This window comes from Chiloscyllium punctatum, chromosome 6, assembly GCF_047496795.1.
Source record: "Chiloscyllium punctatum isolate Juve2018m chromosome 6, sChiPun1.3, whole genome shotgun sequence".
NCBI lineage: Eukaryota > Metazoa > Chordata > Chondrichthyes > Orectolobiformes > Hemiscylliidae > Chiloscyllium > Chiloscyllium punctatum.
Genome location: NC_092744.1, coordinates 20,434,421 through 20,692,552, shown reverse-complemented (window position 1 = coordinate 20,692,552; position 258,132 = coordinate 20,434,421). Strand labels below are relative to the sequence as shown.

General features: G+C 41.2%; 2 protein-coding genes and 1 pseudogene across 2 annotated transcripts; 2 read left to right on the top strand and 1 right to left on the bottom strand.

Moving 5' to 3' along the window:
- The first annotated feature begins 10,854 nt into the window (after window positions 1–10,854).
- Window positions 10,855–46,994, top strand: LOC140478758 (uncharacterized). The gene is made up of 5 exons (XM_072572097.1): window positions 10,855–11,189; window positions 17,500–17,558; window positions 32,142–32,222; window positions 32,931–33,001; window positions 45,984–46,994. The coding sequence occupies exons 1-5, from the start codon at window positions 10,933–10,935 to the stop codon at window positions 46,023–46,025; spliced, it is 510 nt and encodes a 169-aa protein (XP_072428198.1). The 5' UTR covers window positions 10,855–10,932; the 3' UTR covers window positions 46,026–46,994.
- Window positions 46,995–96,869: 49,875 nt separating this feature from the next.
- Window positions 96,870–243,115, top strand: prkci (protein kinase C, iota). The gene is made up of 19 exons (XM_072572095.1): window positions 96,870–97,067; window positions 137,494–137,615; window positions 169,456–169,545; window positions 177,081–177,131; window positions 188,055–188,140; window positions 189,021–189,152; window positions 193,246–193,290; window positions 193,401–193,446; window positions 198,397–198,455; window positions 199,438–199,614; window positions 201,231–201,328; window positions 203,261–203,347; window positions 204,483–204,618; window positions 207,661–207,748; window positions 211,413–211,538; window positions 225,647–225,726; window positions 227,075–227,164; window positions 232,075–232,190; window positions 233,625–243,115. Exons 1-19 carry the CDS (start codon window positions 96,952–96,954, stop codon window positions 233,710–233,712), a joined length of 1,833 nt encoding a protein of 610 aa, XP_072428196.1. The 5' UTR covers window positions 96,870–96,951; the 3' UTR covers window positions 233,713–243,115.
- On the bottom strand, window positions 172,147–174,233 carry LOC140478576 (prefoldin subunit 4-like; annotated as a pseudogene).
- Window positions 243,116–258,132: the final 15,017 nt, after the last annotated feature.

The window sequence follows — 258,132 nt, the reverse complement described above, 5'->3', positions numbered from 1 at the left end:
CAGTGAAAACACTGCAGCTTTTCCCCAGTCAGCTTCTGTTCAAACAGAGTCATAGAGTTGTATAGCACAGAACTCTTCAGTTCAACATGTCCATGCCGACCGGATATCCTAAATTAATCTAGTCACATTTGCCAGCATTTGTCCCAGATCTCTCTCAATCCTTCCTATTCATGTACCTATCCAGATGCCTATTAACTGTTGTAATTGTCCCACCCTACACCACTTTCTCGGCCAGCTCTTTCCAAAGACGCACCACCCACTGCATGAAAAAGTTGTACTTTAGGTCTCTATGCCTGGGAACATGAGGTAGAACTGTGAATTCTTCCATAAGTACTGGCAGAATTATGAAATATCTACGCACGTGTTGAACAAACCACAAGAAATACAAGTTGTTACACTTTTATCAACTTTGGGAAGAGACTATTTCAAAATATATTCCACTTTAAATCTTTTTGAAGAGGAGAAAAGCACAACAGAACTTTTTTAAAGCTTTGAAGGCACGTGCTGAGCCCCATATAGACATCGCATATGAATGGTACAAATTTAATACTAAGGAACAAAGTGAAAAAGAGTGCCTTGATCAATATGTAATATAACAAATACATTTTGCAGAAACCTGTGAATTTGTATAATTAATTATCATCAGAATTCTATTGGGTGTATGGGATCCAAAAGTGAAAACATGCCAACTGAGAGAAGATAAACATTCTCATAGCAACGCTGAGTTCGAAATCAACTGACAATGCATATTCACGGTAGAACAGACCAGATGGTACATTATGCTGACAGATACTCCAGACACACAGAGTAGTACAATCATAGCCATCAGGTAAGGTGCAAATACAAGGAAGATATCATGCAAAACAGACAAGGGCTTGTCCATCATGTGATGTCTGTCCCACTGCAAAAAGCTGAACAATTTTTGCACACAAGTCTGGCTAAAAAGATTCACAACAAGGAGGTACAGATGGTCACTGGAGAAATAACAGATGAAGATTTTGATGAATCACAATGCACCGTACAATGGGTTGGTTCATTAAGTTGATAGGTGAGACATGTGACTGTTTCAATAAGGAGCAGAATAAGAAGCAGAATATTAGGTCAATATAAATTGGCAGATTGATATTGGTGTGTTATGCAACATCATGATCTTCACAAACCTGTGAAAGGTGGCTTAACATAGCAATCTGAAAATTAAGCCTTCAGAAGGAGATTAAGGCTAAACAATGGCACCAAACCCATGCTAGAGGGATAGATTATTATGTAAACCCATTGCAATAGTATGAATAAGGATCTGAAGTTCCACATCATAGAGAGCAAGTAAATGTCACTCAGCTCATCTGGAGCAAGTTTGAAGCTTGGACTGGTAACATTTAATGTGCCAGGATAGATTACTCTGTGAGTCTTTTGCAAGAATCTGGAGTTCCACACCATAGATGGCAACAAATGCCACTCATCTTGCTGGAGCAAGTTTAAAGCTTGTAAGGGTAACAGTCATCGTGCCAGAAGACATTTGCGATGTGTCACAAAACCATTGCCATGGAACACAGAAGAGTACAAACATGTATTGGCAGGATTAGGATGGCTTCCAAGAGATTATCTCAAAATGGCTCAGAAAGCGAGAGCAATCCAACATCTGCTGAGAAACGTTCCATCAGCCCTGAAGCCTAGCCTGAAAGACGCGAAAAGAGCTGGAAAAGAATGGAGTAATCAAGAAAGTGACAACTCCAACAGAATGGATTAGCAACCTAGCAACAGTGAAACAATCTGGTAAACTGACAGTATGCATTGATCCAACGAATTTTAATAAAACTGTGAGGAGGTTTCACTACTTCATGTGAACAATTGGAAGGAATTTTGCCACAACTTTCAGGGGTAAAAATCTTCACCACCTTAGATATGAAGGATAATTATTGGCAAGTGAAGCTAGATGAAAGCAGTAGCTTCCTAACGAGATTCTAAATGCCCTACATGAGATGATTGCTCATGCCTCTTGACATTTCCATTGCTCCAGAAGAATATCAACACAGCTAAACCTGAAATTGCCTTAAGGAAAGTGTTAGAAATAAAGATGCCCAAACTCTCTGTACTGTTGTGGTTCAGTTCGCCGAGCTGGGAATTTGTCTTGCAAACGTTTCGTCCCCTGTCTAGGTGACATCCTCAGTGATTGGGACCATCCTGTAAAGCGCTTCTGTGCTGTTTCCTCGGCATTTATAGTGGCCTGTCTCTGCCGCTTCCGGTTGTCAGTTCCAGCTGTTCGCTGTAGTGGCCGGTATATTGGGTCCAGGTCGATGTGGTTGTTGATAGAGTCTGTGGATGAGTGCCATGCCTCTAGGAATTCCCTGGCTGTTCTCTGTTCGGCTTGCCCTATAATGGTAGTATTGTCCCAGTCGAATTCATGTTGCTTGTCGTCTGTGTGTGTGGCTACTAAGGATAGCTGGTCGTGTCGTTTCGTGGCTAGTTGGTGTTCATGGATACGGATCGTTAGCTGTCTTCCTGTTTGTCCTATGTAGTGTTTTGTGCAGTCCTTGCATGGGATTTTGTACACTACATTGGTTTTGTTCATGTTGGGTATCGGGTCCTTCGTTCTGGTGAGTTGTTGTCTGAGAGTGGCTGTTGGTTTGTGTGCTGTTATGAGTCCTAGTGGTCGCAGTAGTCTGGCTGTCAGTTCGGAAATGCTCCTGATGTATGGTAGTGTGGCTAGTCCTTTGGGTTGCGGCATGTCCTCGTTCCGTTGTCTTTCCCTTAGACATCTGTTGATGATATTGCGGGGGTATCCGTTTTTGGCGAATACTTTGTATAGGTGTTCCTCTTCCTCTTTTTGCAGTCTGGTGTGCTGCAGTGTGTTGTGGCCCTTTTGAATAGTATCTTGATGCAACTTCGTTTGTGTGTGTTGGTGTGGTTGCTTTCATAGTTTAGGACTTGGTCTGTGTGTGTGGCTTTCCTGTAAACCTTTGTGGTGAATTCTCCGTTCGATGTTCTCTGTACCATCACGTCTAGGAAATGGAGTTGGTTGTCCTTTTCTTCCTGTACGTACAGTAAAGACCTTTGCCTGGATCCCTAAAAGTGAGAAATTGCTGGAGAAACTCAGTAGCATTGGCAACATCTATGGACAGAGAAACAGAGTCCAGTGTCCTTACTTCAGAGATCAGACATGCTGAGTTTCTCCAGCAATTTCTGTTTTTGACTGTTTTAGATTTTGAACATCTGCAGTTCTTTGTTACCTCAAATTGAGAGCTGTAGCAATAATACAGCAATCAATAGATGCAAATGCAGTGCAACAATCTGTTGGATTTGTCAGCTATTTGGCAAAATCCTTGCCCAATTTGTCAACAAACTGTGAACAATTACTGCAACTCACTGTCCAGGATGCACTGCAGTATTGAAACATATGGCAAGAAGCAACATGTGCTAAAATCAAGCAACTAACGATGACAATGCCAGTGCTGAAATTCTACACCATAAATGATGAAATCACCTTGCAGTGAGATGCCAGTGAGACATGACTTGGAGTAATCCAAACGCAGTGAGGTCAACTAGTTGTACTTGCATTCAGGGCACTAACACAAACTGAAAGACATTATATCCAGATTGAGAAAGATACCTAGTCATTGTGAAACATTTTCATCAACACCTACTTGGAAGAGAAAAAGTTACAATTAAGTCTGATTATGAGTCACTTCAAAGCGTCTCAACCTGTGACTATCCGCTCCAAAGTATCTCCAAGGAACATTACTCCAGCTGGAGAACTATCATCTGGATGTTTAAATGCAGCAATATCTGGACAATATCCAGGCTTGGACTGACAACTGGCAAGTAACATTCATGCCACACAAATGCCAGGCGATGCTTATCTCCAGAGGGCTTTTGCCCGAAACGTTGATTTTTCCTGCTCCTCAGATGCTGCCTGGTCTGCTGTGCTTTTCCAGCACTACTCTAATCTTGACTCTGATCTCCAGCATCTGCAGTACCCACTTTTACCTAACGGTTACCTCCAATAGAGACTATCTAACCATCATCCTTTGACATTCAATGGTGTTCCATCACTGAATCCCCTCTATCAAAATTGACAGAAACTCAACTGGACTCATCACATAAACATAGTGGCTACAAAAGCAGGTTAGAGGTTGTGAGTAACTCACTTCCTGACTCCCCAAAGTCTGTCCATCATCTACAAGGTACAAATCAGAAGTGTGATGGAACACTCTCCAGTTACCTGGATGGATGCAGCTCCAATACCACGAAAGAAGCTTGATGCCATCCAAGACATCTTGAATAGCACATCCACAAACATCCAATTCCCTCTACCACCCAACATTCAGTAGTAGCAGGCCATACAAGATGTCCTGCAGAAGTTCACCAAAAATCCTTAGACAGCACCTTCCAAACCCATGACTACTTCCATCTCGAAGGACAAGAGCAGCAGATACATGGGAAGACCACATCGCTCACCATCATGTCATGGAAATTTATATCGTTCCTTCACTGTCGCTGGGTCAAAATTCTGGAATTCCCTTCCTAACAGCAACGTGAGTTAACCTACAGCATGTGGACTGCAGCGGTGCAAGAGGAGCAACTAAGGGCAGGCAATATAAAAACACTGCAGATACAGGAAATCATAAACAAAAGAAATTGCTGGAAAATCTCAGAAGGTCTGGCAGCAACAGTGGAGAGTTAATGTTTTGGGTCCAGTGATCCTTCTTCAGAATTGATTGTAGTGAGGAAAAGGTAGGTATAAATGGTGGTGGTGGGGGTGGGGGGTGGGGGAGGTGAGGATTAAACAATAGGTGGAGAAGGAGCCCAGAGAAAAGAGAGAACACAGCAATTGGGCAGACAAAGGAATGTTTAATGGTCAGCCTGAGAGAATCTATAACTGCTAATGCAAGCTATTAGGAGTTTACATGGGTTAGTTGTGGTAGCAGTCCATGTGATGACAAGGTGGGGATAAGGACATGGGAAAAGATGCTCACGTTTTAAAATTATTGAACTCAATATTGAGTCTTGGAGGCTGCAGGATGTCCAAATGAAAAATATGATGCTGTTCTTCTAGCTTGTGCTAAGCTTAGCTGTAGCACTGCGGCAAACTTGAGAGATGTTGGCTAGGGAATATGATGGTGTGTTGAAGTAGCAGGCAACTGGAAGCTTTGGGTCAATTTTACAGACAGAAAGTAGGTATTCTACAAAGCAACCACCCAATCAATGTTTTGGCTTTCCAGTGTGTTGGAGACCACATTACAAACAGTAAATAAAGTAGACTAGATCATGGAGTGTTCTAGAGTTATATCACATGGGAATGAACTCTTCAGCCCAACTTGTCCATGCCAATCAGGTTACTCAAAGTGCATGAGTCCCATTTGCTTGTGTTTGACCCCTTTCCCTCCAAACCTGTCCTATTCATGTACGTATCCAAATGTTTTTCGAATGTTGCAATTGTACTTGCCTCTAGCACTTCCTCTGGCAGTTCATTCCATATTCGCGCCACCCTCTGTGTGAAAAAGTTGCCCCTCAATCCCTTTTAAATCTTCCACCTCTCACATGATTTTATACCTCTATAAGGTCACCCCCTCAGTCTCCTGTGCACCTGGGAAAAAAAGGTCTCAGCCTATCCAGCGTCTGCTCATCTCCAAACTGCAAGACCCAGATCTTGGCTTCCCCTTTTAACTAGGAGAAAGTGAGGACTGCAGATGCTGGAGATCAGAGCTGAAAATGTGTTGCTGGAAAAGCGCAGCAGGTCAGGCAGCATCCAAGGAGCAGGAGAATCAATGTTTCGGGCATGAGCCCTTCTTCAGGAAGAGAGGCTCATGCCCGAAACGTCGATTCTCCTGCTCCTTGGATGCTGTCTGACCTGCTGCGCTTTTCCAGCAACACATTTTCTCCTTTTAACTGCATCCTCGACATCCTAACCCACAGACCACAATCAGTAAGATTACGCAACAACATCTGTTCCACGATAATCCTCAACACTAGTGCCCTGCAAGAATGTGTACTCAGCCTCCTACTGTACTCCTTGTACACTCACAACTGTGTGCCCAAATTCCACCCAACTCCATTTACGTTTGCTGGCAACACCACTATTGTAGTTTGAATTTCAAACAAAGACAAAATACAGTATAGGAAAGAGATTGAGTGCTTAGAGACATGGTGTAAAGAAAACAATCTCTCCATAAACAACAGCAAGACATAGGAGCTGTTCATTGACTTCAAGAAAAGGAGTGGAAGGCATGCCCTGTCTGCTTCAATGGTGTTGATGTGGAGATGGTTGAGAGGCATCAAGCTCCTGGCACTGATGATCACCAATAATCTGTCTTGGTCCATCCATGTTGACATGAAGGTCAAGAAAACACAATCATGCCTCTCCTTCCTCAGGAGGCTAAGGAGGCATGTAACAAAGACTCCAACAAATTTTTATAGAAAGCATCCAGCATGGTATGGCAACCTGCTCTTCCCAAGACTGCAAGAAACTACAGAGTCATGAACATAGCCCAGTCCATCACAAAAACCAGCTTTCCACCCATTGACTTCATATGTGCTTCTCTCTACCTCAGGAAAGCAACCAATATAATCAAGAACCCTCCCACCTGAGCTATATTCTATTGCAATCTCTCCCATCAGGCAAAACATATAAAAGTTTGTATGTGTGTACAAACAGATTCAAGAACAGCTTCTTTCCTGCTATTATCAGACTTTTGAACAGACTTCTCAAATGTTAGTATTGATCTCTCTGCAATTTCTCAGCAGCTATAACATTTTATTCTGCACTTTGTTCTGCTACCTTATACACTTTGTATGATACAATCTGTTTGTAGAGCATGCAAAACAACAATTTTTGCTGTATCAACATGTGACAACAATAAATCAAAATCCTTTAAATCTTTTCTGCACCCTTTTCAGTTTGATAACATCCTTTCTACACAAGTCGATCAGAAATGTACACAGTACTTCAAAAATAGCCTCATCAATGTCTTGTATAGCTGCAACATGACATCCCAACTTCTATACTCAATGCTCTGATCAATGAAGGCAAGTGTGCTTAAGCCTTCCTCACCACCTTATCTACCTGGGTTGCCACTTTGAAGGAACTGTGAACCTGAACCCCTAGACCTCTCTGTTCAACAACACTCCCCAGAGGCCTAACGTTAAGTCCTGCCCTGGTTTGTCTTAAAATGCAACACTTCATATTTATCAAAATTAAACTCCATCTGTTACTCCTCAACCCATTGGCCCAGCTGATCAAGACCTCGTGTACTCTTATTTAACCTCTTTAAAGGTCCACTAAACCATCAGTTTTGGTGTCATCCATAAACTTGCTAACCATGCCGCGATATTTTCGTCCAAATCATTTACATACGAAGGACCCAGCACTGATCCTTGCAGCACACTGCTGGTCACAGGTCTCCAGTCGGAACTACAACCCTCTACCACCACCCTCTGTTTCCTACCATGAAACCATTTTTGTATCCAACTGGCTAAGCTCTCCTTGGATCCCATGTGATATAACCTTACCAACCAGTTCACCATGTGGAACCTTGTTTGAAGGCCTTCCTAAGTTCATGTTGACAACATCTACCACTCAGTCTTCATCTATCTTCTTGGTCACCTCTTCAAAGTACTCAATCAAGTTTGTAAGGCATGATTTCTGATGTAAAAAGCCATGCTAACCATCCCTAATTAGTTTGTCTTTCCAAATGCATCTAAATCCTGTCTCTCAAAATACCTACCACCACTGTACCCACCACAGACATGAGACTCACCAGTCGACAGTTCCTTGGTTTTCTCTTGCAGCCTTTCTTAAATAATGCCACAACATTAGCCACTCTCCAGTCTTCTGGTACCTTACCTGTGGCTGTCAATTGAGTGAATTGTAGGTAACTCACTGCTTCATATGGAGTGTGACTAGAGCCTTAGGTAGTGAGAGAGGAAGTAAACGGCCAGGTGTTACATACAGACATGGAGTCATAGAGATGTACAGCACAGAAACAGACCAGATGACCAGATATCCTAAATAAACTTATGTAAGGTCACTTCTGAGCATCTGATGCTCCAGGGTAAATAGCCCCCACTTAGAGTCATAGAGATGTACAGCATGGAAACAGACCCTTTGGTCCAACCCGTCCATGCCGACTAGATATCCCAAACCAATCTACTCCCACCTGCCAGCACCCAGCCCATATCCCTCCAAACCCTTCCTATTCATATATCCATCCAAATGCCTCTTAAATGTAGCAATTGTACCAGCCTCCACCACCTCCTGTGGCAGCTCATTCCATACACTTACCACCCTCTGCATAAGGTCTCTTTTAGGTCTCTTAGGTCTCTTTTATATCTTTCCCCTCTCACCCTAAATCTATTCCCTCTAGTTCTGGATTCCCCGACCCCAGGGAAAAGACTTTGCCTATTTACCCTATCCATGTCCCTCCTAACTTTGTAAACCTCTATAAGGTCACCCCTCAGACTCCAACATTCCAGGGAAAACAGCCCCAGCCTGTTCAGCCTCTCCCTATAGTTCAAATCCTCCAACCCTGGCAACATCCTTGTAAATCTTTTCTGAATCCTTTCAAGTTTCACAACATTCTTCCCATAGGAGGGAGACCAGAATTGCACACAATATTCCCCCAACAGTGGCCTAACCAATGTCCTGTACAGCCGCAACATGACCTCCCAACTCCTGTACTCAATGCTCTGACCAATAAAGGAACGCCTTCTTCACTATCCTTTCTACCTGTGACTCCACTTTCAAGAAGCTATGAACCTGCACTCCAAGGCTTCTTTGTTCAGCAACATTCCCTAGGACCTACCATTAAGTGTATGAGTCCTGCTAAGACTTGCTTTCCCAAAATGCAGCACCTCGCATTTATCTGAATTAAACTCCATCTGCCACTTCTCAGCCCATTGGCCCATCTGGTCCAGATCCTGTTGTAATCTGAGGTAACCCTCTTAGCTGTCCACTACAACTCCAATTTTGGTGTCATCTGCAAACATACTATCTGTACCTCTTATGCTCGCATCCAAATCATTTACGTAAATGACAAAAAGTAGAGGACCCAGCACGGATCCTTGTGGCACTCCACTGGTCACAGGCCTCCAGTCTGAAAAACAACCTTCCACCACCACCCTCTGTCTTCTACCTTTGAGCCAGTTCCACATCCAAATGGCTAGTTCTCCGTGTATTCCATGAGATCTAACCTTGCTAATCAGTCTCCCATGGGGAACCTTGTCGAACGCCTTACTGCAGTCCATATAGATCATATCTACTGCACTGCCCTCATCAATCCTCTTTGTTACTTCTTCAAAAAACTCAATCAAGTTTGTGAGACATGATTTCCTATGCACAAAGCTATGTTGGCTATCCCTAATCAGACCTTGACTTTCCAAATACATATACATCCTGTCCCTAAGGATTCCCTCCAACAACTTGTCCACCACCGAGGTCAGGCTCACCGGTCTATAGTTCCCTGGCATGTCCTTATCACCCTCCTTAAACACCTTCTTATTCAGCCTCTCCCTATAGCTCAAATCCTTCAACTTTGGCAACATCCTTGTAAATCTTTTCTGAAGCCTTTCAAGTTTCACAACATCATTCCTATAGCAAGAGGACTAGAATTGAACACACAGTATTCCAAAGTGGCCGAACCAATGTCATGTACAGCCACAACGTGACCTCCCAACTCCTATATTCAATGCTTTGACCGATAAAGGCAAACATACCAAAGGCCTTCCCCCCTATCCTATCTACCTCCAACTCCACTTTCAAGGAACTATGAACCTGCACTCCCATGGCTCTTTGTTCAGCAACACTCCCCACAAGGACTAATTCAGGATAGTCAACATGGCTTTGTCCATGAGAAATCATGCTCACAAACTTGATTGAGGGTTTTGACCTCTTTCCTCAGAATTGTGAAGATTTGCAATGTGTTCCTGGAAAAGTGGTGGAAATGGATTCTATAAGAGGCTTCAAAAGAGAATTGGATTTGAAAGCGATGAATTTAGACAGCTATGGATATAGGGCTGGAGAGTAGGTCACTCTTTTGGGAATTCACGATGGGTTGAATAGCCTCTTCTGTCGGGTAAAATTCTATAACTTTTTTTTACTGTAGCTTTGATAAATTGTTCTAGCTTTATTTACCATTGTGCCCTTTGACTCTCTGATACCAGTTTTCCAAACCTTGTAAGACTAAATTATGAGAGCTGAAAATGTGATGCTGGAAAAGCGCAGCAGGTCAGGGAGCATCCAAGGAGCAAGAGAATCGACGTTTCGGGCATCAGCCCTTCTTCAGGAAAGCTGATGCCCAAAATGTCGATTCTCCTGCTCCTTGGATGCTGCCTGACCTGCTGCGCTTTTCCAGCAACACATTTTCAGCTCTGATCTCCAGCATCTGCAGTCCTCACTTTCTCCTCTAACTTATGAGAGCGTCATGATTGCGAGCATTTAAGCCAAAAGTCTATTCCCGAAACTTAATATTGTTTCGTCTACCTTAACAATTGTATGATGAAAGATAAAACCTGGTGTTGTGTGATTTTTAACTTTGTCCACCCCAGTCCAACACCGGCACCTCCACATCTTAACATTATAAAGGTTAGTTTAAATCTGATGCAGAGAATTAAGTTCTAAATAGACATTTGAGGTGGTTGGAATTAGAAAGTAAATATTCGTTTAAGCGCTTTGAAGTTGGTGGTGGGGAGATTGTACCATCAATAGAGAAAGAAATTACCATGTTGCTATAGTAACGTTGATCCGGCACCCACTCGCCGGAAATCCGGGGCCGTCTGGAATTCTGGGTATTGTAGTTCTTACATAACACGGCATTGTGATATCAGACAGTAGCACGTGACAAAACGGCATACATCCCCCAGAGGTCGCTACGCTCTGGCAGCCATCCGTTAGCGATAGAGATCTCGAGTCAGAAACTTTATATTTTGTATTTCTGATTAGGCATGTCTTACTCGGTTTTGAGCAAACCCAGGATAATTCGGGCGAAATCAGTGGGTAAAGGTGGAGAGGGGACGCAAAAGGTCCAAGTCAAAAGTACAGGTGTGAGGAAAGGTATGACTACAGCTAAGGATACAGGCAAAGGTGTAGGTAAAAACATAGATACATGTACAGCTGAGGGCAGGACTACTGTCTTGCCAAGATGTGCTGCCACCCATCAAAGATCTATTCTGCAGGAGTCAGCGCCAAAAATCACCTACAGGTGAGAAATTGGTGTTTTGCGCAGAAATTTCTTGTTACTGAGAGACAATAACAGTCAATTCCATTCCTATAATGTCCTCTTAAAATTTTGCATGATTCCAAGTATTAGCAGTTTCAGAATTTGTCTACAAGAATCTTTTGTTTTTAAGTTACTGTGCCACAGGGAGATTTGCTGTGAAATGTTTATTTTGAAACTTTGAGGCTTAAGGCTCTTGTGGCACATTGGTTGTGTCCCTGCTTTTGAGCTGGAAGCCTTAAGTTCCAGTCCCAATTGCTGCAGAGGCATCTCATAACATGTCTGAACAGGTTCATTAATGAAAACTTATCTGCAATTTTGGGCATTTTAAAATGGACCATGTGTATAATTTAAATGCATTAATATCAGTTTTGGAATTTGGATTTGAACATAGCAGCAGATGGGTTACTTTCTGAGTTTAAAAATATACAAAGTCCTTCTGGAGCATTGACTAAATCAAGCATTTTCAGAGCACCGATGACTGCAAATTCCTGTAGCATGAATGGAACGACCTTTGTACTGCTGCAATTATAACTGGTGAAAGACCATTTGGGTTGTTTTCAATTTAGTTCAGAACTACACTGGTATTGAATTTAGTAGCCATGAGATGTAGAAGCAGAATTAGGCCATTTGACTCATCAAGACTGCTCTGTCACTAAATGAGATCATAGCTGATATAATAAACCCAAACTTCATCTTCTTGACTTTTCCCATAATCTATGATTCCCTTACTGATTTAGGGTCTGCTCAGTCTTGAATTTACTCAATGACACTGCCTCTATGGTGAAGAATTCCACAAATTCACTGTCTTCTGAGAAAAGAAATTCCTCCGGATCTCTGTCCCAGTTAGTTATGCCCTCTGATCCTAAACTCCCTCACAAGGAGAAATGATTTGGAGATGCTGGTGTTGGACTGGGATGTACAAAGTTAAAAATCACACAACACCAGGTTATAGTCCAACAGGTTTAATTGGAAGCACACTAGCTTTCGGAGCGTCGCTCCTTCATCAGGTGATAGTGGAGGGCTCAATCCTAACACATAGTTTATAGCAAAAATTTACAGTGTGATGTAACTGAAATTATACATTGAAAAGTTGAATCTTTTATCTGTTTGAATACCATGATAGTTTCACTACTTTCATGTGTAAATCGCAAAACCATTTTTAAAAAAAAAGTTGCATTCTCAGGCTAGCTGTTAACAATGGGGGATGGCTAGACAATATGTTGAAGGTGTTAGCCCCTGTGTTCTCTGTCTATGCCATGATGTTTAGATTGATTCTAATCTAAAAAGTGAGATAACACAGTTTTACATTAATTCATGCAGTTTCTGAGCAATTAAATCTGTTGGACTATAACCTGTTGTAGTATGACTTTTAACTTCACAAGGAGAAACAACTTCTCAGCATCCACCCTATAAAGCACTGGAAGAATCTTGTACATTTCAAATAAGGTAATCTCTGTTTCTTCTAAACTCAAACTCAAATGAATACAAGCCCAGGCAGCATCCAACGAGCAGCGAAATCGACGTTTCGGGCAAAAGCCCTTCATCAGGAATAAAGGCAGTGAGCCTGAAGCATGGAGAGATAAGCTAGAGGAGGGTGGGGGTGGGGAGAGAGTAGCACAGAGTACGATGGGTGAGTGGGGGAGGAGATGAAGGTGATAGGTCAAGGAGGAGAGGGTGGAGTGGATAGGTGGAAAAGAAGATAGGCAGGTCGGACAAGTCAAGGAGACAGTAACTGTGCTGGAAGTTTGAAACTAGGATGAGGTGGGGGAAGGGGAAATGAGGAAGCTGTTGAAGTCCACATTGATGCCCTGGGGTTGAAGTGTTCCGAGGCGGAAGATGAGGCGTTCTTCCTCCAGGCGTCTGGTGGTGAGGGAGCGGCGGTGAAGGAGGCCCAGGACTTCCATGTCCTCGGCAGAGTGGGAGGGGGAGTTGAAATGTTGGGCCACGGGGCGGTTTGGTTGATTGGTGCGGGTGTCTAGGAGATGTTCCCTAAAGCGCTCTGCTAGGAGGCGCCCAGTCTCCCCAATGTAGAGGAGACCACATCGGGAGCAACGGATACAATAAATGATATTGGTGGATGTGCAGGTGAAACTTTGATGAATGTGGAAGGCTCCTTTAGGGCCTTGGATAGAGGTGAGGGAGGAGGTGTGGGCACAGGTTTTACAGTTCCTGCGGTGGCTGGGGAAAGTGCCAGAATGGGAGGGTGGGTCGTAGGGGGGTGTGGACCTGACCAGGTAGTCACGGAGGGAACGGTCTTTGCGGAAGGCGGAAAGGGGTGGGGAGGGAAATATATCCCTGGTGGTGGGGTCTTTTTGGAGGTGGCGGAAATGTCGGTGGATGATTTGGTTGATGCGAAGCTTTGTAGGGTGGAAGGTGAGCACCAGGGGCGTTCTGTCCTTGTTACAGTTGGAGGGGTGGGGTCTGAGGGCGGAGGTGCGGGATGTGGACGAGATGCGTTGGAGGACACCTTTAACCACGTGGGAAGGGAAATTGCGGTCTCTAAAGAAGGAGGCCATCTGGTGTGTCCTATGGTGGAACTGGTCCTCCTGGGAGCAGATACGGCGGAGGCGGAGAAATTGGGAATACGGGATGGCATTTTTGCAAAAGATAGGGTGGGAAGAGGTACCGGTAATTACACCGGCACTACTCCCCACCTCTTCCTCCGCTACATTGATGACTGCATTGGCGCCACCTCGTGCTCCCGCGAGGAGGTTGAGCAATTCATCAATTTCACCAACACATTCCACCCTGACTTTAAATTTACCTGGACTATCTCTGACACCTCGCTCCCCTTCCTGGACCTCTCCATCACCATTAGTGACGACCGACTTGACACTGACATTTTCTACAAACCCACTGACTCCCATAGCTACCTGGATTACACCTCTTCCCACCCTATCTCTTGCAAAAATGCCATCCCGTATTCCCAATTTCTCCGCCTCCGCCGTATCTGCTCCCAGGAGGACCAGTTCCACCATAGGACACACCAGATGGCCTCCTTCTTTAGAGACCGCAATTTCCCTTCCCACGTGGTTAAAGATGCCCTCCAACGCATCTCGTCCACATCCCGCACCTCCGCCCTCAGACCCCACCCCTCCAACTGTAACAAGGACAGAACGCCCCTGGTGCTCACCTTCCACCCTACAAACCTTTGCATCAACCAAATCATCCGCCAACATTTCCACCACCTCCAAAAAGAACCCACCACCAGGGATATATTTCCCTCCCCACCCCTTTCCGCCTTCCGCAAAGACCGTTCCCTCCGTGACTACCTGGTCAGGTCCACACCCCCCTACGACCCACCCTCCCATTCTGGCACTTTCCCCAGCCACCGCAGGAACTGTAAAACCTGTGCCCACACCTCCTCCCTCACCTCTATCCAAGGCCCTAAAGGAGCCTTCCACATCCATCAAAGTTTCACCTGCACATCCACCAATATCATTTATTGTATCCGTTGCTCCCGATGTGGTCTCCTCTACATTGGGGGGACTGGGCGCCTCCTAGCAGAGCGCTTTAGGGAACATCTCCGAGACACCCACACCAATCAACCAAACCGCCCCGTGGCCCAACATTTCAACTCCCCCTCCCACTCTGCCGAGGACATGGAGGTCCTGGGCCTCCTTCACCGCCGCTCCCTCACCACCAGACGCCTGGAGGAAGAATGCCTCATCTTCCGCCTCAGAACATTTCAACCCCAGGGCATCAATGTGGACTTCAACAGCTTCCTCATTTCCCCTTCCCACCTCATCCTAGTTTCAAACTTCCAGCACAGTTACTGTCTCCTTGACTTGTCCGACCTGCCTATCTTCTTTTCCACCTATCCACTCCACCCTCTCCTCCTTGATCTATCACCTTCATCTCCTCCCCCACTCACCCATTTTACTCTATGCTACTCTCTCCCCACCCCCACCCTTCTCTTGCTTATCTCTCCATGCTTCAGGCTCACTGCCTTTATTCCGGATGAAGGGCTTTTGCCCGAAACGTCGATTTCGCTGCTTGTTGGATGCTGCCTGAACTGCTGTGCTCTTCCAGCACCACTAATCCAGTATTTGGTTTTCAGCATCTGCAGTCATTGTTTTTACCTTGAATACAAGCCCAACCTACTCAACCTTTTCATAAGAAAATCCCTTCATACCTGGGACCACCTGAGTCCATTTAGCCAGATTAGTCCTTAGCCCAGAACAATTCAGAACAGTTTAGACAAAAAGTCACCTTACCACATGGGTTTAGTTTGTGAAACGTCCAAGCCAGGAAAGTTTGGTTAGAACTGTAAATTCTTAGACTACTAGATTTGTGAAAATCTCGTGTTGACAGATTTGGAAAGAATTTATCAAATTATCTTCAGACCACAGCAAAAACTGTCAGGAGTCAGTTTATCAGAACCTCGAAGAATTGAGATAAAGGTGTAATTTCTCTTTGTGTGAGCTTCTGTAAAAAATACTGTGAGAAAGCAGGTTGATTTGTTGTGTGTTTTAAGATTATTACATCCCTTGATATTTAGCTTGATTAGTGTTTCCTTTTATGTATCTTTTGGAATCAGAGATGTACAGTACGGAAACAGACCCTTCAGTCCAACCTGTCCAAACAGAACTGATATTCTAAACTAATATAATCCCAATTTGGAGGTGCTGGTGTTGGACTGGTGTGGACAAAGTTAAAAATCACACATCAGATTATAGTCCAACAGGTTTATTTTGGAGGCACTAGCTTTTGAAGTGCTGCTTCTTCATCAAGAGGTTGATGAAGAAACCACCTGATGAAGAAGCAGTGCTTTGAAAGCTAGTGCCTCCAAATAAACCTGTTGGACTATAACCTGGTGTTGTGATTTTAAAAAAAAACTAATATAATCCCATTTGCCAGCGCTGAGCCCACAGCCCTCCAAACTCTTCCTTTTTATATACCCACCCAGATGCTTTTTACAATGTTGCAATTGTACTAGCCTCCACCACTTCCTCTGGCACCTCATCTCCTATACACATGACCCTCTGCTTGCAAAAGTTGCTCCTTACATCCCTTTTTAAATTTTTTTTCCCTCTCACCCTAAACCTATGCTCTCTATTCTGGACTCCCCCACACCAGGGAAAAGATCTTGTCTGTTTACCCTTTTCATGCCACTCATTATTTTATAAACCTCTAAAAGGTCACCTCTCAGCCCCCAACACTCCAGGGAAAATAGCATAAGCCTATCAAGTCTCTCCCTATAGCTCAAATCCTCCAACCTTGGCAACATCCTTGTAAATCTTTTCTGAATCCTTTCAAGTTTCACAACGTGCTCCCTATAGCAGGGAGACCAGAATTGCACACCATATTCTAAAAGTGGTCGAACCAATGACCTGTACAGCTGCAACATGACTTCCCAGGTCTCATGTGCCTATGTTTAACTTATTAATGACCACGTTAAATAACCAAAAAAAGTGATCTATCAAATGAGATTTCATTCTGGCATCTAACTTGACTAGTCGTACTATTAGCTGGGATCATAAAAGCACCATGTTGAACAGTAACAAAAAAAAATTAGTGCCTTAGTAATTGCTTTTGGAATCTTCCAAAGCACTCACAGTAATGAAGTATTTTTGCAATGTACTGATAATGCAATATCAAAAGTGCAGTAGCAAATCTGTACAAATCAAGCTCTGCAAACAGTAGTATTAAAAGAGATCAGGTACCTTGTAATGCGTTTTAGTTATAATGATGGAGGAATAAATAAAAATCTGAAATTGTCAGCTTTGGCAGGAAGGGTAAAAGGCATCTTAACTAAATAGTGAAAGATTGTAGAAAACTGAGCTGCAGTGATACCTGGGTGTACTAGTGCATGAATTGCAAAAGGCTAGTATGCCGGTACAGCAAGTTATTTGGAAAACTGTCAAAATATTATCATTTGATTTTTTTTTAAAAGAACAGAAAAGACTGTAGAAACTTAGCAGGTCTGGCAGCATCTGTGGAGAGAAAAAGCGAATTAACACTGAGTCCAGTATGACTCTTTAGGGCTGGGCTTCTCTCTTCACTGTGGTCAGATCTGCAGAACTTTTCTGCTCTTCTGACAGCTGCTTCAAACACTAACCACAATTTCTAAGTTGAACCTGTGAACTCTGATAGTAATCCCTAAACTGAAGGTCATAATTCCATCCCAAAACACTTAATTACTCAGTATCATTAACACAGTGTAGTGTTGGCTGTGACGTCAATAGTTGTTGTAATACCGTTAATAAACAACATCAATCTTTTGTTTAAAGGAATCAAAATTATTTAGCCTTTTGTGATCTTTAACTATTCCAACTGGATGTTTTCCCAGTTATGGTGCATATTCGGTGACTGTACCAGACCAGAAGAAGTGGAGTAATTTACAAAAAAGTGAGTTTTAAAAACTTTTTATTTTTCATCTGTTTTAAAATTCAGTCAGTGTTTTGTCAGTTTAGGTTGCACTGTTATTAAATTCCTGATTGAGGAGCACAAGTGGGCCATTCTGTCCTTTTGTGTCTGCTCTGCTGTTTCATAAGATCACGGTGACTATGAATACATATTCCTGCCTACCCCCCAATAACTTTCACCCTCTTGCTTTTTAAGAACATATCCACCTTTACCTTTTAAAAATATTCAAGAATTCTGTTTCATCACCTTTTCAAGAAGTCACTTCTAAAGACTGATGACTGTCTGAGGAAAAATAAAATTGCCTCATCTCTGCTAATGCCCTCTATTTCAAAACAAAAGGAGCCTAAAGAGGTTTCAGGGAGAGTTTTTGCTCTCTACTGGCTGCACATAAAAGGGTGGCATTTGTAGTAGGATTTAAATTGCAGATCTGGATTCCCAGAACATTACCTGGGTCTTTGGATTAACAGTCTAACGATAATATCACTAAGTTGAGGAAAGTGACTTGAAAGTGGAGTTGCAGGTAGATAGGATAGTGAAGAAGGCATTTGGTATGCTTTCCTTTATTTGTCAGAGTATTGAGTACAGGAGTTGGGAGGTCATGTTGTGGCTGTACAGGACATTGGTTAGGCCACTGTGTGCGATTCTGGTCTCCTTCCTATCGGAAAGATGTTGTGAAACTTGAAAGGGTTCAGAAAAGATTCACAGGGATGATGCCAGGGTTAGAGGGTTTGAACTATAGGGAGAGGCTGAATAGGCTGGGGCTATTTTCCCTGGAGTGTCTGAGGGTGAGGTTTGTAAAATCATGAGTGGCATGGACAGAGTGAATAGCCAACATATCTTCCCCAGGGTACGAGAGTCCAGAGCTAGAGGCCGTAGTGTCATAGATTCACAGCTTGGAAACAGACTCTTCGGTCCAACACATCCATGCCGGCCAGATATCCCAACCCAATCTAGTCCCACTGCCAGCACCAGGCCCATATCCCTCCAAACCCTTCCTATTCATATACCCATCCAGATGCTTTTTACATGTTGCAATTGTACTAGCCTCCACCACTTCATGTAGCAGCTCATTCCAGACATGTATCACTCTCTGCGTGGAAAAAGTTGCCTCTAAGGTCTCTTCTATACTTTCCCCTCTTGTCCTAAACCTATGCCCTCTAGTTCTGGATTCCCCCACCCCAGGGAAGAGACTGTCTATTTATTCTATCCATGCCCCTCATGATTTCATAAACCTCTATAAGGTCACCCCTCAGCCTCCAATGCTCCAGGAAAAAACAGCCCCAGCCTATTCAACTTCTCCCAATAGCTTAAATCCTTCAACCCTGGCAACATCCTTGTAAATCTTTTTCTGAATCCTTTCTAGTTTCACAAAATCTTTCCGATAGGCAGGAGACCAGAATTAAATGCAATATTCCAAAACTGGCCAAACCAATGTCCTGTACAGCCGCAACATGACTTCCCAACTCCTGTACTCAATACTCTGACCAATAAAGGAAAGGTTACGAAACACCTTCTTCACTATCCTATCTACCTGCGACTCCACTTTCAAGGAGCTATGAACCTGCACTTCAAGGTCTCTTTGTTCAGCAACATTCCCAGGACCTTACCATTAAGTGTATACGTCCTGCTAAGATTTGCTTTCCCAAAATGCAGCACCTCGCATTTATCTGAATTAAACTCCATCTGCCACTTCTCAGCCCATTGACCCATCTGATCAAGATCCCGTGGTACTCTGAGGTAACCTTCTTCACTGTCCACGACACCTCCAATTTTGGTTTCACCTGCAAACTTACTAACTATACCTCTTAAGCTCACGTCCAAATTATTTATATAAATGGTGAAAAGTAGTGGACCCAGCACGGATCCTTGTGGCACTCCACTGGTCACAGGCCTCCAATCTGAAAAACAACCCTCCACCACCACCTGCTGTCTTCTACCTTTTGAGCCAGTTCTGTATCCAAATGGCTAGTTCTCCATGTATTCCATGAGATCTAACCTTGCTAACCAGTTCTGCCATGGGAAATCTTGTCAACGCCTTACTAAAGTCCATACAGATCACATCTACCGCTTTGCCCTCATCAATTTTCTTTGTTACTTCCTCAAAAAAAACTCAATCAAGTTTGTGAGCCATGATTTCCCATGCACAAAGCCATGTTGACTATCCCTAATCAGACCTTGCCTTTCCAACTACATGTACATCCTGTCCCTCAGGACTCCTTCCAACAATTTGTCCATCACTGAGGTCTGGCTCACTGATCTGGCTTGTCCTGACCACCCTTCTTAAACAGTGGCAGCACATTAGCCAACTTCCAGTCTTCTGGCACCTCACCTGTGACTATTGATGATACAAATATCTCAACAAGAGGCCCAGCAATCACTTCCCTAGCTTCCCACAGAGGTATAGGGTACACTTGATCAGGCTCTGGCGATTTATCCACTTTTATGCATTTCAAGATATCCAGCAGTTCCTCCTCTGTAATCTGGACATTTTTCAAGATGTCACCATCCATTTCCCTACATTCTATATCTTTCACGTCTTTTTGTCTTCCATTTCCCTTAGTAAATGCTGATGCAAAATACTCGTTTAGTATCTCCCCCATCTCCTGTGGCTCCACACAAAGGCCACCGTGCTGATCTTTGAGGGCCCCTATTCTCTCCCTAGTTGCTATTTTATCCTTGATATGTTTGTAAAAACTCTTTGGCAAATAGAGTTAAGGGAAATCCAAAGCTATCTCGTGTCCCCTTTGTGTCCTCCTGATTTCCCTTTTAAGTATACTAGGATTCACTCAATCTATCTTGTCTATACCTGACATGTGCTTCCTTCTTTTTATTAACCTAACCCTCAATTCCTTTAGTCATCCAGCATTCCCCATACCTACCAACCATTCCTTTTACCCTAACAGGAACATACTGTGTCTGGATTCTTGTTATCTCATTTCTGAAGGCTTCCCATTTTCCAGCCATCCCTTTTCCTGTGAAATCTCCCCCAGTCAGCTTTTGAAAGTTCCTGCCTAGTACTGTCAAAATTGGCCTTCCTCCAATTTAGAACTTCAACTTTTAGATCTGGTCTATCCTTTTCCATCACTATTTTACAAATAATAGAATTATGGAATGAGCTGCCAGAGGAAGTGGTAGAGGCTGGTACGATTACAACCTCTAAAAGCATTTGGATGTGAACATGATTAGGAAGGGTTTGGAGGGATATGGGCCACATTCTGGCAAATGGGGCTAGACTAGCTTAGGATATCTGGTCAGCATGAACGAGTTGGACCAAAGGGTCTGTTTCCATGCTGTACATCTCAATGACTCTATTTGGACATCTTCTAAAGCAGATGGATTTGTACAAGAAGGACATGTTGGACCTAAACTGGAGGGATAGCAATATCCTTTAAGGGAGGTTTGCTAGTGCCACTCAGAAGGATTTGGGAATTAGAGTAGTAAATCAGCATATAGAGTGACCATGAAGAAGGTAGAGTTTAACTCAAGTAAATCTAATAGGAAGAACAGGTAAGACCAGGTTAATGCACACAGTAGGACTGGCAGTCTGAAGTGTATTTATTTTAATACAAGGAATGTAAAAGAGTCTAGAACCTGGATTAGTGCGTGAAACTGTGATGTCATTTGCAGAAACCTGGTTATGAGAAGGGCAAGAAAAGCACAGCAGGTCAGGCAGCACCTGAGGAAGAGGAAAGTCGACGTTTCGGGCCTAAGCACTTCATCAGGAATGAGGCTTGTAGGCCGGGAAGCTAAGGGATCCCCGGCCCACGAGCCTCATTCCTCATGAAGGGCTTATGCCAGAAATGTCAATTCTCCTGCTCCTCTGCTGCCTGACCTGCTGTGCTTTTCCAGCACTACACTCTCGACTCTGATCTCCAGCATCTGCAGACCTCCCTTTCTACTATGGTAGGACTAGCAGCTAAACATTCCAGGGTTAAACTTTTTCAGATGTGATGGTGAGGGATATAAAAAAGTGGGGTAGTAGTGGTAGTAGTGGTGGTGGTAGTAGTAGTAACAGCTGCACGAAAGGAGGTATAATCCAGTGAGGCTTTATGAATAGAATTCAGGAATAAGAAAGGTGCAGTCACTGTGCTGGGGTTTTACAACAGCCACCAGCAGTTAGATGAACAGATGTGAAGACACATAATGGAAAGATGTAAAAACAAGTGGGTGATTTTAACTTCTCGATTCTCGACTAGGACTCCCTTAATGCAAGGAGCTTAGATCTGGCAGAATGTGTTAGGTGCATCCAGGAGTGTTTCTTGAAATGAGGGAAGAAGCTGTACTAGACCTTGTTTTGGGGAATTAGCCTGGCCAAGTGAAAAGTGTTTCAGTGGGGGAGCATTTTAGGAACAGTCATCATGATTCCTTATGTTTTAAGCTAGTCATTGACAGGATAAGACTGGTCCTTGAGTGAAAGTGATAAATCTGGGACAGGCTAATTCCAAAAGTATCGGGCAGGAACTAGAGGAATCCAGGAAATTGTCTGCTGATGAGGCTTGCATCAGCGATAGGGAAATTATTTGAGTCGATTTCTGGGGACAGAATTGACTCACATTTTGGAAAAGAATGGACTTATTAGGGATCGTCACTGTGGCTTTGTATGGGGAGGGTCTTGTCTCATAAGTGTAATTCAGTTTGTTGAAGAAGTGATGATATCATTGAGAGTGCAGTGGATGAAGTCTGCATGGACTTTACAAATGCATTTGACAAGATTCCTCACGCTAGGCTGCTCCAAAGGATTAATGGGATTTATGGAAAGTTGGTCAACTGGATGCAAAACTGGCTTGGTCATAGAAGAGAAAGGGTAGTTGTGGAGGGGTATTTTTCTGACTGGAAGTCTGTGACCAGTGGTGTTATGCAAGAATGAGTGCGGAGATCTCTTTGTGATTGAAATAGATAAATTGGATAAAATTTAGTTGGTCTGAAATTTGCAGATTACATAATTACTGGAGTTGTTGATTTATGAAGAAGGTTGTCAAAGGATACAGCAGAATATCAGTTGGGAAGTTTGGACAGAGAAATGGCAGGTGAAGTTTAATTCGGATAAGTGAGGTGATGCATTTCGGGAGGACAAATATGAGAGGAAAATTTACAGTAAATGGCAGGACCCTTAGGAGCACTGATATATGGAAGGATCCTTGGGTGCAAGTCCATAGCTCCCTAAAGGAGGTAGCACAAGTGGATAAGATGGTAAAGATGGCATACAACATACTTACCTTCATCAGTTGTGGTATTGAGTATACACGTTGGTAGGTCATGCTGACTTACAGCTGTCTAAAAACTTTAGTTTAGATCAGAGTGATGCTGGAAAAGCACAGCAAATCAGGCAGCATCCGAGGAGCAGGAAAATCAATGTTTCAGGCAAAAGCCCTTCATCAGGAATAGCTCTATTCCTGATGAAGGGCTTTTGCCTGAACCGTTGATTTTCCTGCTCCTCTGATGCTGCCTGACCTGCTGTGCTTTTCTAGCGCCACTCTGATCTAAACTCTGGTTTCCAGCATCTGCAGTCCTCACTTTTGCCTAGTATAAAAACTTTAGTTAGGGCACACTTGGAGTGCTGTGTGCAGTTCTGGTTGCCACATTATAGGAAGCATGTGGAGGCTATGGAGAGGGCACAAAAGAGATTTACCAGGATGCTGCCTGGATTAGAGTGTATTAGCTATAAGAGGATGTTGGACAAACTTGGATTGTTTTTGCTTGAGCATTGGAGGCTGAGCGGTGACCTGGTAGAAGTAAATAAAATTATGAGAGACGTAGATCGGGTGGATGGTCAGAGTCTTTTTTTTCACCTGGGTGGGAAATATCAAATAGTAGGGAGTATAGGTTTAAGGTGAGATGGCAAAATTTTTAAAGGAGATATGCAAGGCAGATATTTTACATAGAATATGATAGGTGCCTGGAATGTGCTGCCAGGGAAGGCACCAGAAGCAGATATGATAGCAATTTTTAAGAGTCAAAAACACAAACAGACAAGGAAACTGGTGAGGAGCTGAATAATTACTTTGCATCAGTCTTAATGGTGGAAAGCAATAGTAATATCCCAACAATTTGAGAGTGAGGAGGCACAGCTGAGTATGGTGGCCATCACCAAGAAGAACGTACTAGAAAAACTGAATGGCCTAAAGGCGTATAAATCATCTGGACCAGATGGACTACACCCCAGAGTTTCAGAGTTTCTAAGGGAGATAGCTGAAGAGCTAGTGGGACTGTGTATGGTGATCTTTCAGGAATCGCTAGAGTTAGGAAGGTTTCTAGAAGACTAGAAAATCGCAAATGTGACACCCCTGCTTAAAAAGGGAGTAAGGCAAAAGATGGAAAATTACAGACCGATTAGCCTAACCATGGGTAAGATTCTGAAATCCATTGTGAAGAATGAGATTTCTGATACTTGGAAGTGTATGGTAGAATTAGGCAAAGTCAGTGTGGTTTCATCAATGGGAGGTCATGCCTGACAAATCTGCTAGAATTCTTTGAGGAAGTAATGAGCAGGTTAGACCAAGGAGAGCCAATGTATGTTACCTACCTGGACTTCAAGAAAGCCTTTGACAAGGTGCTGCTCAGGAGGCTACTGATTAAGTTAGGGCCCATGGTGTTCGAGGTAAGGTGCTAGCATGGATAGAAGCCTGGCTATCTGGCAGAAAGCAGAGAGTGGGAATAAAAGGGTCCTCCTCAGATTTGCATCTGTTGACAAGTGGTGTTCTGCAAGGTTCCCATTGTTGGGACCACAACTTTTCATTTTGTGCATTAACGATCTAGATGAAGGAACTGAGGACATTCTGGCTAAGTTTGCAGATGGTACAAAGATAGGTAGAGGGACAGGTAGCATTGAGGAGGTGGGGAGGCTGCAAAAGGATTTGGACAGGTTAGGAGAGTGGGAAAAGATGTGGAAGATGGAGTATAACATGGGAAAGTGTGAGATCATGCACTTTGCTCGGAAGAACAAAGGCATGGACTATTTTCTAAATGGGGAGAAAATTCAGAAGTCCGAAGTGCAAAGAGACTTGGGAGTTCTAGTCCAGAATTCTCTCAAGCTAAGCTTGCAGGTTGAATCGGTAGTTAGGAAGGCAAATGCAATGATGGCATTTATTTTGAGAGGACTTGAATATAAAAGCAGGGATGTACTTCTGAAGCTCTATAATGCTTTGGTTTGACCATATTTGGAGTATTGTGTGCAGTTTTGGTGTCAAATCTCAGGATGTACCGGCCCTGGAGAGTATTCAGAGGAGATTCACGAGAATGGTCCCAGGAATGAAAAGCTCAACATATGAGAAAAGTTTGAGGACTCTCTGTTTTTACTCAGAAGGATGAAAGAGGGATCTAATTGAAACTTGTGGAATATTGAAGACCAGGACAGAGTGGATATTTGGAAGATGTTTCCATGGGTTGGAGAGACTAGGACCTGACAGCACAGCCTTCGGGTAAACTGAAGACCTTTTAGAACAGAGATAAGGAGAAACTTCTTCAGCCAGAGTGGTGAATCAATGGAATTCATTGCCACAGAAAACTGGAGGCCAGTTTATTGAGTATATTTAAGACTGAGGTAGATAGGTTCTTCATTGTCACAGGGATCAAGAGTAACAAGGAGAAAGTGGGAGAATGGGATTGAGAAACTTATCATTGAATGGCGGAGCAGCCTCGATGGACTCAATGGCCTAATTTCTGCTCCTATGTCGTATGTGTAGGCACATGAGACCAGTTTAAAATAGCATCATGGTCAGCACAGATGTGGTGAGCTGAAGAGCCTGTTCCTTTGCTATACTGCTCTATATAAATAGGCAACCCCTTATTTTTAAACAGTGACCCTAGTTCTACATTCTCCCATAAGAGGAAGCATCCTCTCTGCATCTAACCTATGAAGAACACTCAGGATCTTAAATTGTTTCAGTCAAGTCACCTCTTGCTGTTTTAAATTACTTTCATAAAACAGCTGACCTATTTCAGGATACCCTGTAGCCTTTGACTGGTTCTGGAACTCTGTCATCAGGACCATCCTTCCTGCATCTACCCTGTCTCGTCCTTTTAGAATTTTGTAGTTTTTCTTCCATCCAAGTTAATGAGATATGGCCTTCCCTGAAAAAAAACACACTTATTCCTGACTAATTGAAGCCTTTTTAATTGAAGACTTCTTTTATAACTCAAAGTTGATTCCAATAATTTAACCAGAACTGAATTTAAGATCATTTCTCAGATTATCCCTTTTACCTTTTTTAAACAAGGAAAGGGGCTGAAGACATAGAACATAGAACATAGAACATAGAACAATACAGCACAGAACAGGCCCTTCGGCCCACGATGTTGTGCCGAACTTCTAACCTAGATTAAGCACCCATCCATGTACCTATCCAAATGCCGCTTAAAGGTCTCCAATGATTCTGACTCTACCACTCCCACCGGCAGCGCATTCCATGCCCCCACCACTCTCTGGGTAAAGAACCCACCCCGACATCTCCCCTATACCTTCCACCCTTCACCTTAAATTTATGTCCCCTTGTAACACTCTGTTGTACCCGGGGAGCGGGTAGTTAGCAAGGACAGGGGGGTCATTTTTTTTTTGTAGTTATATAGCATGGAAACAGACCTTTCAGCCCAACTTGTTCATGTCAGCCAGATATCCTAAATTAATCTAGTCTCATTTGACAGCAGTTGGCCCATATCCCTCTATCCCTTCCTATTCATGTATTCATCCAGATGGCTTTTCAATGTTGTAATTGTACCAGACTCCACCACTTCCTCTGGCAGCTCTTTCCATACACGCATCACCCTCTGTGTGAAAAAGTTGCTCCTTCGTTCTCTTTTATATCTTTCCTTTCTCACCTTAAAACTAAGTCTCCCCTACCTGAGGGAAAAGACATTGGCTATTGTCCCTGTCCATGCCCCTCATGATTTTATAAACTTAAATAAGGTCATCTCTGGTGCTCCTGGGAAAACAGCCCCGTGCTATTTAGCTTCTCCCTCTAGCTCAAACCCTCCAATCCCAGCAACATCCTTCTAATCTTTTCTGAACTCTTTCAAGTTTAATTAACATCTTTTCCATAGCAAGGAGACCATCATTCAAAGCAGTATTCCAAAATTGGCCGAACCAATGTCCTGTACAGCCACAACATGACCTCCCAATCCCTATACCCAATGCACTGACCAACAAATGCCTTCTTCACTATGCTATCCACTGTGATTCCCCTTCAAGGAACTTAATGATGCAGTCAGTTCTGCTATTAAGTGGTAATTCTGTTGTCATGCAATCCCATGTTATAAGAGTGTCATGTCATAGCAGCATCATTTAAACTGATGGGGCTGGAATTGCATTATAACTAATACATGCTTCTAAAGTTTGTGCTTTAGAAACAGTGTCCCCAATTTGTTAATCGCTTTACAATGAATTCACTTTAACAAAACACTGGTTATAGTTGAACGAGCTGTACCGGCAAATTTAAAGGAGGGAGGGGCATCACTTGAAGAGAGAACAATTAATAGTATTTAATGAGGACTAGGAAGGCAAGTTGAGCCGTTTAGTGGAAAGAGAGTTGAGGGAGCAGGAGGTGGTCTCTGAAATAAGCTCTGGAAGAGTATGAGGAAAGATAGGAGAGAAACTGGAGAGATGCAAATTCAGGGCTCGGGCATGGTTTAATTTCTAAGTGGTCTTAGAACTCTGTTAATGGAAGGGAGGGAAGTAGAAGAGACAGCTGATGAGATGGTCTGAATCTTTTTGACAAAGACATTGTTTCATACGTGTTAATCAGGATTTTTATTTGGAATCTCCATCCAAACTTCAGTAGAGCAGGTCATCTATAGATTGTGTAAGCAATTTCAGTGGAAGTTGCAATTTAGAAAGTAATTTACATATTCACAACCGCTGTGACTCTTGACATCCTCAAGAGGTTTTCATTGTGCATGTAGAAAGTTCTGCACATGCAAAGTTTGTGGAATGCCCTGCCAGTAAAACAAAGGTGACTTCCAAATAAGCACAGTAGATATGAGAAAATGGGACAGAATGATAGACAGTACTGTGCATTGTGCACAGGCATACGATGAGTGCTTTCAGGGTATCGACAGACTTTCTAATCTCTGGCACCTTTTATGATCTTGCCGTTTCATTCTGTTTTTCTTCCTTCTTCTGATCTCCTTTGTATCTGAGGATTGTTAATCATACTGTCCACATGTCATTAAACTATGATAAAACAATTGGTCTAGGCAAAAGTACAAGCCCCAGGAACTACCAATGCCAGTATGAGGACTAAACCCATGCCGTCAGTGTGACTAAGGTCTTAGTTGAAAACTTTGTAGCAACAGTAAATAAACTACAGGAAACTCAGCAGCTGTTTAGTGTATCGGTCAAATGACAGTGAAATAAATGATCAGATCATTTTTAAGTAATTTAGGGTGGTACATGTTACATGTGGAATTGCCACTGGCAGCATTCTAGCAACCCATAAGCAGAGTAAGTTCTATCAAATTTAAAAATAACTATTGTCTTGAAGTGAGGGGTGACTCAAGATTTATGGGTGTGATTTTCCCCTCATTGGAGGTGGAGAGACAGAGTTGGTGGACGAGGAAACAATTGAGCAAGTTGACCTTGGAGAGAAATTCGCTCCCACCTCTGCAATAAAATTCTGGGTGAGAAGCCCATGCCAACTTTCTCAACCCACTGGTAAACAAGGTAATTGAAATAACTCCATCTTGCTCACACGTGCTTAGTATATGACACTGACCCAGCTAGCTCAGAGCCAGCTCCTAGTGTGAGCAGAACTCCTGACACTCCTGTTTGACAGACACAAACAGGACTCGCTGAATGGACAAGGTTAACAACTACATTCAGGGAACTTATATTTTATGAGATCCACCTGGCTGATCTCATTCCAGTCACTACATCCTTCCCCCTTAAAGTCCTAAGATGTATGTTTGTTGTTTTCTTCTGTAGCTTCTCCTGAGGCATTTTCACACTAGGTCTGGTTCTTTTCACTCTGCCTCAGATACTGGCAGCGTGTACTGGACCATAGCCCACCATTTGCACCCAGATCATCTCGGCTGAAACTCTCCTTCAGGCAGTAATAGCGTCAAGGTTGCAATCTCCACCGTGTCCATCTCGTCCTTAGAGATTTCTTTGACGCTTAGTGGAGGGGGAGAACCCATAGGTTCTGAAAGCCTTGCCAGATGTTTTGAGAGCGCAGGTATGTTTGCAAGGCTGCAGCTTTCATGATCCACGTACTTATTCAGGGCCATCTCTTCTACCCAAACTTTGTACATGACAAGACCTGACCTCGTGTCAACCTTGCCTCTTACTAATGCAGGACCATTCCTGTAGTTTGGACACCAAACTTTGTCCCCTGAAGTAAACTGCCTCTTGCACTTACAGGAGTCTTGTTTCCAGCATTGGTGTTCCTGATCCTGTTTCACACACCCACCTCCAGGTCTGGGAAGATCAGATTTAACATGGTGCGGAATCTTCTACTCACTAGCAGCTGTGCTGAAGCTGTCCCTGTTGTTGCGTGAGGGATTGTCGTATAATCAAACAGGAACTGGGACAGTTTGGATTGCTTTTTCTGCCAGACTATTGAATGAATGATGGATAGTATGGAGCTGTCCTTGCATGCTGAATGCCATTTGACTTCAGGAAATATATGATGCCCATTGTCTGAAACCAATACCTCCGTGAGTCTGCATATTGCAAAACATACTTGCATCATTGTCGCCATGTTTGGTGAATGAACTCTGAGCAAGTCCAACCACTTTGAATGGGTGTCCACAATGATTAAAAGCATAGAGCCTGTGAAAAGGCTGGCATAGACGTCATTTACTGAAAAATGTGTTGCTGGGAAAGCGCAGCAGGTCAGGCAGCATCCAAGGAGCAGGAGAATCGACTTTTCGGGCATAAGCCCTTCTTCAGGCCCTTTGCTCACACGTGCTTAGTAAATGCCCGAAACGTCGATTCTCCTGCTCCTTGGATACTGCCTGACCTGCTGTGCTTTTTCAGCAACACATTTTTCAGCTCTGATCTCCAGCATCTGCACTCCTCACTTTCTCATAGTCGTCATGTAACAGAGTTCAAGGTTTATGTGGCCATTCCCACGAATGTTGGGGAGCTGCTGACAGTAATTCTTGTCCTTGTTGGCACTTTGGGCATTACCCCACCAAAATGGCTATATCTGCATCCAGATCTGGTTACCCGACATAACCTCTGATCAACATCTTCATGTTGGAAACAGCTGAATGATCCTGATGGAGTTCAGCTAATATCTGGTGGTGACCTTTGCTCGGGACAATTACTGTTGTTCCTCATAATAATATGCTGTCCTCCATGGTGATCTGGTCTCACCAGGTCCAGAAAAGTTTCAATTCTGATTGTAATGGCCCTTTTGTTTTCCACATCATCAGCAGCTGTTTTAGTTTTGCCAGGATGGGATCGTTTTGTTTCCACAGTTTGAAATTGTCAGTGATGACCAGTTTAAAATCAGAATGGACTCTTCTAGTGGCAGCACTGCCAGTGGTGCATCCATCAGGCATTTGCATTTGCCACTTGGCCTCCCAGATGGTGTTCCAACTCTTAATTTGCACGCTCAGAATAAAACCCGGCTGCTGAATTCAATCTGTAGCCAAGGGTGGCATAGCTCTGTCATCTTTAAGTAGCAGTCGTAGTGGTTTGTGGTTCGTTACTATTACAAATTTGGGTCCATGAAGGTATTGGTGGAACTTCCTCACACCAAAGATGACTGCCAAACTTTCTTTCTCTATCTGGGTATATCTTTGTTTAGCATCAGCCAAAGTCTGGGAAGTACATATTATCGGCCATTCCTCTCCATTGGGCCACCAGCAAGCCAACACTATCCCAATACCGTATGGGGAGGCATTGCATGTTAGCACCACATCTCAGTAGGGATTGTAGTGTGTCAACACCACAGGTGATGATAGCTGTTTCTTCACTTCCCTAAAGGCTACATCTTGGCTACAAGATCATTTCCAAAGCTGACTCTTTTTCATTAGCAGATGAAAGGATGCCAGAATGGAGGCCAGGTTAAGTATGAATTTTCCATCATAATTCACCAACCCAAGGAAAGACCTAAGCTCTAGTACAAACGTGGGAGCTGGCACACTTTTGATCCTCACTTTCTCTTCTGACTGGTGTAACCCAGTCTTGTATACTCTGTAGCCCAAGTAGGTCACTTGAGGTGCCTGGAATGCATTTTTTCTTCCTTTAAGCAAAATGTTTAAGCATTATTCAAGCTCTCTAATGCTCTTTATTGGTCTTCCCAGTTAATAGCAAGTCATCTAGATAAATGGCAACCTGGGGTGTGGACCTTGTAAATTGTTCTCCATCATCTGCGGGAAAATTGCACAGGATGATGATATCCTAAAAGGCAGTCTCGTATATTGGTATAAACCCTTCCAGGTATTAATTGTATCATACTTCTGGGAATCCTCAACCAATCGCAGTTATAGGTATGCATGTCTCGTATCCAGTTTCATGAAGTTCAGCCCCCTTTAATGTTTTGTGTATAAGTCATTTTGAAAGGGATTCGGTATTTACCCAGCTGCAAAAAGTGGTCTACCATATGTTTAAAATTCCCACAAAGGTGAACCAGCCCATCAGGCTTCACAATCGACACAACGAGTGCTGCCCATCCAGCGCACACAAATGGTTTGATGATTTCTTCACTTTCCAGTCTTCTGATTAATGCCTCTACTTTTGCATCTAAGGCAAATGGTACTGGGTAGGCCTTGCAGAATCATGGAATTGCCTCTTGGTTGACATATAAGGTGGCATGGCAGTGCCCAGACCTCCCTGAAGATCTTTTGGGTATTTAATTAGGACTTCATTTAGGCAGCCATTTTCTAGTCAAAAAATGTTGAACTAATTAAGGTGAATCTTTCTTCAGCAATTTCCATTACATTCTATTTCATTCCATTCCCACAGTGTGGAAACAGGCTCTTCAGCCCAACCAGTCCACACCAATCCTCTGAAGAGTAACCCACCCAGACCCATTTCCTTCTGACTAATGCACCTAAGACTATGGGCAATTTAGCATGGCCAATTCATCTGACCTGCAGGTCTTTGGACTGTGGGAGGAAACCCATGCAGACACTGGGAAAATGTACAGACTCCACACAGACAAGTCACCCGAGGCTGGATTCGAACCTGGGACCCTGGTGTTGTGAGGCAGCAGTGTTAACCACTGAGCCACCATGCCACCCATAGGTAAGAATGTATACTGTGACAATGACATCAGGATATTGCCAACAGATATGAAGAGATGCTTGTCTCCACATTTAGAGACAATAAAAGAATATTCCACCCTATTTTGATACTATCTTATTGTTGATGAGAACCCCACCATTAGAGGTCAGCTAGCAATCAAAGGAAAACAGCACTGCTTCTTTCAGGATTAATGGAAACCTAATAAGTTAGTTCTACAGATTGGACACTCGAAAGTTAGGTAAAAGTAGTTAGCATTAGGATGCACTAGGACTTGAACTAAAAGTGACGAGAAATGCTACAAGATATATAGACATTATAGAGTGGAAGGTCCGATATCTATATTTCTGCCGAACTTCTTTTCCTGACTTCCATTTTAGAAGCAACTGAAGAGTTGGCTGCATTGGAAAAGTTGAAACGTCGGAATATTGGTCACGTTTCTATTACTCCAAGAGCAGTTGGTAAGTGAAACATTATCATTGCAAGACTGATTTTAATAATATAGCTAAAATACCTTCTTGAAGTGAGTCAATTTTTAACTGCAACACTGTTTTCTCAAGTGAATTTCTTGCAGGGAAGAAAACTATGTCCATTAATTTTAAAAAGAATTTGAATGTGGTTGTCAGGAGCAAGAATTCATGCTGAGCTTATTTCTTGAATCACTGTAATTCTGGTGGGGTTTTTTTTTGTGTAGTAATTTTCTTATTACTGCCTACATCATTTCAAAGGAAAAATTCATTGATAAGAGATCAGGCTAACAAAAGGATGGCATTCCCGAATCATCATTTGGATTTTATAACAATCTGACAACTTCATGCTCACTTTTATTATTACCAACTTATATTCTAGCATGATTTAGGCTTTGTTAGACTGATGTCAACTTCACCAACTGCCATGGTGGAATTTAACTTCCTGTTCCCTCATTGTCAGTCACGACCCTATCATGACCATATTAAAATTCACTAGTTTTAAAATTGGAGTGGAACAAAATAGTTTATTCAAAATTTCTTAAAATGTTGTGGATTAAGCAGACATAAATGATTGAAAAAAGAGTAAACACGAACTGTTTCTACCTGCCTCCCAAGATGAAATGTTGTACTTGAAATAGAGCAAATGCTTTTCTGGGGATGACCAACTTTAACTAAATACAAATTGAATAAAATTTTCAGGAGGAAAACTAACGCAAGAGGAAGTTAGAAGAAGACAACAACAGAACTTCAGTAAGGCAGAAATAATACAGGTAAAAATAGTTTACCTATTTTTGCATAAAGTTAAAAATCACACAACACCAGGTTATAGTCCAACGGGTTTACTTTTGTAAACTACAATTTCACCAAATTTGCATAGAGGTGTCTGAATCGGGCAAATTAATGACATTAAGCTTATATTTATTGTAATTGTTGCAGGCGGTACAGTTTCACAGGAATGCAATAATGATTATCGGCCCTCCATTAACTCAGTCATGTGACAATGAGATGGGACAGCAGAGAACTGCTTCAGAAAATGTTTACTTTGCGTTAATAAACTATTAGAACATCGACAACTGAAAGATGGGTGTGGTTCAACTTGCTCCTCCGAGTGATATAATGGCACAAACCATCCGATTCTTAAGCAGATTCAAAATTTGGCAATGATTATAGATTTCTTAGAATAGTATTGTAGACCCAACCATCTTTAGCAGCTTAATCAAATTTCCTTCCAGCATAATGTCAGAAGTGTGGATGTTCCTATTTAATGGCAGAGTACTTGGAAAACGGTGACAGGAATTGGTTAGAGTCCGCATGGATTTACAAATCTTTTGGAAACTTTTTGAGGATGTAATAAATGGAGTTAATAAAGGGAGCCAGTAAATATGGATTACTTAGATTTTCAGAAGGTGTTTGAAAAGGTCCCATGTATGCAACCAGCTTTTAAAACTAAAGCACATGGGATTGGGGGCCCTGTATTGACATGGATCGATAACTGATCGACAGAGACAAACAAAGAACAGGAATAAACCAGTCTTTTTCCAAGTGACCTGCAATGACCAATGGGGTTCTGCAGGGACCAGTGCTAAGATCCCAGTTGTTCACAATATATATTAATGATTTACATAAGGGAACTAATACAATATCTCCAAGTTGGTAAACAGCGCAAAGTTGGGTGGGAGGGTGAACTGTGAACAGGATGGAGAAATGTTTCAGTCCAATTTGGACAAATTGAGTTAGTGGACAAATACCTGGCTAATGAGCAGTAATGTTAGATTATCCACTTTGGGAGCAAATATAGGAAGGCAGCTTATGACCTGAATGGTGATAGATTGGGAAAGGGAAACGTGCAATGAGCTTGTGTGTCCTTCCTAGTTACTGAAAATAAGCATACAGGTTCAGCAGGTGGTGAAGAAGGCAAATGGTGTTTTGGCCTTCTCAGCAAAATGATTCAAGCATAGAGCAGGGATGTCTTGCTGCAACAGAACGGGTCCTTAGTGAGACTACGTCTGGAGGTTTTGTGAAGTTTTGACCTCCTTAACAGAGGATGTAGATTCTGTTTATAGAGGGAGTGCAGCAAAACTTTCAGTTTTATTACTAAGATGGCAGGACCGACATATGAGGAGACACTGGATCTGCAAGGACTATGTGCATTGGAGTTGAGAAGAATGAGGGGATTTCATGGCAACAAATGAAATTCTAACAGGACCAGACATGGTAAATTCAGGATGGATAATACTGATGATCATAGTGTTCGGAACCAGGGATTATAATGATTTACAACTGAGATAAGGAAATATTTCTGGAATTCTGTCACAGATTGTGCTTGAGGCCAAAACACTGAATGTTTTCAAGAATGTGTTCGATATAATCCTTGGGGCAAGAGGGAGCAAAGTGTAATGGGGAGAAGTGGGAACATGGTATTGAGTTGGATAATTAGCCATGATTGTACTGTATGGTTCAGAGGGCTGAAAGATCTACTCCTGCTCCAATTTTCTTTGTGCAATCTGTCTTGACTAAACATAAAAACAAGGTTGTGAAAGGAAGAAGCAGGCTTTTTTTTTCTGAATTAGCAGCAATTTTCCTTTGGGATTTACTTCAGGATTAAAATGTCATTTTGCAGCTGTACAGGATGTTGGTGAGGCCTTTTTTGGACTAGTGTGTGCAGTTCTGATTGCCCGACTGTTCGAAGGATATTATTCAATTTGATGGAGTACAGAAAAGATTTGCTGGGACTGGACGGTTTGAATTATAAAGAGATGCTAGACAAGCTGGAACCTTTCTCACTGGAGTGGATGAGATCAAAGAATGACCTTACAGAAATTTCTAAAATCATTAAGTATATCGATAAGGTGAACAGCAAAGGTCTTTCCCTACAGTAGGGGAGCTCAAAACTGAGGTCATAGGTTTAAGGTGAGAGGAGAAAGATGTAAAAGAGTCCTGAGGGCAAGTTCTTCACAGAGGTGGGTCATATGTGGAATGAACTGTCAAAGGAAGTGGTAGATACAGGTACAGTTACAATATTCAAAAGACATTTGGACAGCTTCACAAATAGGAAAAGTTTAGAGGGATATGGGCCAAACACAGGCAAAAGGAACTATTTCAGTTTAGGAAACTTGGTTGGCGTGGACTAGTCAAACTAAAGGGTCTGTTTCCGTGCTGTGTGACCTCTATGACTTCGTCTTGGCAAGGCAAGAACCATAAGAGGTTGGTACCCATTGCTGCTTTGCAACATCTGCCTGAGCTGAATGATACAAGATCACGTTATTTCTGGTTTTGACAGAAGTTGCCTCAAGTGTGTTGTTGGACAGTGGAAAACCCCTAATGCATAAATTGGCAATCTCTTAAGATTTAGTTCTATACAGTTCTATGTTTTACCCTTTGAAGTATAATGTATATCCTGTTGAAAGTTACGACCATTTCTCCTTTTATTTGGGATAAAAGCAACTTGATCACAATTCCAGTTGAGTTGGTGAATGTTTAGGTAAAGATTTACTATTTTCCAGTAAAAATCATGCATCAGTGAAACAATTTGTCACTGACACAAAAAATATAGTTATTTTATTACTCAAATGGATACTGAAACTGCTGTGGAAAATTTCACAGCAAATTTGGAGAATAAAATTCAATTGAAGTTAATTTGCCTGTCCCAGTTTGGCTTAACTGTAAATTTAAGTCCTCTCTTCAGTATAAATTTTATATTTTGAATCAGGCTTCTTTGTGAGATCACAGCTACTTCAGCTTTTTTGAAGGAAAGTGACTAACATGAACTAATATGCATAATTTAACACTGAGCCCAAGTGACATAATTTCAGACTACTTGTCTAATGTTAAATATTGAACGAGGAGAAATTTTGTGTGAAGATCAAAGCTACTTTATTTGCTCCCAGCTACAAACTGTATTTCTCAACCATCAACTATAGGAGCAGATTTAGGATATTTGGCCAATCAACATACAAGGAGCAGGAGAATTGACGTTTTAGGCATGAGCCCATCTTCAGGAATGAGGAGAGTGTGCCAAGCAGGCTAAGATAAAAGGTAGGGAGGAGGGACTTGGGGGAGGGGCGTTGGAAATGCGATAGGTGGAAGGAGGTTAAGGTGAAGGTGATAGGCCGGAGTGGGGGTGGGGGCGGAGAGGTCAGGAAGAAGATTGCAGGTTAGGAAGGTGGTGCTGTGTTCGAGGGTTGGACTGAGACGAGGTGGGGGAGGGGAAATGAGGAAACTGGAGAAACCTGAGTTCATCCCTTGTGGTTGGAGGGTTCCCAGGCGGAAGATGAGGCGCTCTTCCTCCAGCCGTCATGTTGCTATGGTCTAGCGGTGGAGTCCAAGGACCTGCATGTCCTTGGTGGAGTGGGAGGGGGAGTTGAAGTGTTGAGCCACGGGGTGGTTGGGTTGGTTGGTCCGTGTGTCCCAGAGGTGTTCTCTGAAACATTCTGCAAGCAGGCGGCCTGTCTCCCCAATATAGAGGAGGCCATATCGGGTGCAGTGGATGGAGTAAATGATGTGTGTGGAGGTGCAGGTGAATTTGTGGCGGATATGGAAGGATTCCTTGGGGCCTTGGAGGGAAGGAAGGGGGGGGGGGGGGGATGTGGGCGCAAGTTTCGCATTTCTTGCGGTTGCAGGGGAAGGTGTCGGGAGTGTAGGTTGGTTTGGTGAGGGCGTGGACCTGACGAGGGAGGTCTTTTCGGAACGCTGATAGGGGAGGGAAGGGAAACATATCCCTGGTGGTGGGGTCCATTTGGAGGTGGCGGAAATGATGACGGATGATACAATGTATATGGAGGTTGGTGGGGTGGTGGTAGGTGAGGACTAGTAGGGTTCTGTCCTGGTGGCGATTGGAGGGGCGGGGCTCAAGGGTGGAGGAGCGGGAAGTGGAGGAGATGCGGTGGAGAGCACCATCGATCACGTCTGGGGGAAAATTGCAGTCTTTGAAGAAGGAGGCCATCTGGGTTGTTCAGTATTGGAACTGGTCCTCCTGGGAGCAGATGCGGCGCAGACGAAGGAATTGAGACTGTGGGATGGCGTTTTTACAGGGGCAGGGTGGGAGGAGGTGTAGTCTAGGTAGCTGTGGGAGTCGGTCTGTTTATAGTAAATGTCTGTGTTGATTCGGTTGCCCGAGATAGAAATGGAGAGGTCTAAGAAGGGGAGGGAGGGGTCTGAGAGGGTCCAGGTAAATTTGAGGTCAGGGTGGAAGGTGTTGGTAAAGTGGACGAACTGTTCAACCTCCTCGTGGGAGCACGAGGCAGCGCCGATACAGTCATCGATGTAGCGGAGGAAAAGGTGGGGGATGGTGTCAGTGTAGCTGCGGAAGGTGGACTGTTCCACATATCCTACGAAGAGGCAGGCATAGCTGGGACCCATGCGGGTGCCCATGGCTACTCCTTTGGTTTGGAGGAAGTGGGAGGATTGGAAAGAAGTTGTTCAGAGTGAGGACCAGTTCAGTCAGTCGAAGGGTACTGGTTGGTACGGCGGGATACCTTGGTAGGATACATCTCTGCATACCTCGACATGGTCCTGTCCCCCTTAGTCCAAGAACTCCCCACCTATGTTCGGGACACCACCCACACCCTCCACCTCCTCCATGATTTTCGCTTCCCCAGTCCCCAACGCCTTATCTTCACCATGGACATCTAGCCCCTGTACACCTCCATCCCCCATCACGAAGCACCCAAAGACCTCCGCTTCTTCCTTTCCCGCCGTACCAACCAGTACCCTTCCACTGACACCCTCCTTCGACTGACTGATCTGGTCCTCACTCTGAACCACTTCTTTCCAATCCTCCCACTTCCTCCAAACCAAAGGAGTAGCCATGGCCCCAGCTCTGCCTGCCTCTTCATAAGATATGTGGAACAGTCCATCTTCTGCAGCTACACTGGCACCACCCCCCACCTTTTCCTCCGCTACATCGATGACTGTATCGCGCTGCCTCGTGCTCACACGAGGAGGTTGAACAGTTCATCCATAGAACATAGAACAATACAGCACAGAACAGGCCCTTTGGCCCATGATGTTGTGCTGAACATTTGTCCTAGCTTAAGCACCTATCCATGTACCTATCCAATTGCCGCTTAAAGGTCACCAATGATTCGGACTCTGCCACTCCCACAGGCAGTGCATTCCATGCCCCCACCACTCTCTGGGTAAAGAACCTACCCCTGACATCCCCCCCCCCCTCCCCATACCTTCCACCCTTCACCTTAAATTTATGTCCCCTTTACCAACACCTTCCAACCCGACCTCAAATTTACCTGGACCGTCTCAGACTCCTCCCTCCCCTTCCTAGACCTCTCCATTTTTATCTTGGACGACCAAATCAATATGGACATTTACTATAAATCAACCGACTCCCACAGCTACCTCCTCCCACCCTGCCCCCTGTAAAATCACCATCCCATATTCCCAATTCCTTCGTCTCTGCCGCATCTGCTCCCCAGGAAGACCAGTTCCAATACCGAACAACCCAGATGGCCTCCTTCTTCAAAGACCGCAATTCGCTCCCTTCCCCCCCCCCCCCCCACCCAGACGTGAGCGATGATGCTCTCCACCGTATCTCCTCCACTTCCTGCTCTTCTGCCATTGAACCCTGCCCCTCCAATCGCCACCAGGACAGAACCCCACTGGTCCTCATCTACCACCCCACCAACCTCCAGATACATCGTATCATCCGTCGTCATTTCCGCCATCTCCAAACGGACCCCACCACTAGGGATATATTTCCCCTCTCCTCCCCTATCAGCGTTCCGAAAAGACAACTCCCTCTGTGACTCCCTCGTCAGGTCCACACCTCCCACCAACCCAACCTCCACTCCCGGCACCTTCCCCTGTAACCGCAAGAAATGCAAAACCTGCGCCCACACCTCCACCTCCCCCCCCCCCCCCCCCCCCACCCCCCCCCTCTTCCCTCCAAGGCCCCAAGGAATCCTTCCATAAATGCCACAAATTCACCTGCACCTCACCTCCACACACATCATTTACTGCATCCGCTGCACCCGATATGGCCTCCTCTATATTGGGGAGACAGGCCACCTACTTGTGGAATGTTTCAGAGAACAACTCTGGGACACACGGACCAACCAACCCAACCACCCCGTGGCTCAACCCTTCAACTCCCCCTCCCACTCCACCAAGGACATGCAGGTCCTTAGACTCCTCCATCTCCAGACCATAGCAACACTATGGCTGGAGGAAGAGCGCCTCATCTTCCGCCTAGGAACCCTCCAACCACAAGGGATAAACTCAGATTTCTCCAGTTTCCTCATTTCCCCTCTCCCCACCTTGTCTCCGTCCCAACCCTCGAACTCAGCACCACCTTCCTAACCTGCAATCTTCTTCCTGACCTCTCCGCCCCACCCCCACTCTGGCCAATCACCCTCACCTTAACCTCCTTCCACCTATCACATTTCCAATGCCCCTCCCCCAAGTCACTCCTCCCTACCTTTTATCTTAGCCCGCTTGGCACACTTTCCTCATTCCTGAAGAAGGGCTTATGCCCGAAATGTCGATTCACCTGCTCCTTGGATGCTGCCTGACCTGCTACACTTTTCCAGCAACACGTTTTCAGCTCTGATCTCCAGCATCTGCAGTCCTCACTTTCTCCTATTTGGCCAATCAAGTCCACTTGCCATTCGATCGATTTCTCAATTCCATTTTCCTGCCAACTTCTCCTGACCCTTTATCCCCCTCTTTAATCAAGAATCTATCTATCTCTTCCTTCAATGACTTGCCCCTTCACAGGCTTCTGAGCAATGAGTTCCACAGATTAACCACCCTATGGCTTAAGAAATTCCTCCTTCTTTTCATTTCTCAAGAATCGCCCCTTCAATCTGAAGCGATGCCCTCTGATCCTAGTCTCTCCTACAAGTGGAACCATCTTCTCCATGTCCACTCTATTCAGGCCTCTCCGTATTCTATACATTTCAATGAGATGCCCCTTCATCCTCCTTAAGTCCCATCAAGTCCTCAACCACACCTCCTATGTTGAGCCCCTTCTCCCAGGATAATTCTTGTGAACTATCTCCAAGGCCAACACGCCTGTCCTTAGGTAGGGAGACCAAAACTCCTCATAGTATTTCAAATGCAATTTGTCCAGAGCCTTTTATAAGCTCAGCAATGCATCCATGCTGTTGTATTCTAGCCCTCTTGAAATGAATGTGAACATTGCATTTACCTTCCTGATTGCCAACTGAACCTGCTTATTAACCTTCAGAATGCTGAACCAGGACTCATAAGTCCCTTTGTACTTCAAATTTCTGAAGTCTTTCCCCATTTACAAAATAGTCTACATCTTTTCTTTCTATCAAAGTGTATAATCTGTTCCATCTGCCACTTCTTTGCCCATTCTCCTGGCCGGTTCAAGTCCTTCTGCAGCCTCCCCACTTCCTCAGCATTACCTTTCCTAACTTTGTGTCATCTGCAAATTTAGCAGCAATGCTTAGTCTCTTTGTCCACATCATTAATATATAACATAAATATTTGTGGTCCCAACACTGACCCCTGCAGAACTCCACTAGTCATGAGCTGCCAGCCTGAAAAATACCCCTTTATCCCTGTTCTCTGCTTTCTGCCAGTCAGCTAATCCTCTCTGTGCCCGTACCTTGTCGCTAAGACCACGTGTCCTTATTTAGCAACCTCCTGTGTGGCACCTTGTCAAACACCTTCGGGAAACCCAAATAGATAATGCTCATGGGCTCTGCTTTGTCTAACTTACTCATTACCTCCTCAAATAATTCTACAGATTTGTCAGGCATGACGTCCCCTTGACAAAGCCTTGTTGACTCAGTCCTATTTTACCTTCCACTTCAAAGTTTTCTGTAATCTCATCTATAGTAACAAACTCTTAAAATCTTGCAAATGACCAAGATCAGGCAAACCAACCCATAATTTCCCAAATTCTGCTTCTCTTCCTTCTTAATCAGTGGTGTTACATAGCTAGTTTCCAGTCATCTGGGACTCTTCCTGACTCCTGTGATTCTTGAAAGATTACTACCACTGCCTCTACAATCTCCTCTGCTATCTCCTTCAGATCCCTGAGGTACAGTCTGTCTGGTCCAGGTGATTTATCATTCTTTTAGCTTCCCCAGCACTTTCTCCTTAATAAAACAAAGAACTACAGGTGCTGGAGAAACTCCACAGGTCTGAAAGCAGTTAGTGTTTCAAATCCAGTGATTCTTCTTACTGATGGCCTCTGCACACACCTCTTCCTCCTGACTGTCTTGAAGTTGTAGTGTGTTCTACCGAGAAAACTGCCATTTCTTTCTTCCCCATTCCTACTTGTCAAGCCTCATTTTCCAGCGGTCCAATGTCCACTGTTGCCTCTCTTAACCTTTTTTATATATCTAAAAAAGCTCCAAGTATAGACTTCATCCTTTCTCTGGCAACTGCAAGAGGCTGTGACAATGATGGTCCTTTTAAAAAGATTCATTTGTCCTTGGTTTTGTTTAGAGGTTGTAAAGGCAGAGGTACTGAAAATGTCTGGGAAGAAATCTAGTTTCACAATGGCAGGGGTGTGGTCAGTTTTACCAGTTCAGAATTTTTCTAGTTCCTTTTAGTTGTAACCATGAGAAGCTGCTGCACTGGAGAAGGTTCCTGACTGGCTTTCTCTCTGAAGTCTGTTGGAAGGTTGTTTCCTCCTGCCTGTAAGAACCTGTGTTTGAATTTACCTTTTGCCAAGGGTGTGTTTATGGGGTGTTGTTGGAATTGGAACAGCTGCTCAGTTAAGTTGCTATAATCAAGTTGTCAAATATCCAACATTTGCCTTACATTCCTGATGAAGAGCTTATTCTCGAAACGTTGACTCTCCTGCTCCTCGGATGCTGTCTGACTGGCTGTGCTTTTACAGCACCACATTTTTTGACTCTGATCTTCAGCATCTGCAGTCCTCACTTTCTCCTCAGTTTTCAAATAGTCAAGTTATTCTAAATTCTGTTTTCTTTTGTTCATGTTTCAACAGTGGTGTTTAAATAAGTGTGTTTTGCTTACAGGTGAGTGGTTTGACCAACTACATCACACCTGGAATATCCACTTCACATCTGCCTTTCAAATAAGAAAGAGTTAGGGTTTAGTTTGTTTTCTTGGAACATTTTGAGGGGATCTGGCCTGACACATAATGATCAGGGAGAAAGTAGGCCGATCGGGGATAGTGTAGGGAACTTGTGCGTGGAGTCCTCGGGGAAAAGTTTGGGAGAAGATTTGTAGCTCGGGTGCTCGTTGTTGTGGTTCTGTTCACCGAGCTGGGAATTTGTCTTGCAAACGTTTCGTCCCCTGTCTAGGTGACATCCTCAGTGCTTGGGAGCCTCCTGTGAAGCGCTTCTGTGCTGTTTTCTCCGGCATTTATCGTGGCCTGTCTCTGCCGCTTCCGGTTGTCAGTTCCAGCTGTCCGCTGTAGTGGCCGGTATTGACAACCGGAAGCGGCAGAGACAGGCCACTATAAATGCCGGAGGAAACATCACAGAAGCGCTTCACAGGAGGCTCCCAAGCACTGAGGATGTCACCTAGACAGGGGACGAAATGTTTGCAAGACAAATTCCCAGCTCGGCGAACAGAACCACAACAGTCCTAGGGGAAATCCTAAATGGGTTTTTTGCTTCGGTTTTCACCAAGGAAAGGGCCCTTGTTGTGAATGAGAACTTTTGAGGAGCTGGGATACAGGCTTGGCCAGATCAAGATTGATGAAGTTGATGTGATGGAAATTTTGGCAAACATTAAGGTTTGATAAGTCCCCAGGGCCAGACCAGATTTATCCTCGGCTGTTCCGGAAAGCGAGAAAGGAGGTTGCTAAGCCACTGGCGAAGATCTGGGCAGCACGGTGGCACAGTGGTTAGCACTGCTACCTCACAGCGCCAGAGATCCAGGTTCAATTCCCATCTCTGGCAACTGTCTGTGTGGAGTTTGCACATTCTCCCTGTGTCTGCGTGGGTTTCCTCCATAGTCCAAAAGCTGTGCAGGTTAGGTGAATTGGCCATGCTAAATTGCCCGTAATGTTAGGTGAAGGGGTAACTGTAGGGGAATGGGTCTGGGTGGGTTGCTCTTCGGAGAGTCGGTGTGGACTTGTTGGGCCAAATGGCCTGTTTCTATACTAAGTAATCTAAACTAATCTAATCTTTGCGTCCTCACTCTCCACAGGAGTCGTACTGGAGGATTGGAAGGAGGCGTATGTTGTTCCTCTTTTCAAGAAGGGTAATAGGGAAATACCTGGCAATTACAGACCAGTCAGTTTTATGTCTGTGGTCAGCAAAGTTTTGGAAATAATTCTGAGGGATAGGATTTATGACTCTTTGGCAAAGCATAGCGTGATTAAAGGCAGTCAGCATGGCTTTGTGAGGGGCAGGTCATGCCTCACAAATATTATTGAGTTCTTTTGAGGAGGTGACAAAACAGGTTGTCGAAGGTTGAGCAGTGGATGTGGTGTATATGGACTTCAGCAAGGCATTTGATAGGGTGCCCCACGGTAGGTTCATTCATAAAGTCAGGAAGTATGGGATACAGGGAGATTTAACTATCTGGATTCCGATTTGGTTAGCTGACAGAAGGCAGAGAGTGGTTGTAGATGGAAAGTATTCTGCCTGGAGGTCAGTGTTGAGTGGGGTCCCTCAGGGCTCTGTTCTTGGGCCTCTGCTCTTTTGTAGTTTTTATAAATGACTTGGATGAGGAGGTTGAGGGGTGGGTTAGTAAATTTGTAGATGACACAAAGTGCGACATAGACAGGATGCAGAGCTGGGCTGAGAAATGGCAGATGGAGTTCAACCTGGATAAATGCAAAAGATTCATTTTGGAGGTTGAACTCGAATGCTGAATATAGGATTAAATACAGGATTCTTGGCAGTGTGGAGGAACAGATGGACCTTGCAAGTACATAGATCCCTCAAATTTGCCACCCAAGTGTATAGGGTTGTTAAGAAAGCATATGGTGTTTGGGTTTCATTTAACAGGTGGATCAAGATTAAGTGTGGCGAGGTTTTGATACAGCTCTACAAGTCCCTGGTGAGACCACACTTGGAATATTGTGTCCAGTTCTGGTCGCCCTACCATAAGAAAGATAGAGCCTTTGGAGAGGGTACAAAGAAGGTTTACCAGGATGCTGCCTGGACTGGAGGGTTTGCCTTATGCAGAGAGGTTTACTGAGCTCAGACTTTTCTCTCTGGAAAGGAGGAGGAACAGAGCTGACCTGATCGAGTTGTACAAAATTATGGGAGGAATCGAGTCAATAGCCAGAGACTTTTTCGCAGGGCAGGATTGACTGGTGTGAGGGGTCATAGTTTTACGATATTAGGAGAAAGGTACTGAGGGGATGTCAGAGGAAGGTTCTTTACGCGGAGAGTTGTGAACTCATGGAATGTGTTACCAGCAGTGGTGGTGGAAGCAGAGTCATTAGGAACATTTAAGCGACTGCTGGGCATGCACATGGATAGCAGTGAGTTGAGGGCTGCGTAGGTTAAGTTATTTTATTTTACAAAGGGCCTATTCTGTGCTGTACTTTTCTGTTATGTTCTATGTTCTATAATAAGGCTGAACCAGACTGCTCACAACCTTGGTATCCTATGTAATTCTGAGGTGAACTTCCAATGACATGTCTGTGAAGACATATGTTTCTATTTCCATAACTTCTGACAATGAAATTCTCTTCCACGCTTTTATTACCTTCTATGTATTCACATGCACTCCTGTCTCCCTTCTCAGATTATATTCTCCATCAACCTGATGTCATCCAAAACATTCATCCTTGTTCTTGGCAAGATATACTTGCTCCAGGCTAAATAACACCTTCATTTTAAAATTCTCATCCTTTATTTTCAAACCCAACTATGGCTTTACTCTTACCTACCTCTATAATCTTATCTAATCCCAAAGTACCTGTCCAATTTTAATTCTCTTCAGTATCCCTGATTTTAATTGTTCTATCATTGATGGTTGTGTTTTGAACTACCTAATATCTAGTCTTTGGGGAATTCCCTCCACAAACCTCTGTCTTTTTGTTAATCTTTTGTCTTTTTTCTTTAAATGCTATCTCTTTGGCCAAGGTTTTCCCTAATATCACCATATGTGCCTCAGCATAAAACTTTGCATTATAATGCACTTGTGAACCATCTTTGGATGTTTCATTATGTTAAATGATCAATTTAAATACAGATGTTTTTCTTGTGTGCAAGGTTTTACTTCAAAGTAATATTTGTAAGAAACAATTTTGTCATGCCTGCAATTCTGTAATTTTACACAGGTTGTGTTTCCACTGATGCTGTTGAGTTTCTCCAGCTTTTGTTAGTCAGCCAGTGCAAAACTCTTCGTTTTGGTTTTCAATATACCCAGAAAATTGGGAAAATCTGTAATTACTGCAGACTTGCTTGTTAAAGTTAATAGTCACTTGTTTCTTACTGTTTAAACTAGTTATTCCTTAACCATAGCCTGATGTTTTAGTTCCTTCTGCTTATTCAATATTGAAGGAACTGGTACAATGCATGTGATATATCCAGTAAGCTAGATTGCAGAATGAGTTCTCTTAGTTATCTAAATGAAGACAAACATTGATTAATAAGGGTTGAATACTTACAAAAGATATCTAATGGTATCTGAAAACACAGGAAAATTTCGAGCTTAATACCCCCAAACTGTAACCAACTACAATACAATAGTACCAGGGAGTCAACTATCTGTCAAGCTTCTTGTTCATTTCTTTGTCTCATAGATTTTAACTTAATATGATAACACATTAATATTTACTCATTGCAGTTCCCAAGCCTGAAATTCTCTTGTTTTCACCAGGCTGAAATAAGTGGACAACAAAGCCCAAAGAAAGAAACCTGAACCAAATCAATGGATCTTACACTGCACGGTGCCTTCTTGATGCTGGAATGTATGACTAGAATCTCAAAACAAATCAATATTAAGGGCATAACCATTAATGTGACAGGGTAGTGTTTCTTTAACCAACTGACTTTGAAGAGTTCCTTTATCTTCTTGTAAGAGGAACAATAAGAACTTGAATTTGTATCACCCCTTTGTCATTTTATTACCACTGGCTTGAAGAAAAAGTTGTTGAAGCTGTTTCCATTGGTTTTTGCATTGCTGCCTGAAGGAGCAGCACTTCCTTTGTTTTCCATCTAAAGCAATGTATCCTGCTTTGCTCAGTAGTTTGTGTCATCAGTTTAAACCTGCTTGAGGAAAATGTGCTTTTAACCTTGAATCATGTTGTGACCAACATTCTGAAACCTTATTTTTTAATGTGAGTTTTAAAACCAAACCTTTTTTTTCATGTTCCTACTTCCCAGGAAGTTGATTGAGCACTGTATCTTGGCAAATGTACACAAAATATTTTGCTTAGTCTAAGTGAAAAATAATTTCATGACTACAAATTTATGCTTCACACAAACTCACCACTCAAGACTAATCAATAGCAAAATAAACTGATCAGACAAAATGTTGTTGCACTGCAATTTTTTTTTCATTATAAATGGGAATATTATTTCTTTCAGGTTTTTTTTTTGCCCTTTGTTCAACACTTTGAAACTTTCTTGGGCATACCTTTTTGTATGTAGCGTATCTTATAACCTATAAAAGAGTGGTCTGATTAAATGTGAATCATCTTGATATATATCCTATTCATAAATGTACAAAATGTCATTTGACAACATGTTAGCTCATTAACATAGGTTAGTGTTTACATTGCTTTTGATGCTAGGCTTGTGTTTTGATCCATGGAGGTGAGCTGCAAGAAAATATTAATGTGCATAATTTTGAAACAAAAATGTTTTCTATTATAGAAATATTGTTAAATGATACATTTATAAAATTGCTATTTTTAATGTTAAATTTTCAATAAAAATATCTTTTTTACACGTTTACAAAAGAAGACTTAAATAAATGTTTATACTTGGGGTTTTTTTAAGATTTAATTGTATATCAATAATAACTAAAATCTTTCAAACAGAAAAAAAGAAATACCAAGGGTGGGGGGAAAAAATAAAACGGAACTAACTACTTATCTAACCTACAACTAACCAAAGTGTACGATTAAATCATTATTGTACATTATTGAAGAGGAAAAAAAACAACGGATGACACAGAAATTGAGTAGTGATATACATACTCGGAATGTGTTAACATCAAATCATAATAAAACCCGTATTCATACGGGATTCCTCTCCTAGGCGGCCCCGGACCACCCAGGTTCACCCTCTCAATTAAACAAAGGCCCTTGTTAGGATGACCGAGATATCTGTATTTGTGTAATTCAAGAGGGCTGCCATATTTTATGGAGTAATTAGTTTTTTTTTGGTGCACCATATTTGTAAGGAAGTCAGGGGCGTATATTCCATAATTATTCTGTGCCAACTCGAAAGTCCATGAGGGCCCTCAGCCACCCAGTTTACCAAAATGTTTTTCCTTGTACAGAGAGCGAGAATGGAAAATAATCTCTTCCCTGTCATAATTTTAGGTGTTCTTTATCCAATAAATGTGTCTCCTATAGGAGAGCTCTATCGACCCTTTCTTTCTTGAGGTTTGATAATATTTTGATTAGATTACTTAGTGTGGAAACAGGCCCTTCGGCCCAACAAGTCCACACCGACCCACTGAAGCGCAACCCACCCAGACCCATTCCCCTACGTTTACCCCTTCATCTAACATTACGGGCAATTTAGCATGGCCAATTCACCTAACCTGCACATTTTTGGACTATGGAAGGAAACGGGAGCACCTGGAGGAAACCCACGCAGATACTGGAAGAATGTGCAAACTCCACACAGTCAGTTGCCTGAGGTGGGAATTGAACCCCGGTTTCTGGCGCTGTGAGGCAGCAGTGCTAACCACTGTGCAGCCCTTTTGATTGGTGAATTACTCCCCGTGACATTCCAGGTGCACCATTTAATTGACCGGTTACCCATAATCACCGGGCAAGTCCGAGACCCCTCGGGAGAAGAAACCCTATCCAAAGCATAGAACATATAAAATTCACAAAAATAAGTGAAGAATAAATAAGTAAACCCCTCTTCCCACCCCCCGGAGAAAATATTAAACAGTAAGGTAATGAAAGGGGAAAAAAAGGGGAGTAAACTGGGGTGGGGGGAGGCAGAACAACATCAATTAACTCTTACAATTTATCTGAGAGAGTCCAAAAGTTTCTTGGCCTTTTCCGGTGATCCGAAGTCATACACGGACCCTTCATGGCTGAAACGTAGCTGAGTAGTGCGAGGAGTACTGAATGTTTAAGTCCCTTAAACGCTTCGTCAAATGTCTTCCTCTTTTGGACCAAAGCTGGGGAAAAGTCCTGAAATAACATAATCTTGGATCCTTTATAAATCATGGCTTAGGGATCTTTCCTAAGATTTCTGGAAGTTTCCAAGAGCATCTGCCTCTCCTTGTAGCTCTGCAGCCAGAACACGACTGGGCGGGGACGCTGGTTCGAGCCGGGCCCATGCACTGCAACCCGGTAGGCCCATTCCACCCTTACCTGGCCTGATCCAGCCTCCAGATTTAACAGCTGTGGAAGCCACTGCTCGAGGAACACTGTAAGCTGGCCTTCTTCCCGTTCGGGAAGGCCCAGCAAACGAATATTTCTCGAGGTCATCAATGTGATTCTCTAAGGTCCGGACTTGCTGTTCGAGAGTCTGGACCCAATCCACGGCTGATTCTGCTATGGTCTTGGAGGTCGCAGCCTTTAGCTCCGCCTCTCCACCTCAGCGCTCGATTTCCTCGATGTCTCAGCCGTGCTTTTGTAGTGCGGCCAAGAATGAATTCCATTGGCTTTGGGACTCTTCAATGAAGGTGTCGATCTTTGCATCGAGTTTAGAGTTTATTTCTGCGAGGCTTGCCATCGTAGGTAAGTCCCCCAGGGTAGCTGCGAACACCTCTGCTGCAGCTGGGGAGGGTGGGGGATGGGTTCCTGCCCACGGAGGTCTGCGGGCTCCCTTCCCCCTAGTCATTTTTACAGGAGACTAGACTGTTTAAATTTAGTACTGAGCAACTAACTAAATTGAGTAAAAACTATTTTAAATGAATTGGTGAGTGTGGTGGAGGTGGGTGGCCCACTTTGCCCAAGTCTTGGGAGGAGGACTGTAGACTCAGACTTGCTGAGTCGCCGCCATCTTGGATCCCCCAAAATTGCTATTTCTAAAGGCAAATTGAAGTCTTTGACCTTGGCTCACTTTCTTTCCCCAAGATGAAGATATGCATTTTCCAACAATCGTGTTGTTTTATCAGTACCAAATACCAAACTTGAGTCAAGACTCTTGAAAGTTACATTTCAAAAATTGTGAAGCAAGCAAGCTTGTGGAACTAAAATGAAGTGATAACTTCAAACTGCAGCAAAAACATCCTAAAGTCAGATTAAAACAAGTTATAAATGCATTAGGATAATGGGTAAACTGCATTTATTTGAAATCTGAAAGAAATAGAGAATGTTTTTTCTTTGATTTGGACTGAGGTTTTAGTAATGCTATTATGACATCTGCCAGACTCTACTATGAATTGGGTGATTGTAAATACTCGGACACTTGATTAAAACCCTTTTCATTTTTAATTAAACCAATGTAAATGGCATTTGGCTTTGATGTCCATTTGATAGTACAGATTAAAGAATTATTATAACCCACCCTTCCTAAATTAAGTTCCTAATCTTGACACCACTGGTGAGGGTAAGAGAGTTAGAATGTTGCACATCTTAAGGAAGTATGCAGATTTCATTGGAAACCATCCATGAAACAAGTTTCACTGCATAAAATTATATCTTAAAAGTTTCTCAAAAGCTTGGTAAGTTGTACTGTGGAAATTTTATTTTGTACATTCTAATTTTTAAAAAAATGTTCAGCACATTTTATTTATATCTCAATAAATTATACTGAAGGGGAAAAAAAGACTGTTATTTTGAAATAACTGAGCAAATAAGTTATTGAATAAAATACCTCCAGTTCCTCCACTAGAGGTAGGCTGTCATTCATGGCTTATCAAACAATGACAAAGTATGAAAAAATGGGTAGAAAATAATTCTTCCTATTCAACACTATACTCTTAAAAACCATGAGACATTGATATAATAAACTCAATTTCAAATGCTACCCAACTTCACTTTGGCTGTTGGTAATTGACATCCAAATGATAATATACTTTTAGTAGCTTGCTGCACTAACAGACTCTCCGTGGATTACAGTTAAGCTAAGGAATCAGCATATATGTCATCCCCCACAACAAGTTTCATTTGTTTGGCACTTTTCAGTTTAACAGAATAGTGCCAAGGTTCTTCATAGGAGGTTTACAGATGGAAATGTAACACCGAATCATTTAAAGCAGTATCAGGACAAATGGCCAAAATCCTGTCACAGAGGTAGATATTCATAAAGAAAGAAAGAGAAGTGGAGAACCACAACTAATAAACAGTCAAATTAGGGTTGCTTGAGACTTCAGAATTAGAGGAGCATCAGTGTCTTTGTAGGTTGTGGGGCTAGAGAAGATTACGAAGGTCGTGAAAGGTAAGGCCGTAAATGGATTGTAAAATTCTCATTCTTGTTTTCAATTACCTTCTATTTTATTTACAAATAATTTCCAACTATGCCTCGGAGCCTTTCTCCTTGTTCGACACCAGGGATAAAGACTTTTTCTAAAAAAAGCCTTAATTTTGCAACCTGCCTTGCCCTTGTGTAATTCTCCATACCAAGCATGAAGGCTTGTAAAATTATTCTGAAGATTGGCACAATTCACTTGTAAAAGAATGTTATAAGCTACACTGTCGCTGTTTCTTTCTAAAGCCTTTGTTGATTTAATTGTATCCAAATGGCAACTTTCTTGAACGGTCTGTGGTGCAGCATTGGAGCTTGAAGTGAAGTAGATTCATTTATCTATTTGCTAAAAGACTAAGGAGACAAGAATGCTTTTTAAACCTTGAAATTTGTCTTGTTTGGTGCACAGGCGTGGGTTGTAGTTGAGGATACCAAAAGTCTAGGTATGTAAAACATTAAACTCTGTGCAAGACATGAAGAGGAGATTAGGAGAAAGTGAGGACTGCAGATGCTGGAGATCAGAGAAAAGCAGCAGGTCAGGCAGCATCAAAGGAACAGGAGAATCGACGTTTCGGGCATAAGCGTTTTTCCAGCAACACATGAAGAGGAGATTACAAATGTTTGAGGAATTTGAAAATTGCAATGCTTCCAATTGTTACAGTTTTACCCAAAGGCTGTCGTACTTGCGTTATGTTGTGGAAAGTTTGAGCCTGCTGATCAGAGGTATGTAATTTTTCCTCCCAAGAAGGAAGATTACCTCCACTTTTTCATTTTTCTCCCCTCCTCCACTAGGTTCTCACATCCTATCACAATTTGCAGAAATCGACAGGTTCAATGTCAGTGACCCATCGTTCATAATGACGAGTTGTTAACATCTTTTTGTTTTTTAAAATCTAGCCCAGCTAATTTATTCCAGCATATAATAAGGCTGTATATGCAGCTTTGCATTTTTTCGTGAAGTTATAGATAAACTCTGCTTTCAAAAGCATGGGATTGTTTATAATTTATCTGCAATTTGCACACAGCAAGACCTCACCAATACCAGTTTTCAAAACTGATTCACTAACTCAAGCACTTTAAGTAATCCAAAGTTTGCGAAAGATGTTATATAAATGCAAATCTACTTTTCCTTTTGAGGCTATATAAGCCCGGCATTGAATAAAAGTAAAGTTACCACAGTCCTACTAGACCATGGGCTACTCTCTCATTAAGTCAGAAGTCACATGACATCAGGTTATTTTCCAACATGTTTATTTAAAATCACAAACTTTCCAAGAACCTGTTAAAGGAGCAGTGCACTGAAAGCTTGTGACTTTGAATGAACAAGTTGGACTAGAACTTGGTGTCATGTGATTTCTGACTTTGTCATTCCAGTCAAACATCAGCATCTCCACATCATGCTCTCTCATTATAGAGAGATGACTGGTGGTGGTTTAACCTGAGGGTCATCGTGCCTCAGGTGAAAGGAAGAGGTTGAGAAGGAGTGTCCTTCATGGAATCAACTTTAATTGTTGGTAAATTTAATCTTATTACTTTATTCTTTTTAGATGCTCCTGTCATTAATTGAGTTATATCCTTTCCTACAGTATGGCTATTGTTTGGGGATGTATGTACTACTCAATCAATATCATCTTTCCTTTGCTGTAATTTACCTTCAGCCAAATGAAATCTACATCATCCAAGTCCAGATCATCTTTTAACTGTCCTCATTTCATCTATCATTAACTGTGTTATCCCACCACCTTTTCATTTTCTCTTGCCTTTCTGTAAGGTCAAATATCCCTGAATGTTAACTTCCTACTTTAGATCTGCTTGTAATCATGTTTCATAATGGCTGTGAGATCATATCTGTTCACCTTTATTTGTGCTGTCAATTTGTCTACATTGTTGCAAATGCTTTATGCATTAAGATGCAAAGCCTTTAGGCTTGCCTTTTTGTCATTTTTAATCATCAGAACTTTTCTTTGTACTGTAGCTCTATTTGCCTCTCAATCTTGAATACTCTGCCTACTATTTTTGCATTTTATGGTTCTTTCTTGTCCTTGTTTCTCTTTCCATTGTCACCCTGCTTAGATTTCCATCCCCCTGTCATCCTAGTTTAAACCCTCTCCAATCACTCTTGCAAATAGAGGTGCTGAGTTTGGACTGGTCCCACCTCCTCAGAACTGGTCACAATGACCCAGAAGTCTGAAACCCTCCCTCTTGCATTATCTTTCCAGTCATGTATTTATCTGATATATCTTGCTTTTTCTACTCTGGATAACACATGACAAAGATAATAATCCTGAGATCACTACCTTTGACATCTTACTTTTAAACTTACTTCCTAACTCCCCATTTTGAGCTTTTATGATCTCATCACTTGTTTTTAACCTATGTCGTTGGTACCAATGTGTACTATGGCCATTGACTGTCACCCCATCCCATCCTACACCCTCTCTTTCTTCCCCCCAGGTAGTCCTGTAGCTGCTCTGAGACATCCCCGACTCCCACATCAGAGAAGCAATATACTATTCTTATGTTTTGTTTGTGGCCACAGAAATGCCTATTTATTCCTCTTACAATTGAATCCCTGATAACTATAGAATTCCTACAATTTTTCATCCTCTATCATGCAGCAGAGCCAACTATGATACAACTGATATGGCTATTACTGCTTTTCCCTGAGAGGTCATTCCCCTCAACACTATGCAAAGCAGTGTATCTGTTTTGCAGGGAAATGGCCACAGGAGATTCTTGCACTGCCTGCAGCCTTGACCTATTATTCTGCCTGGTGGTCGTCTATTCCCTTTGTGCCTTGGAATCTTAGCCTGCAGCGTGACCTCCTTTCTGTGTGTACTATCCATGACACTCTAAGTTTCACAGGTGCTCCAGTGTCTTTAACTGCCACACCAGCATCTGCAGCTTTTTTTTTGTCTCTAACTCCAGCTCCAAAACCTGGCTTCAAGAGCTGCAGCTGGAGACACTTCCTATACAAATGCTGGTCCTGGATATTGGAAATATGCCTGGCTTGCCATATAGAACAGGAGGAGCAAACACAGTTTAGAGCTTTCCTGCCATGACTTACCCCTTTGGACAAGGCAGCATTGAACAAAGCCTCCTTTATGGCACCTAATTCAAAGGCTTCAGAGACTGGATTAAACCAATTGTCTAGTTTATTGTAAATTCTGCTGAATTTAAAGCTGCAATTAGACTTCACCTGTAAGTGCTGAGTAGGTACTGTTTGTTAGTATTGTTGATGACATTTTGCATCGTTTTATTGATGTTTGAGTGTAGACTGATGGGGCAGCAATTGACTGGGTTTAATTTATCCTCTTTCTGTACAGGACATACCTGGGCAGATTTCCACATTGTCAAGTAGATACCAGTGTTGTAACTGATGTGGATATTGGTGTGGCTAGTTTTGGAGCACAAGTGTTCAGTACAATTTCCAGAGTGTTGTCAGGTCCTTTGCAGCATCCAGCACCTCCAACTGTTTCATGTAGAGTGAATTGAATTGGCTTAATGCTGGCATCTGTGATACTGGGCACCTTGGGAGGAGAGGGTTTGATCATCTATTTAGCACTTCTGCCTGAAGATTATTGTGTATGCTTAACCCTTATCTCTTGCACTAATGTGCTGGGCTTTTGATAAGGTTCCTCATAAGAGGTTAGTGGGCAAAGTTAAGGGACATGGGTTGGGGGTAACATTGGCATGAATTGAAAATTAGTTGACAGGAAACATAAGACCATAAGACATAGGAGTGGAAGTAAGGCCATTCGGCCCATCGAGTCCACTCCGCCATTCAATCATGGCTGATGCGCATTTCAGCTCCACTTGCCAGCGTTCTCCCCGTAGCCCTTAATTCCTCTAGACAACAAGAACCTATCAATCTCGGCCTTGAAGACATTTAGCGTCCCGGCTTCCACTGCACTCCGTGGCAATGAATTCCACAGGCCCACCACTCTCTGGCTGAAGAAATGTCTCCGCATTTCCGTTCTGAAATGACCCCCTCTAATTCTAAGGCTGTGTCCACGGGTCCTAGTCTCCTCGCCTAACAGAAACAATTTTCTAGCATCCACCTTTTCAAAGCCATGTATTATTTTGTACGTCTCTATTAGATCTCCCCTTAATCTTCTAAACTCCAACGAATACAATCCCAGTATCCTCAGCCGTTCCTCATATGCTAGACCTGTCATTCCACGGATCATCTGTGTGAATCTCCGCTGGACACGTTCCAGTGCCAGTATGTCCTTCCTGAGGTGTGGGGACCAAAACTGGACACAGTACTCCAAATGGGGCCTAACCAGAGCTTTATAAAGTCTTAGTAGTACATCTCTGTACAACTCTATTTCAACAGAGTTGAAATAGAGTTGTACAGCATGGAAGCAGACCCTTTGGTCCAGCCATTCCGTGCCGAACATAATCCCAAGCTAAACTAGTCCCGCCTTCCTGCTTGGTTCACGAGGTCAATTCCCGGAATGGCAGGACTATCATATGTTGAAAGATTGGAGCGACTGGGCTTGTATACACTTGAGTTTAGAAGGATAAGAGGAGATCTGATTGAGATGTAAAAGATTATTAAAGGATTGGACATTTTGGAAGCATGCTTCCATTGATGCATGAGTCCAGAACCAGAGGACACAGTTTAAAAATAAGGGGTAGGCTATTTAGAATAGAGTTGAGGAGAAACTTCTTCAACCAGAGTGGTGGATATATGGAATGCTCTGCCCCAGAAGGCAGTGGAGGCCAAGTCTCTGGATATTTTCAAGAAAGAGATGGATAAGTGGAATCAAGGGTTATGGGGATAAGGCAGGAACGGGATACTGATTGTGGATGATCAGTCACAATCGTAATGAATGGTGGTGCTAGCTCGAAGGGCTGGATGGCCTACTCCTGCACCTATTGTCTTTTGTTCCTGACACATATTCCTCCATACCTTTCCTATTCATGTACCTATCCAAATGTTTTTTAAACATTGTAATTGTACTCACATCCACGCTTCCTCAGGAAGTTCATTCCACATGTGAACACCCTCTGTGCAAAAAAGTTGCCTCTCATGTCTTTTTTAAGTCTCTCTCCTCTCACCTTAAAATTTTGCCCCCTAGTCTTGAAATCCCCCACTCTAGGAAAAAGATAACTACAACTAACTGTATCTATACCCCTCATTATTTTATAAACCTCTATCAGGTTACCTCTCAACCTCCTACGGTCCAATGGAAGAAATCCCAGTCTTTTTTTATAACTCAAACCTTCCATACTTGTAAACATTCTGATTAAATCTCTTTGGAATCCTCCCAAATTTGATAATATCCTTCTTATAACTGGTCAACCAAACTGGATGCAGTATGCCAAAAGAGGCCTCACCAGTGCCCTGTACAATCTCAATATGACTTCCCAACCCCTGTTCTCATAATCGCCCTGTCTATATGTGACACAAACTTCACAGAATTATGTACCTGCATCCCTAGGTCCCTCTGTTCTACAACATGATGTGGAGGTGCTGGTGTTGGACTGGGTTTGTACAAGGTCAAAAATCACATGACTTGCTGGAAAAGCACAGCATGTGTCAGGCTTGAGAATCTAGAACCAAGGGAAACAGTATTTGGATATAGGGTAGACAATTTAGCATTGGTGTGGAAACATTTTTTTCACTCAAAAGGGTCGTCGAATTCTCTACCACAAAAGGGTGTGGAGGTCAAGTCACTGAACATATCCCAGACAGATTTTGTTTGGATTTGAAACACATCAATTAAAATGGAAAGAAAGCAAGAATATGCATTGAGATTGAGAATCAGCCATTCTATAGAATGGCCTACTTATACACATTTTCTCTATTTTCACTCCTCTTTTCAACCCCCAATCAAACTAAATATCTAATGCTGATGCACTCCTCCCTTCATTCTGACTTTAATGGTGTATCTGTAGCTTTGTACCCGATATGAAAAAATGAGGCATATAACTAATCATTTTGAAGTAGTTTGGAGAGCAATTGAAAAGAGTTCTGAGCAGTAGTAGATCCTAACACTTAAAGTATGCATGAAGTTATTGCAGAGAATCTATTAACAATAATTAGATCAATAAATTTTCTTTAATGTCTAGAAGGGGCCTCGCAGGGGCCGTCTTAGTCAGAAATTGAGGCTGTGCCAAAGAACGAACCGTTAAGATAATTGACTAGACATTTAACAAGGTGGTAAGTTGGAAGCAGCATCTTAAAACAAGTGAGAGAAAAAAAAGAGGCAATGAGATTTGATAGGCATCTTGAGAGCTTGGGACCTTGAAGGCTGAAGTCACAGCTGCTAATGATGGAGAGAAGACAGTGGGTCATCTTCAAGAGGTCTGAGCCTGAAAAATATACTTGGAGTTTGTAGACCTAGAAGAGTTCGTGGAGATAAGGAGGAGCAAGACCACATAAAGATTTGAACATGACTACAAGAACCTTTAACTCCCAATTTGGTAACATATTTAATTAATGTTGATCACAGTGCAATGAGGTGATTGGTTAATAGAACTTGGCCCATGTTGGAATATGGGTAGCAGGGTTTAGATGCATGCAAGTTTATATTTGTGAAAGATGGGAACAGGCTATCAAAGGGAACATTGGAATAATCAAGCTGGAAGGTTACAAAACCAAACAGAAGCTGAAAATCAATAAACTTACTTGATTTAAGGTTAAGGACCCATTGTGAAAGCTGTCATTGATAAAAAAGTGTTACAAATTGTTTAGGAAATGGCATTGATGCTGGCACCTTGTGTCAGAGGAGTAAATATTTATTGCTTTAGGGTGAAATCTAGGAGCAATAAGACCAGAGAACCCTGGATGCATAGGAATATTTAGGACTGGATGAAAAGGAAAAGAGAGACATATAACAGGTACAACAGAAGCAAAGCAATGGAGGCTATTGAGGAGTGTAGAAAGTGTAGGGGGATCTCAGGAAAGCAACTAGGACAGTAAAGAGGGGGCACAATGAAATGCTGCTGGGCAGGATCAGGGAGAATCTACAAGTATATCAAGGGGAAGAGAATGACCAGGGGAAATAGGAAGGCAGACCTAATAAAAACCAAAAGGGAATCTGTCTATGATGCTGGAGGACATTGGTCGAACTTTAAATGAGTATTTCACAATTGACTTTATTCGGGAGGAGGATGCAAGTACAGAATTTTAGGAGATGGACTAAAATTCTTGAACACATTATTATGAGAAGCAAGGAGGTATTGGAGGGATTTTAAAATGGCCAAATCCCCAGGACGGGTAAGCCGCAGGACAGGCTGCTGTGGGAAATGAGAGGAAATCACAGGGGAGGTGCACAGGACAGAACAGCCTATGCGGTTCCACTTTAGAAGAAGGATGATTGAGAAAGACCAGGGAATTACAAACCACTGAGTCTAACATCAGTGGTAGGGAAACTGTTGGAGAAAACAGTTACAGAGAAAGTTACTCTCCATTTAGAGAAGCAAGGTTTGATCGGGAATAGTTGGTGTGACTTTGTCAGAGGGAGGTCATGACTAACAAATCTGGTGAAATGTTTCAAGGAGTTGACCCAAGGGTTTGGATGAGGTTAGGGCAGTTGCTGTAATTTGTATGAATTTTGGCAAGGCTTTGACAAGGTTCCTCACAGGAAATTGATAAGGAAGGTAAAAGCTTGTGGGATCCAGGGTAACTTGGCAAGAAGGATCCAAAATTGGCAAAGTGATAGGAGGCAGAAGGTGATGGTAGAAGGTTGTTTGTTTGACTAGAGCCTGGTGTGCATTGGTGTGCCACAGGGATCAGTGCTGGGTCCCTGATTAATCAATTATGTACATTAGAATATAGTGGGGATGATAAGTAAGTTTGCAGAAATCACAAAGATTGGCCGGGTGTTTGATAGTGAGGAAGAAGGGGTTAGATTTCAGGAGGATATAAACAGATTCGTCAGATGGGCAGATCAGTGGCAGATGAAATTTAAACCTATTAAATGCAGTTTGGAAAAAGAAACAGACAAAGGTGTACTCAATGAATGGCAAGACACTAGGAAACTCATTGGAGCAGAAGGACTTTGGGGTACTTGTCCACAGATCCCTGAAGGCAGCAGGAAAGGATAATAGGATAGTTAAGAAGGCACACCAGATGCTTGCCTTTATCAGTAGTGACACAGATGAGAACAGCAGCGAGGTCATGTTGGTGCTGAAAATAACTTTAGGTAGACCTGGAGTGATGTGTGCAATTCTGGTCACCATGCCATAGGAAGGATGCGATTGCACTGGAGAATGTGCAGAGATTCAGCAGGCTTTTGCCTTGGATGGAACATTTCAACTATGAAGGCAGACTGGATAGGCTCAAGTTTTTTTGTTTGGTGCAGAGAAGGCTGAGACGGGACTAGGTAGAGGTGGATATGATTATGAGGGGCATAGACAGGGTGAGTAGAAGGCAGCTGTTCCCCTGGGTTGTAGGGTAAATTTGAGGAAAAGCTTTTTCATCAAGAGGGTGGTGGAAATCTGGAATGCAGTCCCTAGGAGGACTGTTGAGGTGGGAAAACTCTCAACCTTAAAAAGTGTTTGGATGAGCACTTGAAGTCAGAACATTCGAGACTATGAGCAGATTTGATTTGATTTATTACTGTCACAAGTACTGAGTTACAATGAATAGTATTATTTTGCATGCTATCCAAGCAAATCATACCTTACATAAATACATTAGGGTAACAGAACAGAAAGCAGAATATAGTGCTACAGCTATAGAGAAGGTGCGGAGAAAAATCAGCTCTAATATATGACAGTCTGTTCACAAGTCTGACAACAGCGACGAAGGAGCTGCTATCGAATCTATTGGTGCATATTTTCAAACTTTAGCACTTTCTGCCTGATGGAAGAGAGTATATCTGGGGTGGACGGGGTCTTTGATGTTGTTGATTGCTTTTCTGAGGGACCAAGAAGTGTAGATGGAGTCAATGGAAGGAAGGCAGGTTTTTATGATGAACTGGGCTGCATTCACAACTCTCTGTAACTTCTTGTGGTCTTGGGCCAAGCATTTGTCATACCAAGCTGTGATGCATTCAAATAGATGCTTTTTATGGTGCATCTATTAAAAATTGGTAAGAGTCATTGGGACATACCAAATTTCCTTAGACTTCTGAGGAAGTGGAGGCATTGGTGTGCTTTCTTGACTGTAGTGTTCTAATGAATGGACCAGCACAGATTGGTTGGTTAGAAATTTGAAGCTTTTGACCATCTCCACCTTAGCACCATTGATACAAACATGGGCATGTCCTCCACTCCACTTCCTGAAGTCATTGTCAAGCTCCTTCATTTTGCTGACATTAGGAGAGATTGTTGTCTACACTATGCAACTGAGCTCTTTATTTCTTTCCAGTTCTCTGTCTCATTGTTGTTTGAGATCTGACTCACTATGATGGTGTCTTTAGCAAATTTGTAAATGAAGTTAGAGCTGAATTTAGCCACACAGTCGTAAGTGTATATGAAGTATAGTAAGGTAATGAATACACGGTCTTGCGGGGCACCATTGTTGAGGATTATCGTGGAAAATGCAGGAAAGTGGGACTTCTGTAGATCATAGTATACTACTAGTATATAGTAGTACAGACTTGGTGGGCCAAAGGGCCTCTTCTGTACTGTATGATTCTAAAACATACCTCTCCACAAAATGAGTGATTAGTATCAAGGATAGCTGAGGGTACTAGAAGCAAAAATGTTGCAATCATTCATGTTACAGTTGAATGTTTTGAAATGGGAAATTATGGACTGAATTTTCTCTCCATGACCTTCAGAGTGTTGTCTCACAAGGTTCTGTACAGCTTGCCACAGTATGTTTGCATGTCCATGATGCCCTACTCAGGCTACTGTGAATTCACCAGTGGCAGTGGATACCCAGACACCAGTGCCATTTTAAAATTGCAATATGAAACTTTATGTGCCACAAGTCAGGAGATGTTCTACACAGTTCCTGCGTGTGACTAATTCTTCCAGAGCTGACTGAGAAAAGGATGTTTGAACACACAGGGACCGGAGGTCCTGGTGAATACAATGATACAGAAGAGGGCTGCTAGACTCACTAGCAGACCCTGCCAGGCTGGTCCGAAGTTATCACCTGTGGTAGTGCAGCATCCAGAGACTGGAAGAATGTCCAGCATTACAGGAAGAAAAATAATGACCTTCTATGATCCATCTGAATAAATGCCACCATCTTCTAGAACATAAAACATAGAACTATACAACGCAAAACAGGGCCTTTGGCCACAATGTTGCTCTGACCTGTGGAACCAATCTGAAGCTGAACTATCCTACACAATTCCATTTTCATCCATATGTTTATCCAATGACTATTTAAATGTCCTTAAAGTTGGCAAGTCTACTACTGTTGCAGGCAGTGCGTTCCATGTCTCTACTACTCTTTGAGGAAAGAAACAGCCTCTGACATCTGTACTATATCGATCATCATTCAATTTAAAGCTATGACCCCTTCTGCTAGCCATTACCATCCAAGGAAAAAGGCTCTCACTGTCCACCCTATCTAACCCTTTGATAGTGAGGCATTTGCCACACTGTCAGATGATGAGTAAAGAGATTATGAAGTGGTTAAATAAGATATTTTAAGTGCTTATGAATTGGTACCAGAAGCATATAGACAGCTGTTCAAAAACACAAAGATTTACTTTGAGTTCGAAAGAATTAAATATAGTCATTTTGATCGATGGGTACGTACTTTGAAAATAGGTAAGACCATTGAGGTTGTAAGAGAGATTATTCTGCTGGAGGAGTTTAAAAACTCACTTCCAGAGTGCAACAGCAAGACAAGATGATTAAAGATATAGATGTGAATACGTACTCTGATAAGGAGGCAGAGAATATTCCGGAGGGTTATTATCTGAGAGGTAAAATCATAAGACCAAAATGGAGACCCCGGCAGGTTAGTGCAAAGGAGAAATGGGCTGAAGTGCACCAGATTGTATTGCCAGTAGAATACAGACAGCAGGTGTTACAGGTAGCACATGAACTTCCTGTAGGAGATCACCTAGGGGTACAAAAGACTCAGGCTAAGGTACAAAACATTTTTATTGGCCTGGAATGCACAAGGATGTAGTTAACTTTTGCTGTACGTGTCATACATGCCAAATGGTAATAAAACCAGCACCTTTGTTGCCAATTCCCACATTTGAAGAATCTTTCACATGGGTTATGATTGTGTAGGTCCCCCCCAAGAACTAAAAGTGGCAACCAGTACCTGTTAACCACAATGGATGTGTCTACCAGATTTCCAAAGGCAATTCCATTACAAAGTATCAAGGCAAAAAAAGTGGTAGACGTGTTAGTAGCTTTCTTCACACGGTATGGGCTACCCAAAGGGATTCAGTTGGCCCAAGGCTCACATTTTAAGGCTGTTTAAGGAGGCTATGAATAGTTTAGGTATACAGCACTTTAAATCCAGTGCATATCATCCTCAATCCCATGGAGCTTTAGAAAGGTGGTATCAGACTTTGAAGACAATGTTGAGAGCTTACTGTCAGGATTACCTGAATAAAGGTATCACATTCATATTGTTTGCCATTAGAGATGCCCAAAATGAATTTACTTAGTTTACTTCCTTTGAGTTAGTATTCGGTCATGAAGTGAGAGGTTCTTTAAAATTAATTAAAGAAAAATTGACAGGGCTGAAGTTGAAGATCTCACACTTAGATTATATATTGGAGGTGAGGGAGAGATTAAATAGAGTAGGTGAGTTAGCAAAACAGCACTTAGAGGGCACATTGTCGTATGAAGCAGATAAAAGCTCTGAGACTCAGATGTTTTCCCAAGGAGATGACGTGTTAGTACTGTCACCAGCGTTTGGAAATCCCTTCAAAGTCAGGTTTAGTGATCCCTATCAAATTGAGAAAAAGTTGAGTCAGGTGAACTATCTAGTAAAGATGCCAGATAGAAAAAAAGGTATCGGGTATGTTATGTGAACATGTTGAAACCGTATTATACTAGAGAGAAAGAACTAGAGAAACAGGTGTTAGTTACTGCTCCACAGAGTGAGGAATCAAATCTAGATGATGTGGATTTTGATGTGCCTCAAAATAGATTTAAAAATTAAGAAGTCCTTCAGGAGTGGGATAGGTTAGTAAGTTATTTGTCTCAGGAGCATAGAATGCACTTGAAAGATTTTTTACTGCAGTACAAGGACATATGTAGCAATCAGATGGGGAGGACTAATGCTATTGTACATGAAGTAGATGTAGGGAATACTGCTGTGTAAAACAAAGCCACAAAGATCCAGATGGAGGTGGAGGCCATGTTCAATGAGGACATCATTGAACCAAGCCAGAGCAATTGGAGTTCGCCTATCGTCATAGTTCCAAACCAGGCGGGACTCAATGATTCTGCGTGGATTATCGGGAGGTCAAGGCCATTATGAAATCAGACTCTTATACAATTCTAGATTGGAGGACAGCATCAAGAAAGTTGGCCAAAAAGCCAGTTACACCACCAATTTGGACTTAGTGCGTAGTTACTGGCAGGTACCTTTATCAGAGTCGGCGAAAGATATTTCTGCATTTGTAACCCCAAATGGGCCATATCGGTTTAAAGTGATGCCCTTTGGAAAGAAGAATGCACCCACCACATTCCGAAGACTCAGGAACAGAGTTGTAGCTGTGTTAACAAACTGTGCAGTCTATTTGGACGACATAGTGACCTTTAGTAAGTCCTAGAAAGATCACATGGTATAGTTGGCAGAGATCTTTGCATGACTACGAGAAGCAAAACCGTTGATAAACTTAAAACTGAATTTGCAAAAGCAGAAGTGACTTTCTTGGGACATAACATCAGTCATGGAGGTTGACCCCCACGGAACGCAAAGGTGAAGGTCATTGAGGAATTTCCATGACCAACCTTGAAGAAAAAGGTGGTTCGATTCTTAGGATTCTTAGCGGATTTGTTCCAAACTTCAGCAGGTAGTGGCACTGTTAACTGATTTGCTGAAGAAGAACACAAAGTTTCGGTGGACAGAACCATGCCGGGAGGCATTTGACCATTTGAAATCAATATTAATTACCAAACCAGTTTTAGCTGCACCAAACTTTTCAAACCTTTTAAAGTTGCCATTGATGCTAGTGACATTGGAGTTGGAGTTATACTCCTACAGGAAGGTGAGGATGGGTTTGAACTGCCAGTTGGTTACCTTTCGAAGAAGATCAACATCCACCAGAGGAAACACTCCACAATCGAAAAGGAACTATGAGTTTGGTACTGGCCTTACAACATGTTAATGTATATGTCATGAACAATGTGTTGGAGATGGTTGTGAACACAGATCACAACTCGTTTACATTTTTAGAATGCTTTAAAGACTATATGAGACTATTTCATTGGAGTTTTATGTTACACACTTTTAATTTTAAAATCATGCATGTTGTGGGTTGAAAGATAGTAATCGCAGATGCATTATCATGAATTAAACTGATAAAGTTTAGATGAGATTTATATTCATTTAATCTTATATATACAGGTTTCTGGGAAGAAGTTAAGGTGAACTTATATTAAAGTTATCTGCATGTTAGGGTAATGTGTTTAAAAAATAGAAAAAAAATTGAAGCCACCTTTTCATTATGATGACTCATTTTTTCTTAAGGGGGAGGAGTTATGAAGATGTGGGTGTACTGTACCTTAAGAAAGTTAAGAGCTAGTAGAACTACTTGACAGCACCAAGTGTTCTGAAAACAATTAATGTAACATTTGGTCTAATAACTCAATTAGCTGGTTGTCTGGAGACAAAAGCAAATTTGAATTTGGCCAATCAGTTTAAATTATACTCCACAATACCAACCTCCAAACAAGTTTGAATTGAGTATATTGACAACCTTAAAAGCCAATTACATAATCCAATGCTTTGGGAGTATAGGATCATGGAAAATTGAACAGTTGTGAGGAGAACTGCCAAGCCACCAGCATGTAAAGACTGCCTGAAAAACAGCTCTCTAAAAGGTACCTTAATCGATCAGTAACCTGTGAAGTAGAATCCCCAAGAAGAAGAAAAGAAGACAGGAATACAGAGAAGAACCGAAAGCTGCCTGGTTTTGAGATAAGTTTTGTTTTGTAAATCTTAAACAGGATTTTTATCAGCTCAGTATTGTAGAAGGGAAAGTTAGGTTAGAGGAAGAAGTTGTAAATAGTTGTTAGTTAATTATTCTCTGTTATACTTTAAGAAATAAAGTTGTTAATTTTTACTTTAAATAGTTCTTGGCCACTTGAACTTTTACAGATTACTGCACAGGATAAATCTTATTGGTGTTGCTGGTTTAAATTAAGCAGGAGGGTTTACTCCATGTTGCAACATTCCTCTTGATAAAAGATTCAACTTCTTTAGTAAATCACGGCTCCCTTGTTCAACCACTTCCTCCCTGTCTGATAGGTACATACTTATCAAGGGCATGCAGTAGTTGTTCCTTGAATAAGTTCCACATTTCAATTGTGCCCATCCCCTGTAGTTCCTTTTCCATCCTATGCAACCTAAATCTTGCATAATAATTGCCTTTCCCCCAGCAATAGCTCTTGCCCTGCAATATACACCTATCCCTTTCCAGCGCTAAATTAAACATAACCAAATTGTCGTCACTATCACCAAAGTGCTCACCTACCCCATTCTTGGCATGTCTACATACTGTGTCAGGAAACTATCCTGCACACATTGGGCAAAAACTGACACATCTAAAGGACTCGAACTATAGTATTTCCAGTCAATATTTGGAAAGTCAAAGTCCCCATAACAACTACCTTGTTACTCTGGCTCCTATCCAGAATTATCTTTGCTATTCTTTCCTCTACATCTCTGGAACTATTCGGAGGCCTGTAGAAAACTCTCAACAGGGTGACCTCTCCTTTCCTATTTATAACCTCAACCGACAAGTCCTCAAAAGTCCTTTCTGCCACCATAATACTGTCTTTGACAAACAATGTCACACCTCCCTCTCTTTTATCATCTTCTCTGTTCTTACGGAAACATCTAAATCCCGGAAATTGCAACAACCATTCCTGTCCCTGCTCTATCCATGTCTCTGAAATAGCCACAACATTGAAGTCTCAGGTATCAACCCGTGCTGCAAGTTCACCCACCTTATTCCGGATGCTCCTAGCGTTGAAGTAGACACACTTCAAACCACTTTCCTGCTTGCTGGTGAACTCTTGTGTTCTTGAATATTTCTGACCTCACTACCCTCAACCTCCTGGACACTGGAACTACAATTTAGGTTCCCATCCCCTGCTGAATTAGTTTAACCCTCCTGAATAGCATAAGCAAACATCCCCCCCAGGATATGGTACCCCTCTGGTTCAGACCATCCTGTTTGTTGCGGTCCCACCTACCCTGGCATGAGTCCCAATTACCCAGATTTCCAAAACTCTCCCTCCGGCACCATCCCTGTAGCCACATGTTTAACTCCTCTCTCTCCCTATTCCTCACCTCGCTGGTAGGTGGCACAGGCAACAAACCAGAGACAACAACTCTGTTTGTTCCAGCTCTAAGCTTCCACCCTAGCTCCCTGAATTTATGCCTTAAATCCCCATTGCTTTTCTTACCTATATTGTCAGTACCTATGTGGACCACAACTTGGGGTTGCTCCCCCTTGCCTCAAAGATCCCGAAAACATGATCCAGGACATCACGTTCCCTGGCACCTGGGAGGCAACAAATCAACTGTGTGTCTCTCTTGTTCCCACAGAAACTCCTATCTGTCCCTAACTATGGAGTCCCCAATGACAAATGCTCTGCTCATCTCCCCCGCTTCCCCTCTGTGCCAGAGACCTGTACCCCATGGCTTACTCCTGGTAAGTCATCCCCGCCAACAGTATCCAAAATGGTATACTTGTTATTGAAAGGAACGGCCACATGGGTTCCCTGCACTGCCTGCCGGTTCCCTTTCTGTCCATGATTGTAACCCATCTGCCTTTCTCTTGCAACTGAAATGTGACTACCTCCCTGTAACTCCTCTCAATAACCCCTTCCACCTCCCGAATGATCCAAAGTTCATCCAGCTCCAGCTCCAGTTCTGTAATGTGGTTTTCGAGGAGCAAATGAAGTCAGCAGGGACACTAGTGGTGACCCTTACCTCCTACATTCTGCAGGAGGAACATTCAACTGTCCTAACCACCATTCCCACGATTCTAAATTCCCAAAGAGACTGTAGAAAAATAAAGGATAAAGAAAACTAGTTACCTTACCAATCTGGGGCACAGAACTTTTTTTTAGTTTAGAGGAGGAGGATGGGTGGGAGACACTACCTAAGTAGCATTTTGGGTAACTCTTTGCTATCACACCTACACCCAACTTCTAGTAATGTTCATGTCCATCACTTTCACTGTCAATGCAATATCTTCCCTCACTGTTATCTTCCCAATTCTCTTTGCTGTCTGCACTACCTATTCACTCACTAGCTGAGCCAGCATTTATTGATCATCATTAGTTGGTCTTGTCAAAGTGACGGTGAACTACCTTATTGAACTACTGCAGACCACTTGCTGTTCGTAGGTCTATGTTAGGGAGGGATTTCAAAGATTTTGACACAGTGACATCCTCCTGCACTCTTCATTAAACCAAGGCTGATACCCTACTTTATGGTAATGGTAAAGTGTCAGGGCATGTGGTTGCAAATTCTGTGCAGCCGCCCAATTAATGAGGATGAGGTCAAATGAGGTCTTGTTCCCTCATCACCTGCCACAGACCCAGTCTACAGCACTGACATTTAGGACTCAATTAATTCACTTAGTATTGGTGCTGCTAAGTGATGAAGAGATTCTAGAACACTTTGAGATTATTAGGGAGGAGGTATTAGATGTTTTAGCGACATACAATGCCTAAACCCCAGGACCTGATGAGATGTATCCCAGGTTGCTATAAGAGGCAAGGCAGGAGATTACTAGGGTTTAATACTTATCTAGCCACAGGTGATGTGCCAGATGATTGGATATAGCTAACATGGTTCCTTTGTTCAAGAAGGGTAGAAGGGATAGACCAGGTAACTAAAGACTAGTTAGTTTGATGTCAGTGGTAGGGTAATTACTGGGAAAAATTCTGAAGGACAGAATTAATCAATACGTGGAAAGGCAGGGATTGATCAGGGATACTGGATTAGTGGTGCTAGAAGAGCACAGCAGTTCAGGCAGCATCCAACGAGCAGCGAAATCGACGTTTCGGGCAAAAGCCCTTCATCAGGAATAAAGGCAGTGAGCCTGAAGCATCAGGGATAGTCAGCATGAATTTACTAGAAGGACATGCTGTCTGATTAATTTAGTTGGGTTTTTTGAAAAGGTAACTAAATATGCTGTTGTGGGTAGTGCAATTGATTGGTTTACATGGACTTCATTAGGCCTTTGACAAGGCCCCACATGGAAGGCTGGTCCAAAAGATAAGAGCCCATGGGATTCGAGTGAAGGTAACAAACTGGATTCAAAATTGGCTTACAAATAGGAGGCAGAGGGTGATGATGGAAGATCGTTGGTGTAATTGGAAGCCTGTGACCAGTGGTGCACAACAGGGATCAGTGCAAGGATGTGTACATTAATGACTTGGATTTGAATATAGAAGTTATAATTAGTAAGTTTGTTGATGACATAGAAATTGGTGGTGTTGTTGATAGTGAGGAGGATGGCCTCAGGGTGCAGTCTGATATTGATTAGCTGGTAAACTGGGCAGAGCAATAGTGGATGGAATTTAATCCTGATAAAGTGTGAAATATAGAATTGCCCTTCTATTATCATTATTACATTAAAAAGAGTATATTACATTCTACATATCAATCATTATTACCACAAATATAAATGGAGAAACTCTCCATTGCAAAATGTTTTCGATTAACATGGGACTTCAAAAGTTTAGCTTTCTGTTAAATTGACACAGTGTTAATGACTTTGATCATGACAGCTCCTCCCTAGGATGGGTGAGGAGTCTTCTAATCTTAATTACTTCTCATCAACACCAAACACTTGCAAGTTTCATCCTAATTGCAGATCATCATGGCTTGGAATTGTATCAATGTTCCTTTACTGCAGTTGGGTCAAATTCCTTCTCAACTGGGCCCAGAGTGCCAGGAGTTGTAGAGTTCTTGAAGAGCAAAGTTTAAAACTGAGGGAGCAGTGTCAAGTGTCCATATTGATTGAGGGATAAATATTGGGCATAAAACCAGGGGTAACTCCTAATAGTGCTGTAGAATCTATCAGTCAAGCAGGCAGATTGAGCCTCGATTTAGTGTTGCAGCTAAAGATGGTACCTCTGACAGAGCAGCATTCCAATGCTGGAGTCTCAGCCTTGGTCTTTATGCTCAAGCCCTGGAGTCGAACTTGAATTTTGAAACTTTTAACTCACAGCTGAATGAGCGACAAACTCAGCTATCTTTCACAAACAAATACAGAGAGTGCTGGGAAAACTCAGCAGGTCTGGCAGCATCTGTGGAGAGAAAGCAGAGTTAACGTTTTCCGTCCAGTGACCCTTCTCTAGTTCTAAAGAAAGGTCATGAGATGGAGAAGGGTCACTGGATGAGAAATATTAATTATGCTTTCTCTTCACAGATGCTGCCAGACCTGCTGAAGTTTCCCTGCATTTCTTTTTGTGTTGTCCGCAGTTATTTGTTTTTTTTTGTTCAGCCATCTTTTAAGTTGATTTGCATTTATGGTCATCATAGAGTCATAGAGTCAGACAGCATAGAAACTATGCCCTGGTATTTTAAGTACTCATCCAGCTTCTTAGATTTTGCAAGAGTACTTGCCTCCACCACTCTATCAGGCATCTGGCATTTTATAAACCCAGAATTTGGTTTTCTTATGGTGCAGTGGATAGCATTCCTACCTATGAGCCTGAGTTCTAATTCAAGTCCCCTCCTGAGACTCGATGATAAGGAAGGTATGTTCCTAACGCAGCCAAACTGATTGAGCATAAACTTGCAAATCCTTTTAATATATGGCAATGGCAGGAGATATTAACACCTGGTTAACTATGTTGATGGAAAAACATTGTAGTCTCTAACATCTTTATTGATCACTCCTTCGATACTGTACATGTCTTAGCAACTTGGGCTCCTTACAGGACTGTTTGGCTTAGTAGGCCAAATGGTCATTGTGGACTTCAATCTTTATTCTGATTGGTGTAGATTTGTGGTGCAATGGGTGGGGTCTGCCTTTGGGCAGAGAACTGAAGAAGAAGAAAAGAAAATTTAGAAAATAATTCCAATCCAGTCCCTCTGTACAAAGATCCATTTAATTGCTTCTAACATGCATAGACTGAATGATGAAACATTTCACAATACAAATTAACTGAAGAATGTGTTTTCCTGTAAATCTACAGAACCTACAATCTAAGTTCCCCGATTGTATTATTGAGATTTTATTTTAAAAGAATTATAACAAGTTTTGAGACATTCAATTGAGTAAAGATTTCTATCTTGTGCTTTAGTCAAACAACATATGATACTGATTTGAACCTAAGAGTTTTAAATTTAATCTTTTCGTGGTAGCTAATTAGATGTTGCACCACACGATGGATTTTGTGGGTTTAGAGATGCGGTTTAGCAGTTACCTTGTAACCAGCAACTCCCAGATGAGCTCATGGAATTTGGAAATGTCTCCACGAGGTCACAATGGGGGTTGGGTAGTTCGGAATGGCAGACTTGGCAGTGACTTTTGAGAAATAACAGCCCACCATTGCTTCTACAATGATAATGGAACAGGAGTTAGGAGTATGTTGAGTGTGTTCATCAATTTCCTCAGCATTTTAATAAAGTTTACAAGAGCTGCAAAATAGGAGAGTGAAGCAAAAAATCTAATTGTAACTGCAAGTTTTATAAGTGGTGCTGTGGGGGATGCCTGGTGTGGAAATCTAGAAAAAATAGTTATCCTTTAACCTATTACATACCTTCCCACTGAAAAGTAAATACTTCACATTCCTGCTGTCTTGTATGTCAGCATTTTTGGTGCGCAAGTTGACTCAGTAGTCTTGCTGGCATGTGCCTCATTAGTAAAGTAAATGCAATTTAGTTAGGGATATGTTATTGCACTACAAGAATTTCTGACTCATAACCAAAGTTAAACTAATATGCCACTGACAAAAAGGTAGACACAATCTTACAAATACACCAAAACAGAAATATATAACTCCAGTTTTAATTAAGCAGTTTGTTTTGCTACTTCAGGCTGAAAGTTTTTTTTAATTATTTCATGGGATTTGAGTGTAACTGTTTGGGCCAGCATTTGTTGTCTATCTCCAAATAACATTGAGAACACCTTCTTAAATCATTCCATCCTTGGTGTCAGTGTATCCACAGAGCTGTTCGTAAGGGAATTCCAGGATTTTGATCAAGTGGTAGTGAAGAATATAGCCAAGCCAAGATGTCAGTGCTTAGAGAGGAATTTGCAAGTGACAAAAAATTGTCATGTATCTCCTACCCTTGTCCCGCTAGGTGGTTGAGATCTCAGGTTTGAAAGATTCTGTCAAAGAGGCTTGGCATGTTGCTGCAGTGCATCCTGTGTTAAATATAGGGAAATGCCTGTCTCTGGCCATGGAGATGTTGGGAACTTCCAAATTAATAAACTGTTTGGCGTTGAGCAAGAGTAAAATACCCGACACTTTGGACCTGAAAATATCCTCCTTTAATAGTTCTGTTATTCACTGCACCATACAGGCTGCGTGCCAGCAGGCTTCAACCTCTGTTCTCTTTTGATAATGGTTGTGGCAGTGGGAAAGGTGTCTTTGAATTGGAAAGGGTAAGATCAAATGTAGTTGCTGCTCTTGGTCCTATAAACAATGTCTCCTGCTGGAAGTAGTGATGCATGGACATCAGGCAGAACTTGCTGATGGTCTCTGTGTGCATTCCAATACCCTGTCATTACTCACTATTCAGATTCACATTAATAACTGTCATTAATGTATGGGTAATGATCCCCAGAGGAACCATAGCTCTGAAGAATTGCTACTTTCATTGAAATTGAAATTCAAATGTGAGCAAAGAAGTTAGGTCATAAAAGAAGTGCAAGTAAAATCAGAATTGACAAACACCCATTGATCTGCCATTACCTATCATAACTTCAATAATCATTACATTTTGGCCTCTATGATCTTGCATGGTTGGCTCTTCCAAACAGGGTTGAAGAATGTGATGCTGGAAAAGCACAGCAGGTCAGACAGCATCCAAAGTGCAGGAGAATCGATGTTTCGGTTGATGAAGGGCTTATGCCCGAAGTGTCGATTCTCCTGTTCCTTGGATGCTGCCGGACCTGCAGTGCTTTTAGCATCACACTCTTTGACTCTGATCTCCAGCATCTGTAGTCCTCATTTTTTCCTGACTATTCCAAACTGGCTGTCATTATAATGAGTTCCAAATACATTTGTCCATGCTTAAGCACAAATAAAATCATAGCAGATGCCATCACAGGCATCCCATCAACTAGAACATCACCTTTTGTTAGAAATGCTCTGTGAGCTGTTGTTTTCAGCATAAACCCCTCTCACTGCTGTTAATTTGGAAATAATAAATGAAATAAAATAATGTGCACTTCCATGACTCCCTGAGTTTCATAACCAATGAAGTATTTACAGTCGGGTAATTTGGAGGACAAACAAAGCTAGAGAGTAAAAAATAAGTCATAAAATTCTGAAGATATAAAGCGACCTTGCAGTATGTGCACATGGATCCCTGAACATAGCAGGACTGGTAGGTATGATGGTGAACAAAATACAGGATATTTTACTTTTTTGGATAAGCTTAGAGTTTAGGAGTAGGGAGGATATGTTAACTAGTACAAACTAATATTAGATTAGATTCCCTACAGTGTGGAAACAGGCCCTTTGGCCACCCTCTGAAGAGTAACCCACCAAGACCCATTTCCCTCTGACTAATGCACCTAACACTACGGGCAATTTAGCATGGCCAATTCACCTGACCTGCACATCTTTGTGACTGTGGGAGGAAACCAGAGCACCCAGAGAAAACCCATGCAGACACGGGGAGATCACAGGTAGGAGTGATGCCTATATTGGTTCAAAAACCAGTGGAAAATCAGGCAACTGAGGCAGTACAGGAAGTGTATTTTGGGATTTTTCCTGAGTGCATAGTAACAAGATCACAACAGCACAGATGAAAGTATGAGGAGAAATCAATGAATAAAGATAATGAAGTTCAATTATCAAAAATTATGTTTGTTCAAATGGTTGAGAAAACCAAGAATGGTAGATAACAAAGTGGATATGTTGAATTCAGAGAAATTACAACAGTGAGGAAAAACTAAAGCAATTATATTAAAAACCATTCACAGAAGAAGAATCTGAGTGTATTCCAGAAAGTTACTATCTTAAACATGAAGTCTTGATGAAGAAATGAAGACCATCACATATTCAGCTGCATTAGATTCAGGATGAGCTTGCCAGTTAGTGGTTTGATAAAACTGGCTTGACAGTAGGAGACAAAGAATGGACGGTTGGTTTTCAGACTAGAGGTCTGTGACTAGCGGTGTTCTGGGATCAATACTGGGGCCAATTTTGTTTGTCACTTATATGAATGATTTGGATGAGAATATAGGAAGCATGGTTAGTAAGTTTGCAGATGACACTAAAATTAGTGATATTGTGGACAGTGAAGAAAGTTATCCAATATTAAAAAGAGATCTTGATCAATTGGATCAATGGGCTGAGGATTGGCAGATAGGATTTAAGCAAATGTGAGGTATTGCATTTTAATAAAACAAACAAGGGCATGACTTGTACAATTTATGGGCTCCAGATAATATTGTCGAACAGAGAGACCTAGGGGTTCACGAATATAATGCTTTGAAATTTGCATCACAGATAGACAGGATGGTTAAGAAAGTGATTAGCATGTTTGACTTCATTGCTCAGACCTTTGAATATAGGAATTGGAACATCATGTTGATGTTGTACAGAATGTTAGTGAGGCCTCTTCTGGAGTACTGTCTGCAGTTTTGGTCACCCTGCTATAGGAAGGATATTATTAAATGGAACAGGGTTCAAAAAAGATTTACCAGGATGTTGCTGGGAATGCTGGGAAATAGGCTGCAACTTCTTTCACTGGAGCATAGGGGGTTGGAGTGTGACCATATAGAGATTTATAAAATCATGAATGACATAGATAAGGTAAATAGCGAGGGTATTTTCTCTGGGGTGGGGTAGTTCAAACTAGGGGGCATTTTTTAAAGTGAAAGGGGAAAATTTTAAAAGGGACATCAGGGGACATTTTAAAAAATGAGGACATTTTTTACACAGAATTTGGTTCCTGTATGGAAAGAACTTCCACAGAAAATGATGGATGCAGCTACAGTTACAACATTTAAAAGACATTTGATAAGTCCATAACTAGGAACGGTTTGGACGGATAACAGCTAAATGCAGGCAAGTCGGACTAAGTTACTTTGAAAACATGGTTGGCGCGAACTAGTTGGACCAAAGGGTCTGTTTCCATGCTGTATGAATCCATAACTTGAATTACTGGTGGGTTAGAGAAAGGAGGTGTTGTGGGCAAAACATTAGGAGGCCATTTGCAAATAAGGAAAATGGAAGCCAAAATACAAAATCTTTTTATTGGCCTGGACTGTATAAGGAGGTAGTCGAATTTTGCAGAATAGATTATATTTGTCAGGTAATTGGGAGACCTCAGGTAATAATAAAACCAGCACCCTTAATCTCATTCCTCCATTTGAGGAACCTTTTTCAAGAGTATTCATTGATTTTGTGGGACTCCAAACTAAAACAAAATGTGGGAATTAGTATTTGTTGACCATAATGGATGTGTCTATTTGATTTCCAGAGGCCAGTCCATTATGCAGTGTCATGGCAAAAGGATTTAGAGGATTTATTCAAATTTTTTATGAGATACACATTGGCCATAGTAGTACAATAGGACAAAGGGTCAAATTTTATATCAGAGTTATTCAAGGATGTTATGGATAGCTTAGAAATAAAATAATCCAAATTCACTGCATTCTATCCAGAATTGCAGGGAACATTAGGTGGAAGCATCAAATTTTAAAGACTATGTTGAAGGCTTCTCCTTGAGATTTTTCCAGACAATTGGGATAAAGGAATTCCATTTGTACATTTTGCAATTAGGGATACACCTAATGAATCAACCAAATTCAGTCTGTGCATGAGGTGAGAGGATCACAGAAATTAATTAAGGAGAAATTAATCAGTCAGAGTTCAGAGACCACATATTTGGACTATCTGGCAAATTTTAGGGAAAGATTAAATAGAGCGGGTGAGTTGGCTAGACAACATTTAAAAGTAGCATGCATGTGATGGAACAGGAAGCACACAAAAGATCAAAAATTCATCATTTTGCTAGTGGTTATAAACTGTTATTGTTAAACCTTTTAAAGGCAAGATTTAGTGGGCCATATCAAATTAAAACAAAATTGAGTGAGATGAATTATTTTATAAGAACATCAGAAAGAAAGGAATCTCACAGAATGTATCATGTGAATATGCACAAAAGGTATTTCAATAGGGAAGAAAAGCAAAAGGAGAAGTTGGTATTGATTACAATATAGACTGAAGAACCAAGTTCAGATGATTCTGAATTGGACATGCCTGAAATTAAATTGGACAATGAGCAAGTTCTCAAAAATTGGGATAAATTATTGATTACCTTCCAGAGGAAAATTGAAATGACCTGAAAGAGTTATTACAATCATATGTGGGAATAAGCTGGGTAGAACTAATCTGATTTTGCATGATGTCAATCTAGAAAATGCTGTTCCAATTAAGTGAAATCCTTACAGACTTAACCTTCTAAAGTTGGCACAGGTTCAAAAAGAGACTGAATGCATCCTCAAAGACATATAATTACAGTAAGTTGCAGCAACTGGAGTGCATCCATAATAATCGTGCCAAAACCAGATGGTACCTAATGATTGATATCCTATTGCACATTTAGAAGACTGCATTGAGAAAGTGGGACGAGTAACTTATATTTCTGGTTGGGCTTACTGAGGGGATACTGGTTGGCATTTTTACCTGAAAGAGAGAGGGAAATTTTGGCTTTTGTGAATGGACTGTATCAGTTTAAAGTCATGTCTTTTGGAATGAAAAATGCAGCAGCCACATTTCGAAGGATAACCAATAAAATCATTTTGGGATTACCCAACTGTGTGGTGTACATCAATGTTCACGTAATTTTTGTTCACACAAGGAAGGAACATTTGGAGCATTTTTCAGAATTGTTCGATTGACTTCAGGAGGCGTGCTTGGAGATAAACTTGGCTAATAGTGAGTTCACAAAAGCTCAAGTTCCATTTCTGGGCCATGCCAGTGGTCCCACAGGATGTGAAAATAAAGGTTATTGGGGAGCTTCCCACACCATTACCGAAGAGGGATGCACTACGACTGCTGGGTTTTTATCTGAAGTTTGTACTAAATGCTAGCAGAGTGGGTGCTCCACTGACTGACTTGTTGAAGAAGTGCAGAAAATTTCAGTAGAGGAAGGACTGTCAGAAGGCATTTGACAGCCTTAAAGCTGTGTTAGAACTGCCCTAGTGTTAGCCACACCCAATTGGGGAGGCAAAGGCTTACTGGTATTATCGCTGGACTGTTAAACCAGAGACCCAGATAATGTTCTGGGGACCTGGGTTCAAATCTTGCCACAGCAGATGGTGGAATTTGAATTCAATAAAAAAGAAAAGAAGAGTCTAATGATAAACATGAATCCACTGTTGATTGTTGGAAAAACCCATCTGGTTTACTAATGTCCTTCAGGGAAGGAAACTGCCACCCTTATCTGGTATGGCCTACATGTGATTCCAGACCCACAGCAATGTAGTTGACTCCTAGCTGTCCTCTGGGCAATTAGAGATGGACAATAAATGTCAGTGACACTCTCATCCCATGAATGAATAAATAAAAAACATTATGCAAAACCATTCAAAGTGGCTATTGATGCAAGTGATGTGAGTGGTGTTGGCATTACAATGTTTCAACATTTATATTGCCAGTAACGTGTCTGAGACAATTGTATATTCAGATCATAACCCCTTAAAATATTTGGAGAAACTTAAAGTCAAAAATTCCAGGCTGATTAGATGAAGCTTAATATTGCAGCCTCCCAATTTGAAAATAATACATGTGTCAGTATGAGAAAACATAATTGCTGGCACATTGTTGTGTTTTGTGAATAAAGACGGAGACATTTGGTGGCTGGAAGAAACAGACTGAAATGAACTGTCATGGTGAATGTTTGCATCCTTAGAGTCAGTGTAATGTGTCTGTACTGTTGTGTACTAATAATGTAAGGCTAAAGATTTTTAAAAATGAAATCATCTTTGTGTATTGATGATTCATTTTTTAAATGGGGGGTTGGGGTGGGGGTAGGGGCGGGGAGTTGCGGCTTTAAGAGGTGCATTTTGTCCTGGCTTTTTTTTAAACAAAGGAATATTGAAATAGAGGTGGTAAGTGGCCTGCTGAAAGGCACTGTGAGACTCACTTCTTTATCTCAGTTGTTTAACGTAATTAAGTGGGCGGCACGGTGGCACAGTGGTTAGCACTGCTGCCTCACAGCGCCAGAGACCCGGGTTCAATTCCCGCCTCAGGCGACTGACTGTGTGGAGTTTGCACGTTCTCCCCGTGTCTGCGTGGGTTTCCTCCAGGTGCTCCGGTTTCCTCCCACACTCCAAAGGTGTGCAGGTCAGGTGAATTGGCCATGCTAAATTGCCCGTAGTGTTAGGTAAGGGGTAGATGTAGACGTAGGGGTATGGGTGGGTTACGCTTCGGCGGGGCGGTGTGGACTTGTTGGGCCGAAGGGCTTGTTTCCACACTGTAAGTAATCTAATCTAATCTAAAACATATTATATATATAAAATATATAGTGTAAACAAACAATTATTAATTTATATATGAATTAAGTATTTTAACCCAACAAATCAGGTATATATTGAAGTGCAAGTGCTTTCTTGTAATTATTTTAAACAAATCTATGTGTCTGCATGGGTTTCCTCAGGGAGCTCCAATTTCCTCTCACAATCCAAAAATGTGCAGGTCAGGTGAATTTGCCATGCTAAATTGCCCATAGTGATAGGTGCATTAGTCTGGGGTAAACACAGGCTACGGGAATGGGTCTGGGTGGGTTACTCTTCGGAGGGTTAGTGTGGACTTGTTGTGCCAAAGGGCCTGTTTCCATAATGTAGGGATTCTAAACTAATCTAATCTAATCTAATCTAACCCATGATGTATTTTCAGTTAAACAATAGACCAGCCTGATGGGGGTGAATGTGTAGAGGGATTGCACATCCATGGTGAACCGCAAGCCGTTGGTGCCAGTAAACTGGAGATTTTGAAATTGATGTAAGGCATTATGTATGAAGAATCATGTATGTAAGTGGAGAGTGATTGGACAAGGGGAGAAATAAAGCAAGGTAAGAAGAAATACATTTTGTGGGCAGGAACAGGCTAAAATAATGGTCTAACCTCCCTGATATACCGATGATATAATTGGTGCTGCTTCCCTCTCTTATCCAGAATTAGAGAAATTTATTGATTTTACTTCCAGTTTCCATGCCACCCTCACTTTCACCTCGTCCATCTCTGACTCCTCCCTTCCCTTCCTTGATATCTCTGTTTCCATTTCTGGGTGTAGACTGGCTACCAATATCAACAATAAACCCACTGATTCTCACAGTTATCTGGACTACATATTCTCACACCCTGCTTCCTGTGGAGACTCTATTCCATTCTCCCAGTTCCTCCGTCTCTGATGCATATGTTCCAATGATGCCAACTTGGATACTGAGGAGGGAGGAGGGAAATAGGCAGGTATTACACCTTCTGCAAATGCAGGGGAAGGCACCATGGGGCTGTGGGGGGGTCGGTGGTGGTGGTGGGGGGTGGGGGGGTGCTGTTCGCAGTGAAGGACTAGCAAACCTCTGAAATGTCTAATTTCTTCCTCAACCGAGATTTGCCCAGCACCACCATTGACAGGACCCTCAACTGGTGTGACTCATCTCCCACACCTTGGCCCTCACACCCTCTCTTCTCTCCTATAACAGCGATCAGGTTCCTCTTGTTCTACTTTCCCACCAGCATTCACATGCAGAGGATCATTAGCCATCATTTCTGCCACCTCCAGCAAGATGCTACCAGGAGCCCCATAATTACCTCCCTCCCTTGTCCACCTTCTGTCGGGACCATTCCCTTTGGGATACCTTGGTCCATTCTTCCTTCACTGCCAACACCAGCCCCCACAGCCCCACGGCACCTCACCCTGCATTTGCAGAACGTGTAACACCTGCCTATTTACCTATTCCCTCCTCAGTATCCAAGGGCCCAAACATATCTTCCAGGTGAAGCAACGCTTTACCTGTACTTCACACAATCTAGTCTACTGCATTCGCTGCTCACAATATTGGTCTCCTGTACATTGGGAAAACAAAGTGTAGATTGGGTGACCACTTCACAGAACACCTACATTCTGCCTGCAAAAGAAATGACCCTGAACGTCTAGTTGTCTGCCACTTCAACACTCCAACCTATTTCCTGGCTAATATCTCTGTCCCAGACTTGCTGCAGTGCTCCAGCGAAGCTCAGAGCAAGCTGGAAGAACCACACCACATTTTCCGCTTGGGGACCGTGCAGCTCTCTGAAATGAATACCAAGTTCAATAACTTTAGGGCTTGTACCCTCCCAAGTCTTAGCTCCTATCCACACACACCAGGCCTTGTTATCACATATCCTGCTATTACACACTGCCCATTGTTAGCCAATAATAGTCCCCATTAATAGCTATTCACCATCCTAGCAAGATCCTTATTCACTTCTCTGTCCATCCAACTGTTCTTCTCTCTCTCTTTGGGCTCTATCCCCATCTATTGTTTACCCCTTTCCCCTTCCCTGTCTTCTGCACACTAACTGACATTTTCCGAGCTACCATCAGCTTTGAGGAAGGGTCACCAGGCCCGAAATATTAACTCTGATTTCTCTTCACAAATGCTGCCAGATCTGTTGAGCAATTTCTGTTTTTGTTTCTGAAATAATGGGCATTTCTGTTTGTGGTGTTGTGAGTAAATCACTACAAGCTACCTTTAATTTGGCTACTTATCAAGAAATTTCACAGACAATCAAATACTGAAACAATTATTTAAACTTTATTACCTGTAGCAACCAAAATAAGACTCAAGTAAGCAAGTTAAGCCTCATAACTCAACTCGGCTATTACCAGTTAATGGTGAAACTTAGCTACGATTCCAACCAACAATGTCTGTCTCTGATGTTCACGGTTTGTGTTGCTCTTCAAAGTTATGCTGCTGAAGAGTTCTGGTGTTCGATTCTTACACAGTTTTTCAGGTCTATAGTGTGACATTATTGATGATCTTTTAGAGTCTTTCATCCAAAGTATTGATTATTTTTCTGGAACCATCAAGTCTGCAGCTTTTCTTCTTATCAGAAATAACTTCCCTGTTCTTTGTTATATTTGGCATTGAATGTCTGTTTGAAGACAAACTTTCTTGCAGTTAACTCCTTAAATTCTTCTGCAGGCACTCAGTTGTCAGTTGTAGAGTTCAGTCTGGAGTTTGAAAGGGAGAAGGCGAAATCTGATGTAATGGTGTTACAGTTGAATAAAGGTAATTATGAGGGCATGAGAGAGGAACTGACTAAAATAGACTGGAAGCAGAGGCTAACCGGGAAGACACTAGAGCAAAAATGGCAGGAGTTTGTAGGTATAATTGAGGACACTGTACAGAGGTTCATTCCCAAGAAAAGAAAGATTAACCGGGGAGGGATTAGACAACCTTGGCTGACAAAGGAAGTCAGGAAATGTATTAAAGAAAAAGAGAGATCCTTTAAAGTGGCTAAGAACAGTGGGAAATCAGAAGATTGGGAAGGATACAAAAGCAAACAGAGGATAACAAAGAGTGTAATAAGAAATGAGAGGATCAAATATGAAGGTAGGCTAGCCAGTAATATTAGAAATAATAGTAAAAGTTTCTTTCAGTACATAAGAAACAAACGACAGGCAAAAGTAGACATTGGGCCACTTCAAACTGATGCCGGGAGCCTAGTGATGGGAGATAAGGAAATAGCAGGAGAACTTAACAAGTACTTTGCGTCAGTTTTCACAGTGGAAGACATGAGTAATATCCCAAAAATTAAAGGGTGTCACGGGGCTGAGTTGAGTATGGTTGCCATTACAAAAGAGATAGTGCTAGAAAAGTTAAAAAGTCTTAAAATTGATAAATCTCCTGGCCCCGATGGGATACACCCTAGAGTTCTGAGAGAGGTTGCTGAGGAAATAGCAGAGGCATTGGTTGAGATCTTTCAAGAGTCACTGGAGTCAGGAAAGGTCCCGGATGATTGGAAGATGGCTGTAGTAACCCACTTGTTCAAGAAAGGATCAAGGCAAAAGATGGAAAATTATAGGCCAATCAGCTTAACCTCGGTTGTTGGTAAAATTCTAGAATCCATCATTAAGGATGAGGTTTCTAAATTCTTGGAAGAGCAGAGTCTGATTAGAACAAGTCAACATGGATTTAGTAAAGGGAGGTCATGCCTGACAAACCTGTTGGAATTTTTTGAAGAGGTAACAAGTAGGTTAGACCAGGGGAACCCAGTGAATGTGGTCTATCTGGACTTTCAAAAGGCCTTTGATAAGGTGCCACACGGGAGACTGCTGAGCAAGGTGAGGGCCCATGGTGTTCGAGGTGAGCTGCTGGGATGGATTGAGGATTGGCTATCTAACAGAAGGCAGAGAGTTGGGATAAAAGGTTCTTTTTCAGAATGGCAGCCGGTGACGAGCGGTGTCCCGCAGGGTTCGGTGCTGGGGCCACAGCTGTTCGCATTATATATTAATGATTTGGATGAGGGAACCGGGGGCATTCTAGCGAAGTTTGCCGATGATACAAAGTTAGGTAGACAGGCAGGTAGTACTGAGGAAGTGGGGAGGCTACAGAAGGATCTAGACAGGTTGGGAGAGTGGTCCAGGAAATGGCTGATGGAATTTAACGTGAGCAAGTGCGAGGTCTTGCACTTTGGCAAAAAGAATATAGGAATGGACTACTTTCTAAATGGTGAGAAACTTAATAAAGCCAAAGCACAAAGGGATCTGGGAGTGCTAGTCGAGGATTCTCTAAAGGTAAACATGCAGGTTGAGTCTGTGATTAAGAAAGCGAATGCAATGTTGTCTCTTATCTCAAGAGGGTTGGAATATAAAAGCAGAGATGTACTACTAAGACTTTATAAAGCTCTGGTTAGGCCCCATTTGGAGTACTGTGTCCAGTTTTGGTCCCCACACCTCAGGAAGGACATACTGGCACTGGAACGTGTCCAGCGGAGATTCACACGGATGATCCCTGGAATGACAGGTCTAGCATATGAGGAACGGCTGAGGATACTGGGATTGTATTCGTTGGAGTTTAGAAGATTAAGGGGAGATCTAATAGAGACGTACAAAATAATACATGGCTTTGAAAAGGTGGATGCTAGAAAATTGTTTCTGTTAGGCGAGGAGACTAGGACCCGTGGACACAGCCTTAGAATTAGAGGGGGTCATTTCAGAACGGAAATGCGGAGACATTTCTTCAGCCAGAGAGTGGTGGGCCTGTGGAATTCATTGCCACGGAGTGCAGTGGAAGCCGGGACGCTAAATGTCTTCAAGGCCGAGATTGATAGGTTCTTGTTGTCTAGAGGAATTAAGGGCTACGGGGAGAACGCTGGCAAGTGGAGCTGAAATGCGCATCAGCCATGATTGAATGGCGGAGTGGACTCGATGGGCCGAATGGCCTTACTTCCACTCCTATGTCTTATGGTCTTATGGTCTTATAGTTGTCCATGTGGCATAAAGCAGCCAGTAATCAAGCAGTTGTTAAAGTTATTTTGTTTATGTAGTCTCTACTCCTTCTTTTCCTAGGCATGGCTAATTGCTTTCAATTCTTGTATACGTTTGTCCTTGTCCCTTAACAGATTATTCCAGAAAGAGTTATTGCTGCTTCTTTTAATGAATTAACGGTTACACAATCACAGTGGATTTTGGCAAGAGGGTAGAAGTGGGCTGTATCGGGTTGGGGAAATATGAGGTGGAAACTGTGGGGAGGAGATGTTCATATCAGATGAGGTTACTGACCACTGTGGGGAAAAAAACTTTGTTTGATGATGGGATCATAGGCCAGGAGGAGATAAGAGGAGATGTCCAAGAGCTGACACCTCAGCCTCTGCAAGGTAAAAGTCAAAATGACAGATAACAGTATCACCCTTGTCAACAGGTTTGATTACAAAATCAAGGTTAAATCTGAGAGCTTGGAGTGCAGTCAGTTCAGAAGGAGATATGTTAGAATAGATGAGGGAGCAGAGACATTAGGGCAACTGTTGTCACGTCGACAGTTATGAATGAACAGGTCAAGTACAGGTAAGGAGGGGCCCAGGTGAAGGGACAACGTTGGAGGGGAGTGAAGGGACCTGTGGGATGGGGAGGAGATGGAGGTATGGAGGCAAAACTGATGGAAGAGTTCAATGTCAAAAAGTCACTGAGGTGGGACCGTAAAGGGATTATTTGAGAGAAAGAATTATTTCAATATTGATACAGCTGCAAGGAATACCAATGCTTCATCAAAATGTAACTGATTATAGACTGAAGAAGTATTAAAAGTACAGAATATTTTAGGAAATGAAACACTAAGATTTAATGCCCTTCGAATAGGGATGGAAAATATTATGTTGCCAATGTCACCAATATCCATATCCTATTGAAAAAGATTGTCATTCTTTTCTTGGTTTACACTGAAATAATAAAATAGTTTTATCTCATCTGTCTTTCAAAGTTTTACATCATTTAATGATGCCTCCTTAACTGCCTTTTTTCTAGTTCCAAAGCCTGACTCCCTTACACTAGGCCTCAGTTTTATTATATTTGGGCAGAATGGAGTATATTTCAATACACTAGGACGGCTTACCCACCTTCATCATATAAACAATTGACTTCAAGGCATCAAAGTCCACAGTTCTGTATTAAATAATTGTCCTTGCATTGTGGTGAAAGTAACCTTCTGAACTATAGTAGTGAGTTCAGGGGAAACAAAAAATGTTGATACTGATTTTCCAGGACAACTGATAAAAGGACTCATAGAAAGCTGAGTCAAACATCTGGAATGGATTGAGATAAATCTGTCAAGGTTGCATGTCTTCTGGACAACTTGGTATGCAATGCTGGCTGAACAAACAGCAGCATAACAAATAGAGAACCTTGAAAATGCTGATATTGAACACTTTCTATTGGAATTCAATTGCTGGGACAAGAAGGGAGTGAATAAGCTGATGTAAAGTTTGGCCTTGAAGAAAAATAATTAAAATCGAATCATAATCAGTCCCTTTCATATTATGTCTACTTGAATGACTGTTAAAGTAAATTTGCATTAAATAATTAATTTCCTTGACTGGTCATATTTATTTTGCAACAGTCTTTACCTTCTTAATGTCAGATAGACTGTGTGACTCCATAGAAGTTGTCATGGGAAGTAGGGATATTTTAGAGAGGTATAGCTGGATATCATTTGCATGTATATGGAACTTAAACCAGTGCTAAGGGAGGATGATACTGAGGAGAACACTGTACATAAGGAAGATGAAAGGTTGCAAGTGAATTGTTGAGGAAACCCAAAGATAACTGTGCTGATCAGAAAGAAGTGATTTTGCTGAAGAGGTGGTGACTGCAACGGCAAAAGAGGAAGAGAACCAGGCATTACTATTCACATTGAGTTGGAGTCAAAAGTTGTGGAAGGGCACAGCAGACCAGGAAGCATCTGAGAAGCAGCAGAATTGATGTTCGAGCATAAGCCCTTCATCAGGAATGTGGAGGGGCAAGGGGACTGAGAAATAAATAGGAAGGTGTTGGTGGGCTGGGGAGGAAGGTAGATGGGATGGTAATAAGTGGATGTGGGTGGGATGTACTGTGATAGGTTGATAGGAAGGGTGGAGAAGATAGGTGGGAAGGAAGATAGACAGATAGGACAGGTCAAGAGGGCAGTGCCAAATTGGAGGGTTGGGATGAGGTGGGAGGAGAGGAGATATGAAAACTGGAGAAGTTAATGTGTGGTTGTAGGGTCCCAAGGTGGAAGATGAAGCGTTCTTCCTCCAGTTGGTGGGTAGCTTTGATTTGGTGGTGGAAGAGGCCCAAGACTTGCATGTCCTTGGGGGAGTGTGAGGGAGAGTTAAAGTGGCTACTTTCTTGCTCCTTGGATGCTGTGTGACCTGCTCTGCTTTTCCAGCACTCAATCTTTTGACTCTGACTCTCCAGCATCTGCAGTCCTCACTTTCTCGTAATTTCCATTGAGCTGGTCTACACAGACCAGGTGACTAAAGAGGATGCTTGCTAAGTGGAATGTTGTGGAGAATATTGTAACAATTCAGCTCATAGATCTCAATTCACTATTCAGTTAGATCATAGCACTAAGAAGCAATGCTCTCAGAATGGTCCATGAACTGTGGACTCCTTTGTAGCTTCTGTGTGTTTCAGTTTAAAAATAACATTTAACAAAGCTTTGTTTTTTAAAAAGACACAATTATCGTTGAACGTTATTTCAGTGAAAATTTATGAGCTAAAATGCAGATACAAATATTTAAAGTGAGGATAAAGGTTACTTATCTAAGATTGTTCTGATTTGTTCCTTGAAGATTCTCTTTCTGAATTGAAGGAGTTGAAAACATGAAAATTGATACAACCATCTGTGATGGCTCTGTAGTCAATTGTTGAAGGTTGTTTTTAAGTGGACCCTGGAGATAGCGCAGCTTCAGGGAGCAAGTAAAAACCTATTACTGGTTCTGGTGGCACCATGCTTTATACCTACCACAAATCTTTTTTCAGCAACAGAAAGGCTTTCTGGGAACCTTTTCTCTGCAGCTCCTGGATGGGGTAAGCAAAAGGCATTGAAGTGTATGATCAACCATGGTTATATTGAATGGTAAGGCAGGCTAGGAGGCTTGCTGTGCCCTCCTGTTCCTATATTTGTTTCTAAATATTGCTTAAATGTTGAGAGTTTCTGACCCAACACCCTTTCAGATAGTGTGTTCCACTATGGTTTGACTGAAAAAAAATTTTCCTCACCGTGGCTCAGTGGTTGGCATTGCTGCCTCCCAGCTCCAGGACCTGGGTTCGATACCAGCCTCAGGTGACTGTCTGTGTGGAGTCTCCTCATATTAGCATGGGTTTCCTTCAGGTGCTCTGGTTCCTCACACTGTCCAAAGATGTGCAGGTTAAGTGAATTGGCCATGTTAAATTGCCCATAGTGTTCAGAGATATGTAGGTTAAGTACCTTAGTCAGGAGAAGGGTAGGGGAATGGGTCTGGGTGGGTTACTCTTCAGAGGGTTGGTGTGGACCTGTTTGGCCAAATGGCCTGTCCCCACACTGTGGGGATTCTATGTTTCTATTTTCGTAACTTTCTACCTCTTGCCTTAAGCCTATGCTCCCTGCTTATTGACTTTTAATGTGTCTTCCTATTCACCCCGTCGACACCCCTCATGATCTCATACACCTCTAACATGGGCCCTCTCAACTTCACTGTTCTAACAAAAACACTCTTAATCCAATTTTTTCTCATATCTCATACCCTCCAGGCCAGGCAACACCCTGGTATACCTTCTCTGCGCACTCTCCAGTGCAGTCACACCCAAACCATAATGTGATGACCAGAAGGGCAATTGTGCAGTTGTGGCATAACCTGTGTTTCATGCAGTTCCCTGCTCCTGTATTCTATGCCTCAGCTAATAAAGACAAGTATTTCAAATCACTTCCTAAGCACTTTATCTATCTGCTGTAATACATTCAGGATCTGTGGATATGCAGACCAAGGTCCCTTTGATCTTCAGTATTTTCTGTGGGTCCTATGATTTAGAGTGTAATCTGTTGCATTTTTAGTACTCCCCAAATGCATTACCTCACACTTTTCCGTGTTGGTTAGGAAGTCATAGTGATGAGAAATTGCCACTGCTCTCTGCCCACCTGATCAATCCATTGATAATCTCTGCAGTTTATGGCTACCGTCATCACAATTTATCACCCTACCAATTTCCGTGTCACCTGTAAATTTCTTGATCACACTGCCTATGTTTAAATAGCTATCAGTAATGTACACCACAATGGGCAAGGGATCTGCAGAATTCCTGAAGGAGGGCTTTTGCCTGAAACTTCGATTTTCCTGCTCCTCGGATGCTGCCTGACCTGCTGTGCTTTTTCAGCAACATACTGTCGACTCTGCAGAACCCCTTTGGAAACAGACTTCCAGCCACAGAAACATCTCTCTGCCATCACTCTCTACTTCCTGTCTCTCAGCCAAAGTTGAATCCAATATGTCACTTTGCCTTGGATCCAACGGCTCTTAACATTCTTAACTAGTCTGCTATGAGGGGCCTTATAAAAAGCCTTGCTAATTATAGTCCACATAGACCACATCAAATACATTACCCTCATTAATATTCCTGGTTGCCTCCTCAAAACTTTTTTTATCAAATTTGTTAAATATGACATTTCATTAACTAATCCATTCCTGATTAATCTGTGTCGCTCCAAATATAGGTATATATTGTTCCTCAAGTTCTTTCTAATAATTTCCCCATTGTGGACGTTAGACCTGTAATTTCCTAATCTATCCTTTCATCCTTTTTTCTTAACAATGGGCCAACATTAGTAGTCCTCCAGTCTTCTGACCACTCACAGGTGATGAGGGAGGATTAGAAAATTACTATCAGAGCCCTGATACCTCCCTCTTTACCTCCCTCAACAGACTTGGATATATCTCGTCCAGACCTGCAGATGTATTCACCTTTTTAATTTTCCCTGATATTTGACAGACTTCTGCTCTGTTTACCATACTTGTATCAGTGTTTTCGATTGTGAAGACAGACACAAAGTATGCATTGAGGACTGCATACTACATTACCTCTCTTTCCATAGTTATTTTCTTGTTTTTTATATTTTTCATAAAACTCTTTTGTTTTTTTCATGCAATCTCTTTGCTTTCTTAATTTTCTCTTTATTTCCCTGCACTTTTTATCTTCCTCTCAGGACTCTGCAGTATTGTGACCTTGGAATGCTCCATAGGCTTCTACTTTATTTCTTTCTCTTCATCTTTCTATCCCTGATATTCAGGGTTCACCAGTTGTAATTGCACCTTTTGTCATTATGGGAAAATATTTGCCATGCACTCTTAGTATTTCCTCTTTGAACACCACTTGCTGTTCTGACATAGGTTTATCTGCAAGTTCCTTCCCAGTCCACTTGGGCCAAATTGTATCTTGACTTAGTCCAGTAAGGTTAGGTTTTCTCCCGTTCAAAATTTTCATATCTTGTTCATCCTTAAGTTATTCCAAAGCTATCCTAAATCTAACTGAATTATATTGACTGTGTTCAAAATAGTCCCGTACTTTATGATTTTCAACTGCCTGGGCTCACTTCCAAATATTAGGTCCAGAACAATCCCATCTCTTCTTGGGCTTTCCATGGACTGGTTAAAGAATTTTAATACAATCTCAGTTCATATTAGAAGAGTTAAAAACCTATACTCTTATTGTATTTTTATTCTTACTTCACTGAAATTTGAATATATATTTAATTCTCTATCTCTTCATGAATTTGTGGGGCCTGCGGTACACACACAACAATGTGTTTACCCCTTTTGTGTTCTTTTTTAAACTTCTATCTATATGGCCTCATTTGATGATTCTTCCAACATCACATCTCATCACTGCTATAATTGATTCCTTAATCAATGTTGTGACTACCCACTTCCTTCATCCTCTTCTTTATCTTGACTAAATGCTTGATATTCAGGAATGTTGAATTGCCAATCTTGCCTCTCTTTCAGCCAAATGTCTGTTGTAACTATGACTTCACACTCTCACCTGTCTTTCTGTGTCCTCCATTCATCTGATTTATACTTCAGACTCCTTGCATTAAAATAGATCAAATTTAGCATTCCTAAACTCACTTCTCTTATCTAACCAACGTTTCCTCCGCCTTCCAGACTGAACCAAAAGTTTTATAACTTCTACCTCAGTATCATCTTCCCTCCCCTTTGAACTACTTGTCATGATCCCTTCCCCTGGAGGAGAAAGTGAGGACTGCAGATGCTGGAGATCAGAGCTGAAAATGTGTTGCTGGAAAAGCGCAGCAGGTCAGGCAGCATCCAAGGAACAGGAGAATCGACATTTCGGGCATAAGCCCTTCTTCAGAAATGAGGAAAGTGTGTCCAGCAGGCTAAGATAAAAGGTAGGGAGGAGGGACTTGGGGGAGGGGTGTTGGGAATGCGATAGGTGGAGGGAGGTCAAGGTGAGGGTGATAGGCCAGAGTGGAGTGGGGGCGGAGAGGTCAGGAAGAAGATTGCAGGTTAGGAAGGCGGTGCTGAGTTTGAGGGATTTGACTGAGACAAGGTGGGGGGAGAGGAAATGAGGAAACTGGAGAAATCTGAGTTCATCCCTTGTAGTTGGAGGGTTCCCAGGCAGAAGATGAGGCGCTCTTCCTCCAACCGTCATGTTGGCATGGTCTGGCGATGGAGGAGTCCAAGGACCGGCATGTCCTTGGTGGAGTGGGAGGGGGAGTTGAAGTGTTGGGCAACCAACCCAACCACCCCATGCTGTTAAGAAGGCATATGGCGTGTTAGGTTTCATTGATAGAGGGATTGAGTTCCAGAGCCGCAATATCATGCTGCAACTATACAAAACGCTAGTGCGGCCACACTTGGAATATTGTACAGTTCTGGTCGCCATATTTCAGGAAGGATTTGGAAGCATTGGAAAAGGTGCAGAGATTTACCAGGATGTTGCCTGGTCTGGAGGGAAGGTCTTATGAGGAAAGGCTGAGAGACTTGGGTCTGTTCTCATTGGAAAGAAGAAGGCTAAGAGGGGATTTAATAGAGACATACAAGATTATCAGAGGACTAGATAGGGTAGACAGTGAAAGTCTTTTTCCTAGGATGATGACGTCAGCTTGTATGAGGGAGCAAGACTACAAATTGAGGGGTGATAGATTTAAGACAGATGTCAGAGGAATGTTCTTTACTCAGAGAGTGGTAAGGGCGTGGAATGTCCTACCTGCCAATGTGGTCAACTCAGCCACATTAGGGGGATTTAAACAATCCTTGGATAAGCACATGGACGATGATGGGATAGTGTAGGGGGACGAGCTGAGAATAGTTCCGAGGTTGGCGCAACATCAAGGGCCGAAGGGCCTGTTCTGCGCTGTATTGTTCTAAGTTCTATGATCTAAATGTCTGCTTGCAGGACTTCAGTTTTCTTTGTTCCTATCTCATTAGTCTAATATGGAATTGAAACCTCTGGCTATACACCCACCCCCTTCAGAATGCCTTGTAACCATTCTGTGACATCTTTGACCCTGGCATCTGGGAGACAACATATCATCCTGGAGTCATGCCCATGACCACAAAAACATGTTTACTCCCCCTTATTAATGAATGCCCTACAACTATTGAACTCCTATAGTTCTCCTTTCCTCACAGAGCAGCTAGATCACCCATAGTGTCTTGGCCTTGGTTTTGACTGGCCTCCACAGAGGAAGGATCACTTTCATTTTCCATTGCCAAAAAAATGTTTGGAAGTGAGATGCACTGAAGGGATTCCTTCACTAGATCCCTTCTTCTCTCTGGTAGACATTTCGCTGCTCGTTGGATGCTGCCTGAACTGCTGTGCTCTTCCAGCACCACTAATCCAGTATCCATTACCTCTCTGCCTGCATTTCCTTAAGCTGCAAGGTGACCACATCTGATCCACAAACCTCACAGCTTTATGAATGTACCAAAGGGTCCCCAGCTGCCATGGTCATCCAGACTATCAGGAATATTTAAGATTTCCTACATTGTTGTGCAAGTTGTACAAACAATGTGCCTGAGGTCTCCGGACATTCTTCACCAAACAGAATATGGAGTCTTATCTTTGATAGAATCATGGAATCCCGACAATGCAGGTAGATGTCCATTGAGTTTGCACTGACTATCCAAAGAGCATCTCACCTCTCACCCTATTCCTGTAACCCTGCATTTATCATGGCTAACCCACATAGCCGGCACAACCCTGAATACTACAGGGCAACTTAGTATGGCCAATCCATCTAAACCGCACATCTTTGGATTCACTTGGAGTATTTTATTTTACCTTTACTCTGACTTAAGTGTAGATGAAAAACATCCTACTTAGTCAGACAAAGGGTTCTGGTTGTTTAAGTCTAGCAAGTGATGAAATTTAACTTTGGTGTTCTAACATATTAATTATCTATCTAAAAATTTTAGTTATATTTGTGATCTTAAATCAATATCCATCAATTACCTATCTGCTCTGCTGTGATGACATTTTTTTTAAATTTCAAAAACATACATTATTTGTTAAAAAATCTACATACAAAGGTTCTAAATCAGTTTTGTATAATCTTTGCAGAGAAAAAAGGACAAATAAAAACTTTATGACTGCACACTTCAATTTTGTTAACGCAGCTGTAGCCCTCTCACCTCACCAAGGATCCTCACTCCACCCACTCCACTCAGTGATGTTGACTGTCTGTCATGTAGTCTCACTTTGCCCTCTCCTCTCTTGCCAGGTTTTAATTATAATTCAACAAAATAGCTGCTGATGTTAACTTTGATTAATCATTTTTCCACAAAGTCTATTCTGCTGGAATTCTCTGTGGTGTCCTTTCAATTTCCCATTCAACACCATAGAAGTTATTGAGTTGTCGCACCTTTTGAGCGTTTAATGGACAATCCTCGATTTCTTGAATCATGTGATGAGCTTTTGTAATTGAATCTTCAGAAAACACATCCGATTGTCTGATATCAGCTGTAGAGAATCAACATACGCAATTCTTTGACTTCTGAAAGCCATTTTGAAAAGTCTGATTTGTGTCCAAATATATAATACAATATGTACAATCTCAGTTGGACAAGAAGTGGACTGAAGGAACAGAAAATTGTGAAAGTGGTAGCTAGATATATAGAGAACCAGAAGGAAAGGAAGGGGCAGAAATTTAACAAATACCTTAGACAGCACCTTCCAAACCACAGTGATTACCATCTAGAAGGACAATGGATACATGGGAACACCACCACCTGCAAGTTCAAACTACTGCTATCCTGGTGTGGAAATATATTGCCACTTCTTCAGTGCCGCTGAGTCAAAAACCTGGATGTGTCTATATAAATGGTCTGCAGAAAAAGCATCTCAGCATCACCTTCTTGAGGGTAATAAATGTTGGTACAGTCAGAAACCCCCTTGTCCCATGAATGAATGAAAAACATCACTTGTCCCCTTCAGTTTATCCAGTGCTGCAACTAATTATTGGGAAGACTGACATAGGTCATTCCGTTATAATGCTCATTTTGTCAACTTGAATTCGCTGTAACACAGTTGACAAATTGGGGACGCTGTTTCTACAGCGTAAGCATTTAAAACGTGTGTTGGCTGTAATGCGATTATAGCGGCAACTCTTTAACTGCTGTTTCTAAAGCACGATTTTTCTATAAAGTGGCGTTGCACAAGAATACAACCATTGCATTATACAAGAACTGACAGTATCTTTGTTTTTTGACCTTGAGTTGAGCTTCCAGTTACATGGTTGTCATCATCACTAGGTCCATCTACTTCTACCTCCATAATGTCACCTTCGATCTCTGCCTCAGCTCATCTGTCGCTGAAGGCTTCATCTATCTCTTTGTTACCTTTGGACTTGATTATTCAAGGTGCTCCCATCTGGCATCTCATCTTCTCCTCTCCACAACTTCAACTTATCTAAATCTCTGCTCCACTGTTAGTTCTTCTGGATTAAACCTTGATTGAATTCTTTGAGGAGGTAAGTGGCTGAGTAGATAAGGGTCATGCAGTTGATACAGTGTATTTGAATTTTATTAAAGTCTTCGACAGGGTTCATGACAGACTGGTTAAGAAGCTAACAGCCATAGGATCCAGAGCGATTTGGTAAATTAGTTCCAAAATTGCCTTAGTGGCAAGAAACAGAGGGTGATAGTTGAAAGGCACTTTTGTGAAGGGAAGACTGTGTTGTGTGGCTTAAAGTAGGGCTTGGTTCTGAGGCTGTTGCTGTTTGTTGTGCACATTCATGAACCAAACATGAATAAAAGGTATGATTAGTAATTTTGCAGATGACAGGCAAATTGGTAGTGTGGTAAGTAGTGAAGAAGAAAGCCTTAGACTTCAGAATTATAGACAAGTTGATCAGATGTGCTGAACTTTAGCAAATGGAATTTAATCCTGGAAAACACGAGATAATGCATTTTGGAAGGATGAACAAGGCAAAGGAGTACACATTGAATGGCAGGACCTTAGGAAGTACAAAGGATCAGAGGGACCTGATGTGCATGACCATGGATCACTGAAGACATCAAAACAGCTAGTTAAGGTGGATAAAAGGCATTTGGGATATTTACCCCTATTAATAAGGCATTTAGTACAATAGCAAGGAAGTTATGATGGAGCTGTATATAACTGTACTTAGACCACAGATGGATTATTGCATGCAGTTCTGCTCATCACACTATAGAATGTATACTAGAGAAAATGCAGGAAAGATTCAATCAGGATGTTGCCTGGGCAAGAATGATCAGCAATGGAGACAGACTAGATAGGCGGGGTTTATTTTCCTTAAAGTAGAGAGGGCTGAGGGAGGGGAGGGATCTGATTGAGGTGTACACAATTCTAAGGGCATAGACAGAGAGTATAGGGGGAACATTTTCCCATTTATAGAGGATTCAATAACCAGGAGGCACAGTTTTAACGTTAGGAGCAGGAGGTTCAGAACAAATTTTATGAAGACGTTTTTCTCCACAGGGTTGTGTGTATTTGGAATTCACTGTCTTAAATGGTGTCGAGGTGAGAGCCCTCAAATAATTTAAGGACTATTTCAATGAACAGTGAAATGCCATAGCATACAAAACTACAAGCTAAGTGGTGCAAAATGGGACAGCTGGATGGTTGATGATGAGTGCAGACACAATCGGCCAAATGTCCTCTTTCCATGCTGTATGAATTTTATGGCATTATGGCAGAGATGAGGGTTTCTTTCTTCCAGAGGCTTGTGTGACTTTTGAATTCTCTCCCCTAGGAGGCAGTGAAAATGGAGTAATTGAATATTTTTAAGGCAGAGGTAGTTAGATTCTTGCAGTAAAATCTGTTCATCCATAACTGAATGGGTCTATGACCCTTGTTCTTGGTGTCTTATATTGGACTGGAGGTCAGCAATGTCTCAGTTTTAAATTTTTCTTGTTTTTTCAAATTCTTCCAAGGCCTTGCCATTCATGGAATGTGGGCAGGACTAGCCAGTTAAATGGCATTTATTGCTCATCCCTAATTTCCCAGTTACGTGTCAACCACATTGCTGCAGGTCTAGAGTCACATGTAGGCCAGACAAGGAAAGTATAGCAGATGTCCTTCCCTACAAAACATCAATAAATCAGATGAGTTTTTCTTGACAATCAGCAGTGGTATCAAGGTCATAATCAGACTGTCATTTCCAGATTATTGTTGAATTCAAATTCCACCATCATCTATGGTAGGATTCAAACCCAGGACGCAAGAACGCTACCTGTGTCTCTAGATTAACAGACAAGTGCTAATACCACTAATCCATCACCTACTCCACAGTTTTAAGCTCTATAACTTCCTTTGGTCACATTATTGTCTGAGAACCCTGCGCTTCTCCAATTCTGACCGCTTTCTCATGTCTGATTTTAATCATTTCACCATTGGCAGTTGCATTTTTAGCTGCCCTGGCTTTTAACTCTGGAGGTCCCTCCCTACAGCTCACTGCCTCTCTATTTCTTCTAAGGTGCTTCTTAAAAGCTATCTCAGTCAACAAGCTTTTGTAGTTCAGTATCAGTCCTTGTTTGATAACACTTCTGTGGAGTGCCTTAGGATATTTTAACTACTTTAAAGGTGCTACATAAATTCTAATTGTTGTAACCTTTACTTTCCTGTTGATTACAAAACAAGATGAAACTCAAGGAGGGAAAAAAAAGAGTTGGGGAGATGTTTTTTCACCCTGTACATGGTTCGAACTTTGAACTCACTGCTTGGAAGGATGAATGAAGTTGAAACCCTCTTGGCATTTTAAAACAAAAAGTCAAAGTACTAGAAGTGCTGTAACATATAAGACTACAGTCTAAAAGCTAGAAAATGGGACTAAGCTGTATTGGTGTAACAGCAGCTATGACAGTGCCGTAAATTTACATGTTTGAATTAAAGAAAGCAGCTTTGAAAGAGAAGATTGATGTTTAGGCACTGTGTAGGTCACCTTCCTGTAGGCAATACATAATTTTCCTTAGTGAATGTAAAAACAAATAATGGGCGTAACACACCTTCAATGAGTAATCAACACTTTTGTCTACACCAAACAGGTTTACATTTTTTTCTCAGTCCAATTAATACGTTTATTTCCTGCTTTGTTGGATAAAGTTTCACTGTATTCATTCCTTTTGTTGGAGAACTTGACAGGAAAATGTAAAAGATAAAACGTGTAATTCTGGTCTTTGTGCTACAGGAAGGATGTTGTAAACTTGAAAGGTTTCAGAAAAGATTTACAAGGATGTTGCCAGGGTTGGAGGGTTTGAACTGTATAGAGAGGTTGGATAGCCTGAGGCTATTTTCCCTGGAATGTTGGAGGCTGAGGGGTCTGAGACATTTATAAAATCATCAGGGGCATAGATAGGGTATATAGACAAGGTCTTTTCCCCAGGGTGGGGGATTCCAAATCTAGAAGACATAGGTTTAAGGTGAGAGGGGAAAGGTTGAAAAGGGACCTAAAAGGCAACTGCTTCATGCAGAGGGTAGTGTGTGTATGGAATGAGCTGTCAGAGGAGATTGTGGAGGTTGGTACAATTACAACATTTAAAAGGTGTCTGCACAGGTATATGAATAAGGAGGTTTTGGAGGGATATGGGCCAAATCATGGAATTCCAAAAGTGTGGAAACAGGCCATTTGACCCAATAAGTCCACACTGCCCCTCCAAAGAATATCTTATTGAGTTCCATTCTTCTACATTTCCCCTGACTGCATTTCATCCAACCTACACATTCCTGAACACTATGGGTAATTTAGCTTGGCCAATTCACCTAACCTGCACATCTTTGGGCTGTGGGAGGAAACCAGAACACTCGGAGGATACCCACACCGGCATGGGGAAAATGTGTAAACTCCATACAGACAGTTGTCTGAGGCTGGGATCAATCCTGGGTCTTGATTAATTTAGGATATCTGGGAGAAAGTGAGCACTTCAGATGCTGGAGATCAGAATCGAAGAGTGTGGTACTGGAAAAGCACAGGCGGTCAGGCAGCATCTGAGGAGTAGGACAATTGATGTTTCGAGCATAAGCTCTTCATTAGAAATGAGGGGGAGGCCAAAGGGGGCTGAGAGATATATGGCTCGAACCCGCTCCAATTTATCTCTCAGCCCCCTTGGGCATCCCCTTGTTCCTGATGAAGAGCTTATGCTCAAAATGTTGATTCTCCTATTCCTTGGATGCTGCCTGACCAGCTGTGCTTTTCCATCACCATACTCTTTGACACTAATTTAGGATATCTGGTCAGCATGAATGAGTTGGATTGAAGGGTCTGTTTCTGTGCTTCTATGATTCTATGAACAATTCAATAAAAACGTGGATTTATAAGACATCTCTACTTCCCAAAATGTCCTAAAAAGTCCCAAATACTTTCAAATCTACATTAGAAAATACATGTGGAGAAATACATTTTGAAAGTAGGAAGTGAACTCTCTTGCAAACAAAAACTGAAGAAAATACAAGTGAATGTACGAGCAGGGGATCGTTTTGGTTCTATACCTTTTTATCGAATAGACACACCTGACAACCCAGATGGAACACCAAATCACAACAGATGTACCGGACTACAAATCCCAGAGTTCCAATGGATGCTCATGCGTTAACGTTACGTTTTTGATGGATGACGCAGAATTTTGGGGGTGGGGAATGAGACCAATCCAAAGTGAAAACGTAGGGTAGGACGATAAACAAATCATACAACTTCAAATAATTATGACAGAAATATAAATCTTGAGATGAAATTTGAAGCAAAACTCTCTTCAAAGTATGATACTAATGCTGTCAAAGAGATGGTTGTGAAGAGTGCTTTGCAATGATATTGGGGTATGTTATTTCTCCGCCCCCACCCGTCCTTTCATTTATTTGGTGGTGGTCGACGCTGCGCGCGCAGCGGTTGTCTGTTGGTCGGGCCGGGTGAGCTCGAGCGAGCGATTGAAGCGGCGCGAGGAAGGTTTGAGGTGAACGGCCGGACAGCCATATGAGAGCGGCAACTCTGCGGAGCTCCGATAGGGAGATGCCTACAAATAGGGACAGTATGATGTCTTACACGGCGGAGAATCACCATCAGGTCCGGATGAAAGCCTATTACAAAGGGTAAGGGCGAGAAACACGGCCGGACGAGCAGAGTGCCCCCCCCCCCCCCGGGCAGGAGAACCTTTCCTTTGGTGGGATCGTGGTGTGGAGGGCAGGAGGCGGTTTGTGGCGGAGAGTTGGGAGGTGGAGGATGTGGGCGAGAATGGGGGAAGAGTTGGAGAGCTGTGAGTTGGGGTAGGGGGGAGGGAAGGTGGTGCGGAGATGGAAGTAAGAAAGGGGAGTAGAGCTGGAGGAAGCTGTGAGTTTGGGTAGGAGATAGAGGGGAGCTGGGAGGTTGTGTGGGCACGACAGGGGAGCTGGTGCGATGGTTGAGGGGAGCTGTGTTTGGGGGCTGGGGAAGTTTGGTGGGAAACTGAAAGTAGGGGAAGTTATTTGATTGAGGAGGATGAGGATTGCCTTTTTTTTGAGGAGGTGTTGGAGATCTCTGAACCGTAGATCCAGGACGAAGGCCAGAGGAATTATCGGAAGGAGAGCCTTTGTGGGTAATAGTAAAGGGGCAAAAGGATCCAAAAGCGAAAGAAATCTGACTGCTTGAAAGTGTTTACGTTCATTCATCAAGCCATCTTCTGGTTGCCCCAAAGTGCCATGTAGCCAATGAAATGCCTTACTTGGGCCGCTTGTATATTGAAGGAAATGTGGCAGCAAATTTGCACACAGCATATTCCCACACCTATCAAAGCTGGCCAGATGACTGATTCTAGTGATGTTTATTAACCCATGAGACATAAGAGCAGAAATCAAGTCTGCTATGTCTCTCAATGCGATTAAGGCTGATTGTCTACGTCAGTGATATTTTCCCACATTATTGCTAATACTTTTTTAGATTAGATTAGATTACTTACAGTGTGGAAACAGGCCCTTCGGCCCAACAAGTCCACACCGCCCCGCCGAAGCGCAACCCACCCATACCCTTACATTTACCCCTTACCTAATACTACAGGCAATTTAGCATGGCCAATTCACCTGACCTGCACATCTTTGGAGTGTGGGAGCAAACCGGAGCACCCGGAGGAAACCCACGCAGACACGGGGAGAATGTGCAAACTCCACGCAGAGAATCGCCTGAGGCGGGAATTGAACCTGGGTCTCTGGCGCTGTGAGGCAGCAGTGCTAACCACTGTGCCACCGTGCCGCCACTTGATGCCAGTAATCTCCAGAAATCATATCGATTACAATCCTCAACATGCTCAATGACTGAACTTTCACAGCCATATGGGGTAGACAGTTCCAAAGATCACCCATCCTTTGGGTGAAGAAATTCCTCCTCATCTTGACCTTAAATGACCTACCAGGTTATGTTCCCTGGATTTAGGCATTCTAGTCAAGGGGACGATCTTTATACAATCTGTTTCAATATGGTCATTCCTTATCCTTTAAAACGCTGGAGATTACAGACCCAGTCATCTTAGAAGACCCTACTTTCCAAACTTTTGTCAGTTGTGAACTAATTTCAAGGCTCAAACTGTTGCAACCACAGGGTGAGCAGAGTAATCTGTGGGTGGGGAATGTTGAGGTTGGGAATGATTTGAGAGAGTAGGACATGGGGAATTGCCATTACATCCTTTGAGGCTATGACCCTTACTACTTAACTGCACAGTCCTGTGGTGTCCTCACCCCCTAATTTGGGAAGTGCTGTCATCAAACAGTTCTGCCCTCCCAGGGATCTGGTGCACCTCTACTGCGCTCCAGTGCCTTTTCAGTGAAATAGTGACTGTTACGTCACCGGGTAAACCGTTCTGCTAATTTAAACCAGCCACACAGCTAAGATTCACACAGTGCTATAATCTGTTAAAATTCAAGAGGCAAAGAACTATTCCAAAAATCACTATTTAAAGCAAAATTAACAACTTTATATTTTGAAGTTATTGAGAATAATTAACTAGCAACTATGTACAACTCCTTTCTCTAAACCTATCTTTTACCTTCCCCTCTACAATGCTGGTGTGATAAATATCCCGATTACGATTTGCAAAAGATATAATCACATTTCAAAGCAAGTCAGCTTGCCAAGTGTCCTCTGTAGATTTTGTTCTGTGTTCTTTTCTCCTTCTTCGGGATTCTCTTTCACAGGTCATTGATAGATAAAGGTTCCTTTAAGAGAGCAGATATTTCTGCAAGCAGTCTCTCTCTCTAGTTGTTGGTGCTTGACAGTTCTTTGCTGCTTTGATTTAACTGTTCAAACTGTCTGATACTTATACCCCAAAACATCGGATCGTTTCATTAGTTATAATATTGTCAAAGTTCAAACATGATTGGAATTTGGTATCTTGGGGCATAATTTAAACTAATTGGCCAAATTTAAATTTGTTTTTGTCTCATTGTCTCAATGCCAGCTGTTCTGACCAAGCATTACTTTGTTCTGGACGCTCTGTGCCTCTCTAAGTCCTTGCTAGCTTTTCATCTCTCTTAAAGGTACAGTAACTCTTACACCTTAATAACTTGACCAGCTAAACTTTTACAGCTACAAATATGGGTTGCTCAGGTTACCATCCCATCTCCAAAATGTCATCTAACAGCTGTACGACCATTGTCAACCTACCTTGTGTAGTTACAATTTTGAAGTGAAATTTGAAGCTACCATGGCAGACTGCTATGAGAGTGTCCATTGAGTCGCAGTTAGCTGATTGTCTGTCTGAGGTAAATGGAAGATCATATTATGGAATAATTTTGTCTAAATCAGATGATGTAACACTTATGTTTTAGAGGAGTGTCATTTCTCAACTAATGTGTCCATTAGGACCGCAAAAGATCTCATCAAGTTACTGTGCTTCAAAAATATTTGATTAGTTTGGGAAGCCTGAGATCAAGAATGTTATGATGCAATACATATCCACCTATCTTTAGTTTTGGAAATGACATGTTGCCGATTCTTTGAGCAGATTCAACTGTAAAACTTGACAATTTTGTACTGTTTAATAACTAATGAGGTCCACAAAGAACATCTTTGTAAGATTTTGTGCTGACTGAACTGTCATGGAAAATTTGATCAATTGTTGACATCTTTGTATTGCTTTGACTTTTGAGCAGAACTTTGCTAATAGTGATTGGAGGATCTGTGGTTTCATTGAGCCATAGAGATGTGCAGCACAGAAACAGGTCCTTTGGTCCAACTTATCCATGTTGACCAGATATCCGATATTAATTTAGTCCCATTTGCCAGCATTTGGCCCATAGCCCTTTAAACCTTTTCTATTCATTAACCCATTCAGATACCTTTTAAGTATTGTAACTGTACCAGCCTCCTCCACTTCCTCTGGCAGTTCATTCCATAGACACACCACTGTCCGTGTGAAAAAGTTGCCTCTTAGGTCCCTGTTAAATCTCTCTCCTCTCACCTTAAACCTATGCCCTCTAGCTTTGGACCCCTCAACTGTAAGGAAAAGACTTTGACTATTCACTCTATCCAGTCCCCTCATGATTTTATAAACCCCTTCTATAAGGTTGAGCCTTCAGTCTCTGATGTTCCAGGAAAACAGCCTCAGCCTATTCAGCTTCCCCCTATAGTTCAAACTCTCTAACTCTGACAACATTCTTGTAAATCTTTTCTGAACCCTTTTCAAGTTTAATGACATCTTTCCTATAGCAGGAAGACCAGAATTGAACACAATATTCCAGAAGTGGCCTAACCAATGTCCTGTGCAGATGCAGCATGACCTACATTTAGTACACTGACCGATAAAAGCAAGCATATCAAAGCCTTCTTCACTACCCTATCTACCTGCGAATCCATTTTCAAGGAACTATAAACCTGTATTCAAAGGTCTCTTTGTACTGCATCACTCCTTGGGACCTTCCCATTAACTGACTAAATCCTGCTCTGATTTGCCCTACCAAAATGTACTACCTCACATTTATTTAGATTAAACTCCATCTGGCATTCCTGAGCACATCTGATCAATGTCCCATTGTACTCTGAGGTAATCTTCAAGTGTTATCATCAAAATGAGATTTGATTAATATAGCATTAAACGTATGCTGTATGTCACTCATAATTATATAGCAACTTATATCACGACATCTTGTGTTGCTGCGGAAATGAGACTTAAAAAGAATTGGATACTGGGTCAAAGGAGGAGATATACTGGCTATAGCGTCTTATCCTGTGATATTGTCCAGATTTTACTTACAGGTGAATTGAGAGCTGCATACTTTGCCAAGAGTCAAAATCACTGTGAATTATAACTGGAGATTAGATTAGATTACTTAGTGTGGAAACAGGCCCTTCGGCCCAATAAGTCCACACCGACCCTCCGAATAGCAACCCACCCAGACCCATTTCCCCTATGTTTACCTCTTCACCTAACACTATGGGCAATTTAGCATGGCCAGTTCACCTAACCTGCACATCTTTGGACTGTGGGAGGAAACCAGTGCACCCGGAGGAAACCCACGCAGACACTGGGAGAATGTGCAAACTCCACACAGACCGTTGCCCGAGACGGGAATTGAACCCTGGTCTCTGGCGCTGTGAGGCAGCAGTGCTAACCACTGCGCCACTATGCCGCCCATCTTGATGTAACTAAACATTGTTGCAAGTCTTGGATTCACAAATTTGAAGTAACTGCATGTATATGGCAAATTGAACCAATGGCCATTGATTTTAAGGGTCAGGACAGGATTTTATAGGCTATTTAAGGAATATTTAAGTCAACCAGAGTGTGGTGGGTGTCTGGAACTCTGTGTCTGAAAGAATGGTAGAGGAAGAAACCATTACAACACCTGGTTATTTCAATGAACACTTGAAGTGGCATAGCATACAAGCTCACAGGCCAAGTGTTGGAAAATGGGATTAGAGTTGATAAGTGCCTGGTTACCAGCATGGACACGTTGGGTCAAAAGGTGTCTTTTTGTGCCTATTACTCTGGCTCATGATTTTATGCCATCCATGAAAAAAAAACATCTTTTCAAATGCTGACTTTTTCTTCTATTGTCCACCATACTTGGGTTATGTCTACAGCCAGAATTTTTAGTTGTCTGAATACTGAAATACTGATGGTTGTGCTGCAAAACAGTTTGCATGATAAATTAAAAACATTGTGAAATTATTGCTCAGCTTAGAAGTAGTATATTTTCCTTAAGTACCTTTTGCCAGTATTGTGCAGTACATAAGTGAGTCGAACATAAACCCCACAATGTTTCCACAAATCAGCAGTGGAGTCTGTGATATCTATCGAATACTGATCTGTGTATCTGTTCCTGGAGAATTGTCTGATAGGATATTGTATGTTTTGTGATATTTAGTACAAAATATTAACAACAAGGAAGGAGTTTGAATCTTTGGTCTTTGCTGACTTGCATGATCGATGCTGTTTTGAGATCTACTTGATTTAGGAGCTCCTTTATTAGAGTGGGGATAATCAGTCAGAATTCTTGCTTGGTATTGCTGTTTAGTCATTTTGAAGTGTGTATATTGCATTCTAGGTGAGGACAGGATCAGACTTGATTGTGATGGTATGAAAGGCTGGCAGCTATCCATTTGCATATGACTGCATTGTTGAATTACTAGGGTCTGGTTAGAAAAGTAAATAAAATACATTTTTGAAAAAGGGTTCCAACCTAATATTTGACAAACATTCTAATTAATGGTGACTTGTTATCAAACATAATGGAATATAAAGCTACAAGTTATGAAGCTGATGTCATGTGAATTTTTAAAGGAGCAGTGTGCTGAACAGCAATTGATATGATCCACGACACTTTGAAATACTAATGTTATCTTTGGTAACATCTACCTAAGAACATTGAATATTGTCTGCTCTTAAATTACAAAAGCTAGTGCATAAACTACAATAAGTAATAAAAAAAGAATAAAACAAAAGAACCTAAAGGGTAAAGGAATTCAAATATGCCATCAGGAATATGTCATTCGGTCTTATGGGTCTGCCCTACTATTTAATACAATCATCACTGACCATTTCAATGCCTTTTGCCCACCTAATCTCCATGAACATGTATCCAACTGAATCAAATCAGAAATATGTCAATCTATATATCTCCTAAGCATGCTCGAAGACTAAGCTTTGACAGTCCTCAGGCAGGATAAGGAGACTAAAACTGCACACTAATATTTTGTTAGCTTTCCAAATAGCCTTGCAGTATCTGCATATTAGCTACCAGTGACTTATTGACAGGGGCAACAAGGTCCCTTTATGCAACTACACTGTTGAACCTTTTCCATTTAAGAAATACTCTGCATTTCTACTTTTCTTTGAAATAGTGGATAACATCACACTTTTCCACATTCTGTTCCATCAGCGATCTCTAGCTCATTCACTCTGCCTGTCCAACAATTTTTCTTCACAATATAGGTTTCCACGTCCTTTTATGTCATTTGCAAATTTAGAAATATTATATTTGGTTCCAATTCAATCATCTATTGTTAACAGTGGGGACCGAAGTACTGATTATTGCACCAACCTGTCAGTCTTAGGTTGCCAGTGTGAAAATGACCAATTTGTTCCTTTTTTTTTGTCTGTTTGCTATCAGTAATTCATGCCAGTTCACTTTCTTCTATAGTACGTGCTGTAACTTTTCTAACCTGCTTTCTGTATAGGACTTTGTATACTTGGATTTTTGGAAGGCTTTTGACAATGTCAGTTGGCTGTCCTTTATCAATTTTGTTCGTCAGTACTTCAAACAAAAACCTCAAAGTTTGTGTACTATAACATGATTTCTCATTCACAAATCCATGCAATGTCCAATCAGATAATTGTCAACCTGGTACCTATTTATCCCATCCTTTATAATAAATTCTATCATTTTTCCCTAATACTGATATAGCACAAACAAGTTTGTAGTTCCCTGTTTTGCTTATGGCTTAAATAGTGGGGTAATATTTACCACTTTCCAACTCGCAGGAATGATTCCAGAATTTATAGAATTTTTGAAGATAATCAATGCATCATTTTCTCTACAGCTCTTCCTCCAGCAAGTAGCCCCACATTCCCCAGCACTTCCTTCAACAATCAGCCCCCCCCCCCCCCCCCCAGTTTATGTCTCAGCGCCCTGGCCCACAGGCCTCATTCCTGATGAAGGGCTTATGCCTGAAACGTTGATTCTCCTGCTCCTCGGATGCTACCTGACCTGCTGTGCTTTTCTAACATCACACTCTTGACTCTGACCTCCAGCAAGTCCTCAATTTCTCCCAAATTAGTTATTGCCAGACATTTCATTTTTGATTATCTGTGGAAGTTTCTATGGTATATTTTTGTGTTTTTGCTGGATTGCCTTCATATTCTGTTCTGCCTGTCCTTATCAGTTTATTAGTCCTCCTTTGTATTTGATGAACCATCTAACCCTAGTAGTTATTGTTCTTATAGGCCTTTTCTTTTAATCTTGTGCAATCCTGAATTTCCTTCGTTAGCTACAGTTTACTGATCTTTTCGAGTGTTTGCATCTTGAAGGAATGAAGAGCTCCACCAAGTCATGAAATAGTTCTTTAAAGGCTACCCATTGCCTATAATAGAGTCATGCCTTTGAATGTGTTTTCTTAGTTCACCTCAGCCAATTTGTGTTTCATGCTTTCAGAATTTCTCTTTTGAAGTTTAACACCCTTGCTGGAGAATGAACTACCTCGCTTTTTAAAAAAGAATAGTGTGCAATTCTATCATATGCTCACTGTGCTCTGAAGGTTCTTTTAAATGATTATTAATTATCCCGTTTTAATTACATAATTACATAATACGAGATCTAAAATGACAAATAACATAATGTCTAGTGGATTCTTCAACATAACTGTTCTACATTACCATGCCTAATTCATTCCAGAAACCCGTTCTCCACAGTTTTATCACTAACTTGGTTTATCCGGTCTATATGCAGATTGAAGTCACCCATGATAACTATTGTTCATGTTGTATACTTTTCATCTGATTAATACCACACTATCACAATTATTTAATGGCCTATAAGTAACTCTGAACAATGTCGTCTGCTCCTTGCTGTTTCTTAGTTCCATGCAAACTGATTCCACACCTGGTTCTTCCAATCTGATATCCTCCCTCACTACCGTACTGATTCTATCCATCCCTTATCAGTGCAACCCCACTTCCTTTTTCTTCTTGTGTATCCTTCCTAAACATTGAATCTCTTGGAATATTCAGTCCCCAGTCCTGGTCAGCATGCAGCTAGTTAATATCAATTAGATCGTAACCATGGATTTCTGTGTGGGTCTTTGAGTCATCTACCTTGTGTGCATTCAGGTAGAGTGCCCTGCCTTTTTGACAGCGTTCCACTTTCTAAGTACACTCAGTCCTCAGCTTTGTTTCTCCAGTCTTCTGGCCTCCCTAACATCTTTTTGACTTCCTGTTACCAACTTTGCTTCCCTCCAATCTGATTGTCTTCCTGTTGCCATTCCTTTAACAAGGTATTTTAAACTTACTCTACGTGGACTGACAAATTCCCCTGCAAGGATATCAGTCCCAGCCCATTAAGATGCACTCCATTATATAGGTCTTGCCTGTTCTCGAACCCGTTACAATTCCTCAAAGTCTATGCCCTCCCTCCTAGACCAGTTCTTTAACCACAAATTGAGCAGGCCTCCTGTTATTATTCTCAGTAGCATGTGACATTGAGTGTGGTAATGTGACGCATAAAATTTGCAGAGCTTTGGTCTGAACCTACATAGGTAACTTGATTCACTTTTTTGGTAATGGATCTATTTGATTTTGGAAATTAATCGAAATGTACTGTGAACAAGAGTAGACCTCTTAGCACTTAAACATGTTTTGCATTCAATTATGTCATGACTGATCTGTATCTTACCCTTGATTCATATATTCACCTTTGTTCTAAGTTCCCAAAAACTCTAGCCTACTGAGACATGTAGGATGAGGAGAGATTGTATTCTCTTGTATTTACTTGAAGACTATCTAAGTTTTCAAACTAAAGAATTTGATAAAGTAGATATCGATGAGTGCTTCACTCTGCTAATGGAATGGAGAAGTTCACAATCTTAAAATTAGAGTCAGTTCTTTTGGAGTGAAATTAGGAAGGACATTTTCACACAAGCAGTGACAGAAATTGGGAACTTGCTGCACAAAAGGATGTGAATGCTGGTTGATGCACGTGAAAATTTAAATTGAGTATTTTTTAGGCAGGGTATCAAGAGAGATGGGGCAAAGATGGATAAATGCAATTAATCATGCAGATCAATTGTGATCTGTGATGATCAGAACAGTCAAAAAGATTTTTGTCCTAGTCTCTTGGTTCAGAGGCTGGGTCTAAGGACCAGTTTGAATGCCATCTAAGGAATTTAAAAGAAATCTAGAGTAAAAAGTTATCAGTAATAGTGACCAGTCTTTCCTGATGAAGGGCTTTTGCCCGAAACGTAAATTTTCCTGCTCGTCGGATGCTGCCTGACCTGCTGTGCTTTCCCAGCACCACTCTGAAGTAGACTTTTGGAGTTGAGCTGATCTCGCTCTACCAATTATATTAATCAAGGCCATTAGCCTTAAGTTTTTAGGAAATTGAATTGTAAACTTAATACTGGTAATTATGATTCAGTAACACTTGACAGATATGCACTTTTATTAACAAAAGCAAACTTGAACTTGAAAACATTGTTTTTGAAATGAATGGAATGTTGAAGCCCCTATATTTATATTATCATTCAGTGAACATCCTATAGAGAAACAAAGGAGCGGCATGATGGTTGAGTGGTTAGCATTGCTGCTTCACGGTGCTAGGGATCTGAGTTCCAGCCTTGCGTCTGTTGTGAAGTTTTCATGTTCTTTCTGTGTCTACATGGGTTTCTGCCAAATGCTCAGGTTTCCTTCCACAGTCCAAAGATCTGCAGGTTAGGTAAATGCATGGTTACGCAGATGGGGTGGGTTGCTCTTTGGAGGGTCAGTACAGATGATGGATCGAATGGCCTCCTTCCGCACTTTAGGGATTCTGTGATTCAAGTATGTGGGATTGGAGGATAGCCCAGCAGTTCAAATTCTGACTGTCTGGCCATGTAGTTCCAAAGATATGGGAAATAGGCTTGTGTTGGTAAAAACAGCTGAGATTCATGATTTCCTTTATATTATAAGTAGATGAATGAAAATTTTTGGTAAACATAGTGCAGCCATTGCATGCATGGACCTTTTTAGCCAAACTGAGTATTTGCATTCATTGTGCTATGTTTTTGAACCTGAGATTCTGGCTAAAGCTGATCTAAATTTACATGATGCAACAATATAATTTATGAACATGTTCTGACCTGACACTTAGTATCTCTGCAATACTTGTATGTTTGTCATAGCCGATAAATGCTTAAAGTTGTAATCTTTGGTTGTGAAACAGGTTGAGTTTGGGGAAGCTACGTATTTACTTTTCAGTGACATGCCTTCCTAAGTTGGTGCACTTTATTATTTCAGTTGCCTCAGACCCAAACTCTGAATTTCCCCCTCTGCCTTTCTACCCTGATTTTCTCTTTTAAAACACAACGTAAAAGGTGGTCCTCTGAACAAGCTTTTCGTCAATTGACCCAATATCTAAGCCTTATGTTAAAGGAGCAATGTAAATATAAACTTGAAGGTGACATTGATCAATAGAAATATTTTGGTGAGTAACCATTAAATCTATGAAGCAAGCTATCTAGGGAGATACAAAAGGAGATACTGTTGAATAAATCAAATGTGCATATTTTGGGTTGTTTTGAGTCATTTGAGCATATAGTAAGTCCTACATGTGTTGGACTTTTGGTCCAAAATTCCTTCCACTAGGGGATTTCCTCGTCTCTTGATAGGTACAGATTTCCATGATCAGTAAACATCTCCATTGTATTATCGTGCGACTATACAGATACTCAGTAGAAATTGAATGGTGTTGGCCTTTTCTCTCTCCTCACAATCTCCATATTCTTTTCAAAAAAAGTCATTTTATGTAAGACATAGGATCACGAGTCGGCCATTCAGCCCCCTGAGCCTCTTTACCATTCAGTAAGATCATTCAGTCAGATTTAATAGTGACTTTGAATTCACTTTTGTATCTGACAGGGAAGTCAAGAATTATTGAATACAATCAAAAATCTGTTTAATTCAGCTTTGCCTATTTTTAATTACCCAGTCTTCACTGCTTTATTTGGTAGAGAATTTCAAATACAGACAACTCTCAGAAGTATAACCCTCATCTCTCCCTTAAAAATGAGTTGTTATTTAAAACTCTGTCCCTTCATTTTAGGTTTCCCTATGATTGAAAGCATTATTTCACAATATTGTTTCAAAAAGATCATCTCATTAAACTTCAATGAGTATATTTATGCCCAAATTATTCAATGCTTCAGCATAAGACTAATCCATCATCCTTGGAATCACTCTAGGGAACCTTCTCTAAACTGATTGCAATAGAAGCGTATCCTTTCTTAAGGTGACCGACCATGTACATGGTGTGAAAACAATGTCCTATGTGTTTCTGATTGTGGATTGAAATGGAAAAAGGACTTGTTTAAAAACCAAAGATTGTTGAAACATTGCTACACTTTTTAAAAAGTAGTAATTGGTACTCATTGTAAGCACTGTACTATATTTAAATAGCTATTGGTTCAAGCAATGGGGAAAACCTTATTCAAGATTACCTGTAACTAGTGAGTTCTGTATGAATGGACTTTTGGCAGGCAACAAGAAGCTAGATTAGTCAGTAGGATGGCAAAGATCTCTTATTATTAATGGCCAAGGTCTCTTGCCAACCACCAGCTACATGATTGGCTCTCAAGTAGTTGAACAGCTTCTTTGGGTCAGAAAGCATCGGAGCTTTTGAAGGGAAATAGCTATTTTTGTTCTGCAGTTAAAAGCATCACAAACCTGAAAACTGCCCCAATTTATCCCCTCCCTCCAACTCCCAATATCTGTAAGCTGTGCTTTATTAATTATAACTCAGAGACATTTATAAGTGCATTCCAGTCACCCTGCAAACAAGGAAGAGTGAGCAGCAGCGTTCTGATCAACATACCCCATTGACAGAGACCATTGAACTGCCTTCGCTGTTTACCCTCCATTCATTTTTAGTATAGAAAACTAGTCCATGCTTTCTGTCAACCTTGGTCAAAGATGGGTAAAATGGGGAATTCTGCATACTTTTTTTATAACATTTTAACTTTTGTAACAACTCTGGAAATTAAGTCCAATTAATTCCAATGCACCACCCCAGTGAAGTGTGACAACAGTACTCTTATTTCACCAGTTCCCTGTATCAAAGGAAAATGTGCCTGCTTTTATTCTTTTTTCTTGTAATATAGGCCAGCATTCAGAAGCTTTTCTATTAGTTGCTGTATTTGAACGCGGACATTTTGCGATTTGCTCTGTAGATCTTCTCTGCCCCGTCTCGAGGATTTTAGAATTAGTGTTAAGTTTTTATTGTCGCATGCACTCAAGTACAGGGTCACATGAGAACAGTGAAGTGTGTATAAAGGTACCAAGGTTTACATTAGAAAAATAAAGAAATTTAAGTTAAAAATTCAGTATTACAGTCCTTCTAAAGCCGAAAGAGAGAGGATCGAGAAAAAGCGGACAGAGAATATTTTGTTCTGGGGTTCTGCTCAGATTTTTAAAATCTTTCTGAAAGTGTGGTGCCCAGAACTGGATGCAGGAGAGTCAGGGTTTTACAGTGTGAATGAACCTGTTCAGTCCATTCTGGACTGAGTGCCAGTCATCAAGCACTGATCAATTTGAATTTCATTTTCTAGTACTTGGGCCATAGCCTTGTATGCACACAATGCATGACAACCCGCCAGCTTGATGAGCAAACTAATAACCACAGTGCACTAGTATCTCACTTTTATTGACTTAATGGGCAGAAGATCCCAGCTCTGAATTACATGAAAAATGGTAAGAGTCAGTTGGGATAACTCATTATTGTGATCGAGAAACAAAACATTTGATTTTTTTTCCATCCAAGATGAAATGGGAATCTTGCTAGTGAGTGGCATTACTTAATTCATTTGTCTTGCTATTTAAGTTGAGTTCTATAAAAATACCTCCACATCTTTTTCCTAAAGCTTGAGGTCTGTGCGTACTTAAAGGTTTTCTTATTGAAATTTTGACTAGTAAACTACAACATTAAGCTTAAAGTATTGTTCTTCTTAACTCAACCCTCTATGCAGGCCAAGATCTTATAGAGTTTGCTCACTATTCTCAAAGGTCTATGCACTTGAAACCCTAGGTTGCCGTGTCCCTGACAGTTATTAGAACTGTGCCTTGAAGAATATTTGGTGTCCAATCCCTTCTGGCAAATGTGTCACCTCATGCTACTTTGTATTTGCCCTTTTGCTAGCCTATCTGTATCACATTGCAGTTGGTTTGTATCATCCTCATTATTTGCCACTCCAGATTGGTATCGTTGGCAAATTTTTAAATGTTGTTCTGCACTCCAATATCCAGGAACCTAAAAACAAAATCAAGAAAATCAGTGATCCAAGCATTGACTCTTGAGGAACAGCGGTCCACTATTCTCCAAGTTGAAAAATAAACTACCTTTCTCAATTTGTTGTTTTCTCTCCTTAAATCGGTTTTTGATCCAAGTTGATACTGATTCTCTTCCACCTGTTATAATTTTGTATGTTCACTACATCAAACAGTTAACTTATAAGATGAAGCTGAATAAATACATTTAATGTTGGGAAACATGATGATAAATTATTTGTATGCATTGGAATCAGACAATGGTGAAGGGAAAGATAGAACAAAGTTTTTTTTTAAATAAAAGAATGACTTTATCCTCTATCCTTTAACCTCCTGTGTCTATTGGACTTTGACTTATTTTTGTGAAGGAAATCAACATGTATGGTTACGTTGCCTCAGGACTATTTGTGACATGTAGTGCTCTTTCCTGAAGTAGTATTTAGCAGTTTGGAAAATTTACGTATCACCACGAGCTTAACTTTTTTATTATTAATTAATGAAATTTGATTGTTTCTGTGCATTTTGTGGTGCATTTAATTCTAGTGGGAACATCGTGAAGGCAGCTCAGTAAAATCTTTGAGGAAAATGTCTTAGGAATGTTTTGGAACTCTTGAAATAGCAGTAATTTGTTGTGGTTGATTTTGCTTAATTATAAAATTATTTTCCTTTCAACTTGTATTATTTTTGTTCTGCAATGATAACCAAAATTTATGAAACATCTTGAAAAATTTAATGTTGGATGAAAAAGATTTATTTGACATCATTCATGGCATTAATTATCATTTGTCAACCTGTTAAATGCTGTTGCTACCTCTAAAGCTTGTTTAATCTGCAAGCTTTGTTGATAAGTTGCACAATAGAATTCCCAGTTTGTACCTCTTGAATTAATTATAATACATTGTTTCCGTACTCAAGAAATCCCAACTGAGAGAGGCTAAAGAAGTTATGGTAAAAAATTTATGTTGCTATCTCATGTACTAGAACATCAGGGCAGTAAATGTTGTCCCTTTGAATTATTTAATGAGCCACAAACCTGATTTTCAATCAGAAGACTTTCTCCATTGTTCCACCCAACCCTGAAAAATAATACAAGTATGTTAAGTTCCCAGCTAATGCAGTGATAATAAACATTATTTTTAAAAAGGGCGCTGAATAATTATTTTATTGACAGTAGTACTAAAACTACTGGAATGGATATGCCAATAGAATAAAACTTTTTATGGAACTTGATGATTTGTGAATTGCTGTGGATGTGTCATATAAGGGAAAGTAACTGGTCAGGATGCTATACTCAAGGAAGGAAGATTAAATGAATATTCTGCACTTTAGCCTAACTCAGTGCAGTAAAGGTGAAGTGTTTGGGAGGGGGTTGAAGGGGGGGGGGGTAGCGATTGTGTATACACACACGTTATCAAAATTGCCCCTCTCCAACCTCCTCCCAAAAACTTCACCTTTACTGCACTAAGTAAAGTGCATGCACATAGGATAGAACCTACAAAATCTCAGATTACGTACGGTCTGTGTAATGAGGGCTTTTTAAAATTCCACTTTATGAATGAAGGTGACCACTTTATTGTGCCCCCTGGTATTATGGTTTTTTGATGAATTCTAACTAGAGATTTCCTCCACTTCACTAATGAACTTTCATAAGGATTGAATGATTCAGTCGGGTATATGTGAAGAATTGGGCTGTCGATCAAGGAATGGGTATGCAATTTAGTTAAGATAGTACTTAAGTCTTTTGATGTTTTAATTTAATTTATTAAAATATATTTTTCTCATCAAACTTCATAGATGTAATTACACATCTCTGAAGCATGTGGGACTTGAACACTGGTGTCTCAGTCCAGGAGTTGGGATACCACTACTGTATTATAAGAGGCCCACACTTGAGTCTTTTATAGTTGAGATAATCTACTGAAGGGCTTAATCAAACTGGTTAATTGATACTTGAATGAGGTTATTGGTTTTGTCATGATGCTGTACACGTCTGAGTTGAACTTTCCAAATCTGTGCTTCCATCTGTTTGTTTGGCAACATTTCTCAGGACTTCACCATTAAGTCCTGCACTGATTTGCCTTCCCAAAAATGTAGCATCTCCCATTTATCTAAACGAGAATCTAGAGAAAATATATTCCTGTTAAGGTGAAAGGAAAGGCTGGTAGGTATAGGGAATGCTGGACGACTAAAGAAATTGAGGGTTTGGTTAAGAAACAGAAGGAACCATATGTCAGGTATAGTCAGCACAGATTGAGTGAATCCTTAGAGTATACAGGCATTTGGCGCATACTTAAGCGGGAAATCTGGAGGGCAAAGAGGGGACATGAGATAGCTTTGGCAAATAGAATTAAGGAGAATCCAAAGGGTTTTTACGAATATATTAAGGACAAAAGGGTCACTAGGGATAGAATAGGGCCCCTCAAAGATCAGCAAGGCGGCCTTTGTGTGGAGCTGCAGAAAATGGGTGAGATACTAAATGCATATTTTGCATCAGTATTTACTGTGGAAAAGGATATGGAAGATATAGACTGCAGGGAAATAGATGGTGACACCTTGCAAAATGCCCATATTACAGAGGATGAAGTGCTGGATGTCTTGAAACGGGTAAAGGTGGATAACTCCCCAGGACCTGATCAGGTGTACCCTAGAACTCTGTGGGAAGCTAGAGAACTGATTGCTGGGCCTCTTGCTGAGATATTTGTATCATCGATAGTCACAGGTGAGGTGCTGGAAGACTGGAGGTTGGCTACCGTGATGCCACTGTTTAAGAAGGGTGGTAAGAACAAGCCAGGGAACTATAGACCAGTGAGCCTGACATCGGTGGTGGGCAAGTTGTTGGAGGGAATCCTGAGGGACAGGATGTACATGTATTTGGAAAAGCAAGGACTGATTAGGGATAGTCGACATGGTTTTGTGCGTGGGATATCATGTCTCACAAACTTGGGTTTTTTGAAGGAGTAACAAAGAGGATTGATGAGGGCAGAGCGGTAGATGTAATCTATATGGACTTTAGTAAGACATTCGACAAGGTTCCCCATGGGATACTAGTTAGCAAGGTAGATCTCATGGAATACAGGGAGAACTAGCCATTTGGATATGGAACTGGCTCAAAGGTAGAAGACAGAGGGTGTTGGGAGAGGGTTGTTTTTCAGATTGGAGGCCTGTGACCAGTCGACTGCCACAAGGATCCACTCCTTTTTGTCATTTACATAAATGATTTGGATGTGAACATAGAAGGTACTTCCTTCTCTGCAGTATGGACATTTTTCAAGATGTCCCCATCTATTTCCCTACATTCTATATCTTCCATGTCCTTTTCCACAGTAAACACTGATGCAAAATCTGTGGATCAGTGAGCAGTTATCGATGACAAAGGTTCTGCTTGCCAAAAGATGACGATTGGCTTCCAAGTAGCTGAGCAACTTGTGGGTGTGAATGTATTTAGGGACAAGCTATTGGATCTTCAAAAGATGAGTTATTTGTTTCCTCCATTTTAAAAAAAACACTTCAAGCCTGAGTATATCTTTCCCTTGTCAGCTGTTATAAGCTGTGCTGGTACCCTTGGAAGTGACTGAAAATAACTGGATACGGATGATCAAGAGCAGCAGCCTGACCAGTCAAAAGGATCTTGTCAGTCAACCATGTGGACAGGGACCATTTGAACAGTCTTTTTGGTCTTTCCCACCGCCCATAACATGCATTTTTTTCGACTGTCTGTAATGTGTAGGCCTGGAGTTTATAAGGGATTTGGTATTTTAACTTGTCAATATTTAATTGTTTGTTTATAGTCAAAATCTATTTATTTGTTATGAAACGTCATTCTTGACAAATATAGAAGATTGGTCTGTGCTTTCTATCAGTCTGGGTCTAAATAATTGATACATTGGAAACTTCTGTATACTTTTTAAAATCTTTAATTTTTGTAATACCTTCAGAAATGGGATGCTTGATTTACATTCAGCTACCCCAATGAGGCATAACATGAGTCTCAGAGTAGCTAGAGCACACTTATCATGGTACCAAATTGGATGTGACGCTTAGATTCTGCATTGATCACAAAGTGAATGTGCTAACAAAACAGGACTCATATCCATGACTCAAAGGCTGAAAGAATTTAATACATTGTACATATCACCTAAATTGGCTTATTGGAAGAACATTGGCAAGTTCCATTGGCTGATGGAATATGAAGTGAAGAAGTACTTTGACTTGAAATGGAACATTCTTTCTCTCTCTAGAGATGCTGTCAGATCTGTTCAGTTTCTTCATTCTGTTTCTATTTCAGATTTCATGTATCCATAGTATTTTGCTATTTTAAAACTGGATGGACTTTATCAATGACATTTTGTGCTGATGGAAAGGGAAGTAACATTCCAGTTACTGGAAAGACTGGAAATCTCTTATTTGTATTGACTTGGTTTTGTTCAGCCAAACCGGAGTTGAACATTTGCACTACTTGACAACTGTTTCATCAGCTACAAAGAACCAATTTGGTCATAAATCTAGTTAAAAGTGAATTTGCCAGAGCCAAACTGTGGTGCAAAATTAAGTAGTACCTAGAAAAGGGACTACTTTAGATTTTCCTGCCTAAGACAGAACCCTATAAATATGTGAATATTGTGGATTTCATCAGAAGTTAGTTCCAAAGTTAGCATAGCCGTGCCTCGGTTACACATTTATTGGAGAGATAAACATTTACTTGGGCACAAGAACATCTGTGTGCCTTTGACCACTTGAAATCAGTACAGACAACCATATTGATTTTAACAATGTCAAATTGAGAAGACATTTAAACTGGCTGCTGGTGCCAATGACCTCCGTGTGGGTTTAGTTTTGCTACATGGCAACAAATGATGATTGAACAGCTTGTTTGTTTTTGGAATAAATTGATTGTCAAGAGAAATATTCAACAATCGAGAAAAGAGCAACGAATCTTGTGTTGGCACTTCATCTGTTTGCAATTCTCCTATTCAGCAACTCTGAAAAGTTGTATTTAAAAGACTACAATCCTTTAATTATTTTGAAGACAAAAGCTCAAGGCTATTTCTTGCAGCTATAGGAATTGAAATTCATTCATGTGACTGGAAAGGGCAATATAACATTGGATCAAAAACAGCAATTGCTGATGAAATTCAGCAGGTCTGGCAGCATCCGTAGGGAGAAAGTAGTGTTACATTTAGAATCCAGTAACTCCTCATCTGGTGCTTGAAACATTAATTCTGCTTTGTGTCCTCAGATGCTTTTAGGCCTGCTGGGATGTGCCAGAAATTTGTGGCTTTGTTTCCGATCTCCAGCATCCACGATCTTTTGTTTTTCTTATACAGAATGGATGTCTCATCAAGGGAATGCTGAGATATAGGAAGGATGTTGTGAAACTTGAAAAGGTTCAGAAAGGATTTACAAGGATGTTGCCAGGGTTGGAGGGTTTGAGCTTTAGGGAAAGGGTGAATAGGCTGGGGAAATTTTCCTGGAACGTTGGACGCTGTGTGGTAACTTAAGAGGTTCACAAAATCATGAGCATGAATAGTTTAAATAGACAAGGTCTTTTCCCTAGGGTGAGGAGTCCATAGCTAGAGGGCATAGGTTTAAGGTAAGGGGAATGATTATCTCAAATGATACATGCATATTTACATATTGTACTTTAAGTTCAGTGCTTCTGCGCAACGTGTGTTGAGATTTTCAAATATGTGGTAGATATCAAGTTTTTGATAAATATAAATATCCTATTGTATGTTAGCTAGTTTATCTAGCTGTTAAATAAAGCTTAGTTATCACTGTAAATAAGATGTATTTAACATTGACCATCTTGTAGCCTACTACTGAGTTAGTCTTAATTGGAGCACCTCCAATTAAGATGAAGAGTCTGATGAAGAGTCATTTAGACTCGAAACGTTAGCTTGCTCTCCATGGATGCTGTCTGATCCCCTGTGATCTCTAGCATTTGTTGTTTTCCGTGCAGATTCCAGCATCTGAAGTGATTTGTTCTGACTTCCTCTAATTAAGCCTTACTTCTCCATTCTTCTGCAAGTGTCTCATCAGTTGTATGGAGTGCGACATTAGTTCAGAGTATTTAAAGATTCATGTTGTACGAATAATTTGTCCACTAAATATGATGTCACTTTTTAAAATATAGATATTTTTATTGAAAAAAGGAAATTTTAAAGATTTGTTTTACAAAATTACAAAAGTAATACAAAGAAGTATAAACATCAATATAAAATTAAATAAATTAAAATATATATAAATAATCAAAAAAAAAGAAAAACCCAACTAACTACTAACCTATCCTACAAACAACCAAAACATAAAATAGAATAACATACATTACTAGCAATAAACTACTAAATAATTAAATAACTAGATGCATGCTCAAAATAGATTTACATCAAGTCATTATAAAACCCGTATTTATATGGGATTAGGCCTCCCAGGGGCCCCGAACCAGCCAGAACCATTACCACAGCTGGACAAAAGCCATGGACAGTATGGCCGAAATATTTGTGCCGATATAATTCAAAAAGGGTTGCCATGTTTTCTAGAATAATTAAATTGTTTTGGTGCACCATATTTGTAAGGAAGTCAAGGGGGATACATTCCATGATTAACCTATGCCAGTTTGAGAGTCCTGGAGGGCCTTCAGCTACCCAGTTCACTAAAATATTTTTCCTTGCACAAAAGGAAAGAATGGTAAATAATTTCCTCTCGTGCACATCCAGGAAGGGAAAATCTGAAGAGTACAAAAGCAGGGACACTGGATCTGATCTAATCTCCGTAACCAAGATCCCTGTCAAGGCATTTGCTACTTGCAGATTTTATGACATGTTCATAGACAATGCGTGAGAGTGCCAACTTCTATTTTGCATTTAGGACACATTGGGGATGCTCCTGCCTTGAATTTTGCAAGTAATTCAGGTGCTATATGAGCCCTGTGAAGTATCTTTAATTGAATAGCCTGAGCTCTATTACAAACTGAGCATTTTCCCAGATGTCCTCCCACATTTCTGATGAGACTTCCAACCCTAATTCTTGATTCCAGATTTTAAATAATCGTTCCACATCCTTAGATACTTTATTACATAATGAGTGATAAAGAGTACTAACCGAGGGGGGCCCCATCGGCCATAGCACTCTCCTTTCCCTATCCAATTTGTGAAGGTTAATTATCATTGTGGTCTTCTTTTGTATATAGTCTCGTATTTGGAAACACCAAAAAAGGTCCCCGTTAGGCAATCCAAACTTCTGGTGCAGCTGCTCAAAGGACATCATAACCTCTCCATTAAACAGGTCTCCCAAGCAGAAGATACCTCTGGACTTCCAAGTTTTAAATGTAGCATCTGTCACCCCTGGCTGAAATCCTGATGCTCCCACTGCAGGAGTATAAGGAGAGGTTTTTTGCAGGTTTCCATCATCTTGTTGCATTATCCTCCAGGCTTTAATTGTATTTAATACAATAGAGCTTTTACAATAGTCCATAACTGCACTCATCTTGTCCATGAATGAAAGATTGATGAGGGGACATTTTGCTTGGGAGGTCTCAATATCTAGCCAGAATAATTGTGGGTCACGAGAGACCCAATCAGTTGTATAGGACAATAAGGAACTCAATTGATACCTCCTAAAATCTGCAAAGTCCAGTCCTCCCCTTATTTGTAGAAGCTGCAGCTTTTCTAATTTAATAAGGGTCTATGATTCCAAATAAAAGAGCTGAGCCAGCCGTAAAGCTTACGCAATGCCTGTCTCTGTAGTATCAGGAGGAATGTTCTTGTAGTATATAAACGACGAGGTAGAATATTCATCTTAACTTGGGCTACTCTGTCAAACTAGGATATTTGAAGATCTCCCCAGCATTGAAAGTCCTGTCTTATTTTCTCTAATAAGTGCACAAAATTAGCTTTATACAGCTGTGCAAATACTGGGGTGATAAAAATACCTAAGCACAGAAAACTTTCTAGTGACCACTAAAAGGGAAAACAAGATCTGTCTGGTAAAATAGATATACTGTCAAGACCTCCCAACGGCATGGCCTCAGCTTTCATGAAATTGATTTTATAGCCTGAGAACATACCAAATAAGCTGATCACTTGGATTAGGCAGGGCATGGATATCAAAGGATCACTGAAGAGGAGGACATCATCTGCCTATAGTAATTTTATGTTTGCCCGATCCAACTCTTGGAGCCATTATGTTAGGGTCAGTTCGTATAGCTTCCGCCAATGGTTCAATCAGTAGCATGAATAATAATGGTGCAAGAGGACATCCCTGTTGACATCCCCTGCCAACACTAAAGCTATCCGAACTTCGATCATTTAGTGATCACCGCTGCTCTGGGGTCATTATATAACACTGGAACCCATTTACTAAATACCTCTCTGACACCGAACCTTTCCAGTGTATAAAAAAGATATGGCCATTCTACCTGATCAAATGCCTTCTCTGCATCCAAGGAGACAGCTAAACCCGGTATTGTTCCCTGTTGGTAGGCTTGTATCATATTTAAGACTCTTCTGATATTATTAGTTGACTGGCCCTTTATAAACCCCATCTGGTCCTCTTTTATGATGACCCTCTCCAATCTTGATGCTAACATTTTAGAAAGAATTTTGAAATCCACATTTAGTGAGGATATGGGTCTATATGATGAGCAATCTTCTGGGGCCTTTCCCTTTTTAAGAATAAGAGAGATATTTGCTTCTCTCAATGAAGGCAGGAGGTAGCCCTGACTATGTGAATAATTATACATATTTATTAGTGGTCCGGCCAGTTCCCCTATAAATTCTTTATAGAACTCTACCTGAAGTCCATCTAGTTCAGGTGCTTTGCCACTCTGAAGTTGCCTAACTGCGTTGAATACTTCCTGGGTTGTCAGGGGGACATTCTAGATCGACACCTGCTCCAAGGTTAAGCCCGGAAGGGTCAGAGTTTTAAAAGATTCCATCTTATCAGTTCTATCCTCAGTCCTGCGATTTATGCAGTTCAAAATAGAACTTTCTCAAGGTTGTATTGATTTTTCTTTTTACAATCACAAGTCAGGGTACCAGCACTTTCTCTAATGGACGTAACGGCTTGAGGAGCCTTTTTCTTTCTAGCAAGGTACGCTAGGCATCTACCAGGCTTATTGCCATATTCATGTAATCTCTGCTTTGCGAATAATATTTCCCTCTTTGCTGTTTGAGTAAGTGCGGTATTCAAGGCTGCCCTAAGGGCTGTGATCCTTTGTAGCTTAGTAATGGAAGGCCTGTCAACATATGCTGTCTCAGCTACATTCAAGTGAGCCTCGAGCAGGCGCTGTTGCTCTCCTTTTGTCTTTTGAGGTTGCAAAATATGAGATGATCAAGCCTCTCTCATAAGCTTTAGTGATCTCCCACGTCATCGATGGGTTACTGGCCATACCTGAGTTAATTTCCCAGAAGGTTTTGAATTCCTGCAAAAAATACTTTATGAATTTGGATCCCTTCTTATTGAAGGATAACATGCACCAATGTCGGGGGCCTATCCCATCGTCCCTAATCTTGACTGCGGCATGATCAGAAATAGCTATATTACCTATTTACAAGACAGTATGGAATTCAAAAGGGTCGAGGGGGCAAAAAACATATCAATTCTGGTATGACACTTGTGTGGGTTAGAGAAGAAGGTAACATTTCAATATTCCATATTCCTCTCCATGTATTAGGGCTTTAATCAATATATACTGTCCAGACTCCCCTCTTATCTGGCTTAACATTTGAAAAGGAAGATTCTTCTGAATAAGAATGGCTACTGCCCTATTTTTTGAACTGAAAGATGAGAAAAAAGCCTGATCAAATCTGCCCTGTTGTAACTTTATGTTCATTGTCAAGTAGATGTATCTCCTGTAAGAGAGTTACATCTCTCTTAGTTGAGACTTTCTTTCACCTTTTGATTGGTGAATTACTCCCCTTGACATTCCAGGTACACTATCTAAGCGAGTGGCTAGACATGATCGTCCAGGCAAGCCCGAGACCCCCCAGGAAAAAGAACCCCATTCAAAGAACCATGAATAAAGACCATATGAATTTCACAAATACAAAAAATCTTTAAAACATTTAAACCAACACAATTAAAAGCTATTCCTAAGTGAAAAAAACAACGCAAAACATATTTGAAAGGAGACTTTTCCCCCTTGCTCCCAGGGGGCATAATTACCTATCGATAACTCCACCATAACCCCTCCTAGCTAGAGTTCCGCCCTCATCCCAGGCATTATATAATGGAGTAGACAAATTCAAATATTTTATAAAACCAGAGTTAAAAGTGTGTAGCCCTCCCATACCAACATCTGGGTGCATTTAGCAAACACTAAAAGAAAAAATAGAAATATATAAAATTACAATATTGCAACCTCAGCAATTACTAGGCAGCTAAGTAAAATGAGGAAAAAAGAAAACCCCGCTCTTAAGAAATCCCCTTCGCCCACAAATCAAGTAATCTGCGTGAACTATAAAAAAGAAACCAAAGGAAGAGTAAAGGCCTGTTGCTCCGCCCTTCCGACATGCTACTCCAGTTTTTCGATTTCTTGGTCATGCTTCTGTAGCATGATTGAGATAGACTCCCACCAGGACCAGGACTCCTCAATAAGAGTGTCGATCTTCTCTTGAAGTTTGGTGATCCCGGAGAGCAGGCTTGCCTCCGCAGGTAAGTCCCCAGAGGCGGCTGCGGACGTCTCTGCTGCTGTGGGAGGGGGTAGGGGAGAGGTCATTTTATAGGGAGGAGCATCCAGATAAAGCAACATACGTATTAATTGGATTACCGTTACAATCAGCGAGTGTCAGTAGTAGATATTAAGCTTTCTGCTGTGATACGATGAATGTTCTTAACCTTGTTAACTGGCTTTGCATAATGGATACTTTTCGCCTTGTTAACTGACCTTACTGAATACTTCCAATATTGTTAAATGGCTCTATACAAGGAATGCTTTTCCACCTTGTTAACCCATTATCCATGCCTCCAGCTCCCCATTGTTAACTGCAAGTTCTTATCTGATCTGAGTCATGCTTAGCTGAACTTCTTGTTTTACAAAACTCAAAACTTAACTCTTTCCCTTCCTGCTCATACCATATACACATTCTCATTCCCTCCTTTTTATTATTTCATGATAACCAATGGCATAGGGGCTGACCTCAGCGCTGTCGTCATTTGAATCCTCAATAATTGGATAATGGGTCACCAAAGCCTATCCTGTTGGAAATATTCCCTGTATGAAGTCTATCATTCGATGTAAGATGCATTTCAGAACAGCTATTCCCAGGAAGATTCCTATTATAATTACCCCTGTGTAAATAGTCATGTCAACTAACCAGTCCTTACACCCTCCGAACCCCCAGTCCCCCCCATCCGACCCATCCCTTGCCCTCCTTTATAGACCCTAATTGTTCAGCTATCTTGTGGACATAACAGGTGACATTAGCGGTGACGTCGACCAGACCCATGATACATTAGTCCTGTATCATCGGGCAAATGCCACCCTGATGGGTGAGGAGGTAATTCAGTGCATAGCAATTTTGCATGGAGAAAAGCCTGAGTTGGTTCACGTTCTGGATGATGACCTTGGGCACCCCTCAGGTAGCGTTGCTCAACATGGTAAGTCTGCATGCGAGATAGTTATGGTTGTGGGTGGCCATGTTAGCTCCGGAAGCCCCAAGGGGGAAAAGCCTGCTGCACTGTAACTAGCTGCCTGTCCGGCAGTAAGGGTGGGAAGGATGTTATAGGCAATGCAAAATTACTCCGACATCATGTTTCTGGCAGCTGTGTGATGGTCCCCAATGCCACGGACAGGGTACAGTCCTGGGAAATAAGGTGCAAAATGCCACTGAGTGGGGTTAAAGGGGCTCTAGGAGGTTTTGGCCATACAGTTGAAGAAGAAAAAGTAGCCCAGTTCTTTAGAAAGGGTTTCCAAACAGCCCTTATCGTGAGAATAGTCATGATTATTCCAGGCAAATGTGACATCAGTGAGGCACGAGGCTTCCTTCTCCTTTGTTTTGAGGAAGGGCACAGATATTCATTGTGAGGTGGGTACGATTGACTTTTCCACATAGGAGTTGTTCCCCTCTTTTGAAGGAAATGCAGTTGGATCTGTTGCAATGGCAACAATGGCAAATTACACCTCGCATGTCCTAGGTCGGTCTGCGTTTGTGATGGAGGCAAGAGCAGTAAAGGTAAGAGGTTTTCTCACTGCAGATGCACACTTCCGAACATCCCCATCCGTGACCGGTGAAGCATCTTTCGTTTCCCAGGTGGTTACTAGGGAGTTTCCCTCTTTTTGCCTTCCCACTACATGTTCCCCTTTAGCTAATCCCTGTCTGTGGCCAGAAGGTTGGGGAAGATACATGCAGTCTACCATGGGGGTTCATACTGAAGAGTTATTCTTTGGGACTGTGGCAAACTGTTATAGCCCAGAGCGCACTGATAGCATAGGCCATGTTCCCACTGAGGGAAACTGGAGAGGAGAGCGTTCACTCGGGTGGGCTGAGGGAAGCAAGCAACGGTGCCATCACCGTAAAGCTGTTGGTAGACCTGGCCGAAATAATTGCTGATCGTGTATTCCTGGATAGTCAGTACTGATTGCTCCATATAGAGGAGGCTCTGCGGGACCGAGTCATGGACATGGAGGGGGAGGGGATGTTTCTTTCAGAGAGGGGCTATCTTCCAGGACCTCCCTATAGCACTTCCCATCATACAATAGGTGATGGTCTCTACCTTCCAGGGGGCCCCTTATGCAGATAAAGTCAAACTTGCAGCCCCAATACTAACACGGGAGTTATCACAGATTTCTTTGGCTCATGAAAAACTTGCGATCTGTTTGGGCAAGCAGTCCATGACAATGATTGATTTTAGTTACATTCCATATCCCAAACGGGTTCCCTTGCTTATTGGTACAAGCAAGAATGTCTCCCCTGCACAAATAATGGACCTGTTTACGTCTACCCCCCTGCAAATATTGACCCTCCCATTGGTACCCTGGTTGGAGAGAAGTAGACATATCCCTGCTAAGTCTATCATAATGCTAATCTCACTTGACAACCCCATCCCATTACCTTACCGTAGGCAAGTGCAAAGCCATGCAGTATATCGATAGCCGGGCCGGCAATAAGAAGTACAGATTAAAGTTTTTTTTAAAATCATTCCTTCTTAGTCCTTTTCCTCCTCATTCTCTTAGTCTGTCATCCACCGTTTACAGTCGCTCTGGTGAATCCAGCAATCCTTTCCTTGAACCTTCACTGCGGCAGAGGTTTGGAGCAACAGCTGGAACGGTCCTTTCCAGTGGGGTCCCAGCTTTGGTTTTTCCCAGTCTGATTAGGACCCACTTGCCAGTTTCTATTCCTTCCCAGTCACCGTCGAATTGGGGGGGTGGCTTGGTGGTCCCCTTCACCTGTGAGTGGAGAGGGTTTAGAGACATCGCTAGTTTGAAATAATGCTGCATTTCATCTCCCATTACGTGTAGATCAACCTGTGGTGGGGCCTGGTTGCTGTCCCATCAAGTTCGTCTAGGGTGACGATATATTATTTCAGCTGCTGTGAGACTGGTACTGGTTTGGGGAGTAATGCGCATGTGATACAGGGCGAGGGGCAGGACCTTTAGCCAATTAAATTTGTCCTTCAGAATTCCATTTGCACGTTCCACTACTCCTGCTGCCTTCGGATGATGTGCACAATGGAACTGCTGGTCACTGTTGAGGATGGTACACAGTTCTTAGTTAATCTTTCCAATAAAATGTGGTCCATTATCAGCTGATGGTCGTTGAGGTAGACCATAGCAGGGAGAATTTGGGTCACTGTAGATGCTTTGTTATTGGTTGTTGGGAAAGCCTAAATCCATTTGCAGAATGTATCTATGATAACAAGGCAATATTTGTAGCATTGAACTTGTGATAATTCTATGAAGTCCAGTTGGAAAATGTCAAAGGGGCCACTTGGAATTGGAGTTCTTCCTTTGGTACATTGAATTGATTTTTCTGGGTTAACCTTCTGGCATTTAAGACAATGTCTGGTCCTTTGTTCAGCTGCCTTATTTAGGTGTGGGCTTCACCATGTTTGTAAGAGTGCACACATTCCCTCCTTTCCAAAGTGAATATCTGTGTGTTGATTGTCAATGAGTAAGGGTAAAAGGATCTCTGGAATGCATGTTTGTCCAGCCAGTGTATGCCAGACACCTGTGACGGGATTGTATACAACAATGTTTCTGCCACATATCCTTTTCTGAACAGGGGTGTCCCCTGAAGTTGCAAAATAGTGGACATATCTGGACATCCTTTGGCATGGGAGAACTGGCATAGCATGTCTACTCAGGATTGAGAGGCTGCGGCCTGCTCGGCTGCCAATTCAGCCCTTGTGTTCCCGTCGGTAACAGCACTACTGTTGTGAAGGTGAGCAACACATTTGATGATGGCTCGCTTTTTGGGGAGAAGATGGGTCGTAAGAGGTTTTCAATGTACACAGTGTTGGAAATGGGAGTGCCTGCGGAAGTGTGGAACCCTTTGAGCCCATAGGGTGCCAAAGTCATGGGCTACACCGAAGGCATAACGCAAATCAGTATAGAGATTGGCAGCTTTGTCTGTAGCTAAAATGCAGGCACATGTAAGGGCAAAGAGTTCTGCTTTCTGTGCAGCGACAGCATGACTGAATGCAGCAAACGCTATATCAGAGTCAAATATGACAGCGTAACTGGAGAGGTGTTTGCCATCCATAGTAACTGAAGTAGAGCTGTCAATGTAAAACGTAAGATCGGGCATGGCCAGGGGTACGTCAGTTAAATTTTGATGAGGGCTGGTCATGAAGTGATTTAGTTCTGGACGTGAATGAGGAAGTTCGGAGAGCTTTTCGGGAGGATGAGTAACGAAGGTAGCAGGATTATTGGTCGTGCAAGAGAGGGTTGTGGAGTGGGGCTATCTCATACTTGCTAAGGCATGCTTGTCAGATACTGTGTCTGATGAGTTGTCAGAAAGGCTGTGATCATATGGGAAGAGTACACAGTGACAGTCTGCTGGAGAGTCAGGTTCGCTGCAGCAAATGGGAGACAGAATTTGGTGCAAGGGGGGAGCCTGAGGGCGACCGGGTTGAGTTGGGCCTAAAACTAAGCTGTGGGTCTCTTGCTGCCGCCATGGATCTGTGCCAGGACAGCAGATCCACAGCCATCAACAATGGACACATAGAGGTAAAAGGGTTAGTCATATAAAGGCCATTCCAGCACTGGTGGGGAAGAAAGGGCAGTCTTTCAGGACTCAAATACATTTAATTGTTCAGATTGAAAGTGAAACATGAGGCCAGTGGGCTCAGGATTTTCATTCGCGATTCATTGCCTACAGAAATTAGTTAATCCAAGAAATTTCCACATGTGTTTGGGCGTCCCGGGACTTACTGCGAGACACCTGGTGGTGTAACATTTTCCTCTAGGTGGATAGTGACAGGAGCAACCAAGGTTAACCCAATGTCTGACTTGGATATAGCCCAGACCTCAGGGAATGGGGATGAGGTGAGGGTCAGTGGAAGGCTAATGGTGATGGAGGATTCCATGGCAAGAGCTTAACGAGGAATAGTAGAGAATAGTATCTCCCCCAACTCATTGTGGACTACTGCAGGGTCAGTATTAGCCAGGACATTAAAAACCCTGGGCCCCATTTCATGGGTCACGTGGCTGTCCAGCACAAGCAGTGTAATGTGAGGGCTGATGTCCGGTGACTGGTGCCAAAGGAAACTAGGTACTTAAACAGTAAGCACAGACCCAACATTGCCGTTAACAAGGTATAGATCATAATGCGGAGGTTCCGTCCTAAGTAGGGGGCAAACAGGGCCTTTAGTATATTAGAATATCCAGAAGGATCATATGCAACAGTAATGTGAGGTTTAAATTTTTCATTGGGTGGGAATACGTCAGGAGGTAGGGAAAAGTCTGAGATGTCCAAGGACCACCATTGGGGTAGTCTATGTATCCAAAGGGTGCGATAGTCAGCAACACTGGAAATATTAATTCCCCCATCCGTCCAAGTGTCTGATAGAGACATTCGCTACCATTTGAATCTATCAGGAAGGTTGAGTCCCAGAGAGGGAGTTGAAAAATGTGGTGCTGGAAAAACACAGCAGGCCAGGCAGCATCCGAGGAGCAGGAGAATCGATGTTTTGGGCATATGCTCCAGCATCTGCAGTCCTCACTTTTCTCCCAGAGAGGGAGTGACCGCAAACTGAATAAGGGAATTCTGTTGCCATAATAACCTGTGAGTTTAGAAGCCGGGGAAATTCCTGGACCTGGGAGGAAAGGCCCGAGAGGAGCAGTTTTTCAGCAGTTAAGGGGAATTTATACTGTGAGCAGACGTTGGTGTCTAATGTGGAGGATATAGGGCCGGTGTCTAACCGGAATGGTAAGCGGGCAGACTCTGCCCAGAGGTAAAGGCCGAGTTCCTCCTCAGAAGAGGAGGTGAGGACAGGAAAGTTTCTGTGTTTTAGAGAGAGGCCTTGTCTGCTGAGTGCCAGTCAGTGGGAGAACAGGTTGTGGGGGGAGGAAGGGGCACTGCGAGTGCCTGTCGTTGCACAGAAGTCCGATAGGCCTGACTATGTGGACAGTCGCGCCTCCAATGGACAAAGGAACCACAGGTGAAACAACTTATCTGGGGGATGCATTGAGCTCTGATCTCAAATCCCATGTGTTCGGGCCAGGGCAAGGAGGGACGTCTGGTGTACCATTAGGGTATGTGGCATAGCTGTTGCTGTATGGATCAACCCACCCTGGGATAAGGGCAGAAGATCCATTTGATAGCCTGCGGTGTCAAATCGTGGGGCCATATCGCAGACAGGTCTCTGAACCATTTTGTACTAAACAGACACAGGCGGGCCAAACTTATTCAAACTCCAGAAATGGGTGATCAGTAGTTTAATCTGGGAACGTACTTTTTTCTGACCAATCTCTGGCATGAGTACGGAAGGATTTACATATTTCATCCAGGAGTCACTGCTTTAAGAGTGTACTAAACTGAGTGGAAATGTTACCTGCATTAAAAGAGGTATTGCCAGCATAGGGGGCATAAGTGGAACACAGAACAGGCCCTTCAGCCCATGATGTTGTGCCAACCACTGATCCTCATGTATACACCCTCAAATTTCTGTGACCATATGCATGTCCAGTAAACTCTTAAATGACCCCAATGACCTTGCTTCCACAACGGCTGCTGGCAACACATTCCATGCTCTCTCAACTCTCTGCGTAAAGAACCCGCCTCTGATATCCCCTCTATACTTTCCTCCAACCAGCTTAAAACTATGGACCTCTCGTGTTAGTCATTTCTGCCCTGGGAAATAGTCTCTGGCTATTGATTCTTTCTGTGCCTCTAATTATCTTGTATACCTCAGTTAGGTCCCCTCTCCTCCTCCTTTTCTCCAATGAGAAAAGTCCGAGCTCAGTCAACCTCTCTTCATAAGATAAGCCCTCCAGTCCAGGCAGCACCCTGGTAAACCTCCTCTGAACCCTCTCCAAAGCATCCATATCTTTCCTATACTAGGGCGACCAGAACTGGCCGCAGTATTCCAAGTGCGGTCTAACCAAAGTTTTATAGAGCTGCAACAAGATCTTCCGACTCTTAAACTCAATCCCCCTGTTAATGAAAGCCAAAACACCATATGCTTTCTTAACAACCCTGTCCACTTGGGTGGCCATTTTAAGAGATTTATGTACCTGCACACCAAGATCCCTCTGTTCCTCCACACTGCCAAGAATCCTATCCTTCATCCTGTACTCAGCTTTCAAATTCGACCTTCCAAAATGCATCACCTCGCGTTTATCCAGGTTGAACTCCATCTGCCACCTCTCAGCCCATCTCTGCATCCTGTCAATGTCCCGCTGCAGCCTACAACAGCCCTCTATACTGTCAACGACACCTCCAACCTTTGTGTCATCTGCAAACTTGCTGACCCATCCTTCAATCCCATCATCCAAGTCTTTAATAAAAATTACTAAGAGTAGAGGCCCAAGGGCAGAGCTCTGTGGAACACCACTCACCACAGACTTCCAGGCAGAATATTTTCCTTCTACTACCACTCGCTGTCTTCTGTTGGCCAGCCAATTCTGTATCCAGACAGCTAAGTTCCTCTATATCCCATTCCTCCTGACCTTCTGAATGAGCCTACCATGGGGACCTTATCAAATGCCTTGCTAAAGTCCCTATACACTGCATCCACAGCTCGACCCTCATCAACATTTCTAGTCACATCCTCAAAGAACTCGATCAGGATTGTGAGGCATGACCTGCCCCTCACAAAGCCTTACTGACTGCCTTTAATCAAGCCATGCTCTTCCAGATGGTCATAAATCCTATCCCTCAGAATCCTTTCTAACACCTTGCAGACGACAGACATGAGACTTACTGGTCTGTAATTGCCAGGGATTTCCCTATTTCCTTTCTTGAAGAGAGGAATTACATTTGCCTCCCTCCAGTCCTCAGATACGACTCCGGTGGAGAGCGAGGATGGAAAGATCTTCGCAAGTGGCGAAGCAATTGCATTTTTGTTTCCCCACAGCAGAACCAGTTGTAAAAGTCTGGACTGTCTTCATCTTACTTAGGTTTACAATTTAGAATTTTAGTAAAATAAATGGGTTTTTGAACAGTCCAGCGCAGGGCATTTCGGATTGCATCTGTCTGATCGTTTTCTCTCTGGATGGCAGCAGCAAAGGCTTCCCTGGTCACATGGTTGCCTGAAGACTCTTGCCATTTTTCATGCTTGCCGGAGGCGAGTGTCAGCAACAGAGACTTGATTGTTTCGGATAGTACTCATGAGATGTTCAATAAAAGTTTTGGGTTGGGACCATTTGTCTGGGGCACCATTCATAATCATCCACATTTCCTGTGGTTTCCATGGGGTATAGACGGGGATTGTGGGCCTTTCAGCAACAGCAATGGCGCCTGGATTGGTACTTGGCGCAGCGGAAACTGTTGGTGCGGTGGCTCAGGTTCTGAGTGGTGGGACCTGCTATTGAGGCGATTTAGTCATAGCATTAGTACTCATGGGGAAATCAGTATCAGAGTCAGGTTTGGACGCACCATTCAGGGAATCCAAAATCTGGGCACCCAGTCAAATACATATTTTGTCGAGGTTTCCTGGAACTGCTCTGGCTTCCGCAGAGGTTGTTAGGAATAGGCTTCAATTTTGATTTACTGTGAACAAAAGTCCGGCAATAGATAGGATCAGTGTATATAACTGGGATAATAGCATTACTGGGTTCAGCATCTAAGGCCAGGACAGAGGTATTTGGGGAAAAATTAGTGGGGATCTGTGGTGGAGCTTTTGGGGGTTGGGACTGATTGTAGGGTGGAGGTGATTCTGGTTGGGGTTAGAGGTTTCCCATCAGTGCTGTAGTGGGGGTTACGGGACAAACAGTTTTCATTGGAATCTTCCCCACTATCAAAAAAAGCCTAGAGTCCAGGCACCTGAGAGACATTTTCCTCACTTTCGTGTTTAGTAGTTTTAGATTTAAGATTGTACATTTCACATAATGCCTTTAAAACCTCCCCGTGGCAGGGTTTCCCTTTATCATCAATGGTAGGGATATTTTTACATTTAGCGGTGTGTTCCCAGGAAATTTGACAGTATACTTCATTTATTCGGGTGGCCGCTGTTCTCCCATTTGTAATTAAATCTTTCCACTTTTGCAAAATATTAGACTTCTGCACCTCTGCCTCTGCTTTCGAACATTTATCGAGATCCCAAGTTCCCCATAATGGCTGTTGTTCATTTCATAGAACATAGAACAATACAGCGCAGAACAGGCCCTTCGGCCCTCGATGTTGTGCCGATCTGTGAACTATTCTCAGCTCGACCCCTTACACTATCCCAAAATCATCCATGTGCTTATCTAAGGATTGTTTACATCTCCCTAATGTGGTGGAGTTGACTACATTAGTAGGTAGGGCATTCCACGCCCTTACCGCTCTCTGTGTAAAGAACCTGCCTATGATATCTGTCTTAAATCTATCACCCCCAATTTGTAGTTAAGCCCTCTCTTACACGCTGACGTCATCATTCTAGGAAAAAGACTTTCACTATCTACCCTATCTAATCCTCTGATCATCTTGGCTGTCTCTATCAAATCCCCTCTTAGCTGCCTTCTTTCCAATGAGAACAGGTTCAAGTCTCTCAGCCTTTCCTCATAAGACCTTCCCTCCAGACCAGGCAACATCCTGGTAAGTCTCCTCTGCACCTTTTCCAATGCTTCCAAATCCTTCCCGAAATATGGGGACCAGAACTGTACACAATATTCCAAGTGTGGCCGCACCAGCGTTTTGTATAGTTGCAGCATGATACTGCGGCTCCAGAACTCAATCCCTCTATGAATGAAACCTAACACACTGTATGCCTTCTTAACAGCACTATCCATCTGGGTGGCAACTTTCAGGGATCTATCTACATGGACTCCAAGATCCCTCTGCACATCCATACTATCAAGAATCTTTCCATCGACCCAGCACTCTGCCTCCCTGTTATTCTTCACAAAGTGCATCACCTCACATTTAGCTGCATTGAATGCCATTGCCACCTCTCAGCCCAATTCTGCAGTTTATTCAAGTCCCCCTGCAACCTGTATCATTCTCTCACACTGTCCACTACTGTACCGACTTTAGTGTCATTTGTAATCCATCCGCCAATGTCTGCGTCGTAAGTCATTTATAAAAATGATGAACAGCAGTGGTCCCAAAACAGATTCTTGTGGCACACCACTAGTAACCGGACTCCAAGCTGAACATTTTCCATCAACCACCACTCGCTGCCTTCTTTCAGAAAGCCAGTTTCTAATCCAAACTGCCAAATCGCCCTCAATTCCATGCCTCTGCATTTTCTCCAACAGCCTACCATGCGGAACCTTATCAAAAGCTTTACTGAAGTCCATGTATACCACGTCAATTGCCCTACCCTCATCTACATGCTTAGACACCTTCTCAAAAAACTCAATGAGGTTTGTGAGACACGACCTGCCCTTGACAAAACCATGTTGACTATCTGAAATCAAATTGTTGCTTGCTAGATGATTAGAAATGTTATCTCTTATAATCCTTTCCAAAACCTTTCCTACAACAGAAGTAAGGCTCACTGGTCTATAATTACCTGTGTCATCTCTACTGCCCTTCTTGAACAAGGGCACAACATTTGCAGTCCTCTGGTACTAAACCTGTAGACAATGACGACTCAAGTATCAAAAAGCCAAAGGCTCTGCTATTTCCTCCCTAGCTTCCCAGAGAATCCTTTGATAAATCCCATCCAGCCCAGTGGACTTGTCTACTTTCACCCCTTCTAGAATTGATAGCACCTCTTCGTAACTAACCTCAATCCTTTCTAATCTAATATCTTGTACCTCATTTTTCTCCTCAACAATATTCTCCTTTTCCTGAGTTAACACCGATGAGAAATGTTGGTTTCGCACATCTCCGATCTCCACAGGGTCCACACTCAACTTCCCACTTCTGTCTTTGATTGATCTTATTCCTACCCTAATCATCCTTTTATTCCTAAGCATCCTTTTATTTCCCAACAATTTGTTCAGTTGAGCGCTCAACTACAATAATTTAACTCCGCTTGAACCCAGCTTAAGCGCAGAGAGCTCAAACCTCAATCCAACCCACCCAGGGGACTTGGGACTTGAACCTCAATCAGACACACCCAGGGATTTGAATCCCAATACTGCGCAAATGAATCGAACCTCTGTCAGCGCACTTGCGAAACTGTATCTCTCGAGGAATCCGTAGAATAAAGAGTGATCGAGCGAGAGGACCGTCTCCAGTGCATAGGACTACAAAGGGACCAAGGTTTAAAATCGTACCTTGTGGGCCTATCAGTCTTGAGACATCAACGTTACGATCAGCTGGAACAATCTGTTTGGATCCTGCCGACTGTGCCAATATTGTTGTCCCATTTCCCCCTTTAGTTGAAGCAAAACGCTTAGCGACACTAGTTTTCCCTTCCTGTATTCTCTGCCCTCGAGAGAAAGAGAGAACGAGCGAGTGAGAGAGAGAAAACGATCGCCCATGCGCAGGGACATGGGTTCCTGGTCTACTGTTGAACAGCAGTTTCTTAATGAGTTATATAGTCATTTTACAGGGAGGAACATCCAGATAAAGCAACATAAATATTAATTGGGTGACCGTAGCAAGTGTTAGTAGTAGAGATTAAACCTTCTGCTGTTATACCATGAATGTTCTTAACTTTGTTAACTGGCTTCACATAATGGATACTTTTTGCCTTGTTGACTGACCTTACTGAACACTTCCAGTATTGTTAAATGGCTTTACATAATGAATGCTTTTCCACCTTATTAACCCATTACCCTTGCCTCCAGCATCCCATTGTTAACTGCAAGTTCTTATCTGATTTGCATCATGCTCAGCTGAACCACTTGTTCCACAAAACTCAAAAACTTAACTCTTTCCCTACCTGCTCATACTCTATACACATTCTCATGATGAGTGGCAGAATAAGTTTAATCTAGATAAATATGAGGTGCTGCATTTTGGTATGGCAAATCAGGATACAACTGAAATATTTAATGGTAAGGTCCTGGAGAGTGTTGATGAACAAATGGACCTTAAAGTGCAGGTTCATAGTTCCTTGAAAGTGGAGTCTCATTAGAAAGGGTAGTGAAGGTGGTGTTTGGTACACCTGCCTTTATTGGTCAGTGTATTGAGTACAGGTGTTAAGAGTTCATGTTGTAACTGTACAGGGCATTGGTTAGGCCACTTTTGGAATACTGCATTCAGTTCTAGTCTCTCCTTTTTTTACAAAAGGATGTTGTGAAACTTGAAAGAGTTCAGACGAGATTTATAAGGATGTTGCCAGCGTTGGAGGGTTTCAGCTTTAGGGAGAGGCTGAATAGGCTGGGGATATATTCTCTGGAGCATTGAAGGATGAGGGGTGACCTTGTAGAGGTTTATAAAATCATGAGGGGCGTAGATAAGTTGAATAGTCGAGCTTTTCTCTCCAAGGTGAGGGAGTCCAAACTAAATAGCATAGGTTTGAGGTGAGAGAGGAAAGATTTACAAGTTACCTAACGATCAACTTTTTCAAGCAGTGTGAGATATGGTAGGAAATACAGGAGATTTATGAAGGCTGTGAAATGTTGAGCATTAAAGGATGTTGAGTGTCCTTGTTCATGAGTTATGAAGACTATAAGTTTGTATGTAGGTCCAGCAACAATTAAGAAAATGTGTACATAGTAGCAAGGGGTTTGGACAGAGTGGACAGGGAAGACCTGTTCCTCTGGCGGTGTGATAAATTGCCAAACCACAGATTTGATGATCAGTAGGAAGGTGATGTCTGAAAATTGCTGCACAGTTTGGTGGCTGAGGTGGAAACCCGCTCCCATCTAAAAGGAATCTGAATCTGTACCAGAAGTGCTGTGACTGGCAAGGCAATGGACCATGTGCTGGATAGTAGAATTAGAATGGGATGCTATTCACTCAGCTGGTGCAAGCATAATGGGCTGAATGGCCTCTTTGGAGTGTAACCTTTTTATCCTTCCATAATATGTTGTCCTATATCACAAGATTTTGCTATAGGAGTAAACTTCCTGCATTTTTATGTCGAGCTTTGATGAGACCACACTTGGAGTATTTTGTGCTGTTTTGTTCTCCTTGTCAAAAACAAAGGTTGCCATAGCAGCAGTAAAGTGAAGGTTCATTAAACTAATTCCTGAAATGGAGTGATTTTCCAGTGATTAAAGACTAAATGGATTAGGCTACAACACTGGCATATACCTATCAATGTGGAAAATTGCCCAGGTATGTCCTATATACAAGTAGAATATATCCTATCACAGCCAATTACTGCCTCACCTGGTAAGTGGACTGTTATCAACAATGTTATCAAGCAGCACTTGCTTATCAGTTCACAGACACTTTGGGTTCCAGCAAGGCCACTCGGCCACTGGTCTCATTATAGTTTTGGTCTAACCATGGACAAAGGAGCTGAATTGCAGAGGTGAAGTTAGAATGACTGCTCTTGAAATCATGGCTGAATCTTATCAAATATGGTAAAAATACTGCCAGTGGGAATGAGATGGTTGTAATTGTTAGAGGTTTGACATCACTATGGGAGTTTTTCAGAGTTGTATCCTCGGCCCAGAAATCATCTGCTTTCCTTCCATCGTAAGGTCAGATGATATTTGCTGATGACTGCAGTGTTCAGCACCACTTATGATGATTCAGATACTAAAGCATATTTAAGCAAATGCAGTAAGACCGAAACAATATTGAAATTCTGGATGTAATTTTGCTCACTGAGCTGGAAGGTTCGTTTTTCAGACGTTTTGTCACCATACTGGGAAACTTCATCAGTGAACTTCTGGTGAAGCACTGTTGGTATGGCCCTTTTTAAAATTTGTATCTAGGTTTCCTTGGGTTAGTGATATCATTTCCTCTCCGTTTTCTCAAGGGGTGGTAATTGGGATCCAAATCAGAGTTTGTTGATAGAGTTCCACTTGGATCCCATTGACTTGGATCCCATTGACTTGGATCCCATTGACTTGGATCCCATTGACTTGGATCCCATTGACTTGGATCCCATTGACTTGGATCCCATTGACTTGGATCCCATTGACTTGGATCCCATTGACTTGGATCCCATTGACTTGGATCCCATTTACTACCCCCTGAGAAAAAGAACAGGAAATGACATTACCAGCCCAAGGAAACCAATACACACAAATGTGGGCCATACCACCAGTGCTTCATCTGGAGGTTCGCTGATGTTGTTGCCTAGTGTGGTGACGAAACGTCTGAAAAGGAACCTTCCAGCTCAACAAGCAAACTTACACCCAGAACCTCAGCCTGAGCTAAAAAATCTTCTCAAACCTCAATAATATTAAGATATGCACTGCCAAGTTGCAAATAACTTCATTGCCTCAGAATTATGGGCAATATCCATCTTCAACAAGAGAGAATCTAATTATCGGTCCTTCGCATGCATTACCGTCATTAAATTCCTTACTGTCCCCATTTTGAATGTTACCATTGTCCAGACACTGAACTGACCAACCATTCAAACACCATGACTATAAGAATATGCCAACAGATTAGGAATGCTGCAGTGAATAACTCCCTTTACTCCACAAAATGTGTCTGCCATTTACAAGGCGCACGTTAGGAGTATGGAATATTGCCCATTTGCCGGAATGAGTGCAGCTCCACCAACAATCGGAAAGCTTGATACCATCCAAATGATTGGAAACACATCCACAAGCATTGACTTCCTTTTGTGATGCACACAGCAGCAGTACATTCTATCTATAAGATACATTGCAGAAAATCACCTCGGCTGTTTCAGCGGCATCTTCCAAATTCACGAACACCTGTATCTAGAAAGACAATGGCAGCAGATACAGTTGCGTTCTAGAAGAACTGATGGTTGTATGTTATGCAACCCTGCTTTGTAGAAAAGTCACACTTGAGAAACAGTGCTTTGTGTTTGCGCTGTAATCTTTTTAAAAGTTTGTATTGTAGAAAAAGCATCGTAATTCGTCTATCACATTACAGCAAATTTTGTGTTGATGAAACGCGCATCGTAACAGAGCAGCCTGTATGTGGAAACAACGCCACCTGAAAATTCCCCTCCAAGCCACTCAACATCATGACTTGGAAATTTATTGCCATTCCTTCAGTCTCACTGGATCAAATTCTTGGAACCCACTTCCTGACAGCATCATGGGTTTACCTACACTGAATGGACTTTGGTGGTTCAAGAAGGTAGCTGACTGCCATTTTGTCAAAGATGAGGGCAAATGGAGATGGGAAATAATAACGGGCTGAGCCAGTGAATGAATTAAAAAAAATTCTCTGGAGTTTAGAAGAATGAGAGGCAATCCTATGCCTACAGAAATTACTCAATTAAAATATTCAATCTCCATTTAAAAAAAATGAGTTCTAGAATGTGTCAGCAGAAACATACCTTTTGACAATCCACTATTGATTTAATAGTTTTATTGATTTTGGGGCCCTTGTACTAATCTATATTGATATAAGTGGTGATGGTGATCATACTGAAATTAATCCATCAAACATATGACCCATAATTTGCTGCAGCAGGGCAACAAATACTTTGGTTACTTATAAGTTGTTGGACATGTGAGTAGGTTAGGATTGACATGATAAAAATCTGACATCAGGGCCCTGAGTGAATGGAGCAGTCTGTTAGTTATTTTGTTATGAAATATAAAAGGAAACTAGAAAATGTTGGAAATACCCAACTGGTCTGGCATTGTGAAAAGTGAGTAAAGGTCATAGATATTTGAAGTATTATCTATCTTTGTCTCCTCAGATGGTGTGATATGTGCAGTGTGTTTTCAACTTTTTCTGTTTTCATTGCCAACTTTTGAGCATCTGTAGTTTTTTTGGGTCAGATTAAGGATTGTACAATGAACAATGTATGATGAAGAGAAAACATAAATTAAAGCAGGTTAATTGTCAAGTCAGGAACAGAAAGAAATTCGAAATGAAAAGAAGGATTGGACTAAGAGGGAGAAAAATGAAAAGTTTCTGAAATAAAACCTCTTTAATAATTTTGAATACATTTAACAGCAAATAACTTTTGAAAAATTGAGATTATGCACAATGAAAGCTCAACACCGATTTAATATTCCACACTTGTCGTTGGGGTCATATCAGATGGTTGGGTTTTTTTTTGTCGTGGGAGACTTTTAGATTTAAATTTCCAATCCTTGGGTTATTTTGAGATGTGCTGCATTTTGACATTTATTATTAGTGTTTTCTAAACTGTTCAGCAGGCATAAGTTTTTCTTTTCCCTGTAAGGTTGTCATCCTTCTACTGATACCTTTCTCCGGTTTCTTGTGGCGTTCTCACATTTGCTAAAAACTTGAGTTCCTTGGCAAAAGGCTGTTGTATTTTTTTCTTCTGTTCTGTGACATACATGGAATGGAAAGAAATAACCTGCCTTAAACACTGCCCTATTCTGGACTTTGCAGTAACTTAAAATTTGTGGAGAGCAATACTTGTTTGTAATATTGATTATTTCTTACTAGTCTTTTAATTATGTTTTCACTTAGGGACATCATGATAACGCACTTTGATCCCTCCATCACATATGAAAATCTTTGCACTGAAGTCCGTGATATGTGCAGCTTTGACAATGAGCAACTCTTCACGATGAAGTGGATTGATGAAGAAGGTACAGTGGATTTTATGACAAAGTCACTATTAATTTGCTTTGCACTTCTACCAAAGAGTTCTTTTAGAGTTCAAGGAGTAGAAGAAAATGTGGGAATATGTTGAAAGATCTTGGCCTGTTTCTTTTTCATATGATCATAGTCACTGATGGTCTACAGCATAATAAAAGGCCCTTCGAGTCTAAACCAGTTAAAAACAAGGATCTTACTATTCTAATCCCATGTTTCAGCACTTGACCAAAGTTGGCATTGCAAGTGCACATCTAAATATTTCTTAGATGCAGAAACCATCATTCCATTTATCACCCTTTGTAGGTGGTGAAATCCAGCTTCTCACCCTCCTCTCAGTGGGAGAAATTGTTTACCTCTTTTCCCTTTAAAGCTCTCGCTCCTTTGCTTCAATCTACATATTCTGGCTGTTCATTCTGCCTGTGCTCCTCTATTTTATTCATCTCAGTCTTGCTTACCCCTCCATTGTCTCTGCTCCAACAAAAACAACCTCTGCCTATCCAATCTCGTTTCATAATTAAAACTCTCCAGCCCAGGCAACATCCTTGTAAATCTCCTGAATAGTGCACTCGTATCCTTATTATATAATGTGGATTCAGGAACTGCACACAACTGATCCTTTGCCTAGTTCCAGCATCACTTCCAGCTCTTAAACTTTACTAGCTGGTGCATAGAGGCACATATCCTATATGCCTCCTGAACTGACTTAACTACTTGTCTCTCTCTGCTTTAATGGATCAGTGAATGTACACATTGAGGTCCCACTGACCTCTGTGCATCCAAGGGTCCTATTGTTCTTCGTGTTACCTTGCCTGTTTGTCCTGTCCATGTGCATCATATCACACTTTTATCTAGATTTAGTTCTGTTCATTGCTGATAAGCCCAACTGACCAGCCTGCCTATATTGTCCTGTAATCTAAGGCTATCTTCACCATTCATCACCCCATCAGTTATTGCATCATCTGCGAACATACTGATCAACCCACCAGCAAGCATATCTAAATAGTTCGCGTGCCAACACCGATCCTTGCGTAGTCCCGCTGGATGTACATTTCAAGTTGCAAAAGACCCCTTGATCATCACCCTCTGCATCCTGCCATTTAAGCATTCCTGCATCCAACTTGCAAAGTTTCCTTGGATCCTGTGGGCTTTTAGCTTTGCTGTAGTTTCTGCTAGGGTCCTTCATTAAAAAGCCTTACTAATATCTGCATAGAATACATTAAAAAGATATTGCCTTCATCTGCACACTTGGTTGCATCTCCAAAACATTCAATCAAGTTGATCAGACACAACTTCCCCTCAATAAAAAATGACAGCTGCTGTTTTTTGATTAATTCCTGCCTCTCTTCCATTTCTCAGAATTGCTTCCAATAGTTTCCCCACCACTGAGGTTAGACTGACTGACTGGCCTGTAGTTTCCTGGTTTATCTCTCGATCCCTTCTTGAATATCAGTTCAACATTGGCTCCCCTCTTCCCCTCCTGGCATTTCTCTTGTGGTCTGGGAGGAATTGAAACTCTACTAATTCCTCCCTTGCCTCACTTAGCAGCCTGGGATACATTTCATCTTGTCCTGAAGATGTACGTATCTTGTAAACCTACCAGACCACTCAGGACCATCTTTGTGTCTATGCTAACTTGGTTAAGTATACCACAGGCCGCCTTGATTTCTATACCCACATTATTGTGCTCTCACTCGTGAACACCAGTTCAAAGTATTCATTTCGAATTCTACCCACATCTCTGGCTCCATGCACAAATTACAACTGTGGCTTTTAATATAGCCCACTCTTCCCTAGTTATCCTTTTATTCTTAATATACTTATTATATTTTTGATACATTTTCATTTTTACCACAAACCCACATGCTTAATTATCAAAGTTATGTATTATATTTTTTGACTAAGGTATCTTTCTGTAGATATGGGTTAAAGCATGAATTTAATTGTTTTACCTGTTTCCTTAAATACTCAGTTGTTTGATTTTTTGATTTTAGACAGAATAAAACAATTAACCAAGAATCTTTAATAAAGTCAAAATGATTGAATGGTTTGTTTTATAACAGTTAAAAATAAAGATGCAGAATTTTTTGACATGATTGACACAACAGGCAGTGCAATGGCTCAGTAGTTAAAACTGCTGCCTGACAGTGTAAATCTAACCTTGGGCAACTGTGTGGAGTTTGCACATTCTTCCCAAGTCTGCATGCGTTTCCTCCAGATGTTCTGGTTTCCTCCCACCACCCAAAGATGTGTAGGTAAGGTGGATTGGCCATGCTAAATTACCAATGGTGTCCTGGGATGTGTAAGCGAGGTGGGTTAACCATGGTAAATGCGGGTTTACAGGGATAGGCTAAGTAGTGGGTCTGGATGCGATGCTCTTCAGATGGCCTGTGCTGGGTCAAATGGCCTGCTTCTACACCATAGGGATTCTATGAAACTTTTAGTTTTAAAATTTGTTCATAGCTTGTGGAATTTGCTGGTTAGACTAATGTTTGTTTCTCAAGCTTAACGACTTTGAAGTAGCTGGTGCAGCTGCTGTTTTTGAAGTACTGCAAAACTTGGAGTGAAGGGACACCAACGGTACTGTTGTGCAATGTAAATGTTATCCTTCTAAATATTTCTCTCGTAACAACTGAATAATCCAAAATCTCCGTGCGTGCCAAGTAAAAGGAAAGAAATAGATGTTAGCAGGAATTCACTTTTAGTCAATATGTCTCACCTTTTGAAGGCAAAAAGGATAAAGTTTGAGATGTTTGTATGGCTATTGGTCTGATGATTTGGCACACAAAATTGATTTCTGTGAACGCTTGCAGTTGTCACTGTTCAGGCAATATCGAGGACCCCTTTCAGGGATAATTAATGCGAGAGCAGCTGGACCAGTGCCCAGGTACTACATTAGACCAAAAGCAAGAATTTTCCAAAAATCAGGAGAGCTGAACAGTGATCTGCTTTCTTTCACTATTGTCACCAACTACTCTAAATAACCATCCAAAGCAAACACTGCAACCTAATAGTCATGAACCCAAACAGGAATCTCCTCTGAACAAGTAGGTTATCCGAAAGCACATGACAACAAATGCCTTGTTAAAGAATGCCAACAATTTATTTTAAAGCCCAGCATATACCTGGGTGTTTTTCTACATTGTTGAGAAGATGTCAGTATTGGAGCTGTATTGGAACAACTTTATTAGATGTGTGACTAGATTTGGAGAACAAGACTTTTGTTGTGCTGGTGGAATGTTATTGGGGTCCCCAACTTGTGCAGTATCCAGTGGTCCTCAGCCATTACTTGATAACATGTGAAGTGAATTGAATTGCTTGAGGACTGGCATCTGTGCTGTTGGGGATCTGAGAAGGAGACCCTGATAGTTGGCACTTCTGGCTGCCAAAGAGTGTAAATACTTCAGCGTTGTCTGAAAATGATTAGTGGCAAAGCACTGTGTGTGCAGAAGACATTGCTGTTTCTCTGGGCTAAATGGCTGGTGAATACCAATTGAGTTAGAAGGAAGTAAAACACTTTAAGGAGAGTGGCCTCTGTTTCTCTGGTGCAAGGACAAGTTGATTTTTTTGTTTTAATGAAGTGGCAGGGCAAAAGGACAGAAGCAAAAGTGAAATAACTGTTAGAAAGAAAAGATACATGGGAGTTTTTTCAAAATGTTACAGAATGGTAAACTTTATGAATGCTATGAGAGATTATAGTGTGATAAAAGGGATTCTTTTGTCTTCATGCAAGTACTGACATTGTTAACAATTAGAGAAACAGAAGAGCTTTGAAGAAGAAACCTCGAATGTTACTGATCAGAGCATTGTTGAAACCTTGTAGTTTAAAGTCAGGATTTTGGATATCTTTTTATCAATGAGATCTTTTTTCAAGTTAACAATTCTCTTAAAATCTGGAACAGCCTTTTGATTGCTTAAAGTGAATTTGATTTCTTGCTATAGTTAGTGTGTACTTTTGTTTAAATTGTATGGTTCACAACCTTGACAGCCAGTGTTTTGTAATATTAAAATAGTTTTGATGTATAGTCACTATTGTCATGTAAGAAAATGCAGCAGCCAATTTCGATATAGTTAGCTGTCAGAAACAACAAAGGATCGTGAGACTTGGGAGCAGGAATAGACTAATCAATGCTTTGATTCTGATCTGATTGTGCTCTCGGCTCCACTTTCCTGTTTGGAAATCACCAGAATAAGTTGTGATTCCTGAACTGCTTTTAATAACGTTTTTGTTCTTTCTCAAATTAGCCAACCGAAACTATACATAGGGCTCAGATGTGGCATACGCAACTACAGTAAAACTTACTGATTTTTATTTATTTGATTCCACTTGTAATAAACCCCTACATTCCATTTATCTTCCTGATCATCGCTGTATGTGTGCATGCTAACTTTGTGATGCAAGATTTGTAGATCCCAATGTAGCACCAAGTTTTGCAATCTCTTCATTTTAAATATTATACTTCTTTTCTATTCTCTTTGGTAAAATGAACAAGTTCACATTTGCCCACATTTAATATAATTTTCCAAGTTTTCTCATTGACACGTTCACAAGTAGACACCTTATCACCTCTTCACAACTTTCTTACTTACCTTGGTTAAAAATAACACAACACTAGCCTATAGTCCAACAGATTTATTTGGACGCACTAGCTTTCGAAGTGCTGCTGCTTCATCAGCTGGTTATGGAGCAGGACCATAAGACACGGAATTTATAGCAAAAGGTTACAATGTCATGTGGCTGAAATATATTAAACAAACTTAGATTAAGTCTTTCATCTTTTGGAATGGTTTTGCTTGTTTCGGTTTGTTAATATGTAAATCCCAGAACTCCTTTTAAGTCTCATTCTTAAGATAACATCAGGTTTTCTAATAAAATGTTATCTCAGCTCAGACAATCCATTTAAAGGTGTGAGGTTAAAGTCTGTCTGTGTCCCCATCTTGAGTCAGACTAGCTCTATTTTTAAGTGGGATTTACAGAATCTTAATCTTACAAAATATCACAAAAATACATTTTCAGGACACAAGTATCAAGTCAGGATGGTGAACGGCTTGGAGGGGAACTTGAAGGTGGTGGTATTCCCACATTGCTGCTGCCCTTGTCCTTCTAGATAGAAGTGGTCATGGGTTTAGAAGATGCTGTCTGAGGATCTTTGGTGAGTTTCTTGTAGATAGTACACACTGCTGCTACTGAGTGTTGGTGTGGGAAGGAGTGGATGTAGTGCCAATTAAGCAAGCTCCTTTGTCCTGGATGGTGTAAAACTTCTTGACTGTTGTTGGAGCTGCGTTCATCCATGCAAGTTAGATGTATTCTATCAAACTCCTGACTTGTGCCTTGTAGGTGGTAAACAGGCTTTGTGGAGTCAGGGGATGAGTTACTCGCCACGGTATTCCAAGCTTTGAACCTGTATTTGTGGTAAGTCCAGTTGAGTTTTTGATCAGTGATAACCCCAGGATATTGATAGTGGGGGATTCAGTGACGATAACACCTTTTGAGTGTCAAGGGTCAGAGATTAGATTAGCATGTATTGGTGATGATCATTGCCTGGCATTTGTACCATAGAGTAATAGAGATGTACAGCACGGAAACAGACCCTTTAGTCCAACTCATCCATGCCGACCAGATATCCTAAATTAATCTAGTCCCATTTGCCAGCGCTTGGCCCATATCCTTCGAAGCTCTTGTACTCATGTTCTCTTCCAGATGCCTCCACCACTTCCTCTGGCAGCTCATTCCATACACGCACCACCCTTTGTGTGAAAATGTTGCCTGTTAGATCCCTTTTAAATCTTTCCCCTCACACACAAAACCTATACCCTCTAGTTTTGGCCTCCCCCACTCCAGGGAAAAGACCCTGTCTAATTACCCTATCCATGCCCCTCATGACCTCTTAAACCGCTATAAGGTCACCCCTCAGCCTCTTACGCTCCAGGGGAAAACAGCCCCAGCCTATTCAGCCTCTCCCTGTAGCTCAAATTTTGCAGCCCTGGCAACATTCTTGTGAATCTTTTCTGAACCCTTTCAAGTTTCACAACATCCTTCTGTGGTATGAATGTTACTTGCCACTTGTCAGCCCAAGCTGTCCAGATCTTATTGCATTTGAACATAGACTGCTTCAGCATCTGAAGAGTTGCAAATGGTGCTGAACATTGTGCAATTCTCAGTGAGCATCCCCAATTCTTGTATGATGTAGGGAAGGTCATTGATAAAGTAGCTGAAAATGGTTGGGCCTAGAACACTACCCTGAGGAATGTCTGCTGATATGTCCTGCAGCTCAGATGACTGAGCTCCAATAACCATGACCAATATCCGAAATGTCAGATATGACTCCAACCACTGGATAGTTTTCCCCTGGTCCTCATTAATTCCAGTTTTGCTCGGTCTCCTTGATACCATAAACAAATGTGGCCTTGATGTCAAGCACTGTCACTCTCTCCTCACTTTTGGAATTCAACTCTTTTGTCCATGTTTGCACCAAGACAGTGGTGCGATCAGGAGCTGAGTGGCCCTGGCAGAACCCAAACTGGGTGTCACTGAGCAGGTGCTACTTGATAGCACTGTTGATGACACCTTGCATCACTATTACTGATGTTCTAGAGTAGACTGATGGGGTAGTAATTGGCTGGGTTGGATTTGCCCTGCTTTTTTTTGTGTGAACAGGATATACCTAGTTAAAAATCGCACCACCAGTTTATAGTCCAACAGGTTTAATTGGAAGCACTAGCTTTTGGAGCGCTGCTCCTTCATCAGGTGGTTGTGGAGTACACAATTGTAAGGCACAGAATTTATAGCAAAAGTTTGCAATGTAATATAACATCTAATGCTTCCAATTAAACCTGTTAGACTTCCACCTGGTGTTGTGTGATTTTTAACTTTGTATACCCCAGTCCAACACCGGCATCTCCAAATCAGGATACACCGAGGTATTGTCGATTGGATTCCAGTGTTGTAACTGTACTGGAGTAGATTGGCTGGACGAGCAGCAAATTCTGGAGCACAAGTCTTCAGTACTCTTGCTGGAATGTTGTCAGGGCCTGTAGCCTTTGCAGTATCTCTGGTTTTGAACCATTTCTTGATATCACGAATTGAATCGAATTGGCTGAAGACTAGTATCTATTATGCTAGGCACCACTGAAGGAGGCTGAGATGGATGATTCACTTGGCACTTCTGGATGAATGACCTACTCTTAAACTGTCATGTTCGTAAATTAAACATGACTTCCCTTTTACAAAATCATGTTGACACTGCCTGATCCCATGATGAAGACGTATCCTTGTATGGCCTCCTTCATAATGGATTCCAGGAATATCCTTGTTACAGTTGTTGAAATAAGTGATCTTCTTTCTTGTCTCCCAACATTCTTGAATAAAGAAGTTAAATGTGTTATTTTCCAGACCAGTTGGAGCTGAATGACGCATCAAGATAAATGACCAGTTAATGTGCTTGCGATGTGGTTGAGACACAAACATTGCGTTGAACACCAGTAGAATTTTCATGCTGTTTTTCAAATAGTGTCAATGGATATTTTTAAATAGCCTTTTTTAAAATTTCTCACCTGAGTGCTTCAGTTAGTGTAATTTGGTATTGCATTGGAGTTAGATTTAGATTATGTCTTTTAAGTTTTTGGTGAGGTTACCCCTCCACAAATGCTGACTTGGAGGCAAGAGTGAACTATTCAATTTGTTCAGTTGACAGCACTTCAAATAATACTTCTGCTTGTATCAAGAGTCCTGCAAAGAAGGGTACTTTCCATTCTTTGGCTGTATCATCTGAAGCTAGCTGCCACCGCTATGGTTTAAATGGCAGCCTGACCAGGTGTTGAATCTTCTCTCATAAAATTAAGTCATGAATCATAACGTTTAAACTGCTACATTTGGTATTGTAGGGGTTGGATTCCACACAATGAGCATCTATTAAGCATTTCCTTCTGTTGAGGCTATGATTTGTGATATTCTCACCAGTTAAGTGGAATGCATTTTCTGGATAAAACTGGAGAACTGAAAATCATTTTAGTTGAGTTACCTATCATCCAGTTAAACATTCAGATCTTTAAAATCAGTTTGCAGAAGAGGAATAAGAAAATCAGTGGACAGGCTGACATAGTTAAATCTAATTTGATCCTATGTAATAAATTTTAGAATTTTGGTGATATGCTTGTTCATCAATATTGATTGTGAAACATTTGATTTATTTGAAATCATAAGCATTGCTCCTTCGCCAGGCAAAGTCTTCACTTCACCTGATGAAGAAGCAGTGATGTGAAAGCTTGAGGTTTCAAAAAAACTTGTTGGACTAAAACCTGGTGTTGTGACTTCTGACTTTGTCCACCCCGACTTCAACACTGGTATTTCCACATTGTGAAACATTTGGGCATCATTGCATCTCTCTTCATAAACACTCTGTTCATTTTGGTGACCAATATTTGCATTTGTCTGTAGAATTGTAGAAATGATGTGCAGATGTGCAATAAAGGAAGTGTATTGTTCAAACCATTGGATAACAGTGATCATCTCCCTGGGACCTGACCCTGAATAATGGATTGATGGTTTCATCTCAATACGCTGGTGTTTCTAAAGGAAATGTGACAGCTGCAAAGATAAAGTATTAATGAGTTAAGTTATATTCTGATTCAAATATAATTTGGAACAATACTGAAAAATAACTTCTGATGGATCTTCCCATATGTAGGAGTAGGTCAACTTCATAGAGGAAGTGGGGGACGTGCTTAAGGGACGTGCACCACATTCTGAGATTGAGGACACCCAGTGTGGTTTATGGGGGAGATTAAAGTAACTTACACAAATGTGACTCATTGTTAATGTTATGACAAATTACTGGCTTTGAACATATTTCATGTTTCTAGTGCACTTTTATGTAAAGAAACAATCAGAGATCTTTATTTACTCCTGTGATCCGATCTTTGAAAATACTGACCCACCCGGAACATCGTCATAGCCATGAGCCCATGTCAATATTTCTGTGGGCGCCTAACTGATGAGTCTGAAATCTCTTCTACGTGTTCAGGATATGGCTAGGCTAGTACAGTCCTTGCTTGGCACCTGCACGCATACATATTCCATTCCAAGTGGAGCCTACAGGATTACAATCAACAGTATAATTTAAGTTCACTTTGTTTGAGCAAACTGGACTTTTCTCTACTGATTCTAACTGAAATCAGTGTTTTGATTAGAAGCAATATTGATGTCAGTTATAAATATTTAATTGTATGCATATAGAGCCCATGTACTGTGTTAAGTGACAAGGTGTTCGTATTGTGAAACTTGTGATGTAAATCTGTAGGATTGAAATCACCATTAAATGATTCATCACCTGTGCCATCTTGGAATTTTGCTGTTCAGAAACAAAATACATAAATTCACTTAATTCTCAGGAAATTGGGAAAAAAAACAGATGTGGTGTTTTAAAGGACTGATGGTAGCATATACATAATTAGCTAAGAGCTGTGAACATGCTAATATCTGATTTGTAGCAAAGACAATGATGGGTAGAAACCTCACTCAATTTAATATATGTGAATTGGGGTAATTCTCACTAAGTCTACAGTCACAGTAACATGATAAACTAAGCAAATCTACTAAATGGTACTGTATTGAAAGGAAAACAAAAACATATAAACATTGATACATTTTCAAACCATTGACAGCAGTGGAGCAAGTTGATTTGAGCTTGACAGGGAACATGGGATATTGCCTTTGTAAATAGGTCCTTTGAATTCAAAAATGAGGAAGTCGTGGGTGACCTCATGTTGCGCATAGACTGAGTAAACCAACTGCACTAAAGCTGTGGAGGGAACGTTTCTGGAATGTTAGGGATCGTCGATTAGAGCAGTATGTTGAACTAATTAGAGGACATGCTACTTTGCTACTTCAGATTATGTAGTGAAAAGGTGCTGATTAATTTTACGTACATTAGCCTGCAGAAGTAAGTCACCACAGTTTGATATGGTTTTATTTTGTAAAAGTCTACGATGTAGGTGCAGAAATTGACCATTTGTACGATTTGAGTCTTTGCCATTGTGAGAGATCGTGGCTGATCTGTTAATCCTCAATCCCACTTTTCCCCCAAAACCTTTTGATTTCCTAATACAGACAAACCTCAATTATCCGAACGAGATGGGCAGGCACTATTTCATTCGGATAATTGTTTACTCGGTTAATTGATTAAATGCCTTTTCTCTGGAGATCAGTGTTTTCTGTTAAGTCTGCTCCCTGATCAGGAGACTAAGCAGCAGCACACCACACCTCTAACCCTGTCCAACACTACCCCTGCTCCCAACCCCGTCCAACACTACCCCCAATCCCACCTGTCCCCCCAACCCTGTCAAATACTGTCCCCTCCTGCCGTCCAACCCCATCTAACACTGTCCGACAACTGCCCCCCACCTGCACCCCCATTCCCATCCGCCCCTGCCCCTTCTCTAGGCAGCCGGACTGGACAGTAACTCCTTCAACACTTTTGCTTTCTGCTGCTGCTGCCTTTTGGGGGGTGAGTCTCCAAATGGCACGCACCCATGCAACACACACACCATTTTACTGCAATGGTTCGACAAGTCCCACCTTTGCCCTGTACAGGATAATGTTGGAATGATTATCTGGGGAAGGGAGGTTTAGAGTGCACCCTGTGTAGAACTCCAGGGAAAGTGTCGTGAGAGAGGTGGGAGGCCAGTCATTTGGAGACAGAGAATTGAGCCCAGGCACTATCTCCGACCTGAATATACTTAACCTCTACCACCCTCTTCAGTAAGGAATGCCACAGATTGACTACCCTCAAATAAATAAAATGTTCACCATCCTATCCTAATAGGGTGACCCCTTATCCTAAACTTATTTCCTCTGGTCCAAGTCTCTCCAAGATGAGGAATCAAGCTCCTCATCTAAACTTGCCACCTCTTCTTCGAAACTGCATATGTAGAAGCCTAACCAATTCAACAACCTCTTCTCATAGGAAAATTTCTCTACCCAAAATCAATTTTGTGAACCTTCTCTGAACTGTTTCCAGTGCCAGTATGTCTTAAATAAGGGGTGCAAAACTGTTCAATTTTCCAACTGTGGTCAGACTTGTGCCTTGTACAGTTTGAGCAAGACCTATTTTAATACTTTATTTCCATTTAAAATAAAGGTCAACAATCTACTTGCCGATGGCCCACTGAAATTGGGCACTAACTTTTTATGATTGATGCACAAAGGCTTCCAACTCTTTCAATACACTCGCTTTCTGTGGTTTTTAAAAATTTAAATATTCAGCTCTTCTATTCTTCCTGCAAAGTGCCTAACCTTTGTTTTCCACAATATTTGCCAAATTTTATCCACTTAATTTGTCTATATCTCTCTACAAGTTCTGTGTCACCCTTAATACTTGCTTTTCCATGTACTTTTGTGCCGTCCACAAACTTGGGCAACAGGGCATTCACTTCCCTCGCCTAAATCACTAATATGTATTAGCCTTGTGTTGGTACCTTATGGGATGCCTTTTAGATATCCAAATATATTAAGTTTTCTGGTTCCCCTTTATCTATCCTGCTTGTTACTTTGTCTAGAAACTGTCATAAATTTATCAGGCGTGATTTCTAAATTGTGAAACCATGTTGACACTGGATTTCTTCATGTGTTTCTAAATGCTCTGCTTTTTCATCCTTTGAAACAGAGACTCAGTATTCACTCAATGGTTCATTAAGTGGGCTGACTTTTAGTTGCCCGATTTTCTTTTCAGCTTCCTCTTATTTTGAACAAATATTTTCTAATGCTGTGGGACTCATCCAGAATCTAAGGATTCTTGCAAGATTAGTACCTTTACATCCATTATCTGCATAGCTACTTCCTTTGAAATCCCAATATGCAACTTAACATGTCCAGGGGACTCTGTGGAATTTGGCCCTGTAGTTGCCCTATTACTTTTTCCTCTCGTGATAATGATTAGTTTCATGTTTACCCACCCTTAGTGTTTAGTATTTTTAGAATCATTTTAATGTCCTCCAGTGTGAAGACTGTAAAACATTTATTCAACTTCTCTGCCATTTTCTGGCTCCCTATTATTATTTTGCCAGCATTAAAATCCAATGAACTGATGGTCGCTTTGGTCTCTTTCTTTTTATATGTGAATTCAGTTGTTCCTGGTAACCGTATGTACAGGAACAGTATCTAATTTTCACCTACTGATGAACCACATTTTGGAGCTGGGGCTGTGGGGGCAAATTCACTGAAGCATCTGCAATGCTGAGCATTACATAGATATAACATTCAGTGAGATGATCACTCAATAGGTGAAGAATGAACAGGTACATAGGGCTTGTGTGACCAAGCAAGGTACAGGAGGGCAGTGCAGGAGTCCCCTACAGTCTCCTTACTAACAGACATGCTATCTTAACTACTATTGAAGGGGAATGCAGCAGGAGCCAACTTCATGACACCATGGATGGGTCTGCTGTTCGAAAGGAGGAGGAAGAATGAGACGGTGATAGTGTAGGGGATTTAATTGTAAGGGGAACAAACCCAACCATATGCTGCCTCTTTGATACCAGGATCAAGGATGTCACTGAATGGCTGCAGGGTATTCTGAGGGGGAAGAGGAAACAGATTATGATGCATATTGGTATCAATGGTAGAAAAAAGTGACTGCAATCCTGAAAGCAGAATTTGGAGAGCTCAGAGGCTGAAGAACCCCAAACAGTGGTAATCTCTAAATTACCTCTGCTGCCATGTGCTAATCTCACTGGAGATTAATCTAAATGATTGTGTGGCTGGAGAAATGATGGTGCAGGGAATGGTTTTTAGATTTCTGGGACATCGGTTTTTGGGGAAGGTGGGACTTGAACAAGGTGGATGGGTTGTACCTGAACTGGAAACCAGCAACCATACAGGTGATTTGCTAGGGCTGTTGGGGAAGATTTAAACTAACTTGGCAGGATTGGGATCCAGAGAAGTTTAGCAAAGGGAGATAAATGACCAAAATTAGAAGAGAGATCACTGGTGTCAAGAAGGTCAGTTAAGGCACAAGGCAGTTGTATATATGCAAGATGTCTGACGATCGAGGCAAATGAGTTGAGGGCACTAATTAAAGTGTGGCAGCATAGTATCATTGCTGTCACAAGATATAATTGAGAAAGGGCAGGATTGACATCTCCGTATTCTAGGTTATAGGATCTTCAGGTGAGATGGAAGAGGAGGGTGTGTTGCAGTATTGATCAGGGAATCAATTACAGCAGTGAGAGTGCATAACATCTTCGGCTCCTCAAATGAATCCACATGGGTGCAATTAAGAGCAAATATGATGGAAAATTTCAGAAGTGTCAAAGGAATTGGGCAGTGATAAGGAATTTCAACTTCCATTTAGTTGGGGTTGTCATAACTTGAAAAGTTTAAAGGGAGTAGAAATTTTAATGTATCCAAGAGTTTTTTTTAAGCACGTTTGTTGAAGGCTTGTAGAGAGGGAGTGGTCCTGAACATAATTTTGGGTAATGAGCTGGCAAATGGTTGAAGTGTCAGTTCGGGGAGCATTTTGCAGACAGCAATCAAAACTGTTAGTTTCAAGATTCTTTTTTTAAAAAAGAAAAGAAATAGCCTGCAATGGAAGTTCTAAATTGGGGTATGGCCAATTTCAATAAGCTCAGGTATTAATTTGGCCAATGTGGACTGGAAGCTGATATTCATTGGTAAATCTGTCCGAGCAGTACCAGCAAATAAAGATCACGGGTGGGCTCAATAAATCCTGTGAAGCCTAGAAATCAGGGGATTTAGAATTGGTTAAAGCTTCTGGATAATCCAAGATGGAGGACGGGAAAAATTTCTGGCTATAATTTCTGTTGCTCCTTTTTTTTTGAGGTATTTCAGGTGCTGGAGGTGATTTCCTTGAATTCGAGGAGTAGCAATTGCTGTTTTTATATGCTGTTGCATTGTTTTGGAACATTTGGGGGGGGAAAAAACATCAAAACAACAGTTTTTCAAAGGGAGAAGAACAGACAAAGGAAGCACATGGTAAGGTCAGTGCGAGAGAGAGAGAGAGAGAGAGAGAGAAAGAAACTGACACAGCCTTTGCTGTTTGAATTCATGTATCGCTGGCCATTGGAATACGTCTGGGAAAATTAACGAACAGTGAAATTCACAGCTGATCTTGGAGGAACTGTTGTGCGAAGTTCACAGCACAGAATCGGATAAATGATTTGTTGTTTTAAGTGTGGCCTACAGAAAGTCTCCAGTAGTGAGGAGAGTGGGTTCTTTCTTGATTATATGATTTTGGAGATATGTCTCTTGATTAAACTTAAAATATAAGCCATTACTATTAATTTAACCTGGGGCAGTGTTTGTAGAGGAATAAGACTGTATTGTTTTCTGGGTCTGTAGATTGTGAAGGAGGAAAAATGGCCTTTAGTTGAGTGATATATATATTTCTTGTCAGAGGTGGGAGTTTGAAGAGAGTTTAAGGGTTACCCCATCCACCTGGACACCCTGTGCTGGCCTCTTACCCGCCCTCGATCTCTCCATAGCCAACTGCCGCCGCGACATTAACCGCCTCAACTTTTCCACCCCTCTCACCCACTCCAACCTCTCGCCCTCGGAACGTGCAGCCCTCCACTCCCTCTGTTCCAACCCCAACCTCAACCTCACTATAAAACCAGCAGACAAAGGAGGCGTGGTAGTAGTTTGGCGCACCGACCTTTACACCGCTAAGGCTAAACGCCAGCTCGCAGACACCTCCTCCTACTGCCCCCTTGACCATGACCCCACCTCCCACCACCAAACCATCATCTCCCAGACCATCCAAAAACTCATCACCTCAGGGGATCTCCCAACCACCGCCTCCAACCTCATAGTCCCACAACTCGCACCGCTCGTTTCTACCTCCTGCCCAAAATCCACAAACCTGACTTGCCTCGGCCGACCCATTGTCTCAGCCTGCTCCTGGCACACCGAACTCATCTCTGCATACCTCAACACGGTCCTGTCCCCCTTAGTCCAAGAACTCCCCACCTACGTTTGGGACACCAACCACGCCCTCCACCTCCTCCATGATTTTCACTTCCCCGGTCCCCAACGCCTTCTCTTCACCATGGACATCCAGTCCCTGTACACCTCCATCCCCCATCACGAAGGACTCAAAGACCTTCGCTTCTTCCTTTCCCGCCATACCAACCAGTACCCTTCCACCGACACCCTCCTTCGACTGACTGAACTGGTCCTCACCTTGAACAACTTCTCTTTCCAATCCTCCCACTTCCTCCAAACCAAAGGAGTAGCCATGGGCACCCGCAAGGGCCCCAGCTATGCCTGCCTCTTTGTAGGATATGTGGAATTGTCCATCATCCGCAGCTACATTGGCACCACCCCCCACTTTTTTTTCTCCGCTACATCGATGACTGTATCGGCGCTGCCTCTTTCTCCCACGAGGAGGTTGAACAGTTCATCCACTTTACCAACACTTTCCACCCCGACCTCAAATTCACCTGGACCAGCTCAGACTCCTCCCTCCCCTTCCTAGACCTTTCCATTTCTATCTTGGTTGACCAAATCGACACGGACATTTACTATAAACCGACCGACTCCCACAGCTACCTAGACTACACCTCCTCCCACCCTTCCCCCTGTAAAAACTCCATCCCACATTCCCAATTCCTTCGTTTCCGCCGCATCTGCTCCCAGGCGGACCAGTTCCATAACCGTACCACCCAGATGGCCTCCTCCTTCAAGGACCGCAATTTCCCCCCAGACGTAGTCGACGATGCCCTCCACCGTATCTCCTCCACTTCCCGCTCCTCCGCCCTGGAGCCCCGCCCCTCCAACCGCCACCAGGACAGAACCCCACTGGTCCTCACCTACCACCCCACCAACCTGCATGTCCAGCGTATCATTCGCCGTCATTTCCGCCGCCTCCAAACTGACTCCACCACCAGGGATATATTTCCCTCCCCTCCCCTCCCCTATCAGCGTTCCGAAAAGACCACTGCTTCTGTGACTCCCTCGTCAGGTCCACACCCCCCACCAACCCAACCTCCACACCCGGCACCTTCCCCTGCAACCGCAAGAAAAGCAAAACTTGCGCCCACACCTTTTCCCCCCCCCCCCCTCCCTTACTTCCCTCCAAGGCCCCAAGGGACACTTCCATATCTGCCACAATTCACCTGCACCTCCACACACAACATCTATTGCATCCGCTGCACCCGATGTGGCCTCCTCTATATTGGGGAGACAGGCCACCTACTTGCGGAACGTTTCAGAGAACACCTCTGGGACACCCGGACGAACTAATCCAACCACCCTGTAGCCCAACACTTCAACTCCCCCTCCCACTCCACCAAGGACATGCAGGTCCTTGGACTCCTCCATCGCCAGACCATGGCAACACGACGGTTGGAGAAAGCGCGCCTCATCTTCCGCCTGGGAACCCTCCAACCACAAGGGATGAACTCAGGTTTCTCCAGTTTCCTCATTTCCCCTCCCCCCCCCACCTTGTCTCAGTTAATTTCCTAGAACTCAGCACTGCCTTCCTAACCTGCAATCATCTTCCTGACCACTCCAGCTCCCTCCCTCCACCTATCGCATTCCCAACGCCCCTCCCCCAAGTCCCTCCTCCCTACCTTTTTATCTTAGCCTGCTGGACACACTTTCCTCTTTCCTGAAGAAGGGCTTATGCCCGAAACGTCGATTCTCCTGTTCCTTGGATGATGCCTGACCTGCGCTTTTCCAGCAACACATTTTCAGCTCTGATCTCCAGCACCTGCCGTCCTCACTTTCTCCTTACTGCAGATTATATCTGCCATAAATGCTGTTGCTTGTGAATGTTATCAGATCGAATGGATCAGTTGGAGAGACAGATAGAAGCAATGAGGAATTTGCAACAGCAACAGTATATGATGGATGGCAGTTATAGGAAGGGAAGAAAGTCTCAGATACAGTCACATAGATGGGTTAACTCCAGGAAAGGTAAGAGATTCTCAGGAGAACGTAGCATGAACAGCCAGGTTTCTGGCATTGAGACTGGTTCTAATGCAAAGAGGGGTACAGACAGACGTTTCTGTGGGCAGCAGCGAAAAATCAGAATGGTGTGTTGCTTCCCTGGTGCCAGGGTCAAGGATGTCTCCAAGAGGGTTCTCATGGGGGAGAGGGGCCAGTAAGAGGTCATTGTTCACATTGGAACCAACGACATAGGAAGGGAAAAGGATGAGATTCTGAAGGGAGATCAGAGTTAGGCAGGAATTTGAAAAGGTGGTCCTCGAGAGTAGTAATATCTGGATTACTCCTGGTGCTACAAGCTAGTGAGGGCAGGAATAGGAGAATAGAGCAGATGAATGCATGGCTGAGGAGCTGGTGTATGGGCGAAGGATTCACATTTTTGGATCATTGGAATCTCTTTTGGGGTAGAAATGACCTGTACAAGAAGGATGGATTGCACCTAAATTGGAAGGGGACCAATATACTGGCAGGGAAATTTGCTCGAGCTGCTTGGGAGGATTTAAACTCAACAAGGGTAGGGGTGTGGGACTCAGGGATATAGTGAGGAAAGAGGTCAATCTGAGACTGGTACAGTTGAGAACAGAAGTGAGTCAAACAGTCAGGACAGGCAAGGACAAAGTAGTACTGATAAATTAAACTGCATTTATTTCTATGCAAGGGGCCTAACAGGGAAGGCAAATGAACTCAGGGCATGGTTAGGAACATGGGACTGGGATATCATGGCAATTTCAGAAACATGGCTCAGGGATGGACAGGACTGGCAGCTTAATGTTCCAGGATACAAATGCTACAGGAAGGCTAGAAAGGGAGGCAAGAGAGGAAGGGGAGTGGTGTTTTTGGTAAGGGATAGCATTACAGCTGTGCTGAGGGAGGATATTCCTGGAAATACATCCAGGGAAGTTTATTCGGGTGGAACTGAGGAATAAGAAAGAGATGATCACCTTATTGGGATTGTATTATAGACCTCCTAATAGTCAGCGTGAAATTGAGATACAAACTTATAAGGAGATCTCAGTTATCTGTAAGAATAATAGGGTGTTTATGGTTGGGGATTTTAACTTTCCATACATGGACTGGGACTGCCATAGTGTTAAGGGTTTAGATGGAGAGGGATTTAAGTGTGTATAAGAAAATTTTCTGATTCAGTATGTGGATGTACTTACTAGAGAAGGTGCAAAACTTGACCTACTCTTGGGAAATAAGGCAGGGCAGGTGACTGAGGTGTCAGTGGGGGAGCACTTTGGGGCCTTAATTCTATTAGGTTTAAAATAGTGATGGAAAAGGATAGACCAGATCTAAAAGTTGAAGTTGGAGAAAGGCCAATTTTGACAGAATTAGGCAAGAACTGTCAAAAGCTGATTGGAGATAGATGTTCGCAGGTAAAGGGACGGCTGGAAAATGGAACGCCTTCTGAAATGAGATAACGAGAGTCCAGACACAGTATGTTCCTGTTAGGGTGAAAGGAACGGCTGGTAAGTACAGGGAATGCCGGATGATTACAGAAATTGAGGGTTTGGTTCAGAAAAAGAAGGAAGCATATGTAAGGTATAGACAGGACAGATTGAGTGAATCCTTAGAGTCAAAAAGGCAGTAGGAGTATACTTTAAAAGGGAAATCAGGGCAAAAAGGGGACATGAGATAGCTTTGGCAAATTGGATTCTCCTTAATTCTAAGGGTTTTTACAAATACATTAAGGACAAAAGGGTAACTAGGGAGAGAATAGGGCTCATCAAAGATCAGCAAGGCAGCCTTTGTGTGGACCCACAGAAAATGGGGGAGATACTAAATGCATATTTTGCATCAGTATTTACTGTGGAAAAGGATATGGAAGATATAGACTGCAGTGAAATAGATGGTGACACCTTGCAAAATGTCCATATTACAGAAGAGGAAGTGCTGGATGTCTTGAAATGGGTAAAGATGGATAAATCCCTCATCAGGTATACCCTAGAACTGTGTGGGAAGCTAGAGAAATGATTACTGGGCCTCTTGCTGAGATATTTGTGTCACAGGTGAGGTGCCGGAAGACTGGAGGTTGGCTACCGTGGTACCATTGTTAAGGAAGGGTGATAAAGACAAGCCAGGGAACTGTGGACTAGTGAGCCTGGTGTTGTTGGTGAGCGGGTTGTTGGCGGGAGTCCTGGGGGACAGGATGTATGTGTGTTTGGTTGGTCAGCATGGCTTTGTACATGGGATATCATGTCTCACAAACTTGATTGAGTTTTTTGAAGAAATGACAAAGTGGATTGATGAGGGCAGAGAAGTGGATGTGATCTGTGTGGACTTCGGTGGGGCGTTCGACAGGGTTCCCCATGGGAGACTGGTTGGCATGGTTGGATCTCACTGAGTGCAAGGAGGGGCTAGCCATTTAGATCCAGAGCTGGCTCAGGGGGTGAAGGACAGAGGGTGGTGGTGGAGTGTTATGAGCCATGGAGTGCCACGAGGATCAGTGCTGGTTCCTTTACTTTTTGTCATTTGCGTGGATGATTTGGGTGCGAGCATGGGAAGTGCTGTTGATGGGTTTGCGGATGACACCAAGGTCAGGGTATAGTGGACAGCAAAGAGGGTAGCCTCGGATCACAACGGAATCTTGACCGGCTGGGCCAATGGGCTGAGAAATGGCAGATGTAGTTTAATTCACATAAATGCGAGGTGCTGCATTTTGGGAAAGCAAATCTTAGCAGAACTTAAACACTTTATGGTAAGGTCCTAGGGAGCGTTGCTGAACTAAGAGACCTTGGAGGGCAGGTTCATAACTCATTGAAAGTGGAGTTGCAGGCAGATAGGATAGTGAAGAAGGTGTTTGGTATGCTTTCTTTCATTGGTCAAAGTATTGAGTACAGGAGTTGGGAGGTCATGTTGCGGCTATACAGGACATTGGTTAGGCCACTTTTGGAATATTGCGTGCAATTCTGGTCTCCTTCCTATCGGAAAGATGTTGTGAAACTTGAAAGGGCTCAGAAAAGATTGACAAGGATGTTGCCAGGATGGGGATTTGAGTTATAGGGAGAGGCTGAACAGGCTGGGGCTGTTTTTCCTGGAGCGTCAGAGGCTGAGGGGTGACCTTATAGAAAATTATGAGGGGCAGGGATAGGGTAGGTAGACAAAGTCTTATTCCTGGGGTCGGGGAGTCCAGAATTAGAGGCATAGGTTTAGGGTGAGAGGGGAAAGATATAAAAGAGATCTAAGGGGCAACTTTTTCACGCAGAGGGTGGTACATGTATGGAATAAGCTGCCACAGGAAGTGGTGGAGGCTGATACAATTGCAACATTTAAAAGGCATCTGGATGGGTGTATGAATAGGAAAGGTTTGGAGGGATATGGGCCGGGTGCTGGCAAATGGGACTAGATTGGATTGGGATATCTGGTCGGCGTGGACAAGTTAGACTGAAGGGCCTGTTTCCATGCTGTAGATCTCTATGACTCTAAGAGGAAAAAGCAAACCTTATGGAAATACCAAGGGCTCAAACCAGCAGAAACCCAAGAAAAATACAGAATCTACAAGAGGAAACTTCAAAAGGAAATCAGGAAAGCAAAAATGAACATAAAAGAATAATGGCATGTAAATTTTTTTTAAAAAAATCCTAAGTTACTTCATAAATGTATTAAAGATAGGCTATCATATTTTGGGAGCAGAATTTGGCCACTTGGTCAATCCAGTCTGCTTTGCCAGTTGATCATTCATGCGTTTCCCAACCCTTTCTCCTGTCTTTACCCTGTAACATTTGAACCCCTTACCAATCAAGAACCTATCTATCTATCTATGTCTTAATACATTCTGGTGACTTGACCTTTACTGTCTTTCATGGCAATGAGTTCCACAGGTTTCCCACCCTCTGGCTGAAGAAATTTCTCATTATCTCCATTCAAAAGAGTCATCCTTCACTCTGAGGCTGTGCCCTTGGATCCCAATCTTTCCTACAGGTGGAACCCTTTTTATCTACATCCTAACTCTCTAGGCCTCTAAGTCTTCTGTTAGGTTCAATGACATCTCCCCCTCATTCTTCTATCTCTACTAAGTGCAGAGCCAGAGTCCTCATATTACATGCACTTCATTCCCAGGATTATTCTTGTGAACTTCCTTTGGACCTCGACAAAGTTCGCCATGTCCATCTTTAGGTGCAGGGCCCAAAACCTTTCTCAATACTCCGTGTAGTCTGACCAGAACCTTGTACAGCCTCAGCAGTACATCCCTCCTTTTAAATTGTAGCCCTTTTGAAATTAATCCTAACATTACATTTGTCTTCCTAACTGCCAACTGAGCTTGCATGTTAACCTTAAGAGAATCCTGAACTAGAGCTCCTAACTCCTAGTTCTAAGTCCTAAGTGAATAGCTGTGGTCTCAACACTAACCCCTGTGGAACTCCACTAGTCACCAGCTGCCATTCTGAAAAAGACCTTTTTTTATCCTCACTCTCTGCCTTCTGTCAGTCAGCTAATCCTCTGTCCATGCCAGTACCTTGCCCCTAACACTATGGGTTCTTATTCTATTTGGCAGCCTTGTCAAAGGCCTTTCGGAAATCCAAATAGGTGACAACAACAGGCTCTCCTTTGTCTCATTTGCTCATTACCACCTCAAAGAATTCTAATGGATTTGTTAGGCATGACCTCCCCTTTGACAAAGCCGTACTGACTCGGCACTTCTCAGTACTTTAAAATCTCGCTCTTAATAGACTTTCAAATCTTACCAACAAGAGGCTAACCAGCCTAAAATGTTCAGGCTTCCCTCCCTCCCTAAATAGGGTGAAATCTGTTATAGTATGGTCACTGCTTCCCCCACCACCACCACCCCTCCCCGTGTGGCCATTTTCAGAGGCTTGGTCAGGTTCCCCACACATTACTTAGCAAAACTAAAGCATGTGGGATATGATGTAATGCACTGATACGGCTTAGGGATGGGCCCTCAGGTCGAAAACTGACATTATCCACTTTGATAGAAGGAACAAATGTGCAGAGAATTTCTGAAATGATAAAGCTGGAAGCTGCAAGTATTAAAAGGGATGTCTGTGTCCTGGGCAATAAATCACTGAAGACTAACATGCAGGTTTAGCAAGCTATTAGGAAGGCTAATGGGCATTAATTTTTATTACAAGAGGATTTGAGTACAGGAGTAGTGAAGTGTTGCTCCAAATTTTGGATTATCCAAACAAGATCTCAAGGTCCCAATGCTTGGGTAAACTGTAGTATCCGAACGTTCGTTTATCTGAACAAAATGCTCCCCACACCCATTGTGAGGATAATTGAGGTTGCCCTATAATAGCAAAGCTTTTGGAAATACACGATGGTCAATCAATATCAGCATGGCTTCATGAATGGGAATCATGTCTGAAATTTACTAGAATTCCAGTAAATTTGGTGTAACAAGCAATTTAAATAAGGGGAAATAAGTGGATGTAATATATTTAGGTTTTCAGAAGAGAAATGGCAAACGAATTGAAAGCAGAGTTGCCTCCAATACCAGTACATCTTTCCTGAGATAAGAGGCCCAAATCTGTACATCCTATTCCAGCTGTGGTCTGACTAATGCCGTACATGGTTTTAGAAAGCCTCTTGACTTTTATACTCCATTCCCTTTTGAAATAAACGTCAGCATTCCATCTGCCTTCCGACGTTACCCACCAAACTTGGATGCTTTCTGCATGAGTACTCCCAAATCCATTGGTTCTGTTGTTTTCTCCAGTTTTTCTCTGTTTAAACAATGTTCAGCTTTTCAGTTCTTCTGCCAAAATGAAAACATCATATTTTTTACATTGTATTCCATCTGCCAAGGTTTTGTCTATTTACTTAAGCTGTCTGTATCACTGTGTAGATTGTGCCATCCTCACCTTGCCTTTCCACCTATTTTTGTGTCAAATGCAAACCTGACTCTCTGGTATTCACTTTACTCATCCATGTCATTTATTGTCGGTTTATGATGATGTTTTTAGTGTTTGTCTTTTTCAAATGTGATCATTTGTTTATAGTTTGACGTGAAGATAAGCTGATATCATTTTTTAAAAAATTCATTCATGTGACATTTCCCAAATTAAATTTAAGCATGTGATATCGGATAACCACGTATATTTTTGTTTTGCTCCTACTTGTTATATATTCATAGATGCAATGAAGTATAGTTTCAAAATCTAATACAGTCCACACCTTTTGAAGGGTCTACAGAAGTGTAAAATGATCAGTTATATTTAACCTTAGGTCAAAACAAAGCTTGTACAATTGCCCAGATTCTTGGATTTTGCACATGTGCAACACAGCTTAAATAAGCTGTCATGATTACCTATTTGTATACTATCCTCACTATGTGGTTACTTCAAAACCTGGCTATTCTGACCATTTCCTTTTATTGGAAGAATGAAGATGATCTTAATGGGAAGTTAAATGTTTACAAGAATGGATTTAGGATTCTGTTTAGAAATATGCTGAGATTGTTCTGCACTTAGCTGCAATTTCTCCTACATGGAATGACACAGTCAGTGCTGAAAAATGTGTTGCTGGAAAAGCGCAGCAGGTCAGGCAGCATCCAAGGAGCAAGAGAATCGACGTTTCGGGCATAAGCCCTTCTTCACCACTGACTTGAGCCTAGCCTAGTGTGAGATATTTTCAAACCCAATTGTGTGCTCACCTGAGCCTTCTGACTTGCCACTTCAATATCTGAATTGACATTTATTTATTTATGTTGGCTAATTTGGAAATATTTTCTTACTGATACACTTTCCCAGGCAAAAACATGTATTATCAAGCTCTCAAATTATGCTGAGACACATTTCAAATTTCTGGTTGGAATTATTATAGCTGTTTTGGTTGAAACTTTCAAAGTAGCACATCTTTCCTATACGGAGCCCCAAACTACTCATATTTTCCACATTATACTCCATCTGCTACCACTTGTCCATTCTCCAGCCTGTCCTTCTGCAGCTTCCCCACTTCCTCAATATTACCTGTTCCACTACCAATTTTTGTGTCATCTATAAACTTAGTAGTGATGTGCTCACTTCCTTAGCCCAGGTCATTAATGTCTAACCTGAATAGCTGTGCTTCCAACCCTGACCCCTTCGGACCTCTGCATGTCATCAGCTGCCATCTTGAAAAAGACCTCCACAAAGCGTTCTTACATTTTTGTCAGATTTTACAATCTGTCCTTGACCAAACCTGATTCAATTATGCATTTCGGAGTACTCTGCAATCTCAAACCTTATCAATGATCGTGATCAAGCTAACTAGCCTATAATATATTGTCTTGCGCTTTGGTTCCCTCTTCTCAATTATTAAACACATTGTGAATAGCTGTGGTTCAAGGACTGATCCCTACACTCTTTCACTCGTTGCTAACTGCCGCCCTTTATTTCCTGTCTGTCAGTGAGTTCTCTGTCAATTTCAACACACCACCCCAAATCCTGTGCGCTCTAATTTTCTATGTTAATCTCCTTATCAAAAGCCTCTGACAGTCCAAGTAAACCACTGCCAAGTTCACACTTGGCCATTGTATTAGAGCCATAGAGTTGTACAACATGGAAACAGACGCTTCAGTCCAACTTATCCATGCTGATCAGATATCCTAAATCTGTCTAGTCTCATTTGTCAGCATTTGGCCCATATCACACGAAGCCCTTAAAATTCCAGCAGATTTGTTGAGCTTGAGCTTTTGTGAATCTATGCCATTTATGCCCACCCTATCACTGTTTCTAAGTATTCTGCTATCAAACCTTTTATAATGGACTCCAGCATTTTCCCCGCTACTGATGTCAAGCTAAGGAAAATGATAGAGATGGAAATTGTCTGCAGGCCCCATTTCAAGGAAGAACCAGAGAGCATTCAGGCCATCCTGATGGGGAATGGGCGAATAGAGTGATTGCACAAAATGGTGAGGAGGAGTGGGCTCAGGCCAACAAACTGAAAACTGTTGAACTGGAATTAACCAACTGAATCATTATGATTGTGAGTGGGGAGAGACAGAACAAAGCTGGGAAAAAAATAATGAAGTATAGGAAGAAATAAGTTCAGTGGGGCTAGAACAGGATGAAATGATGGCTCTACCAGGGCAGTCCTGTTTGTAAATTTTGAGAACATGGTCGATGCAGAATATTAGGCGGTTAAGAGATTGAAGTGAAAGCTTTTTTTAAGAACCAGCAACAGTTCTACAAGTTCAAGTGCTGTAAGTGTCAACCTGAAGTCAAGTTTCTTAAAAATCAAATGACCAATAAGAAACCAAGAACACAAGAAAAAAAAGAGGATTAGACCATCAGCTCCTTGAGCCTGCTCAACCATTCAAGAAGGTGCAAAACTTGTCCTACGCTTAGGAAATAAGGCAGGGCAGGTGACTGAGGTGTCAGTGGGGGAGCACTTTGGGGCCAGCGACCATAGTTCTATTAGACTTAAAATAGAGATGGAAAAGGATAGACCGGATCTAAAAGTTGAAGTTCTAAATTGGTGGAAGGCTAATTATGATGGTATTAGGCAGGAACATTCAAAAGCTGATTGGGGGCAGATATTCACAGGAAAAGGGACAGTTGGAAAATGGGAAGCCTTCAGAAATGAGATAACGAAAGTCCAGAGACAGTATGTTCTGTTAGGGTGAAAGGAAAGGCTGGTAGGTGTAGGAATGCTGGATGACTAAAGAAATTGAGAGTTTCCTTCAGAAAAAGAAGGATGCATACGTCAGGTAAGACAGGATAGATTGAGTGAACCCTTAGGTATACTCCTACTGCCTTTATACTCTAAGAGGGAAATCAGGAGGGCAAAAAGGGGACATGAGATAGCTTTGGCAGACAGGGTTAAGGAAAATTCAAAGGGCTTTTATAAATACATTAATGATAAGAGGGTAACTAGGGATAGAATAGGGCCCTTAGAGGTAACCAAGGCAGCCTACGTGTGGAACCGCAGGAGATGGGGGAGATACTGAAAGAGTATTTTGCAACAGTGTTTACTGTGGAGGAGAACATGGAAAATATAGAATGTGGGAAAAATAGATGGTGACATCTTGAAAAATGTCCAGAGAAGATGGTGCTGGATGTCTTGAAACGCATAAAAGTGGATAAATCCCCAGGATCTGATCAGGTGCGCCCTCTAACTCTGTGGGAAGCTAGGGAAATGAGTGCTGGGTCCCTTGTTGAGATATTTGTATCATGGATAGTCACACGTGAGGTGCTGGAAGACTAGAGGCTGGCTAACGTGGTGCCACTATTTAAGAAAAATGGTAGGAAAAAGCCAGGGAACTATAAACCGGTGAGCCTGATATCAGAGGTGGGCAAGTTGTTGGAGGGAATCCTGAGGGATGGGATTTACATGTATTTGGAAAGGCAAGGAATGATTAGAGATGGTCATCATGGCTTTGTGCGTGGGGAAATAATGTCTCATCAATTTAATTGAGTTTTTTGAAGAAGTAACAAAGGATTGATGAGGGCAGAGCAATGGACATGATCTATATGGACTTCCGTCAGGTTCCTCATGGAAGACTGGTTAGCAAGGTTGGGCCTCATGTCGTACAGGGAGAAGAAGCCATTTGGATACAGAACTGGCTTGAAGGTAATCTGTGATGGTGGAGGGTTGCTTTTCAGACTGATGCGTGGGTCCACTGCTTTTCGTCATTTATATAAGTGATTTGGATTTGAATATAGGAAGTATAGTTAGTAAGTTTGCAGGTGACAACAAAATTGGAGATGTAGTGGACAGTGAAGAATGTTACCTCAGAGCAACGGGATCTTGATCAGATGGGCCAATGGGCTGAGGAGTGGCAGATGGAGTTTAATTTAGGTAAATGTGAGATGCTGCATTTTGGAAAGGCAAATCAGAGCAGGACTTATACACGTAATCGTAAGGTCCTAGGGAGTGTTGCTGAACAAAGAGACCTTGGAGTGTAGGTTCATAGTTCCTTTATTGGTCAGAACATTGATCCTAGGAGTTCGGAGGTCATGTTGCGGCTGTACAGGACATTGGTTCTACCACTTTTGGAATATTGTGTGGAATTCTGGTCTCTTGACAATCGGAAGGAGGTTGTGAAACTTGAAAGAGTTCAGAAAAGATTTACAAGGATGTTGCCAGCGTTGGAGAATTTGAGTCTTTGGGAGAGGTTGAATAGGCTGGGGCTATTTTCCTTGCAGTGTTGGAGGTTGAGGGGTGACCTTAACAAGGTTTATAAAATCATGTTGGGCTTGGATAGGATATTTTCCCTGGGGTGGGGGAGTCCAGAGCTAGAGGGCATAGGTTTATGGTGAGAGGGAACCTAAGGGGCAACTTTTTCACGCAGAGGGTTGTGCATGTATGGAATGACCTGCCAGAGGAGGCTGTTACAATTACAACATTTAAAAGGCATCTGAATGCGTGTAAGAATAGGAAGGGTTTGGAGGGATTTGAGTCAAGTGCTGGCAAATGGGGCTAGATTAGGCTAGGATATCGGATTGGCATGGACAAGTTGCATCAAAGGGTCTATTTCCGTGCCATACATCTCTGACTCTATGACTCCAACTGAAGAACTATGTTCTGCTTAAGAGTCACTGGACTCAAAACATTAATTCTGCTTTCTCCCTACAGATGCTGCCAGACCAGTTAAACTTCATGAATAATCTCCAACATCTGTAGTTGTGTTTTATAACCGTAATTAACACTTCATTCAAACAATTTAACGCTTGTCAGTATATTTACATGGGAAGTTGGCAACAAAATGCTGTTTTGTGAAACTCCCAATGGAGCATATCACTCACAGTAAATCATTGTTGTCTGTTTTTCATCAAACAGCTGCTGCCTCTGAAGCTGCTGTTACTTGCACTTCAATAACAATTAGAGTCGAGGCACTTCAATAACAACAAGAGTTTAGCCTCACCGTTATTTTGACAGAAGGTAAAAGTTGCCATCGTCCCATCAGACCACAGGGTTGCTCTCATATTAGAGACAGCGAATACTGGTTGTGATTGACGCCTCAAGGGAAGATGTTGAGAAAGTGAACCCTTCATGGCTGAGTTCATGATGAACAGTAACACTAACACTGGCTTCAATTCCTCCCTTGGCTGTGACAGAACTGCTTGGGCATTGAATGTATTACAGCCATGGTGAAAGCATATGAGTACATGCACTGATGAAATAAAAACCTTGCTCATCTGTTGAACTTTTATGTAGCCAACTGCATTTTGTACCTCGAAATTTGAAGCTGAGTTGTGACCTGAGGAACTTTCGGTTTACTGGGTTATGAGCCTGGCCAGGTGTTAGACTTGGAGGTAGGTGAGCACTTTGGTGATAGCGATCACAATTCTGTTATGTTTACTTTAGTGATAGAAAGGGGTAGGTGTATACCACTGAGCAAGAGTTACAGCTGGGGGAAAGGCAATTACGATGCAATTAGGCAAGATTTAGGAAGCATAGGATGGGGAAGGAAACTGCAGGGAATGGGCACATTAGAAATGTGGAGCTTATTCAAGGAAAAGCTCCTGAGTGTCCTAGATAAGTATGTACCTGTCAGGGAGGAAGCTGTAGAGCGCGGGAGCTGTGGTTTACGAAGGAAGTGGAATCTCTCTTCAAGAGGAAGAAGAAGGCTTATGTTAGGATGAGATGTGAAGGCTCAGTTAGTGTGCTTCAGGGTTACAAGGTAGCCAGGAAAAACCTAAAAAGAGAGCTCAGAAGAGCCAGGAGGAGACATGAGAAGTTGTTGGCAGATAGGATCAGGGTAAACCCTAAGGCTTTCTATAGGTATTTAAGGAATAAAAGAATGATGAGAGTAAGATTAGGGCCAATCAAGGAAAGTAGTGGGAAATTGTGTGTGGAGTCAGAGGAGACAGGGGAAGCACTAAATGGATATTTTTCAACAGTATTCACTCTAGAAAACGACAATGTTGTCGAGGAGAATACTGCGATACAGGCTACTAGACTAGGTGGGATTGAGGTTCACAAAGAAGAGGTATTAGAAATCCTGCAAAGTGTGAAAATAGATAAGTCCCCTGGGTCGGATGGGATTTATCCTAGGATTCTCTGGGAAGCCAGGGAGGAGATTGCCGAGCCTTTGGCATTGATCTTTAAATTGTCATTGCCTACAGGAATAGTGCCAGAAGACTGGAGGATAGCAAATGTGGTTCTCCTGTTCAAGAAAGGGAGTAGAGACAACCCTGGTAATTTTAGACCGGTGAGCCTTAACTTCAGTTGTTGGTAAAGTGTTGGAAAAGGTTATAAGAGATAGGATTTATAATCATCTCGAAAAGAATAATTTGATTAGGGATAGTTAGCACGGTTTTGTGAAGGGTAGGTCGTGCCTCACAAACCTTATTGAGTTCTTTGAGAAGGTGACCAAACAGTTGGATGAGAGTAAACCTGTTGATGTGGTGCATATGGATTTCAGCAAGGTGTTCGATAAGGTTCCCCATAGTAGACTATTGTACAAAATGTGGAGGAATGGGATTGTGGGAGATATAGAGTTTGGATCAGTAATTGGCTTGCTGAAAGAAGACAGAGGGTGGTGGTTGGTGGGAAATGTTCTTCCTGGAGTCCAGTTATTAGTGGTATACCGCAAGGGTTGGTGTTGGGTCCACTGCTGTTTGTCATTTTTATAAGCGACCTGGATGAGGGTGTAGAAGGGTGGGTTAGTAAATTTGCAGACGTCACTAAGGTCGGTGGAGTTGTGGATAGTGATAAAGGATGTTGTAGGTTACAGAGAGACATAGATAAATTGCAGAGCTGGGCTGAGAGGTGGCGAATGGAGTTTAATGCGGACAAGTGTGAGGTGATTCACTTTGGTCAGGGTAACCGGAATGCAAAGTGGCTTATGGTAAGATTCTTGGTATTGTAGATGAGCAGAGAGATCTTGGTGTCCAGGTACACAGATCCTTGAAAGTTGCCACCCAGGTTGACAGGGTTGTTAAGAAGGCATACAGTGTTTTAGCTTTTATTAATAGAGGCATCGAGTTCCAGAACCACGAGGTTGTGCTACAGCTGTACAAAACTCTGGTGTGGCCGCATTTGGAATATTGCGAACAGTTCTGGTCACCGCATTATAAGAAAGATGTGGAAACTTTGGAAAGTATGCAGAGGAGATTTATTAGGATGTTGCCTGGTATGAAGGAAAGGTCTAATGAGGAAAGGCTGAGGGACTTGAGGCTGTTTTCATTGGAGAGAAAAAGGTTGAGAGGTGACTTAATAGAGACATATAAGATTATCAGAGGGTTAGATAGGGTGGACAGGGAGAGCCTTTTTCCAAGAATGGTGACGGCGAGCATGAAGGGGCATAGCTTTAAATTGAGGGGTGATAGATATAGGACAGATGTCAGAGGTAGTTTCTTTACTCAGAGTAGTAAGGGTTTGGGATGCTTTGCCTGGAACGGTAGCAAATCCGCCAACTTTAAGTACATTTAATTCGTCATTGGTCAAGCATATGGACATACATGGAATAGTGTAGTTTAGATGGGCTTCAGATTGTTATGACAGGTTGGCGCAACATCGAGAGCCGAAGGGCCTGTGCTGCGCTGTTATGTTCTACTGTTAGGAGATGGATTAATACAGTCTGTAGATATGTTATCTGGAAATATCAATCCCATATTAAAGACACATTAAGAGAAAAGTAGAGTCGTTGATATGATGACTGTTTGCTGTTTCCAAACCATGGGATGTAGAAAACAAAATCCAACCAAATAGCAACTAATCAGCATATTTCCTACACCTGATGGAATTCATTATCTGTTTCTGGAAGCTGGTTGGAGCATTTCATCAGGCACCAGGGTGTTGGTGTGACTGCTTCATGGAATGCCTCCTTGTCGAGATGTTAATTGAGGCTTTGCCTCAAGGAAAACAAACACAGCTGGTGTGAGATGATGGATGTTTCTGGTTTAGAGTTGTTCAGTGCCTGATTGGTGAACCTACTGTGAGAGGCTTTTTCTTTTCACCCTCTCTTGCCTTCACCCAGATAGCAATACCCACCCTGTACTAACTCTCGTGTGGCCTGGTTCCCTTAATAACCCAAGGCCTTTTGTATTGCTAGAAGTTGCCACCGTTCCCAGTGGCAGTTAGGTGATAGGCCTTCTCCAGTGGATTAAATTCCACCCAGACTTTTTTTACCACTGCTCTTCATGCCTTTTACTTCACATGAGGTGGTGTTCGTGAATTATAGAAGAGCATTACATTTCGATCATTATGCTGCAAAACTGTCTTACTTGTGAGGCACTTAGTTCACCACTCCAAATTGCTAGAAGAAAGTGAGGACTGCAGATGCTGGAGATCAGAGTTGTGTGTGTGGTGCTGGAAAAGCACAGCAGGTCAGGTAACATCCAAGGAGGAGAATCAACATTTCGGGCACTCTCATGCCTCTCTACTCCAAATTGCTGTTACAACACTAGACCTAAGTCTTTACCCAAAATTATATGCCTTCACGAGTTATTCCCAGGGAGACGCCAATATGAAGCGACAAATACTCTGTCTCACTGATTTTTCCTTTGAAACAACCAAATTTTGTGCACTGACATTGTAGTTTATTACAATTTCAGTCAAAAAGAGCATTCCTGCAATGCTGTGTTATTTTTTTCTTCTACCTAACATTTCAATTCTACAGAACTAATAAAGGAAATTCTAAGATCTCTGATCATCGTTATTGAATGTTGATTCTTTTGGTAAATTTTTAAGTAGCTGTAAGAGGGCTTCAAAAGGTGGTCCGCTTGATGTAACGGTCCGCTTGATGTAACATACCACAAAGTGGTCAATAATTTCATATCCTTGTGTATTTGATAGCTGGCTAACTACTAATTGTTATTTCCATTTCTGTGAATCATTTTTTCACAAAATCACCAGAAGTAAAGATTTTTCTTAGAAATTGGTATAAAATATGTCTGAAAATATGTTTGCATCAAAGCTAAATGTCACAGCATTATATTTTGAAGATATACATTTTGGTATTCTCATTTATTGATTAGGTGACCCTTGCACTGTCTCATCTCAGCTGGAGCTCGAGGAGGCATTTCGGTTATATGAGTTGAATAAGGATTCTGAGTTGATCATTCATGGTGAGTTGCAATCTTTTTAGAATCTTTAAATTTTGAATCATTACTGAAATTTGCTTGAAAGTTATAAAGTTGTCCACCTGTACTTCATTGAACTTAAATATTCTGGGTACAGCTTATAGCTTTCACTAGTTGTAAAATAAAACGTTTATTTACAAATTTAGTCTTGTTAATTTAAAAAATCATCTATGAACGCTGATTTATTTTGGATGAGGGCAAACAGTTGGACCTGTGTTTTGAGAGGTTGAGAGAGCAATACATGTGAACAAAAGCTTAATGCACTTAGTATATAGGAACGGTTCTTAATTCTTGCATGAATGAGCATGTCATTGGAAAGGCCAATATTGATTATCTGTCCTAATTGTCTTTCAAATGAGTGGCTTGCTAGGCAGTTGAAAGAGTCCATTGTATGGAATTGGAGTCACTGGCAGATTTCCTTCCCTAAAGGACATTAAGGAGTAGGTGAGAGTAGCTTTCTATTCCAGTCTTATTAATTGCATTTAAATTCCACAATTGTAGTGGTTTTGAACCCTTGATCTCAGTATTAGCTTGCGTCTCTATTACCACTATGCTACTATCTCTTCAGTTCCTGTATACCGCAATGTGCATTAGATCCTGTTCCTGCACTTGTTATTTGTAATGGAAAGAACCCCATGAAGTTTCTCTGACTTTGGTACCAGCTCTCAGTGATGCTAAAGGAAGTTTCAATCTACAAGGATGTGGGGGAGTAACAAAAAAGTTCCTGATTGATAATGTTTTGTTTAATTTTCTTTTTGTTTCTTGATATGCAACACCCCTTAAATTAGAAGGAAAATATAACCAACAAATAAATGAGTTTTATCACTGTAACACCAATTCAAAAAGGCCAAAACAGTTTTGTTGTTTCCAAGTGTTCTTGACTGTTATTGCTGCCCCTTGATTAGAGGATAATATCTACTTGGGATTGATTTTCTGCCATGGTTCATCTTCAGTATTCCTTCTAAGCTGCCCATCTGTGCAGCCATTCCAAGATACCACGCACACAGTAATTGGCATCGGTATGCTTATCGTATCATTAACTTGCAGTTTGGAAGTGGCTGTCGCACACCAGATTCAGAGGTACACAAAACCATTAAGAAAATTAGAAGAGCGCTCATCATTTGACTGAATAGACCAATAGTGTCATTTCAGATACCTTTAGGCAATTGGGTTTAAACATCCTTTTGATGTAGTGGGTTCCGGCATACAGGATTTGCTTCCTTTCATGTGGCTCAAATTAGTGCAGTCTTAAGGACCAATTATTGTCATTGAATGACATTACTTTGTATTCGCATTAATGCAAAATGAAAAGTAATTTTTCTTTGCAATACTGGTCATCTGAGAATTGAGAGATCCTTTTGGGGAATGCTTTTTGCAACTTGAACAGCATGTTCAGTCCATATAGAGTTGACTTTCATGTTTTTCTTTAACCCAACCATGAGCTGGTTTCAAGTAGGATCCCAACAATTGTTCAATGGTTCTCTTATTGACTTGGAAGAAGACTTCCCGCCTCAGGCGACTGACTGTGTGGAGTTTGCACGTTCTCCCCGTGTCTGCGTGGGTTTCCTCCGGGTGCTCCGGTTTCCTCCCACAGTCCAAAGATGTGCAGGCCAGGTGAATTGGCCATGCTAAATTGCCCATAGTGTTAGGTAAGGGGTAAATGTAGATGTAGGGGTATGGGTGGGTTACGCTTCGGCGGGGCGGTGTGGACTTGTTGGGCCGAAGGGCCTGTTTCCACACTGTAAGTAATCTAATGTAGCACCGGGCATTACTGATGGAATTTCTCTAGCACTTTGTATTACTGATGAATTGTTAAGGTCTTATTACAGTACAGGGTTGTGATAATGCCAACTGATTTTTGTTTGGATATTGACTTATCCTAGGAGTGCGGGGTTTGTTGGCTCAGCCAGCATTTATTGCCCATCCCTAATTACTCTTGAAAAGGTTATGGTGAACTATCTATTTGAACTTATAGTCCATTTGCTGTAGGCAGTCACACAATGCCATTGTGGAGGGAATTTCAAGATTTTGACACTAACAGTGGAACTGCAATTATGCCTTCCCAGTCAGGATAATGAGTGGCTTGGAGGAGAATTTAAGATGGTAGTGTTCTCACATATCAGCTGCCCTTGGTGTAGGTAATAGTGATTGTATATTTGGATGGTATTGTCCAAGAAGTCTTGATGAATTTCCTCAGTGCATCTTGTAAATGGTGCACATGACTACTGCCAAATGTAGGTGGGGAAGGAATTTAATGTTTGAGCAGGGTGCAAATCAAGTAAGGTGCTTTGTCCTCAGATGTTAAGCTTCTTCAGTGGAGCTGCCCTCGTCCTTGTAAGTGAATCACACTCCTGACTTGTACCTTGCATATGGTGGGCAGGCTTTGGGGAGACAAGCTAGTTACTACATTTGTTTTCATCAAATAAGTTGAGCTGCAGGACAAAATTCTTAAAATTCCATCCAAAAATCATGAACAAAGTGATGACTCCTTTTATTGAAAAACAAAAATCACTGTTTCCTTCCACAATCTGCAATACAAGTTAAATCATTCAATCAAGTGAAACCTGACTGGTGAGAATAAACAGTTCAGTTGTCATTCATTTCAAGGTTAATGTTGTTTCCAAATTTTGCAGAGAGCTGGACTTTAAGATCTGATAACAACTTGGATTGTCTCCACATGAGTCTGCAAAGCCTGGATCTCAACTTGGAGAATTTGCTTTGCACCTTCTAGCATGTCCTGTGTCTCATTCTGGGAATAGCTAATAAAAAGCTCTGATTTGGTAAGGCAACAGCATTATATCATCTTCAAGCATCATTATGTCATCAGAGGCATCTTCCAGATTCTGTAATTGTTTCTTTTCTAGTTCTATTTCTTTAAATTCCAAAAGCACCTTTCTTTGAGAAGAACATTATTAAATTGGTGGGGTGGATATGGGATGCAGAAAAGATTTATAGGGATGTTACCGGAACTGGAGAGTTTAAGTTAAGGGAGGCTGGGTAGGCTGGGATTTTTTTCCCTCAGGAATGTAGGTTGAGGGGTGACCTTATGGAAGTTTATAAGGTCATGAGGGGCATTGATGAGGTGAACAGCAAAGGTCTTTTCTTGTCTGTTTCCATTCTGTATGACTCTAAAAGCCTATTATTATTTCTTGCGAACTAATTTATTTTCTGGTCATCATCGAAAATGACACTAATATCTTCTACTGCTGATTAGCTTGCCCAAGTTGTTATGTTTCATCGAGTAACTGCAGGATTAGAGACTCTGGCCTTCTCATGGAACCACAGTATTTATGTGGCTAGTTCTATTTAGATTGCTGGTGATTCCGAGGTTATTAATAGCAGGAGATTCAGTGGTGGTAATGTCAAGGTGATTAGATTCTCTCTTCTTGATGATGCTCGTTGTCTGGATCTTGTGTGGTAGGAATGTTGTTACAGCAAGACCTGGGTAATATTTGTATTTGGACATTGACTGCTTCAGTATCTGAATCATCATTAATGATTCTGAATATTCTACACTTAGCAGCAAACATTCCTGCTCTCACCTTATAATGAAGGAAAGGTCATTGAAGCAGGTGCGTGTAGGGCACTACTCTGGGGAATTCCTGAAGGGTTGTCCTGGAGCTGAGATGGTAAAACTAGCTATGTATGACTCCAACCAGAGGAAGATTCCCCCTTTTTCAGTTGACTTAGATTTGCAGGCTCCTTTCATATTACACTCTGCCTTTAACATCAGGGCTACGTTTGAGATTCACACTCACCTCATACCTGAAATTCAGTTCTTCGGTTCTCTTTGACCCAAAGCATATTTTGGTCCTGGTGAAACCCAAACTGAAACATCGAGTAGGTTATTGTTTAGCAAGTGATGCACAATAGCTGATTGTCAAAAGCAGACTGGAGCAGTAATTAGCTATGTTATATTTGTACTGTGTTTTAGCAAGAGTCACTATTGGGCAATCTTACACTTTGTTGGGTAGGCGCAAGTGTCTTGACCATATTGGAATAGCTTGGCTAGGAGTTCAGTAAGCTTTCATTTAAAATTTCTTTAGTACCATTGCTGTAATGTCAGTGCCCAAAGCCTTTACAGTACCCAGTGGCTTCATCTGTCTCCTCATACCACATGGAATGAATTGACTAGGCTGAAGACTGGCATCTGTGATTCTGAGGACCTGCAGAGGAGAATGAGATGGATCATCCAGAAGAATGTACTGGCTGGGGAATGCTACAGCCTTATCTTATGCACTGATGTGCATGGTACCTCTATCAATATTTGTGGTGCCTTCTGCTCCTGAGAATTACTTGGACTTGTAAATGTTTACAGCACAGAAGGTGGCCATTGGGCCCAGCATGTCCCGGACAGTGATCATGTCGGATTACACTAATCCCTTTTACCAGAAATTGGCCCAACCAGCAGTTTCTACAACTCCAACATAACTCTTTCCACTCTTGCATTTTATTCCAGGGCTAATAATAGCAAGTGTCTCATATGCTGTTTTTAACCACCTTATCTACCTGACTTGCTACCTTCAGAGATCTGTTCATATGCACATCAAGGTCCGTCTGAGCTGCTGCTGTGCCAACATGAGCAGTCTGTTGATGTCCTCCTACAGTTTATAGCTATCCTCGCTATTTACTACCCTACCAATTTTCATGTCATCTGTGAATTTCTTGATCATATCCACTATTCTTAAGTCTAAATTTTTAATCAACATCACAAGCTGCAAGGGCCCCAGCTCTTAGCCCTATTGTGTCCAACTGAATTCAGACTTTCAATGCTGTTTTGTGGTGCATCTCCAGAGCTTTTACTTTCTTGGCGAGTCTGCCATGAGAGACCTTTATTAAAAGCTTTGCTGAGATATCCTTGTATAATGTTATTGAATACATTACCCCCATCAATACTCGTGACTACCTCCTCAAAGAAATTGTTCAAATTTGTCAAGCATGATATTCCCTTAACAAATCCATGCTTACTATCTCTGAATTAATCCTTTGTTGATATATTTTATCCCTCAATCATGTACATGCCAGATATGGTCGGTGGCTTTTATTACTTTCTGAAACATTTTAACATGTTATGCACTTTTTAAAATTCACCAACAAGTCAGATTTGATGGCAATGGTGCAAATGTCCGCTGAGTTGGAGGGAGCCAAACAAATGGTCATATCACTGTTGCACATCTGAAAGGAAAAATGTCAGGGTGTGGATTATTTTAGGCTGTTGCTGCTGTAACAATGTGCTTTTATAAAGTGCTTTCACTATAATTAAATATTGCAAGGTGCTTTTCAGGAGCAGTAAAAAATACAGTTTGAACCTGAGTCGCAGAAGAGAATATAAGGACGCGTGACCAAAAGCAGAGTTAAAAATGTTGCTCTTAAAGAATATATAAAAGGAGAACCAGAGGCTTTGGGAAGGAATTATGAAGTTTGTACTATTGGCAACTAAAAGCAGATCCACCAATGGTAGAGTAATTAAATTGGGGATGCATAATGAATCAGAATTGGAGTACAAATGTAATTGAGAATTACAGGACGGGAGGTCATAGAGATGGGAAGGAATGAGAAAGCATTTGAAGAAAAGGATGAGATTTTAAACTAAGTTGTTGCTGGATTGGAATCTATTGTAAATGAATAGAACCGTGTGTAGTTTATGGTCTGGGCAGCAGAATTTTGTGTAGGCTCATTGTAGTTTAGAAAATGGGATAATACCGAGGAGAACTTTGAAGTAGTCAAGTTTTAACACATAAATTGAGGCATGGGTTGAGTTGAGCAGTGTGATAGAGGCAGAAGTTGGCAGTCTTGGTGATGGAATGGATATATGGCAGAAGTTTTTCTTGGGTTCAACTATAACATAAAGTTTTCAAAAGTCTGAATCAGGCTCAACCAATTTGTGTAGGAGTAGCCTAGAGTCAGATGGAATTTTTACAGATTGTACTTGGTTGGGCGGAAAATGTTTTGCTTTGATCTGATTTAAAATATAATTTAATCAACTTTTCTAGGTTTGCTAAGACTTTGTTTTAAGGAAAGAAACTATATGGTTTTGAGTAGCATTTTCATTTTGTTGCATGCGTGCCCTTATTCAGAATGGTCCTTATCCAGTCCTCAAGCATGCATACATTTATTGGTGTTAGCCTAATGTATAAACTATTGATTTCTCGGAGATAAAGATGATCACTTCCTGGAAGGGAAAAAAAAATTAAATTGGACAAGGAAAATTAACTTGAATTTGTCCCTTTCATGACCTCAAAACTGCAAGAAGATTGTTATCAAATTCCAGGGATAGTTAAGAGTAGGTAGAAGATCCAAGTAAAGTAATTGCACAGATATGATGGGACAACGTTCTGCCTTCTATGTTGTCAACTGCTACAGTTCCACAGAATCTGGAAAATGTAGTCATGTGTATAACATGATTTTCTGACTGGAGGCATAGGAATGGAATAAATACAGGGGATAAATTATATCACTTCAACACCTGCCTTTCTTTGTAACACTCAATCGAGATTTGTGAACTTTTTACTGAAATGCTTTTGGTTGTTTTCGACATTTAAAGGCGCTGTACAAATCTAAGTTGTCTGTGGGAGATGCCTCATTGCCTCAGTGTGTGTTGCTACGGGCCAACAGATGTTGCATATGAGGGCACAGATCAATTCTTCAGGTTTCCCGTCTCAGTTGAGGATAGGATGTTCCTGTGTGAGAGAAACATATTTTTGATATAGAAACATTTGCTATTGCAAAAATGATCAAAACTACATTAATCTGATGCTCATTTACATGCAAGGCAGCAAAGATTGAAAATAAAAGAAACTAAATCATGGGTTTCACATATTTGAAGGACACAAGTTATTTTCCCCTCAAGTATAATGTACTAATGTTTCAGTACATTGAAAATTGTCCTCCCTGTCCTTTTGAAAAAAATGTTTAATGTGCTATTTCTTGAAAAATCGTGTATTCTTTATGAAAACTATTTAATTTTCATTAGCACTAGTTAAAAAGAAATTTCTTCAAATTCATTTGATATTGCTTCATGAGTGTTGGAAGCTTTACATTCTCTCCCCACCACTCCTCTCCCGATCACCATCTGTTGCACAGCTTCATCACATTACATGCTGTGTATGTTTCACACTTGCTGAATCACAGCCATAAAATTCAGTAACTACACCTTCCTCCAAAATCAAGGAGTAGGATGTGCTAAACTATTTGTGTAAATTGGAAGTGAAGTAGGCTTATCTCCTGCATATTTAATAGAGGAGCTCTCTTGAAAAAGAAGCTACAGATAAATAAAGCAAAAAACTATGGAAGCCAGAGATCCGAAACAAAAACAAATTGCTGGAGAAACTTGGCAGGTTTGGTAGCATCCCGGGAATGTTTTGAGTCCGGTGACTCTCCATCAGAACAGCTGTAGAAGTAGTTGTACTCCCTCTAATGTTGAGCATTGGCTTATTTATTACCATATCATCACAGCAGATTACCTATTGAAAGTTCTTGTATGTTATATACCACTTTAATGATTGGATTTTCATCTGCAGTGTTTCCCTGTGTACCAGAAAGACCAGGAATGCCCTGTCCTGGGGAAGATAGTAAGTATTGCTCATTTTCCTTATTGTTTGTTTAGAGTGGTTTACTGGTGTATATTTGCACTATGAATTCATAAAAACAGTTATGAATCAAGACCCTTGAATATTGATTACTCTCTTCACCTTTTAAATTATTTTTATATTTCCTATTGTATTTCCCTTTACAATCTTTCTTCCTAAAGACATTGACTGACATGCCCAGTGTCAACAGGTTACTGAATTGTGGTAGGCTCACAACCAAGCTAGGTCTGGATTTTGGTCATTACTTCCCTAAAGAAGCTCCCCAAGCCTTGTGGTTTCAAGATTCAATTTTGATTAATATTCTATCCAATAACTTCAGAAACTGATCGCATTATATCTGTTTTCCATTTTTCTTACGTTCCTTCTCTCTCTTCTCTCTTTGCATGTTTTCCACCACATGTCTGTCTTACTTTGCACTTAGAGAGGACCAGTTCTCTCCCTTTCATACCTTAGCCATTTACATATTTCCTTTGAGTGAGGGATTTCTCTGGGAAAAATCTCTCCTTATCTGAGTTAAATGGGTGATCTCTTATTTTGAAGCAGTGACTCCGTGCTAGATTCTCCCATAAGAGGTATGTGTTTTTGATGTGCACTCCAAGATCTGTTGTATGTTTCAACCAAGCAGCCTCTTCCTCTTCTAAACTCCCATTAATAGATGAAAGCCAAGCCTGTCAACGTTTTTGTCTCATAAAATAATCTATTTGTGGTATTAGTCTACTGAACATTCTTTGAACTGCTTCTAAAGCATTTGGAGACCAATACTGCACACTGGGTTCCAGATGTGGGTCTCACTAATGTTGTACATAACTGAGGCATTTTGTCTTTTGTATTTAATTGTAGAAGATCAGAACAATTTACTGTCCCTGGAGACCCTATCTGCAGGAAGTGTGTTTGGATGTGGCTTATATCAGGCCATTTGAATCAGTTAGAGATATAGTTGGAGTCACTGAGGAGCATATAAAAGGACAGGGTGTGATGGAAAGTAGCTTTGGAGGGGTGGTCATATCGCAGATACAATCAGGTTGATGGGTGACTGCCTAAAGAGGTAGGAAGGTACTGCAGGAGTTCTCCTGTGGCTATCCCTCTCCCATACAAATATTCTATTTTGGCTAATGATTAGGGGGGATTGCCTCTCAAAAGGCAGCCAGGTTTTGGGCATAATGGCTGGACTTTCTGCTAAGAGAGGTTCGTCAAGATTCAAATGAGCAATTGTGATTGGGGACTGTCCAGTTGGGCACATGTAGGCTATTCTCAGATGTGAGCAAGACTTACGACACTGTGTTGCCTCCCTGGTGCCAGGATCAAGGACGTCTTAAGACCCTAAGACATACAAGTGGAAGTAAGGCCATTCGGCCCATTGAGTCCATTCTGCCATTCACTCACGACTGGGCATTTCAACTTCACTTACCCGCTCTTTCCTCATAGCCATTAATTCCTTGCGAGATCAGGAATTTATCAATCTCTGCCTTGAAGACATTTAATGTACTGGCCTCCACTACGCTCTGTGGCAATGAATTCCACAGGCCCACCACTCTCTGGCTGAAGAAATGTCTCCTCATCTCCATTCTAAATTGACCCCCTCCTAATTCTAAGGCTGTTCTCACAGGTTCTAGTCTCCCTGCCTAACACAAACAAATTCCCAGCATCTACCTTTCTAAGCCATGCATTATCTTGTAAGTTTCTAATAGATCTCCCCTCAACCTTCTAAACTCTAATGAATACTCCAGGATCCTCAGCCATTCATCGTATGTTAGGTCTACCATTCCAGGGATCATCAGTGTGAATCTCCACTGAACACTCTCCGGTGCCAGTATGTCCTTCCTGAGGTGTGGGGCCCAAAATTGGACACAGTATTCTAAATGGGGCCCTAACTAGAGTTTTATAAAGTCTCAGAAGCACATCGCTGTTTTTATATTCCAACCCCCTTGAGATAAATGACAACATTATATTTGCTATCTTAACCATGGACTCAACCTGCAAGTCAACCTTCAGAATGGCCTTACTTCCACTCCTATGTCTTATGGTCTTAAGACGTCCTTGATCCTGGCACCAGGGAGGCCACCCACTGTCGTAAGTCTTGCTCACATCTAAGAATAGCCTGTCTGTGCCCAACTGGACAGTCCCCTTCTCACCTACAACCGAGGTTAGGCTAATCAGCCTATAATTTTCCACCTTTTGTCTTGATCCTTTCTTGAACAAGGGGTTACAACTTCGGTTTTCCAATCATCTGGGACTTTCCCTGACTCTAATGATTTTTGAAAGGTCACAGCCAATGCCTCCACGATTTCCTCAGCCACCTCCCTCAGAGCACTAGGATGTTGCCCATCGGGGCCAGGAGATTGATCAATTTTTAGACCTTTTAGCTTTTCTAGCACACTCTCTTTTGTAATGGCTACCATATTCAACTCTGCCCCCTAACTCTCCTTAATTGTTGGGATGTTACTCATGTCTTCCACTGTGAAGTATTTAGTGTTCACTGTGAAGAAAGTATTTAGTAAGTTCTTCAGCTATTTCCTTATCTCCCAGCACTAGCCCTCCTGCAACAACTTGGAGTCGCCCAATTTTTACTTTTGCCTCTCGTTTATTTCTTATGTGTTGGAAGAAACTTGTACTGTCATTTCTAATATTACTGGCTAGCTTACCTTCATATTTGATCCTCTCCTTCTTTATTTCTCTCTTTGTTATCCTCTCTTTGTTTTTGTAGTCTTCCCAATCTTCTGATTGCCCAGTGCTCTTGGCCACTTTAAAGGCTCCAACCCAGATAATCTTTCTTCTCTCGTGCCACGGCAATTACCTTTATTTAACTGTAAAGCCATAACATCCAATTTTGCCTTCTGTCTTTCAAACTGCAGACTGAATTCCGCCATATTATGATCACTTCCTCCAAAGTGTTCCCTTACATTAAGATTTTTTAATAAAGTCTGGCTCATTACATAGCACTAAGTCCAGAATAGCCTGTTCCCTTGTGGGCTCCATCACAAGCTGTTCCAAAAAGCTATCCTGTAAGCATTCCATGAATTCTCTTCCTTTGGATCCACTGGCAACATTATTCACCCTGTCAGTTTGCAAATTAAAGTCCCCATGATCACTGTGACCTAGCCTTTCTGACGTGCCCTATCTATTTCCCAGTACATCTTGCACTCCTGGTCCTGACCACTGCTGAGAGGTCTGTACATAACTCCCATTATGGGTTTTTTGCCTTTGTGGTTCCTTAACTCCACCCACGCAGACTCCACATCATCTGACCCTATGTCATTCAGTGCCATAGATTAAATTTCATTCTTAACTAACAAGGCAACCCTGCCTCCTCTGCCCAACTCCCTATCTTTTTGATAAGTTGTAAATCCTTGGATGTTTAACTGCCAGTCCTGTACACTTTGCAACCACGTCTGTGATGCCTACCACATCATAATCATTCACGATGATTTGTGCCGTTAATTCAGCTATTTTGTTACGAATGCTAAGAACATTCAGGTAAAGCGCCTTAATGCTAAATTCCTTATCCTCATGATTTCCATCATCTCTAGTAATATATCTTAAGTTATCCTTCCTTTTTGCTTCAATCCTAGTCTGCCTTGAACTTAAACCCTGCACGTATGCTAACCTGCGGCTTGTCTTTCTACTTGACTCCATACTCCCTGTTGCTTTAAACTATTATGGAGATGGGGTGGGGTATCCTCAGCAGTAGTAAGAAAAGATTGAAGATGGTTCAGAAATTAAGGGGAGCAACGGAATACCAGATAACTAGAGATATTGAGACTCTGGTCAAGAAAAAGAGGATATGACAGGTATAGACAGCTGGAATCAAGTGAATCCCACAAGGACAGTAGGAGGAGTAGGGGCAGACTTAAGAGAGAAATCAGGCTGCTGTAAAGGGGATATGAGAAAGCTTTGGCAGACAAGGTCATGGAGAATCCAAGGAGATTCTACAAGTACATTAAAGGCAAAAGAGCAACATAGTTAAAGAGAGCCTTCTTAAAGGTTACTGCGGCTGTCTATGTGTGGAACCACAGGAGATGGGTGAGATCTAATCAATTTTTTTGCGCCAGTATTTACCAGGGAGAAGGACGTGGAAGCTAGGGAATTTGGGGCAATAAATGGTGATTACTTGAAAACAGTCCACATTACAGAAGAGGGAGTGCTGGAGCTCATAAAATGCATAAAGCTAGACAAATCCCTGGAACCCAAATTAAGTGTATTGCAGTACATAGGGAGAAGCCAGGGAAGAAATTGCAGGAGCCTGAGCAGAGAGAATTGTATCATCAACAGCCATGGGTGGGTTGCAGCAAGACTGAAGGATGGTTAATATGCCATTATTTGAGAGACTACAAGGAAGAGCCAGGGAACTACAGGCCAGTAAACCCAAGGTCAAGGGTGGGTAGGTTATTGAAAAGGATTCTGAGAAACTAGGTCTAATGGCACTTGAAAAGGCAAGACATATTGGCATGGCTTTGTGCATGTCTCTGAAATTAGTTTTGTTTTGAAGAGAAGGATTATGGGTAATCCAAGATGGAGGACAGAAAAAATTCTGGATGTAACAGCTGCTCCTTTTTTGAGGTAATTTAGGTGTTGGAGGTGATTTCCTCGAATTTAACGAGCAGCAAATACTGTTTTATATGCTGTTGCATTGTTTTGGAACTTTGGAGAAAAAAAACACAAAACAACAGCAGTTTTAAAAGGATGAAGAAAAGACAAAGAAGCACATGGTCGGGTCGGCGTTGCAGAGAGAGAGAGAGAGAGAGAGAGAAAGAAACTGACACCACAGTGTACCTGCACATTTCTGCCTTTGCTGTTTGAATTCATATATCGCTGGAAATCAGAGTGCTTCTGGGAAAACTAACAAACAGTGAAATTCACAACTGATCTTGGAGGAACTGTTTGGGCGAAGTTCGCAGCACAGAATCAAATAAGTGTATTTTAAGTGTGACCTACAGAAAGTCTGCAGTAGTGAGTAGAGTGGTTTCTTTGTTGATTATATGTTTTTGGATATATGTCTCTTGATTAAACTTAAAATATAAGCCATTACTATTAACTTAACCTGGGGCAGTGTTTTGTAGAGGAATAAGACGGTGTTATTTTATGGGTCTGTAGATTGTGAAGGAGCAAAAAATGGCCTTTAGTCGAGTGATATGTGCTTCTTGTCAGATGTGGGAGTTTAAAGAGAGTTTTTGGGTTACTGCGAATTATATCTGCAATAAATGCTGTTGCTTGCAAATCTTATCAGATCGAATGGATCTGTTGGAGAGACAGTTAGAAGCATTGAGGAATTTGCAACAGCAACAGTATATGATGGATGGCAGTTATAGGAAGAGGGGGGATGTCTCAGACACAGTCACATAGATGGGTTAACTCCAGGAAAGGTAAGAGAGATAGGCAGGTAGTGCAGGAGTCTTCTGTGGCTGTACCCATTTCAAACAGTATGCTGATTTGGAAAATGTAGGGGGTGATGGATTCTCAGGGGAACGTAGCATGAACAACCAAGTTTCTGGTATTGAGACTGGCTCTAATGCAATGAGGGGTACGTCAGGTTCCAAGAGATCAATTGTGTAAGGGGATTCTCTAGTCTGAGGTACAGACAGACATTGCTGTGGGCAACAGCAAAAAAATCAGAATGATGTGTTGCTTCCCTGGTGCCAGGATCAAGGATATCTCAGCGATGGTGCAGAATGTTCTCAAGAGGGACAGGCGCAAGCAAGAGGTCATTGTTCACATTGAACCAACGACATAGGAAGGGAAAAGATTGAGATTCTGAAGGGAGATCACAGAGTTAGGCAGGAATTTAAAAAGGAGGTCCTCGAGAGTATTAATATCTGGATTACTCCCGGTGCTACAAGTTAGTGAGGACAGGAATAGGAGAATAGAGCAGATGAATGCATGGCTAAGGAGCTGGTGTATGGGAGAAGGATTCACATTTTTGGATCATTGGAATCTCTTTTGGGGTAGAAATGACCTGTACAAGAAGGATGGATTGCATCTAAATTGGAAGGGAACTAATATACTGGCAAGGAGATTTGCTGGAGCTGCATGGGAGGATTTAAACTAGTAAGGGGGGTGGGGGGGGGGCAGGGATATAGTGAGGAAAGAGGTCAATCAGAGACAGGTACAGTTGAGAACAGAAGTGAGTCAAACAGTCAGGACAGGCAAGGACAAAGTAGTACTGATAAATTAAACTGCATTTATTTCAATGCAAGGGGCCTAACAGGGAAGGCAAATGAACTCAGGACATGGTTAGGAACATGGGACTGGGATATCATGGCAATTACAGAAACATGGCTCAGAGATGGGCAGGACTGGCAACTTAATGTTCCAGGACACAAATGCAAGGGAAGAAGGGAGGCAAGAGAGGAGGGCGAGTGGCGTTTTTGATAAGGGATGACATTACAGCTGTGTTAAGGGAGGATATTCCTGATATACATCCAGGGAAGGGCACAGCAGTTCAGGCAGCATCCAAGGAGCTTCGAAATCGACGTTTCGGGCAAAAGCCCTTCGTCAGGAATAAAGGCAGTGAGCCTGAAGTGTGGAGAGATAAGCTAGAGGAGGGTGGGGGTGGGGAGAAAGTAGCATACAGTAAAATGGGTGAGGGGGGGAGGGATGAAGATGATAGGTCAGGGAGGAGAGGGTGGAGTGGATAGGTGGAAAAGGAGATAGGTAGGTAGGACAATTCCAGACAAGTCATGGGGACAGTGCTGAGCTGGAAGTTTAGAACTAGGGTGAAGTGGGGGGAAGGGAAAATGAGGAAACTGTTGAAGTCCACATTGATACCCTGGGGTTGAAGTGTTCTGAGGCGGAAGATGAGGCGTTCTTCCTCCAGGCGTCTGGTTGTGAGGGAGCGGCGGTGAAGGAGACCCAGGACCTCCATGTCCTCGGCAGAGTAGGAGGGGGAGTTGAAATGTTGGGCCACGGGGCGGTGTGGTTGATTGGTGCGGGTGTCCCGGAGATGTTCCCTAAAGCGCTCTGCTAGGAGGCGCCCAGTCTCCTCAATGTAGAGGAGACCGCATCGGGAGCAACGGATACAATAAGTGATATTAGTGGATGTGCAAGTAAAACTTTGGATGTGGAAGGCTCCTTTAGGGCCTTGGTTAGAGGTGAGGGAGGAGGTGTGGCCGCCGGTTTTACAGTTCCTGCGGTGGTAGGGGAAAGTGCCAGGATGGGAGGGTGGGTTACAGGGGCGCGTAGATCTGACCAGGTAGTCATGGAGGGAACGGTCTTTGTGGAAGGCAGAAAGGGGTGGGGAGGGAAACCATAACCAGGACAGAACGCCCCTGGTGCTCACCTTCCACCCTACCAACCTTCGCATAAACCAAATCATCTGCCAACATTTCCGCCACCTCCAAAAAGACCCCACTACCAGGGATATATTTCCCTCCCCACCCCTTTCCGCCTTCCGCAAAGACCGTTCCCTCCATGACTACCTGGTCAGGTCCACGTCCCCCTACAACCCACCCACCCACCCTCCCATCCTGGCACCTTCCCCTGCCACCGCAGGAACTGTAAAACCTGCAGCCGCACCTCCTCCCTCACCTCTATCCAAGGCCCTATAGGAGCCTTCCACATCCATCAAAGTTTTACTTGCACATCCACTAATATCATTTATTGTATCCGTTGCTCCCGATGCGGTGTCCTCTACATTGGGTGGCTGGGCGCCTCCTAGCAGAGCTTTAGGGAACATCTCCGGGACACCCGCACCAATCAACCACACCGCCCCGTGGCCCAACATTTCAACTCCCCATCCCACTCTGCCGAGGACATGGAGGTCCTGGGTCTCCTTCACCGCCGCTCCCTCACCATCAGACGCCCAGAAGAAGAACGCCTCATCTTCCGCCTCGGAACACTTCAACACCAGGGCATCAATATGGACTTCAACAGTTTCCTCATTTCCCCTTCCCCCACCTCACCCTAGTTCTAAACTTCCAGCTCAGCACTGTCCCCATGACTTGTCCGGACTTGTCCTACCTGCCTATCTTCTTTTCCACCTATCCACTCCACCCTCTCCTCCCTAACCTATCATCTTCATCCCCTCCCCCACTCACCCATTGTACTCTTTGCTACTCTCTCCCCACCCCCACCCTCCTCTAGCTTATCTCTCCACGCTTCAGGCTCACTGCCTTTATTCCTGACGAAGGGCTTTTGCCCGAAAAGTCAATTTCGAAGCTCCTTGGATGCTGCCTGAACTGCTGTGCTCTTCCAGCACCACTAATGCAGAATCTGATTTCCAGCATCTGCAGTCATTGTTTTTGCCAGGGAAGTTTTTTCGGGTGGAACTGAGAAATAAGAAAGGGATGATCACCTTATTGGGATTGTATTATACACCCCCTAGTAGTCAGCGTGAAATTGAGAAACAAACTTGTAAGGAGATCTCAGCTATCGAAGAATAATAGGGTAGTTATGGTAGGGGATTTTAATTTTCCATACATAGACTGGGACTGCCATAGTGTTAAGGGGTTAGATGCCGAAGAATTTAAGTGTGTATAAGAAAATTTTCTGATTCAGTATGTGGATGTACCTACTCGAGAAGGTGCAAAACCTGTCCTACTCTTAGGAAATAAGGCAGGGCAGGTGACTGAGGTGTCAGTGGGGGAGCACTTTGGGGCCAGCGACCATAATTCTATTAGATATAAAATGGTGATGAAAAAGGATACACCAGATTTAAAAGTTGAAGTTCTAAATTGGAGAAAGGCCAATTTTGACGGAATTAGGTAAGAACGTTCAAAAGCTGATTGGGGGCAGATGTTCGCAGGTAAAGGGGCAGCTGGAAAATGGGAAGCCTTCAGAAATGAGATAATGAGAATCCAGAGAAAGTATATTCCTGTTAGGGTGAAAGGAAAGGCTGGTAGGTATAGGGAATGCCGGATGATTAAAGAAATTGAGGGTTTGTTTCAGAAAATGAAGGAAGCATATATAAGATATAGACAGGACAGATCGAGTGAATTCTTAGAAGAGTATAAAGGCAGTAGGAGTAAGAGGGAAATCAGGAAGGCAAAAAGGGTTCATGAGATAGCTTTGGCAAATAAGATTACGGAAAATCCAAAGGGTCTTTACAAATACATTAAGGACACAAGGGTTACGAGGGAGAGAATTTGGGCCTCTCAAAGATCAGCTAGGAGAAAGTGAGGACTGCAGATGCTGGAGATCAGAGCTGAAAAATGTGTTGCTGGAAAAGCGCAGCAGGTCAGGCAGCATCCAAGGAGCAGGAGAATCAACGTTTCGGGCATAGGCCTGAAGAAGGGCTTATGCCCGAAACGTCGATTCTCCTCCTTGGATGCTGCCTGACCTGCTCCGCTTTTCTAGCAACACATTTTTCACCTCTCAAAGATCAGTAAGGCGGCCTTTGTGTGGAGTTGCAGGAGATGGGGAAGATACTAAACCAGTATTTTGCATTAGTATTTACTGTGGAAAAGGATATGAAAGATATAGAATGTAGGGAAATAGATGGTGACACCTAGCAAAATGTCCATATTACAGAGGAGGAAGTGCTGGATGTCTTGAAATGCATAAAGGTGGATAAATCCCCTGAACCTGATCAGGTGTAGGAGAAAGTGAGCACTGCAGATGCTGGAAAGATTATTTCAAATACAGCAGGAATTTTCCTGCACATTCACCCACCTCATTTACTGTATCTGTTGCTCTCTATGTGGTCTCCTCTACATTGGGGAGACTGAGCGCCAACTGGCAGAGTGGTTCAGGGATCATCTCTAGTCCGCACACACCAAACAACCACTTCAACACCCCCCTCATCCTCTCCCAAGGACGTGCAAATCCTGGCCTTCCTCCGCCGCCAAATCAAAGCCACCTGCCAATTGGAGAAAGAACATTTCATTTTCCGCCTCTGGACCCTAAAGTCACACAGCATCAACATTGACTTCACCAGTTTTGGTTTTCCCCCCAACCCCCCATTCTCATTCCAGATCCAACCCTCCAAGTCCACACTGCCCTCTTGACCTAACCTACCTGTCCATCTTCTATCCCACCTATCCATTCTACCTCCCCACTGACCTATCACGATTACCTCCTACCTGCATCCATCTACTGCCATCTCAGGTAACTTCCCCCACCCCCATTTATCTCTCAGCTCTCTTGCCCTCCAAATTCTTGCTGAAGGGTTTATGCCCAAAATGTTGACTCTCTTGCTCCTTGGATGCTGCCTGACCTGCTATGCTTTTTCCAGCAATGCACCTTTCGACTCTGACTCTCCAGCATCTGCAGTCCTCACTTTCTTCTTGATTTGTGAATAGATTGGCATTCAATCTGAGAGTCATAGTTCAGCTGCAAAAATTTGATTAAATTTTACTTCAGTAACCATTAAGACTTGGAATAGGTGTTAAACTCATTCAACCCATGGGAGTTTATGTATCTAGGAAGAATTACATGACTCTGATTGTGCCCATGTCGATTTTGAATGCAAGGTTGTATTGTGCAATATTTTATCAAAAGCTCACTTCCAAGTTTTGACTACTGTATATGTCAGCAAATACTCTCACTTTTTAAAAAAAATGACAACTGCCGTTTAGAATTGGTACTGCTTTCATTGTCTGAAATAAATCACGATTAACTTTTCCACACTATTTACCTATGACATGCAAATTCTCTACGGTTACCTATCAGGCATCATCTACTTTGGTTGAAAAGTCCAAGTTCCATCAGGTTTTTCTGATACCTTAACATCACAAGATTGATTGATTGTATGTTTGACCAGAAAAAGAAATAAGCAATGAATGTTGGAACAGGACTGGTTCAGTTCCGTGATCCTGTAAACTGAATTATCTATTTTGCTTATAATATTTTTGCATTTCAAAACATTACCAGCTTATATCCAGTGAAAATGTAATCAGAAAGCTTCATTTGAAATTGTGATAGGAATGTAACGACTTCCAGATTTTTTGTTTTAACTTGTGCCACTTTTTTCAGAATCCATCTACAGAAGAGGTGCGCGGCGTTGGAGAAAGTTGTATTGTGTAAATGGACATACTTTCCAAGCCAAAAGATTCAATAGGGTGAGGAGAACGGTTGTCTATTCTTTCTCCACAAAAAAAGCTGTGTTCATCAAGTTTAGTTAGATAATGTAACTTTTTTTCCATTTTGACGCCCACATCTTAATCAGGGGCTTTGGAGCTGGGTTTAATCTGGATCTTTGCTGGTTCTCAGAGTTTACTATGTGATGAAATGAGTTTGGTTCAGCAGCAATAAATTCCAATCAGAAGCAGCTACAAACGTTGGAATCAGAATTAAAAGACCACACATAAGAACTAATTAGGTTCCATATGGGGAATTCTCTATGTGGATTATTTCAGAAAATAATACTGAGACATGTCCAGGAGTCAAACTTGGCCGATCAAACCACAATTCTTTGCTTTATGTGCGCTCTTGTGGGCTTGTATGGGGTTGCAGTTCAATACTTCCTACTAAATGTGTCACTGTTTATATCATAACTACAGCAACCTGCATACAGTAAATGGTCTGAGTGAGTCAGCGGGTTCCATGAAATCTTTGTTCATGCACAATGTCTGCTGTACACATTTTCGGCTGAGTGGAAGATTGCGCGAGCATAGAAATCACTGAGATGTCATGGTTGGTAAAATAGGACGAGTCTAATTGCAAATAGGTGTGCTGCTCATGTGGGCTACATTTTGATCTGTTACCAGGAACATGTTTAGACTGTCTTTTCGCTCTACCTCTCTCCCAACCTCCAAACAATGGCCTATATTTCTAGTCTTTTAAAAACCATGTACAATAATTAAATTTACTGTTTGAGAACTTATTTTGGAGTATGAGTAATAACATTTATTGTCATTTTAATAAAACTTGGTAGCTAAGGTGCTCTGTTTGTGCTGAACATGAAATACTTCATTTGTTTTCTTGCTCTGTCTCCTTCAGCGAGCACATTGTGCATTTTGTACTGATCGGATCTGGGGCCTCGGCCGTCAAGGCTATAAATGCATCAACTGTAAGCTTCTCGTCCATAAGAAATGTCACAAATTGGTTACAATTGAATGTGGACGTCATGCTGTAAGTCTTTCTCCATTATTTTTCAATTCCAGGCTCTGCCTGCTTATGGAGGAGAAAATAGTTGAAAAAATTGTATTGACAGGGATGTATGCACTGTTAAACAGTAATAATTTTATTTTGGAAAGACATTTATCAGAACTATTAATGATTTTTGTATCTGTTATTCCTAACAAGTAACTCCATTGGATTTTAACTCCAGAAAATCCAGCTCCAGTAAAACAATAGTTTTTGTTAGTTGTGATTTGTGTTATAATTTTTAGAACTTCATTATGTAGGATATTTGTTCAGAAGAAACTGTATGGATAGATAACAATATTGAGTGCTCTGGATTATTCAGCAGAGAAAATGTTTTCTGCCTACTTTATCAATTATTTTGAACATCTTAAACATCTCATTTACATCATCCCTCAATCTACTGTATTAAAGGAAATTGAAGTGTAGTTTATGCAACCTGTCTTCCTAATTTAATGCTTTACCCTAGTAATATTCCAGAGAATCTGCTCAATGACCGCTCCGAGGCAAATATAGTCTTAGAGTTGTTTGTCTTTCTTACTAGTTTCTCCATGATCTTTTTCTGCTCATGTTGAATTTAGTTGTTCCATTCTATAATTTATTCTTAATTTTCTTTGTAATTAAATTTTATCCTCAAATTATGAAGTCTGATGCAAGGTACCTATTTAGTAAATCTGCCATTTTCTGAGTGTTAGCTACATTGTCATCTGTGTTTGCAATGATGTTGTCAACATGCTGCAAGGGACAGAAGGTCTCATAGGCAAGCTCAATCCTGTCCTTACGCAGCATCTATGAAATAGGTATCTTGGCTGATATGAAAACTAAATGTTATTGCAGGGTGAAAACTTTAGTTTGATACTGCATGCAGTAGAACTCAAGAAAACAGATATTAAAATATGCACAAAATAGCAAATTCCTTCCAACCATTTTGCTGATTGTGCAATGCCATAATTCAGAGAAATGTCAAATGTTGTTTTATTCCTAAAGTAATGCAAGTCTAAAGAAAACCTTCAAATTAAGACTTAATGATCTGACATCGTGGATCTGCTTTTAGTTTCAGCACTCCTGATGTGATTCTTGTGTAATAGGAAATGAAATGTTGGAATGAAGCTGGGTGTCTGTGTGTGTGTGACCGAGTACGAAGGAGAAAGAGTGAATCCCAGTGTTAAATACTCCAGATTAAATAATCTCCCAAAAAATGATCGTGCTCAGAAGAAAGAACTTTATACTTCTGAGTGAACACATTTAAAAATATGGCCTGTCCATTTAATTGAAATTCTGGAGTGTAATGTAAAGCCTGTGAGGTTAATGGGATGTGCTACTTGGAATGGAATGTACATATGTTTGGAGCTCACCAACACATTGCAGGAAGAATGCTTGCTGTTGCCTTCCATTGTGCTGTACCTGGAAGGTGTGCAATGGAAAAACTAGCTGCATGAGCATTGAATAGGCAGGATAAGTGACTTGACCTGTGAGGGAGGAAGCTGCAGCACATATTCTTCCTGGCCATCCTACAGCATTGACTGTCTGTTACACCTCCCTGACATATCTTCCTATGTGCTTAGAGGGATGGGAGGTATAGTGGGGCAATGGTTTCACTAAGATCCAGTGCCATGTGTAAGTTTTTCAGTAGGTGTTCAGCCAGAACTCCATCCATTGAGTGTTGTGCCTCATTATGAACTGCTGCTGGACTCGAAATGCATTTTGAGTCCACATGGAGAAGCTCTCAAATATAAAAGAAAGTAAACATGATGAACATTTATGGATAATCTACTAGTTACAGAAAATTCACTTTCACCCTGACCACTAAAATGCCCTCTAAGTTTCCTTTTTTCTCCTTCCCATTGTACTTCAGTTTACTCTTTCTACAGTTGGGCTGGTGAGGACCTGCTCTGCTCAGGAGCCTGTTGGCCTTGCAATTTTGGTAGGGTGACCCTTGGACTGCTTGAGTGAATACGCAGTCCTCTACATACATTGATGAAATCTGTGGTGGTAATGGCGTCCTCATTTAGGTTGGCTGCTGAGTTCTTGAATGTGGACCAGTCCACTGACTCCTAATAGTCACATAGGAGTTCATCTGTTACGTCAGACCAGCACTGTACAATTTTCCGTTCCAGATCCTCGCGCTTCAAACCCTCGCACTTGTAAACCGGTACAAGGAGCAGAGTCTTGCGATCTGATTTTCCAAAGCGTGGGTGGAGGATGGAGTATTAGGTGGCTTTGATGGTTGAGTAGCAATGGTCAAAGTTATTTAGGCCTCTGATGTGATAGGAGATGTATTGATGGTATCATGGTGTCAACTCTTGAGGTTGGCCTCGTTGAAGTCACTGGCAGTGGTGAAGATGGTCTCAGGGTATTCCATCTCAAGGCTACTTGTGGAGGTGTATATTTCATCAAGTGTGCTCTTAATGTCCATGTGGGGTGAGATGTAAACTGCTGTCAGGATAGTAAAGGCGAACTCCTGCGGCAGGGAGCAGAGACAGCACTTCACTTACAGGGCATTTTAGTGGTAAGAGTGAAAGTGAATTTTCTGTAATTAGTAGCTTGTCCATAAATGTTCATAATGTTTACTATCTTTCACGTTTGAGACTTTCTCCATGTGGACTCTAAATGCATTTTTATACCATCCTGCAGCAGCTCATGGCCAGGCACAACATTCAATGGATGGAGTTCTGGCTGAACACCTACCGAAAACATGCACATGGCACTGGATCTTAGCGAAACCTTTACACCTCCTATACCTCCCATCCCACCATTTGGATACAGCCCCTGGTGGTTGATATTACTGTTATCTCCTGTCTGCGCCATTTCTTCATCTGCAGAACTCTTGCAATGAGGTGCTTACTAGTTTGTGTACTCACACTCTCTGTCAAGAATTCCCACCAACGTTTCTAAATTTGGCTGGTAGTAAGTCCAAGATGCAATTAGACAAAGCTGCCTCTGTGGCCTCAGTACTCTCATTCTCGGAGGTTCAAGAGGTATTTCTTAGAAGACTTTTGCAAGACTGAAGAAAGAAAAGACATCAAAACCAGTGATTGGAAGTTGTGTGCAATGATATGATGGGAGAATGGTACGTGAGCGGTACATACAAGTTTGGAGGGACATAGATGTCTCCACATCCCTGCATGAGCAGTCCCAGTCTTCTCTTGTGAAGGGGTGAAGACATGTGTTGGGCAACCCTCCACCAGTGCAGACTCATTCTACCCTGTTATGGGCTGTCTTCAGAATGAAGAGGAGGGCAGGAATGAATGAGGTGACAGTACATAGCAGAGCTGTTTGTCCTTGCTTTTGTGAGGGCAAGATGGTGAGATATTCCAAAATAAAACTGAGGCAGCGGTCCAGAGGTATTGCAGGAGGAGTGGTATGGGATGTTGAGGAGTTAGAGTGGATGAGGGAATATGTCTCAGGCAGGTGTGTGCAGTGACATTAATAGATTGTGAGGTGGCAGAGAAAAGTGAGACACCCTAATAGAGCAGAGAAGATCATTGACATTCTTTCTACACTGCTCGCTGTTCTTCTGCATCCTAGCGATAGCACTAACTTGGGTGGCAACCTCAGACCAGGCTGGCATGGTGTAATGTTACAGTTCTTCTGTCAGTTCTCCAAGAAGACAACATCTCTTCAGTTCACAACCCTGTCCATTTGGATTCTACACTGTTGGCTAAGAAACATGATGCTATCTTCCTGGGAAGATCTGTCTGTCAATAAACAAGGAAGCTTTAAAATGTCATATCTGGGTACATAGTGGTGCTTTAAAGATGACATAAACACCCGGGATGCTGGTCTTTGGACAGATACGTTGAGTGATGAGTTGCTTTGGGAACTGCATGTGGTAGGATGGAGCAGAAATCAGTTGCAAGATTTGTGCTAGGGGCTTGGTAGGCAATCATTGAGGCAGGTTTGGAATAATGGGTCAAGAAAATGTATGAGGCATGATGGCACAAAACTTGTCGCAACTTTAACTTATCCAGATAAAAATTATCATCTATTTACAAGACTTTTGCTATGTTCAGCACTTGGTTCCTTCTTAAAAAGGGATTTTTTTATTTGGAATGTATGTTGATTGTTTTCTGTTTTACAGATCAGCACACATACTTCTCATTATCCTTGGGGAAGTGGTGATCAGGTATGAGTGTGAAACTGGGTTAGTTTGCGAATATTACTAAATTATCATCTTGCATTTAAATTTGCATATTGTTTCACAGCTGACAATCTTAATGTTATGCTTTGGTTTAGGAGCATATGATTCCAGGTGCTGACAATGCAGAAAGTATTGCCCCAGGTAAGGACGGTCTCTATTTTTAATGTTATTATTTTAGATTATTTAACTTGCTGCCTGGCATCTGTGCTGTTTTAAATTCAGAGGGCAAAGCAGAAATACCGGTCAGGTGGAACTTTGCCTAAGAAGCACTTGCACTCTCCAACTTTTTCCACTCGTTCATGAAGGCTTGTAATGGTTCAAATGAGATAGACCTTGAGTACCTCCTGTGAGGTCATTTTATTAGACGAAAAAAAGTAGGTTGCTTGATGATTCAGGAGCTTCATCAAAGAGCTGAATCCTATTCTCACCTCGACAGCCATACTTTGCAGCATGGGTAATTAGATAACAGTTGGGAGCAGAAAACCTGAATGGATTTCTCCTTCTACCTCATTCTTCCTACTTTTCACAACGTCCAATGGTAGTGTGCCTGACTCGGTGTAAATTATACTGAATTTGCAAGTTTCTTGATTACAGAATTCAGCACTGCATTAAGCAATGTATTTCTGGCAAACACCTTTATCATGATCATTAATGCCAATTTTTCCAGTAGATGGGAAGTACAGAATGTAAAGAAATTAAAACCGTTTTCAGTGTGTGAGAGAGCTCCATCTGTCTGAATGCTACTCACCTCACTGACTTATTCCCTGGCACCCTTCTGCTCTCTGTTCCTGCATCGAGGTCCAACCCATTCACTACAATGCTTAGAGTACCATCACAAAAAGAAGAGGTAGGTTGTGGTCTAGTGGCATTATTGCTAACCTATTAATCTAGGGTAGTGCCCTGACAACTAGGTTTCAAATCCTGCCATGGCAGATGGTGAAATTTGTTTCAATAAAAATCGAGAATTAAGTGTCTAATAATAACCACTAAACTGTTGCCAATGGTTGGAAAAATCTATCTGATTCATTTTAGGGAGGGAAATCTCCTGTCCTTAATTGGTCTGACCTACATGTGACTTCAGGCTTGCTGCTCTCAGTTTGATTCTTAATTTCCCTCTGAGGCAGTTAGGGGTTGGTAACAAACGTTGGCCCAACCTGTGATACTCATGAATGAGTTAAAAACAAAACACAATTGGTGGAGAAGGAAGAAATCGGTTAACTATTTGAAAAGTGGAAAATTTAAAAAATGTAGGGAAATGTAATAATTTGGTCATGCTTTGAGTTGCAGGAGGCTTGATGGGCCAAATGGCCTCTCACACTTGCTTAATTAGGGTGTGGGGTCTGCTGATTAGTATAACTTTTGACCAATAATCCTCTGAGTTTGAATATGTGATTATCTATGAAGGACCAACTTTTACATGCGTTGATATTTCATAAATAATCTGGCCTTCGGTTTTGCTGTAAAATAACACAATATATGGCCATTTGAAAAAAAAATCTTATAAACTGGGCACTGGTTACAGGAATTCCGGACAGTAAAGGTTATTGAAAATTGTATGTGGATAAAGTTTTAATAACTAATACACCTAAAGTGTGTATTTAATAGTACAGGGAGATATTGGAGTTGAGTGAGCACTGGTTAAGTGTACACAGCAAAAATTGAAATTGCTAGAGAAACTCCGGTCTGGAGACACCTGTGGGGAGAAAACAGAGTTGTCATTTTGTGCAATAACCCCGTTTTGTTTTAAGTGTTTACATGCTTTGCTTTTATCCTGATTGGGGATCATTTATTAACATGGATGGGTTGATGAACAGATTTTTAAAAAACAATGATTCAAGATGGTTGAGGTGTAATACAATATTGTAAGGAACAGTGATTGGGCCTTAGCATTTACAATTTGCGTGACTGATATGAATAAGGTGATAAAGTACACTATAATTAAGTTTGTTGATACAATGTTAAGTGAGAAAGCAGGAGAATGAAAAGAGACTGCAAAAGCAAAAACATGGGTTGATTGATTGGGTAAGCAAGTATTAGATGGGGTAATATGTGAAATTATCTGCATTAGTTTGAAGAATGTAAATGCAGATTTTTTTTAAATGATCCTTGCAGACAGGTTCCAAAATTAAATTAAGGATACAATTAAAAAGGCAATGTATGTTAGCCTTCATTTCAGTGGATTAGAGTACAGGAATGGAGAAGTCTTATTGCTATTGTATCTTCCTTCAATGAGACCACGTCTGGATACTGGAGATACAGTTGAACACATTATCTAGGGAAGACTGTACTTTATGGTGGAGGGGAAGATATGGGATTGGGTTGAAGTTAAAATCGCAATGAAACCAGCCATAATCTTATGAAATGATGAGCTGGCTTCAGTGGCCATATGTTCTACTTTTTTTTATGTTCTTTGAATATTGGTATTTTCTCCTAGCTGAAGACCCCAGAACTAGAGATCATATGGGTTCAGTCATTAGGACTGAGATGATGAACAACATTTTAACTTGGGATTCTGAACTTTAAGAACTCGTTACTCCAGAGGGCTGTAATAATTCCAGCCAGGAGTTTGTCCAAGACTCAGATTTTTGAATATTAGAAGAAATAAATGGTATAGAATGTTGATGTGAAAATTCAGAAGATAATATAGAAGATATTATTGAGTGTTGGAGCTGACCTGAGAAGCTTTATGGCTGACTTGTTCATTACCTTGTGCATATCTCTTGGAAGTGAGGCAAATAGTGACGTGTAGTATAAGATAACTGATCTTGTGTGTGTAAACTACACGAGGAGAGTGGTCATACTTAAAGGACTAGTTTGTTGTTTTCATTTGATGTTAATCAATTTGTAATTCAATCAATCGAATAATAACTACGATAGAGCTGGCATTACAGGTTTTTGGATTGGAGTGGTGAGTTATGTGTACATTTTGAAGAAAACAATATTGTGCCAAGTGTATAGAAAAAAATATAAATTCAGAATAGGTAAAATTGTGATTCAAAATCATTTCTATGCTATATGATTACAGGCTCCTTCACCCAATATGTCTATGCTGTACGACAAACACCAAATTACACTAATCCCATTTTTCTGCACTTGATCCTTAAGCAACTTTTCCCTGTCAATTTTAGTACTTGGCCAGATCTTCTGAAATGTTGTGAGAGTGCCTGCCTCCTCCACACTCTCGGGCAGCAATATTTCTGCCACCCTCTGGGTGAAAAGAAAATTTTCCTCAGTCACTTTCTCAATCACTTACTCTTCACTTAAACTTATACCTGCTGGTCTTAAACACATCTGCCTTGGGAAAAGAGTCTCACAATCTACTGTGTCAAATCCTCTCATAATTTTATATATCTCAATTGGATCCACTTTCAACCTCCTCTGTTTGAGGGAAAAGAAACCTAGCATATCAAGTTTCTCCTCATAAGTGAGACCTTCCATCCCAGGCAACATCCTGGTGAGTTTCCACTTCACCTTCTGTAGTGCAATTATGTCCTTCGGACAGTGTGCCAAACAGAACTGCACAGAGTATTCCATCCGTGGCTGAACCAATGTTTTACGGAGTTGTAACAAGATTTTGTTGTTCCCATATTCTATATCCTGGCTAATGAAAGCAAGCATTGTGTTTGCCTCCTTCACCACCCTCTCTGTCTCTTGCTGGCACCTTCTGGGATCTATGGACTGGTTCCTCAGTACTTGCTAGCATTCTATCATTCATTCTGTATATCCTTCCCTTATTATACTTCCCAATATGCATCACCTCACACTTATTGGGATTAACTTCCACCTGCCATTGCTTTGCCAAATTTACCTGCTGAACAATATCAGACTCTAGCCGACGACCATCCTCCTCATTAGCAACGAAACCATCAATTTTTGTCAGCTGCAAACTTACTAATTATACCTATTACATTCAAATTCAAGTTGTTAATGTACATACCAAACAGCAAGGTAGCCAGCACTGATCCCTGTGGTCCATTGCTGGTCAAAGACTTCCAATTACAAAAATAACCCTCCACAATCACCCTATGCCTCCTATATGCAAGCTAGCATTTGATCTAGTTTGCCAATTTGCCTTAGATCCCATGAGCTCTTCGCTTTTGGACTAGTCCTCCATGTGGGATCTTGTCAAAGGCCTTGGTGATGTCCAAGTAAACAACAACAGCTGCAGTACCATCATCAATTTATTTAATAAATCTTTCAAAAAAAACAATTTTGTCAGGCAAGATCCTTCTCTAACATATTTGCGCTGACTATTCCTGATCAATCCCCTGCCTTTCCAGGTATTGATTAAACCTGTCCCTTAATTTTTTTTTTGAAGAACTACCCCAGCAATCTTCTGCCTTGCTTTGCGTAACAAACTAGGATATATTGGGACTTATGCTCGTTGGGACTTATGCATCTTCAAAACATCTAATATCTCCCCCTTTAGATATTTAAAAAAAAACAGCATGGGCTCCACATTGTTTAAAACTTCTTTAATGTCATGTAAAAATGGATTACAAATGTTTGCACATCTTCAATCTTCATGGTTAGGATGAACCACACCAAGTTTGGTGTTTTCTATTCTTTAATTAGCTTCATATTCATGATTCACTTAATTTCTTCATGTGCTGAAGTTGAGAATTCTTATTGTTCTTTGAGTGTTAATCAATGCATTGTCTTACAAATGTATTTTTACAAAGTCAGTTATTTCAAGATTGTAATGTTCAAGTCATGGCAGTATTCTGCAGTACTCCGCATCTCGGGTGCATGAAGAGGTTGAAACAAAAGTGAACAAGGTTTAATTTTTAACACATTTCTTGATCACAGGATGACCATTTTGGTAGTCTTCTCAGCTAATTGTGATTGAAATCATCTGTTATTCTACCACATTAAATTGACAGTTCTCGACAGCAGGCAAATAATGTTCGTAAGATGATGTCCGTAATAAGCGGTGAAACTTTAAAAATTAAATCCTCCTTGAGATTTGGGAAAAATAATGCCAATATTTTTGAGCAATCTCTCCAGTAAATATTAATAAGGAATAAAGATCTAATTTTCTAGCAGTCTAATGCCTAACAAAGAATATATCTCCCTCTACGCTCCTTGCAGTTATTCCATACAAATCTTCCAGCCAAGAAAACCTGGATCATGTTGGTGAGGAAAAAGAGGTATGAAACAAAAATCAGTTTGTTGGTTGTTAATATTCTAAAATACAATATTAATGAGAAAGGCTAAGGTTCCCTTTGCAATATTTTGAATAGGTCTGAGTGTGACAGGGGAGAGATGGGACATATCGTATGATCACAAAGAAAGATGCTGGTACTCAGTATAATTTTGCTGCACTATTCTAAATTTTTACGAACTATTTTTGTTTAATCTCCAAGTGGAGGGATTCAGTGCAGTTATTAACATCTAGAAATTACTGAAACTAACTTAAGGTTAAAGGGAAGATTTTCAGTGCTCAAAATTGTGGCATTTTGACAGAATATGGGATCATATACAGTTTTCATTCGATATGCCTGCCAGTTCTATAGTGTATATATGTGCAAATAGAACTACTCTGTCACTCTCTCATGAATTAGATTCAACTATACTTTCTGACTGCCCATTCCAACCCTGATCACATCACTTCCCTACGTCTAACAAAAATGTCTTCATGTCTGTTACTCTATTGACATGAACCTTAAATCTGGCAATATAATCAGAATCATTTACAATTTTGAGTACCTCCATCAAATATTGTGTTCTTTTTTGCTGTAAGGAGAACAACCTACTTTTTTCAGTTTCTCAACATAGCTGAAATGGATTGGATGAAACTCTTTCTGCTGACAGGTAGTCAGTAATTGGAGGCCATAGAACATATGATATTAAGTACAGTGTAGGAGCTGCACATTCAGTGCACCATTTCTCCACCAACCATGATGCCATTCTAAACTAATTTCATCTAATTACTTTTCATCCATATCCCACCCTGTTCATGTATCTGTGTAAGTGCCTGTTAAATGTTAGAAAGGGTGTTTTGTTATGGGGCTGCCTGCAGTGCTCTCTCTTGAATTGACCAGCTGCCTTCAACTTAATCAGATCATTGTTCTGCTCCATTTTGATGTATTTTAATTTCATCTGATATTGTCATGCTATTTTTCTGAACAGGCCATGAGCAGCAGGGAAAGTGGAAAAGTTCCCACCAGTTTAGGTGTTCCAGATTTCGATCTAATCCGTGTCATTGGAAGAGGTAGCTATGCTAAAGTCCTCCTCGTTCGACTGAAAAAGACCGAGCGCATTTATGCAATGAAAGTTGTGAAGAAGGAGCTAGTTAATGATGATGAGGTGAGGAGCATTTAATCACATTGCAGTTATTAGATTCTGAAATTGTAAAAATTGTAGACCTGGGAATTGATAATCATTTGGAAGCTGAATCTTAAGAGGATTTCTTATGTAAATTTAAAAACTCTTTTAAAGATTTTAAAAATCTTTATGAAATAAAGTTTTAGTAAATTCAGTTACTTGAGAATGCCATAGAAGCAAAGAAAGAAGATCCTTTGCACTTCCCTTGGGTTCAGTTTTTGAGAAAGATCAAAATCACCAAGGATATTGTGACCACATGCTCAGTATATGCCTGCAGAGCAGAAAAGCATTGTGTTTCCTGACAACATTTTAGCCATGTGAAAGTTTTTGTACAGATATCTTGTACTGAGATTGACTAATCTTGTGTTACTTCTTTTAATTATGGTTTGGAAGGAATCTAATTTTTCAATTGAAGTACAAGCTGTTGAATCATTTTGGCATGGAATCTAACATTGTAGCATTTTTGACCATGATAATGACTACAAAGAAAGTTAAAGTTATTGTGCAGCCTGCTATAGGAATGAGCTTTAGATTTTCATTTTAAAAGTAAGGTTCTCTTTCAAGCTATGGTATTAATTTGTAATAGATTTAGAATATGCAAGTTCCCATTATAAGTCTTGGCTACTTTAATCCAGTTCTTGTGAGGAACTACTGTGTAGTTAAGATGCACTGTTTGTTGATGGCTTCCTTGAATCTGTTCTTTTCCAAATTCTAACCAGCCATTTATGCAAACATCTTCCCCATTTGAAATCAACTTGAAAAAGTTGGGGGGTGGATGTGGGAATATGAAAAGTTCTGATCATTTTAGTTGTTTTATGTATCACTTGAAGAATCAGCGTAGTCTCTTAATCTGTTGTAATATAATTCAGAAAATGTTAGCTTAACTTGAAATAAGTGATTGTATCCATATCGGGAGTTCATTATTTGTAAGTGAACTTGAACTTTTAAGAGATGCGTTGTGAAACATTCTTTCTTGATGTTCAAAGTTGAACATGGTTACATAAATAATTCGAAAAAAAAGTCTTGACTGTTCTCTTTCAGGAGGTGCTATGAGTTTCAGACAAAAGTTGGAAAGTGTTTGCTATTACTTTTGAAACAAAGTTTTTAAACTTGTTTGTCTGTAGAACTCAATGTCTGCAGGCATGTTCCTGTGGCAGTGATCACATGCCTATCCTTGTGTTTATGTTGGAGGTGGAGAATGGACTCTGGCAATTGTGTCAAATAGAAATAATTATCTTTCACAAATGTTTAAATAAACGAAAGTATTTATTGAGAGTTATTCTTAGTGATGGCTTTACAATGTTCACCTTTTGTAGGATATTATTAATTTATTTTCTCTTTGTATTTGATTTTATACTGTAATTTGTAGGGGTTTTAACAATTTATTTGTGTACCTTGAGTAATATTTGTGATTTGATGTTTGCATATGAGTGTTTCAATGCATTTAATTTTAGCGTAGTATACAAATAATTTTTGATTCCTTTAACTCTGCAATAACTCAGTTTTTTAAAGAAAGAGGCAAAAGTTGTAAAAACTTTGAAGTAAAATATGTATTTTGTCTGATCTAAAGTTTTATTAATCTTTTTTCATTTTGACAGGATATCGATTGGGTACAGACAGAAAAGCATGTGTTTGAACAGGCATCAAATCATCCTTTCCTTGTAGGATTGCACTCCTGCTTCCAGACCGAGAGCAGGTGGGATGAAACTTCAATCAATCTTTGTGTGTGCCTTACTGAAGAAAGCTTGTAAATTAAAGATTCTTGTTACTATTTGCTGTAGTACACTGGTGATGTGTACAATAGGTTTTCTAGATCACCAAAGCATTATTGACATAGAATTTCTTTCTTTGTCACAAGTAATTGCAGAAATAAATTTACACTGCTCATTTTTATCTTTCCTGTTAACTCATTCTACAAATGTATTACCGAGAAGGATTAAACTACATAGAACACATCATCTATGGTAGCTCTATGACTGATATAGTGACTAGTCTCTTGTATAATTCAGTATGCTTAAAGTCCTTGCTTTGGGAAGAAACTGGTGATCTGAGTTGTAGTCTCTAAGCAGTTTGAAACAGTGCATATTCTAACCATATTTGGTGTCCCTTTTAAAGATTTATTCTCCAAGATGCCCAATTGTACAAAGTTACACTAGACACAATCGACAGAGTAATTCTACTTTTAACAAGCAAAGGGAAAAAAATTGCTGTGGAACTTGGAATCTTTGTACTGATAAGGGTAATACTTCCTGATTTTTCTCAAGTAGCTCTTTTGCCTTCTGGGGTGATGTTGAGGCAAAGGAGGAACCTTGAATTGCTGTCAGTGAGTTGACCCAGGTGGAATTGGCAACTCTCTCAATTTCTTTGAGATGGAGTAAGTGTTTCCACTCCTGAAAATTACCTGTTGGAAAATGTACCCATGGACATGGTTACACAAGGATGTTGCCAGGGTTGGAGGATTTGAGCTATAGGGAGAGGCTGAGCAGGCTGGGGCTGTTTTCCCTGGAGCGTCGGAGGCTGAGGGGTGACCTTATAGAGGTTTACAAAATTATGAGGGGTATGGATAGGATAAATAGACAAAGTCTTTTTCCTGGGTTGGGGAAAGTCCAGAACTCGAGGGCATAGGTTTAGGGTGAGAGGGGAAAAATATAAAAGGGACCTAAGGAGCAACGTTTTCACACAGAGGGTGGTGCATGTATGGAATGAGCTGCCAGAGAGGAAATGGTGGAGGCTGGTACAATTGCAACATTTAAAAGGCATTTGGGTATGTGCATAGGAAGGATTTGGAGGCATATAGGATGGGTGCTCGCAAGTGGGACTAGATTGGGTTGGGATATCTGGTCAGCATGGACGAGTTGGACCGAAGGGTCTGTTTCCATGCTGTACATCTCTATGACTCTATGTTTAGTGAGGACAATATTGTACTTGGCTGTTATATATCTGATCATCGAGTACACAATTGTTTGGCATCTAACTTTACATGTGTAACGGCCATTTGGAGCACGTGTCAGGGCTGGCTGACATTTCTGGATGCATTCCTTGGCATGGTATATTGATTTGAGCAGAGAAAAGCACTGGGAAGGTCATTGATGTTTTTTAAAGTTGTTGTCACACTATTTCTTTGTGCAAGTCCTTTCTTGTTCTTTATTTGCTTTGCAGACAAGAGAATATGCAAATGATTTAACTACCGCTGAATCGTCTGCCGACAGCGGTAATAGCTATCTAATAATTCCCAGCCCCAGACTATCTTTCTTGATGAGTTTAACTATTTATATTTACTTGGTTTGTCAAAAAAGAAGCTCCAGTGATGAGTGATTTCATTTAAAAGGATTTTCATGCCAAGATTATTGCTGTCTCTAGTGTTGCACTGTGGAAAACAAAATTGCAGGAATGACTTCACACAAATTTCAAACCTTTGGGTAAATATTTTAATGAGTTCATTTTCAGATTTCTTTCAACTTCCATTAACCTCAGCACAGTTTTGAATCCTTAAATAAATAATGTATTCCTTCCAGGTTGTTCTTCAGGAAGAAGCATCTCTTTAGAAAATGTGAAATTGAAGGTTTTGTTGATTCAGTGAATAAAAGTTATAGATTTTTAATAGCTGATTTACATTTATTGGTTACAGGCTATTTTTCGTCATAGAATATGTGAATGGTGGAGATTTGATGTTTCATATGCAGAGACAACGTAAGCTTCCAGAAGAGCATGCCAGGTTAGAGAAATTGGGCTTCTGTTTGTTTTACAGATAGTGAAATCTGAAAATTGGTGATGCCAAAGGGACTTGTATCACACAGTCTTGATGTGCAAGTGTTCTTCAAAATGTATATCTGGTAGAATGTTTGAGTCAGAAAGCCTGAGATTGTCTGTATCTCTTGCAGTCTTCCTCCTTTTCTCTGCCTTTACTTGGCATCCCATTGCTGGAATTCTTTTTCCAGTCCCTGTGCCCCATTACTCTACTGTCCTGTCTGATCTTACCCTGACCTCTTCCAGGTTTTTACCTGGCAAGTATTGTGGCAGGGAAACTGCTCTGAGCACTGAAATAGATCCATATCCGGGTTCATTTCCAGAAATGAAACTTTTTATCTGCTGGTAAAAAAAGATTTCCATTAGTGTTTCTTTCATTCCATTCCAGCCTATTACTTAACTGTGTAAATATTTTTAAGTTTTAAATGGACATGATGCATTGTGGCATTTCTTCATTTGTAATGTTCATAGTTTCAAAATGCAGATTATGTCTGTTACAAGCTCAGCAGTTTGTGTTTTGCAAACATTGTTTTCTGACACCAGCTGTTTTATCAAGTGCCACTGTATTCTATTTATAAACTGACAGCGCAAATGAGCACTCGGGACTTTTTAACTAATAGATCTAATTGACATCCAAAATACCATCCTGCAGTACTCCAAAGCTGAAAAGCATAGGATTGGTACAGATAAATCAAGGATTGGTAGTTACTTGTAATAGAGAAGCCATGACTTGGAGGTGTCGATATTGGACTAGGGTGGACAAAGTTAAAAATCTCACAACACCAGGTTATAATCCAGAGAATAGTCCAGGTTATATCCAGAGAAATAGATAAGGTTATTGATAACAAAAGATCCAGTGATTGTTGGACTGTGGGGTTAGGACATACAGATTTGAGGTTCTGTGAAAGAATAAATTGAACATAGTATTTATTTTGACACTGAAAGAAAAGGGGTGACAGTGTCGCCATTAATGAGTGCTGTTCTGCCCATCAGTTTACAAAAAAACAAGATAGATACATGTACCTGATTACTTTTTCACAGTACATGTGTTTTTATTTTGTTTACATTTTTACAAGAGATTGAATTTTTTTCATTTGTGATAGATTTTATTCTTCAGAGATCAGTCTGGCCTTAAACTATCTTCACGAACATGGGATCATTTACCGAGATTTGAAACTGGATAATGTCTTGCTGGACTCTGAAGGACATATTAAACTAACAGACTATGGAATGTGTAAGGTAAGTTGCCATTGATGTAAAAGCTGCCGTTGATAGTCCTAGACATTGCTGATCTTGCATCTCTGGTAGTATGTATAGTATTGATCACTTTAATTATCATAACTAAATTGGAGACTGATACCTGAGGTTAAGTGTTTGTCTTAGAAGGAAAGATTGAACAGGTTGCACCTGTTTTCACTGGAGAAAAGAAGAATGAGATGTGATCTTATTGAAAATGCAATATTCTGAGGAGCTTTGAAATGGTGGCTACTGAGAAAACATTTTCCTTTATGGAGATGTAGTTTCAAAATAAGGGTTTCCCATTTAAGATCTAGACATGGAGGAATTTCTCCTCTTGAGACTCGTTACTATTTGGAATTTTGTTTCACGGTGAGCCATACACTGCTTATATTAAATATGTTCAAGGGCTCATTTATAAACTTTTGACAAAAGGACAGTCAGGAAAGTGGAGTTGAAACCACAGTCAGATCAACAATGATATTATAGTTGTTTTGTAATCAACATGTTCGGAGTTACTGTTACACACCTCTGTATCAGATGGAAACCTGTACCAGCACCTTTTCACCCAGAGAAAGGCACCACTGTGTCTCAAGAGCTCACAGTCATAATTGTACTGACTTGCATAGAAAGCTCCGGAGACCAAATGGCCATTAGAATGAGGCAACTTGACCTATTTGGGCATTTTCTTCTTTTTTTAGTCTGTTCATTTTTACGGGACACTATTCAGCTGTGCATATTTAATCTTGGGAAATTGGAGGGTTTTGAGTCTTGTGATATTTGTTCTTGAAATGTGACTGGCTGACAAATTAAGTATTCCTTATCCGTTCATAATTGCCTGTGAGAAGGTGATGGTGTACTGTCTTTGATTTTCAAAAAATACTAGATGATGTGTGTAGTGGTGAGCAAATGGCATTGGGTCAAAAGATAGAGGCATGATATTGCACTGCTAAAGTACAAGTGATGTAGGTACATGTGAGGTGTTGTTTGAAAGAGAAAAGGAAGTTCACAATAATCAGACAATCTAAAGAGATAAATATATTATCTAAGAAAAGTATTGACTTTCTTAGGATGAAAAAAACATTCACAAAGACATCGAGCTAATTCAGAAATATATTAATACCAAAGAGATTCTTCAGATTCTTGGATCCTTTTAAATTTTTTTAATAAATGGGACACCAGAAATGGAGAAGCAATTTAATTCTTTTGCAAAATAAGTTACATGAGATTCTCTTCTGGCCTTTCAGTTTCAAATGCTTCATTGTCATTTCTGTGGTTACAATTCTGGTAATTTCTTTCTTCCTCTTGTAACTGAGCTACATTTTGACATAGAAGCATAAAACATAGAAAATTCAAGCGAGAGTTGACCAATCAACCTTTGGACCTGCTCTACCATTCAGTATGATCAGTTCCCCATTCCTCCCCATCTCCCCAAATCCTTTAGCCCCGAAAACTATAAGTTTTGAAAGTTCAGTGTTTTGGCTTCAATCATTCTTTTATGGCAGAACATTCCTCAGGCACACCAGTCTGGATGAAGAAATTTCTGCGCAATTCAGTCTTAAAAGGAGTATAAACCACAGGCCGAGAGCCCTGATTTTGGACTCCCCAGCCATCGGCGGAACAACCTTCTTCTGTTTATACTGTCTAGTTTTACACATTTTGATGAGCATCCCGTTATTCCAGTGAATGTTGTCCTAATCCATCTGTCTCTTTCCATGTCAGTCCTGCTAACCAAGGAATCAGTCTGATAAATCATTACTCCCTTCACAGCCAGGACATCTTTACTTTGAAAAGGAGACCAAAACTGCACACAGTACTCTGTGGTTTTACAAAGGCCCAATACAATTGCAGCAAGACCTCCCTGCTTCTCTACTTGAGATCTTGCACTATGAAGGCTAACATACCATTTGCTCCTTAACCACCTGTTGCATCTGCATGCTTATTTTCAGCAACTGGTGTAAAAGGACACCCCGATCTCATTGTACCACCTTCTTGCCCAATCTATCACCATTCAGATCATCTGCCTTTCTGTTTTTGTAACTAAAGTGGAAGGCCTCTCATTTATCCATCTTCCATGCATTTGCCCACTCACTTATCTCTACATCCTTCTCTTGGTTCATGCTCCCACCCAGCTTTGTGTCATGACATTGCAAGGAGATGAATTTATACTTTAATCAGTTTTCATTGATCTTTTCTTTTCAAGGGAGGGAAAGAGGAAGTTTTTGAAAGTTTTGACCCACCAGGAGTAAAGGGATGGAAATATGTTTTCAAGTCAAGATAATTCGTGATTTTCTGGTGGCAGTGTTCCTATACTCATTTCCCTTGACCTTCTGGGTGATAGAAGTTGTGGGTTTAGAAAGTGGCTGAAGGCACGTTGACAATCTTCTGCAGTGCCTCTGGTGGATGGCACATGCTGCCTCCATTTAGATTCAGATAATGAAAGTGTGAATGTTTAATGTTATGATTGGGGTGCTGACTTTGTGCTGAATGGTGTGGAGCTTTAACTATTGGAAATACAGTTAATAAGATGAGTAAAGATTTATCATCCATCTCAGTCCAGACTTGTGTTTTGTAGGTTGTGGATAAGCTTTGTGGAGTCAGGAATTTCGTTACTTGCTGGAGGATTCCCATGCCTTTGGCCTGCTTTCATAACTAGAGAATTTACTTTTTCTGATCCTGTTAACTTTGTGGTTGACTTATGGATGGTAATGTTGCTTGACACTTATGTCAAGTTGGTCTCTAACAGTCTTCTGTTAATCCTAGTCCTTTTATTGTGAAGGAGCATTGGTAGTGACCTAAGAGTCATCTTGATCCTTGCATCTTAGTTGAAGAAAGAGCCGAGGATAGAACAGCGTTTTAAAATTTTCTTTTTGGCCAAGTTTTATGATAGGCTTTAAAACACTTTGCTGGAGAACCTATCTGGAATTTATTGCATTCTCATCTTCAAAGAATTTACGGAGATTAGTGAATTTAACCAACATATTGTTTGTCTCCGATATATTCTCTTGAATTATGATTGAAATTAATTTTTTGCTTTACTGACAGGAAGGCCTGAGGCCTGGAGACACAACCAGCACATTCTGTGGTACTCCCAATTACATTGCTCCAGAAATTCTGAGAGGAGAGGATTATGGTAATGTTGCTGGGTATCTTATTCTAAACTTCCAGCTACTGAAAATCTAGTTTCTATGTTGAGAATCAGTTAGTGGGTGGAAGGATAGATTGAGAGTACTTTAATCAAGGTTTTCTGTAGTAACCCATCTCCACTATGTGACAAGTCTAAACTGATCTAGTTTCATGTGTTTTCAATTAAACAATCCATAGAGCTGTACTGGGAGCAATTAGTCTTCCTGTCATGGCATCAGAGCTCGTAAAGGAAGGAGAGAATTTTTATTTGTGCCTTAAAAGAGCAAAATGGCCAACACATGGTTATAAATGACAAAGATATCAATAATTGACTTAAACTGATTCTGTACAATCCCTATTAAAACTTCAGTCTTAGTTGGGATTATTTGGACCTCATAAACTGTTGTCAATAGGGCTTCCTTGGCCTTTTGTGAGTACTTGTAGTGCAAGTCTGAAACGTAACATTTCAAAGGCTGTTCTTGATATTTTTAACCAACATGTCCTGATATAAGACACCTCTGGAGCAGGTGGGACTGGAACCCAGGCTTTCTGGATCGAAGGTAGAGAGAAGACCATTCTAAGCTTATTTTTGAAAATAAAAACCCAAATCTTTTCTGTTATTTACCCTGTATTGCCTTATTCAGTACAGAGGTTTGGTGTTCTACTGGATGTAAACTGGCATTTTAGTGTCAGTGGGACATAATTCTTCAACGTTAAAAATCCCCTCCAATCCCTATTCACCTATTGTGTTGAAAGTCATTTGACCCAAGCAACAATGTTTTTGATATTCAAAAGAACTGTATTCTCGATCCCTGCCCTGTTCTGTTAATTCCTCTACATGCATTCTGTAACCATTTAGCAAACCTCTTTTTCAATGTTGGTATGATCTGCTTTCGTAGTGTGGGCATTAATTCCTCAAAATCATTTTTCAGAATATGTTTGATCTGTGTAAAGCAGTGAGTAATGAAATTCTGCAATGCATTTCCTGAAAGGTGGTAGGCACATTTAGAAGTAATTTTTGAAAGGGAATTGGATGTTTTCTTGAAAAGAAAAGCCTTAGGGGACAGGCTATTTTGGAGAAGAGGTAGGTGCAGGACCAAATGTGTCAAAACCTTGGCACAGGTAAAATGGCTGAATGGTCGCCTTAATGATTTATTGGGTAATGCACAGTTAGCACAATTTTCCAAAGTGCATGTAATTAATACATGGGATAAAACCTTACTAAAGCAGTTGATCTTTTTTGATTTTTCGAAAGAAATTTGGTAAATGTGAAGAACTAATTTGAGATCAAATGCTTTGTCGAAAATTAACATTGTTCCAACAGAAATGGAGGTATGTCACCCAAGTCATGTTAATTGAAGGAGTTGAATAGCTATTGTACTTCCAAGTTTGTGTTTTCATTTAAGCATTTTCCCTGTGATTGGTCAGAACCGTTGGAAGCATGATTCCATTTCAAGTCTGAGGTACAAGAAGTGCTGTTATGTGAATTGCGAAGATTAGTATGCAGGTGCAGCAGACTTTCCTCATCAATGAGGAATTGATGCCCACACTACCAAATGATTAGGATGCATAGGGGAAGTGCTTAATGAATACTTTTCATCAGCATTCATGTTGGAAAAGGGAAATGTTAGTGAGAATACAGTGATACAGGCTACAAGATCAGCTGGCATTGAGGTTGACAAAGAGGAGATTTTACCAATTTTGGAAGATCTGAAAATAGATAAGACCCCTGGGTTGGATGGGGTTTATCCTTGGATTCTCTGGGAAGCCAGGGAAGAGATTGCAGAGTCTTTGGCTTTGATCTTTTTGTCATCATTGTCGACAGAAGTAGTGCCAGAAGATTGGAGGATAGCAAATGTTGTTTCCTTGTTTAAGAAGGGAAGTAAGGACAACCGTGGTAATTATAGGCCAGTAAGCCTTACTTCAATTGTGGGTAAAGTGCTGGAAAAGGTTATAAGAGATAGGATTAGAGATAGTCAACACTGTTTTGTAAAGGGTACGTTGTGCCTCACTAACCTTAATGAATTCTTTGAGGAGGTGACAATACAGGTGGATAAAGGTAAAGCGGTTAATGTGGTGTACATGGAATTCAGTAAGGCATTTGATAAGGTTCCACACAATAGGTGATTGCACAAAATAGAGTTTCAGGATTGAAGGCTGTTTAGCGGTTTGGGTCAGAAATTGGCTAGCTGAAAGAAGACAGAGTGGTGGTTGATGGGAAATGTTCATCCTGGAGCTCCGTTACAACTGGTGTGCCCAAGGATCTGTTTTGGGGCCACTGCTGTTTGTCATTTCTAATAAATGATCTGGATGTGGGCTTAGTAAATTTGCGGATGACACTAAAGTAGGCAGAGTTGTGGATAGTGCCGAAAGATGATGTGGGTTACAGAGGGGCATAGGTAAGATGCAGAACTGGGCTGAGAAGTGGCAAATGGAGCTTAATGTGGAAAAGTATGAGGTAGTTCACTTTGGAAAAAGTAATAGGAATGCAGATTACTGGGCTAATGGTAAAATTCTTGGCAGTGTAGATGAACAGAGAGATCTCTGTGTCTTGGTGCATAAATCCCTGAAAGTCGCCACCCAGGTTGATAATGTTGTTAAGAAGGCATATGGTGTGTTGGCGTTAATTGGTAGGGGAATTGAGTTTCAGAGCCATGAGGTAATGTTTCAGCTATACAAGACACTGGTAAGGCTGCACCTGGAGTATTGCATGCAGTTCTGGTCACTGCATTACAGGGAGGAGGTGGAAGCCTTGAAAGGGTTCAGAGGAGATTTACTAGGATGTTGCCTGGTATGGGAGGAAAGGCTGAGGGAACTGAGGCTGCTTTCGTTGGAGAGGAGGTGGTTGAGAGGTGACTTAATCGAGACGTATAGGATAATCAGAAGGTTAGATAGGTGGACAGTAAGAGCCTTTTTTCTTGGATAGTGAAGGCTAACGTGAGGGAACATAGCTTTAAATTGAGGGGTGATAGATTTAGGACAGATGTTAGGAGTAGTTTCTTCACTCAGTAGGGGTGTGGAGCGGCTTGCCTGCAACAGTAACAGACTCACCGATGTGAAGGGCATTTAAATGGGTGTTGGACATACATCTGATAATAATGGAATGGTGTAGGTTAGATGGGCATCAGATTGTTTTCACAGGTCAGCGCAACATTGAGGGCTGAAGGGCCTGTACTGCGCTGAGACATTCTATGTTTTGTGGTAAATGGGATCTTGTCAGTTATGGTGAGGCACATCTGACATACTGTGTAGAGTTGGTCTCCATTTTCTGAAAGGATCTAATGTTAGTTTTTCAGAAAAGATTCACTTGACTGAATTCTGAAATGGATGGCTTATCTTATGATAGATTTTACAGGCTGAGCCCGTATCCACTAGAGTTTCAATGATCGTAGTAAAGCAAATTATGACTGGGTGCATGCTCAACTGATGTTTCCTGATATGGGAGAGACTAGAATTAGGGGTTGCAGTTAAAAGAAAAAGTCTACCATTTAAAATAGAAATGGTGAGTTTCTTTACCACTAGAAAGTTGTCTTTAGAACTCTCTTCCCCAGATTCGTAACTGCTTGGAGAGAGAGAGTGAGACACACACACTGAGTCAGAATTAATTGTTCTTACAGTTTTGACTTTGTATTTTCTGTACTGTTTAAAATGGTCATTTGTATTCTTTTCAGGTTTCAGTGTGGATTGGTGGGCACTGGGCGTGCTGATGTTCGAGATGATGGCAGGCCGATCACCTTTTGACATAGTGGGAAGCTCAGATAATCCAGATCAGAATACAGAGGATTATCTCTTCCAAGGTGAAATGTTGCATCTTTCCTTTTGTTTGATATTTTCTTTCAATTTTATTTAATATCCTCCGGCTGGGAGTAAGGTAAAGTTGCCGTAGTCTGACCAGATCATCACCTGCTCTCCCATTTGAGAGAGATGACTGGCGGTGGTTTGACCTGAGGTTCACCATGCCATAGGCAAGGGGAGCTTCAGACAGGGAATCCTTGGTGATAGCCTCAGCCAGAGCAGGAGTTAAGACCATAACACCATAAGACATGGGAGTGGAAGTAAGGCCATTCGGCCCATCGAGTCCACTCCGCCATTTAATCATGGCTGATGGGCATTTCAACTCCACTTACCTGCATTCTCCCCGTAGCCCTTAATTCCTTGTGACGTCAAGAATTTGTCAATCTCTGCCTTGAAGACATTTAGCATCCCGGCCTCCACTGTACTTCGCGACGATGAATTCCACAGGCCCACCACGCTCTCGCTGAAGAAATATCTCTGCATGTCTGTTCTGAATTAACCCCCTCTAATTTTAAGGCTGTGCCCACGGGTCCTAGCCTCCCCACCTTAAGGAAACAATTTCTTAGCGTCCATCCTTTCCAAGCCATGTATTATCTTGTAAGTTTCTATTAGATCTCCCCTTAACCTTCTAAATTCCAATGAGTACAATCCCAGGATCCTCAGCCATTCCTTGTATGTTAGACCTACCATTCCAGGGATCATCCATATGAATCTCCGCTTGTCACGCTCCAGTGCCAGTATGTCCCTCCTGAGGTGTGGGGCCCAAAACTGGACAATATACTCCAAATGGGGCCTAACCAGAGCTTTATAAAGTTTCAGTAGCACATCGCTGCTTTTATATTCCAACCCTCTTGAGATAAATGACAACATTGCATTCGCTTTCTTAATCACGATTCAATCTGCAAGTCAACTAGCGCTCCCAGATCCCTTTGTACTTTGGCTTTATGAATTTTCTCACGGTTTAGAAAGTAGTCTATGCTTGTATTCTTTTTTCCAAAGTGCAAGACCTCGCATTTGCTCACATTGAACTTCATCACCTATTTCCTGGACCACTCTCCCAAACTGTCTAGATCCTTCTGCAGCCTCCCCACTTCCTCAGTACTACCTGCCTGTCCACCTATCTTCGTATCATTGGCAAACTTCGCTAGAATGCCCCCTGTCCCTTCATCCAGATCATTAATATATAACGTGAACAGCTGCGGCCCCAACACTGAACCCTGTGGGACACCGCTTGTCACCGGCTGCCATTCCAAAAAAGAACCTCTTATCCCCACTCTCTGCCTTCTGTCAGACAGCCAATCCTCAATCCATGCCAGTAGCTCACCTCGAACATCATGGGCCCTCACCTTACTCAGTAGCCTCCCGTGTGGCACCTTATCAAAGGCCTTTAGGAAGTCTAGATAGACCACATCCACTGGGTTTCCCTGGTCTAACCTACTTGTCACCTCTTCAAAGAATTCTAACAGGTTTGTCAGGCCCGACCTCCCATTAATAAATCCATGTTGACTTGTTCTAATCCGACCCTGCTCTTCCAAGAATTTAGAAACCTCATCCTTCACGATGGATTCTAGAATTTTACCAACAACCGAGGTTAGGCTAATTGGCCTATAATTTTCCATCTTTTGTCTTGATCCTTTCTTGAACAATGGAGTTACAACAGCGGTCTTCCAATCATTTGGGACTTTCCCTGACTCCAGTGACTTTTGAAAGATCTCAACCAATGCCTCCGCTATTTCCTCAGCCATCTCCCTCAGAACTCTAGGATGTAGCCCATCTGGGCCAGGAGATTATTCAATTTTAAGACCTTTTAGCTTTTCTAGCACTATCTCTTTTGTAATGGCAACCATACTCAACTCAGCCCCCGACTCCCTTTAATTGTTGGGATATTACTCATGTCTTCCACTGTGAAGACTGATGCAAAGTACTTATTAAGTTCTCCAACTATTTTCTTATCTCCCATCACTAGCCTTCCAGCATCAGTTTGAAGTGGCCCAATGTCTACTTTTGCCTGTCGTTTGTTTCTTATGTATTGAAAGAAACTTTTACTGTCATTTCTAATATTACTGGCTAGCCTACCTTAATATTTGATTGTCTCCTTCCTTATTTCTCTCTTTGTTATCCTCTGTTTGTTTTTGTAGCCTTCCCAATCTTCTGATTTCCCAGTGCTCTTGGCCACTTTATAGGATCTCTCTTTTTCTTTGATACATTTCCTGACTTCCTTTGTCAGCCATGGCTGTCTAATCCCTCCCTGGATAATCTTTCTTTTCTTGGGGATGAACCTCTGTACTATGTCCTCAATTATACCCACAAACTCCTGCCATTTTTGCTCTACTGTCTTCCCTGCTAGGCTCTGCTTCCAGTCGATTTTCGTTAGTTCCTCTCTCATGCCCTCATAATTACCTTTGTTTAACTGTAACACCATTATATCCGATTTTGCCTTCTCTCTTTCAAACTGCAGACTGGACTCTACCATATTATGATCGCTGCTTCATAAGTGTTCCCTTACTTTAAGATCTTTTATAAAGTCTGGTTCATTGCATAGCACCAGGTCCAAAATATTCTGCTCCCTTGTGGGCTCCATGACAAGCTGTTCCAAAAAGCCATCCTGTGTAAGCATTCCAAGAATTGCCTTTCTTTGGATCCACTGGCAACATTATTTACCCAGTCCACCTGCACATTGAAGTCCCCCATAATCACCGTGACCTTGCCTTTCTGACATGCCTTTTCTATTTCCCGGTACATGTTGCGCCTCTGGTCCTGACCACTGTTAGAAGGTCTGTACATAACTCCCATTAGGGTTTTTTTGCCTTTGTGGTTCCTCAATTCCACCTACACAGACTCCACATCATCTGACCCTATGTCATTCAGTGCCATAGATTTAATTTTGTTCTTAACTAACAAGGCCACCCCGCCCCCTCTGCCCACCTCCCTGTCTTTTTGATAAGTTGTAAATCCTTGGATGTTTAACTGCCAGTCCTGAACCCCCTGCAACCATGTCTCTGTGATGCCTACTACATCATAATCATTCACGATGATCTGTGCCGTTAGTTCATCTACTTTGTTACGAATGCTACAAGCATTCAGGTAAAGTGCCTTAATGCTAACATTCTCATCATTAGAGATATCGCAAGTCATAAGATGTCCTAAATTATCCTTCCTTTTTATTGCATTCCTAATCTGCCTCAAGGTTAAATCCACCTGCGTAAATGCTATCCTCCTGCTTATCTTTCCATTTAACTCCATACTCCCTGTCGCTTTCACTTTCCCTTCCCCCCCCCCCCCCAACTCAGAAGTTTAAAGTCCTACTGACCACCCTATTTATCCTCTTCGCTAGAACATTGGGACCAGATCAGTTCAGGTGGAGACCATCCCAACAGTACAGATCCCCCTGGTTCCAAAACTGATGCCAATGCCCCATGAAATGGAATCCCTCTTTCCCACACCAATCCCTTAGCCACGTGTTTACTTCCCTAATTTTCTTATCCCTATGCCAATTGGCACGTGGCTCGGGCAGTAATCTGGAGATTATGACCCTTGAGGACCTGTACTTCAATTTCCTTCCTAGTGCTTGATAATCCCCAAACAGGTCCTCCACCCTAGCTTTGCCTATGTTGTTAGTCCCAACGTGGACCACAACAACTGGATCCTCCCCCTCCCGCTCCAATATCCTTTCAAGCCGGTCAGAGATGTCCCACACCCTGGCACTGGGCAGGCAACACATCATGCGAGACTCCCGATCCGGCTTGCACAGGATACTATCTGTCCCCCTAATTATAGAATCCCCTATAACAACTACTTGTCTTTTTGCTCCTCCCTCTTGAATGGCCTTCTGCACCATGGTGCCGTGGTCAGCTGGCTCATCCTGTCCAGAGCCCTTTTCCTCATCTGTATAGGGAGCAAGAATCTCATACCTGTTGGACAAGGTCAAGGGCTGAGGCTCCTGCACTCCTGAACTCAAGTTCCCCCTGCCTGCCTCACTTACAGTCACGCTGAAAATGTGTTGCTGGAAAAGCGCAGCAGGTCAGGCAGCATCCAAGGAACAGGAGAATCGACGTTTCAGGCATAAGCCCTTCTTCAGGAATTCCTGAAGAAGGGCTTATGCCCGAAACGTCGATTCTCCTGTTCCTTGGATGCTGCCTGACCTGCTGCGCTTTTCCAGCAACACATTTTCAGCTCTGATCTCCAGCATCTACAGTCCTCACTTTCTCCTCACTTACAGTCACACTCCAATGTGCCTGATCACTAACTGAATGTGAATTACTTAATCTCCCAGGTGTGACTGCCTCCTGAAACAAAGCGTCCAGGTAACTCTCCCCCTCCCGGATGTGCCGCAGTGCTTGAAGCTCAGATTCCAGATCATCAACTCTGAGCCAGAGTTCTTCCAGCAACCAACACTTGCTGCACATGTGGTCACTGCCATTCACCATGGGATCAGCTAGCTCCCACATCATACAGCTACAGCACATCACCTGCCCAGCCATCTCTGCTTAGTTAATTACTTTATTACTTTGTATTGGTTTGAGTTAAAATACTTTCTGATACCTCTCTGCTATAGTCTTTTTCTAAAAACCAATTAATAGATAAACCATAAAAAGTAAATTTTTAACCATTCACCGATGAAGAAATAGAAAATCCTTACCTTAACAAACAGAGTCCTATTTTTGGTTAGAGGAGGTGGGGGGATTGGGAGACACAACACGTGTAATGTCTTGGGTTCAGCCACTTCCCAGATATATTACCGGCAGTCCCCTGGTTGTCGCTCCCGCTCTTCCTACTTATTAACTAGGTTAAAGGAGGAGGGCGGGTGGGAGACAGTACAGTAGTAGAGTCTCTGGTTTAGTCGCCTTGCTGATATATATGGTCACTGCTTTCCTTCCCGGTCCACGTCACTTCCTCTGCTGCTCCTGCTCCTTCTCTGCTGCTGCTCGCACTTAAAATGGCCGTTGACGTCGAAGGGTGAGTATTTATATTCACTGCTTACCTTCCCGGCTACTCCTCTGGTCCCCGTCACTTCCTCCGCTGCTCCCGCTCCTTCTGTGAAAGAGAAAAAGACCGCTGCCCACTACCGGTAAGTAATTTTAATAAAAACTGCAGTCTTCCGAGTTAAACCCACAGTGTTGGCACAACTCTGCACCACAAGCCATCCTGCCAACTGTGGTTGGTGAGTAACATGCTGACATTCTCCATCTTTGCTGGTGTTACAAGGATGGACCATTTAGGCTAACTCGTAGTGATCCTAAGCAATGACTGTGTTGAGAAGTTAGAATTTAAGCTATTGTTGAGACTTCTGTCCAGAAGAGGGCGCTGTCTATAAATAGGATTGAGACACATTGATTTGACACGTGTATATGTTGCTTTAATCTGTTTGTAAGGTTGCCACTTGGGTCAAAGAAGAGGAATTCCCCTGCATGCGAAGGGGGAAAATACCTTCAGTGTTTGGAAATGAGAACAAGTCATTTTGGGATTTGTAATTTTAAAACACTTAAAGATCTGACATAAAACTTGTGTTTCCCACGCTATGCAGCAACCAAATTTATGCACGAGTTTGATTTAAATTTTTCAATAAAAGTTTAAAAAAATAAACATTTGGTTAAATATCATATCATGAATGCTACTGGCAACAAAGGAAAATATAAGAGCCATTGCGATGTACACCATGGAAATAAACCCTTCGGTCCAACTCATCCATGCTGACCAAATATCCTAACCTGATGTACTCCCAATTGCCAGCACTTGGTCATATCCCTCTAAACCAGATACCCATCAGAATTAGATATCATATAATTCAGATATCCATCCCGATGCCTCTTTAATGTCATAATTGTACCAGCCTCCTCCACTTCCTCTGGCAGCTCATTCCCTATATGCACCACCCTCTGTGTGAAAAGTTACTCCTCAGGTCCTTTTTAAATCTTTCCCCTCTCACCTTTAAACCTATTTTCTCTAGTTTTGGAATTCCCCACCCTAGGCAAAAGAGCTTGGCTCCCATGCCCCTCATGATTTTTTAAGCCACTGTAAAGTCGCCCCACAGTCTCCGATACTCCAGGGAGAAAAGGCCCAGCCTATTCAGCCTCTCCGGGTTGCTCAAACACTCCAGTTCCAGCAGCATCCAACATCCTTTCTATAGAAAGGTAACTAGAATTGTACGCAGTAGTCCAAAATTGGCTTCAACAATGTCCTGTACAACCGCAACATGACATCCAACTACTGTACTCTTTGTTATGACCAATGAAGGCAAGCGTGCTCAATGTCACACACTTTCAAGGTGCTATGCACCTTGTCTCTTTGTTCAGTGAGACTCCCAAGGACCCTCCCATTAACTGTATAAATTCTGCCTTGGTATGACTTAACTACTCTCATTTATCTAAACTAAATTCCATCTGCCACTCCTTGGCCCATTGATTTGTTGGAATACCTCAATTTGTGGATTTCTTCAGAAGTGTTTTAGGATTGAGGTGAGTAGGGAGCTGAATTGTTAGCGGCAGCAAACACAACTTTTACATCCTAAAGAGATTTCTTATTCCAGAGACACTAATAAGAAGGTTGGAGACCCCGAGATGGTAACAGATTCAGCACAGCATAATGCGTCTGCATTCGAGTTTCACTTTAGAGACTTCAACAGATGATCAAAGCTAGTGAATCAGTGCAGTATTGAGGAAAAACTGCCCTGTTCAAGATACTGTATGTCGAATAAGGTGATTTAATTCCTCTGAGGTGAGGATAAAGGATCCATGTCAATGGGCTAAGAAGTGATTGGAGTTATCTACTCTGTCATTGGTAACATTGTTAAAGCAGTTGTTCTTCAGCTGTTTGAGATCTTAAGCACAGATTTGCTGCTATGTTCAATATATTACAAAATTGACTACACTACAAAAATTATATTGAACTCTTGGATTTGTATTTGTATTTGCATGGGGACCTGGCACAAGTTCAGGATATCATTCACGCTCACAGATCCAATCTGGGCTCACATTGCAATTCAGCATATCTAACTATTGTCTTCGGACATTCAATAGCATTGCCACCACGGAATCCCACTTTCAACATCCTGGGTGTTAGTATTGATCAGGAACTGAACTGGACTAGCCATATAAATACTGTGGCTACAAGGTTCGGTCAGAGTCTCAGAATCCTGCAGATTGCAGCTTCTCTCCTGACTCTCCAAAGCTGGTCCACCATCTACAAGCCACCAGATGGAAGTGTGATGGAATTAGTCCCCCACTTGCCTGGATGAATGCATTTCCAGCAGCGTTCAAAAAGCTTGATACTATCCAGAACAAAGCAGCTTGTTTGATTGGCACCACATCCACAAACATTCACTTCATCATGACCAGCACACAATAACAACATGATATAACATCTACACAGCAGAAATTTACCAAGGCTCCTTAGAGAAATCCTTCCAAATCCATGATTATTTGCATCCAGAAAGACAATTGCAGCAAAGGTATGGAAACAGCGCAATCCTCCTAGCCTCTCAACATCCTGACTTGGAAATATATCACCATTGCTTGAGTATTGCTAATTCAGAGTCCTGGAACAATACCTCTCGATGGCATTGTTGGTCTCCCTGTACTAAATGGAATTGCAGCAGTCAAAAAGGCAGCTTACCTGTACCACCTAGAGAGAAACTATGGCAGAATTATAAATGCTGGTCTAGTCAGTGATACAGACATCTCATGAATGTATAAAAATCTTCAGTCATTACTTAAAGTTTAAAAGAGAAATCTGAGATAAATGCAGTGCTCGAAACATACCATTGAAATCAACCTTGACACCACTTGCTCAAGTTGAATTACACAGCAGTGGTGTCATGGCAGATGATTTGAAAGAGTTAAAAACAATAACTGCAGATGCTGGAAACCAAATTCTGGATTAGTGGTGCTGGACGAGCACAGCAGTTCAGGCAGCATCCAACGAGCAGCGAAATCGACGTTTCGGACAAAAGCCCTTCATCAGGAATAAAGGCAATGAGCCTGAAGCGTGGAGAGATAAGCTGGAGGAGGGTGGGGGTGGGGGTGGGGAGAGAGTAGCATAGAGTACAATGGGTGAGTGGGGGAGGAGATGAAGGTGATAGGTCAAGGAGGAGAGGGTGGAGTGGATAGGTGGAAAAGGAGATAGGCAGGTCAGACAAGTCCGGACAAGTCAAGGAAACAGTGCTGAGCTGAATATTTGAAACTAGGATGAGGTGGGGGAAGGGGAAATGAGGAAGCTGTTGAAGTCCACATTGATGCCCTGGGGTTGAAGTGTTCCGAGGCAGAAGATGAGGCGTTCTTCCTCCAGGCGTCTGGTGGTGAGGGAGCGGCGGTGAAGGAGGCCCAGGACCTCCATGTCCCCGGCAGAGTGGGAGGGGGAGTTGAAATATTGGGCCACGGGGCGGTTTGGTTGATTGGTGCGGGTGTCTCGGAGATGTTCCCTGAAGCGCTCTGCTAGGAGGCGCCCAGTCTCTCCAGTGTAGAGGAGACCACATCGGGAGCAACGGATACAATAAATGATATTAGTGGATGTGCAAGTAAAACTTTGGATGTGGAAGGCTCCTTTAGGGCCTTGGATAGAGGTGAGGGAGGAGGTGTGGGCACAGGTTTTACAGTTCCTGCGGTGACAGGGGAAATTGCCAGAATGGGAGGGTGGGTCGTAGGGAGGCGTGGACCTGACCAGGTTATCACGGAGGGAACGGTCTTTGCGGAAGGCGGAAAGGGGTGGAGAGCAAAATATATCCCTGGTGATGGGGTCTTTTTGGAGGTGGCGGAAATGTCGGTGGATGATTTGGTTTATGCGAAGGTTTGTAGGGTGGAAGGTAAGCACCAGGGACGTTCTGTCCTTGTTACAGTTGGAGGGGTGGGGTCTGAGGGCGGAGGTGCGGGATGTGGACGAGATGCATTGGAGGGCATCTTTTACCATGTGGGAAGGGAAATTGCGGTCTCTAAAGAAGGAGGCCATCTGGTGTGTTCTATGGTGGAACTGGTCCTCCTGGAAGCAGATTCGGCGGAGGAGGAGAAATTGGGAATACGGGATGGCATTTTTGCAAGAGATAGGGTGGGAAGAAGTGTAATCCAGGTAGCTGTGGGAGTCGGTGGGTTTGTAAAAAAATGTCAGTGTCAAGCCGGTCATCACTAATGGAGATGGTGAGGTCCAGGAAGGGGAGCGAGGTGTCAGAGATGGTCCAGGTAAATTTAAGGTCAGGGTGGAATGTATTGGTGAAGTTGATGAATTGCTCAACCTCCTCGCGGGAACACGAGGTGGCGCCAATGCAGTCATCAATGTAGTGGAGGAAGAGGTGGGGAGTGGTGCCGGTGTAATTACCGAAGATCAACTGTTCTACATAGGCATAGCTGGGGCCCATACGTGCGCCCATGGCTATGTCTTTGGTCTGGAGGAAGTGGGAGGCTTCAAAGGAGAAATTATTAAGAGTGAGGACCAGTTCGGCCAAACGAATGGGAGTGTCGGTGGCAGGGTACTGTTGGGGACGTCTGGAGAGGAAATAATGGAGGGCTTGAAGGCCCTGGTCATGGCGGATGGAGGTGTAGAGGGATTGGATATCCATGGTGAAGATGAGGCATTGGGGGCCAGGGAAACTGAAGTCTTGGAGGAGGTGGTGGGCGTGGGTGGTGCCTCAAACGTATGTGGGGAGTTTCTGGACTAGGGGGGATAGGACAGTGTTGAGGTAGGTAGAGATAAGTTCAGTGGGGCAGGAGCATGCTGAGACAATGGGTCGGGCAGGGTGGTCAGGCTTGTGGATCTTGGGAAGGAGGTACAACCGGGCAGTGCGGGTTTCCCGGACTATGAGGTTGGAAGCTGTGGGTGGGAGATCTCCTGAGGTGATGAGGTTCTGTATGGTCTAGGATACGCCTGGAGGAAGAACACCTCATCTTCCGCCTCGGAACACTTCAACCCCAGGGCATCAATGTAGACTTGAACAGCTTCCTCATTTCCCCTTCCCCCACCTCATCCTAGTTTCAAACTTCCAGCTCAGCACTGTCTCCTTGACTTGTCCGGACTTGTCTGACCTGCCTATCTCCTTTTCCACCTATCCACTCCATCCTCTCCTCCTTGACCTATCACCTTTATCTCCTCCCCCACTTACCCATTGTACTCTATGCTACTCTCTCCCCACCCCCACCCTCCTCCAGCAACTTTTAACCTTGCTTCAGGCTCACTGCCTTTATTCCTGATGAAGGGCTTTTGCCCGAAACGTCGATTTCGCTGCTCGTTGGATGCTGCCTGAACTGCTGTGCTCTTCCAGCACCACTAATCCAGAATTTGAAAGAGTTGTCCAGTTTTTCCATAGTACTTTCCCACACTTGTATTATTTGTTTTTTTTCAATTATGTAAATACTTGAAAGGGGAAAGTTACTGCTGAACTGCTTCACACACCTTTCAGTCACTGCATTTCTTATCCTGTCAACTCGCTGCAGAACCATATGTTCTTTGCCTGTTCTCTCTCATTCCATTGCCAATTGCTTTATATTCTCTGCTTAGCAAAATACCTAACTGTCTATTCTCCTTTATTAATGTCCCTTATGATTTCTTCTCTGTTTGTTAAGAAAGAAGTGCTTTATCACATCTTTCAAACATCTCAATTGTGGAATTGTTGTAATTGTTATGAAAGCAATTATAACGGGTGTGTTTGTAGTGGGCCACTGAAAGAGACTGCAGTTGCAACCAGTTTATTGTTAAAATCAGCTTAAAATCTGTCATTGACGACTTTAAGATAGGATAGAGATGCATAAACCTGGAGGGTCCTTATGCTGTACTGATTGCCACAGTATCTTGAATGGTCACCGAGTTGGATCATTTAGTGTTCACTCAAGCTGTCTAAAATATCTAGAGAATGCATGTCTGTTGATATTTGAAAGTAAGACAGAACATAACACGTGTACTGAACGTAGAACATTACAGCGCAGTACAGGCTCTTCAGCCCACAATGTTGCGCCGACCTGTTGAACCAATCTGAAGCCCATCTAACCTACACTATTACATTCTCATCCATATGCTTATCTAATGACCATATAAATGTCCTTAAAGTTGCAGGCAGTGCGTTCCACGCCCCTACTATTCACTGAGTAAAGAAACTACCTCTGACAACTGTCCTATATCTATCACCCGTCAATTTAAAGCTATGTCCCCTCATCTTAGCCATCGCCATTCGAGGAAAAAGGCTATCACTCTCCAACCTACCTAAACCTCTGATTATCTTATATCTCAATTAAGTCACCTCTCAAATCTTGAACTTGTACAAAACTCTGCTTTCTGAAATCAGAGATTGTACTTTAGTGGTAATATCACTGTATTAATAACCAGAGGCCCATGCTAATATTCTGGTGTCAGAGGTTCAACTCTCATTTGTTTAAATTCAATTAATAAACAACCTTGAAGGCTAAACACAGCAATGGCCTGAGCAGTCTGTTGTTTTGGTCTCTTTGCTGAAGAAAAAGATAGACTTGCCCTTAAGGCTGTGTAGCGAAGGTTCACCAGATTGCTTCCTGGGAAGGCAGGATTGTTGTATGACGAGAGATTAGGTTGACTAGGCCTATATTAACTTAATGATCAGACAGATTTCTGATCATTAAGAGAATTGAGAGTTATGGGCAACACTTCCTCTAATCTGCATGCACAGCTGCATCAAGGGTCTATGCATGACAATTGCTGTGCCAATGCTTTGTGCAGCATATATGATTTTGGAGGTCTCTGTGAAAGCAGAGAAAAGCTAGCAGATGTGAAGGTTATGGGATAAGGCAGGAAAGTGGAGTTGAGGATTAACAGGTCAAGCATGATCTTATTGAATGGCAGAGCAGGCTTGATGGGCTGAATGGCTTCTGCTTTAACATTCTATGATCTTCCTGAGGTCAAGGAATGTGCACATTATTTCTTCTTTTGAAAATTTTAAAAATAGTTAACTATCTACATGAATTCAGTTTTTCATTCTCTTTTGTGTTTGTTATTTTGTTGGATTATGCTGACAGCTAAACGTGTTCCTGTTCTCATCCAACATCTGTGTTCACATGTCCAGTGTGAACGATTAGAAAATGATCAGAAGCAAGAATCCTGGTTATTTTATTTCTGGAATCCGGTCTGGAATTTTCCTGGCTGTTTGCCCATATTTTGTAGGCAACATTTAAGTTCAATCAACAGTTTAGTTCACTGTCTCTTTGGACATGATTCAGATTTTGTGACTGTTCTGAACTGTGAGAGTTTTAGGTTTGATGCCATGGTTTGTTTACTTTAATTATCAGCCCTGAGAATAAAGTCCTTTTATTGGCAATTTTTTTTCTCCATTGTCAAGGCCTTGCTTCAGACACGATCAGTATTTGTGTAACTAATGTCTCCAGTCTCTCGGGCAGAAAAGTGAAAAATGGAAAGTGCATCACTGTTTCCTTAGCAACATGGTGCCAACCAGTTCTCCTGTAGTGATGCTGCGATGCTCAGGCAGTCTGACTGGAAAAACTGGCTGAGGTTGTCTCTCAACTCAGATTATGCAAAATGTTGACAGATTCTTTCATTTTGAACATATATCAGTAAGAATGAAAGGAAATTAAGTTTACCTTCTATGCCAAACAACACTAAAATAATTTTTAAAAAAGCAAGTGTTGGAAATACAGAACTGTTGTAAGGTCATTCATCTTGGTAGCATGAGCAATGTCTCTACAGGTGCTGCCCAACCTCCTGAGTTTTTTTGTGGTGACATTGATTTGGTTCAGTGCTATGTAATGTTGATTAACACTGCCTTGCAGACCTGTCAATGTATTGCAACGATGTTGTTATTTTTCATGGTTTTGTTTTTGGATGTGTTGACCACCTGTTATCTCCAGTCTTAACCAATTTACTCCAATGTTCAAGTTTCTTCCAGACACCAAAGTCTGCACTATAAACAGTTCTCCTTTCATTACTCCAAATCTTGGTCTAGCTTAATCAGAATTTCTTCTTGAATGCTTCAAATGAATATTGACTGCTACATAATAATTGTGACAGCTGTCTGGGAGGTTTTAACGTAATGAGACTGAGAAAGCTATGAGTCTGTATATTGGAGAAAAGTAGTGTCAAGGAAACCTAATCAGTGTTGTAAGAGGTAAAAATCTACTAAACTCTGATAAATTGTTTACATAATCCTAAATTCTGAAACCAAGGACACATGCTCAAACTCACGTAGGTTGGGCAGGTCAAAATTGTTTATTCTCCCAGAATTGGTGAAATTGTATATTGCCCAAAGACATACAGAAAGTGGATATCATCCCAAAATCCGGCAGTATTGTAATATGGATTTTTAATTTTGAGAAATTGTGGAATCAGAGTTAGTTTGCGTTGTGATAATTTTTAATGATCTGCGAACTGCATTGGTTTTTCTTAAGTCTAAGCATTGTTACTATTTTTTTAAGTTTGGAGAAACCCTTCTCCATAATTACTGACCCTTTGACTCTGAACAGACTTGCACTAAAATAAACATTGATCATCTGCACAATTCCCTTTTTATTCTTTATAGTGCTAAATCAGAGTTAAATTATTTGAACTGAAAGATGTGTTGCTTGAAAAGCTCAGCAGGTCAGGCAGCATCAAAGGAGCAGGAGAATCGACGTTTTGGGCATAAGCCCTTCTTCAGGAATGAGGAAGGTGTGCCAAGCAGGCTAAGATAAAAGATTCTCCTGCTCCTTGGATGCTGCCTGACCTGCTGAGCTTTTCAAGCAACACATCTTTCAGTTCTGATCTCCAGCATTTGCAGTTCTCACTTTCTCCTAGTTAAATTATTTGAAGTATGATTTGATGTGCTGTAAATTGTAATGCACACAGTCAGTTTGAACAATATCTTGTTTAGAGCTGAAAATGTGTTGCTGGAAAAGCGCAGCAGGTCAGGCAGCGTCCAAGGAACAGGAGAATCGACGTTTCGGGCATAAGCCCTTCTTCAGGCTTATGCCCGAAACGTCAATTCTCCTGCTGCTTGGACGCTGCCTGACCTGCTGCGCTTTTGCAGCAACACATTTTCAGCTCTGATCTCCAGCATCCTCAGTCCTCACTTTCTCCCCCAATATCTTGTTTAGTAATGCAATTTGTTAAATATTGGAATAGTATTGATGCTGGGCAGATTGTTAATTCAAACTTGTATTTTCATGCATTTCAGTCATTTTGGAAAAGCAAATCCGTATTCCACGCTCCCTCTCTGTCAAAGCTGCTAGTGTATTAAAAGGATTCCTCAATAAGGTATGGGTGGTAATTTTATTGCTTTTATTTTGTGGCATGAGCTTCAATCTTTTGTACCGTTTACTTGTCAGCTTGCACAGAAAATTTCAAACAAAAATATAGCTTCAACCATTTGAAATTATCTTCATTGTTCTTGGACATTTGAGGCTGATTGTGACAATTACTTTACAGCAGCCCTTCCTGTTGTGTAATGGAACCTTTTGTCATTTTGGCCTTATTTTGTGTCTCTTTCTTTCTGAATATCTCAGCCTTGTTAACTCTTTCCATTTTTTAAAGCTTAAATCTTCAGTTATATTAGCTGTAAACTTTTTAACTATTAATGTTTAGCATCTCTTTCTCTCCTATGAATTTGATTTGAATAATTACTGTTGTAGATAATGCATTTATGCTGTTCCATTGATTTTACAAAGAAAAAGTTGTTCTGTTTTACCTTCTGAACCAAAGCTTCTTGGAAATTGGTGGATGCAGCATGGGTTTGGAAAGATTTATTATTCTATCGTTCAGGAAACTTAATTTGAGGAAGGTTCTCAATTATTAGATTGTGCAACCTAGAATTCCATATTAACATTGATGGAATTTCAGGATTGTAAACTTTACTGAGCCTTGAATATGATTTGATTTGAGCTGCGCAACCTTCGTTCATGGAATTTCAAGACTCTAGGTCATGCAACCAGTGGAGCAATCATAGACAAAACATCTTAAAGGGTTAAGAGGTATAGAAAATTGGTGTGCAAGTCCCACTTTACAGAATTGCATGTCTAATAGAGAGGTAGCATTGCAGGTACAGATAACTGACCAATATCATTAATATCCAAAATACTAAGGGTCTGACTGTTTGTTTATTGTGAGTTGGATGCTAGTCTTTCATCTCAGGGTTCAATTCCAGTTGGGATTCTAGGTATGAGCGTTTCCTTTACTGTTTGTACAGAACTTCTATGAAATGAGTCTGGCAGACCCAGCCCAGTTTCTCACAGGTATGACAGCACATCTCAATTTTAGCTTAAACCTACTTGGTGCAAATTGCCATCTTATTTTGAAGAGTCACTGGCTGTTTTGGACAGTGCAAGAATGGTCCAATGCAATATGATGTATGGTTTTAAAACTTGGTTATTAAAACACGCTAGGGCAGATTAGAGAGCTCTTTGGCTGCAAAAATTAATTTTACTGACTCAGTTCTTGTGTCCCAAAATTTGATACTTCAGATGCCAAATGTTTTCCTCCCTAACTATAATTGTAGCACTTCTGGGAACACTGCACTAACATTAGAAGAAACTCCGTCTAAATGCTGATTGAGGTAAGGCTACTTTTGTTCTTCAGTGTTGTCTTATTGCTTATGTTTTTGCTGCAGGATCCTGCAGAGCGGCTTGGATGCCACCCACAGACAGGATTTGCTGACATTCAGGGTAATCCTTTCTTCCGCAATGTAGACTGGGACTTGGTGAGTTCACAGGAGCAGATCCATCTTCAGATTATAATTACCTCAGACATAATGAAACTGTATGAATACTTGTGGTTCAAATCCTTTTTTGTATTTTTTTTGCAGAAGATATTTAAAATTTCTATACATTACCCATTATATGTGGTAACCACCTACCTTCTCATTCAAGACTAAATTTTGAGACAATAAGTTGGATAAAATTAATACTTACTTGGAAAATTGGGTGTTAATTAAATGCAGGAAACATATATTTGATTGGCTCTGTTTTGATTTTAACATTACTATGCAGTGATGGAGAAAATGATGTAGTTCTCATGCATTTTGCTCTACAATGCACATTTAATTTTAGTGCCAGATAGAAGGCTCATTGACTTTTAAAAAGTAAGTGGTAAGACAATAAGTAAAGGCTAGGAGGTTGGTTAAAGGGCAATTTTATGATTTAAAGCCTCTGGCTGCAGGGATATGCTGCTTTTCAGTTATGCTAGTTGCTTCCTCGAGCGGTCTGTTTTATTAATGGAGGTTGACTCCAATTCATCTGTGTCTACCAATCATGGAAATATTCAATGACATTGCCTCCACAATGCTCCTGGTGAAAAGGAGTTCATTGATAGGAAAAATGCCTACTTTCTATCTTTATTCTCAGAAACCTTACTTTTAAGTTTTATTCTCTACTTCTAGGCCCAGCCACAGGGGAAATAAACTTTTACCATCCAACCTGTCAAGTAGCCTCAGGATGTTGTATGTTTGAATAAGATCACTTCTCATTCTTTTAAATCACAGTTGATATAGGCTCAGTCTGTCTAATGACCTTTCCTCAGAAGCTAGCTTCTTTGTCCAAGGAATTGTTGGTGGGCCTTCTCTACCCTGCTTCTAAGGTTGTTTTTTTACTTTCTTTCAGTGGAGGCTAAAAACAGTGCTCCAGATGTCATATTAACAGTGGTCTACACAACTGTGGCAAAACATCCCACCTTCCATATTCCATTTCCCTTGCAATAAAGGACAAACTTCCATTTACGTTCATAATCAGTTGCATACAAGCTTCTTGTTGCAGGGCATCTAGATTCCTCTGTACCACAGAGTCCTGCAATCTCTCTCCCTTTAAATAATTTGCTGCTTTTCTCTTCTCAAACTCAGTCATGGAATTTAGAAGGTCCTTATTTGTGGAAAAATGGTTAGATTAATGTTATTTTACTTGGGTTATTCTGTTATTGCAGCCAATGATAAGTGGCACAAGACACCGGCATACCATCCATCCCCACCTAGCACCCTTACCCAATGTTGTGTATTTTTTTGGTCAGTCATCATGAGTGCAAGGTATAAAACCCTTGACTTGTTCTCCTTTTAATAATTGACTCTTGTGGTGCAGAGGGTACAGTCCCTACCCCTGGATCAAGAGACCAGGGTTCGTCCCAAGTGCTGCGGAGGTGTGTAATAACATCTTTGAACAGGTTGATTAGAAAAGTAGGTTAAATTTTTAAAAATTATTAATGTTTAAGTTTTGTACTGCCAGATAATTATCCAACAATGTAATTTCCTTTTCACACATGATTCTACTTGAATTAAGATTTAAGTGTCCTGCTTCACCCTAAGAGGTTCCAGCATTTTTCCCTATGACAGAAGTCAGGCAAACTACCCTAAATTTATTTTGCTGTTTGTGTTTCCCTTACTGGAATGTGAGCTTTGCTGAATGTTACGTAATATTGTCTTAATTGTCTGCTATTGCATCTTACCCTCAACGTAATTTACCAATTTACTTTAACTGGCCCTTTCTCAATGCTCTTATAATTGGTAGAAGTTGGGTCATTGAATATTTTTAAGGTAGTGGTGTATTGATTCTTGATTAAAAAGGAAATTGATGGTTGTTAGGAGTAGGTGAGAAAGTAGATTTGAAGCCAGGATCTCATTATCCATGACCTTATTATAGTGCAGAGCAGGCTAGGAAGGCCTGCTGTACTTTATCTGTTGAAATAGTAGTATAATACTTAGTGTCCTCTCCCCTGAACTTTACACCCAATTCAAATATGTTTTGATCACTGCACAGAGATACCTTTACAAGATGTTATTAATTAATCCAGCCTCATTGCACATTACCAGTCCTAGAATAGCCTGCTCTCTGGTTGGCTATATAATGTCTGAGAAACTGTCCTGAGAACACTTTGTGAATGCCATCTTCAAGACAACGTTTCCTAATCTGATTTGTCCAGTCTATATGTAGATTAAAATTACATGGTTAAGAGGACATCTAATAAAAGTTCAAAATTGAGAGAGTCCTTAACAGTGGATGGGCAAAAGAACAATCAATACAATTGATAGAATTTGTACTGATATAAAGCAGTCATCGGACGTGGAAAGACCAATTAAATGGTTGAAACAAAATAGGTTTTAAAATAATTAAATGAGAAAGGAGAAGTCTGAAATTGAAATAAATAGAGATCCAGCACAGGAGAATGGGTCTTGTGTTGTAGAACTCTTAAGGTTCGATGTTCCTTTCCTACCAGCAATTTTGTTTCATTCATCTCTTCCTTTTTCCCATCTTATGGAAATGTGGCTTGTTTAATGTATTGTTAGTTAGACATGACAGTTCTTAGGTATACATCCCAATAGTAAATAACAAATATTATTTTTCATCTCTTACTGTCAATAAGATCAGAATATCCTATTGAAAGTTCATATATGATACTAGACAACAGGTGTTAGATGCTAACTTGATAATTGAATTATAAATACATTGCTCATTAAAGGTTAATCTAGGTTAGGAATATTCACTAGCTCGGGACCCTTATACTTTCGGAGAATGAAATAATCAAACTTTGGATATAGCAAACATCAATTTTTGGACCATGAACTGTAACACTTTAAATACTGCATGCGTAAACTGCATCAGTGGAATGAATTCAGGGAATCAGCCCTAATTTCTGAAGGAATTAAGTTTCCTAAGACTTGAGTATGTTATAAAGATATGGGTGTACTTTGAGAGTTAAAAGCAGCAGAACTACCGGATGCAGAATCAAGTGTTCTCAATAAGGCAACAATGTAACACTGCTCGAAAACTTGATTAACTTGTTGCCTGGAGGAATTCGGCCAATCAGTTTAAATTATACCCCGAAAAATATCAAACTCTAATTCAGTTTGATTTTAGTGTACTGCCAATCTTAAAAGCCAGTGACACAATCTGATGCTTTGTGGGTATAAGACCAGGGAAATTTGAACAGTTGGGAGGAAAACTGACAAGCCCCGCATGTAAACAGACTATTCGAAAAATAGCTTTCTTAAAAAGGTACCTTTTCAATCAGTAACCTGTGACGCAGAAATTTCTAAGAAGAAAAGAAGGCACAGGTAGATCTGAATAGAAGAACGAAAGCTGCCTGGCTTTGAAATAAGAAGTGTGGTTTTGTAAATCTTAATTGGGAGTTTTATTGGACTAGTATTATAGAACGGAAGGTAAAAGATAGGTTAGAGGAAGAAATTATAAATAGTGGTGAGTTAATTATTCTGTTATATTTTAAGAAATAAAGTTGTTAATTTTTACTTTAAAAAGTTATTGGCCACTTGAATGTTCATTACTGCACAGGATAAATCTCTTTTGTGTTGCTGGTTTTAAATTTAGCTGGAGGGTTTGCCCTGTGTTGTGATAAGAACCATTGATCAATTTCTGTATTCCACCTTCTAATTCTTTTCCACTGCACCACTAGGTGTATTGATTCTTAAATTTGTTTTCCTCATGTGACTATGGTAAGAAACTTAAATTGTTTCTGTGCCCTTCTAGCTCTGCTGCCAAAATGTACTTTCATATGAATATCCGGAAAACATCTTATTTCATCAATATGTCAGTTTCAGTTGTCTCATTACTATCTTTTATTTTCTGAAATTGTTAATTTGCGACAGTCATTATTGTAATCAGATTTGCTGATGAGACAAAGTTAGGCAGCACTTTAAGGTGTAGGGGATAGCATTACATTATTAAGGAATATTGAATGACTAAGTGAATGGACAAAATTATAGCAGATGTAGTTCAGAGTAAACAATTGTGTGGTGATCCATTTTGAATCGAGAAAAGGGTAGATCAGAGTACTTTCTTGATGGTGTGAAGTCAAATACAATGGATGTTCAAAAGAGACTTGGGTGGTCAGGTGCATAGGTCTGTAAAATGGCACAAATAGATGCAGAAAATAATGAAGAAAGCTAATGGAGGCTGACCATTATATCTAGAGGACTGGAGAGCAAGGATGCAGAAGTTATGCTGTAGTTATACAAAACTCTGTTTGGACCCCACTTACAAAACTGAGAGCAGATCTGGGCATCACACCCTAGTCTTGGAGGGAGTGCAATGTAATTTACAAGAATCAACTGGATTTCAGGGGTTAAGTTAGAAGAGAGATTCTAAACATCAGGCCTATTTCCTCTAGAACTTAGCAGGTTAAAGGGTGATGTGATCGAAACATTCAAGATATTTTAACAGTGAAAAACACAGTAAATAAAGGTAAACAATTTCCACTTGTTGGGGTTTCTCGAATCTAGGGGGCACAGTGAGAATCAGGGCCAGACCACTGAGGAAGCACTTCACATTCAGGGTATAGATATTTGGAACTCTCTTCCACAAATGACGGGGGGTGCATTATGAGTTATCAATTTTAAATCTAAGTAGATCAAATGTTGTTAAGCAAACATATTAAGGGCTATGGGCCAAAGGCTGGTATATGGAATTAAGCCACAGATAGGCCATGATTTCATTGAATGGTGGAAGAGGCTCAAGGGACTTAATAGCCTACTCCTGTTCTTATGTTCCTACTATCTAATGAAGGGTGGTTTTGTGCTTCTGTTAGAGACCATTTTGCCTGCAGCTGGTGGAATGAACCTGCATGCACAACCTACAGTAAAATTGAACATGTCAATTTCTTTCATTGATCTAGATGGAACAGAGGCAAGTTATTCCACCCTTCAAACCGCATATTTCTGGTGAATATGGACTTGACAACTTTGACTCCCAGTTCACCAATGAACCTGTCCAGCTCACTCCAGATGATGAGTAAGTAATAGTCATGATTATTTTCCTTTGTCATCTTAAGAACCAAACAGTTGATTATCTCAAATTGGAGAGTGATCAATTATTTTATCTTCATCCAATTACCTGCAAAACTATAAACTTTGTGGGTAGCTAAAATTGTTCCTGTAGCACCTTGAGCAGGTATTAATCATGCCATTGATTCTCCTATCAGCCTTGATTTTTATTCTAATTGAAAATGTGTTACAAAGAAAGTGGAGAAGCTACAATTATATTGTGTGTAACTACTACATTGGAGATCATTTGTGACATCTAATGTGATTAAACTAGGAAAGTTTATATAGTTTTGGTGTAGCTTCATTCTGTTAATATTTTACCGTGGCCATGATTTGTAGGAGGACATTGAATATGTTTGAAATAGTCTAAAATTGAACTATTGTGTCACAGTGTGAGATTCATACAACTCAGGAAATTTATTGAGCCCATGCCAGCTCTTTGTAAGAATAAAGTAATGTGTCCTACCCACTGATCTTTTCTTTTAGCCCTGCAACATTTTCATTTTTAAATATTTTTCCATGTTGCTTATGGAAGTTGCTGTTGAATTGGCTTGCATCATGCTTTTAGATAGTGTATTTCAGATCATCTTAACTTGGAGCAAAAATAAAATTGCTTTCCATGGCCCCCTTAGCTTTTCTGGGTGTTATCTTAAACATGTTCAATATTCTACAATGACCCGCCTGCTTGTGGAAAGATTTTTGTCCATTCTATAAAAACACATTCAAATTTGAGCAAGTCCCCTTAACCTTCCGTATCTTTAGAAAATGATTCCAATTTCTTAAGTCTCTGAAATACTTAAATTATTTAAAGTCTCGTAAGTTTGGCAGTAAATTTCAGGGCCTAAGCCTTTAAGAAGCCAAGGACGTCAACTTATTTTTCCATCTGCAAAGATTCGTAGTTAACATTGAGATAATGAACATAAAATTTTCAAAATTTCTAACATTTTATTGTGAAATTACTTTTGGGGCAAATGATCTGTATCTCATGATTGACACTGCATTGTTGTTCTTGAGCTCAATTGCAGTACTTCAACAAATGCTGCTACAGGTAAGATATGTTGTAGGCTGTCTTCCTACAAAAAAAAATTAGCTGTTTTAGTTTTACTTGACCTTTTGGACTTCATTTCCCCTTGTGTTCCTCCAACCCTCAAGCAATATATGTAACTAAGTACAATCAGGTGATTGAATGTTGGGTCTCTATTGTTTTATTGAACGGATTTGCACATGCTTTTTTCCCATCTCCCCTGTCCAGAATTACATTCTTAGCAATAATATAAATATTAAAATTAAGAAATCAACCCACACATCTCACTTGCAGAGTATACAAGTACTCTAAATGATCTAATGTTGCATTGTTATGTTTTCCATGTTCCCGTATTTCTATTTTTTTTTGTTTCCTTAGTGATGCTGTAAAGAAGATTGACCAATCAGAATTTGAAGGCTTTGAATATATCAATCCCCTTCTGATGTCAGCTGAGGAATGCGTCTGATCAGCTAGAATCTGTGCGTTGTGGCCAGTGCCTCCAACCTTGCATGTGAACAAGCTGAAAAACATGAATGCCTTGCTTTAGTAGCAGAAGCCTTTTCTTTTTAACTCTGCAGCTAGTGGTTTGAGAAAGTTCATCTCACTCAATTCTGATCCAGCAAATAACCATATGAATACCTGCATATATCTGTTCCAACAAAAACTAGTCTTCAGGCTAATTGCCCGAGTGCTCAACCACTGCAACTGGAGAGAGATTACCTGATAATTCCTGCTGACACTACTAACTTGATGAACAGGATATTTTTGTTGGGGAGTAAGTGTTATCTTAACTTATCTAAGAACTGACTTTTTTTTTCCATTGGGACATTAGGTGGAAGCTAACTTTAGTCTCTTGGTGTTGTAGTATACTCTCCATGCATGATTTAAGGATTAATTTGTTCCCCTAAGACACATCTGCCAGCCTGTAGTTAGTAGTATTGCTCAGGGAGATGACAGCTGATAGCTTTGATTAAAAATGCTTTTGCTGGGAAAATATTACCCTTATCCACTGGAAAGGTATGTCTAAGACGAAAAACATTTCAAGCATTGCTTCCAATTACTAAGACAATGCCAGCAATATCATTTACAGAAACTGGGTTATGGAAAAACTGATAGCATTTATCTCATTTGACTATCAGATTTTTAAAAAAATTCAGAACATCTTGGTACCACACAAATGAGAATTACGAAGAAAAGTGCACAAACGTACTGTGACTATACTCTTGCCTGCACTGATGTGGAGGGTGTTTCCTTTATATACAAATATGTATAAACAGCTAAAGTTTTGTTCTGATCACATCGCATTGATTAAGGCTTTCAAACTTGTGCACTGGAGCTGAGCATCCTGGATTGTGCTTCAGATAAGAAGCTATTCAAAGCTGTCACTATTATACTTCAATGCATAAAAAAACTAACTCATCTTTTCTGTCTCTTGCAATTTGTCATGGCTATAGCTGATGCCAGGAAAGCAAAACAAAGTTTTCGTAGAATTGCTCAAATAATTGGAAATAAAAGATGTCCCCGTATTATTTTTCCTTTGCCTTCTTCTGGAGAAAGAGCCCATATTTCCAAAATATGTAATATTCACTAGTGTTTACTAGAATCTCTTTGGTTATGTTCATGACATGAATAAAGTTTGTTTCTTACATCCTTGCCCCACAGCATATTCAGACTTGAGTAATTTCATGTTAGGAAGCAGAGCAAAGCTAGTTATGAAATCCTGAACAAGTCAGTTCAGTGATATTCAGCAACTTCACTTGAGGCGCTTCCCATTCCAGAGTTTTTCTGTTTTACAGTAGCACAGAAGGATCACCCATTGTCCCAAGTAAAGAAAATCCCTGTCGTCATGTTTGATAAATTGCAATTAGAATTTTATATCAGAGATAAAATTTCGATGTATTTTTTTTTCTGATCTCTTGTACAACTAATCACCCATATTTTACATATTTGTGTTAATATGGCTTTCTTTCCCCATCACCCCATGATATTAATGCGCTGTAGTGTGTATAGTTTTGATTCATTTTAGATATGATGCATCCTAATTCTGCTGAATTTGGGCTGCACTTTCATCTGGTCGTGATGAGTTTCTTTTATGTTCCTGCCTTGTCCACACCCAGTTGCACTTCAGATTTCAATAATTGCATTTAATACTTGACATGGTTACTCAGTTACCTACCTACCTTGAAAGAGGATTTATTCTACCAAGTGCTGCATTATCCTAAATGCTTCGAAAAGGGGTGACCACAGACTTAGCAACATTTTGCGTTCTTCTTCACAATGGCTGCTTACAGTCAGTGTACATTTTTTTACTACTTACCAAGCACCTTGTTTAAAATAGCTGAAGAAGTTAAATATGCATTTGTTTCTAATTATTTTGAATTCAGGAACTGCTTATGGTGTTTCGAGGTTCAATTCAACAATTCCATCCATTGTTCTGTGCAAGTAAAAGCCATTCTCATTACTTATGACCAAAAGTGGCTGCTATTTGTTGTGCTCAGAGTTTACTTTAATAAATAGGTCAAATTCAGGTGCATTCCAGAATTTTGGGGTATTTGGGATACTTTATCTTGTAATGAATAAAACTGGGTTTGCTGATTGTCGGAGCATTCTTCCACAGTGATTAATGTCAATGCAAAGAGCACTACTTTTAATACCTATCAATTTGAAAAGCATATGGTTGCTTAAGACAAATTTTGAGAAATGCCAGTGAGTTTTTTTTTAGGATAATGGCACTGTTCAATATGTTGCATGTCTCCTGTAAACCTGTCAAGCATTCTGAAAGGCTGTCATAGAGACTGTGTACCCTTCTGGTTCCATGCTCTTTAGTTTTTTTAAGCACTGGTAATAACACTCTTTTCTGCTTATTTATGAGTGTTACAGTGCAGATGCAGGCAGCCATCATAACTTGCGCAATTATTGAAGTTTACAGTTATCAAATTGAATGCTGGATAGTATGGAGCTGCTGGAGCCAGTTGATATTTTCCACACTGCTAGATCATCATCCCCACCACCACCAAGCAAAATATTAAAGCCAACCATCCATCATGTCCAGTGCCCCCCCCCCCCCGCAACAGTACAAAAGCCAACCGTCCATCATTTCCTACTGAAGGCAGCGAATCTTGCTGGGGAATGAAAACTGGGCATCTTAGCAAAGTGATATTCTTCATGTGAAAGATAGTGACTGATGAGAAGTTATTAAACTATAAATTGTGGGAAGCAGTGACCAGTCATTGCTATGATGAAAACATTAACACTTACACACCAAGGTGATGAAAACAGCTGCTTTAATATTTATTTACTTTTGGTTCTTGGAATGCATATCACTTTTTTTTAAATGTCCGTAAACAAGTGACATAACTACTTAGGTATTGGGAACATGCCCAAACTTTCACAAATTGCAGTCAAAGCACCATGTTGTTACCCAAATTTACAGGAGAGTTGATAAGTTTCTGTAATATGAAGATATTATTTTGTATTTTTGTAGAAAATGGTTTTTGTTTACAACTGTCAAGAGCAAGTTCAAGTTCAGTGGTTGAAAATTTATTGAGATTGTGAAACTTTTACGTTCAGAATAATTAGTAAAACCAAATAAGCCACATCACATTTTATACATGCACTAAGTATTTAATTGCTCCATGTTATGTTGATTTTAAATTGTCCTTGATCTCTCCATCCCTCAAAGAATCTTTATTGGGTTGATTTTGACTTAAGAAATTAATTTATGAACTACTTGATTGGGCATTTCCATGATTTAGGTTACTGGTCATTCATTTTCAATAGGTAATATTCCCATTTAAGGAATCCAAGTATTTCTGTGAAGGGCCAGAATTGATCTACATGATCTAATGCACCATACTACAACCCAAACATGACATAGTGCCTATGCTCTTATTGTGTTTAGAATATTTGCAAGTTATTTTTAATAAAATTAAAATGCTGGAAATAGTTGGCAGATCTTACAGCATTGGAGGGAGTTGTATTTGCAGGTTGTTACTCAGCTGATATTACTCAACGCCAATTTGTATCAATTGTATCTTCTATCCAACGTCATTTCCATTCAGGTTCCTTTATCGTTCAAAGTAGTAGGAGAGGAATAAAGTGACTCTTCTAAATATTTGTCACCTTTAGTATTAACTCATCCCATTTAACAGACATAAAGCGTACAGTCACATTTATGGTATGAAGCCTATTGCTGATTGTAATTGGTGAAATTTGGAATCAGGAAATTGAGGATTTAGCAGATTAACACTAGGCTTTTCATTCGTGTTTCTCGGTCATGGTTTAAAAATGCATAACATTTGGTTTATTTAAATTGGAGCATTGCAACACTGTCAAGTACACGGTTTCTGGGATCTGTTACTTATAACCTTTTCCTGTTATTGCCCTGCTTAATGCTCCAGATGTATTTTTCAAATGCAATTTAATTTGTCTTCATCCAGTGCTTTATTTATATGGGGACATGCATGTTGATTTCAGCAGGAGATTCTGCTGTTTGTTTTGTAACTACTTAGTAAAAACTACTGATTTGAATTTCATATTGGTAGTGTGAAAGACTATTTAGTTTTATGCTGTAATCTGTAATAATGTAATATCCTGCATGAATTCCTTTCAAGTAAATGTGGGAAAATATAGTTTAATAGATCCAATAGCAAGGATTTGTTCTGATGAGACCATAATTACGTATATACGCTGGCACAGAGTTAGGTAAGAATCTCTTTGTCAGTTTGTGAATTGATAGTGGTGTTTCAGTTTTTTATTAATCGTAGTGTCTTTCATTAGGCAATTTTGATTTTTTACTAACGTGATGTCTTAGATTAATTCTTAGTAATCACAATAATTTGTTTTACTCTTTAAAATTGGCATGTGGCATCTTGTGTTTTTAGGTCATTTTGCACTGAAGGAAATCACTGTTCTCTACTATCTATCTAAGACGAAATTCCAGTCCTGTCTTGTTTTTGTATTTCACGGTGAGGTTCATTTATAATGGATTAGCTGCTCCTTAGGCTGGGATGTTCACTTTGTGGTAGTATACCAGGGAAACAAGTACAAAAGAGTCCAAGAATTAGTTTGTTTTCTTACAGTATGGTTTGCACATTATTTTGGTGAGAGAGGCAGGAGTATCATATTGGTTTAATTCAACTTAATATATACATTTCTTCAATGAGTTCAATAATCCATTATATTGAGGTTGTACATAAAAATTGAATAATAGATAACTGGTTCTGACTTCAGTCGTATCCACTGTCTATAAACTCCTGCTCTAGTCCTGTCATTCCTATTGTGGCAATTTCCTGGAGGCACCAAATTACTAGCTGATATTTGTGCATTAAAGACCCACTTTATAGACTTTTAGAAGTTGCAAATATGCACAAATAGGAACTTATCTTGATTTTCACTATTTTCAGTGAATTATAGAAATCTCTCCACAATGATTTGAATGATCGCTCCCTTCCCCCACCCCCCAGTAAAATATTCATTGAAATGTTAATGTTAAGATAGTTGTTTTCTCAGCCATAAATGTTCTCTAAATTTATGTGGGAGTTGAGCTAGCTTCTGCAGCAGCAACATATCCCTGATGAGTTGGTAGACTACTGTATTTGCTTGTTCGCTACATTGTCTGAATAACTCTGCTGAAAAACACCTCCAGTATGATTTCCATAATCTCACTCCTTGAAAGTAAAATAGTGAATTTGGATCTTAAGACTCTAAAATCTCTGACTTCAGAAGCTGGCTCTTTCTTTTGGCGAGAAAAAGCCCCAGCCCACCAAAGCAGAGTCTTCTTTTCTGGAGGGGAGAGAGAAAATGTGGAATTTATCCAGCTAATTGTCTAAAGAATGATTCCACATACAGCTTATCAATCAATTATAAATTGTGGAAAGTTCTCTGCCGTAGTTGGACTGCTCTAATCCGATATAGATTAGATTCTTGAGCATAGAGCTGGTGAATGAGTTTGCTCTGTGCTCTGCAAAGGCAACACAAGTGAACACTGATTTGTTCAGGAATATTGAGTTATGGATAATATTTTAGTCCTGGTATGTTAGAAAATTAGGACTGGGGTTTGCATTGGTGTTGAGTGAAATTGAAGGTGGTGGGAGAGGAATATTATGATGCTGAAACATTTGCTTAATTACAATTTTGTAATTGTATTAAATTTATCACATCGACACTATTTCTGCTGCTAGTTCAATAGTACTCATTTACACCCTGAGCCATAAGTAATCATGGACACATATCTGATTCAGTGAAAGTTATAAAAGTCAGGAATGCAAACAGGCGATTCTACAAAGTTCCAGCCATTCATTGTGAAACTTGGGGTATCCATTTGTATTTTGCATTATAGGTGGATTTATTTGATAGATGAACAAAAAAATTCAGGTTGGAACAGTTACTTTATCTGTTCTAACTATATTTTTCTTTCAATTACAATCTCTTTGCCTACCTTTATTTGGGATTAACTAATCAATTTTTCTTTATTTATAGAAAATATTTTTTATACTTTTGATACACTGAGTAACTGTTTTGTTACTGTAGTTTTATGAAAGTAAAGGAGATTTAATGGAAGCATTAAGATTCAGATCATTCCTGATTTACTGTTTGTTCTTATGCCAAAATATCATCAAAAAAAGGTTTTTTAAAAATTGATACGATGGATGATTTGTGTTTGTGCTTTTATAAAGGGATGTGGGAAATGAAATTCAAAAGTAAATATGAAGGGATTATAATTAAGTAATTGCATACACTTCACACTCTAACATCTTTTTAATGAGGTATTTTCAATCTGGAAAATATTTAACTGGGAATTTCATGTTAAGCATGCGCAGTCACAGATTGATTTGTTAATTTTTAAATCCCACGCATGCTTGGACAAAGAGTAAGTTAGTTGGGATTTGGAATTTACGTCAAGCTTGCATGGCACCTTAGTCATTTCTTTCATCCTTCTGCCTTAGTAAATAACAGCTGGCATTATTGCACTGAAACTAAAGCCATTAATCTCTTAATTATGTCACAGAAATGAATATTATCAATTTTGTATAGTGTTATCAGGTGTGATCAGGCAGTGGGTGGTAGCAGTTGTTTGAGGTGAGTATCACTGTTGAGTTGATCTTTGTCTTCACTTAACTATTATATAGTAAACTCTCATAAGGGCACAAAATTAGAAACTAAGAATCCTAGCTAGTGTAACTCCCCCACAACACACTTTCTGTCCCTTCCTATCCCAATTTGCAGTCATGGCACCTTAATTCCCAGGCTAAAGTGCACCTGTCTGCAGGAGCAGTAGTAGACAATGCAGCCCTTTGAGCTTCCTCTGTAATTTGATACGATTATGGCTGAGTTTGTCAGTTCTACTTCCATGCTTACTCCCCATATGCCTTTATTCCCAAGCGACCAAATACATGTCTGTCTCAAGTGTTGAATATACTCAATAATTGAGCATTTGCAACCCTAAACTTAAAAAAAACTCAAAGAACTGTGAATGATGAAAATCAAAAATAATAACAGAAATTGTTAGCAAAACTCAGCAGGCCTGACAACATATGTGGAGAGAAAGTGGAGTTAACATTTCGGGTCCACTGACCCTACTTCAGAATTCTCTGCTGGAGAATTCCATAGATTCATAGCTCTTTCTATCAAGAAAGTTTTCAGTCTTAAATGAACATAAGGCTGTAGTCCTATCTTTGAAACTCTCCCAGGTACGAAGAGGTTTGAAGCAACCTCTTAGTACATACCCTGTCAAATAATTTCAGAATCTTGTGTTTTTCAATTAGGTCATATCTTGTTGTTCTATACCTGAATATAAACCCTATGTACAGATGACCCCTCGTATCCACGGGTGATATGTTCCAAGATCTACCGCAGATGCCCGACTGCAGATAGTAGCAAACTCTACCATTTAGTGGGAAACTTACCTCCCTGGCAACATTTATTTCTGGAATGTTCCATATATTTCCAGACCACGGTAAACCACGGATAACTGAAACTGCGGATACAGGGTTCTACTGTACTCAGTTTGTCATGTGGCCTGACAGAACCTGTGGTTATGTCTATCCCATGATTGCTAATTTCGTCAAATTAGTTTTGCCAAGGACTGGAAGAAGGATTTCATGTAAAAAGAAACCTATTCATTTAATTGGCATTTAAAATGAAAGCTGCTGCCTAATCTTATCATCCTGGTACATGTGATTTTTTGGGAGTGGGGGGGGGGAATACAACCTCCAAATAACTGTAACATTTGTCATCCATAGTTACCAGATCTGCCCCTTTATGTCATGCAAATCAGAACTGGGCCATATGATTTGGTATGTCCGATAGTTCTCAAATCTGTACATTTAAACTTGAGAATTTTCCACTTCTTTAGTTGTTAGCTCAATTTCCCACTTGAAGTGAATCATAAACTGATCAGTGCAAAAGTGGATTATCTCAGCCACCTTCTATCACCCAATGGGAAATTCATAAGGTTACAAATATACCCATATCCGATATTATCTGACATCTTATGCTAGCTATAATTTGTAGCTTTGCATGAAACATTCTCTGTATGCTGGTGTCAGCTTCTAATTCACCATTAATAAGAATGATGTTGAAAATTAAATCAAAAAGACAACTGCACTTTCCACACGTTTGTTTAAATATTTACTTTTAAGGTTATTGCATGTACCTGTGATGTCAGTCACTTAATTTGATGTTCAATCTAATACAAAAGCAATAGTGCTTTCTGAAATAGTTTTGCATTACTTCCAGCCTGCACTAACCTCGGATTCTAATATAAGGGTCTCAGGGGAATCATCAATAAATAATTTTTACTTGGATTATAGTTCTTTACCTCCGTACTAATGGCAGCTGTCAGAACTGTGTATTTTAATTATTGCTGTTAATGGCTTTAGCACCAGTGTATTGGATTTTAAAATTTTCTACCTTATCATTTAACTCAACTTGTGGTAAAACATAATTTGGACAAGAGAGGAGTTCTCCATTTGAGAATGATATTTGAAATTTTAATTTGAATGTTTATACTCCAGGCTTGTTTAAGTGAATTTGTATTGAAGTCTTCAGAGATTGTACTAATTTGTGACTTTACAAGATAATCCTGTAACGGATTTATAGCAACAATGAGCAATAATTTGTTCCAGTCCAGGGTTACATACCTGGAATTGCCAAGAGGTAACTACAACTCTCTTTAAGCATAAATTAGGTTTTCGTAGTGTAACTGCACCATGGGTTTTTCGAGTACAGGTTCCCTGTGTGATTGGTTTGACCTGTTCATGAACTTTCTCTTCAGCTGTTAAGATGAAGCACAAGTGATTCCTTAAGTTTGCTTATAAGAAAACTTTGGTGGAAGAAATATTGCCACCCTCAGCTCTTGTAAGTTTGCTGTTTTATATGTTCAGCATGTGCAGAACTGCAGCCTATTTGTGATCTGAGATTAGTATGTGGGGAACTGTAATGCTGTAAATATTTTCAATTAGGCCATATTTTTTTCTTCTGTGTTGTGCTCCTGTGGACCTTTAATGTCCGTTATTTTGATTTTACTTGCATCGATTTATATATTTCTTTATGTTAGAGTGTACAGTTGGAGCAGGTGCAGCAGAGGTGAAATTAGATCTTGTAATAATGTTGCCCTTTTTAACACATTTTTAAAGACTTTGGAACATGATTTTTGGGTAAACGTCACAACATGTTTGTTCTTTGTACTTTATATATTCACTGATTTAAAAATCTTCTCAAAACTTCTGCATTGGTGCAAATCATGTTTTAAATTGATGCAGTGTGCTGCCAATGTTAACACTAAATGCCAAATACTGTCATATACATTCCTGAATGTGGCAGGATATTGTATGGGTTTTTTTAAAATAAAGATTGTGCAAAATAAAGATTGTGCTTCAAACTGTGTATTTTTTACCCTTTTCTCTCAGTCTGTCAATCAAGATTTGGAGATGCCGGTGTTGGACTGGGGTGTACAAAGTTAAAAATCTCACAACACCAGGTTATAGTCCAACAGGTTTAATTGGAAACACACTAGCTTTCGAAGCGACGCTCCTTCATCAGGTGATTGTGACACAATCACCTGATGCTCCGAAAGCTAGTGTGTTTCCAATTAAACCTGCTGGACTATAACCTGGTGTTGTGTGATTTTTAACTCTGTCAATCAACAAACTTAAAATGGTTATGGAAAGATTAAAATCACTTAAGATCAAATTACTAATTTCTCTAAAGTGTAAGCATGTTAATTTTGGGCAAGAATGAGAAATATAGAAGAAACATCATTTAGAGACTGCTTGCAGGATGAGGCAGTTAACCTAATGATGCCAGGATCAACTCTGCTTCAAGTTAGTCAATTGTTTAAATGATTAAGTTTTTTTCACTGGAAAAACATTAACTTATCTGCATTTGTCACCTGTGTGTGGTGAATTACAAAAGAACTTCCATTTCTGTTGCGCACTTCACAATCTCTGGTTGTACCTTGTTGTTTGACATAAAATTAAGTACTTTTGAGAAGTAGCTGGTGCAATGATGGAAATGCTCTGTTTATGCATCAATAACCAGTTAAGTTGTTTTAGTAATGTTGGTTGAAGGATGATTTTTTTGACACGACTCCAAGGTAAACTCTACTACACGTTTGGGAAACAAAAGTTGGGTTCTTCTCGTCTTCTAAAGCAAAGGTAGATATGATTAATGGAGAGACCCTCAGTCCTGTGAATCAATGCCTGAAAGTCCAGGCAATTCAGCTATATATGCATTTACACATTTTTAAATTGGATTATCCTGTTTGAATTTCTGTGCCTGAAGGTTTGGAAAAGGCAGTACTGGCAACCTTGCTCAATCAGTTGAATACTAAATAAGAACAATTTATTTGTGTAGATATGCCTCCACGTGTCTGTTGTAATTTTTTAAAAACAACACCATTTATTTCATATTGCAAGCCCTTGTTTGTGTTAATAAATTGCATTATGATACATTACATCAGATTGCATCTGGCATATGCCTGTCCATTTTGCCATTCTATTACTTGCTGAAGTATAATTATTCTCAATGCTTACTACATTTCTGAAGTGGGCACCATTCAAAGATGAAGGCTCTTCCATGGTCAGGTTAGTCAACAGTAAAGTGACTTGAATCATTTTGGAAAGTGATAAACTATGAGGAGAGTCCAGACCAGTGAGAGCAAACACTACAATTATAATATAAAATATAAATTAAGCTGGAGAGGATTCAGAAGAAATTTACTAAGATGGAGGGTTTGAGATACAAAATTAGGCTGGATAGTCTGTGCCTTTTTTCACTGAAGTGTGGGAGGTTGAGAGGTGACCTTTTAGAGGTTTATAAAATAATGAATGGTATAGATAAGGTGAATGGCACATGTCTTTTCTCTCAGGGTGGAGGTTTTCAAGACCAGGGGACATATTTTTAAAGTGAGAGAAAGGTTTAAAAAGACATGGGAGGCAATTCTTTGTTTACAGTGTGGTTTGTGTGTGGCATGAACTTCTGGAAGAAGTGGTGGATGTGGCTGTTATTGCACTGTTTAAAAGACATTAAGGCAAGTACAGGAATAAGAAACTTCTAGAAGGATGTGGGCCTAGTGCAGGCAGGTGGGGCTAGTTTAGTTTGGGACTATGCTCGGCATGGGTGAGTGTGTTTCTGTGCTGTACTCTGGGTTAAAATGTGTCGTATCACAAATAGGAAGTAATTCGGCATAAATTGTACCATTCTTAAATGAGGTAAAAGGGCAGACAGACCTCAAGGTATATGCATGCACAGTCACCATCACCATCCTTGGCTGCGTTGTGCTGCAGCGACAGAAGTGGGGGCACAGTGGCATACATTTGGGAGGGAATCATCAACATTGACTCTGGACATCATAAAGTCTCACGGCATCAGGTTAAAATAGCATGGAAGTCCCCTCTTGCTTACTACATATCACCTTCCCTTCAAGTGTTCACAGAATCATCATTTTAAGGAAGCATTAAAGGTGGCAACCACAGAGTTTGTTCTCATGAAGTTTCAATGTCCAATACCAAGAGTGGCTGCTATTGAGCTGATCAGGTCCTAAAGGCTGCTGGAATGATTCTGTGGCAGTTGGTGATGAAATTGAAAGAGGGAAAATACATGTGACCTCATGCATCTGTTCATGACATTATAGGTGAGAGTGACCACTGCACAGCCCTTCTGGAGATAAAATCAGATTTTCAGTTTGATTATACCTTACATTGTTTTTAGGTGCAATTAATGCAATCACATCACCATTAAATAGAACAGATTTCGATCATGTCGAGCATCTCAACATTGGTACTTTTATAAGGCACTGTGGGCCATCAGCAGAGGTAAAAATGTACTGTAGCATAATCTGCAATCTACTGTCTTGGCATAATCCCCTACTTGATCATATCAAGCCAGGCAATCGACCTAGAACAATGAAGAGTACACCAAGGCATGCTAGGTGGAGCACTAGGCATACCGAAAAATGAGGCATCAACTTGGTGAAGCTACAAAGCAGGTCTATTCGCATGTCAAACAGCATAAGGAGCAAGTGATGTGACATTTAAGCAAATTCACAACCAACAGGTCACATCTAAACTGCAGCCCTGCAACATTGCCCATCAAGAATCATGAAGGAATGTCACAACTCCTGGGAAGAGGAAACTTATCAAATATCCATCTTAATGATTGGAGAGCCTAACCCATCAATGCAAAAGGTAAAGCTGAAGTATCCATTGCTAAAGACCTCTGGAGGAGGTTGCAAGCATCACACATGCCAGTCTTCAGCCAATTTGATTCATGATTCATTCCATGTGATATCAGGAAATAGGTCGAGGCACTAGATACTGCAAAGGCTAGGGGCCCTGACAATATTCTGGCAATAATACAGAAGACCTGTGCTTTCGACTAGCACCCCAAACCAAGCTGTTCCACTACAATTACAACATTTATATGGGTGATTTTCCTCTGTCAGGTAGATGCATGTCCTATACTCAAAGCAGGACAAATCCTACCTAGCTGATTACTGTCCCATCAATCTAGTCTCAATCATGAGTAAAGTGATGGAATGTATCCTTAACAGTGCTAAAAGAAGTACCTGCTTATTGACACTCACGTTGGGTTCTAGCAGGCCCACTCAGTTGCTGACCTCAATACAACTTTGTTTCAAACATAGGATAAGACCGATTAACTTCTGAGGTGAGAGTGACTTCTTTGATATTAAGACAATATTTTACTCAGTGCAGCATCAAGAAGCCCTAACAAAACCAGAGTCAGGTGGAAATTGGGACCTCACCCAACCACCCACCCCGGTTAGTGTCATGTCAGATACATAGGAAAATGGTTGTGGTTGTTAGACCATCAGCCATCTCCACCCCAGGACATCTCTGCACAAGTTACTCAGCATAGTGTCGTCGGCCCAACCATCTTCAACTGTTTGATCAATGATCAATCCTTCTGTCAAGGTCAGCGTGAGTATGTTTGTTGATAATTGCACAATATTTAGCACCATTTACAACATCTCAAATATTGAAGCAATCAGTGTCCATATGCAACAAATACTGGGTAATATCCAGGCTTGGGCTCAGAAATGGTAAGTAACATTTGTATCCCACATGTGGGAGGTGATAACGTAGTGGTGTTGTCACTGGACTGTTAATCCAGAGACCCAAGTAATGTTCTGGGGACCCATGTTCAAATCCCACCACAGCAGATGGAGCTTAAATTCAATAAGAAATTTGTAATTAAGAATTTGATTATAACCAGGAAACTATTGTCGATCATCGGAAAAACCCATCTGATTCACTAATGTCCTTTGTGAAAGGAAAGTACCATTCCTGCCTGGTCTGACCTACATGCGACTCCAAATCCACAACAATGGGATTGACTCTTCACTGCTCTCTGGATAATTAACAATGGGTAATAAATGCTGTTCTGCCAGTGACAACTTATCCTATAAATGATTTTTTTTAAAATGCCAGGCCATATCAAATAAGAGACAATCGAATAACAGACGTTCAATAGGATTACCATCACTGAATCCTCCCCTCTGAACATCCTGAGGGTTGCCATTGACAAGAAACAGAGCTGAACACCATATAAGAGTCATTCAGAGGCGAGGAATACTACAAGTGACTCTGCAAAGCCTGAACACCAGCTGCAAAGTATAAGTCAGGAGTGTGATTGGATGTTCCCCAATGTCTAGATGAGTACTGCTCCAACAGCTAGAAGCTTGACACCATCCAGGATAAAGCAGCTTGCTTGATTGACACTGCATCCACAAACATTCAGTCGTTCCACCACCACTGCTCAGTAGCAGATGCACTGCAGAAATTTTCCAAAGATGCTTAGTTCCTTGGAGGCCCAGTTAGTTCCATAAGGGCTGTGAACAAGGGCAGCTGATACAGCTGGTGGTGTTCACAGGTAAGTTCCCCTTCTGGCCACTCACCATCCTGTTTTGGAAATATGGTTGATTGGCTGAACTATAGAACTCTCTCTCTAACATCATTGTTAGTCAAAAAGGCAGCTTACCACCACCTTTGAATGCTGGCCAGGCAGCGATGCCCATGTCGCACAAGTGAATAATTTTTTTAAAGTTTAATGCAGTATATTGAGAAGGCTGTTTGTTTTGGTTTAAAAATGGGATCCATGCTTTTATAAAATAGGTGTGGAGTACAAAACCAAGCTATACATTATGTTAAGTGATCCCTTTTTGGAAGACCCATTTTAAGAAGGATATAAAGTCCTTAGAAAAAAAATACAGAAAAGGTTTACTGGGTAGATAGTTGGGCTACAGGGCTTAAGTTATGCATAGAGACATGGAAAACAGATGGTAAAAGGGAGATTTAATAGCAGTGTTATTGCATAGCAGGAGGCCATTCAGCTCATTTCTTTGTCATCTCACCTAGTGCCATTCTGTTACCTTCTTGCAACCCTGCACATTGATCCTTTTTTAAATAACTACAATCAATTCTGTTCGGGATACCTCAATTGAATCTCTTTCCCTGACACTGTCAGACAGTACATTCCAGACCCTAACTTGCTGCATGACAAGATTTTTCCTCCTATTACTAATTAAACTGTGTAGCGATCTTTCGACGAGCTGGGAATTTGTGTTGCAGACGTTTCGTCCCCTATCTAGGTGACATCCTCAGTGCTTGGGAGCCTCCTGTGTAGCACTTCTGTGATCTTTCCTCCGCCATTTGTCGTGGTTTGAATCTGCCGCTTCCAGTTGTCAGTTCCAGCTGTCTGTTGCAGTGGTCAGTATATTGGATCCAGGTTGATGTGCTTATTGATTGAATCTGTGGATGAGTGCCATGCCTCTAGGAATTCCCTGGCTGTTCTCTGTTTGGCTTGTCCTATAATAGTAGTGTTGTCCCAGTCGAATTCATGTTGCTTGTCATCTGCATGTGTGGCTACTAAGGATAGCTGGTCGTATCGTTTCGTGGCTAGTTGGTGTTCATGGATGCGGATTGTTAGCTGTCTTCCTGTTTGTCCTATGTAGTGTTTTGTGCAGTCCTTGCATGGGATTTTGTACACTACATTGGTTTTGCTCATGTTGGATATCGGGTCCTTCGTTCTGGTGAGTTGTTGTCTGAGAGTGGCTGTTGGTTTGTGGGCTGTTATGAGTCCTAGTGGTCGCAGTAGTCTGGCTGTCAGTTCGGAACTGACAACCGGAAGCAGCAGATTCAAACCACAACAAATGGCGGAGGAAACATCACAGAAGCGCTTCACAGGAGGCTCCCAAGCACTGAGGATGTCACCTAGACAGGGGACAAAACGTCATACAACACAAATTCTCGGCGAACAGAACCACAACAACGAGCACCCGAGCTACAAATCTTCTCACAAACTTTGATCTTTTGACATATTACAAATAAGTCACGGTTTTCATAAAGTAAATAAGAGACTACTATCTCTGATAAAATGACCAATAACCAGACAATGTAAGCTTACAGCAAAATAAACAGGTTTTTGTGAAGATTAAGTGGCAAGTTGTGATCTGAAACAATGGTACAAACAGATTAAATAACTGTAAAAATTTGATAAGTACTTGAATGGCAAACTTGCTGTGCTGTGGGGAATAAGATGGATTTGATTTATTGGCCAGTATAATGATTTTTATATTGGTTTATATCACACCAGATCTTGAACTAAGTTGGTTCATTCAATTATCTCCTCAGTATATAAAAAGGATATCATTTGTAGTCGTTCTGATAATAGTATATTTTGCATTATGTTCAAAGATCGGTGTTTTCCTAATTGGAGTTCCTTTTGAGGAAAAACGTAATATCTGCAATTTGAGTTTGTGCACGCAGGCTGTAGTAGAATCAGTGAATTTTTGATGGTGAACAAGCTACAATCCCACCAGACAGTGGCTGCTTGGATATGAGAGATCCTTTGGGCTATTAACCTATTGACACTAAATACACAAGGCTTCATGTATTCTTTTGCCCAGTCATATGTTGCTCATTGAAATTGAAAATTGAAACATATGTGAGCAATTGAAGAAAAAAGCTGAAGACTGAGAGGCAAAAGATGGGCAGATTACACAGTAGCGTAGTGAGGTGCGTAATCAGTATTATGTCTAAATCTAGAAGTTACAGGTATTAGAGTAGATGTTTTTAATCAAACTGTTCAGACGTGTTATAATACGCCTCAGGAGTCGGTAGGACTTGACCTCTGGTTGTCTGACTCATTAAGGAACACTTCCACTGCCCCACAAGAGCTACAACCATATTATACCTGGTACTCCAAATTGTTCTGTCATCCAGTTATTAGCCAGGCCAGAGTCTGCTTAGCTCCCAAGGTTAGGCATTTTCAGACTACAATGGCCTTTGCAAAAGTACTTTGAATGTAATGGGTTGATAGGTAAATATATACAGGAGGTAATGCTGATGAATCCAAGTATCTCATCCTGGAGTATCTTATTGAAGAAAATATTAAATAATGATGGCAGAAGAAGCTGTTGTCAATTCTTTTGTCATTTCCCTAAGTGGTATAAAGAAATGAGGGGACAATCTGCTCTTTACAATATAGCCATGATTGTATATTAAACACAGTTGCATAGCCCACAACAGGTCAGATTACTATTGAACAAAAATAATGCATTTAAAATTTTAGTCCCTAGTAAGGAAAGTCTAGTCATCCTTAGCAATTAATGTTTATTGCACTGAAGAATAACAATTTAAACCATTGCAACAAGGCAATGATCAAACTGACCCAAAGGTTCAGAAAGTATAAAAACAATCTACAAATGAAATACACAGCATAGCAAGCAGCACTGCTGTGCAGGGGCAACCTCGCAGATTTCCTCAGATGTACCAAGTTAACAAATTTGATATGGTGTGAGACAAAAGAAAGGTGTAATAACAATAATCTACTCGTCTGTTTGAATGAAAGCTGTTAACTGCAAGTCAAAACCCCCCTAGTTACTTTTGAACACACCCAAACCCACAAGATGTCCAGAACATTCAGCTGTTGAAACTAGGTAAACGTGTGTGTGTGTGTGTGTGTGTGTATGCGTCTACATTTTGCAGAAGCAAAAGTCAGGTCCAAGCTCTTTTCACATTCATTGCACATCTGAGCATCTCTGGCTAGACCAGCATTTATGTCCCTATCCCTAATTGGCTAGGAAGTAGTTAATAGGCGTCCATGATGAAGTGGGTCTGAAATCGCATATTATTCAGAGTGCGTAATGATGACAGATTTCCTTCCCTAACTTAATGAAGCAGATGGATGTTTATGACAATTGGCAGATATTAGGCCAGCTGTTTATTCCAGATTTTAATTAATTCAAATTTAGCAGTCTGCCATAATGAGATCTGAACCTATGTTCCAAAACGTTAGCCTGAGATTGTGGATTGATAGTCCAGTAACATTACAGTACATCACTGCCTCTCCAGTAAGCTGAATGGTGAAGTAGTGACTTTGTGGCAGGGTCACATCCAAACAGTTGTTGTCAGATGATTTGGAGAAACTTGCCGTGCTAGGAAGTTTGCAATGTTGGAGTAGACAGAAAGAAAGGGTAAGGAAAATAAGGTATCTTCTGTGATTATAGATTAGAACCAACAGATTTTTAAAAAATCAGTATGGGAATTGAGGTAGAGGGAACAGGCAGAAAAGTGGATTTGAGGGTTATTCGATCAGAACAGACTCTGTGGGCTGAATGGAATGTTTTATGTCCTTGTATAGGTGTATCTTGCATAGTTCCTTTTGTTTACAGATCATATTTTAGCATGATATCAAGTTCCTCTTCCCTTGCTTGTCAGCCTTCCGCAAGGACTGTGCCCTCTGGGATACCCTGGTCCACTTTTTCAGTCCCAGCATGTCCCCACAACCCCATGGCACTTTCCCCTACAATCGCAGAAGGTGTAACACCTGCCCGTTACTTCCTCCCTTATTACTATCCAAGGCCCCAGACATACGTTCCCTATGAAGCAGTGCTTTACTTGCATTTCCTGATGAAGGGCTTTTGCCCGAAATGTTGATTTTCCTGCTCCTTAGATGCTACCTGACCTGCTGTACTTTTCCAGCACCATTCTAATCTTGACTGATCTCCAGCATCTGCACTACTCACTTTTGCCTCTTTCATTTAATATAGTCTAGTGCATTCGCTGCGCACAAAGTGCAGACTGGGTGACCACTTCGCAGAACACCTAAGTTCTGTCCTCAAACAAAGACCTTGAGCTTCCAGTTGCCTGCCACTCTAACACGCCACCAAGTTCTCTAGCTAACATCTCTGTCTCAGGCTTGCGCAATGTTCCAGTGGAGCTCAGTGCAAGCTGGAAAAATAGCACCTCATTTTCCACTTGGAAACCTTGCAGCCTTCTGGACTTCGTGTCAAGTTCAACAATGTTAGACTTTGAGCACCTTTCCCCATGCTTTCCCCTATCCCCATACATCAGGCCTCATCAGCATATGGCTAATTATAGCCCATTGTCAGCCACTAGTAGCTCCTTTTAGGAGCTATTCATTCCCCAAGCTGATCTTTAACCACTTTGTCTGTTCAACTGTTGTTCTATTTCTTTGGGCTCTATTGCCACCTATCATTTACTCTTCCCCTCACCCGAACCTGTCCTGCATCTTTTTCCAAGCCACCACCAGTTCTGAACAAGGGTCATTGGACCCAGTAGGTTAGCTGTGATTTCTTTCCACGTGTTGCCAGACCTGCTGAGATTATCCAGCAATTTCTGTTTTATTCTAGATGATCTGATTGTGGCAGCTACTCCATATTCCTGCCTAACTCTCTTGTTAATCAAGAATCTAGTTGAATGAACCACCTCCAATTCTAGGGAAAAAATGTTCAGATTCATAAATCTATGAAGTAAGTAGCAAGGACCAGAGACCTGAAAAAAAAATAAGAACAATGACACTGCCCACCCCCAAACTCTTTTGTAATGTTTGAATTATTAAGACCAAGGTAGGGCCGATAAATTAACTTGAATGCAAGAGGCCTAACAAGGAAGTCCGATGAACTCAGGGCAAGGTTAGGAACATGGAGTTGGGATACCATTGCAATTACAAAGTCTTGGCTCAGGAATGGACTGGACTGGCAGCTTAATGTTCCAGGATACAAGTGCTATAGAAAGGGGAGCAAGACAGAAGGGGGAATGGCGTTTTTGATAAGGGATAGCATTACTGCTGTACTTAGGGAGGATATTCCTGGGAATACATCCAGGGAAGGTATTTGTGTGGAACTGAGAAATAAGAAAGAGCTGATCACCTTATTGGGATTGTATTATAGACCCCCTAATAGTCAGAGGGAAATTGAGAAACAAATTTTTAAGGAGATCTCTGTTATCTGTAAGAATAATAAGGTGGTTATGGGAGAGGATTTTAACTTTCCAAACATAGACTGGAACTGCCATAGTGTTAAGGGAGAGGAATTTGTTAAGTGTGTACAAGAAAATTTTCTGATTCAGTATGTGGATACACCAACTAGCAAAGATACAAAACTGACCTACTCTCAGGAAATAAGGCAGGCCAGATGTGTGAGGTGTCAGTGGGGAAGCACTTTGGGGCCAGCGACCATAACTCTATTTGTTTTAAAATAGTGATGGAAAAGGATAGACCTTAAAGTTGAAGTTCTAAATTGGAGGAAGGCTAACTTTGATGGTATTAAACAAGAACTTTCAAAAGTTCTTGGGGGCAGATGTTCACAGGTAAAGATTTGACTGGAAAACGAGAAGCCTTCAAAAATGAGGTAACAAGATCCAGAGACAGTCAGGATGAAAGGAAGGGCTGGTAGAATAGGGAATGCTGGATGACTAGAGAAATTAAGGTTGTGGTTAAGAAAAATAAGGAAGCATATATCAAGTATAGACGGGAGAGATCGAGTAAATCCTTAGAGTATAAAGTTAGTAAGAGTATACATAAGAGGGAAATCAGGAGGGAAAAAAAAGAGGACATGAGATAGCTTTGGCAAATAGGGTTAAGGGAAATCCAAAGGGCTTTTATAAATACATTATGGACAAAAGGGTAACTTCTGATCAAATCAGGACCCTCAAAGATTAGCAAGACAGCCTATGTGTGGAGCTGCAGGAGATGGGGAGATACTAAATGACTATTTTGCATCAGTGTTTACTATGGAGAAGGACACAAAAGATAAAGAATGTGGGGAAATAGATTATGACATCTTAAAAACTGCCCATATTACAGATGAGGTGGAGCTGGATGTCTTGAAAATGCGTCGAGGTGGATAAATCCTTGGGACCTGATCAGGTGTAACCGAGAATTCTGTGGGAAGCTAGGGAAGTGATTATTGGGCCCCTTGCTGAGATATTTGTATCATCGATACTCACAGGTGAGGTGCCGAAAGACGGGAAGTTGGCTAATGTGGTGTCACTATTTAAGATGGTAAGGAAAAGCCATGAACTATAGACCGGTGAGCCTGACATCAATGGTGGGCAAGTTGTTGGAGGGAATCCTGAGGGACAGGATGTACGTGTATCTGGAAAGGCAAGGACTGATAAGGGATAGTCAACATGGCTTTGTGCATGGGAAATCATGTTTCCAAAATTGATTGAGTTTTTTGAAGAAGTAACAAAGGGGGTAGATGAGGGCAGAATGGTCGATGTGATCTTTCTGGACTTCTGTAAGGCGTTCAAAAAGGTTCCTCATGGGAGAGTAATTAGCAAGGTTAGATCACATGGAATACAGGGAGAACTAGCCATCTGGATACAGAACTGGCTTGATGGTAGAATATAGAGGGTGGTGGTGGAGGATTGCTTTTCAGATTGGAGGCCTGTGACCAGTGGTGTGCCACAAGGATGGATGCTGGGTCCACTGCTCTTTATCATTTATATAAAGGATTTGGATGTGAACGTAAGGGGTATATTTAGTAAGTTTGCAGATGACACCAAAATTGGAGGTGTAGTGGACAGTGAAGAAGGTTACCTCAGAATACAATGGGATCTTGATCAGATGGGCCAATGGGCTAAGGAGTGGCAGGTGGAGTTTAGATAAATGCAAGGTGCTGCATTTTGGAAAAGCAAATCAGAGCAGGACTTATACACTTAATGGTAAAGTCCTGGGGAGTGTTGCTGAACAAAGAGACCTTGGAGTGCTGGTTCATAGTTCCTTCAATGTAGAGTTGCAGGTAGATAGGTTAGTGAAGAAAGTGTTTGGTATGCTTTCCTTTATTGGTCAGAGCATTGAGTATAGGAGTTGGGAGGTCATGTTTCAGCTTTACAGGACATTGGTTAGGCACTGTTGGAATATTGCATGCAATTCTGGTCTCCTTCCTATCAGAATGGTATAGTGAAAATTGAAAAGGTTCAGAAAAAATTTAAATAATGTTGGAGGATTTGAGCTATAAGAAGAGGCTGAGTAGGAAGTGGCTGTTTTACCTGGAGTGTCAGAGGCTGAGGGGTGACCTTGTAGAGGTTTATAAAGGTATGGATAGGATAAATAGACAAGGTCTTTTCACTGGGGTGGGGGAATTCAGAGCTAGATGGCATAGGTTTAGGGTGAGAGGGGAAAGATATAAAAGAGACTCAAGGGGCAACTTTTTCACGCAGAGGGTAGTACGTGTATGGAATGACCTGCCAGAGGACGTGGTGAAGGCTAATACATTTGCAACATTTAAGAGGCATCTGGATGGGTTTATGAATAGGAAGGGTTTAGAGGGATATGGGCTGGGTGCTGGCAGGTGGGACCTAATTGGGTTGGGATATCTGGTCGGCATGGACAGGTTGGACCAAAGGGTCTGTTTCCGTGCTGTATATCTCTATGACTCTAAGTAAAAAACCAAGTCTCTTCACAATATCTTCAATAGAAGACAGCTTATGTTTTATACCCACCCTTCATTCTTGACTAGAAGAAGAAACTTTGCATATCCTTTGTGTTCCTTTACATTCTACTTATTTCAGCATCCGTCCAAACAAGTCCTCTCAGGAAATTCTGTCTCAGTAAGAACACCTCTTATTCTTTTAAACTCTAGCACAACTTTTCCGATCTTTCCTCAAATTGCAGTGTATACTTCAAATATTTACCAAAAAAACTGAAGCAAGTTTTCTCTAAAGTGTGATGTGGTTCTTTCAATTCATTACTTTCTGTTTGAAATTCTTTCTAAATGTTAACAGCCCATACCGGGACCATGGTTGAAGTCTTAATACAAGAACGGATTGCAGTGGTGCTCGAGGAGTAGGAAAATCGACATTTTGGTTAAAAGCCCTTCATCAGCATTTAATACAAAAGTATTGGTGCTTGATTTCTATAAGGCACGTGTATTTTGGAAGGCCACAAGGAGCTCTCAAAGCATTATGAGAAAGGTGGTGTTATGAGAAATCTGGATTTTTAAAATTGGACATTTTTGCATATATTGCCTGAACAGTTACAGACAATAAAGCAATAGTGCTTTTTTGGAATGTGTTCCTTTACAATCTACTTATTTCATCTTCACACTTTTTCTAAAATATATAATTTATTTCCCAGTTTGTGATACATATTTCCCAGTGATGTTCAGCTGCTGCACCTTTCATTGCACGTGGTCAAAGAAGCCTTCCATTTATACATGAAGATTATTCGCAAACTTCCACTTGGCTGAATTTTATGAATAGATTTTTGATATTTTGGAATTCAAAGAAAATGAGTGATGAGAAAGTGGAATTACAGCAGAAGATCCATCATTATCCCATTGAATGGCTGTGTACATTTAACAGGGTTTAAGATCTATCCTGAATCCATTTTTTTGTTCTTAGTGTCTTGAGTAGAGTTTGAACTCAACATTTTTGCTTAGATTGGGAGGGTTACCTTGAATCAAGACTGCTGTACCCAGCTACAGGAACTACAATAGACATCACATTAACCAAATTAGTTGTTGCCACAAGGGTAGAATAAATTAATCAGCCAGAAATGTTCCTTCCATGGAGGTGGCCTGTCCAAAGCTGTTCAGCAGCTCGTGACTTATCTTCCAGCAGGAGGGTTCACTTTAAGCACAGAAGAAGTGGAAATAGGAGTAGACCTTACACCCTGCTAAACCTACACTGCTATTCAACAGGGTGATGGCTGACCTACCTTAACTCCTTAACTTCTCATCAGCTCCTCATTTCCTTTGAATTCCAAATGTTCGAATATCTAATTATAAAATCCAGCAAAGTGGCAATTTGTGAATATTCTTCAGGTATGTGGCAGGCTACACAGCAAAGGGTCCAGAAGTTGACGATCACTGGGAAATATGTAGCACAAACGGTGGCAAAATTATGCCTGAAAACATTGACTTCCATGGGGCTACCTGCTGAAATTTATCACAAATTAATTTAACATTTTAAGGTAACATTTCTTACATAACATGATCTAAGGAAACGAGGAAGTACAAAATAAACAATTATTAGACACCCCTATATTACTTGTCAGACCTGTTTGCAGCTTTCTTGTCCAATTCGGGTATCTCAGAAAAGAAGTAATCTTGAATGTAATAGGGATGATGGACTTTAATTATATTGAGAGACTGAAGATTGGGCACATTCTCCACATAGCAGAAATGTTTCAGAAGAGGTCTAACACACACATAGAGTCAGAGAGATGTACAGCATAGAAACAGACCCTTCGGTCCAACCCGTCCATGCCTACCAGATATCCCAACCCAATCTAGCCCCACCATCCAGCATCTGGCCCATATCTATCCAAACCCTTCCTATTCATATACCCATCCAAATGCCTCTTAAATGTTGTAATTGTACCAGCCTCCACAACTTCCTCTGGCAGCTCATTCCATAAACGTACCATCCTCTGCGTGAAAATGTTGCCCCTGAGGTCTCTTTTATATCTTTCCCCTCTCACCCTAAACCTATGCCCTCTAGTTCTGGACTCCCCGACCCCAGGGAAAAGACTTTGCCTATTTCTCCTATCCATGCCCCTCATAATTTTATAAACTTCGATAAGATCACCCTGCAGCCTCCGATGCTCCAGGGAAAACAGCCCCAGCCTGTTCAGCTTTTCCCTAAAGCTCAAATCCTCCAACCCTGGCAACATCCTTGTACATTTTTCTGAATCCTTTCAAGTTTCACAATATCTTTCCGATAGGAAGGAGACCAGAATTGCACGCAATATTCCAACAGTGACCTAACCAATGTTCTGTACAATTGCAACATAACCTCCCAACTCCTGTACTCAATACTCTAACCAATAAAGGAAAGCATACCAAACTCCTTCTTCACTAACCTTTCTACCTGCGACTCCACTTTTACAGAGCTATGAACTTCCCGTTCAAAATCCTAAAGTCATTTAATCATGTAGTTAAAGAGGAAAGTTGACAGGAGGATTGGTCAAGGGAAGTGGTAATTTTCAGTAATTGGCAGATGAATCAGAAGAGAATGAGGGAAGTATGAGGATTTAGAATGCACTGCCTGAAAGCAGACTGTGTGGCAACTTTAAAGAGAGTTTGGCGTGTCTTGTCTATTAATATAATCTT

Coding starts and splice junctions, on each gene's coding strand:
- LOC140478758 (XM_072572097.1), top strand. CDS start 10,933: ATGTCTTACTCGGTTTTGAGCAAACCCAGGATAATTCGGGCGAAATCA. Junction 17,559..32,141: donor GTGGAGTAATTTACAAAAAA/GTGAGTTTTAAA, acceptor CTTCCATTTTAG/AAGCAACTGAAGAGTTGGCT. Junction 33,002..45,983: donor GTAAGGCAGAAATAATACAG/GTAAAAATAGTT, acceptor TGTTTTCACCAG/GCTGAAATAAGTGGACAACA.
- prkci (XM_072572095.1), top strand. CDS start 96,952: ATGAGAGCGGCAACTCTGCGGAGCTCCGATAGGGAGATGCCTACAAAT. Junction 97,068..137,493: donor ATGAAAGCCTATTACAAAGG/GTAAGGGCGAGA, acceptor GTTTTCACTTAG/GGACATCATGATAACGCACT. Junction 199,615..201,230: donor AGCTAGTTAATGATGATGAG/GTGAGGAGCATT, acceptor TCATTTTGACAG/GATATCGATTGGGTACAGAC.